The sequence below is a fragment of the Semicossyphus pulcher genome, unplaced genomic scaffold (genome assembly GCF_022749685.1).
Source record: "Semicossyphus pulcher isolate SPU_LCO1_2020_fin unplaced genomic scaffold, fSemPul1.0.p SCAF_10, whole genome shotgun sequence".
Taxonomy (NCBI): domain Eukaryota; kingdom Metazoa; phylum Chordata; class Actinopteri; order Labriformes; family Labridae; genus Semicossyphus; species Semicossyphus pulcher.
In genome coordinates, this window is record NW_027211604.1 from 13,745,966 (window position 1) to 13,993,231 (window position 247,266).

Sequence of the window (247,266 nt, forward strand, 5' to 3'; positions counted from 1 at the left end):
AAGACTTTTCAATAGTTCCATCTTGTTTTCCATCCTTGCAGATTATTCCAACATGAGCTCACAATTCCCATCAGCATGACTCCCGGACAAATCATCTTAAAAGTCTCTTCAAATGTCACCTCAGCAAAAACAAAGTTCACTCCACTCTCATTAACTTCTGATAAACGACAGCTGGTGTAAACGTTAAGAAGATAACTCATTTATTTCATTTCATCTTCATTTCTTCCTCCTTTCATGACTGAGCCTATGGATTCCCCGCTTCCTGGCTGGATTAGTGTGTTTGCTTTGATGTGGCTTATGCCCTGCTTAGTGTGTGTGGGCAGGCCCCTCTCTCTCTCTCTCTCCTGCGTGTGTGTGGCAGCGTTGAGGTGGAGGGGGTACATGTGAGCCCCCTTTTTACTCTGGCAGTGTTTAGATGTAGTGCGTGACCTGGAGTGCACCATAAACCAGCGCATGCAGCTGTAAAAGACCAAACTTGGCAACTGATGCAAACACTTCTGATCACAGCTTGCTCATTTAGCCACATCTGTGTGTGTGTGTGTGTGTGTGTGTGTGTGTGTGTGTATGTGTCCCATTATGCGAACGCACGTTGCTATTTGTGTGGTTTTTAACAAGCCTCAGTGCGTTCTGCCAAGTACAGGTAGCTGATATCAAACAATAATAAACTCAGGAAGCATTAATGACACGTCTGGCATACATGGAGACACTGAATATGAATGACTTTTTCTTCAGTGGGATAGACACACTGCAGCAATATTATGTCCAGCATGCATCAATATTAATACGTATCATATGTTTAAGCCATTGACATTGATAAGAATCAGACTGTGAGGTGAGGTTTAACAGTAGGCCTAATGTTTGTAGTTTGTATTCCATGTTGAGTATTTTTGAGTGAGGATCCAGATGCAGAAGAAATTGGGATTAGTAATGGAGATGGGAGAATGATTACCTGAAGGTTGAAGAGAAAAAAAAAGAGAGATGGTGGACAGGGGCAAGGTGAGGGTGTAAACATGGCTGGTGGAGCGGAGCAAAGGCGAGGAGGTGAGTATCAGGCGGGCAGGTTAGGGCAGGGGTCAGATTCAATATCACTACAGCTTATCGTAAATAAATAGGAGATGTTTTAGTGGCTTGGACCAGGAAACAGTTAAATGCGGGACATGACAAAGGAGCCACCTAAACCAGGGCAAGCAGATAGCTCAATCGATAGAGCGCCTGACCCTTCAATCATAGGGCACGTTCAGACCTGGTTTTGAATCCGACCTCTGCCAGTATTTCCAATTCCAGCACAGTCCTTTAACAATACAATTATGTTCAACTGAAATGATGTCCAAACTGCAAATGAACCCTCTAAGGCAGGACAAGCAGATAGCTCAGTGAATAGAGCACCCGACCCATGTCTCGAAGGACCCGTTCAGATGCAGTTTCAAATCTGACCTCTGCTTACATTTCCAACACTGATTTAACAATACAAATATGCACAACTGAATGATTTGAAAACTCAAAATGAAGCTGTCAAGGCAGGGCAAGCAGATAGTTCAATGGATAGAGCACCTGCCCTGTGTATTACTAGTGTACGTTTGAATCCAACCCTGGGCAAAACAAATAACTAAATGGTTGGTGCATTTCTTTAAGTTATCCTAATGTCATGGGAAATAGATATACTTGAACAGACAAGTGCTGCACAATGGCAGGATGGCGCAGTGGTTATCATGGTTGACTCAAAGAATGAAGGTTCTGGGTTCAAGGCAGGCGGGGGCCTTGTCGTTGGTTGTGTTGGGTTCAAGGGAGAGTAGGGAGCAGTAGGCTCACCTGTTCCATGTGAAGAATGGTACATTCCCACACCTGTGTGAGTCCCTCCTCTGGGACCTCTTGTAGGGAGAGTCACTTATAGTAGTTCAAATCTCACCTCTGCCAACATTTCCAATTCCACCACAGTCATCTAACAATACATTATACACAACTGAAATTATTTCAAAACTCCAAATGACCCTACTGAGGCAGGACCAGCAGATAGTTCAGTGGATAGAGAGCCTGATCCTTGAAGCAAGTGGCATGTTCAGACTGGTGTTCAAATCTGACTTCTGGCTCAGAGACAATATATTAAGGTTTATATTGCTAAATATAAAACCACAGAAATCTGTAAAAAAAAAAAAAAAAAAAAAAAAAAGATTTGCCTGAAAGTGTTTAAACGTTTCTATTTTGAATGACATTCTATTAATACAATTGGAAGAATCTGGTCTTTGTCGGCTCCTGTGCTAATATTAAAGCTTAACAACACACACTACGAAAACAGCAGCAGGACGTCCTGCGAAGAAAAAGAAAAACCTTGAAAGGCAGTGACCCGAAACATTTACGCAGGGTGACTCCTGAATGGCTCACTCACGGCTACAGAGGGCCCCGCAAACCACAGGGCCCGGGACGCTGTTTTTGTTGCCTCTGATGCAGAACAGATGAGAAGGAGGTTTTTTTTGGAAAGTTTTGGTTGCTGTTGAAGATTTGATCCCCCACTGTAGGTCAAAATATTTTTAAAAAGTGATATGACCTCAAAATATAAATGAGAAAAGTGTGTCTGTGCGTGTGTGGCTGCTTCACAGGGGTTTGTCTACATGAATACACACGCCCACACTGTGAGGTCAAACACTGAAGACTCTCTACTATGTAAACACAAAGCAGTCTACGAGCACACTTCTGATTAGCTGATGAATAAAGGCTGGTGTAAACACGTATCACTGTCGCTCCTGCTCGGCCTGGTAGTGTTTGGCATGTTCATTAAGTGTTCTGTTTACAATAAGGCGAGGAGCCCACATGTGAAGACAGCAGAGGATTCCAGTTGGCTCCGAGAGGCTGTTAGTCATCACACAGATCATGAACAAGACTGCAAAAGCTGCTGTGGTCATCATCATGCAGCTGCATCATATTTCCTGTCAGAGATGTGAAATGCTTTATCAGCTTTGTGTCTTTAAAGATAATTCAAAGCGTCTTATTACTCTGTAGTGGCTTAAATAAAAGCCACTCGTAGATGTGAGCCTGTTTCTGCTGTGTAACATTTTGGGATTTGGTGCCATCATGAGGGCGTACCCGGTACAGGAAGGCCTTAAATTTGTCAATGATGCTCAGGGTTTGTGGAGAATTTCCCTGAATCGGTCTGCACGACACTTTCCCTGCATTGGCGTGACTCCTCATATGATTCAACAGGTGAGTCCGCACATTAATGACTGTGTAAGGAATAACATCCCCTGATTCCAGTAACTAGTCGTTCTTGGGCCAAACTCACACTTTATGTGGTCGCTGACTAACTCGGAGATCAAAAACTTTCTCCGTGACTTTTTAACAACCTCGACATTTAAGAGAAAATGCTCACTCTGCTAACTCTGCATTTTCCACTGCAGCACTGAGGCTCACATGCAACCGAGTATGTGTGATACAAACGGGTGCAGTTTCTTGCATTTATTTCATATGAATATGCAATATCATTCTTCCACATGTGCATTAAAGCACATTTCTACAGCACATGCTTTATTATCTTGATGAAAAATGGCTTTTTTTCATCTTATTATCCTGTTTAACTTTTTATGTTTCTGCATTAAGTAATAGAAGAATATTATCATGCATGGTTAGCTCGGCTGTTAATTTGCACGTCCCATATACAGAGACTACAGCCCTCGATGCGACGGCCCCTGGTTGGACTCCCACCCTCGTCCCCTTGCAGTGTGTCATCCCCACTGTCTCTTCCCCCCGTTCATGACACTATCCTCTCTCATCTCCCTCTAATATAGGCATGAAAGCCCCCAAATAAATATTATTATGCATTATTTCATACTGGGGCTGCACAGTGGTGCAGTGGTTAGCATCATCGCCTCACAATCCTAGTTTGGACATAGGAGCCTTTCAGTGTGGAGTTTGCATGTTCTCCCCGTGCATGGGTGGGCTCCAGGTTCCTCCCACAGTCCAAAGACATGCTCCTTATTGGTGACTCTAAATTGCCCATAGGTGTGGGTGTGAGCATGAAAGGTTGTCTGTCTCTATAGCTGCTTTCCCAGTAGTCAAAAGAACCCGTTAACACCCGTCTTTTTTGCTTAATGGGAAAGGCTACAATCTGCATTCAGACCCGGGTCAAATGACTCTGCAGTAGACCCGGGTAATTATCGGATCGGCATTAATGGGAACACAAAACCTGTGTTGAAACGCTAATCTCTGCCCGCTTTCCGGCGCGATGCTATGCTCCGTCGGTAACTTCTGCGACTCCTTGTCATCTCAGCTACAAATTCCGCCCGTCTCCGTCCAAGCAGCACTTGAACATCGTTCCAAAATTGGCGCCGCCGTTTGATAAACAGACTAAATGAGTAATAGATACAATAAAGACCTAACCCCCGTAACATCTTACTAACCCTGTTTCTGGCGCGTTTGTGACTTCAGACGGTGACGCAGCAAGAGTCCGAAAGTAGGATACTCCACTGGCAATGGGAACAGAGACATTCCGCGTTTATAAGTGGGTCTTCCCGGGTCTGAAAAACCCGCGTCAACGCACTACATTTAGGTAAGGGGTATAAGTGTCAGCCCTGTGACTGACTGGTGATCAGTCCAGGTGTAACCCCGCCTCTCGACCAATCACAGCAGGGATAGGCTCCAGCCCCCTCACGACCCTGTCCTTTCATTTGTAAAACACATGGAACTGTAATCGTAGCATGTCTTGTGGAAGACTCTACATATTCTCTCATTACACTAAATCAAGATTCACCGCACAGTAAAAATGAATCATTATCATAATTATAATAAATTGATGGTATCTGGAGTGTGACTGCTGCAGGCTATAATCAGAGTGGACAGCACAGTGCGCACACACACATCTGCAGTAGCAGCAGCTGCGGATAATTATGTTGCATGTGATTTTAATGTCCACATGTCCGCAAGCTGTTAATCAATTTTAAAGTTTCTGAGGAGGAGAAAAAGATATAAAAAATTGCACAAACACTACACTATGTTCTCTGGACGGGACTGGCACCCAAAAGAAAAAGGCACACAGACAGCTGGAAAGTTGTGACTGCATTCAAGCACACTTCCTTCAGTCAAAAATTCCCATCTGGCATTTCACGCCCCTTCCAAAGAATACTACGAGAGTTTCTTTTGGCTCCACACCCCTTTCAGAGTCCAATCTGTCCATTAATAAAAATGTTCACTCTTTCCTCGCTTTCACTTCCCACCTCCTTCTTCAGGCTGTGACTGACTGCAGAAGCTTTTCAGTCTCCTCGGCCTGTCAGTGTGCGTAGGATCTTATCCAGCGCTGTTAACTTTGTTCATAGTGTTTCATTCATAGCTTACAGAATTAAGTGCAAGAAGAATATGCTCTATGTGGCGATGTAACCCTCAAATATTCATTGTGTTTCTTTCCCCTCAACAGTTATAAAGAGGCTGAATCAAACTGTGATGATGTCCAGGTGCATAAAGGTGACATGAGTTGCTTATGGTTGTATTCCTGGCCTGTGAAGCCCCTTCTTTGTATCTGAATTGACTGTAAATAATACGTTTGCTATAATCTGCTTTCCACTGTTCCTAACAGGTTACAATTGTTCTTCTGTTTGTGTTCAGTGTAAGAGACTCCACCTTTAGCAGTTGACACAGGTAGGATTATCCTGGTGAAGTAAAGAGCATTCAATTGTCTTTGCAAATAATCAAGAGTAAATATACATTCAGGATCTTTGCTCTGTATACTGAAGGAAAGCGCCAAGGCAGTATTTGCCCGGCACCTTCTCAAGAAATTACATAACAAAAGTTACCCACAGAGGGCAGCATTGTAGCTACTTTCTTCCATGGCCACAGCTCAGATCACAGCAGAAATGGTACCTCACAGGTGATGGAGGAGACAGGTAAGAACATAGTAACTCACTGGGGACATGTGCAATCAAGGAGGAGAGAGTAAAGGAATATATTAAACAGTGTTACTAAAGATAATATATTTAAAACTAAAGAATTCAAGAATACATGCCAAAGTATTTCTCTTGCATAGACCCCATTGTTTTCAAGCTACTGTATGCAAATCAGTAACTGTTTGGGCTGGGATGGGACGTTTACATGTGTGTAACCATACAATAGATAGTCTCTGTTTAACACCACTAATCGTCCTTGAGCTGTAAAAATGCTGTTTTATACTTGTTGCAAAGTGCATTTAATCTTTTTCATGAACCTGCACATATACAAAAAGGGTAAGGTTCATATATTGTATTACTTTGTATAAAAAATGAAATGCTGGACAGAAAAAAAATCACTCAGTAGTCTGCAGACTTACATTGGATATTTAATCACATTAATTTGATAAAACTATAATGATTTCTACAGGACATTGTGCCCCACAGGGGTCAGTTTTTCTGGGAAAATGGAGTTTGCATCTAACCTTTGGATTCACAGCAGTCTTAGGTCGTAGTATTTCTTAAGGCACAATAAAAAGAACACGTACAACTCACACACCTGAGTTAATGTACAGCCATAAGCAGCAGCAGCTCGCTGAAACCTGCACACATCACCTGCAGGACCTTCCCAGAGTTAGACTGTGGCTGATTGTAGGAAACAGTATGAACTCTCACTCCGTTCCAGTTTCCAGGTACAATTCAGACTTGTGAATTGCCCCAGGGCCAAACGATCATTAAGCGCATTTTTAAAGTCAAGGTGAAATGAAAAATGTCATTTTAATTTTAATTAATGTCAATCCTTTTAGATCACATCCCTTGTAATATTGAGCATCTATTTGACAATATAGGCCACAAAAATACAGAAAATCAATTTCTTCGTATTCTTATATCAAAATCCGATAATTTTTTTCCCGGTAAAACTAAATTTCACATGTGCTTACGTAAGTTAGCACCAAACAATTTAAACCAATCAATCTGCAACATTTAGCCGCAGAGCACCAAGAACGCTCGGTCAGTTAGCTAGCTACTGCGCTGTTGAGAACGTCTGTCTACGCCCACTTCTCAACAATCAAATCAAATCCTTCTAATGAAATGTCCCGCCTGCACGTCCTGTTTCACTCGGAAATACATCACGATATGGATGCTAGATACTCTCGAAATGCCGTTTCAGCTCGACTTTAATACTATGACTTTTTGTTAATTATCCCCTCAGCGTATAAAACAAATATGAAGGCAGACCACTGGATAAAAAATGTTGTATTAAGTTGTGCCAGATTGCTTACAATCTAAGGGAGGTATAAAGTAGAATGTAATATTTTCTTAATAACTCATAATATTGTGCAATAGAAGCTCTTACTTTGTAACAACTGACAATACTACTGTCAATTGCACCATTACTTACTGCCTACTTTTACAGATGACTATAGTAATGTTTTTTTCTGTTAGGTACTGTCTCTCTTTTGCATTAACCCATACATTATATATTTTATATTTTCACTTATATTTGAGTTGATTTTGTATTATTTGTATTGTACTGTATTTTTGGTGCTATCTGGCACTGTTATTTCCTTCGGAATTAATAGTTTTATCGTATCTTATCTTATCTTATTTTAACATCCCGCTACTTCAAAATTGTTTGACTCAAATGTCTCATAAAAAAACAAGACTTTGATTCACAAAATATGTGTAGTATAAATGTATTGAAAATAAACTAAAGTACTGAAACTGACCAAGCCACCATATCACCATCGTGACAGTTTTTGTTTTTCTAACAGAGGACCCATCATCTCACTGATAGACGATCTTTAGTTTGAAGCACGTCTGCGAAATGAATACTTCGGTGTCGTCAGTTCCGTAAAGCGTTTCTCTTGGCTTCATTAAGAAACAGGGTAGAGGATTATTTACGGAGAGACAGAAGGAAAACGCCGTTAAAACAAGACATTTCCTGGCTATGTCATTTAAATATTCTTAAACAAGAGCGCTGCTTTGTTTCCCACGGACATTTTTTGCCCTGGACTGACTGAAGACACACCAGTCTCCTCTAAGCCGCGCGTGCACTGGGATGCACTGGCGCTAGCCTGTTATTAGCTTGTCCGCTAGCTTCACGAGCAGCTCTGGTTTTACGACGGGACCAAGCACACCGTAAGTCAACCCGTTTCAAAACGACAATATAGCATTTTGCCTGGGATAGGGTATTTACATTTTCTGCCTTTGTTCATGTAGTAGCTTTGTACAGTTAACTCAAATGGGGTTTCATTTTCTTACAGTTTAAACCAGCTTTCTCTGAACAGATAGATGTATGAACTACAAACAGGCCTTTTCCAGCAAATTGAACTCCAGCCTGAAAACAATGCCTCACCATATTGCACCATATCAAAAATGATAGATAGTGATATGTTGTTTTTATTCTGGCCCAAATGAACCCCCACTATGTTTGGCAGATTGAACCCACCAGAGGCCTGCACTCAGCGATACCTGCTGGAGAGTGCACCTGTGCTGGTGCACCTGCACTGACGCCCAGGGTCTTTAAAATCATGCCATTAATCTCCAGTCTGTCACTTTAAAAGTACATCATTACTCTCGGTATTTTAATATAATAATGGTGACGTACACTGCCTCTGTTGAAGTATATTCGGTGCTGTTAAATGGATATTCAAGGTTATTTTTTGAACCCCATTCTTAATAATAAACTGTCAATGACTCATATTTTGGTGAATGTACGAGACCACTTTGTTTCCAAAGGGATTTTTCTGAGAGACAAACATGGTGGATTGAAGTATTGTTGTTAAATAGCTACTGTAGAATCTCAGCTCAATATCTAATGTTTTATTTTAAGTTGTATTATATTATATGAACTGTTAATAAGAGGACGGTGTCAAGTTTTTTCTTTCTATCCCTCTCAAGGCTCTGACACAGGAGCGGTAACAAGTATTTATCGTGTTTGCTATTGTTGAGCAAGAGAAGCAAAACTTCTCTCCCAAAAAGTAAACAGAGATGTGGCATTTTACAGGAAATGGTCTGGGCATGGCCAAGTGTGCTTTTAAAATGGAAAAGCCCACTTAGGCGAGGTCAGAGTAAATGTAAACAAACTGTACTTGTACCTCCCTTCAAACAGCATCTTGTAAGCCTACTTGTGCCAGCAAGTAATCAAACCATAAACCGGCGATAGTTATCTTCAAGTTACAACCAACCAGCTCATCAAGACATCATTAACTTTTATGTTAAATAAGCCCAAGTGTTGCCCATAGGTTACTTATATAATCCACCTTTACCCTGTACTCATTTGTATGCTACATATGAGTTAGGCTATGTCCTGTAAATCCTGTCTTTCAGTGGTGCTATCAAAAATGTTAAGGATATGTAAGATTAAACTACAAATAAGTTTAAAAGCGTAATATATAGAATATTCTGAATTACTTTGCGAGACATTTGTTGGTAAGTGAGTACTACTTTATATTGTCTCTACAGCTTTATAACCAGTTGCCAGTGGTTTATGGTAAATATTTGTGTAGCCACTTACTGGCAAACACATTATTTTTTACCTTTACTTTCGTCTAGTGGCTGCGATTGTTTTTCATGTTAATGTTTCAAGAAAAAAATCAACATGCAGTATTGAGAACTACACTTTACAGTCCTTTTTAATTAACCTAAAGAATCAAAAAGCATCAAAACACCCACAGCAAGTGCAAACGTGCTGCGTTATTGGCTCTTGTGTCTCTTTTTGCATAGCACTTATTTACAGTTTTTTCAGGTGTTATTAATGCCGACTCCCTTTGCTGCAATGTGAAAACCACAATAATCGTCTTGCAGGTCTTCAAATAGACCAAAATGTTTCATCACCATCTGTGGCCACGTCTTACACACACATACAGTACACACACGCATCGGCCATTAGTGTTTGTGGGAGTGAATTCAGTAGGATGTGAATTTATTATCGTGTCCGAGCCAGAAATTAGAGCTGCATTACAGTTTGTCCAGCATGAATACTGTCTGACTGTAACATAAGTGAATATGTGCAGCAGGTAAATTCACATTGACCTTTCAGACTCACTAGACAATGATAATGTGAATAATTTTGCTGTCTCTCCTCCAGTCTGGGTTTTTAGGAAAAGTGGGAGCTGCTAAAGTGCAGTCTGTAATTGAGCTTCAGAGCGGAGTGGCCACTTCAACACGACAGCTCATTGTAGTGGCGGCTCCTGTGTGTGGGGCTTTCATAGGTCTGCTGTATTCATGCCGAGCGGTCGCCTGGCTCTTTGAAAACCACCTCCTGGCTTGTTTGTGGCAATTATATTCCCATCTGCTTAATGATTTGGCTGTTTTGACTACGCTCTTTGGTCTCTCCTGTTCAAAGCAGCATTTAGGCCTCGCTGTTTTTCCATCTCTGCCTTTTTCCACTGTATTTACATGCGGCAGCTTCAGTTGTATCCATGCTCTGTCTTTCTCTCTCTTTTGTCTCTAACAGACACAGTGCATTATGACAGACAGCATTATGAGTAAAGCTGCCACAATGGAGATTCCTATCAACAGTAACGGTGACACAGGAACACTACCAGAAGACGACAGCCTTGAACAGGTGGGTCATAGCTACTGTATCGGTGACAGTCGACTGTGTGTAACAATTTAAGACCACCCTGTGTCGTTGTGTGTTTACCTATTTAAAGCCATCACACAGGGGAACAAGTATGCAAACTGAAGCGTTTACCCCTGACCCAAACTGACAAAAGATAATTTAAATACTCAAACCAGTACAGAGACAACAGAGTATAAAGTTCTTATAACTCATATGCTTACTTTACAGCAATTTCTCTTATTTCTTTTGCTATATGAGAAAAGGTATCGACGCATACTGCTGGGCAATTGTTTGCCCTTGACATTTGTTTCATGGCTTATTGTCTTTCAACGGATTTCCAGCCTGTGAAAAAGGTTGTCAGTTTCTCAGGTTATGCTCGTCTCTCTTCAATCAGCCACTCAGATATTTATTCTTTGTCCAGTAGTTTTCTCTTCAGGATATTCTAACAGTAGCCTTAACTTGAAAATGTATTCAGTCAGGCTGGACTATCTTTGAAGGTCATATCTTTCACATGAGAGCACGTGAAGAAAATAAAACCTACATACTTACCACAGCTTAGCCATTACGTGGTATTACTATTACTACGTTGTCAACCATCATGGCGGTAGTTAAGTAAACATGCTCTTGATGCCATTCACACAATAGTAGCTACTGATCTGTGGTTATTTGCACACCACAATTTAGGACGTCTTCCAATGAAGGATGGAATCTGGAGAACTGATCATCCGATCGACTTCACACTGGGCCAGTATTTTGCTGAAGGCCTCAGGGAGAGGAGTGTGAAGTTGATCGGAGCAGCGGCTGACAATGCTGCTAGCAGTGGCGCTTCCAGGGGTCAACAATTGGCCCCCTCTGAACAGGCACTCCCCTGTCAGCCACTGCACTGGCTCTTCTTAGTTAGTTGTCAGTCCTGAACACTGACTGTTTGAATGTGGCCTCAATGTATGTCTGTGTTTGTCTTCTCAGTGCATAATGATTAATCACAAGCTGTATGTTTTCTCCCTGGATTGAATTAGTATTGGTCGGTGTATTGTCTGTCAGGAGTCGTGTGTGTCTGCATAGTTACAGCTGTGGGGCGATTTCCTCCTGGGAAATCAGGTGTTTTTGACCCAATGTCTCCTTGGGAACCAGTTGTTCCCATGAACAGCTCCTGTGGCGTCTTGTTCAGGTTGCAGACACTCCTCAGGTTTATTTGATTAATTTTAACACTACGATCTGTTTGACTGAAATGCTAAACTCTCAGATGTAGGTGTTGCTCTTCAGGTGGGGACCTGTCATTCACAGAAGCTCTTTTGGGCCTCATTTGAAGGCGAAAGACACCATGTTTAAGTCATTTCAGGAGTATATTAGCCAGAGTCAGTTCGAATGAAATAAGTGGAGCTGCAGATTAAGTTAACGTGGAACAGGTTCCTGCCTCCCGAGGCGCACCTTGTTGGACAAATAGACCGAAGATCCTGGAAGAAGCACAGGCAGTTAATGTGTTATTTGCTCACCAAACTACGTGTGGCTCCTCTACAGTAGTAAAAGAAAACACTGCCTTCTCACAAAGCTATCAAGGCGAAGCAAGTGTTCATGTATGTGAAGTGTTTATCTGCACTGTTTAGTGCTGGATATTAACCAGTTGTCATAGCAACTCCGCAATTAATCTGAAACCGGCTGTGCTTTGTCCTTGGGTGAAGTCAGATTGATATCTGCTGTGCAGCTCTTCAAGTTGAAGCTGCAGCAGCCTGTGTCGCTCATGCAGAGATGAAGAGTGGCAGGTTAAGGAAGAAGGAAGAATGGTTGTTAGAGATGTTGTAGCATTGCTGTAGTGTCAGAACAGGATGCTGAGTGGCAGCTTGACAGTGACAGAGAGACGACAAACTGCCAGCAGCGTCCTGGCAAAAACACGCGATGCATCACAGTGGCTCTCTGGTGTCTAATCAGACAGACAACAGCAGTTTAAGATGCGTATGCTGTTATAAACAGTTCAGCAGAGGTGATTACTTGTGCTTTTAATTTGGAGGCATCCCAATTGTATTGTTAGCGTTACAACACTGCACAGAGTTTGTGGCATTTTAAAGCAGAGCCTCTGCTTTCCAGCTTATATCTACCATGCCATAGCCACGCAATATCTCTACATAAGTAGGCACAACTTTTTCATAAGCCTCTTAAACCTCACAGTTAAGATATGACAGCCACATTATTTTATGATGACTTAAAGGTGCTGTAGTTTGCTTTATCTCAGAGAACAGGCACTGTGTCAACAAAGTATCCAGGGAGGGATCAGTGTCTGCGTCAGTTTGCTCCCACATTGAACAGATGCCACAACACAAGGCAGAAGATATATATAGACAGACAGACGGAAGGAGGAAATGTAGTTAAGCAGGCCGTGTCCTCTTTTTTTTTTCACTTCCTGTTTGGTCAGAGTATCCATATTTGACTAATGTTGAATATTCAAAACTGACCTAAAAGGCTGCAGGCATCAGCAGAGAACGTTTAACTAACCTGACCCTGAATTAGTCCAAAATGAGCTGCTTAAACAGAGAGTTTTGGTGTTTGTGTGGATGTTTGTGTGTGTGTGTGTACATGGCTCTTTTCTGTTCCGTTAATGTTTTAAGACTTTAATGCTTTGTAAATGAACACCTTCATTTTTGCACTTTGAATGAGAATCTGTATTTTCTTTGTGCAGACAGTGATGCAATAATATCATGGCAGAGTTGTGGTAACACATTACAGATGTGGAAAAGATGATCCGCTTGAAACTGAATATAAATCTTCTTAATGACCCGACCTGCTGTGATATCATCATCGCTGCTCTCCATCCCACGCCCCTGCTGTCTGTGGACGTTACAATGAGTTTTCTGGGATTTCTTTTTTGCATCGTTCTATCCCGTTTCATGATTTCAGTCATGGATTATTTTCTTTTTGTCTCCTTTCCTTTTTCTATTTGTTTCTTTGTTGTTGTTTTGTGTTCGTCGACCCCCCCCTTCCTTCATCTCTGTGCAGGCTGCAAAACTGCAGTGGAGCTTAGATGAGAAGGTAGGGAGCTCCAGAGGCAACAGGGTGAGCAGGCCATTTGTATGTGCATCTGTGTGTGTGCGTCTTCATGTTGGTGTGTAATACTGCTCTGCTCAGTGGTTTGAATTTATGTTGCATTAAATTTCCTCGCATCACTTCGTCGTTTTATACCACAGAATGTCAGATATTTCAATTTAATGGCAAACCACTGTGCAGGGAGTATTGTGCTGCCTGTTAACTTGACCCCACTAACTCTTGGTGGAAGGAGTCTCTAACCTGAGATTTCCTCTGAACTGAGTCTGAACATTTTAACAGTCTGTCTCCATGAAATTAACAGATATAGCCTTGATTCTGTGTGTGCACTCGGGTAACGTGTGAGTGTGATTCCTTAATTTTAGTGGGTGTTGGTTGTCAAAACAAACATGGTGTCATACTAATAATCATCATTACTACTGCTTCAATATTGATGTGAATTACCTGTGCTTGTTCTGGTTTGATGTTTCAGTCATAAAGAGAAATGTTGTTGTGTTTATGCAGAAGAAAGCTAACAGCGTTCTGACCATGACTATGAATGTATAAAGCCGACATACTATCTAATAGCGCTTATTTTTCCTACCTGAATGCTGTTTAACCCTCGACAGCACAAATCACATCAGTCACATTTTTGCTTCCTTTTCTGCGTGTCAAACACGCTCTTTGTGTTTGCCTACACAAAGGAAATAGCTGCCTCCCTTTCATAGCGTTAAGTTTCCTCGACGCATTCTTCCTGAAGAGTCTCGGCCCAAGGTTTCAGGAAGCTGAATATCATGCTGGCGTTTACATACTACATATGTGTTGCTCAGAGTTCAGTCACTGATGTTTCTAACAAATGAAATAAGAGGCTTTCTCGCAGCGCAGACAGGAGCTGAATTTAAACCTGTTTGCTGTAGAGCTTCACATACAGTTTGCCAAAGTGAGAAATCTATTCAGGCCACATTTTCCTTTTCCATAAATCCCTCACGAATGTTTCTTTTTCTTAACTCGCTGGTACTCGAGCAGGAAGGCAAACAAAAGAAAACGGTGAGTTGAATTAAGGAAAACACACGAGATGGATCGCGTGGCGTCCCCCTCCTGATCCTGAGCTTCTCTAAAGCCTGTGATTATTTTGGCTCATATATTTTGGCAGCGAAAAATAGTTTGCTTGAGCATTTCCTGCTGCATAGATCATTAAGGTCACTGGACTTAAACTCTATCACAGCTGTGGTGTTTAAGTCGCCTTTCTTGCTTCCATTAGGGCAGGAGGTTCAGCTCAAGCTTAGCTTAGTTAGGTTGATTATTAACTGGGCTCTTAAGTGTTGTGTTTGCTGTGTAGTTTTCCCTCTTGGCCTTCAGATAAGATAAGTTAGACGCTGCTTAAAGATGATGTGTACACACTAACCTTCCTAACACAGCAGTGTTTGTCCCCCTCTAGTGACTAGATTATAACCTACATCGTCTACGTGTCTGAGTTTAACACTGAAGTCATACTTTCCTGCCTACATGTCTCCACCCTGAACCCTCACACCCTCCCTTTCTTCTTCTTTTTTACAATTTTTTGCACTTAAACTTTGCAGGACTTACAGCAGGTGATGGTATCAGGTCCCAATCTCAACGAGACGAGCATTGTATCTGGTGGTTATGGAGGAACCGCAGAGGGGATCATCCCCACCAGCTCAATCAAAGGTACAGTCACGTATTGTCTCTTTTCGGTTGTCGTGTCACCGTGTCACATTTGGACTTCTTCTGTTCTTGATTCTCTGAGTTTATTCAGAGGATGATGAGGTGTTCAGTTTCTGTGGCTTCCTTTCATTCTTCCCATGAGATCATGCTGTAATTAATTTGCGGTGGTTGGTGGTCAATATGTGCTGAATCATCCCCCCCCCCGTCTCAGTGTGTAAGTGGTCTGTATTACTCAGTTTTAATGGTCCTATGTTTAGACCTGAAAGAAAGTAGGGCGGAAGAGTGATTTTAAAAACCATTCATATTTTCCAAAGTGTATTCTAATGGAAATATAGTTTCTGGATAAAAAGAAAAAAAGCATGTAACCTTTATTTGATAGTGAAAGGCAGGACAGGCAGGTAAGGTGAGGAAGATGATGTGCAGTGAAGGACCAGTGTTTAAATCGAACCAGGGCCGCTCCAGTAAACCTTAATGCCCTTTAATAGATGAGCTACCTGAGTGCCCTGAAGAAAAGGAAGTATGGCCACAGTAACATCCTGATGAAAATATTAACCGCCTTGATGGAAATATTATATTAATAAAAAAAAAAGTGCTGTAACTCAAACTGACCTGCCTTAAATTGTCTCACCGGTACCTGAAACTCTCCCCCGACATTACCCCATGATATTGTTTATAATCGTCTTAATAGAGATGGGCATTTCCAGTAATCCATTCGAGTAATCTAATTACCTCATGAACGAGTAACCGAGTACTTGCAAATTATATATTTTTTACTGTTAAAAAAAACACACACACGTCGGACACGGACCTCCCAGCCCAGAAATAGCCGGCTATATGCTTGTAAGAGAACATTAACTAACACTTTTACATTAATGTAAATAAATTGCCAACAATAGAAAGCAAGTGCAATTTCAAATGCATTAAACAACCTCAACAGACCCTTCAATTAACGTTGTAACATTCTGTTCTCAAACGTCACAGCGGCAGCGGACTGTATGGACTTCTGTTCTGTGTTGCTGAACACGTAACTCGCATGTTTTCCACTCTCGTAGCTGTTGTCCGGCGTGATCGTGGCTTGTACTCCGGCTCAACAAACGCTATCAGCTCACGGAAGCCTTCTCCTTCCACAACACTCAATGGAAGCATGTCTCCAGTCACCATGTCCGTTATTAGCAGGCTAATGTTCTCTGCTCTGATATCATTGCAACGGTGTGTGCTAACAGGGCTAGCAAATGATGTGATGCGAGACTCCGTGTCTCCGGTGGCTTCTCCTCGTGCTTTAAGCATACAACTAGTATATCTATAATATAAGTTTAACACCACATATCTTTCACAGCATGTTACCGTCGTCTTTTTTACCGTCGTCGTCAAACTACTTCCAGACATCACTTTTCCTGGTGACGGCTGACATGGTGCATGTAACTGAGTTACGCTACTTTAGCCGAAAACAACGCGTAACGTTACTCGAATAATGATGTCAACAACGACTACTCGATTATTCGTCTACATCCCTAGGTCTTAATGCAGTATAATGCACAAATAGCTCTACAGAAAGACAAGTTCATTATGAGCAATCCCAGTTCATTGTTACAAAGCTTCTTCTAACTCCCAGGCAGCAAAGACTGCTGGTAAACTCACCAAAATTAATTCACACAGAATGTTAAATAGATGTAATACACAGTGTCTCGGAGACTCTGCACAAGCTGAGACTCTACAAAGGGATTTCTTTCTAGTTCATGGCACTGACTTCTGCAGTGTAGCTGTATGCACAGTGTCAAAGGGGAAAAAGCCGCTCATACTAACATGTTTGTCCCGCTCTCTCTCTCAGGCCCTGCTGTGCGCTACAATGCAGAGTTTAACAAAAGGATCCCAGTTAAAGGATTAGGTGGATTCTTAGACCTAATTATTCTTAATGATGGAGAGCTTGTTTCCAAAATGTGATGTCATTTTTATAAACTAGAACATTTAGTCTGTGAATACTGCCATCAACAAAGATATTAATCTTTTAACAGCATGGCACATAATAACAGTAGTGTTATATTTCTCACATGATAGATATCTCATTTTGGAAAGATGCTTTTTATACTGAGTTTGTCTTTTTAGGCAGCTGGGAAACAGCTTCTCTGTCGCTTTTATCTCCATCTAAGTTTCACTTTATCAGTGGACAGACGGGCTTATTTCTGGCTGGGATATTTCCTTCATAACAGCATGTCTTTTACATGGTATTCTTCTGGTGGAAGTCTCTTGCAGTTTAAGGCGCACCTCGAAAATGGTCTATGCTTTTTTTCCTGAATGACTCACTAAACTGATCTCTGAACTTCTGTGTAGCATCTTCACGCTTATGTGTATTTGTACAAAGACCTTTAGTATTAATGACGGAAGTAAAATATTACTGGGTAAAACTTTTTGTATTTTAAGCCCCTTATCATCTTAAATAGACGTCTGATCCAGTTTATTTAGTCGCACGCTATACTGCCCCCGTCTTCATCGTCACTCATTTGTCTGCATTGTTCACAGAGTGTCATGCACTAAATGTTGTCTTTTCATCTTCACACTTGTTTATCTTTATCCTCCATCCTCTTTTCATCCTTCCCTCCTACGTGTTCCTCATCCTCCTCTTCTCCCCTTTGACGTCCTGCTTTGCTCTCTTTTCTGCATCTCCCTGCTCCTCCTAACAATTCACCCTCCTACGTTTCATCTTTGGCATGCTTGTTCATCCTAAAAACAACTTCATATCTGAAATCTATATATATTCATCTATTATTTGATATCCTGATCCTGATAACAACATGCCCATTATTTAAAACTACTCCTATATAAATGCCACCCCACACCCCACCGTAAATCATCCTCACCCTGAACCATTCCTTCATCCATACCCTCCCACCGCCCACCCATCCACTGTCACAGACCTGCGTATGAAGGCCAGGCGAAGTAGCGTTCCCCCATCCGGTTCTTTCTTCTGCCGAACGGCAAGCGAATCAAATGAATACAAAGGTACTGGGGAGATAAAGAGGGTGAAGTTGAATGCTGAGGCTCTACGTTCATTCATCACATTGAGTAGTGACGCAAAATATCCCTGCTCTGCAGTTTTCTTCTTTCTGTTGACTCACTCTTTAACCCTATCTTGCTCCTATGCATGATTTAAAGCTGTTAATGGTGGTGGCAAAAAACAGAGATTTGAGAACATGCTTAATCAGTCATCAGTTCTGTATTCGGTCTGTTCTTTGCTGGGGTTAATCTTGTTGTCTACCATGATGTGTGTGTTTGCTTGCTTTGGTTGGTTACCATGTTGTTGGGTCTTATCCCTCAGGGTCCAACATGCACCACAGCAGCAGCAGCTCGTCAATGACGGCAGAAGAAGCGACCCGCGGTGTGGCTGTGGAAAAACTAGAGACAATGAAGAAGTGGGGTCTTAACACTTACAAGGTATCTACGTTTCTGTAATGCTGACTAACGCTCTATGTTTTATAGGCAGTGTGATGCCATCACAGAATTGAATTTCATTGCTGAAGTCTCCGTGTGTATTCCGTCTTTGTTTCAGTGTACAAAGCAAATGATCTCAGAGCGTTTCGGTCGGGGTTCCCGGACTGTGGACCTGGAGCTGGAGGCCCAGATTGAGGTGCTGAGAGACACTAAGAGGAAATATGAGACTGTGCTGCGATTGGCCCGAGCGCTGACCAACCACTTCTACAACATGGTGCAGACGCAGCACGCGCTGGGTGACACCTTCGCTGACCTCAGTCAGAAATCTCCCGAGCTAAGGGTGAGGCCTTAAATCTGTTCTTGTAGTTTTAATGTAACTTTGTCCTGCGTTAGGGCTTTTAGATAACATTAGAGGGGTGAGGGGTTATGTAACACTAAAAAGCATTCATTCCATTCCTCTTCTATCGCCCTTGTTTGCCCTTACAGGATGAGTTTGGCTACAATGCAGAGACTCAGAAGTTGCTGTGTAAGAATGGAGAGACTCTACTTGGTGCCATTAACTTCTTTGTGTCGAGCATCAACACACTGGTCAACAAGACCATGGAGGACACCCTGATGACCATCAAGATGTATGAAAATGCAAGGTAAGGACATTCAGGACAGAGACTGGATTTAAATCCTTTTTATAGGATGATCAGCTTGAAACCAAGAAAATATTGGAACAAAGCTTAATCCTGCTTTGTGCTAGCATGCTAACCGTCGGTTACACAACACACATGTATAGAGGCCCATTAGTGATGATTTATATTATATCATATTTGTAAAAGTCTATATTTTGTTTTTCTAGGAAAATTGTACTCATACCTTAAAGTCACTATCTATCGCCGAATGAGGTAACACAATGGTGATTGAGCCTGTGGCCCACTGATGAAAGCCTTTGCATTTGCAATATATATAATTATTATGGACTGGGTGTCTGTGGCGACATTCGCAGAAAGAATCAGAAGCGGCGTCCAGTTAGTGACGCGTTTTCCATCAGCCGGCAGTGGTTGGTCTGCCAGAGAGAGTAGGCGGAGCTAAGCGGCTGCTTTTCCGGTCTCTGCAAGTGTTGCGAGTGAACAGTAATCTACTATGGCTGAACAAACAAACAAAGATCGATGACTACAGATACAACTTCAACAATAAGTGAAAATCCAAAGAAAAAGAAACAAATTTGACGCTCAGATGAAGGCAAACAGTCTGAAAAGGAAAGCGACCATCAGCAAGGAAAATCAAGAGTTACAACCGTAACAAAGGGAGCCAGCTGTAGATGTCTGGATATGGATGTGTGGGAAGTGTGCTCCCGCCATTACCATTTATCGCCAGAAGATGGTATCAAAGAGAACGCAACTAAAATCTTTGAGGTTATATCTGTAAATATTTCTGAAACCTGAGTGATGCACAGAAAGACAACAAACAAACAATATATGTGTCTATTGCAAAATTACCAAAAATTGATTCCGCTGAAAAAGTGTTTATGTTGAATCCCACACTTCCACTAAAGGGCAGGGTTTTTGATCAGTATTTTTTCATCTACAGACTGGAGTTTGATGCCTACCGGTCAGACCTAGAGGAACTGAGTTTGGGTCCGAGGGACGCTGTCGCCATGGCTCGCATAGATGCTGCTCAGCAACAGTACCAGCTCCAGAAGGACAAATACGAACGCCTCCGCTCAGACGTCACCATTAAACTCAAGTTCCTGGAGGAGAATAAGGTGAGTGGGCTTACTATGGCCTCCATCATCATCAGCCTTCAAAGCGTAAAATAATATCTGCTTCTAAATGACTCAATGATTTCTCTTCCCATCCTGGTTTCTCTCTCTCAGGTGAAGGTGATGCATAAGCAGCTCCTCCTCTTCCATAACGCCATCTCGGCGTACTTTGCTGGCAACCAGCAGCAGCTGGAGCAGACGCTGAAGCAGTTCAACATAATCTTGAGGCCTCCAGGGGCCGACAAGCCCTCCTGGTTAGAGGAGCAGTGAGACGGACCACTGCGGCCTCCTACTCGACCACCTCCACCTGTTACCTGTTGAAACCCCCTAACTTACAGAGGACCACTACAGAGGGAACCACATACAGATACATGGGTGGATGAAGATGTGAGATGAGCGTGTGGCTGGTTGATGGGACAGATGAAGGATTGGACTGATGAAATGCAGGGTATTATAGATGAATGGGCTTAATGCAGCAGGAAACCAAGTGGCCAGTTTCATGAACAGTCTGGGGGCTCTTAGTGCCTCTCCCAAACTTCCTTTTTGTCACTCTAACCTTCTCTTTGTGCTTTGTTCCCAGAGAAACTGTGCAACTCTCCCTTCCCTCCCTCCTATTTGTCTTAACCCCTCCTCTATCTCGACATTATTTTGCTGTGTGAGCTTGTTTCATGTTCACAGCCACTACTATACTCAAGTGCCCCCAGTGCTCTGAGATAAAACTTCATATTACCACAGATGAGAAAAAGGAAAAATGGCAACCCCATTAAAACGTACTCAGATGAACCCAAACACTACATCAAAACTCTTCCAGACATTATAACTCTCCTAGTGTGCCTCCTTATATGTGAGCTTGTGTACTTTAAATGCAGCCTGCAGGAAGTAAAATACGTTCAGATTTCAAACTACACATGAGGGGATTTGTTTGGTACACTGGAAAGGAATGTCCCGACATTACAAATCAATGTACATTTTAAATGAAGTACTGTTTCACCTCTCATATAGCTATTATGAGTTTTTGTTGCTCGTAAAAAACACAAGATTGTGTTTTAGTTTTGTTTAGTTTTTAGTCTGCTGTATGTCCTGTGCTTGAGATTGAAGGTCAGCTTACTCTTCAGGCGATCTGTGCTGGTGTTCTACACTACAAATGCCGCAGTGCTTTGGCTGTCATTATCAGAAGTGCTACAGATTCTAAATTGCGACCTGAAAACTCTTTGACTTCAACTCGTATATGCAAAGATCATATAAGAACACTGCCTATGTTTAGTCTAACTAATTTTATTTAGTTTACCCAAAGTTAAAGGAAAGAGATGTTTATGGGGTGACGGCTCGTTGCAACAAGTTCAAGGGTTATTTAAGCAGAATTGATTGTTTTTTATCAAGGACTGTATATAAAGATGGAAGGCGCGTCTCATCTGCTGTCATTGTATGAAATTGATGCCAAAATAGCCCCTGTGATTGGCGCTGCCATCTTGTGATTGTGACGTCATATGGAGCCAGAGTTGCGCAGTAGAGATCGGCAGGTGCAGCGGCCATAGCCACTTCCGCTAACCAAAACACACACTTAACTTACCATAAAAACAGCAAGGATCCCGCATGCCTGCGTATTTAACAGCAGAACAGCTTCTTGTGTTGGTCTGAAGCAGACGTTCACAGATATGTAAACTTCAAAGACTGTAGTGATTGTTTTAGTTACGTCTCTTCTCGTCTTTCCTCCTCTACTCTGCTAATCCAAAACTGATCAGCTGCAGGAGCCGTATTTGTCAACAGAGCTGTCAATCATCCTTTTTACAGCATCAAATAACTAATTAAAACTAAACTTGTCAGATGTAAATCAGCATGATAAGAACCAACAGAAACCGTGTTTGAGAAACATTTATGTGGCGTGTAGTTTGATTTTATAGTTTGACTCATGTCCCATCTGTTAACATGGAGGAGGCGGGCTTTATGACCTATACTGCAGCCAGTCAGCAGGGGGCGATAGAGAGGTTTTGGCTTCACTTTCAGGGAGCTGTCATGTCGTCCATCTTTTTACACAGTCTATGGTTTAGACTCACTGTGGACTGAAGGAGGCTTCAAGGGAGAGTTGATTTCGGTATGATGGGTTTGTTAGTCACTTAAGATCCAACGAACTTGAATGAATTCAGATCAACTCCTTATTTAATAGACAACAGTTATACGTGCTTTTGAAAGTTAAATTCATAATTTAGTCCTCATAACACAACGTACTTGTCTAAGTTTACCTTTCTTCACACTGAAGATTACAGCAGTTGTCTAATATTACTAATCCTATTAATTTGACATTGAACCTTGTTAATGAGTAGTTTGGGAATGGGATAACACTACTGATGCATAATATGTTTGATCTCGTGATATGTCATCTTAGCATACAGGTAGTAGACAATCATCCATTGACAATTAAGGGAAGGTCTTACCACGAACTATCAGTATGGTACTTCATATGTAATGCTCAATTGTTGTCATCACTGTATTTATTATGTTCGTTCTCTGTGTTAATCTGATTGAATCAACATGTTGTACACTAAACTGGTTTGTGCAAGTTACTCAATTTGAGTATATGACATTTAACATGAAACATGCCTCAGGATAACCAAATCTGTAATTGATATATACTCCAAAAAATAATTTTAAATTAATTGATGCAGCTTTTAAGTTTTCTAGTGTAAATCCTATGAAGTCAAATGAAGGTAATCCGGTGTCTTGAATGTTTTACCATGCTGAATTTAACTCACGAGAGCCTCAAGCAGCAGAAGGAAGAGCTCCATCAGTTAACGAGTCCAGCTTCTTGTCTCGCCTGTATTTGCATGGCAGGCAGCGATCCAAAGTATATGTGCAGATATGTGTGAACGCACTGATGCTCTACTCTTGGCCTTCTGCGCCCTGGCTGGCACGACATGCTTGAAGGGTGTTGATTTTAAATTTTGAAGCAGAATCGTAACGGTTACTTTTTAGCGCTGCACTACTAAAGACAATGATGAAAGAAAATTGATTGATTGAAATGATGATTTGTTGTACTTGTGTTTTCTGGATTCTTGCGTATCAGTGTGTCAAATGGGTGTATTTTGTTCTGGCTTGTTCTGACCTAATGTACAGCTGAATACTGTAATGTACTGGCCAGCTCCTGGTCTGTTTGACCGCCACACAGCAATATTGAAAATAATGTGACTCCTCTTTTCCAAACCTGCCCCTTTCAAATTCCTAACCCCAACTCCAAAATGGATGGCAATAGGATTTTCTTTTGTTCTGTAGTTGTGAATCAGTAAATTGAAAATAATGACATTGAAATTGTGGCATTTAAAGTCACTCTTACTAGCCTAGTCTTTACATTGTTGCCTAGAGAGAACCAAGATTTATAAAATGAGATATTTTATTTGTGTACAATCAATGTTTTCTAGGCTGAGCTGGTGTGTTGTACTGTATGAATGATTGCACATAATGGTATTTAAGATGATAAATGAAGTCGTGTCATGGGTTGATGTGATGCTCTGCCTTCATTCCTCACTCAGACCTGAAAAGTCCCACCCCGCCCCCCCCAAGGGAACAAAATTAAAAGTACACATTTTCAAATGCTCTGGCTGTATTTTCTGTTTCCTCCTTCATCTCATTTGTATTGCACTGTAGTCCAGTGAGCTTACTGTTACATGCAGACAGAGAAGAAACCATCTAGATTCAACCAAACTGAACTTTAATCTTGTAAATATACTGATATAAATGTTTTTCAGAAATAATAAAGATACATTTATCAAATTTCTTTCAAGTTACAACAAAATTATGTTCTTCTAAAACCTAAGGATCAGCAGTTTACACATTTTCACACAAGTTAAGTTTATATATAGTTGTCACCTTTTTTGTTGTTTAACTGCAGTTGTGTTCATAAAATGTATTATTGTAAATATAATAGATTTGTATTGTAGTTTTTGAACAATGTCATGATAGTTCTTTATTTAATATTGAGTAATATTTTCTCATATTATATTTCACTTTACCTGACCCTTGTTCATAGTTTAAACAATATTCTGTCTTCCAAAGTGAATATGACAAAGTGCTATAAATCGCCTTATGTATATTATTTTTATTTTAAAGCGGATTGACCACCCAATATGAGAGGTTACCCCCTATTTTTGGTTGGCACTTTCCTAAAGGGCGTGACTGCAAAGTCACTTGAATGTGATTGGTGCGGGCGCGCGCTGCACCTGTGGCTGCTGTTCACGAGACAAACAGTAGCATTCTGCAAGAGCACGAGGCAATATCAAGAGTGAGGATTTATTTGACAGCTACAGTTTGAAAGCACGGTGAGTTAAATTATTTTCTAGCTATTGAGATGAAAGTTTACTGTTTGATAAATCACCGCCGTGCTTTTAATCGTGTATCATTTGTAGCGTTATGAACATTTCTGTGATGATGTGACCTGTGAAAAACTGACAGTGAAACTAGCTTCAAACATTTTCCATTTAGGCTAATGATGTCTTGTTTTTAGAAAAACACAATGACATTGCTTATTCTTACAACACTTTTGGAGTCATTTGTGTCATTTCTCGTATTCAGCATGTGAATATCCCAACAAATATGTGATGTATAAGTTCAATTACATTTAATTACTGTTAGTTCGTCTTTTTTTCTTCCAGCTTCCCATCTCGAAAATAAGCAGAGGATATTTGCAACTGTGTAGAGCCACAATTGAAAGTTAAGATTATTCATGAATATTTTGGCTTGATAGTTGTCATCTATGCGGAATACACCGCTGGGCTCTGATAAGTTACCTAAATTATAATTAAAGTCAGTTAATGCATTCCTTTGACGCGAGGATGGATGAAAAAGCTTGATTTTCCCAACGACGTTTCCTGAGGCATTCGACATGGAAAAAAACATAACATGGGGTATTTCTATTAATAGGAAATACTATGCTTTTTTAAAATATTAAATAAGGAAATTATGAGTTAAATCACTTGAAAATTGTCTGTGATTGTAGTGCCTGTGATGGCTCAATATTGACAAGCTACAGGGTATTCTGCCTTTGGGTTTGCCATTTTACTGGTCACCCCAAAATAACTTAAGGAAACTTATCAATGTGAATATTTTACCAAATATGTTGTTGCTTTATGATCAACTGCAGATCTTTATGATGTATTGTTACATGATTGTTATTGTCTACAATAGCTCCTGAAGTTTTAACTGATTTGTGTTTCTGTATCTCCTCAGATCTGAGTTGCCCACAGAAGGACTCTTCCTCTCATCATCTTTGGATTTTAGAGATCAGATGGAGGGAGTGCTCATCTTAAAATCTGCCTCTGATCCCAACTTCTCCTCTCAAAACTCTTCCCCTCCTTTTTCACTGGATTCTCAGGAAGATTCAGACCCCCAATCGTCTTCTCCTGAGCCTCCCACCATGTGCGTTACTGCTGTACCGCCACCACCTCCTCCTCCGCCTCCTCCACCTCCTCCTCCTCCTCTTCTTCCTCCCCCTCCTCCTTTTGGCTCTCGAGGTTTCGAGCGTCGTTCCATGAAAAAGCTGAACTGGGACACCATCCCCAGCCAGCGTGTCCTGGGCAAACTGAACGTGTGGACGTCGAAGCGGACTCAGAGGGACCTCGTGCTGGATATCCGGAGCATGGAGGAGCTGTTCAGTCACGTAGACAAGCGGGCCTCGATGCGCAATTCAAAGGTCATGGGGCTGAAGAACAGCGATGGCTTTGACCTCTTTCTGCAGGAGCCTCAGGTGAATAGCTAGGTTTGCTCTCGGACCATATTGGAAAAGGGTTATTTCCAGTATCATCGAAAGTGTTAATGTTCATGTAAACAGAATGCACGAAGTAGGGAAGTAATAAACACTCATATAGGAACTACATTTACAAATGTCCATGAGTGAGGAACTGATGAGGTCAAACTGTGACAGTTTGCTTCCTCAAAGTTTATGTGAAACATAATGTAGAGTTTAAACTTGTCTTATAATCTGAATATGGCTGTATGGAGGCAAAACCCTTATTTTAAATTAGTGTTACTGATTTCTCTTTCTTTCTCTTTAGGTCACAATCCTTGACTCTAAAAAGAGTATGAATATTGGAATCTTCCTGAGACAATTCAAGAGGTAAGGACTGCCTGAACTCAACTTGAAAGAGACCAGTATCAGTATCAGTAATAATGAGTGTCTAAAAATGAGCATGACTCAGTGAAAAAACACATCCAAGTTACAGATGACAATAAACACACACACCTCAACTAGAAGACCTTTTATTTGACGTCAAACATAGAGTCAGAAATATGGATGTCAATGCCGGAGTAACTTCCACTGTGATAATCGTTTCCCAACCAGCAGGGCTCTTTATCTCAGAGGACCATATTCAAATACATGGAAATGCTTTCTGAAATATTCAAGAGCAAAAAAATGAGAGAGCACTCAGTATAAACACAACACATTTGTTTAAACAGTTATGACTCATCGTTATTGATACTTAAATACAGGAAATGATGGTGCTGACCGAGCAGGGAAACACCAGGCAGGTTTGAAGTCCTGTTGATAAACACTGTAATGTAGCTGTCAGTCTTATTCTCTCTGTGTAGTTGAGTCAGTAATTCCCATGTTAAACGCGGTTTCTTGGGTAACAGCAGAGACGCAGTTGCTTGTTTAGTCCCTGCTTACCCACTAACACAGCCAAACAAGGCGTGGTGGGGCCTTCGGGCAGTGGCTCCTTTACATCTCACTTTTGCCTGTGCATGTCTTAAAGGTGTAAAATGTCTAAAGGCTACTTAATCTATGTGAGATATTTTGTAGTGTTGTGAAATTATACGTTGTTACCATGGTTTCCAACAATCCATTAAGGTATGTTTCATTAGGTCACCTGTGTTCCAGGGAAACATCAGAATTGAGGTCAGAAGACAGGAAGGAAGTGATCTAATCTGACACTTCAGTCCATTTGGCCAAGGATAAAAGACATAACGTGAATAGACCTTTAGAAACGCATCATATGTGAGCTTGATTTCTGCCTGAGTCAGGTCAAACAATTTACATCGGCAATGGTTGTTGTTTAACAATGAAGACCACAACTCCCAATTCCCCTTCTACTTATCGAGGTTATCAAACAACGTCTTTTGTTATCGTTATGATGTGAGCGACCCCTTACATCAGAAATTACAGTCTGTGTTTAGATAACGGCCTGATGACTTCAAACTTGAGGATCAGGTTACTAATGATTTTTGACGTAGAAAATACAGACATGCAAATTTGTTGTGATCTATCAGAGATAGGTTGTTAAATATGACCACTGCCTGCGCCGTGTTGTATTTTAGTATGTAGCAATTAGAGATAGACCGATATGTTTTTTTCAGGGCCGATACCGATACCGATTATTAGTAGTCAAGGAGGCCGATAACCGATATTTGGAGCCGATATTCATTTGCAGTAAAAGTGAAAATATTGGCTTCAAAATTTTGAATAATACAAACTCCAACACTTAACTTTGTTTAAATGCCTTTAAGCATATGTTTATTAAACAAACAAAGCGCAGGGAGTTCCCAGGGTCAGCAGCATCTCTTATAAAGTTAACTGAAAATTTAAATAAATAAATAAATAAATAACTCTTTATTTATAAAAAATAATAATTAACAAAAAAAAAAAGACCAATGCCGATATGCGTCAAAATGCCGAATATCGGCGCCGATAATCGGTCTATCCCTAGTAGGAATTTCAAGTGTGTGGGAACAATATTAAGTTAAAGGTTATGATATTAAGCAAAAAGAAAATGCATTTATAAACTTGTAGTTATCTAATAATACTACATGACTAAATATAATGAACATAATAATTGAAGCAAGCTGCTGCTAGTTCCCTTGAAAGAGGCCTTTAACTTAAATATTTAATAAAGTTGTCTACGCTAGGTTTTTATCATTGACTGAATGAAAAAACTCCTCCCTGCGTATTGAGATCTTAGTATAAAGACGTTTTCATGAGTAAATCAAGCTAACACAGTAAAAGGAGGGAGGGAGGGGACAAAAAAGGATTTAGGGAGGGGTAAGGTGATGTTACGTTTTTATACCACAAAGCACAGCTACATCAAAATGCTGTTAAAAAGTGTTTAAATAAATAAGGTTTATGTATTTGTGATAATCATTTCTTACATTTTTAGTCCTAGCTCCGTGTTTATAACGAAGTTTAACAGACTGTAATGATAAATTGCCCTTTTCACTTTCAGTCGAAGATTCGATCAGCTCTCACTTTGAATACCAAATTATCTGTCCATGTGTTGTCAGCAGCTAAGTACCGCAATGATGTCTCCTTCGGCAAGTTATCAAATTCAAATTGTTTCGACTTCTGCATGGTTGTGCAAACAGTGAACGTGCTGAAGGTATTTCTAGGTCATTAGCCGTACATTGTAAAAAAGAGTTTATTGTATAGTGTGACCTGATTATCTTGATGTTTGCTCTGCTGCTGCAGTCGAGAGACAGATGCTTTTTGCCATGGTTGCTTCTGTGTGCCAGTGAACATATGACTGAGGAGGTTTGACTTTTTCATTGCCCAGCTCTTCTTATAAAAGTAAACTGACCAGCTGTATATACAAGTCGAATTTTTACAAACCAAACAAACAATCGATTAAATCAGACAGACTTATTAATCCCTAATGAAAATACTGCTTAGTTGCATAGAAAATTGTAAAAACCTCCCTCACAAACTACAACTAAAATCCATATTTTCATAATTGTATGAGCATTTTTTTGTACTTCATAATTCTTTAAAGATATAATAAGTAGGATTTTTCTAACACCAACACATTCAAACTGGGCCCCTCCTCCTGGGCTCTTCGTCACTCTCTGGTGCGAGAACATGCCCACCCCGCCGAGCTAACACCGACAGCATCACAGTTAGCTTTGCACTAGCATGCTAACCGCCGATTAGCTTGTCCTTCCCGGTTTGAGGCACCTACCTGTCCAACACAAAGAAGGACAACTCTGCACCGCTCTTTCGCCATGTTCGCTGTTCTGAATGGGGCCCAGTTGCTTATTTGAACCACGCCCACACTCACCTCTATGCTGTGATTGGCTCAGGGAACCACAACAGCGCCCCTCCTGAAAACGTCCCGTGCAAAGCAAAACAACAGAATAGATGCAGAGGGAAGGGTCTCACAAGGGTCTGCACACACACTCACCAACACACTAGTCTATATTTTATTTATCTATGAAAATCCTCCTTATTATACCGTTAAGTACATATTCTTGGATATATTTTTCTTCCTTTTTTTAAGTAATATTTTCAGTGCTTGACCTTTGATGTGTAACAACATTTTATCTAAGCAGTATTAGTACATTTACTTAAGAAAAGGATCTTAATACTTCCTCCACATCTACTTAACATGACTAATTAGGTTTGATAAGTCGTTGGATACAGGTAGCAAAAGCACCTTTCTGTTAGTCTCGTCTTTGTCGCCCTCTGCAGGCCAGTGGCAGAAATGGTGCAGGACATTCAACAAGGGAACTGGCTCCGATTTGGAACAGGAAAACTGAAGGTGCTTTGTAAACTGCTGCCAGAAGAAAGTGAGGTAACAACTACACTTTGCTTTATGTTGCAAGTGTTGTTAACATGTTAGCCACTCTCTTTCTACATTTATGGATATTTAGCAACATTTTTCTCTAATTACTGAAGCAAAGGCTTAGAGTTTGTACGTCCTTTAGTGCAAATGCTTCTGATGAGATAATGGTGCTACTGGCCTGATATCTACCCGATTCTTGTGCAATTCAACTTTGTTTTTTTCCTCTATATAACCTAATATTTATAAGAGGGAATGATAAAAAAATGTAACAACAGTGGGTGTCAATGCACAGGTGAAGCAGCTGATGGCATTCAGTGGGAACCTCTCTGTGCTACCTGAGGCTGACCAGTTCATGGTGCAGCTGGTCAAAGTGCCAGGGTGAGTCTAATGTTCGTGTACATCTACTTCCTCGCATTAACATATTATTTTGTTATATTTCTGCCGCTTATAGACTTCATCGCCTTTATGGAGGAAACCAGTGCTGTTTTTATGTGTCTTGTCTGCAGCTATGAGGAACGTCTGAAGGCGATGGTGCTGAGGGAGGAATTCTTTCCTCTAATGGAGGAGGTGAAAAACTCTGTTGCTGTCATGACCAAAGGGGCTAATGGTAACACTTAACACATGACTGTAGCTTTGATCTGTTTCACACCACCCAGTTCTCATTCGATGTGTGCCTTCTCTTACAGAGCTATTAGACTGCGATGACCTCCACTCAGTCATTCGGCTGGTATTAAAAGCGGGGAATTACATGAACGCTGTTGGTATTTTTCTTGTAGTCTTATAGTTTTATAACCTATATTAATGTATTATATCTAATGCCTTTAAGTGCCACTTTGTGCTTCAGTAGCGTCCTACTCCTGATCATTAAAGTAATGTATTACTCAGGGTGGTTACAGTGCCAATGCCATTGGCTTCAGGATGGCCTCTCTGCTCAAGCTGGCAGACACCAAGGCCAACAAGCCTGGCATGAACCTCATGCACTATGTTGCCAAGGTGAGGAGGAGCGCTGTGATTGACAGATGTTCACTGAAGAAAATATCACGAAACACACTGCAGTTATTCTTTCACCATGAACTGTTATGTAACTCTTTACCCAACATTGATCCCCTTTTTTGTCTTCAAAAGCAAGCAGAGGACATCGATGCAGAGTTGCTGACTTTTCCCAGCCAGCTTGAACACATCGGCATGGCAGCAAGGTTACCATCATTATCACACTGATAATCAGTTTTGGGATTTAACTTTGGGGATTGGATGTTTGCTGTCTGTTTCATTCTGATATTGCTGCACACTTTAGTATTGCCTTGAATGCATCATGTCCGTGTGTAAATGTTGCTAACACAGATATTGTAAAGATGAGGTCATCACAGACTACGAGAGAGAAGTCAAGAAGATCAAGGAAGTGAAATTGTACAGCAGCAGACATCCTGGTCTTTTACAACAAATGGAGACATTTTTCATGGTAATGTTCCTCGTTTGTTCGATCTCAATTAAGCTAAAGCACATAAGTTAAGTTAATACTACTTTTCCAACCCTTTTGATGTCGTCATGTCTCAGAGAGTGGAAGCAAAGCTGGCTGATGTGGAGTCCTCTCTCCGGGAGCTGAAGGCTGTGAGCGACGCTGTGGCCGAGTACTACTGTGAAGACCCAGCTACCTTCAAACTGGAGGAGTGCTGCTCCATCTTTCATTCATTTTGCAAGCGGTTTGAAGCAGCTGTTCAGGTGAGAGTTGAAAGAAATCCAACTTTAGAGTGTCGCCGCTAGAGATAGACCGATATGTTTTTTTCAGGGCCGATACCGATTATCGTAGTCAAGGAGGCCGATAACCGATATTTGGAGCCGATATTCATTTGCAGTAAAAGCGAAAATATTGGCGTCAAAATTTTGAATAATACAAACTCCAACACCGCATATGCATCAGAGCCAAAATAACGCGTCAAAATGCAAAATATCGGCGCCGATAATCGGCCCGGCCGATAATCAAACATCACTTTGTATTTAAGACGCACTATGCAAAGAATTATAACAAATTCCAACCTAAATTTTAAAGGAACTTTTTTGATGTGTAGGACTTTGAATTGAACTATTGCTTTACCCCTTTGTCATTAGTCTACACTTATATTATTTGGATATATTCTCTGGCTGTAGGAGAACCGAGAGCGAGAGGAAGCAGAGCAGAAGCGCAAGCAGAGGGAGAGCGTGCGATTCGCAGCCAAACGCCGCTCCACAGTGTCCTGCCCCAGACCTGAGCCTAATCAGGACTCCAGCCTGGAGTCGGTCTTACACAGTTTTCTCTCCACCGCTCCAGAGGGATTATCAAGATGCAGGAAGAACACGCTGCCCCCAATCAAAGGATCCCCCTCTGTGTGCAGCTCGAAAAAGGCCCCAACAGTGGAAAAAATTGAGGCTTCACCCCGCTCCAGACAAGAGACGCCTGAGAAGAAACAACCCAAACTGCAGAACGAGAAGGAGCCTCTCTCGGAAAACAAAGAAGAGGCTGAGAAGATGCGGGAGATAACTCGGAAGGTGCTTCGCTACCAGAGCAGCAAAAGCAGCCTCGATGGGGACAAAGTTCAAGGCACTCCTCGACAGTCAGAGAGAGCTAAAGACGCACAAGCTACCCAGAGAACCCCTCAGGCCAGAACCAGAGACTACTTCTTTCACAACAGCGTGGGCTCCCCGTGGACTATCCTGAGCCCTTTAACCTGCTCCCAAGGAAACCCAACCCCACGAAACCGAGCACGCCAACGCAGACTTCCCTCATCATCAGGTGGGGATGACCTGGACGATGGAGTCTGGGAGAGCAATTCCACCAACGAGGATAGCCGGACGTCTCCATCTGGGGGTTCTGCGTCTCTGCCCGAGTGTCCCAGTCAGAGAGCTGCGTCGCGGGCTCCAATCCTCAGGTCGGTCTCCGTGGATGAAACCAGGAGATCTCCAGCTTCTCTTTTCCGACTGGGAGAACTGTTCCACAGAAGCTTATCACAAAGGTCGCACTCCTCTGGGTCAAGGACAGAAATGATGAGAGAGGAGGGAGAAGAAGACTGTTTGGTGCTCGGCAGTAAGGCGGACGATCACGCGGAGGGGCAGGTGAGCTCCTCGGGGATCAGATCCTTCTTTAGACGCATTGGAGGCAGAAGTAAGCCTGGTGATGTGGACGAAGGAGCTAATACTTGATTAAGATGATTATTTAGACACAGAGGGAAAGCTTTGTCTTTCTTTTTTTTTTTTTTTATAGATTGTTAAAACTTGTTTGTCTTTTTTTACTTTACACTTTTACCCTCCAGTGGAACCAAAGCAAACAGGGACTTGCTTTGACCTGTGCGGGTTGGATTTGAACCAAAAACCACGACAGTCTTTCTTCCCTTTTTTTTTGTCTTTTTGTGTTAAATAAAGGGTAACTACCTTTTTTACTTGTACTTGTATGTGAATTATACACTCAGAAACATGCACTTTTTACTCCTTTGTCATCCTTTTCATGACAGACTGCTGCTAACATCTCCTTAGAGACGCCTGCTCAGTTTCCAGTTCTTGCCTTTCACTTCATCTATTATTTCTTCTCTCTGGCGGTCTGGCTGGAGGGCAGTTGTTGCAGACAAGTTAGCATTTTACCTTTTACTACTTCTGGGATACTTCCACCAAGACAACCACAGAGACAAAAGCAGCCAGATTGCTGAGTTAAACGGTTGTTATATTCATTTAAAAATATCAAATTCCTCCCCGATTATGTCATCCCAAGGCTATTTCAATAGGACACATTGCTGTTGGGTGTGTTAGCCTCTGCTTGGTTTCCAGCCTCTGCTCAGCAGTATCTGAGATTCGGGGCAGAAAGAGAATAAAGAGGCATTCAGCTTTGTTACTTGGGCAACAGGGTTTGTTTACAGCCATTTCATTTGAGCCCTCGCAGTGTAATAACACTCTCTTCAGCAAACTGCTCAATACAGGCTCCTCTCTGACTGTTCTGTTGTCCTCCCACATCCATCCCTCCCACTGGCCGGTGCTCAATGGGGACATTTTGGCCTGGCATTTAAAACCAAAGGGCATGAGAGGGAATTTAGGGAAAATATGGGTCATTTTGTGAGAAAAAAACAAAGTATTTTCTCTTTTCTGCAAGCTCTCATTCATATAAACAAAAATAGCTGGAAGCATGGCCTTGTACATAAGCAGATAACAATGTGATACTTGGTGCAGAGTGCTGCGTCAACAACGACTGACCTGTTTGATGTAAAACGAGAGCTGCAGAGCACAATCAGGCCATTGTGACAGAACGTCGAGCGCTGATAAGAAGCATCTCATGTGAGTCAGCTCCTGAGGACTTGAGGTGACCTGTTGTCTCTCACCAGGGCCATGCTAATCAACTGTGTGCTCAAGAGTTTGTGTGTCAGTGAAAGATGAGAAACAGCCTTGAATAGGGAGGAGAAAGGAGGTGCGGTGTGGGGAAACTTGGACTGAGCGAGAGAGAGGGAGGGAGAACTGCAAGTTGTATTGTGAGGAAGCATTTAAACGGAGAGGACAGAGGAGGCAAATATCTTGAAGAGGAAATGCACAGGAGCAGAGTCTGTACTGTTTACAGATGAAGGAACAGCCTGTACAGTGACAATCCTGGATTACTCTCTTACCTGGAAGCCGGCAGCTGGACCAAAAAGGTAGATTAATATTCAACATGTTTCCTGAATGCATAAAAACAGATTAGCTGTGAAATATTTAACATAACATTTGTAAGCTTAACAGCATTAAACACAAAGAGAAGAGCAGAGAAGGTCGTGTTCAGAGAAGAATTTCCTGCTGAAATTGAATTCCCTGCTCTGAAGTATCATGACTGAAGATCACAGTGTGGGAACTGTTTGCGCTCTGAACTTAATCCACCATAACAGTGCTGAGGATTAGACTGTTTACAAGTGCTGTAATGAGATTTGAGGTTGGAACAGAAAACAGAGATGGGCTAAGAAGTGTTTAAAGAGTGTCAGGTTTTCAGCGGACACTTAACTCCATTGCTCTCTGATACACCTGTGTTCAGGAAATATTCATGTTCAACTGGTAGTACAGTGTATAGTTAGTGTTTTAAGTCTTATGCTAAGAGACCAATATATTTGTTAGAGTTATTCCCCATGTATTTAAATAGTTTAACTGGTAGCACTCTAGATTTTAGCTTGTATCGATTGACATTGATAAAGTGTATAAACAAAGGTGAAACCTGTCTGATAATTAGGTTTCGAGAAAATAATCTATGTATATAAATGGAGTATATTAAGTGACAATATAACGTTTTTAATTATTTGTTTGACAAATGTCAATTTGTTCATTTATGGCATTGAAATGTGTAATAGAACCCAGTCTTAGATAATTCGGGATTTTGTTATTTTATCAGTTTATCGTGTCTGTATCGTTTGATTAAGTCGAAAGATACATATTAGAATATAACCAAATATTTGACCCCGACGTGATTTGAACACGCAACCTTCTGATCTGGAGTCAGACGCGCTACCGTTGCGCCACGAGGTCATCTGTGAATTTATATCAGTCGAGAGGATTTGATTAGATGCTAGTGGAACTACATTTATGTCCGTCGTTTAATGTGCGTTATCATAAACTTTAAGGCGCTCAAACCTTTTTTTCTTAAAAAAAAAAGAAAAAAAAAGACCGATACATTTCTTATTGTGTCTCTCAGACAATCTGTAAAGACATTATAAATGTTTGGTTACTTGATGTCCTCATGTCGAAAGTGTTTTTTTTTCTCGTTACCGTCTTACTCTTTCGTTTTGTGTGGCGCAACTGAGAGCACGTGTCTCTTTAAGAACCACAAAAAGGTGAGATCACATCGCCACTCACTGTATCTGCCTGCATGACATAGAACACGACGTGTCCCTGTAGTTCCATCAGGTGAAATACTCATCTAGGCTGCTTTGGGAGGTTTTGTCCTCAGTCAGCCACTAGATGGTGCAATCCAACAGAGTTTAATTTGTTTCTGATTCGGTCTCTTTTAAACATCTAAAGATACAGAGCCACGAAGACCCTCCAAAGAATCACAGGTGGGCCTCTCAAAGAGAGAATACGTTTTTCAATCTGGACTAGAGTTATGTAGTTTATAGAGGAACGTGGCAGAGAGTCGTCTTTGGTAGGGAAACACACTTTCAGAATCCTTGTGTGTTCCTTGTACATCCTTGACATGTTTTATTGCGATGCTTTCAGGTGTGTCTGTTAATCCCAGCTGTTCCCTGCAGAGGCAAGAAGAGGAGCATCTGGAGAATCTAGGACGCTTACCTGCTGATTTCCATTAGTGACCAGCCTGTTCATAAAGAAATGGAGGGGTAAGTGCACACAAAGGATACAAACTTAGTTACATTATCTTTGCTTATAAAAATATCACCATGCTGAAATCCCAGAGCCCGTTTAGTAATCTTTTGTTCTATCAAAATAACTGGGTTTGGTAGCATTCATTATATTCATCAGTCACCTTTAAATAGAGTTGCTCAGTGCTGATATTAATGTCCTTCCTGCTCGGGCTGAAGCCGCTCTGATTAGGATGCATGCTGTTTTCTGTCTGCACTGATGAGCTGGGCTTAAACATCAGGGAGCTGCTGCAGCGGTGCGGGGACCATTGATTAGCTGGCTAAATGTCACACTGTCGCCAGGAAGGTGAACGGAAGACAAAGCTGTGAACCATTATGTCTTTTCCATTCATAGTTTATTTTTAACACCAAATTTTCCTTTCTCTCACAATATGTAGTTTGACGCAGAGACGAGAGTTTGGGGTTCAGGCTGAGCTTTTTAAGACTCTCTCTGTTTGCCGCAGGAGGCCTTCTTATTGAGTTCACAGGGGTCAGACTGTAATGTTTGTGCTTTATCATCTGTGGTTAAGTCAATTGTTTAAGGTCACAGGAGCTTGACAGTAATAGTCTTACCAAAGAGGATCATGTGTGTGCTTGTGTGTGTGTCTGTCAGTGCACATTGCTGGTTAAAGCAAGAACACTCAGAGCTAAATATACTAAGAATGTGGCTCTGTGCTAAAAAGAGTTCTGCGGTTTTTATTGAGTCTTTGGCCACAATCTGTGTGTATTCAGCCTGAGATTTATCACACAGTCCGCTCCTGGACTGAGCCTGGTACGGGCCTCCAGGCACACATTGCCTGTGAAGGCGAGCTCAGGGCACAGTTTGAAGGAGGGATTTGTATGAGATCACTAAACTCAGAATAGAAAAGTTGACCTGTGTTCGTGTAAAATACCCTAAAGGACGACTTTGATAATAATAGGATGCTAGACTGACTTATATGAACTGTGATTTTATAGTAAATTACACGGACGATTACTGAGACATTGTAGTATGTTGCTGTAGAATGACTTTACAATGAATTACACAGCAAATGACTGTGATGTAGCAGAGAAACAAAAGCCTTTGTAACGCCGTCCCTCAATTTAAAATGACTCACAGCTGCTATTCTGACTGTTTGGACACAGAATAAGAAGTGTAATACATCCAGCTTATACAGCCTCCCCCACACACCTCACTGCTGCTGCAGCCAGAGCTCCATTACTGCTTCATTCTCAGGCCGCTCGCTCGCTGCTAATACCCATCTGACCACATTCGCAGGGGTTTAGCCCGGTTTCAAAATCCATCTAAGACATGATCTACCAGTTTGCTGAAAGACGGCTCTCATAAGTAGAATAGCTAATGAAGGATTTTTGAGCGGAGATTTCAGGGCGGAGAGCGTTTTAGGAACATTTTTGTACCAGACTATTTTTCTAAGTTTTAAATGTCGTCACACCACTGAGCCTAATGCTCACTATGATAGATTCCTCAACTGAATAGCCGTTTATATACTGGTGGATGCAATAAGCATGTATTATTTTTGTGAAATAACTTCATTTAAATATCCTGTAGAGACAGGCTTAGAGAAGTAGTTTAAAGTGCTGACATGGGGCAAAAGTTTACCAAACTTTACTCATCCCGAAGGAAAGTCCAGTAGGCTACCCGATTGCTCCGAACTTACAGCACAATATCAGAGTTATACAAAAATAACAACTTTATAAGTAAAATATGAAATGTATACGGGTTAAATGCAAAGAGACAGTGCCTAATAGGATAACAACAGTACAATAAGTTATTTACAAAAGTAAGCTGAGTAGAAAGTAGTAATAGCACTGATGTTCACTATACTTCATACAAAGGTCAACAGGAGCAGCAGTGAAGTGTAGACATGCATTTACATACAGACCATGTACGCTGCACATAGCCATGTTACAGTACATTTACAAGATGATAGCCATTTGTTAAATAATCTTCCTCCAGTTTTCTTCATGCAGCGTCCTGAGAACAGCCAGCAACTCTGCTGTCATAAAAGAACTGCATGCTGAGTCCAAAGCTTGTTTCTACCTGGAGGGTTTTTAAACCTGCACAGAGACCAGCTTTTAGGATTTACTGGTCAGGCATGAGAAGCTAACTGTCAGAGAGAGAGAGAGAGAGAGAGAAAGGGAGGAAGAAATTGGAGAGAGAGTCAGGGAGGAAGAAAGGGGGGAGAGAGAGAGAGAGAGAGAAAGGGAGGAAGAAATTGGAGAGAGAGAGAGTAAGGGAGGAAGAAAGGAGAGAGAGAGAAAGGGAGGAAGGGGGAAGAAAGGAGAGAGAGAGAGAGAGAGAGAAAGTGGAAAGAGAGAAAGGGAGGAAGAAAGGGGTAAGAGAGAAAGGGAGGACGGGGGAAGAAAGGAGAGAGAGAGAAATTGGAAAGGGAGGAAGGGGGGAAGAAAGGAGAGAGAGAGAGAGAGAAAGTGGAAAGAGAGAAAGGTAGGAAGAAATGGGAAAGGGAGGAAGGGGGAAGAAAGGAGAGAGAGAGAGAGAGAGAAAGGGGAAAGAGAGAAAGAAATGGGAAAGGGAGGAAGGGGAAGAAAGGAGAGAGAGAGAAAGTGGAAAGAGAGAAAGGGAGGAAGAAATGGGAAAGGGAGGAAGGGGGATGAAAGGAGAGAGAGAGAGAAAGGGGAAAGAGAGAAAAGGAGGAAGGGGGAAGAAAGGAGAGAGAGAGAAAGTGGAAAGAGAGAAAGGGAGGAAGGGGGGAAGAAAGGAGAGAGAGAAAGTGGAAAGAGAGAAAGGGAAGAAGAAAGTGGGAAGAGAGAAAGGGAAGAAGAAAGTGGGAAGAGAGAAAGGGAGGAAGAAAGGGGAAAGAGAGAGAGTAAGGGAGGAAGAAAGGGAAGAGAGAGAAAGGGAGGAAGAAATTAGAGAGAGAGAGAGGAAGAAAGTGGAAAGAGAGAGAGAGGGAGGAATAAAGTGGAAAGAGAGAGAGAGGGAGGAATAAAGTGGAAAGAGAGAGAGGGAGGAAGAAAGTGGAAAGAGAGAGAAAGAGAGAGAGAGGAAAAGAAAAAAGAGGAAGAAAGAGAAGAGGGGGGGAAGAGAAGTGAGAGAGAGAGTGTGAGGAAGAGAGAGTGAGAGTGAGGAAGAAAGAGAAGAGAAGAGAGAGACAGACAGGGGAAGGGAAGGGAAGAAAGAAGAAAGAGAGAGGAGAAGAGAGGGCAAAGAGAGAGAGGAAAGGAGGGGAAAGAAGAAGAGTGAGAAAGAGAGAGGAAGAAAGAGAGAGAGAGAGAGAGAGAGAGAGAGAGAGAGAGCAACCATCTGTGTGTTCTGCTGCACTGGATGCAGTCTCCATGGCAACATGGTACTCCCGCAGCAAAATCCTGGGAAGATGGTCTGGTCCCCACCCCCCTGCGCATGCACACAAGCAGTACACACACTTGCGGTGAGGACGGTGCATCCGCTGTCCTTACTAACACACATTAAGACACTCACACTCTCACACACACACACTTACACACACACACACACACACACATCTCACAATCACCACTATAGCACGTTCCCTGTCCTCAAACATCACTGTTACGTCCCCTTTTTACCACTTTACTTTCATCCCCTGCCTTCAGCTCTGATGCTCAGACACAAACTGTAAAACAATAATAATCCTTTGGAAGAACTTGAACCCAGCATCCCTTAACTCTCACCCACCTCCTAAATTAATCATTGTCTGTCACTCTCTCTCTTTTTTATTACACCACTCCATCAGCTGCGGCGTCTCCCTTTTCTCCCCCACATTCGTCACTATTCCGAGCCATCACTTATTAGATTTCCCAGCAGGATTTGCTCATTTATCTCTCTTGTTCCTCCTATCAGCCATCAAGCACCTCCACTCTGTGTGTGAGGAGGAGACAGGGACTGATAGACTTGTTCTCTTCTTGGCGTGGCTCTCTCATATGAAGCGCCGCCAATACTTTTTCCTCATTCTCCTCACACATGCAATAAAAAAAAGACAGATACAGGAGAGGTGAGGGAGAGTGAGGACAGGAGCCATAAAAAAAAGAAAAACCTCCGTCTCTTTGTTGCCATCTCCTCTTCGCTCTGCTCATCTTACACCCTATTGGTCCATCCAGCCCCCTCCCATTTTCACAGCAGCCACTCAGCTTGTACAATCTCTCTGTATCTCTTGCCTCCTAAGAGCCCCCCTCTCCCTCTCTCTCTTTTCCCTCTCTCTCTTTCTATTTCTCCCTCAGTGCTTTCCCTCCCGCTAGCACACACATACATGCCAGATCCTGATCACACACACACACACACACACACACACACACGCCCTGCTCCTGCCTCCCTCTCTGTGTGAGGTGCTTTTTTCTCGCTCTGGCGATGTCGGCTTTTGCGGACGTGTGTCGCTCCCTGTGGAGGAGGAGAGCGCGCTGAAACTTCCTGGTACCACTCTCTCATCTGTCAGGAACCCGCTGTAAGTAAATCTTGCCTCTCCCACCTCATTCCTTCATCCTCCACTACCTCCATCTCACCCTGTTCTCTCCTTGGCAGAGGGTCCTTCTGTCACGTCTTTCTCCATCCCTCTCTCCTGGCTCCCCTCCCTCCCACATGCAGCCCATGTTGTCCGTATGCAAACTAACGCCGCAGGCCATGTCCTGGCCTGTGATTGGTTTGGACTGTGCAGGATAACCTGAAATTATGTGCTGCTTGTGTACGTGATTGTGCCCTGACTGTGATTATATATGAGTGGGGAGAAAGGCTGCAGTTATCTGTGCTGGAGAGATGGAGTGGTGATTTTCTGGTGTGATTGCAGGCTGGCGGACACTCAAAATAATCATTCATGGCTTGATGCAGCATGTTTGAATGGGATAAGAGCTTATTTTAATGTAGAAATAAAGCACATATTATCTATAACACTTTATATAATAAACAACCAAACCTTTGCAGACAGGTGAAAACCTCCTTAGGTCAATAAGTTTGGTGATTTTTGCAACTTTTGATGATACTTGTTTTGTGCATTAAGCAATTTCTGCAACATGTCAGTCCCAGGAAAACCCCTAAGAACTCCTTTACAAGTATCAATAATGCATTGACGCCAGGCTTAGAGAAAAGACATTTGAACTTTGAACTCAGTCGGAGAGATTGGTTCAGGAAGATTAGACCCGATTTCATGCTGTAAAGTGCTAAGATACAGATAATGACGTCACAAGCAGCAAACTTTAAGTGTGTGTCCAACAACACAAGACTTCGTAGACGACCGCAACAGACGTGTAATAAGTTGTGCATGTTCGTGTAGAAAGGCTGCGATTGAAGCGGTGATCCAGGGGCACCTCTGGGTGCTGTGGGAGGGGGGGGAGTGGAGGCTGGAATGTCCAGCTGGCATGAGAGGAATGTCACCGGAGCTGCTGGGAGCTGTGAGAGTCAGGAGAGGAGAGACGTGAACCTGACCACATGCTTTATGATTAATTGAACTGTCGTCAGGACCACCGTAACGTTCAGCCCACTCGTAGCTGTCACCTCCAGGGTTTGGGTCTGTTACAGTGCTGATGATGTCGGTGTCGGAGCTGTCGCTACACTTTTGATCATTCTGCTGAATCAGGTATGGAATGAGGGATGTGGAGCCAAGCAAGCCTTTGTGCATTTAGAGGTGTTTATTCTTTCGTCTATCGGCTTGTCTTGTTATGACACTTCTTATACAAGCATAATAGAGATGACATCTTTATGTGAATGAGTGAGAGATTTTTGGCTATAGCAGCAGCACCTCCTCCTCCACTCAGCATGGTCAAGCAAATGTTAGTGCAAGTTTATGTCGACTTTGATATGAGCTCATCAAACAGTGAGGGGAAGTCTTCATGACAAACTTGTACTCACTATCGAACAAGTTCAGCTCAGCCTCATCAAGGCTGACTTTTAACTTTGCAGAGCAAGTCCTCTGAGTGATCTGAAAGCTTCATCTGGGGCCCGTCTGAGGTCAGGCTAATTGTTATTACCCTCCGCTGTGATGGCTAATAAAGCCTTAATGAAGTTTTATTGATTTTTCCAAATATTCATCTCCAACCTTTCCATCACCGTCCTGCTCTCATGATGAAGATGGTAATGATGATAACACTTGAGTGTCTGCCGTTCTTCCTGCTTCACAGCAGTTTGTTTTCAGCATCAAATCAGAGACAGGATAGAAAGAGAGATGTGACACATTACAATCAGAAAACAGTGCAAGGCCTTTCAACGTACACTGGAGCTTGGATTAAGCTCCGTATTTAGTTTTAGGATTGACAGGTGAACAGAAGAGTCCTACAGTCTAAATATATTCAGATGTAGAACTATGTATCTCTGCTTTTGAGCTGGCAGCGCCCACGACCCGCTTCTCACCGGTGCTAACTGTTGCTAGGTTACGAAAGTTGTCTTGCGTCACTTCCGCACCATTAGGCTAGTTTTTAAATCGCTCTGTTTGCTTAATATTTGCTTTTATTCATGGACATTTTACGAAGATGTATGGCATCAGCAGTCCCCGAAAGGATTAGCTTCTCCTCCACCATTGTTATTGACAGAGTTTATATCTGAGAGCCGAGGCAGTTTTTGCGCTTAATTTGCTAAGCGCTAAAAACACTGAACTGGTTTTGGATAGAAACGTGCGCTGCCAACACAAAAAAACGCCGTTAGAAGACACAGGTTGTTGTGCTGTTCAGAACATTGTTTTGGGCCATGGCCAACCTTAACATGTGTTTATTTATAGGCTGTTTTGTACAGTTTACTACAACCTTTGAACTTATTTTAATACAGGGGAGTTTTGACTTTAAAGTAGAGTAAAAATATGAAGAATAGTTTGCTGGGGCGGCTGTGGCTCAGTGGTAGAGTCGGTCGTTTTTCAATCAAAAGGTTGGCGGTTTGATCCCTAGCTACCTTAGTCTACATTTCGAAGTGTCCTTGGGTGAGACACTGAACCCCACATTGTGCCCCGTGGCTTAGTGTGTGCACGTGATGAGTGATTGACAGTCGGACACTTTACATAGCAGTTGAAGTCATGGTGGTTATTACACGCTTTGTATTTGATGTCACAGGTTTAGTAGGCATACACACTTTATGTTATATGTACTTCATATTTAAGTTTATGTGGATTTTATGCATCACTTACAAAAGATTTCCTCATCTAGGCCACAAAATGTCACGTTAAAGTTGAACATTTGAATTTGGGGGCTGATAGCGATAGTGATTCTGCCGGCACAGCTGCTGTCTCAAAGAAACGTCACTCTTCTTGTTTGATCAAGATATGTGAGTCTGCATGTTTTGCATTTGGTGAGGAATAAATATATGACGGCATGTCTGTGCGTTGGCTGATGGCATTCAGATCTCCAGAAGCATGTTCCACTATATTTACTGTGTATCGTGGGGAGGGGAGGGGGGGAGCCATGTGGTGAAAGCTCAGAGACGGAGCTGAGAGATGCAGTCATGTCATGTTGGATATATTTAGACGGATCCCTCAGGGGGGGCTCGGTAATAGCACGGGCCATATTGTGCCATTTCTTGAGCATTCCATAAAACATCTGCAACAACACAGCTTTATCTGACACGGTTTGGCCTGTTCCTAAAGTCAGTCAAACAAACATTCATCCCATTAAAGACACAGTTCTTTGGGAACAGTTTAAAAAGTACTTACTTAAGTTACTTCATCATGTCGTGCAAACTCATGTTCTTCTTTCCCATTAGTGTTACATTTACATTGCATTACAATGCAGCGTTTACATTCACACACTGCGTATTCCTTCATCGGGTTCTGTTTTCCATCTCCACTTGCAATCCTGACCTTTATCATGAGGCAGAGATTTGTGTGCTGATGCTTCATAACAAGCTACGATCCAAAGGTCCAAAGCAGAACATGTTCAGGATACCAATGTGCACTATATCACCCCTGTTAGATGTAACGCTCCTGTTCTCTATACATACAACGGCAGCACAGATTAGCGACACCCGCTGACCTGTTAAACAATGCACTATTGATGTTCCTGTGTTCACTGTCTTGATAGTAATCGTTGAAGCAGCCATGCATTGGTTCATTACTTCTTCAAGGACACAAATGCTCCCGTATATATAGGCCCTGTTTGTATGTAAAGCAGCATCCGTTAAATCTTTCTTAATAGGGTGAAACCAAATCATATTTTCGGTTAAATACACAACTTTCAGTATGTATGATCACAGCTAGAAGGTCCCTAGTTCAAACGTCGGTCCGGACGAAGTGGGCCTCTCTGTGTGGTGTGAAGTTTGCATGTTCTCCCCCTCCGGGTACTCGTGCTCGTAAGGTTCATTGGTGACTCTAAACTGTGTGAGTGTGAGCGTGAAAGGTTGTCTCTGTCTCTCAGCCCTGTGATTGACTCGCGATCAGTCCAGAGTGTACCCCGCCTCTCGCCCAATGACAGCTGGGATCGGCTGCAGCTCCCCCGTGACCCTGAACAGGATAAGCGGTATAGATAAAGGACGGATGGATGGGTAATGTAGTAGTGTGTTTAGGGCTAAAGAACATAAGGTTACATAGCGACCAGAAAGCCTGTAATTTAGTCATTAACTGTGGATTAAAGATGATGTGTTAGAGCACTTTGTGTCAGGATGCCGTCCTGGGATCAGATTTAAACCACTTATAATCAGCTTTAATCGAACCTCAGTAAATAAAAATGCTAAATAAGCCCTGTCACTATATTTAAATACAGATAGGCACCACATTTGCGATGTGAAACCCTCCAACTGAACTCTCTGTGTTTGGGAAAATCCTGATTTGTTGTCCGTGTTCTGTTTTCCCCTCTGCTGTCATGTCGTGTGTGTGCACCTGTGTGTCTCTGTGTGCTTGCGTGCCAGAGTGTGAGCCGTGTGTTAATATGTTGATTCAGGCGGTTCCTGTGACACATTCCTGCCCGGCTTTGGCTCAGATCAGACAGGCTGATAATTTTAGCCGCGCTTGTGTCAGTCAGTGCGGCTGTGTGGGGACGGCAAAAAGAGGGGGTACCGTCCTGGAACATTTGTCATCCCCTACATCATCCGTGCTGCAGGACTGTACGTGATAGATGTGTGTTAGTCAGCAGACGGGGCCTTGAATGTAGCATCATAAATGTGGAGCCTGCAAAAATAAAAGCTCTCTGCAAAACAGTGCTTTTATTTTGGCAGCAGGAGCGTGCAAAAGGTCACGCTTGGTGCAGAGTTTGGCACATGTGCGAATCATAAATCAGCTGACCTATCGGCATGACGAACTAATCAGGGAACTTCTAATCGCTTAAAGTAAATGGATTTCCTCCCTGTTAGGAATCCGAGCCGTCAGCACATGTATGATTCAAGTAGAGGGTTTTTAATTATGTCTGTGTAAGAGGAGCAGACTCGTACTGACGCAGGCTAAAGTGAAACACCAGGTCACGTTACATAAAAAACAACAACTCTTCCATCCTACACTGAGTTTGATTCTGTGTGTTCCTGTGATGTGAAGGGCATGAGAGCAGAGCGCCAGTGGCTGAGTGCTTTTATTCCGCTTGTTTTCTGGATATTTGGCTCTTACATAAACCGCATTTCGACCTCTCTGGAAGCACCCGACTCATGACAAACATCCAAACTTCCCACGTACTTGTATAAACAAACACTCCTCACAAAGACATGGACGGCCCGCTTAACCACCCGAACCATCGCTGTGGTGTGAGTTCTGTTACGCCATGTGTCAGGGAGCTGTTTATGTTAATATATGTTGGGCTGCAGGCGTCTATTCCCTCAGTTATTTAAAGAAACAAATTATTTCAGGATCAGCTCCTTCACCCTGTAGCACATGCTCCTCTTCGCTCTCTGCAGGGAGAGAGGAGAGGCTGCAGAATGTGTGCATCATGTAATATTCCCTTTGAATGTATTTAACTTTAAACACACGCTTTGATATGTGGATTTATGTCTTGTGCTTAGACCGTTGTTTTAAAGGATTATAACTGTCCGTGTGAATTCTTTTGATGTTCGGATGATGCAGGAATAATGGACGTCAATGTCAAGTGGATTTGTTTGGTATTTATATTTCAGATAAGAGCAGAAAGAAGGAGGATTTTACCTAAATTCGGTCGGATATGAAGAGGTTGTGACAGGATGAGTGGTTGCACACACACACACACACACACACACAGGCTCTGCAGGGATGTGAAGGAGCCTGTATCTGATGGCTCTATCTCTCAGCGGAGTCGTCTGCCTTGATGCTCTTCATGTCAAGAATCTCTTGATGAAGTTGTGTTTGTAGCAGAGTGAACGGTTGGCTGCACACGGTCACAGAAACACATTTAGTTAGTGTTGTTTATTTTGGACCTGTCAGGAATTAAAATATCAGCACTTGACTCGAGTATATCTGTTTTGTGAGACACTTTAATTCCTTACTTTGACTTACTAATACGCAACTACATTTACCTCTTAGCTACTTTACGTTGTTGGTTCTTCTTTTTAATACTATTTTTCTTTTTTAGCTGTTAACAGGATGCATAGTGAAGAGGTGATGTGATTGTTTGTGCTTATGTAACATTAATTACTGTCATATGAAGATGGTGACACTTTGTTTTAGTACTGTTTATGCACTACAGGTTAGCCTATAGTTGGTAATAATAATTTTGTAGAGAAAACTAATGCTACATTCCCCAGTATTCATATGTATTCATACAACAGTTAGTTCCGACCAATGGCTGTATATATAGATGGACAACGCATCTCCATCTGCTCTCATGGTACAAAATGTAAGCTAAAATAGCCCTGTGATTGGCGCTGCCATCTTGCAATGGTGACGTCATTTGGACGCCAGAGTCTGCACAGTAGAGATCAGCGGCTGGAGCTGCCGTAGCCACTTCTGCTAACCGAAACACACACTTAACTATCCTGCACATCGTTGTGTTTAACATCAGAACAGCTTTATGTTGGTCTGAGGTTAACTTTCACTGATATGTAAACTTCAATGACTTTTAGTTACGTCTCCTCTCGTCGTTCCTCCTCTACTCTGCTAATCCAGAACAGATCGGCTGCAGTATTTATCAGCAGAGCTGTCAGTCATCCTTTTTTACAGCATCAAATAACTAATTAAAAATAAACTTGGATGTAAATCAGCATGATAAGAACTAACTATAATGACAGAAACCCTGTTTGAGAAACATTTATTTGATGTGTATTTTGATTTTATAGTTTGACTCATGTCCCATCTGTTAACATGGAGGAGGCGGGCTTTATGACCTATACTGCAGCCAATCAGCAGGGGGCAATAGAGATGTTTTGGTTTCACTTTTAGGGAGCTGTCATGTCGTCCATCTTTTTATACAGTCTATGGTTCCGACCAATCTGATTGGACACGAGGCATTCTATGAGTGTTGATTTAGAGTACGACATCACTGGGACTCTACTGTGTGTATCACTCCACCTCAGCCAGGTGCTCTGAATACTGTTTATTAGTTGAGTTGGTGGAGCAAAAAATACTAACTGTTGTTGCCTGTTACTTTTTACTACTGTTTGCCGCTTGTATAACTGTTGTATAAAAGCAATATCACACTTGCAGTTGTAATGTTGTACTGAATATCAGCACGGCTGTGTTTATCTTCGACACGAGGCCACAGCAGTGATGATATTCAGTACAACTTCATTCCCTCTTGTGTCATATTGCTTAATTTTTATTGTACGCAGACAGAAATATTGATCATGTTTTCGCCCAGGCTCTACAAGTTCCCTTCTTTTTATCCTTTCACTTTTGCAGTGTGCATGCATGCATAGTTTCCCTCAATCTTTCTTTGACCTGACTGATGTCCAACTCACTGCTAAAACTTGCCCAGGAAAATATAAATGTGGGCTCTTTCTTGTCTGTGTGCCGCAAATCATTTCATTTGCTTTCGCAGGAAATTGGACCCGATGACAGGCTTTATTGAAATTGCCAATCTTCTCAGTGACATTCTCTTTGCTTATGTCGGTCAAAGAGAGGCAGCTGTATTAATCTGAGACTGTTTCACAACCAGTTATAAAACTCTTTACATCCCGACAATAAGTAATAAATCAAATGCTTTGACTTAAGAAAGAGAAAAAAAGTCCATAAATCTATCTAACCATGTCTGTCACAGCACGGGCCTGTAATCAGGGTGTGCAATCCCTTCATTAAGACCAAAGGAAATGATTCGATGGCTTACCTGCCTGTCTATCTACGTACCGGCCTCGCTGCACGCACTCTGCCTGTAACCGTTGGATACAAAATCTATCCTACACTTGCCAGTGTCTACCCAAGCTTCAAACTCATCAGGAATAAATGCAGTCATACTCTAGTGAAGTTACGGCCGTGATCACCTAAGACGTGATTTCCTTCTGCTACTTTACAAGATGCTGGGGAAATCATATGTGATACCTCTAACTTACTACAGAATGGGACAACTACTTCCTCTGCCTTTACATGTATGTAAAACAAAAGCTGTTTGTGTGGAGTTGAGCACTCTCACACACCTGCTTTCCCTGAGGCCAGCTGTGGTGTACAGACAGCTGCGAGGCTGCCAGAGCCTGTGAAAGGAAGCGTCACTTTTTTCTTCTGAACCCATCAATCAATCAGCGATTTGTGCAGCAGACCTGCGTGTTTACTACGAGCTGCAAACATCCAGCGTCTGTCTTACAACGCTATCGTCTCTAATGTCTGCACTGCCTTATGATGTGTCTGTATGATGCATTTATGGTGTCAAAGCGTATGCATGAATATAAATAGCCAAGATGTTAGATACAAGCTGATATAAAACACAGCTTATTAGCAGCTCTGCAAGACTTATGTAGGTCAGCTGTCTTGTTTTCCATCCTTAACTTTTACATATGATCACACACGCTGGCAACCGTTAAAAGACGCTTATAACCCTGAGGATATGACGGCAATCTTTGGCGTGCTAATGCTTTAATAACCATGTATAAATGAATCTCAGATGTATAATATGTGCGTTTTCTGTAAAATGGTTTTAGCATGTGGATCCTTGTCGTGTGTTCCCGAGTCATTACTATGCTGGTCATCCGAGGATCCCTGTGCTTCCTGGCAGCGTGTGTGCAGCGCGGAGCACGTGCCTGCCAGTGGTGTGAAGGGGATGAGAAGTGATAGCTCTATATATAGAAGTATATGTATGTGCTTAAGACTGGACTGTGCATGGGAATGGAGGCTCGCTGAGCCTACTAACTAGGCTGGTCTGTACACGCTATCTATTAGCTCTCATGGACGTATATGTTTGTGAGGAGTGTATGAAGGTTTTAACCCTTGAAGTGTGTGTGTGTGTGTGTGTGAGCAGCTAAGGAGGAAAGGGGGAGGTGGGCTGTAGTGTGACTCAGATATAAAGAGCTGACTCTGTGTGTGTGAGTGAGGGTAACATGCCCGGAGCTGTCAGACTCTAACACCATCATGTTAGCCTAGAGATATCAGGATAGCGCTCGGTTACACAACAACCTTCCCGTTACCCATTAAGTGTGTGCGTGGAAATGTCCCGTTCTTTCCCTCTTTCCCCGTCTTCACTTTTTCTGAACAAGAAGATAATAAATTTAACCAGGCATCAGGTGTGTCGGCACATTGCTGAGCACCCTTAACCCCCCCGTTACTCACTCTCACCCTCACAGAACCTTTCTCCTCACAGTATTTGTCGACTCGTGTTGACACCCTCAAGGTGCATCGCGAAAACAATGTAGCACCAGCCTGAAGTGCGTGCGGATTTCATGGAAAACATCGCTATCATTACTATCTTTACTGTTGATGTTACGCCTTTTACTAACCCTGGGGCACAACGGCTTCTTTCAGCTGATGTTGCATAAGGCCTGAGTTAACTGCTGCGGTGGTTCTAATGTTTGTTCTCACTTAGAGCACCTGGAACCTCGGCTTGAATGAAGTGTAAATGAAATGTGTGTGTGATATTAAAATGAGTGTTTCATTGAGCTTCCACAGAAATCGTTGTTTTGACTTTCTGATTTGATAAAAGCAGATTTAATTTGAACTTTTTAAGGAGATACCGCACTGAAAGAGGTCAATAACTTTAAATAGCTTAGCTCAGTTGGTAGAGCAGGCGCCCCGTATACAGAGACTACAGTCCTCAGCGCACTGATTATATGTTTGGCTCCTGTTCTGTGATCATTTGTTGTATGTCACCCCCCTCTCTCTCCTCCAACAGCTCCTGGCTCTTTTCAGCTGTTCTGTATAACAAAGGCAAAAGCCAAAACAAAACAAAAACAAAGCACTTAAAACGTATTGCCAGTGTGTGGAACTTCGACCGCCCCCGACATACAAAGCTCAGCTTTTTCTCTGCAACTGTGGAGTCCTTTCTCCTACACAGATGCTGGACCCTGAAGCCCACCCTGCAGACGTCCCTGGATGGATGCTGTGTGTAGTTCTGAACATCAACCGGCCCATGACACCATCAAGGAGCTGTATGGGGGGTTATAGGTTGAGTGAGATAAAAGCATCCAGGAGGATGCGACTGGCCATTGGGAGTATATGTATATTTATATATATAGTATATATGTAGATGGACGACGCACCTACATCTACTCTAATACAAAATTGATGCAAAATTCCCCTGTGACGGGCGCTGCCATCTTGCGCTGGTGATGTCATTTGGAGCCAGAGCTGCGCAGTAGAGAACGGTGTGGAACTGCCGTAGCCATTTCCACCAACAGATACACACACTTGACTAACCGAAAAAAAACCGGCAAAGATCCCAAATGTGGGCGTATTTATACGTCTCCTCTCGCCGTTCCTCCTCTACTCTGCTAATCCAGAACAGATCGGCTGCAGGAGCCGTATTTGTCAACAGAGCTGTCAATCATCCTTTTTACACCATCAAATAACTAATTAAAAATAAACTTATCAGAAAAATAAACACTTGGACGTAAATCAGCATGATAAGAACTAACTATAATGACAGAAACCATATTTGAGAAACATTTATTTAAGGTGTATTTTGATTTTGTAGTTTGACTCATGTCCCATTGGTTAACATGGCTGGAGCCTGTCCCAGCTGTCATTGGGCAAGAGACGGGGTACACCCTGGACTGATCGGTAATCAGTCACAGGGCCGACATATGGAGACAGACAACCTTTTGACGCTCACACGCGCACCTACAGGCAGTTTAGAGTCACCAATGAGCCTAACGAGCATGTCTTTGGACTGTGGCAAATGTGCAAACTCACACAGAAAGGCCCACTTCGTCCGAACCTGATATTCGAACTAGGAACAAGCTGTGAGGCAACAGCGCTAACCTCTGCACCAGCATGCAGCCCTCAACAAAAGGCCTTCCTTTTATCAGAGGCAGTGGTCTTTCAATATCCAGAATTATGCAACGCAACACTTTCATTTACTTCTTATTCTCTCATTATCTACGCTCGTTTCCTGGATACATCTCTCCTATCAAATACTGTGTGCAAGTTTCTGGAGACTCATTGCCAGTGCTGCTGGTGGTTCATCTTCTTCTCCTGTAATAACTGCAGGAGTCGCACGTTCTGATAAAACTGTTGTTTCAGCAGAAAGCGCCGCAGTAAACCAATAATGCTGTGGGGCGCTCTCTGCAGGGAAGACAACAGTGGTTTTCTAAATGCTTCCCACGCTGGAGAAGAATTTGTAATATTAGTCTTGTCAGATAACACTTTGTCTAATTACTTCCTGTGTACAATGAAATGAGACATCCTATTAGATTGGTCTAACCTGTGGACATCTGTTTGTGGGAGGAAACGTACCCTCGCTTGGTTAACAGGTATGAAGTGTTTCATAACTACAACAGTTTGCAGAGATGTAATTCTCTGAGTGATGTTTTCATCCTCTTATCTGTTACTTCCTGTTCCGCCCACCGCAGCAGTCTGGCCTGGTGAGTTTTTAGGATGATGGGATTTGGGAAAGGTGTGCGTGGGTGTGGAGGAAACAGAGCCGGAAGAGAGGCTCAATCTGGACAGATTAACTGCAGATTGATGTTTTTTGTCGGAGAGTCGTCACCTCTGTGCTCCAGATTAAACTCTGCCCACTTCGTACTGACAGGGATCGGGCCCAAAACCGTGCGGTGACAAGATACTGGACTTTAAATTCAAAGTAATACCCCCATTTCAGCTGCAACTTTCCAGATCCCTGCAGAGGTGTAATTAGATTCTGTAATGCTCGTCTTTTTAAAGGTGACATCATGAATTATATAACTGTATGTTTTGTTTGGCTGCCCTGCATGTAAGAAGTTGTGACGTAATACTTCATAACTGTAACTTGAGGCCAGATGATCCAAATGTTCGGATGCCCGTCACCCCGTCAGCTGATCGTTACTCACACAGTTCCTAGCGTGCACAATATTTCACAGCAGATTTATGTGCACCACGTTCCTCGACACCAAACTCTGTTGGTCTTCTTCTTCTTCTCTGTTTCACCCTCTCTGTCCAGCACACATTTTTGGCCTATGATGCAATCCCTGCTAGTCTAAGTTCCCCGGCCAATCACAGCGCGGCAGTAGGAGGGTCATGCTTGTAAGCAGCACTGACAGAAGGAGGGGCTTTAAATTTTACAGCCCCTCCCTCTGTTGTCATCCCTGCTCAGAGTTTTTTTTGCAGTGTGCGTGTTGCTTGGGGAAAGCGAGAGAAGGGAAGGGGAAAAGGAAGAGTGGGCAGTAAAGGAAGAAGAAGTGGGCGTGTGCTGACTTTTTAGCGTAACAGAGCTGCCATGGAGCCTTCTAGACTGATCTGCTCCTCACTTCTGACAGTAGGTAGTCTTTCTGTTAACTCTGCGTGTGTGTTTGTCCTCTTATACAAGTTTGTGTGCATGTCTGACTGTACAGAATGAGCTCAGCTGCTAGCAGAGAGGAGTTTGTGTTTGTCCAAGCTGTCAGCACACATTTGTTGTTCCTGTACAGGTGCATGAGGGCTCATACTTTTGCTGCATTCCTTATTAAACTGCCTCCACGTCCCCTTTCCTGCCCTCTGTGTGAACTTGGAAGTTTAATTTCCTGTCGTGCCTACGGAACTTATTTTTTTTCTTACCCCGCTTATTTTCCATGTGTTTTATATAAGCAGCAAGTAGAGCAACAACAGAGGTTTCAGTGCAGAACGAGACAAAGAAAACTGTTACGTTTGTACTCATTTAAGCCAGCAGTGAATGGACGCATTGTGAGATGTGAGCTTGTTGTCACACACAAACACGCTGCACACATGACACGCTAACAATTAGATACACATTCAGAAGCTTTAATCCTGAGATTGTGCGGATTTAGTCAAGCAAAGGTCAAGGGAAACTTTACAGCATGTCGGGACCAGAGGAATTATAACACATTTCATTTTGATGGTATTAGCTGGCAGCTCTCTGCAGGATGTGTCCCCTCATATTTCACTGTTTGAAGCTTCCTGCAGTCCTGCCCAGGCTTGGCTTTATCCCATCCTGCTGCCTCTAACTGCAGAGCTGAGAGTCTGAATCTCAACGTCTTTACTCACTTTATAAAACTTTTTTAAACTCTTCATTTAAGCCTTTCAGTTCCTTCTTTGTCATGGTTACTTTAAGGCATCAAAAAAAGCATCATGTCATGTCCTACTTAAGAGTTTAAGTGGGCATGAATGATTCTGGAGCCAGGTCAGATCACAGTCTGTTGAATGCATATGACTGTGAACGTACCCACCCACTCGTGTGCATGCATGCATGACTGTACTGGGTTGTTGCACCATGATTTCATTGCTATTTTATGTTTCTGCTATTGACAGTAATGATGGAACATAAAAGACTTTCATGCGTCAGCTAAACTGAAATACATCCAATGGGAGTGTTCATGTTTAATATTGCACATGGTGGGGCTGCACATTCATTGTTATCGCAAAATGAGCATTTGTAATAAATACATCGCAAAAGTCTGAATTTATCGCAATAAATATGGAAGATTATTTTATGTAAACAAGCCCCGCTTTCTCAATAAGCATGTGTAAAATGTTACTTTGAGACCATTTTGATGCAATAAGATAAAGACCATTATTACACGGCCTTGTTAAATGTTCTGATTGGTCAATAAGCAGACTGTTGCTATGTATAACAGACCGTTGCTATGGATGGAGTTCTAACCTCAGAGGCTGAAGGACGATTTAAGTCAACATTTTGTGTCAAATTATGGATTTTAAGTAAGTAGTGTAATAAACGGGATAATGTATAGCGAGCGCAACAATCACCGACTCGCTATACATTAGAGCCATCACGGGGGGGTGCGATCCTCGCCGTGACTTATTAAATTGCTCCTTTTTTAAAATTCCATTCCTTTTTTCAGCACCCGACTTGTGTTAACGAAATCTGTCACGCTCTCGTGCGGCCAACATTGTTCTCTCTTCTCCTTCATCCTTCAGCGACCAGCAAGACGGAGCACGCACAACCTAACGACGCAATATTGAAAATGAAAAATTAGATTTTTAAGTATGCATGCTGGAATTTCATTTCAGAGTCATGGTAAGTCAACAACAGTCTTGAAAACGTTATATATGGTTAAAAAAAAATGCAGGATGCAAAGCCTGGGTTGCCAGGTCCACGGTTTTCCTGAGGAATTGGGCTACTTTTCAAGTGTTGCTGCGGACGTTGTGTGGGGCCCTTTAGAGGCGCGACGCCCTGTGCAGTTGCACACTTCGCACAGCCCATGTGATGTTTCTGCCCTCAGATTAATTGGTGTCTATTTAGGGATGACATTTTTTTTTTTTTGATATGTTGCATACCCAGGTATCGTAAAACATGCAGAACTGCATATAGACATATAAACTAAGAGTTAAAGTTAATAAGCACTCTTTAATATTGTTTTTCTATTGCACTGTATAATGTTATCGTGATATTAAACAATGTTATCGCACACTGCAAAACGTTCTCATATCATGCAGGTCTAGCACGTGGTCCAGTTACAAATACAATTTTTAAAAAAGTTTTGAATTTGTGCTACTTTTTTTCCATCCTCATGTTTTGAGAAAGATTTATTTTCTGGGATTTATTTGGCTTAAGATTCTTCTCTTTCCGTGGTCCACCTAATAATAGTATAAAGTAAACAAATGGACATCAGCCCCTTCCCTCTGCAGCAGCCCTAAGTACCCCGCTCTTATTTTAGTTGCACTGTCATTGCTTCCTTAAACATGTGTCTAAATTTAGACGGCCGTCATTACAGAAGATATTAGTATCAGTGTGTTCTAGCACAGGTATGTGAAGAAGTGTGTGAACTGTGCTGAAGCAAACAGGACATCCTGCTGTTGATCCTTCTTTAGTTCTGCGTTGTACTGCGAGACATTCAAGCGTCTTTTCATCCGAAACAATCAGAGACAACTGGAAATACCAGTTTCAACTTATACAGAACAATGCATATTTTGATTGAACACAAGCTACTTACCGGTGATCGCTTCCTTCAGACAGCAGGCCCGTCCCTAAGTGTGAATGAGACATGTCGTTCTGCTGGTAGACAGCTTAAGAAGTGACCTGTACTCTCCCAGTCTGGACACTGTGTCATTTGATCCTCTGTTTGTGTGTTTGTGTGTCTGTGACAATAGGGCCTGAGCAGAGATGGGACATGGGGGATTGAGTGCTGTATTAGATGCAGCAGTGACAGATGTGCAGACAGGGAGGAGGGAGGGGGGTCTGCGGGGGGATGATGATTATCAGTGTGTCTGTTTTTGTGCATCAGTGTGTGTGTGTCTGTGTCACTGAGTGTGTAATGGTCATAAGTACTGTATATGTAAAGGCCAGGCATGTTTTGCTGCTCCTCGATCATCCCTGCATCTGTATGAGAGCACGTCTGTGTCTGAAACATGAATTATACATGTGTTGACCTACTCAGAACATGCGGCTAAAGCCAGATAGCAACACAGAGATAAAAATGGCAACACAGGGTTTATTAAAGGCGACATGTTTAAGCCACAGGTCATGTCAGGTGAAACGGTTTTCCTTATTGACATGTTGTCACGGCCTTTTGTCCCTGTCATCAAAACAAATCATTGCTGCTAACGGTATGTGTGTGTTGAATTATTCAGACTGGTTAGTACCTGATCTTACACTTCATTTACACACTAATGAGAACACGCTGTAACATACAGCCTATGTGCTCAGGCCAGCACTGATGAATGTAAAAAATGGGCCACGTTGGAGACAGCTCTGGTTTGTGTTGCTAGGCAGAATATCTTCACCTTGCAGCCGTATTTCTATACGTTACAATGACGATGTTGCCCAAAGCGACGTAGATCTGAGAGTTAATGCAGCACAATCAAGGATCTAGGAGGGAACAGCGTGAGTACGTGCCAACAAACAGCTTCAAGTGTGATCAGACACAGGTGCAGACACAGAGGCCGTGCACAGGGTGTGTAGAAGATAATTAATGTTTTTTTTTAATCATCATTAACAACATCAACAACGGGGTGCTGGTTATAGCCCAGTTGGTGGAGCAGGCGCCCCATGTGCAATGGCACACTGATCGCAGGTTTGACTCCCGATCTGCCGATCATATGGTGCATGTCATCCCCCGCTCTCTACGCCCCACATTTTCTGTCTCTCTTCAGCTGTCTGATCCAGTTACGTCGTCATTGTCATGAACATCAATATCATCAATATCATTAAGTGTGGAGGAGTTGAATAATGAATGAGATGATGTAAATGGGCTCATGTTTGTGTATGTGTGTGTGCATAAAGCAATCCAACAGGTCCCTTGCATCAGGAGTGTGTATTTATTGTTTAAATGTACCTTTGTGGCTTGGAAAGCTTGTTTAAATGCGTTGGTATTGATTTGTAATATAAAACTCCACTTTAACCACAGACTGCACCTATCTTTCAGTTACAAGCCGTCTACTTTCTTGTGTTGCCCTGCGTTGGTGTCAGCTGAGAGGTTAATCAAAACCAAAGCACATGGCCTGACTGGTTTGTCTACATCTGCTGCTGTCTGCACACTCGAGACTGCTGCATGCTTCTGTTTCACACAGCTCCCTTTCAGGGGGATTTTGCCCGGTGTTAATCCAGAAATAACCCCACAACAATGGGCATGTTTTTTTTTTTCTTTTTCAATTAATCAAGGAATTAAACCGCTTTGTTCACTTTGGTTCCTGGTACCTCATGTGCTAAGTTTGCTGAGCATTAGCCACCCTGAAATGACACTAACAAGAAGAGTTTTTATTGCCAAAAATAGTCATGCATGTGTCTTTGTCTCTCTGCAGGATAACTGCTGTCGTTGTCTGCGGCTCTAAATGTCGTCTGCCATGGCGAAGCGTGAGGCTGGGAGCACCAGCCCTGTGGTGCGTCAGATAGACAAGCAGTTTCTGGTCTGCAGCATCTGTCTGGATCACTACCGCAACCCCAAGGTCCTGCCATGTCTGCACACCTTCTGTGAAAGGTAACTAACATTTCTGCTTCAATGAAAACTAGCCAAAAGTCCTGTTAAACTACACTTCCCTCAAGCCAATGCCAACGTCTGCTACATGTAGCTCTTTGTAGCCGTGCAAAAAAGGCGAGACAACAACATTTCTACCGTAGCTATTTCCCTGCCAGCACTCATCCTCCCATCCTATTACTGAGGAATTCCTGTCAAATTTACATGTCCCCAAGTAGAGGAACCTCATCTATTGCAAATCCCTACCCGCAATTAAACAGCTCAGAGCACTTCTCCTCACCGTCTCCGCCGGGATAAGTGCATTCCTCGGCATCAGGGACCATTAAAGAGTCTGAGAAAAGGCTCATTGTTAGGGGACACATCTACCGTCCCTCAGAAAGATGACACCCCCTCAAGCCATACTTAGTGCGGCCTTGTCGTGCCGAGCCAGGCAGAGGAGGCTTTTGGAAAGCTTGTTGTTGGTCAGGATGGAGATAGAAAAGAGAGGTATGTTGCTAGGTACAGAGGATTATGATTCAAACTGGTTTACTTCTAAACCTATGATCAGACAAATATTTAGGGAGTAGTTCTGAATAGCCACAGAGAGTTACGGTATAAATCCTTTTTCCAAGCAGTATGAGGGCCAGTTAAACCGGAGGGCGAGTTTAATCCCCCGGTTTAACTGGATGGCATGTGATCTGGAGCCCTGCTGAGGTGAACAGATTTTTGTCTGGAGCTGTACATGATGTTGCCAGACAGATGTTGTAATACCAAATGGGTTGATGTAGTTTTAGGGGGTTTTTAGAGCTGAGCTGTGGGGAACCCATGCTGAGTTTGGCCTGTTTGGTATGCTATTGTATCACTTTTATTTGTGCTCCTTTTCCCCCCTCTCAATGCGATTATATGTCTTTGGGAATGCAGCCTTTAAAATCCTTATTGTGTGCTAACTTGTCAGAGATCAAGATCATGAGTTTGCCCTTTGCCGAGGGTTATGCCACTGTTTAATATGATTTTAAAATGAATTTGTCTTGAACCCTCCTCCAACATGGAGAGAAGGAAAGGTAGCTTTGCAATGTATGTAGTAACACAGATGTAAATTAGCCTATAGCTAACTCTGGCCCAACAGTTGTGTTGTGCACGGCCCCCGTTAAAAAAAACTAAACTAAACTAAACATATTTCTTTACAATAGGAGTTAAGTTTTGCAGTGTTCACCATATTCACATGGCAGCCTTTTTTCCTCTGACATCACGCTCTGGATGGTAACTCCAGATGGCTAAACATAAAACGTAGGCAATCTCACAATTGCTATTTCACTGCTTCCTTGAACAGCAATTTAAAAGACAAGGAATAGTGAAAACCTGGAGGGACATCGGCCATATTTCAATGTAAAACAACATATTTGATAACCAATTAGCTTCCCTTGCTAGCTGTTAGCTTAGTTAGAAAGCAGCTAATGTTAGCATAAACCAATTCTTAGCCAACATTACTGTTTGACAGTATTACATGATACCAATTCTTTGCTAACAGTCAAGTTAGCTAGAAATGGTTGAATTCTATTGTTAGCTCTTATAGTAGCTAGCTAGTTGTCACCTTGAAATATGGCACTATTTCTCTGTTTGTTTTTTTACCACCCATAGTCTTTTCAGTTTCTGATGAATCATGAAGCAGTGAAATTATAGCGATTTGTAAGTTTGCCTATGTATATACAATTTTCAACCTAAAACAAAGAAGTACAACATTTAACAGCATATTTGAGCATTTTCCCACCCTGAATGTGACGTCACATAAAAATGGCCACCATGTGAAAAGGGTCACTCTGGATGGGAACTTCAGGTGGCTAAACATAACATAGGGAATCTGACAATTGTTATCAATTCACTGTTTCCTGTTTGATCAGCAACTGAAAAGATAAGGAATAGAGAAAACATGGAGGGACATCGGCCATATTTCAATGTAAAACAACATATTTGATAACTAGTTAGCTTCCCTTTAGCTGTTAGCTTAGTTACACAGCAGCTAATGTTAGCATAAACTAACTCTTAGCCAACATAACTGTTTGACAGTATTATATGATGCCCTTGTACCTTTGTAATTCTTTTCTAACAGTCAAGTTAGCTAGAAATGGTTGTTAGCTCTTGCCTAACGGACTCATGGCAGCTATCTAGTTGTCAAATATGTTGTTGTACCTTGAAACATGGCGCGATATCCCTTCAGTTATTACTACTCACAGTTTATTCAGTTTCTAATGAATCATGAAGCAGTGAAATGATAACGATTTGTCAGTTTACCTATATATATATATAATTTTCAACCTGAAACAAAGAAATACATTTTAACAGTATTTTTGAGCTTCCCACCCTGAGCGTGACATGAAAGAAAAATGGCCGCCGTGTGAAAAGGGTCGATTGCAGTTTTGGTAAACAAATTGATTTAATTCCATTTGCTACTCACTATTTTCTTACTTTCATCACATAAGTGTTTGAGCCCATTTCTTCCAACTGAGTGTCTGACACACAGCAGCAGTAATTTATCCCGGCTTCAGAGAGTTACAGCAGTGTTAGCAGAGCAATAGGTAGACAGAGACTTTGTTTTAAAGCCCTCTGTTGTCCTCAAAAGCTCACGGCTGCAGTTTACCGAGGCTTGGTTGATGTGTGGTGTCATAAATTAAACAGGATGCTGTTAGCAAGCTGCTACGGGGACTTCCTTGTGTACAATAAAAGTGACTTATTCTCAACAGCGACGTGAGGTTTCTCGCAACATTAACAACCAATTTAGTGATAACAGAAGCTAAAGAAAACACCCGTGCATCACGTGCTGGGTGAAAGCTGGGCTGTAGGCCAGGAGTGTGGTGTCATCTGCATAATTCAGCTGAACTTTGCTGACTGGGGGTTTGGTTTTGTGGGATGGTGTCTAATTAAATTAATTAAAAAGTGTTAAACAATTCGCCTCCTAATTTCAACCTGCACAACACCCTCAGCCTTTAGGGCCCAGTCAGATCAATGTGTGAGGTGTATCCTGAAGCAAACATGTCTGCAAAAACGTCTATTCTGCCTAAAGTGTGTCCTTTTCCGTCTCTGTTAGGCAGATTTGTTTGCTGAAATTGACTCATTCAAAAAGGAAGTGTGTTTTCTCCTAAGGCTGTTGGTTTGTCGTATTGACTCTAATTCACACTTTTCCTTTATTTGTTGTGACAGCAGCACTATTTAGGCACAGTCTCTCAATTACTGTGATAAGGTGACAGCTCTCTACTCTCTTCCTCTCCTTCTGTCTCTGCTGTATTGTTCAATTGAATACAACTAGTATTCATGCACAGAACAATGCTAAATTTCTTGGATTGATTTTAAACTCTAATTCTTGTTTTCTTTATTTCTCGACCCTCTGCCCTCCAGTTGTCTCCAGAACTACATTCCCCCTGAGTCCCTGACGCTCTCGTGCCCGGTGTGTCGGCAGACGTCAATCCTGCCCGAGAAAGGCGTTTGTGCTCTGCAGAACAACTTCTTCATCACTAATCTCATGGAGGTTTGATTGACTTAATCTCTTTTATACTTCAAGTCAGGCACACGTGTTAAGCCAACAGGATTTATTTTCAAGTGCATTAAGTCCAATTATGAGGCTAATAACAAAGCAAAGATCATTCAGAACAATTACACACAAGTAATAGGATGGAAAGTGTGTGTCTGTTTCTGTGCTGGTGTTTTTCTGAGAGACACTCTTGGTGTTAAACAAAGGGAGGACATTTTTGTAGACTGAGGTCATTCTGAACAGTCCTTGCTTCCTTAAGAGGCTCCTTTTTAGGGTTGCTTTTAAACCTTGGTTTATACGGCTTCTGAACTTAAGTTTCCACTGGGCCTGTAGGGGTGAAGACTAAGGCTAGAATTTGGGATAAAGGGAATGAATGTGCCCAGAAGGATATAAGCACCAGGATGTGTGTATGTCCTGGATCGAATGAAGACTTAAAGGAAGTTCAGACAAAGAGAAGAGCATCTGTGGACCTATAGGTCAGGGCACATACCATATACTGTTATTGCAATGTTCCCATTGATTCCATTCTTGACAGGGACCTTGTTCAATCATCGTCATTTTATCCACTGTCAAATAAAGGCCAAAATGCTCCATGCAATACAGTGTACAACAATAGATAATTATTGTACATTTCTATTAAAATAAAAGCATGATGTAGTTTGACATTTGTGCGACCAGGTCCTTCAACGAGACCCTGAGTGCTCGCGCCCGGAGGCCTGCAGTGTCCTGGAGTCAGTCAGCGCTGCAGTGGCAGGGAAGCCCCTCTGCTGCCCAAACCATGACGGGAAGGTAAGTAAAGCTGCAACCCAGTCATCACCTCCCCAAAGCCACCCTACCACTTTTATTACAAGCAATAATTAATGTAAAAGAAACTAACTTTCCTGCAAAGCCCACCAGCAGTGAACAGCTTTTTCACTCAGTTTGTCTCCCCCTGCAGGTCATGGAGTTCTACTGCGAGTCGTGTGAGACGGCCATGTGTCTGGACTGCACAGAGGGCGAGCACCGGGAGCATGTGACCGTTCCTCTGCGGGACGTCGTAGAACAGCACAAGGCTGCGCTGAAGACACAGCTGGATGCCATTCATAGCAGGTGTGGACTTTATAAAGATTTCAGAATATTTTCTTCACATCAGGTGTTTGAAGCTTAAACATGTGGCCCAGATCTGGCACCTGATACGAGTGCCAATGCTCAGAATATTACCTTTTACTTGGGATGTAGTTGTGATTTTCTTCTCTTCATTTTAAACTATTTTGCTTCTTTAATTTGATTTCAATTTTCAGAACAAAATGTCCCTTTGTGTCATCTTTCAGGCTCCCTCAGCTGACAGCAGCCATCGAGCTGGTGAGTGAGATCTCTCGCCAGCTGAATGAGAGGAAGACGGAGGCGGTAGCGGAGATCACCTGTACGTTTGAAGAGCTGGAACGGGCGCTACATCAGCGCAAGACGGCCCTTATCACAGACCTGGAGAACATCTGCAGCGCTAAGCAGAAGGTTAGCTATGCTTCACATATTCAGCACACATATGTTAGCTGTACAGTACATGCAGTCACACAGGTATCCAAACATGTCATTCCACATGTCTCACATTCCTGTCAGCACACTTCAGCATGCTAACTCTTCCTTACTCGTCTTCCTCTTGCTCTTTTTTTACCCATCTATCTTCCACCTACCTGAGCGCAGGTCCTGCAGGCCCAGCTCTCATCTCTCCTGCAGGGGAAGGATCACATCCAGAGCAGCTGCAGCTTTACAGAGCAGGCTCTCAGCCATGGGAGCGCTACAGAGGTGGGCTGGCAGTTATTGGGAATCAGCTATCAAAAGTGTTGCAGCACAATCTTGAAGAATATGTTTCTCATAAGAAATGAAAAAGAAAGACTTAGAACATGTGTCCTTTGAACATACAGGTGCTGCTGGTTCAGAAGCAGATGAGTGAGCGGGTCACAGCGCTCGCCCGGCATGACTTCCCAGAGAGGCCGCATCAGAACGCACACCTGGACTGTCAGGTAAACACTGTTGTTTATTCTGGTTCAAACTATTTATCTGCTCTCAGTTTATATTTTGGTGGTCAGACCAATATTCCCTAATTAATGCGACTTAATCAAAGAAAACTAAGGCTTTCATGTCACAGGTTTCTATCTCCTAACCTTAAGTCGAGTATTGTCTCTGCTTTTAAACTCAGTCCTGAGTCTTAAGCTCGTTAGATGCTTCACTTTCTTCGCCAGCTACGGTTTTGTCCGAGGCAGGTGACACACACATGGCTCATTTGTGCTTCTAGGGATTATATTATTATTTATATTAATAATATTATTATTTATTATTATTATGTATTGATTTACTATTATATTTTATTTATTATTTTTTTATGATTTATTGTATTATTATAATTTCCTTGTTTTTATTATTAATAATATTCATTTATTATATTAGATTTTGTTTTTATTATTATTTATTTATTATTATTATTATTATTTTATAATTATTTTTTGTTGTCATACGAAACCTACCATGAATATCCAGCTTTTAAGAACAATAAGGGATTCTGTTTTGGAAGATGTTGTAAATCCTCCTGTGCCGTGTGCTCCAGGTGGAGACTGAAGGTCTGCGACGCTCCATCCAGAACCTGGGTGTTCTCATCACCACAGCCGCTGTGGCTCACACCTCCGTCGCCACGGGAGAGGGCCTCCGCCACGCAGCGACTGGACAGCACCACACGATTACTGTGACAACAAAGGACAAGGTGAAGTCTTTATGTGCCTCTCTGCAATTTGCCAAGTGAACAGTTTATTCATGTGTTCAGTCTCAGTATATTTCTGTTAAGTTTTCCATTTAAACACACTTTTATGGCCTTTTATTCTTGGTGCTCTTTTTAAGATATATTTGTAAGATGCTTGCGATGTGTCTGTAAAATGGTCTGCCTTTGAGGCAACAACAGTGTGCATATCGCTTGAACAACAACAGATCTTTTAAAGCAATGAAATTGATTCTGTGATGTCTGTGTGCAGGACGGGGACTTGGTACGGACAGGAAACGCCGTTTTAAAAGCAGAGATAACGTCTGCAGACGGAAGCCGCGCTGCAGAGACGGAGATAACGGACAATAAGAACGGGACGTACGAGGTGGGCTACACGTTACGCTCTGAGGGAGAGTACTCCTTCTCTCTGCTGCTGTACGGCCAGCCGATACGTAGCAGCCCGTTCCGCCTGCGGGCGGTCAAACCCTCGGATGTGCCACAATCTCCAGATGACGTGAAGAGGAGGGTGAAGTCTCCCAGCGGGACGGGGGGCCACATACGGCAGAAAGCGGTGCGACGGCCTTCCAGCATGTACAGCACCACCAAGAAGAAGGAGAACCCCATTGAGGACGAGCTCATCTACAGAATGGGTAAGATGATGCCCCATCATTGAGACATGATTAGATATAATTTAAATGTCAAATCATGTAAATAATAGGAAAAAGGTCCACTTTAAAGACAGCCTAGTGGTTGTTTTGCATGTTTTATCCTATTAGCTATGAACTAGTAATACGTATCATCCAGTTCTTAGTGTGACATCCTCCCCTCTGGGCAGCTGCTGTTTCCTCTCTTTCTTTCATAAGTAAATGAAGGGACAGCCTTCTCACTGTGAGGGATTACCTATCACGAGCAGGTCTTTCAAGTCTTTGCAAGTTCAGTTTTTGAACTGTGCTGGCACAAATCCAAACCTGCATTTGCCTGGGAGGTATGAAACCGATCCAAAAACTTCATGCTTTGAAAAATTAAGTAAAAACATTTAGTAGAAAACTACTGGAATGAGCCATTAACAAAACATGTTACACACTGACACAAAGGTGAAAATGTCGAGTCGCACATTCACTGAGTGTGTGATAATCTGTCAGGTACCCGTGGCAGAGAGAAGGGGGAGTTCACAAACCTGCAAGGGATCTCAGCCACCAGTAACGGCAGAGTGGTGGTGGCTGACAGCAACAACCAGTGCATACAGGTGAGACGCACACAGAGAGGGAAATGCACGTGAGTGCAAACAAGTGGAAAATAGGATTGTAAGATTGTGATCATGAAATATTTAACTCAAATGAGGCTCTTGAATGGAACTGATCACAGGTATTCTCCAACGATGGCCAGTTCAAGATGCGTTTTGGGGTCAGAGGTCGGTCTCCGGGGCAGCTGCAGAGGCCGACAGGCGTCACTGTGGACATGAATGGTGACATCGTGGTGGCTGACTATGACAATCGATGGGTCAGCATCTTCTCCTCTGATGGCAAGTTTAAGGTGAGATCTAAAAGCTTGTTATTAAACGAGTCTTTGCCCATCATCTTTGCTTCCTTGCCAAAAGCCTCTTTGTCTTCCTCCCTTGACAGAATAAGATCGGTGCAGGACGGCTCATGGGTCCTAAAGGAGTGGCTGTGGATAAGAACGGACACATCATCACTGTGGACAACAAGGCCTGCTGTGTCTTCATCTTTCAATCCAACGGGAAGTTGGTGACTAAGTTTGGAGGCAGGGGGACGTCTGACAGACAGTTTGCAGGTGAGCAGGAAGCCTCCATGTGTTACAACAACAGAAGCTCTCTTTCTATGATGCTTTCTGTCGGTTGAAAATGTCTGCTTGGGGCAGCCCAAAGCATTAAGAATTACCATTTTACAAATACATGCAGTATAAAACATGAAACATTATGGATCACAATCAATACTTTGTGTTGTGCTAGTATGGATGGATTACTGAACGGGCCTACCGGGCCTAGGCCGAGGGGTCTTATGGGTTCTAAGTGAACATGTGATACTGTAGGTTAACCAAACAACAAGATACACACAGGGCTACTAAGACACAAAAATGAACCTTGGAAAAACAAATAACTACAAAGAGACACAAAACATCTACAAAGAGACAGAAAACTACTACAAAGAGATATCAAACAAAAAGAAAGAGACACAAAACAACTACAAAGACGTACAAAACAACTTCAAAAACATACAGACATCTACAAAGAGATAAACAACAATTACAAAGAAATACAAAACAACCACATAGGGACAAAAACAAAAAAGCACAAATTGACTTCAAAGAGACACCAGCAACTACAAAGAAACACAAAATAATTTCAAAGAGGTTACAAAGAGACAGAAAGAAACAACTACGAAGAGATGAAGAACTATCGCTAAGAGATACAACATTACTACAGAGATTGCACCTACAAGTATTTCTCTGGTGTTAGGGAGGTGGGAGCCTTGTAAATATCTGTGCCCAGGTGCCTATAGTTTCAAAGTGTGCCTGGCATGGAAGTCAGAGGTACTGTACATGATTTTGCCCCACTCAGCCCTGTGCAGAAGACTAGGTTTGATTTTAAGGCATCATTGTCTAATTTTCCACTCATCTTTTGTTGAGACTTTTTAGTGCCAGTTTAAAAAACCCAACAGTGTCTGCCCATGCTCTCATTCTTTTGCTAAATATAGATCAATGCATTACATCACATGTTACTTTCTGTGTATAAATATAAGCCTGTATATACCTGCAGGCAAAGCCTCAGGTGATGCAGCTCCCTCCTGCAGACCGCGCCTGCGCTGACCACCCTACTCTACTTTCTTCTTTGCTTCTCCTTTATCTCTGACCACCAATTCTTCTTTCTTTCTGTTCTTCCTCCTGTTTTTTTTTTCAATCCAGAAAAACTTGGCCCAAACTTTAATAAATCTGGCTCAGTTTTCAGTAAGTACTAAGTGTGGCCTTGCTGCAACCTTAATCCCACAGTGCAGTGCCCCCCCTGTCTAACCCGACTCCCTGATTCTGTGTCTGACCTCCTGAGATCTTGTTGATCGATTGTTGAATCGCACTGTGTGTATAATGTAAATCACAGATACGAGTACGAGCACATTGTAATAATCCCTTTCTATTACAATAATGAGCATTGTGTCACATGCATTGTGTTATTTGTGTATATTGCTACGATAAGATGAGTGTGAATGATTTTTACTGCCCTGAATCCAATGCAATCAAACTAACCGGAGCTCCATGTTTGCAATCAGAGCTTACAGAGCTCATTCATGGATAATCGAGGCAATTAAACCACAAAGTATTCTGTTGGTGAAGGCATCAAATCTTAGAGCCTTGAACTTAGTTCTGGTTTAACAGTTTTGTAATTCAACTTAAAGCCTCTACTATAATTTTTGTAAAGAATGCTATCAATTCACTCCACACAAATCAGAACAGCTCATCACCTGATCAAATGTATTTGCAGCTAGTTGGAATCTGTGTTCAATCAGCCTACTAACAGTAAAGGGAACGGTGCAAATCACAGGAACCCGTTCTGTTCATACCACAGCAAATTGGACACTAACCCGCCTCTCTCTCCTCACACAGGTCCGCACTTTGTTGCAGTGAACAACAAGAATGAAATTATCGTAACAGATTTTCATAATCACTCAGTAAAGGTAAGACATGTTTTTTTTTTTTTTATAACATTTATGAAAGCGAGCGTGGAAATGTAGAGATGATATTCAAACTCACTTCCTGTCGCAGGTTTACAGCGCAGACGGAGAGTTCCTGTTCAAATTTGGCTCTCATGGTGAAGGAAACGGCCAGTTCAATGCTCCCACCGGTGTGGCTGTGGATTCTAACGGAAACATCATCGTAGCTGACTGGGGTAACAGCAGAATACAGGTGAGACAGACAGCTTCTATTCAGTCTCTTTAAAGATATTTCGTTTAGCTATTTTGCCTTTATTAGACAGGAGAGCTGATGAGAGACAGGAGATGTGGGGAGAAGGGAGAGGGGGATGGCATGCAGCAAAGGGCCGCGGCTGTAGCCTCTTTTTTTCTACTGATTGAGCTTAACCTGCGCCCCAGACTTCAAATAGCTTTGGCTGTGTTTAAGTCAGAAATAACATTCTGTCATGAAATGTGATAATTAGCTGCCCATTAAAGCCCCAGTGACTTTAAACCTGCAGCTTTGAGTATCATTGAATACTTAATGAATCTAAAATCTCACCTCTCCATTTTTCTGTTTCAGGTGTTTGACAGCACAGGCTCCTTCTTATCATATATCAACACATCAGCAGACCCGCTGTACGGCCCCCAGGGCCTGGCCCTCACCTCAGATGGACACGTGGCTGTTGCAGACTCCGGCAACCATTGCTTTAAGGTTTACAGATATCTGCAGTAGGCTGAGGGAAGACAACACCGACACACAACTCCTGCTTATACAAGTTATTGTCACACATCGCTTGTGGACATAGAGCTACATCGTGCCTGCACACTTTAGAGTCGCCCCGGTTACCATGGAGGAATTTCCTCTTCATACATCAATGAGACAAACATGAAAAACAACCTAAAAAAAGAAGAATTTAACATTTTAGATACAAAGAATCAGCTAGTTATTTGTTCATTAACTCCCTCTCTGAGAGAACTAAATCTTAAGAGTTACAAAAGCATGTAAAAGATAAAAATTCACAAGCACCTAAGGAAAAAAACATCCTGTGACTACATATTTCTGTATCTGATCACTGGCCGTTCTAAGTTGAACTTTCAAACCTTGAGTGGTTCTAACCAAACCCCCTGAGGGGGGAAAATGAACTGGAGATGAACTTCTGGAACAGGGTGTCTCAGCTCTATTTCTCACAAATTGGACCTCACTCATAAATAGCCTGCCGGTCTGAAGTCGGTGATACACTGCAGTTTTTTGGGGCAATGCAGACGGGCAACACTCCCATCAACCAGCAAACAAGGCGACACACCAAAGCAAAAGTCTACTTCCTGTTTCCCGGAAAGAAGACGACGCTTTGTGCTCAGGCCTTTTCCTCGAACACTGCTGCATGTCGGTGCGCTCCAAAAAAATGACCCTGTCGTCACTGCCTTCAATTCCTCATCAGACACGCAACACGCAGACAGGAATGTGTCGTTTAAATACATGATTTCTTCTTCCCGTTCTGCAGCTTATCACTCTGACAGACCTGCACATGGATACAGATTTGTTCTTCTTTTAGTTGATTTGACTTATATGCAAGTGTTTCCGTTTTGGTACCCAAAGACAAGCATCAAAAAGCACAACAATAAATCAAACAAGGTTTTTGAACACGTCTGAACCAGCTCCTTTACGCTCGTCTTTCTCTCGTATTAACCAAAACAAAGCCCCTCTAGTTCTTGCACTTTCGTGTATCATATCTACGATCTAATGTAGTTGTACATATACATATTTAGATGTATATAAATGGATTTGGTGTCCATGTTATTTCACTATATAGCCTACTTATCAAGGATTTCAACACTGGATCGTATACTCTTACATTAGAAGGCAATGCCAAGTAGTAGCCAGCTGAATGACATCAATGGAACAAAGTTGTATACGCATTATTTGCTGTGTTTTTATTTTTTCAAAGGACTTAATTTATTTTTTATTTTATTTTCTACATAATTTGTTCTACAAATTATTTTTCTAATTGGTGCATTTTTGCCAAACATTATTGTACATAGGCCTTGTGACTTGTAGCACTGAAAGCTGTTCTCTCTCTCTCGCCTCTTCCCCAAAGCTCACATCCAGTTAAAACAGTAACTTTTTTTCCTTCTGCCAAAAACGTACCGTCGTAAGTTGTCGTTGAACATTGCACAAAACGCAAATATTATAAGAGTTATATCGTTTGCAAGAGTTAATATATGCCTCTGTGTATAGTTATCATTTAACATAATCAGAACGTGTACTGTATATTACAATCATATTCTTGTTGTAGCTGACGAGCACCTTTATCACGGGGGGTTTGTGTTCATTCGCTTGGTTGTTCAGTGTTTTAAAGGTTTTTTGTGTGTGGAGGAAAACAACACCAGCTAACATGCAGTGACACACACAGTCTGTCACCTGTGTTTTATGAATAAACTGTCCCCGATGATTGATCTGTAATCCCTTCTTGTCTTCCCATCTGCATCTCCTACATATTACAAATCTCTCTGTTCTGACAGGTTTAGTTGACTTCCTCCTCCTTCCCTCCGGTGTTAGTTTTTCTTTGTCGACCTCACCTCTACGTGACCTCTCCATGTCTGTGTGAAATAAAGGAAGCACATATAAATGATCGATCATGTGTAGCCTGCTGTGTACTGCAAGAGGCCAGTCCTACAAACACGTAATGACAACATTTATGTAATCATGGCAAAGGTATGATTGTAAATATTAAACAATGACACTATGAACTGATATGCGCATGGTCTGTTTTGTTTTTAACACTTTTGATTCAAAGCTTACATGTGAGTGATTAAAAGCTCACCCTCCTGCCTCCTGGTGGATGTTTGAAAAACTTTGAGTTAGCTGCTGACATTCTCTGCAACATGGTGTAGAAATAGAGTATGTAGGAAAGTAATGGGAATTCGACTCTTGCTGCACGTTGGTGAAGTGGTTAGCCTCACAGCTAGAAGGTTCCTGGTTCGAATCCCGCTGCTCCCTTTCTGTGCGGAGTTTGCATGTTCTCCATGTGCTTGCATAGGTTCTCTCTGGGTACTCCGGCTTCCTCCCACAGTCCAAAGACATGCTTGTTAGGTTCATTGGTGACTCTAAAATTGCCCGTAGGTGTGTGTGTGAGCGTGAATGGTTCGGTGTGTCCGAAACCGCATACTAATCATACAAACCGTGACGTAAAATTGAGTGCGTCATTTGTTCCCATCTCCTAGTATGCAACTTTATGTATGCAAGAAATGTCCGGATGTATACTAGATCGGCCCGGATATTCGAGTATGAGACGGGAGCTCACTGGTTGTACTCAACTGCCCCAAAATGCATTGCGGCTATTCAGCTTCTACTATTGCAGAGATGGACCGGACATACGTAAACGATTAAGTCACGTGATACGGAGAAGACAGCTCCGAGTATGACGCCACCGGCATCCTAATAGTCAGGTTAGTATGCAGTATGCAGTACATACTGTTTGAGTATGTAGTAGGCAGTATACGTTAGTAAGCAGTTTCGGACACAGCATATGTCCGTCTTTGTGTGTCACCCTGTGACTGGCGATGAGTCCGAGGTGTACCCCACCTCCTGCCCAATGACAGCTGGGATAGGCTCCAGCCCCCCCACGCGATCCTGAACAGAATAAGAGGTATAGATACTGGATGGATGGAGTATTATCCAAAGGAATTTAAAACATGACATGTTTGCCTTTACTTTAGTTGTAATACAGTGTGATTTTGACACCTGTCCTTAAGCCATTTTTACATTGTGTTTTGGCATTTTCTCATAAAGTAGGACCCTTTTCCCACATTATGATTTCTCATATTTTGGATATTAAACAATATTTTTCTAAAGATGAAGCATCAGGTTTCATCACCTCCAAAAAACCCAAAACAAATTCAGTATCTATCTTTAGAAATGAAACTGTTAACCAGACGACATAGCAGATTGAAGCTCAGATGGTTTTACATACAGTCACATCGTCAGCACGATTTGTATTCATAATGCTGAACTGTTGTGTCCTGTTTTTAAGAAGAAGTTTGCCATGGATACCAAGTTCTCCCCTACAGTGAATGTCATTCATGTTAATATATTTTTATCACACTGTACAGTTATATAGATGTCCTTTCATTAAAGTGACAAATCTGCCAAAAGACAGAATAAAAGGTCATCAATGAGTCATAATTACCCAAGAAGGAGGCGGAGATGAAGAGAGCAGTTTTCTCACCTCCTCCTTAAAATGTTCTGGCTGCATGAAAAGTGAGTCAGCGTCACTAAACTGTCTCATTAGGATGTTAAATTAGGATTTAACAGGGAGCTGCAGCGCGGCCGAGAAATCTCTTACTCGAATGAGCAGCCTGGTCAGAGAAAAGAGTTACTAATTCCTCTGGTATATTTGACAAGTGTTGTTTCGGGTGTGAACAAAAAAGGAGCCCAAACCAGGCTGGACCTAGATCAAACCCCAAGCTTAAAAAAAAATTAACATTGTCCTTAAGACAGCACCAAGATTCTGGAGAAATATTGATTGCAATTATTTAGATGGTCTTGATATTAAAACTTAATTAGCAGGGATTGAAACTGCTCATTTTGTCTTATCCAGTCTTATCCAGATAACAGAGCAGTAATATGTCGCATTAACAGGTTGTTTTGTCACCATCAAACATGTAGTGTAACAGAGGAGGGTAATAATACAAAATGGGTAGCGCACATGTAACCGTTTTTCCTCTTTTAATCTCATTTAAAGTCTGAGACACATCAAGCATATTGAGAGCAGGTGAAGGGCAACAAATGGGGACTACCAGGGTATTTTGTCACATTTTCAAGACACAGCCCAAAAAACAGCCAAGCTGAATACATGAATAAAATGCAGCAATAAAAAGTATTTTTAGCAATTAAATGAGGAAAACCATCTTAGACAACATGTAATAGCAAATACTCAAAAAGTTAAAGAGCACAGAGTTTTGCAGTCCTTACACGAGAACATCTAAGACATCTAAAAAGGAAACCGAAAAAAGGAGCATCTTGAGATGGCCAGTCTTAATATCATGACTGTTAATGCCGCTAACTATTGTGTTTTTTCCTGCACTCCTCAGTAAGATCTTTTTAAAAAAGGAGGAATAAAAGTTGCTGGAAGATTGTAAACATCCCTATTGTTGGTCCATAACAGCAACGGGAAAGACTGCACAGGCAGAAATAAACTAAAATTAAAAAGTTTAAATCAAGAGCAAGGAAGGAAAAAAAATATAAGATATATAGAACAATCAGGAAACATGTATTATACATTTACAATCAAATAAAATGGATTTAAAGATAAAAATAAAAACTTGACCCTAATCAACTTAAAAGACGTCAGGACAAACTTGCAGTACCAGGACCAACAGCAGGACTATTAAAAAGAATAACAGAACGCAGTGGGTAATTTGTAAAATGCATTTCTACAGATGTACTTTAGTCCACCAGGCTCTTGGCTGTGAATCCTGACAGTCTGTGCTGGAATATCTTTAAAAGTTTAAAAGGTATTTTTACTGGTTGACCCATCACTGCTCATTCAAAATAAGATGCAAAATGTACTCAAAGCAATGTAGAGAGGAATTGGCACGTCAAAAAGTCTCAACAACATACAGAGAAAAGACAGACAAGTAACGCGACTTTAAAAAGGCTTATGATAAAATCATCGGCCGACAGCCACCAAACAAACATCCCGAGCCATTTGTTGTGGAAGTCGAACATCTTCTGAGAACTGAAATCCCGGTACAAACCGGCCAATCAGAGCACTGTTAACTAGAATTACTGACTGAGCTCCAGTCCAGAAGGGAATTTTAACAATTACTATCAATGTGATAACTATGTAGTGCGTCCTTCACTTCTTTCACCCAACAAGGCCACAGCACGACCCTGCCTGGCAAAGACTATAAGTTACCGTACAGCAGTATGGCATAAGAGTTACTAATAGTTTAAGAGCTGTGTTCTCTTCTTAACAAGAGCATCTGTGGCATCTGTATCCCAGCAGACAGTGACAGAGCACCTCTCCAACCCCCCCAGCCACAGCAGTTGAGGGTGTAGACCTACAGTGCGTGTCTGGGTTGAAAGATACCAAATATTAAATCATAATTTTAAATTATGAGTAACATGAAGCTCATCCCCACAGCAAAAGTGTGAAGGGACGCCTGGTAATTCTAATCCAGTAAGACCAACAAGTAAACAGCTCATATCCATACAGAACATGGCTCCGAGTGTCAACATCCATCTTTCACTCCAGCCTCGTCTGTGACATAAAACCTTGCTTACAGCAAATCTGGAAACACGGCATACAAGAGTTTACTACATTTAAACACCCTTCAAGGATTCCTCAGTAATAGTGGCATATCTGCAGCCTGCTGCCTGGGTCATTCTTCCCTGGGCTGAAGAAAGGATAGACAGGCTCCTCAAAGCAGGTGTCAAACATGTACAGTCTCTTCATTGTGACGGCGTCATAGAAACTAAGACGCCCGTTGTCGTAGTCCAGGTACACGCCCACCCGAGGAGAGTTCCAGTAGTCGGCGACAGGGATGCGCCCGTCCTCTCCGTTGGCGTACAGCCGGTCCTGCAGACACAGGCTCCAGTATCCTGCAGAAGGAGTGAGGCTGACGAAGCCCTTTCTGTTGCTGCACTCCGTGGTGACTCCCAGGTACCACACACCTTTGTCCTTCACATCCACCTCCCAGTAGTGCTGTCCGCTGGCGTATTGGGCTGTGGACAGGACGCCACAGAAGCGGTTGAAGCGGGCTGGCAGGTCCGGCTCCTGGTTGCGGACACGTCCCTCTTCAACTTTTGTGTCAAAGTCCGAGATGAGCAGGTTTGGGTGAGCAGTGTCCGGGTCTAAGGTGAGGTTCTGAGGCACTACACAGAAAGAGAGACAGGGAGAGAGGAGCTCACTTTACGGAAACATTGGGCTGAGGCAGAAGGGAGAAAAAAAAAGTGCTGGGAGAATAGCAAATAAGTGTATGTTTCTGTGTAGAGAAAACTCACTTGTATGCAGCACGTGCATCATTTTCTTCCACATAATAAGTTGGAACGGCCCTGAGAAGTCGGTAAATTCAGTCTGAATATTGACTGGTTCAAGAGATGTGAAAGGCTTGCAATGGATGGCTCTGTGGGGGGAAAAAAAAAGGTAAAGAAAAAAAAAGATTATGAAAAAGTGAATTGTTTTAAGTAATTTAAATTGTATTTTCAAAGCAGCTTTATGTTACTTACTCACTGAATGTCTCAGCCAGGCTCTGTTGGAAGAACAAACATCTTTTGATTATTATGGAACACACCTCATTTTCATCTCACAGTCTCAAGAGAAATTTGTTTACAAAGTATGCATGCGTGTTACACAGGTTAAAACTAGAACCATTATCGTCTTTGGTGCAAAGTGTAATACTTTGTCTTTCCTGCTGGTCATGTGAAAATGTTCCACAGGCATGCGAGGCAGAATAAGGAGGTTGTTTGTTTACGCAACATTAAAGTTGGCCCTTCTCCTTTGCTCAAAAGGAGAAGTAGCCTTCTCTTGCATACGACCTGGCACCTGGTCGACAGGTTAATCATGTCCTTAGGCCCTGCACGCTAGTAATGATTTGGGGCTATTACCCACTGCCGGAAAAATGACCCATAAAAATACCCGTTTCCCACCTAAATTGAGCACTGACGTTTTTCAGACCTGGAAAAAGACCCGCTTATAGATGCCGAATGTCTCTGCTCCCATTGCCAGTGGAGTATACTGCTTTCGGTCTCTTTTCTGCTGCGTCTGACGTCAAACGCGCCCGAAACAGGGTTAGTAAACAGTGAAGATGTTACGGTGGTTAGGTCTGACCACTGGGAAAGCGGCTTAAGAAAATCCTGGCAGAGGGCAGGGTCTCTGCAGATACAGACACCTACACACTTCTGTTAGGCCGTAAATGATTAAATGATGATTGAGAAGAAATCTATTTGAATGAGCCAACAGTTGTATAGAAAAATCCTTCTCATTCTGCCTTTAAATGTTATTCAGCCAACAACGAAAGAAGCTGAGAGAGAATCTCATTAAGGAATAAAGATGGAGCTTTGAAGCAACAAAAGGAATACTGTAGAAAATACTTTGTTAGCCTCTGATGGTGACAAACGTGTGGCGTTATTGACACATGTTGTCATCATCTTTAGAAAGTATCTCTGGCCCAAAAAGCTAATTTGCAATTGATTCGCTGGAGAAAAAAAAGCATTAAATCCTATAATGTCATAATTTTTGGTACGTAATCTTTGTTGCACATGGACAGTAACTGTTATCCATCCAGGACTCAACAGAGCTGTTGTGATTTAACAGTTAAATCAACCCTGTGAATTATACACTGACCTCAAAGCTAGTCTTCCCACTGATGTGGCTGTGGATATTAGCTATGGCCTTGTCCACAGCTGTTGTCTCAGTCTCCACAATCTTTATGTTTTCGTCTATGACGGCCATGGTGGCCACTTGCTCGGCATCCAGGCTCTCCAGCAGGGAGTCTCTCTCATCCAGCAAGAACTGGACCAAAGCACCGACGTCTGCCTCGATCTTCTCCTTCAGTCTCTGTTTCTTTAACTGGAGGACACAGAGATTCAGAGGATTGCGATGAAGTGAACGGACAACTGCTTGTTGGCCAAGTGGCAAACTGTAATAGTCCAGTGCCGTGACTACAGTAATGTTTATTCATCAGGTACTTTGTGACTATTAATTACGCACCTAAATGGTTTGTAATATTGCATTTAACTGAACTGATGACAGGTACAGATTGGGATTATAAATAATTATCAGAATCAAACAATGTTAAAGCTTCATCTGTTTGTAAATGTAAAAATATATGTATACAACAGAAGGTTCACATCATACCCTGACTTCATTTCTGGTGAGTTCATCAGATGTTAGGACTTCAACACATTGAGACTTCTGCCAGTTGAGCTCCATAAGCCTCAGTTTCAACTCCATCTGTAAGAAACATGAACATCACATGGCGTGCACACAGGCAGGAAAACAGGACATAATTAATCCCGAGATCAAAGACTATACAATAAGATATGTAGAAGAGAAATAAATCTGAATGCTAGCTAATAAACTTGAGAGAATGTAACATTGCAAATTTAAAAACTTACCTTCATGTCATTCACAACTTCTGGCACAGGTGCCACTTCATGGTGTCTGAAACGACCAAATAGACATGTCAGACAGTTACTGTTTTACAGAGCTACTTGCCAAACCCTTAATAGGGACCTGTAGACTTTTCCTGTGAACAAAAAGAAGCCATGTTCACATTCTGCGTTTTCTTCATGTGCAATATAAAATCGTGTCACAACAGGTACTATGGTCAAAAACTCCACAGAGTACCTTTAAAAGGACCAAAGGAGCTGTTAATTCAATGTGCATTTGAACAAGTTCAGTGCTTAAGAAAATATTACTTAACATAGTGTCTCTTACTTCCATTCATTGTCAAAAAGGTGCGAAAAAACACTCCAAGCGCCCTGTTGCTTAGCAATGAATTAACCCTTGACAAAATTTTAACAGCTCTGACATTTGCTAAATCTCCTGCATTGTCCAAGTGAATTTGTGCTGTGAAATGAAATGTCCTCCGTTCTGGAAGATAACACTGTTTTTCATACTTCTACATCTTCAGCACCTTCTTCATCCAATCACAGAGAGCCGCAATGGCTGGCTGAGATTGTAATGGAATGCAGTCAAGGACATTTATTCTAAATAATGATAAAAGGCAAAAAAAAAACCCCACAGTCACTCAAAGTGTACATTTCCAATTCAAACGTTAAGTTTTTTCTGTCTGCATACTTGGTTGGCAAGTTGGTTAAAGAGGAGGACAAATTCTAAATCGAGGTACAAACATAAACAAATTAAAAGATGGCTTGCCTGTCTAGCCTAGCAACCCTACCTGAGAAACCTCTTGAACACTAATATAATGTCCTTTTTATATATATATATATATATATATATATATATTTTTTTTTTTTAACCAAAGGTGACATTGCTGAGAAGACAACCAACCTGTGTGCTCTAGATTCCCTGCAGACAACACAGATGGGCCTCTTATCAGTCTGGCAGTACAATTTCAGCTCTTCGCCATGTTGTTCACACTTCCCATCTACTTTGACGGGCTTAGATGGAGTAGGACAAGAGCCCAGACACTCCAAATCGTCCAGTTTGGACACCAGGTTCTGCACCAGGTAGTTTTTAGTGAAGGTCCTCTTGTTGAACACCTGAAACAACAAAGAAAGCAAAAGAAAAGGATGCAGAAATCAGTTTTTAACTGACTCAAAGTCTGTATTAATTTGTTCTTCAGTTTATTTTGCATTAAAATATATCACTGACAGCTAACACACAAAGTTGGTTAATTTTTGCAAGCCAACTTCCCTGCTGATAATTTACCGTTAGCTAGTTTGGCTCTAGCCTGCTATCATAGCATCGGAAGCACAAAACGCACTGCGTAGCCATGCCATTTTTTTTCTTAGACCAACCGTCAACCAGCTACTCTGAATTCGTTAATGAATACTTTCAAGTAATACTGTCATAAATATCATAACATTTTGTGGAAAACAAAACGAGGTAAATAAATAATACAGATAAAGTGTATATACTCACCGTTCGACATTGAGGGCACTGGTACCCGTAGTCTCCGCCATTTTCATCCCAGTGCATGCAGATACAAAACCGGCAAAAATTATGCCCGCATTTCAGTATGACAGGGTCTTTGAAGAAGTCCAAACAAATTGCACATGTCAGCTCTTTCCGCAGGTCGTCTCCAGCTGCTCCAGCAGTAGCCATGTTTACAAGCCAAAAGCAGCACAACAGTGCCACTGCAGGAAGTGAAGGAAGAGAAGGGAGGGGAGCGCGCGCATTTGTGGTGCGTCACTTTCGGTCTTAGCCAATCAGATTTGTCCTCCTCCTTCTCTCTAATCACAGGTCCATTATCTGATGAAGGCAGTGAAATGCTGATCCATGTAATCCCACTTTTATTTAGGTATAGTCACAAATGACATTTTGTATATAATCTTATTTCATTTACACATTAAAATCTTTCTTCTACTTTCCTCTCCAAAAAATCACACCAATTGATTATGACTTGCCAGTCAATGTCATTTTAAAATGTGTGTGCTCATGTGTGGTATACATAAAACCAAGCTGTTAAAAGAGACAGGTACAACTTAAATGTCATGTCCAAGAGATACATTTGTATAGGGTGAGTTGTGCATCAACTTGCACATCACTTGCAAGTTTCCCAGGCCCTCACTGCTGACTATTAAAATGTTGATACTCTTCTGCATAGCTGAGACCAACTGCATTCAATGAGCAAAACAATTTTTGAGGTTTGTGAATCTTAAGAGATGTCCGAGACATCCCCTATTCGACATTAACTTTTACATTGATTCCTGATAATTAATTCTAGCTATTGCCAATACTTAATCCATGGGATGACGCTCAGTATAAACTGAACTAAACCAACATTTTGTGGTATCAGGTATAAAATTCAGGATGTTGTTACACTATGTTACACGACCAAATATTCAAGGTGTTTGTTTGGCAATGCAATGCAATGCTGTTTCCCTCCTATATATTATTTAATTTCAATTTTAATGTGTCCAAAACAAGAGTTTTAAATGGTATGCCCAGTCTTGGAGAAGAAAAGTCCATTTGAGTCCTAAGTCCTCATTTGCCTAGTCCATGTCTGAAATCTCAACTCTCCAGCTCTGCATAAACACTGAGTAAAAAAACAACAGCAATTAAGCAACAATATTTATTCTTAAATACATATACATAAAAACCCATTCATAAAAAGACACAAACTGAATATCAAGTTTGATTGTTTGTGCTAAAATTGTCATATACATGGGGTTAACTGGCTGTGGGGTATACATTACATTGCATAGCTTGGATTGGCGTGTGAGGGATGTGACTCAAAAAGTGCATTAAATGTCAAATATGGTGTTTCGTAAGAACTATCAGGGTCCCCAAAACAAACAAAACAAAAAATCACAGCCGGGTTTCAGCATACTATTAATTGTATAAACCCTCACATCCCTCGCTGAGTCACACCTCAGCTGTTTACCGGCCCTTGTTCACCACATTAGCTAGCCCTGATAAATACTGGAAATAATTATACAGTAATGACAGACGACACCATAATCAGACATATATTAGGAACACTGATCTCAGCATGTTGTATGTTCATAAGACACAGGTTTAACAACACATGTAAACAAGAAATTTCACCAGTGATAGCAACGGAATAATGAGACAGCATATAAATATTAAACGTCTCAAAGGTAACGTTTGTCATGGTGACGTACTCGTTTGTAAGCAGCTATTTTGTTTGCATCCTTTGTTCGAAAAACATGACTCAGAACACTGAAATCCCACACAGCACTTGTGACAAATAGAGCTCACAGGAACATAATGTGAGAAGAATAAGGGTCAAACCGTTGAATATGGATACAGTATTTGCATGTTCACAGCACCACACTTATCAGCAGTGTAACACAGACGTGGAAAGTGGCTCTGCAGCGATTCTCTTCAGTCATCAGTAGTAAAATGTGTCGCAACACTCGGCCCGTTTTGTGTAAAAGAAAAAAACTCCTGAGAGTGTATTTATACTTAACCAGTGTTTTTAAAAAAGATATGAAAAATTATGCTCAAAGTATTAGTAAATTGTATAAATATCACAGAAACACACTAGAGCGACAACACTGCGAAGATGGACAGCGGTTAGCATTGTGCTAACAGAAACAGTTATGAGCTGCGACACATGGCGAATAAATGAGTTTACAAAAATACAAAACAATTAGATAAAATCAAACCGACGCAGCAGCAACATAAATGCCCGATACATCTTTGAAAACATTCCTCATCATATGGTAAAAAAAAAAAAATAACATGATTAGCTGGATCATAAAAAAAGCAGTGGTATCCATCTCTTGCAAGAATGATGAGCGAGCTCCGCAGGTTTAGCTCACAAGCGGTAGCGTCTTGTGTTTCCGTTACACACTGTGTGATGTGAATGACTGCCCCAGAAAGAAATTCAGGAAGAAATGTAGCCCTAAAGGAACAGTTTACCTGAAAAATGAATGTTCACTCGCCGACCATTTTATTAGGTACACCTGTTCAACGGCTCGTTAAGGCAAATATCTAATTCGCCAATCACATGGCAGTAACTCAATGCATTTAGGCATGTAGAAATGGTCAAGACGATCTGCTTAAGTTCAAACCGAGCACCAAAATGTGGAAGAAAGGTGATTTAAGTGACTTGGGTGTTTCAGAAAATGCTGCTCTACTGGGAGTTTCACGCACAACCATCTCTAGGATTAACAGAGAATGATCCGAGCGGCAGTTCTTTGGGCAAAAATGCCTTGTTGGTGGCAAAGGTCAGAGGAGAATGACCCGACTGGTTCGAGCTGATAGAAAGGCAACAGTAACTCAAACAACCAATTGAACCTTGAAGCAGGTGGGCTACAGCAGCAGAATACCACACGGGATGCCACTCCTGTCAGCTAAGAGGAAACGGAGGCTACTATTGGCAGGGGCTCACTAAAGTTGGACAACAAAGTTTTGGAAAAACGTTGCCTGATCTGATGAGTCTCGATTTCTGCTGCGACATTCGCATGGTAGGGTCATAATTTGGCGTAAACATGAAACATGAAAGCATGCATCCATCCTGCCTTGTATCACGAAGAATTAAAGCAGTTCTGAAGGCAAAATGGGGCCAAACTGTGACTAGAAAAGGTGTCTCTAATCAAGTGGCCGGTAAGTGTAAATCAACTTAATAGAGAATAGTCTTCACTTAGACTACAGGCTGAATATACATCCTAAGTCCTGTGCTCACCTTTGAATCCCCAATATGTCCCTCAATGCTATTATAATCCACCAATGGATGGACAGTAGGTGACATTATATTGAAGTACTGGACTTTTGCATCAATATTGCAATCAATGATCTGTTAAAAACTTAAAATACACTGCACAATATGTCTATTTTATTGTTTGCAAACTGAACAAAAGATGGTTTTGTGGCTACTTATATATTGGGAAACTCACAAAAGATACACTTGAGTGAAGAGACAGGCCGACTACATCTGATCGTTCTTTTTCTACTCCTTTCAGTGTGAACACTGACATCATCTAGTCCCCTTTACCTGAACTACACCTGCAGCACTGAATCTCTGACCTGGCCTGTGTGACACTAGCTCTGTGCCTGGGACTGTCCTGAAGGGATATAACTGCTCCAGGCACTTTACCACCATGAAGCCTGTGAGAGAAAGGAGATACCTGCCACTAGCAGCACAAGTTGAAATGTTACGTGAGGAGAGCGTGAAGGACTGTGGTGCTGTTTTCTGTTGCAGTGATCATGGTATATAATGGATCCTAACTGTAAAAATCCCCCCTCTAACAAGCATACACACACCCAATAACCTCACATTTTTGGTGTTATGAAAGTAATTTAATACCAGTTTGAAAAAAAATCTAAATTTTACAAAAGCCCCCCCTCACACTCTTCATCCCTTTGTCCATCTGTCCATCCACGCATCCGTTTCTCAGACCTCTGAGCTGTTGTGGCAGTCTTGCATCCTCACCACCAACATGGGCTCCGTACTGACGGACCCCTTCACCACCTCCTGCACCCCCTCCCTCCATCCCTCCTTCCCGTCCTTCTGTCGGGATCTCAGCACCAGCACGATGGTGACAATAATGAGGACAGTTAGCAGCAGCCCCACCAGCGCTCCCACCACGGTCACCAGACCCTCCTCTTCCTCCTCCGCGTTCAGCTCGCTCGGCTCCAGCCCGTGGGCGAACGGCTCATTCGCCCCCCCCGCTCGGCGCTTGGTGCGGTCCAAAGCGATGTGCATGATGTTTGTACCGCGGTTGTTTTCTGAGCCGATATCCTCGGCGACCTCAGGGACTTCATCGCCGGCTGACCTCCTGGAGCGGTGACCTTTTCCGCTCGATGAGGTCAGAGCGAGGTCGTTGCTGGTGGAAGCAAAGGAGTGGTACTCCAGGCTGCGCTTTCCAATTCCTCTGTTAGCGTTCTCTTTGGAGCGGACTGTGTATATGGTGTGAATGAACCACTCACGGCCCGCAGCAACCTGAGGAAAAACAAAATGTTGCATCTCTCAGAATTAAGTTACAAAATTACTTCAATTAGACATATGACAGAAAGCAAAGCCTTAAACATTGAATAGAAAAGTTACTTTCTACTGAAGCTGCTGGTTCACTAAAAATGAGTCTCTGTCTGCGAGGGAAAGTACGAATTAGAGTACCTGGAACATGGCTGTAGAGTCCAACTTAAAGCCATCAGACCCCGGCTGTCTGACGAGGGACAGCGCTGCTGGATCGTCCACAGCCAGCGCAGCATTAAAGCCAACATCACCAAACACACGTGCCTGAGTCTCTGGCTGAGCCTTGTCCTGTTAACGTGTGTTTAAAGACAGAAAAAAGAAAGTGAGGAAGTTATTTTGATGTTGTAAAATATCACTTTGCACCTCTCCCAGTAATAACCCGAATGTACTCACAATAATCTTGAATCTGTAGAGCAGTGACGGGGAGTCAGCCAGGCATCCAAACTCAAACTTGGTGGGGTTGTACTTCGGTACGTATCCATCCGCACCGGTGCAGAGGAACACCTTCTCGATGCTACAGAAGAAGGAGTCTCCCAGATTCTGCACAGGGTCCACCATCACACGGCCGTAGATCGTATCACCTGAAATAAAGACAGAAAATATGAATCCTTAATTAATATTTGATAAGTACATGGAAGTTAATTTTAAGGGTCATACAAGTGTTTTTTCAACTGTTTTAGACAATGAACTACGAAGGCTTTTACTTACTGTCGACCAATGTCCACAGCAAGTCACTGCTTTTAAATCTACTTCCCTTAAATCGGCTAATTTACTTGATCCTCTCTTTTACGTGCATGTTTTCTGTTTCATTAAATACCAAACAGCAATGTAACTTTTTATATTATTAAAGGCTGATGTTATTTTTCAGTGATCGATTAGAAGAGATCAAGCAAGGTTTTTGTGCTGTTGTGAACTCAAAATAACACTTGGCATGGTTTGGTAAACTAACAGATATAATGTAAATAAAATTCCACCTGTAGTTCAGTAGGATAAAAATATCTATTAGTCTTTTAAATCTTTACTTCAAAGCTAAAAAAAAAAAAAGCCTTTAGACATCGTATGAATCCACTAACCTTCAGAGAAAGCTACGTCACTTTCCTGACCGAAACCCATGGAGCCGTCAGAGAGCCATAAGCTCCTCTTGGACAGCAGGAACATCTGAGTGTTCAGACTGAACTCCACTGCAACGGGGTCGCTCACCTACAAGACAGGATGAAAAGCAAAAGAGAGCATTACAAAGGAGGGAAGGAGAAATAAAGAAATATGCCACTTTTGGATCTTAAGGTCGAAACAAAGACCGCCTTACTTGCTGGAATCTGATGTCTAGATCAAAGCTGATTGGTTCTCTGGGGCTGCACACAGGTGGAACAGCGTATTCCATATTCTGTGCTGTTGTACAGGGGATCAGCTTCACCATGTAGGCCCCAGAGTAGTCTCTCACCTGTGCAGCCAAAAGGAGACAGATACTCCGGCATCAGTGTGTATCTGTTGCCTGAGCACACAGATTTACACAGCAGGCGTTAAAGCTGGTTCACAAACACATTTCACATGGTGACACTTACAGCAAAGTCAGAGGTGAAGGTCCACTGCTGGACCGGCTGGTTGTAGGTGGGCTCACTTCTCACTAAGGTGAGGTTAAAGGTCAGGCCGGGGTGGTCCACACTCATCACCATGGAGGACATGGAGGTTTCTTTGTAACAGATTATGAGAGGGAGAGAAGTTACAGACAATGGATTGACAGAATTAAATATTGTGCAAATAAAACTGACCATTAAAGCAGTGTATCCGTATCTGTAGTGATGGTTATACTAATCATTAAAATTAACTGTCTGTCTCACCTCTTTTAATCCGGCCTCCAGAATGAGACTCCACAAACAGACCCCTGAATCGAGCCTTTGTCCTGAAGTTAACCACCAGACGTCCCTGCTCGTTGATACGCATGCTGGTCGGATACAGCGCGCCTGTCAAGAACACACACAGCCATTGCAGCTCCACAAAAACCGATCAGTGCTGAAACACAAACTGTAATGCCTTCACGGTCTTCGGATCTCACCCTGTAGCTCGGCCTGCGGCGGGCTGCCGATGCCGTCCTTCCACAGAATGGCCGTGTCGTACACGAAAGTGAGGCGCAGCTCTGACTGCAGGTCAAAGTGCTGCCAGCCACCGGTTCCCACCGGGGAGTGGAACACGTACGACACGTAGAGAGGCACACGCAGGGTCACGTAGGACTGGACCAGGTTCAGCACCTGAGGGGAGGATTTAATCAATGATGAGTAAAATAAAGTCAAATTCATTTTTAATAAGAAACACTGTCAGCAAAGAATCCTCCGTTTGCATGACAACAGCTGTGTTTGCCTTGGGCTTAATGGACGACTGTAGGTTGATAATCTATTATAAGTCTGAGAAGATGTAACAGATAAACACATTGTTCTCCTCCACAAGGTGCCTGAACTTTTTCACTCCTACACAGTTTTGTGAAAGACGCACAGAAGTTAAAATCTTTGTGTTTTTTACACAAGATACCAAAATTTTACGCAGTCTTGTATTGCTCTGATGTTATTCTATCCATCTTCTATCTTATTTAAAGTCTTTTAAACATAAAGTTGACTATAATAGAAGCCTCTATTATTCTAAGTGTAATTACACTGTCATTTTAAAAACAATCTGATAAAGTATATTTAGATTTTTTTAAAGCGAAAGCTAAAATAGTTTTTGTTCTACTCAATATTTTCTGAATGATATTCAATTTTGCATAAACCCTTATTGCAATGTAATCCTAGATGTAGTTCCTTCTGGCAGCCACTAGGTGTCTCTGCTCCCTAACGTAACGTTAACAAGTTGTCTCACTTCTTGTGCCCACACAAGTTTGAGTTTTCCACAGAAAGTGATTAAAAATGCAGCACATCATGTTTAAATAAACAAAAGGCAATTTGGCAGAGGATGTTTTTGGTACCTCTCTGATCAACGTCCTCACTTAAATACATATATTATGACATCCAATTTAAAGTCTAGGACAACATTAGAATATAAAGCAGTGCTACATCAGTGGTTTGGCACAATATCTGAGCAAACACAGAGAACCAAAGACCTTTAATTCGCTGCTGGAATAAGTCGTAAAAATGCTGAATCAGGAAGCAAATGAGAAATGAAATGAGTGCTCGCTGAGAGACTGCCTCAGCCCTATTACTCCAACAACTTCCTAAAATAAATGCATCCAGACAGGAGCATAATAAAGCTTTCAAATCCTCACAGTGATCTCTAAAAGTGTGATTCATGGTATTTTCTTGTCTTGTGGGTTCATCCTCTCAATTAGTGTGAGTACTACCCAGGAAAAAGGAAATAACTCAGCGGTTATGTAGACCCAAACGCAAAGCTGTCCTGATCAGACACTCCACTTAAGCTGCAACGTTCTGACTGCTTCTTTTTTCTTCTTTTTGCTGTCCTTGAAAAAAAAAAAAAAAAAAAATACACAACCCAAGTGACAGAGCGACACTGTGACAGTGATCTCCCTTAACGAAGTGGACCTGAGGTCTTGTGGATGACGGCCGTCTCGTGTAACTGTGAGTACAAGCTGTGACTGGGGACAAGTAAATTAATGTCTTATTTCTTCTCCATCTCTCCTCTCTCGCTCACACACACACACAAACCAGCACACACACACACACACACACACACTCAGCAGTCTGATCAGCAACTAAAAGCTGGCAGATCAAAGGCTGGAGGAACACAAAGGAGCAGCAGGACATGAGCGAAGGAGCAAAGGGTCTGTTTCCTAATCCACAATAACAACAAGAGCAGTGAGAGTGCTGCAGCTCTGGGTGCACAACACAAACAGCAAATCAGCTGGCACAATGCGACACAAGCGACAACAGCCACTGGAAGCTTTTTAGCATCTAATTGACAGACGGCCATGATGCCAAAATTTAACAGGGATGTCTGACTTTTCTGGCGAGCTCGGCTGTCACGTCAACAAGCCGGTAAAATAAACTAAGCAAAGATTTCTGCTCTAAACGCTGACAGGATGTTTGTGTACACAAGCTATCAAATAAAGTGACTGTCCTTTCATGATTCCACAGATTAATCTCAGCTTTAATATTCAGCGCTGATAGCGGCGGTGTGCATTAGGGGAATGACTGACAGGGGTGGCAATATTTGGTGTGAGTGTGTATTTTTCCTGCGTGCACACACACTTTAGGGTTGTCTATCTTGTGCGTGGGTACAAGGCTGGCAAACACACAAACATGCAGTGAATGAGACGTAAAATGCAGACAAACAGATACGGCGCCGTTCTGTCTGCGTGTGCCTCTCATTCTGGAGGCTGTAAATAGACTGAGCATACACACAGGTGGATACACACAACAGATTGGAATTTTTACGTTGTTCATACACACCTGTCCGTCAGTCCCTATGGTGCCTCCGCAGTCAGTGAGCAGCTCGGACATGTCGTAGTAGCTGCTGAACTCCCACAGACAGGCCTCCAGGTTCAGGTTTCTGTAGAAGCGCAGCGTGCTGTTCCCCCGCAAAGAGCCGCTGAACTGGTAGGGCGCCGTGTCTCCCATGCTCTCAGGGCTGCGCGTCGAGCCGGTGATGAAGCCGTGACCTGTGGTGACCTCGTTGTAGTCGAGCAAGTTGGAGCAGCGGTGGTTTCCGACCCGCGTCCCGTCGGGACTGAGAGTCAGATCAAAGTTCATGAGGGGGCGAGTGGAGATTACCGGAAGCATGCCTGCGAGGCAAAAAGAGACAATGTTAATCTGACTGTGTCCAACTACCTTTGATACATGCAGCGAGGGAAATTATTACTTAAAAAAACTTGGAGGAGAGAAAAAGTTGAGGAAAAAAGGGAAGAAAGTGATGATAAGAAGGCAGGGGAGCACCAGAAAAAGCAAGAAGGAAACCTGGAGGAGGCGAGGCAGCAGAAGGAAACTGATTAAAAATCAAGAAGGGAATGTTAAGTAGCCGCTCGGCTGGCGGCTTCCTACGGCGGGGTTCGATGCAACTTGGCGAGATCTATATTCCGGCTGTCACGCTGCTGAGGATCCTCAGACGTGAATATTACACACACTACATTACACTTGACTTCATCTGCGGTACGAGTCCTGCCTCCAGCTCCTACCTACCATCTATGTGTGGCATGGTGACAGTCACTTTGATGAGGTTGGGGTGTTTGGGGTCGTCAGCTCCAGTGTAGCGTAGCTTGGCGGAGAAAGGCTCAGCGCCGACTGTCCCCATCTTGCGTGGTTGACACATGCCTTAAAATGACAGAAGAGACGAGAGGAGAGGAGACATCGTGAAGGACAGAGTGCAACACTTTGGAGGGGACGAACTGAGCGGCCGCGAGTCTGTCAACAGATGATTAATGATGTAATAAATCCACCGTAAGTTATTTTGTCATACTTGTTTACTGTACTAAACACTTCTAAACATCTGTCTCACTACCTGCGTAAACTATTACCGGGTCAGGTTGTGATTTCCACATTTATATGCCTTCGGACCACCCTGAGAGAGTAACTTGTTGCATTCAGGATGTGTAGGTAGAGCGAGTGCATCATAAGCAGGCAAAAGAACATCTTTATTTTTTCAATTGAGAATAAAAACACAAAATTATTGTTTTCTGGGAGCTGCTGTAAGCAACAGAATAATACATTTGCTTTATTCTGCCATGCATTTTTAATCAAAGAGTTTGCTAGATGCTCCATAAAGGTTCTGTGCTTAAGTACAACTAAGAAATTCTTATGTTAGAGGCTACTTTATGCTACAGAGGAACATATCACGGCTTTTATTCCTCTCAATGGATTTGAGACTTTAAAGTAAAGTGCATATCAAGATTTTAGAAATATATAAATATATTTTACGAATGTATGACCATCTTTTAGTGGTCCAGATAGGAGTACACTGTTGGCGAGTACAGCGATCTATACATTGATCCAATAACATACCTCTTAGCCCTGCTAAAAACACCAGTTTCACAATGGATTAATTATAGCTGCCACCAGCAACTACTGTTTTAGAGCAGTGGAGAAGAAATGGTTTAAGGTCATTTATCACGTGGCAGCAAATAACAGCTAGCTGAGAATGTAAATTAAACCAGAACTAGCAATATATCAACAATTTATCAATGCTTCACACTGCAAAATCCCAACAGTAAAACAAAAGTGTGTACCCTGTTCAAGGCTTCAGGAGTATTACTAGTTCAGGGTAAATAATATAGATATTAACAGCTGTTAAATGATAAGATGGGGCCCCTTTTCGCAGCACTTGGATTCATTTTGACGACATTTATATTTTGATTGTCCCTTTTCTCTGTTTTGTTTTTGCATATTCTCACTTTGGACAGCTTGCATTTAGCAATCCAATGTGGATGATACGTAATGATATGCGTGCTTGTGTGTCCTTGACACATGGTTTAGACTAATTTCTGTTGTTTATTTATAACAACACTCCTCTCTTGGTGTAATGCTTCGTAAACACTCAGGCAGACGGTAGACGGCAGACGGACGACACCTTGTGCAGGCACGGGAAAAGTAAACAAACACTCCGACAGAAAGGCAAGACGGCAAAACGAAACAGGCATGACGAGATGTTGCTATGGTGATCCTAAATAAACTATAATCGACACATTTATTTTGTGTCACCATTCTATGAAAATGTGTTACCATTCTATGTAATTATTGATTACTATTATTGATATTCTATTGCAAACAAAAAAATACTGTTAGATTTCCCTTAAAACGTAAGCTAATTTTTTCATTTACAATATAGTGAAAGTAGAACTGCACTTGGTGTACCCCCTGTTTATCTGCGTCTGAAAAATAGACAACAAAAACAAAAGCGCATATGGTGATGTTAAAATGATATGGTTCTTGTAGTCCATACCGCCCGTGTTTTCTTGTTGCGATAGGGATGTACGTCACATCCGGTTATAATTTCCGTTGTGGAGGACGGCAAAAAGTTAAAACAATTTTAACTTGCACGGCAATGACGTCTACCGTTACTGTTGCCGGCGATCTCTGCAGGCCTCGCTTCATTTTACCGTCCTGCTCTCGTCCACTAAAATGATATCCGGTTTGCCGTCTACAGTCTGCCTGAATCCATGTGAACGTGTGTGCGTGAGTGTACGAGTGCAGGTATGTGTATTATTAGGTTGGGTTTTGAATTTTGTTTGGTTTATATGTCGCGTATGAAAATATGTCAATAAAAATAATATACAAAAAAAAAAATTTATAAATAAGAACCGGAATAAGCACCGGAACCCAATTAGTGCTGGTACAGGCTGGTACAGAAGAGTTTAGTGATAGAAATTGGTATTTAAGGGAAAAGAACTACATTAGAAAGACTGTAGAACTTATAAAATATGCTATCTTGTTATGAATAGAACATAATGGTACATACACTTAAAATGACATTGCAATATAAAATTTTGCCTGACCCTGGCCGACTGCAAAAGTATAGTTCTACTAAATTTTATGCATGAATGCATCTTCAGCAACTATCCAATCACATAATATATAATGGTACTGTATGTAAATTCAGCTTATAATACCTAAATCAAGTAATATTTTGAATGCATCCCTTTACTCTAATGAGGTTTAATGAGGTCGTTTTATATTGTGGTATTGTAACTGTGATTGTATAAATCTTGGCGACCCCTGTGGACAAAGTGGTACCTCTTATCTCCTTGACTTACACTGATGAAAGATCTCATCCTGCTTCCTTTCAACAGTCAAAAGTATCACTCGCTGTGAAACTTTACTTGGGAAAATTAAAATAAAGGCACTTCCAGTCTGCACGCTTTTGATCGCTCCGTCTAACAGACCCGGTGACAGAGATAACAGGCATTAAAAAATAACTCTGTATAAATAATCTTCTTCCTGATGTTCTCGTTTGCTTTTGTAGGTCACACAGAAGCACCAGAATTAAATTCTGCTTCATAACCAGTAAAAAATACTCCTCACAGCACATTTAAGTCACAGATTTGAATCCTTTCTCACCACTTTTACAAGTTAATTCAGATGTCTGAAAACATAATGGGACCAAGAATCTGCATTGTAAATTATTTTGATTCATATGTTCTTTTCTTTGAAAGTGTCTATTGTGCAGCTGTACTGTACAGACGGTACCGATCATTGAGAAGCACTGTTCCTCAGCATTCATGATTCTTGGAGGAAAAAAGCCCTTTTGTTCCTCACTGCTACATGCAGCCAAAACTGTTCATCTCATCCTGCAGAGAACTGGCAACGTAACACAAACGGGTGTTCATTGTTCTGTCCTCACCTTCCTCCTTGTTGATAGTGACAATGGGGCTGCTCAGCTCTAAACCCTCATCCCCGTTAGAATTCACCGCCCTGGCTGCACACTGGACCCTGGAGCCGGCCTGGAAATAGACCGAGTCCAGTGTGATCATCTTAGAGGACGTGAAGAAGGTGTCAAAGTCCACCTCCCTCATGGGACTGGTGACGCCATCTGGGCCAGCTGGGGCACTGATGAGCCAGCGGTAGCGGGTGAGGGTGTTGTTGATGTGCTCGCTGACACAGATCGAGCCCGTCTTGTCGTAGTCGGGGTATTTTGTGTTGCACGCCTGGAGGATGGATAAGGATGTTAGCGGGAGTGGGCGGGTGTATGGGGACAGCAGAGAGAGATAGGAACGATACAGCAGATGCCAGAGGACAAATGGTGAGAGAGGTGCAGAATACAAACTAACGAGTGAGTGTTGCAGAAAAAATCCAGATGTTTCAGTGTGTAATGTTTGTGTATTTAGGGTTTTAAAATGTCTTATTTATAGACGGAAAGATAGAGATAGGGGACCAAGGGGTAAGCTTTGAAGTGCTGCCATGGATATCCTTTAAACCTGTTGACACTGCGCCTCCTGATGCAGCACTCAATATTTCAGTTTTGACAAGACTACTTCATTTCATCTCCCTGGCCACGACACACACGCACCGCACACACTGTCACGCTCACACAGCAGTCACCTGAGAAGCAAATGTCTTAACACATCAGTAAAATCCATTGAAGTGTCTCACTGAATCTGCATTCAAGAGTGGAAGTGAGTCTCCAGTGTGTGAAGGCACGAGGACTGTGGCTCACTAAACGGTGTGATGTGTCTGTTAAGGACAGACCGGCCGACTCCAGAAGGACAGTTTAACTTTGACTGAAGAAAAGTGTGGATCCTGAGGGATAACAATTTTACCCTCTACTCCCAAAGGGTGTGGGTCTGAATCAGGTCCTGCTGCCTCATTAGGGAACAATCCTTTAAGTTTAGAAAAGAGTGAGCGGTTTGTTGGAGCTTATAGCTGCATTAAAATAGGGACTCTGCCTGTTCTGCCATGTATTTATGATCCTAGAATTGGTTTAATAGTCTACTAAGGTTGTTTTGGTCGGTTAGTTTGAGGGCCTGGTATTCATTTTATCATCAGAAGTGGAAGTAGCCCACATTTCTTCATGTACTGTACTTGTGTACAAATATTAGGTGCATGTTCTGAGCCTAGGTATTTTCACTTTAAGGCTATTTATGCTGCTACTTCTTCAACTTGCAGATTAGGACTCAAATAAGCAGTGTTGGCAGTAACGCGTTACAAAGAAATCCGTTAGTGTACTCAGATTACTTTTTTGTTGTAACGAGTAACTCGTTACTTCTGCAAGTCAAGTAATCTGTTTTTTAGTTACTTTAGAAAATCCCAGAAGCACTGTTTCTGTTTCTCTCCTACTTCTTGGCAGGTAGCTGCGTACCAGCAGAAAGTAAAGACAGCCGTGTCAGTGCGCATGCGTAGCTAGCTAACTCAGCTAGCGCGATAGCAAAGAGGACAGCGTTCACTTTGTGGAAATACTCCCATTAGTTTGAATTTTTGGGCAAAAGGGACAAGAACAACATCACGGTGAGATTTAAGTTGTGTCTAGAGGATAAGAGCTCGTCAGCTGTGAAGAGCTCGACTCTTCAAGTTTGAAGAAGCATCTGCAGCTAAACACAGCTCGAGCCTGTGTTGTATTGTTGTCATTGAAACAGCTTGTTAGCATAATAAAGAGCTGTAAAAAGAGTCTTTCATTCCTGTTATTAGGCTGCAGTTACAGAGTATGGGCCGTAAATGAGGCTATGCAATGACGGTAGAGTCAATGCATTACAAGATAGACGTACAGTAGGCTACACGCCGTCCCGACATGTGTAACAAGTTTTAATTTTTGGTAATGAGTTACTTTTCTACTGTATGTAAATAATTACAAACTTAAAATTACATTTTGTGTGAAGGCCTTTTACTTTAATGGAATATTGTGGTATTGTTACTTTAAAGTTAAGGATCAGATTACTTCTTCACCTCTTTTTATCTTCTGTAAAGTCCTGTAAAGCTCAAACACAATCTGACAACCACAAATAGCTTGAGGCCAAAGGCTTACAAAAAAGTCTACAAATGTATCTGTAGTCTGTCAGGGAACAGTTTGCTTTGTGTTCGTCCTATTTTGCTTTTGGTAGAGTGAGCAATTTAATTCACTTCTAAAAAAGGCATCTCTGAAGCCGTTTGTGTCCCTGAATAAGGTCTCAGGTTGACTCACGGTGACACAGATGACGGGGTAGCCAGCTGGCGGGTGGAGGTTGTCTGGTGTCCTGGAGACGTCGTCGTAATGGAGCAGAGACACCACATGTGGCAGGGAGGGGAAGGTGACGTCAGCCATGCTGTTGGTCTCCTCGATGTAGACGATCACTTTAGTTACCTGTTCCAGAAAGAGAGGCTTCAGGCTAATGACGACTAATGACACAGCACTGTTTGTGAATTAGGATGATTAAACTCATCGCAGCAGTTATGGCTTTTCTCTTTTCCCTCCTCTCTCATTTCTCTCTCCCTCTTCTCTTCTGCTTGCTGCGTTTTTTCAAAGATAATCTATTATTTATTGTGATGTTTTCATCGCTCTTTTGGCTGCGACTACAGCAGAGTGCTGCTGTTGTCCGGGGCCAGGGCACACTTGTAAAAGAGCTCTCTGATGTCAGAGGGACTAACCTGGATGAATGTGGGTCAAATCAGAAAAAACAAGAACTTTTTCATCTCATTAACTTTTCATCAAGTTGAACTGTCACTTTGGGTTTTGTGAGATTGCTCTGTGATGGTTAGGAGGAACACGTTTCAGACCTGAGTTTCAGCCACCATGTTTTCATCCGGCTTCAGGTGGAGAGTGAAGGCTTCCCTCATCTCTCTGACTCCATCAAACAGCACCTCCACCTCCACAACGTGTTCCTTATCGCCCTGTTTAAACTCAATGTCTGAGCACACACACACAAACAGATCATCATTAGAACAAGTGCACTGCATTGATGGATGCTATATTTGAAGTATAAAAATACCGAGGTGACATCAAGTTCAAGTTTCCGTCATTTTCGCTGATTTAGTTTTCCTGAATAAAATGGAAAGCCTCACAGGTTCATGTTTTAGTGCTTCACAGGAATATATCACTTAGCTAAAAAGCATTGCAGGTTTCTATTTGCATAGTGCTTAAGGTGGCCCATCTTCTTTGCCAGATAAGTAACAGAGCTTTGCATTGGAAATGTGCTGCACTGAGAAAATACTGTGCAAAATGAGAAATTCAACGCTGTATGATTCAAAACTGCTGGAAAATTGGCACTATTTGAACGGTGGCTAGGCAGGTATGATTTGAATAGACTGAAAGTATTCATATAAATATTTCAAGCCTTGATTAAGCGACGAAGGGTTCACTGCGCTAAAAAGCTGAGTGGATAGAGAGGAAGATTTCGCCCTGCTGACAAAGCATGAAGAATGCTGAAATTCAATTTAAAATTACCTGACCCTCCACTGGACTATTGCAGAAATTACCTTTTCCCATTTGGGATGAAATTAGAAATCAATGACCCTCGCTCAAATAAATCCCCATGCCCACTTTTATTTATTCATAATTCCCCTGAGGAGCCTTGTTTCAAAACCTCTCTTATTACAGCAGCTGCTACCGATGCATAATGGAAATCTATAAGACGGATTTCTGCAGGCCAGTCGGAACAAAGGTAATGAAGTCTTTGACAACTGGTGGTTTTGAGGTTGTGGGAGGACGTTTATCTAACATGCATATTTACTTTTGCAAATCATGCAGCTAATGTGTTAGTGTTTTGGATGCACCTACTGCTTTAAATCAGCCCCAATCAGTAAATAAACTCCTCTAAACCAGGAATCATTTAGAGGAGTTTATCATGGATCATTCTTTTTAAAGGTCATATTGCTTTTCCTGCGCCATATTTCCAAGTGTTTTACTTTTAACCCTGAGAGCTACAAGAGGATGTTTGGAAGATTCACCTTGAGACACGGGGAAGTAGTCCTCTCCTGAAATAGCTGACCCGTCTTTGGTGTGAACACGGACCACTGACACTTTGGATGTGTCACCCACTCGCACCACGGGGATCCTCACAGTTGCGACTGTGCCTGCCTCCTTGGGTTCACTCACACTGAACTTTGTTTCCAAAAACCGGATGATGGGCTCTAAGGGAGAAGAAAGGAAGAAAAACAATGATAACAGGCTCTTCCATTTTTGGCTTAAACCTTTAACGTTCACAGCTAAAATCAGAAGCTAAAAATGCTGCGTTTATGTTTCATATTCATCACTCTAAGCTACTAAACTATTCGCAGAAATAAAAAGCTGGATTAACTACTTTTTATTCCAGTATATATCTCATTCCCGACTTTCCTCTTCCTCCGTCTCCCTCTCTTCATCACACTTACTGTCAGCCGTGTCCTTGATTTTCAGCAGGGTCTCATTCGGAGCTCCCACTGATGCGCCAAACTGTGAGTCGCTCTTCGGGTTCCCTAAGACCAACCGCAGCTCTTCTCCTTCCTCGTACAGCGTGTCATCAACCAGTGACAGGATACAAGGCTTCTCTGTCTCGCCTAGAGTGCACAGCGAGATGGTGATGACGGGACATGTCAGAAAACTTGAGATGAGAAAGAAAAGAATAAATTCTACAAGCTTTTTTACAGCGTATCACACCATATTTATATAACTATTTCTCTCTTTGTTCGGCTCCTGCAGAGTCTCTGGAAGCTGTTTGCACAGATTGTGTATAACAGCGCTGAAAATGAGCGCAGCAGGTAATGTGTGGAACATTAAAACTTGCAAGATAAACCTGCTATGTCTGCGAGGCACTGTTGATTTAGCAGAAAATGTGACAAAAAAAAGTGTTTACTGTTACAAGCTGTATTTGATTAACAAGGTGTCAGCTGTCAGGACTTCTGATACGTCTAGAGAGGAAACAAGCGAGATGTGATTTCTGAAGCACCTGGCAGGAAAGTGATGATAGATGCATCGGTGTTGGGTCGCTCATTAAAGTCAGAGGCCACCTCTGCAGAGCCCTGGCGCGTGTAACAGCGCACAGTGGATTTGTGTCTGATGTCTCCACTGCGGTACACTGTCGCTGTGATCTGGCCATCGCTCTCCTCTCCGGAGTACACGGGCTCCCGGAACTGGACCTTTGGCACTGTCAGGCAGAAAGATGATTCAATCATAAAACATGACAAAGGACTTAAAAGTGTCTCCCTTGATGTCTGGCCTCAGTTTAACCGACTGAAATGATTTGAAAAGCACATCAAATAACGTACGGAAGCTGCCACAACAAGCTGTTGTTGACTAAACATCTGTAAAGAACATTGAGAAGCTAAAAATACAGTTTAAAAAGAAAGCTATATTTAGCAAAGGAGTAAAGACGATCTTTGCATGTTTATATTACGAGTATTTTTTATACTAAAATATCAAACATTCAGTTTTATATTACCAGTAAAGAAAAATCTACCGCCTTGTCACTAGCTGTGCAAGACTGTGCTTTGAGCTAAATGCTAAAGTCAGTAAGCTAACATCCCTGAAGTGACCATGCTAACACACTCAGAAGCTGTGTCCCAATCCAGGGGCTGCAGCCTTCGAAGGCAGCATCATTCGTAGCCTGTGAAGACGCTAGAGCCGAACTGAAATGAGACGGTCTGGTATAGGATGAGAGGATTTCCTGTTTGCGTCACTAGCTGTTCCCACCCTTACCCTTGCGTCACGAAACGCTGCTTCTGTCGCTTAGGAACAGGTAGCTAGTTTGGCTAACTAGCTAGCATAACTAAAGTCAGGTAACTTAACCTATTATTTTAAAAATAACTTGTTTCAAGGGTTTATATTTAAAAGTGTTTTTCTCGGCTGTGCAAGAGTCCGCCATCTCGTTTGAATTGTTGCGCAATGAATCTTGGGATACGACATCCTTCATTTGTTGTCCTCATCTGAAGGAGCCTTCGAATAGGGACAGCCTTCGATGCGCCGCTGTGATGCAATCGTGATTCATACACGGCCTTCAAATGATGCAGCCCCTGGATTTGGACCCAGCTAGAGCCTTAGTTTAGCCTCCTAGCATGCTAACATCTGCTCATTAGCACAACAGAAAGTACAGCCAAGACTAGGGGTAAGTCTTACATTTTAAAGCACCAACATGTTCATCTCCTTAGCAGCATGTGTATTCTTTTTTTTAAACTAAATTTTATGTCAATTTGTCTAACAACTGTAAAGACATTTGCTACAAGCAGAAAAAAATGCAAGTGTAGCTAGAGGAATGTCATTAGTATGGATATTACTTGTGAAAAATGAGGGTGGACATTTTTTAAAAACCAAATCACTTACAGTCTGACACAGAGTCGTTGATGAAGACCGTAGCCTTCCCGGGTTCTCCCAGGATGCCGTTCACTGGCATACGTAGGACCAGCTCGAAGCTCTCTGGTCCCTCCAGCTCTGGTTGTCCCAGGTCGTCCAGGATGGTGACCCTGAACGTCTGCATGCTGACGCCAGGGGCAAAGTCCAGGTTACGGCTGATGCCCACGTAGTCAACGCCGGCTGAAGGAGCGGGATAAAGTGTCTCAAAACGACATTCCAAAGACAGTATTTCCAATCAACCACAAGCAGCAATACAGGATTCGGAGCCTACCTTCTGCAGAGACGGGCTCGGCTTTTCGGGAGCGGACGGTGACGGTGCCGATCTTGGACAGATCAGTTCCTGTCCTCCATACTTTGACCTCCACGTGGCCATCACTCTCATCCACGTGATACTCAACCTCGCCAAAGTAAAACACTGGGACTGGAAAGCAAAGACAGCAAAGATTATTCAAACGAAATGGGCTTTATTTGTTTATTCTTTTATAATGTTTGCCTGCATTACTCTGTTGTGCCAACTTTTGCAGTCGTACCCTTGTTGTTTATTGATGCAGTTTTACTTTGAAATCCTGCCTTTCTTTCCAGACTGTTTTACATATTAACCTTCAGAGCTTTTATTGATGAGTGCACATTTTGGCACAGTTTATTCAGCCTTGTTAGTTCTCTTGTTTGTTGTCTCATGCTGATTAAAAACTCAACATTAAAGTGCTGATTGACACTTTAGACAAATGGCTTTTAACCTCAAGTGACCCACCTTTGAAGCTGGGTTCATACTTGCAACTCGTCTACTTGTCTTCTCCTCTTATGTGTGCACCTGTGGTAACATTAGACCTGTCAGCAGCCACCCGCGGTCTGACATGATTCAATTGTAAAGCCAGCAGCCGGACACAGAGGTCAAACAGCGACGGCCCATTAGTCTTAAGTTAAACTGCAGGGGGGGCGCGACCTCTCAACTTCTGCTGGCCTCCCGTCCAACCTCATTGTTGCCGTTCGTCTGACAGAAATCAGTACTTTCAACAACAAAAGGACGCGGTTAGCTAGAAAAACAACACCCATGTGTGTTTATGTGTGTGAATGTGGCATAGTGAGATGGTGAGAGGGAGAGAAAGAGGCCCCCTAGACTGCTCAAAGGCTTGTTTGAACTGGCATTGTTTCCTGAGGCAGCAAAGTGGAGGCAGCCCAATGTGTATTTGACAGCTTCATCTCTCACGAACCCCCCTGTCAAGTCCAAAAAAACTGAAGAAATAAAAGTTCCGTCTCTGTTTTAAGTGTCTTGCTCCGCTTCTTTCTTATATTCTGGCATGTAATCCAAAAATAGCAGCCGTATTATCATTTTATTTTACTGTCATGATCAAAAACCTCAGCAGTCCAGAGATATTTTTTCCCCTGAATTCTTCTTTATATATACTTTCATATTTTATTTATATACTTTAACTGGGCCAGATAACAAAAGCTAAGAATAGCGCACATAACGAAGGGAATGAAAAAATTACCGCGGTTATATTTTGACTCTTATTTTCGCAAAATAAGTGATAGCCGAGGGCAACGATATCCACAAAATCTCACACATCAAGAGCAGGCTGTGTCCTCTCTCTCAACCTAAACATCCGCTTTCTCAATGCATCTATCAGTCTTTTCCTCCTACACAGTCTGCCTCACCTCACAGATGAAGCGCAGGTTTATAATGCAAATGAGAGTTTTGCACAATAGCAGAGTAAACCAGAAATCACAGATTGTGTAGGAGGGAAAACAGATGGTTAAAAACATCAGACCAAATACTCTGCTAACAGTCTGGGAGCTTTTTTGGGATGATGATTATTGTGTTGAAACATGTCACATATCTGTAAACACTATGTTTCTAATCTGGCACACATTCCTTTTTTTTGCTCAAAGACACGTCCGCTCGAGTGCTAATATAAACGTCTGCGTTCACACACGTCCCGGCTGCGCCCGGGGGGACGAAAAATTCTCGACACGAGAGCGATGAGTGACGAGTGAAAACTGCATCCTCTCTCTCCCCCTCTGGGTCCACGCCTGCGGTTTAGCGCTCTGAAGTGTGTGTGAGGGCCCAGGCAGGTGTAAAACACAAATTGTGATAATTATTATGTGTGGGTGTCTGTAGCCATTTGTGTGTCACTGCGCCTTTAAATGTAGTTTATAGAGCATTCTCAGCTGTCCTCTGAAGGAGGGCCTCTGCTTCGGGAAGGAGGTGACTTACTAGATTTAAGAAAACTGTCTGTAAACTAAGGTCAGGAATCGCAGGGTAACTCAAGAGACAATACTCAATATGATGCACGATAATATCACGATAGAGCGATTCTGCGATAATTGATATATTGCAGACAATCATTTAATGATACATCACAAAATCTGATAACTGAAGAACACAAAATGCCCCAACAAAGGTAAAGCGCAATTTGGTGTCAGTTTCAGAGTTTGACACAAACTGAGATGAAACAATGCACGTGTGTTTTCAGTCTGTGAATTAAATTATAGAACAACTGTAAAAACAAATCAGGACTTTGGGTTTTAAAGTGGCTGGTGCATGTCACCGCTGTCTGACATTATCCCGCTGTCTTCTTCTTCTTCTTCTTCTTTTTTTAAACCAAATCACTTACAGTCGGACACAGAGTCGTTGATGAAGACCGTAGCCTTCCCGGGTTCTCCCAGGATGCCGTTCGCTGGCATACGTAGGACCAGCTCAAAGCTCTCCGGTCCCTCCAGCTCTGGTTGCCCCAGGTCGTCCAGGATTATCCTGCTGTCAACTTCTTCTATGGCCAATTAATTTTTCAGTTCACGTTACACTCATTCATGTCATAAGCGCCACCACGAGGAGTAATGAAGTACTGACATGGTGAGTCAAAATCCTGTCAAATTGTGTCACACGAGTCAGGACGACGATATATCGCTGTATCAATATTTTGTCCAAACACTACTGTAAACATTACCTACGTTTTAAACTTCCCATTAGTGCTTAGGGTTAAAATTTTGTTCTTTAGGGAGTTGAAAATAGTTCTGCCTCACACGTCATGCTGATTTTTTCTGATTTCTCTCTCATCTCTGCTCTTTAATGTGCAAATTTAGACAGTTTAACCTCTTAAAACTATTCAAATGAAACATCAGTCATTTCACGATCGATTGATTTAGTTATGCAACCTGTCAGAGGGAGTCTGCGGGTAAACACTGCTTCAATATTAAGAGTAACAAGACAAAAAAAAAGAAGCTTGGGAACCAAACCCTGAGATATGGTAAAATACATTTTTTGTGTTATTTCTGGGCTTAATGAAGTGATTTTTCCTGTTTCACGCTTTTATGCAAATTGTTCACTTTTCAAATATGTTTTCCTTTTGTCTCTGCAGCTGACAGGAGGGAAAATTACAGGAAAAAAGGAAGGAATTAGGAGTAATGGCGTGTCACAGTTAGATGCTTGATACATTATGACCACTCACAGGTGAAGTGAATAACATTGATTATATTGTTGCAGTGCCACCTGTCAATGGGTGGTATATGTTCGACAGCAAGTGAACACTTTGTCCTCTTAGTTGACGTGTTGCAAGCAGGAAAAATGGGCAAGCGTAAAGATGTGAGCGACTTTTTCAAGGTCTAAATTGTGATGGCTCGATGACTGGGGTCAGAGCGTCTCCAAAAGTGCAGCTCTTGTGCAGTGATCAGGGCCGACCAAAAGTGGCCCAAGGAAGGAAAACCAATAAACCTTTGGATGGCTGGGTGCGTGTGCGTCGCTAATCCAGGGAAGACATGGCACCAGGATGCATTATGGGAAGAAGGCAAGCTGGTGGAGGCAGTGTGATGCTTTGGGTAATGTTCTGCTGGGAAACCTTGGGTCCTGTCCTTCATGTGGATGTTACTTTGACACGTACCACCTACCTAAACATTGTTGCAGACCAAGTACACCCCTTCATGGAAACAGTATTCCCTAATGGCAGTGGCCTCTTCCAGCAGGATAATGCACCCTGCCGCGTTCAAAAATGGTTCATGAATGGTTTGAGGAACACGACGACGAGTTCAAGATGTTGACTTGGCGTCCAAATTCCACAGAGCATCTGTGGGAAGTGCTGGACAGTCCAACTTAGAGGACTTGTAAGTAAGAAAGGATCTGCTGCTAACGTGTTGGAGCCAGATACCTCAGCACACCTTCAGAGGTCTAGTGGAGTCCATGCCTCGACGGGTCAGCGCTGTTTTGTTGGCAAAAGGGGGACCTACACAATATTAGGCAGGTGGTCGTAATGTTATGGCTGATATTTGAATTTGCATTAATGTGGTTGATGAATGGAAAGAGTTTCCACATAATGACAACAAATGAAACTAACTTCCTGCAGCTCTAAGCCTGCAGAAAGTTACCTCCTGAAGTGGAAAAAATACCCTGAGCGCAGGGCGAGCAAATCTGCTCCCTCTGCAGTGTGACCGACAGTAAGGCTGCCCCAATATTGAAATGAAGGACTGGGGTTTCCAAGAAATCCTCTGAGCTAATCTACAATTCTACAAACTCAGCTGTGGCCGTATGCACCCGCCTGAGAGTCGTCCCTCCTCGGCAGGGAACAAGGAGATGACAACACTCACTTTGAGTCAGAGTGCGCAGCCATGCGGAGCCCGACACTCAGGGAGACAGGTACTGTAGAGTTTAATCTGATAAAGCACTAAATCTAGCAGACACCCCTGGGTCCTGTTTTTTTTCAGCTAAAGTGAGAGAAAGTGTGTGTGTGTGTGTGAGAGAGGGAGAGATGGAAGGAGAGCGGCAGACTGAACTTGACTTTGACCTGGGGGAAGGAAAAATGAGGCGAGGGGGAACGCTCGCACGCTCACAAGTGCTTTTCTCAACACTTATTTTTGATGCTTTTGAGGTCTAACTTTACAAACGCACATAAACACACGCGCACAAAAGACACACAGCTAAATACACACACACGGCGCATCGATGCTCTTGTTTCCTTATTTTGCTTGCCGAGTTGAGTTGCTGCGATTGTGCAGTAGGGTGCAGTTTGACTGTCTGGGTGCAGGTATTAGAGCTCTGTCAGAAGGTGCGTTATCCTCTGGGAGGCTAAAAATGACACATCATCTCTCGCCGGAGTTGGGCCTTCACAAACACATTTCCATTCCTTTGAACTCGGCAGCACGACTGAAGTCTTCTGACAATTTACGAACAATCAGACAGTGTGTCATGTTTCTTGTTAACTAGCCCCCAGATGCCTCCACACATACACACGCACACACTGATTCAGTTTGGCACACTTGTTCGGATGCCTAAATGAGTTCTCAGTTGTAAGATGTCATTGTTTTATTTATCCCAGTCTGCCATGAGCGTGACGAGTCCTCTCTGACACTAGTACAAATAATTTATGACAAAATGAAAGACCTATTAAAAAGTGTGAGTGAAAGAAGTCTTAATTTTCCTTACATGGCTCACACGCTAGAAAAAATAGTGTTTCAGGCTGAGGAACACGGTGTTGATGAAGACTAAAACTTGTCACAGTTTGAACCGATACACCTGTCAAAATAAAGCTTTTAATATAAATCGTCTCATTGTTCTCAGAGTTCCTGAATAACATTTTTTCCCCTTCTTCCTGTTTCTTTTTTTTGCACTGAAGCCATTTATGAGATTCTTTGTCACTTTAAAAAGTGGAAAGAGAAGTGATGATGAAAAACAGAGCGGGAGCACCATCCTTATTCAATTGGACGGGTCAATTACATCGTATTTTTGTATTTGATTATTCTTCAACTGAAAATATTGGCGCCCACTTTGGTACTCAAACTCTTCAAGGACTTTACTTACCAGACACAAGGTCATTTTGTATTGTTAGTTAGACTCCAGATGGGTGGCTAAGTTTTTCAGCCTCTATAAAGGGAGTAGACAGTAGTTCAGTCTGGCGGGACTCCGCTTTGGGACCGGCGGAGGATGGCCGGCTCAAATCCTAATTTGGTATGGACCAAACATGGAATTTGGGCTGGTGGCTGGAGAGGTTCAAGCTCCCTTCCCTGGGCGCTGTCAAGGTGTCCTTGAGCAAGGTCCATGTGTAGCCCCCTCACTCTGACATCTCTCTATTGATGCCTGTCCATAGGGTCCTGTTAGTGCGTGTGTGTATTTCGGGCCTTTGTGTGTGTAACATGTTTTTAAAAAAAGACTGAAAAGATCCCTCGGGGATTAAAATAGTATCTCTTCTTTTTCTTCTTCTGCAATGAGAGCCAAAGTACAACTCCTCTCGGTGTGTGATGTCATATCTCTTGTAAGCTACTGGATGCCTACATTTCCCTCGGGATCAATAAAGTGCCACCTACTAACCTACCTACCTACCTCCCTAAAGTGTATATAAGGACAGAAAATAGGTCCTTTACACCACCTTGATGATGTAAAGTCATCTCCACTGGTACATTGCTGGTACAATAATTTGCAGCATGGCATTTAGCAATAACACTTTAGCAGAGATTTACAGTATCTGGTAAAGGGAATAGTAAATGAATGCAGACTAGTGAGACAGCAGGTCTGTAAATGAGGAACAGGTATTCCCCAGCAGGCTTGTCCTCCCCCGGGTAAACCTCGGCACATTTCTCTCCCCTCCAGAAGAGGGAAGTACTTCGTACATATATTGTTTCAACAGAATGAAAGTAAAGCAGGGACATGTGTGACAATATCATCCCGCTGGATTCCTTTGCGACTGTAATTAAAACCTTCCTGAACGACAGCGAGACGTGAGTCTGATTCCATCTGTCTGCGGCGGGTGCAGGTTAGAAGTCAGAGTGTTTCTGGCATTCTTATCCTACATGCATCAACACTCTGTTACTGTGTAAACAAGCTTAATTAAGAGAACTTCTGTGAAATAAAGGCTGACAATTCAAAACAACAATTTACACCCACACGCTGTGTTTACACGCTTGTAGGTGTCCATTTGCATGTGTCTTTTCAATTTAAATCCCTTCACAAACACATAAGAAAACAAATGTAATCCTCGCCTTTGGAAAGAGAAAGTAGGTGCGTGTCTTACTGTCATCCATGTCTGCCAGGATGTTGACTTTGCTGGTCGGGTAGTGAATTCCCAGACGTCCCCCGACAGGCAGCGACAGAGTGACGTTGAAGCTCTCCTCTCCCTCGTACAGGGAGTCGTCGATGACCACCACCCGGCAGTGCTTCTCCCTCTCGCCCTTATCGAAGCGGAGGATGCTGCCATGCTCCTCCGGACGGGAGATGTAGTCCGAGTAGGACAGGACGGTGGTGGGAATGGTCCCTGAAGCTGAACCTTTGGAGGAAGTGTCATTAGAAGAGGTGAAAATAAGATTTAAGACCTTAAAATCCTGAAATCGAGATGAATTTAAAAATATTTCCTGATGATATGTGAACATTTTTTAGAGTGCTTTGTGGATCCACTCTTCCATTACAGTTCAGGCTGTTGATAAAGCCATTATGGATGAGAAAGTTTGACCTTTAATTACATCCACCCGTCACGTGAGTCAGCCGATTATGTTTAATGCCAGAACACAAAGGGAGCAGACCACCCCCACAGGTTTTCTCTCAATCAAACCTGCAGTGGAGCAACTACAGCCTTTTGACATTTAACAATAGTGCCTTCATTAGGATAATCAATGCATGTATTTTGCCTTCATGTTTTATATAAATTTATTCCATGACATTTAGCTGCATGAGGAGAAAATACTGGTGGAAATCTGTAACTTTTAATGCAAAAAAGATGGACAACATCCCTAAAAGTGAAGCCAAACCCTCTCTATCGCCCCCTGCTGACTGGCTGCAGTATAGCTCATAAAGCCCGCCTCCTCCATGTTAACAGATGGGACATGAGTCAAACTATAAAATCTAAATACATGGCAAATACATGTTTCTCAAACATGGTTTCTGTCATTATAGTTAGTTCTTATCATGCTGATTTACGTCCAAGTGTTAATTTTTTTTTAAGTTTATTTTTAATGAGTTATTTGATGCTGTAAAAAGGATGATTGACAGCTCTGTTGACAAATACGGCTCCTGCAGCCGATCTGTTCCGGATTAGCAGAGTAGAGGAGGAACGTCGAGAGGAGACGTAACTAAAACAATCACTACAGTCATTGAAGTTTACATATCTGTGAAGCGGTCTGCTTCAGACCAACACAAGAAGCTGTTCTGCTGTTAAACACTCCAGCGTGGATCTTTGCCGTTTTTTTCGGTAAGTTAAGTGTGTGTTTTGGTCAGCAGAAGTGGTTAGAGCTCTACTGCAAAGTCTCTGGCTCCAAAAAACATCACCAGCGCAAGATAGCAGCGTTTGCCTTGGGGGCTAATTTGGCTTCAATTTTGTACAATGAGAGCAGATGGAGATGCGTCGTCCATCTTTATTTACAGCCATTGATGGCAACTGAAAGTTTGAAATGTAAATGAGATTGGAGCTTTTACGCAGGCTGTTTGGAAACATGTTAATGATTTGAATAAACTGGTATAAATAAAAACTTAACAGCAGCTAACGGCTAATTGTGATGCTTCTAGCCTTATCCTGCAACATTTTATATGTGAACATGCAAATGTGATGTGCACTTCATCTCCTTTACTGCATTGTTAGCTGCATTTTAAACAGAATTCATTGGGAAACGTGCAACAGGTGCAGCAGACACTCCACCATACGTATGAATATGTTTAATTAAAACCACATGGAGTTTTTAACAAAAAAGAATGTCATCTAAACGTAAAACACTTTAATTAGCTACATAAATGTAGCATATGTGGTTATAAACTATGTTTCTAGTCTTCAAAAGGACATTCACCAACTGACATGAGCAGCCTGATTAACCATGCAGCAGGCAGGAAGGGTACAACGAGGCTAAACGGGTTAGCTGAGGTGAAAAAAGGCTAGTCCATACCCTGCTGTGTGTAGCAGACCACCATGAGCTCCTGGCTGATGTCTCCGCTGCGGTGCACCGGGATGAAAAGCTCCCCAACATCCTCCTCCACTGAGTGCATCTGCTCGGGGAAGAACACGGTGGACTCTGTGTGGAGGAGAAAAGAGAGTGAGCGGCGGGAGTCAGGGGGAGAGAAAAGGAAAGGGTAATGATATGTATAACAATCTGCAAAAATCCACAGCACATTAGGCCGTCAAGGATACGGGCTTTTGTTCTGCCTCTGCATTACTGACTTTGTTAAAAATCCTGATCCATTGAAGTGGTGTTCCTGCGGTGTGTTTATTCAGATTCAAAAATAACTCTCCATCTCAGTTTTGAGGTTTAATGCAACCAGAGGTGCTCTTCAAAGAGACCCCTCTGGAAGTTTCTCTCACTGCCTGGTGTGTCGCACACAATTACACGCGGAAGCCCCTCAGTTCATCCCGCAGAGTGAATCGGCTGGGAGTTTCACACATCCACTCTGCTGTGCTCAGAAGGGTCAGTAACAAAACTGCCTCTCTTCTTTTTGTCCTCCCTCTCTGTGTCTGTGAGAGGAGTTTGTGATTGAGAGAGAGACTGAGAGCCAGCGAAAGCACCATCTATCAAAGCGAGAAACTTACAGGCATTACAGAAAGAGTAAATATCGGAGCTGTTTTGCACAGACGCACAGGGACCAATAAAAACATAAACAGAGTGGACTGAGCTTATCCTCGTCCCAGATCTTGAGGAGACCTTTAGGACACTTGTGGCTCGCTTCTGCGACAAAAGCATTAAAACGTCAGCGAATGGCGGTGAAAATCAGCGAGAAAAAGGGTGATTCGACACCCAGCATAAAAAAAGACATCAACACCTGAGACGTCTCTTTGAGTCCGGAGTCATCAACATAAAACAATCTTACGCACGGCAGGAGGTCAAACATTTCTCTCCTCTTACGGTAACTCTCCCTAAATCGTTTCTCTCTTCTCTCAATCTTCTTCCCTCGCTTCCATTTCTCTTTTCTGTCACTGCCCACAATCTGTCACTCCCCAGGGGGGTACAGGGACTCATAGCAGGGGATTAGGGTCCACTGCTTACCTATTACACACACCGTACACACACCTATACCCTGATTTTATTCTCTCTCTCCCTCTCTCCACACATCCACTCTTCGCTTTGTGGTTCTTTCACATTCTCACCTCACACTTTCCTCTCCTAGTGCACCCAGGACTCACAAAAAGCACATTTTCAGCCAAATGGGTGAAGCTCACCTCCTGCAGGAAAACACACAGTCATCCTAAAACATTCATGGGCAGGAGAAAAACCCACAAGCTTTTACAGGGGGTGTTAAAATGTGAATACTTGCACCTGATCCCGCTTTTGTCCTGCCAACAAATAAAACAAAAATATTGCTCATGAATATTCTATGAATGGCCTTTTACTGTTTGGCTGTTGCTGTGATAGTTACCAGCTTGTAAAACGTGTTACGGCCATCAGCTAAATGCATAAAATGTAACAGAAAAATAAAACAAAACAGCCTCTACGGCCTTACAGTTAAGCTAATCAAACCCGGCACGTCACAGTTCAATGAAACAGCAACCTCATCGCCTCTTGTTTGACACATTAATCAAGAGGTTTTACATTCTAACAGAGACAAAGCTCTTACAATAACACAGAGATGTGCATGAGTGCAGCTGGCCCTGAAATTTCACACGCACAAAACACTTCATGATTTAGTCGAAGGACCTCGGTGCCAAATGCAGTCGAGTAACAGCTCCACTGATGTATAGCGTCCTCGCTGCAGAGGAAGAAAGAAAGATACCACTAAAAGTATCAAGATGCTGGTGCTGCTCGCCGCAAACAGTGAAGCAGCAGGCTGCCACCTTCATCTTTAGTCAGCTCTGTGAGTGGGTTATATATGAAAGAATGCAATGAAGTACTGCGGGAGAAAAAGCTAAGCTATCGCACTCAGTAATTAAACAGAGTTTGTGCGTGCTGCAGCTAAAGCAGTGGGTGTAAACAGGCGAGCGTGCCACAGGACAAGCCCACTCCTCGTTATTATCAAAGTAGCGGCGGGCTAACGCAGAAGGGCGACGGGGTGCGTGCTTTCTTACAACTAAAACACACAAAAACAACAATAAAGAAGAGCTCCAGGCGCTCACAGTTAGACTTTCCATGCCTTTAAACCGAACTCGGCTTATTACACTTTCCTTTAATTTGTCTTTCGGTTAAAGCTTTGCGCTCCTCTCTCCTCCTCTGAAGCTATTAGCCTAGCTGACATGTCCTCATGGGAGGGAATCTCCAGGCTAAAACCAGAGGACCAGACGTAGCCAGTTTTCATCATTAGAGACAGAAGCTGGAGTACGGCTAATGCAACAGGCGTAGCTGGAGCTGCACTGGCCCATTATAGCACAGAGTGGCACATCTCTGTCACGTTAGACAATCCCCGGGAGATGACAGAAAACAAAACAGCCCCTGTCCTCCACACACACCATAATTAACCCACAGGGGAGGATAGATTGAGGAGGGAGGATCACAACAGAGCGAAAGAGACAAATGAGAGAGAGAGAGTGATGAGAGCAGCTGCTGCGTGTCACTGTAATGGAAGCTCCAGTGTTTCCATCTTTGCTGCGTGCCTATAATTATTTAAAAAGTTGGACTGAGGACGAGAGTAATGCATACTAAAAAAAATGGATTTAAAAGCAGCAGCAGAAGAGTAAATCAGGCCTTGATGGAGCAGAGTGGACAGTTTGTCGCACTACTCAATAATCCATTAACATTTCAATTTGCAGGCAAAGACAAGAGAGGGAAAGTGGCAGATTAGGAACTATTTAGAGAATAAGCAGAAGACTGAAGTTTTGTGTTTGTGCGTGAAAGACACTTTCTGTACTTAATAAATAGTGTTTGACCGTGATTAGCACTTAACAGCAACACTTGAGAAGAAGAAAGGGACACAAATTGAGGCCTGTAGGCTAAATTCAGACCCTTGATAAGCAAATAAAGATAAAAATTACCCTTATCGTACTGCTTTCTAGTAAGCATTCTATTTAGTGTTTCCTGAGTGTAAAAAAACAACAACCCAGTCATGCCTAAATCTCTCCTGTCAGTCATGTCAACAGCGCATCCCTCCTTCGTGCCTGCAGACATATCTGACATGGCTTTATATCTACAGTAGACGATGTTGATATTGACAATTCTTCATCCTGTGTGTGCCAACTTGACTGAAGCTTCACACGACAAATGTGACGTGCAGAGAAGGACTGTGTGTTTTTTATTGCTTTGTAACGGGGATACTTGAGTGGCAGGCAGGATTTCAGAAATGTCACAAACTTCACCGTAGCTGCCGACATGTTTGCGTGTCGAGGTGGGCACAAGCAACACGCCTGTATTTTGCACGCTTCGCCTATTGTTTGTTTCTCATCACATTCAGCGTTTATGCACACTCATTCATATTTTGTGCTGTCAGTTGAGATATGAAGTGTTCTTGTGGTCTGATCTATCAAACAGCACTGTGACACATCCTTCATGGGGGGATATTAGAACCTGCTGTAGCTCATTAATTACCTCCACAATATCTCCCTGTAGAGACTTAATCACCACATCATCTGTTATAATACACACTTTTATCTGCCTATCACTCATATTTATTGTCATTACTATACTTGTTAATTCTAATATTACACATACCTTCACTATTATAATTAGCACTGTAGCCAAGTCTGTGTTATCTGTTGCTGCTGCTCTCTCTTTCCGCCTCTCCCTCTATCCCACTTTCTCAGCCCATCCAGTCAAGGCAGATAACTGAATCTTGTTCCGCATGTGTAAAGGACGTTTTTGACTCGACGCTGTTGCCAAATGTGGCAATTGCTCATGGTGGATTCATGTTGAAACAATAATAAAAAAAAGAGTGAGTCTGGACCTGCTCTTTTTCGTAAAGTGTCTTGAGATAGCTGTTGTTATAGTTTAGCGCTATACAGATCAAAAAAAGATGATTGAAATATTCCATCAACTTCTATGTTCAACCCGCTCCTACTGTTTGTCCGAGAGGCTGTGTTAGATTTTTTTTTTTTTTTTCTCTCTTCTGTTTTTTTCTGCCTTTATTAAGTGAGAGGACAGTGGATGGGATACGGGGGAGGATAGAGCGGGGGATGACAGGGGGCAGGGGGCGCACGATGAACTGCTTAGTTTAACCGCCGCTTAGTTTAATCATGGATATGGACCAGAGATATTAAGCTAAATAAAGACAGACACAATCTAAACCTATAAAACAGATCGAATAATTTCTTTATCGAATAAAATTCTTTATAATCTGAGTTTGTCCACAATCACAGATCAAGTTTCCTATATGAAACCCATTCAAGAAGTTGCAAACTCCAGATATTCTGTGGAATAGTTACTATTTTAAAGATACTATTTTAAAGAAAGTCTCGAAGATTTCAATTTTAATTCATTCATTCAATTGTCATCGTTCTAACTCTCTGATTTTTCTCACTTTCGCTTGTAAACTGTTTGCCTTCACCTGAGCGTCAAATTTGTTTCTTTTTCTTTGGATTTTCACTTATTTTTGAAGTTGTAGTCATCGATCTTTTCTTTGTTTGTTCAGCCATAGTAGATAACTGTTTACTTGTAATGCTTAAAGAAACTGGAAGTGCAGCCGCTTAGCTCCGCCTACCCTCTCTGGCAGACCAACCACTGCTGGCTGATGGAAAACGCGTCACTAACTGGGCGCCGCTTGTGATTTTTTCCACTTGCACAATTGTATAATATAAAATTCATATATATATAAATTCCACCTTATTTTGTATTAAGTAAGTTGTGATTATTTCTGTCAAATAAGAAAGTACAAACTTGCCTCTAAAATATGTAGAAGTAGAAGTAGCATAAAATGGCAATCCTCCAGTACCACCAGTACCAGAGTCAGTGCTCACTTTACATGACTGACATTAGGATAAAGATAAAGACAATTCAATGGTCAAACTCTAAAAGTATCTGTATGTGCTCAGTGAAGTGCTGACCGTCATTAGGATCCAGTATCTCGACTGTTGCTGTCGCGGGGAACTCCATCACCCCCATCACCGGCTCTGACAGCAGAATCTGGAAGGTCTCGGCCTGCTCGTACTTCCCATCAGTCAGGATCCGAACCCTCCACGTGGCTGCCGTCTGCCCCGGGTTGAACTGGACCTGCCTCTGAGACTTGCCCTTGAAATCCTCGTCCTTCTTTGCACTGCCGTCCTGGGTGCCAATTCCTGGAAGATACAGACAGTGATAGATGTTTAAAAAAAAAAAGAAAAGAAAAGAAAGACAGACAGGAAGACAAAACAAAGAAAGCGAGCATGAAAGTGTGACAGACAGGAGGGAGAAGCAGATGAAAAACAGATTAGATATTCACACCCTTTAATGTTGCTCAGAGTGGTGAGAAAAAGAGCGTCGCATCTTATTTTTCTTCACTGATCACTCGCAGAGCCTCAGGAATGTGTGAAATGAAATAGTGACTGAAGCATTAAAATAACCATATTCTACCTCACTGAGATGGATTAGCGAGCCTGATTGTCTCTGAAAGGTTGTGTATGCATGTGTGTGTCGCCTCCTTTTCTATTCAAATGCATCTTATTCCACTAATGATAACTCTTTCATGTGGATCCTCCTCACAAAGATCCATCTAACAATCATGCTCGTCCAAACACCTTCTTCAAAGTCGGAGAGCTTACTGGCACCGCTGGGTTTCACTTCAAACGCACATCAAGGAAATCCAGGTGGCATAAGCCACACAATACTGTGTTACATTTGGAAAAACGCTGTTTACTTCCTTTGTCTACATTCACAGTTCCTCGTGAGAACAAGGTGAGCAGAGGCATGCAAGCTGATGTGGCTGCAAATAAAAGGGATTTGTTTCCTTTTTTTCCAGACACTATAAAGACTTAACAAACAGGGAGAAAAGAAGGTGAGAAACACATGCAGATGAGGCCGGATGCATTAGATTATACCCAGAGGAAGATCTGGGCGCGGGACATTGTATGCAAAATTTAAGCTTGAGAGCCACAGTTGCACCCATTCATTTTACGGTACCCGCGAGGGCCTTTAGTGATTCATTCTTTCACGAAACCCGAAACAAGTGTGGAAAGATGTGATTTAAAGGACTCCAGATTTTTATGAATCTTTTTGGTATGAAGCTTTTTATTTTTTTCTACTTTTGCGAACAGTAACTGGCAAAATGGACAGCAGAAAGTTGAGAATATGGATGTTGCGTTTGACCCTGGCAACTTTTCCATTAAAACATTAAAGGTATTATGGGTATTATGCTCATTTCAAGCTTCATATTTCACTCTGTGAAACCTGTGGAGTAGCTCCACATAATTTACAGTTAAACAAACTCATTTTTGTCACACTGGTGCTCTAAGCAGGCCCTCATACAGCCTCTGCCTGAAACGACTCAGTCAGCTCTGTCCCTTTAAGAAACCCCGCCCCTACAAGGGGCTCCACTTTGTGACGTCACAAAGTGCAGCGTGTCGAACAAACAGTGTGAAACCTGGCGTTCACAGCAGACTGCAGACTGAGCTGAGAAGCCTGGGGGTTACTCCAACATACTTTAACCTACAGATTTGGAACTTCGCCCACGTTCAGTCTGGACATCCAACATTGTGTCATTATATGTATGTTTTAAAATGTGAAACAGCATCATACTCTATGTTTCAAAACATCCAGAAAATACTTCTGTCTAGGCCCTCTGTTTTGGACAAATTCTAGGTAAGGTCCGGAGACATTTTTCATTTATTTAACGGATGTTCACCTCAGCAAACATAATGCAATCATTTAAAACCTAACATTTGACCTGACCTTCAGCCAGCACATTTAATACAACACCCTCATTCACCTCTCAGGTTTGTCCTCAGCAGGAGAAGATTATGATGCTGTTACTGCTCACTGCAGCTACAAAAATATCTTCCTCTCTGGGGGCTGCTGAAAGTCTTTCTGGGAAATCTGCGACATGACTAATGGAGGTTCAGCCAGGACAACTCCTGGTTCATTTGCTGAGTGGTCCTGTCAGCTTAACCTGGGTCAAGTGTTCTGAGAGGTGGGTTACACAATGCTGCCTGGCAGCAGTGGGTACGAGGGGATGTGAATTCATTAACGGCACTTCATCGTGAACAAGCTGCATTTTAAAAAAAATCCAATATGTGTAACGGGGGCTGCTGCAGTGGTTTAAGCTGTGAGAAAGTTCCTGGTTCGAATCCTGGTTTGGATGAAGTGGGCCTTTCTGTGTGGAGTTTGCATAATCTCCTCGTGCATGCGTGGGTTCCCTCCGGGTACTCTGGCTTCCTCCCACAGTCCAAAGACATGCTTCATTGGTGACTCTAAAAATGCCCGTTGCTGTGAGTGTGTATTTGTCAGCCCTTTGATTGACAGGCAATCAGTCCACACCTCTCGCCCAATGACAGGTGGGTTACTCTCCAGCCTCCTGTGACCCTGAACAGGATAAGCAGTATGGATAATGGATGGATATGTGTAGCTGTATCAGAGAGTATAGCACTGTGCATGAGTTAACTTCCACACAGCTTTAACTTCTTTTCTCCCTGTTTGTTCAGGCTTTTTAGTGTCTGAAAAAAAAGGTAACAAAGCCCTTTTATTTGCAGCCACATGCATCATCAGCTCGCACGGCTCTGCTCACCTTGTTTTCGTGAGGAACTGTGAATGTAGACAAAGGAAGTAAACAGCGCTTTTTTTTTCCTCAAATGGCCTTAAAACTGGAATAAAGTTGAGGACGTTTCTACAAATCCAGTTTTTATTTGCAGCAGAAGCATAAGTATACTTAACATGGCAGCCTGCCATTCTGCCTTTGGATTCTGCGGTGTATCTAGTAGCGATATAAACTACAGGAAGATTGTGGTGCTAGAAAAAAGGTCAGCAGACCAGAAATCAAAACGGATAAAGATCATGATTATATCTACAGCATATTGTAATAAGAAGAAAGGGCAGCAACAAGTGTGTGTGTGTTTACAGCATAGGGAGGAAAAACGATGGACGGAGAGCATTAGCTTCTGGGAGTCCATTTTTTGGCTCTTCCAGTTTGGCCAGCTGTTACTCACAAAAGCCAAAACTTCCACTTCTGTGCTCTGTCTTTGTTTACAGTCCAACAAGCAACTTGAGATGTGCGTTGGAATCAAGGAACAAGATCTGCCATCTGATTTTTATCTGCCCAAATATGCAGATGTGTGTGTGTTGGAATAGATTAAAGAAAAGCTAAATCTTAATCAGGCGATTAGTCAGGTTTCGAGTTTGTATCATGGCCGATGCGTTCCACCTCTTTTACTCTCGCAGGCTGTTTTCCCTTCATACAACGAGGGCCCGCAGACACAATACTCCACAACAAAAGGACCACTCCCACGTCATACATCTCCTCCCTGGCATACAGATGCTGATTCAGAATCTGCTCATGAAGATGATCTCGGAGTGTTGCTTTGCTGTCTTCTATCATATTTGAAATGTGTGCAATCACTCGGTTTATTTTCTGTTCAGCAAGTGATCCACGCCGCGCACTTGCACGCTTCACTTCCTGTCAATCCCGCCATTGTTTTGAAAGCTGCAGGAGAAAGGTAGACTCTGTCACCACCATATGATGACTTCTATACAAAGGTAGAGACTGAAATTGGCTGAAAACATAAGGTGATATAATACAGTAGAAGTCGAGAAAGCAGATGGTTTCTATTGATCCAATCTTTCTCATCTTTCTATCCTGATGATCAGTCGATCCACATCAAATCAAACGCACAAAAAGACGCCTTCAAGAGAGAGGAAGTGTTGATCTTTAAAGGGTGGAGCCTCACTGCTGGACTCCCTGGGGGGAAGAGACACGCCTCGCCTAGGGTCGGCCTGGGGTTCCTTCTCAGCGGGGGGAGATATACCCACCCGGGGGCTTTTGATCTCTGTTCCTTGGAGCTACAGACCCTTGTGTTTACGTCTCCATCACACACACACACTCACACACACAACGTAACAAATACAGTTGCTCACAAAGACACAGAATTCTGTTTATAGCTGCAAACTTTCCTGTCTTTTCTTCTGTATTGTAGTTTATCTCACCGTTAGAAGCAAACTCTGCTCTAAGCTTTGTTTGGCTGAATGTGAAATATACACTTCATCATAAACTTTATGATTGCAGGTGCCTTTATGCTCGTTATACATAAAGGTCATTTCACACCCAGGAAGCAGAGGTGGGATGTGTAGAAAAAGAGGTTCACGGGGCTCTCCTAGTGAAATTACATTATCTCTCCATCCACCCTGCTTGGACACAATAATGAGGCTGAGAAAGTTCCCACAGGAGATGATTAACCTGGCGAAGGCACACCTTGTTAACTAGCCTCAATTTATCTCGCAGAGCGAAGACGCACCGGAAAAGGACAGTGCCGAAAGGAGTTAGCTACGACTTATGCAAGGAGCAAGAGCGAAGAATGAGAATTCAATTCCATCTTGTTTCCCCATGGGGTTCAAAATATTACAGCAGGGAAGATAGGAAGGAGCGAGGGAAGGAAAGGAAGGATGAGAAGAGTATGAGGACTCATGAAGGGAACAGAGCAAGACACTGTGAGAAAAACAAAACAAAGATACAACACAACTGGTAACAAGCAAGGACACAAGAGAGAGGGGAAATAGAAGACAAGAGCAAGAACAAACAGTGAACAAGAGCTGAAGAGGATTGAGAGAGAGACAGAGAGAATGGATGATAAATGAAGAGTGGGTGGAGAAGGAATAAATGACACAGCCTATAGCGCACACCCGGGGTTAGAAGGCAGTAAGAGGGCATGAGGAAAAGATGAGGGGTCTTTGATGAGGGAAATACGGTGGCTGGCGAGGGCAAATGCGCTTCAACAGGCCAAAGGCTTTCATCAAGAGACGTGGGCTGTAAAATCCTAAAGACAAATGCGTCCTCCTTTTCCCAAGGGTCCATCGGATGCATCCGAGGAACACACTTTTAAAAGTAGTTTTTTGGTTCCAACCCACTTGAATATCTAGCAATACAAATGTTAAAAATAAAGTTAGTTACGTGACGTTAGTTATGATAGCTAGTTAGCCCGCTAGCTACCTAGGCGACAGGAGCTGCATTTGGTGACGCAAGGAAATCCTCCGTAGACCAGACCGTCTCATTTTCAGTTCGGCCTTAGCGGTCTACACAGGCTACGAATTACTCATCCTCCGTAGACCGCGTCCTGCGAAGGATACAGGGCCTGAATTGAGACACAGCTAATTAATTTAGTGCCTGGTCTCCTTCTCTCTCTCGCCCCCTACAGGCCTGGAGCACTTCCGTTGTAATGACTGGATTCGCAGGGGTTTTCTCTTGCATTTCCGAGTTTGTTTTTGACTCTGCATCCCTTTTGCAGCTCAATTGCTGTTTCTGCTTTTTGCAGCACATTTTTTTCATGTATTGTTTTGGGGTTTTTTTTATTCTTTTATGCGTTTTGGAATTTGCCTCATTACTGAATGTGCAGCCTGTTGGCCCTTGTCGGCCACCGTAGGAAAAGCAGATTAGAAGAACATTCTCTCCACGTCCAGATGACATGAGGAGAGATTACAGATGAAACAGTAAAAGGTGATACGAGTTAAGTGGAATGACAGACTCAGTGGGAAGGTGTCACATAAAGGAGACAGGAAAAAGAGACAGAACTCAATTAGAAGAAGACACAGGAGGAGGAAGAGGGCACACACCCATGGAGAACTAAGCCGAAGGCTGATATCGAAGTCGTGCTTGGATTGTGTTGCGAGACAGTCAGGTGTGATTCCTTAAAACAGTGGTAGAGCATCCGATCTGATCCCCCCTTCGCTCTCTGGCCCCGTTCAGCCCTCGCTCTGCTCTGCGGGGGACGTCTTTGAACCTTGATCTGATCTCTGCGTTCCTCCTTCGCTGATCCGCTTCTACCTGCACGTCCTGTTGCGATGGACACGTGTAACAGCTCTCCTCCGGCGTGGCCTCCGACACAGCAGCTTTCATTAGCTCGCGCTTGCAACTGCGGCAAGCTTCTGATAACGCTGCCGGGTTTCTGTCCCACTGCTTGTCCAATCCTTTCACACTTCCTGTCTAACACTGTGTAATCTATAGATTCATCTCTCTGCACGTATAGAGTAAACTTTCTTTTGTAATTATTATTTTCTTTTATATTTACTGGTTTTTTTCTTTCAGCCATTAATTATCTTTTCGATTTGCGGCTCTGTTTTTGTTGTGATCATTGATCTTTGTTACTTCCCTCCCATATTCTCCATTAGCACACCACACACACACTCACACACACACACTTTCACATAGAGTAGGAAAGCAATAAAACAATGTTGTTCTTTGTTTTGGTTGAACTTCAGCATATAATGAAAGGCCCACTGAGGCAGACAATTCTGCGGATCAGACTCTCAGATTCAATGAGGTCTGAGGGTGTTCATATATTGTTATCGGCTGAACACATCTGTAGCCCTAAATCAATTAGTCGATTGACAGAAAAGGAATAGAAACGGCTACAACTTTAGTTATTGATTAATAATATTGGATATAAATGTGTGTGAATGAATAAGCTGCTGGGCAGGTTGGTACTGTACGTTCTCTTCAGTGTATGAAAGGATGTGTGAAAGAATTAATTTGGCCTGAAGTGCTTTGAGTGGTTTGAACACTAGAAAGGAACTACACAAGTGCCGTCCATTTACAATTATGAAGTAAAAACCATTTGCTGAATATATATTGTTTATTTGCACAGTCGCTGCACATCTAGAAGGTTCCAGGTTCGAATCCCTGTTCGGACAAAGTGGGCCTTTCTGTGTGGAGTTTGCATGTTCTCCCCCGTGCATGCGTGGGTTCCCTCCGTGTACACCAGCTTCCTCCCACAGTCCAAAGACATATTAGGTTCAATGGTGACTGTAGGGACTTGATCTTTCGACAAAACAAAAGACCTAAGCCACTAGAGGGCTGTTACCGGGAAATTCTAGTTGACGCGTCGTCTGTGGTGTATCCAATGAGATGAATCCAAACGTCCAGTCGTGCTCAAACGTATTTATTTTATGCTACAACAATCCTGTTAAAACGATACACTTTCATTACCCTACACACTCTTATATTGTTAATAACTTGTATGCAAACAACAAAAGGCTCAGAGTTAGGCCACTAAACGGCGGTCGAAAAACTGTGTGCCTCTCCCGGTAAGCAGCACATCTGTCGAGTAATCTACTCTTCTTCTAATTATGTCTTATATGAGCCATTGTCTATATGCACCACCTACTGTGGCGACCAGGGACAACACGCTACAACACAGACACAAAAAATGGCTCTAACAGTGACGTTAAATTGCCTGTAGGTGTGAGCCTGAGAGGTTGTGTGTCTCCATGTGTCAGCCCTGTGACTGACAGGCGACCAATGACAGCTGGGATTGGCTCCAGCGCCCTTCGTGACTGGATGGAAATAGTGGAAATAGATAGTGGCTGGATGGATGGATCGTTGGATTAAAGTCTTTGGACTATTAATTATTCTGTAACATTGTGACGGGTATGTTTCACTACTTTCTGACTTTATATCAATTTTTTATTGTGTTGGTTGACAGGCTCTTCATCAAACAGCCAAGGCAACCGACAAGGTAAAAAGGTGACTTTCTTTTGACAGGGCAATGAGTCCCGATCCAACCGTTTTTCTTCTTAAGAAGAGACTGAGGAAAGAATAAAGAGGGAAATGCTGCAGGAGTTCTGTAAGGGCATTAAGACACCAAAAATCCACCATGATTTATTATTGTTGAACCATTTTTGTACAGGATATATTTCTGACTGTATCATCAACTTCCTTTTTGTTGTCGCTGCACTTTAAAGTGTTGACATATGAAGTGTTTGTATCATGACAACACATTTTAAATGGTTTTAAACATTAAAGTTAGAGTTGCCGTTGCACCTTATCTTAATGAGATATTTGGGACAACAACACAAACTAAATGACTTCAGTTGACACTAAACATCAATCAAAGGAACCATTACTGTGCTCGCACTGCATTGGATTGCATCGCATTGTGTGGTGTTGCTGCTGTTTTGTCCACCTTGAGTTTGTCGCCACACTTGTTACTGGTTCATTCGCTCCATTCTTCTGTGCACCAGCCCAGCAAATTGAAATCTATGAAAGTTATTAGACTTTGATCAGTTTCTGTTTTTCATTCCGTGTTGCTCTAAACTGGACCATGTTTCATCATCAATGCCTGAACAGATCCACGCTGTGCTTATAGACACAAATGCATAGACTTACATTAGTTGGAAGTATAGCACGCACAGATATGACTGAATACTGTTGTTAGAGTGATCTAGTTTGGTGCTTTTTGCGAAACAAACCATGTTTTAAAGTTGCATGTTACATTCCTTCTCTTTAATCTGTATGCATTAAGGTGACTCAGCTTAAAATGTTGCAGCTACATCAGTCTAGATGGAAAGCACCTTCACATGGATGCGTTTTAGCGCCATGCCGACATTACATGTCAGACGTGCATTCAGAGAGAGGACTTGAAAGCGCCTGTCTGTGTATGTGTCATGTTTGCGGTCAGAGATAATCAGGTGCTCACACACCAACTGTGCAAAGAGATGAGAGTCAGAACGCAAGCTTTCATGTGTGCCCGAGAGATACTCTCAAAAGCTTCCAGAGAGGCTCGCACACACACACAGGAGCACACAAACAGGTAGGGAAGTCTTAAAGCTTTCATAGACTGCTTCGCTGTGATGACAACACCTGACCCAGCGATTAACAAGGATCAGAATAATGATGAGAGGTGGAAGAGAGTAAAAGCTGCTTACAGCTGCTGCCTGTCCCGGAGCGAACGAGCTGAAGCATGACAAAGTCAGGGCTAAGAGGAGCGTTCAGGGACAACGCCATCATCCTTTTAACCTTCCAACCTGAACAAACACTTGGATATAAGCACAAAATATGCTGGCCTGTTGTTAGCAACACAAAGTCTCCTCCATCTGCTGCTCAAAGTGCTATTAAAAAATGATGTTAGCGGAGCAGAGTGGATTTCAGATTGGAGCAGCACAGAAGCAATAATGCTCACTCTTCCTTTCGTATGTCAACGAGCGTGATGCTCACTTCATTTTACGTTTGTAGATAAGTCACTTGTTGTAGGTTGAGGTCATTGTCAAATGCTGTTACTAGTGATTATTAGCTGTTCAAGTATTGCCATCTATGTTAAGCTGAATTTTAAGGGGGAGAAAAAGCTCTAACTTTGGATTAAAATGCAAATAAGTTTTGTTTCTTCTTAGAAAATGAACACAAATTTCCAAACAGAGAATTTAATGAGCGTGTTTCACAAAGTCTAATCGCTGCATTTTAGGACCTTGAAACATCAATCCCATAAATAACACACAAAAAAACTAGTGAACCTAAAAAGGGCACTTTTAAGAGTCAAAAGTGTGAATGCCTGACTGCCTCCGAATCCACCAGATATTAAAAAAGAAAAAAAACCATTCATTAATATCTACAATTTAGCTTTACTTGATTACGAGTCGATTATAGGTTGACAAGTCTGTTAATTTGTACACTAATTATGCCAGTGATTAACCCGAGTGTGTCAGTGTTTGTTGCATCCAGCTGGTCAAAGCAATGCACTTTTCTACACGTACTTTAAAGCCCATTTCACGTCCACACTGTTAAATATAGAGCTGAAGGTTGAACATCAAGGGCATTTGGTGTTGCTTCACAAACAGTCTCTGAGCAGTCTTTTTTCTCCCAGTGTGTGCTGGTAAATAACGAGTTAAATCTTCATGCTGACCTTCCAGACCTCATCTAGCCTCCTCAAACTCATAAAAAATGTGTTTTTGCGAATTTTAAAATGGCTCAAGGCCAAACAAAATTACTTGTGCTTCGAGAACCAATCTGGTTAAAGAGTGCGCTGAAAGAAAGACTTGGTTTTTGTCTTCAGCTTTCAGAGGGTGTGTTTGGTCTGCATTTGTGTACTGGAAAGCAGCGCTGCAGGTGAAAGGAGGCACATATATGTAGCTGTGCAGTGAAAAGACAAACTTATGTACACAACAATCATACCAGCAAAAACGTAGAAGAAGTATGAAGAAAATAGAAGAAGTATAAAGTATATACAATATACTTACAATATATACAATATAAAGTAATGGAAGCTAAATAAATGCTAAAGAAAAGGAGACAGGAACAAGACAGAGAGGCTAAAGCCACGCTAGCAGCTAGCCACTAACAGTGGAGCTTTGGCTGAATGCTATTGTTGACATGCTAATATGCTCGCAATGAAAATGTATGCTATGATAACATGATGTTTTGCAGGTATATGCTATGATAAGGCCTGTAGCATCTTTATCTCGTTAGCATGCTAACATTTGTAAATTATGTAGCCTGAAACTAATTGGAATCAAATTAGTTTAACAAGCATCTAGTCCCAAACAAATAATACTGGACATAATTTTAGAATGATGATTGTCCTAAATAAAAAGTATGAAGCTAATATCAATTAGCTTTTTATCAATCTAACCAGCGTTTGTCTGCTAGCGTGGCTAAAAACACAAAGTCTGTCCTCTTAGATCAGAAAGAAAGAGACAGAAGGAAAAAAAAACAGACTTACCAATGAAGGACGTCTCTCCCAGGTAGCCTCTCCGCCTGAGCACCACCTCCAGGTACTTGTCCTCCTCGTCCACAACGAAGTATTCTTTCTCCAGAGAGATCCAGGCCCAGTCCAGACGGAACTGCTGCCCCTTCAGCTTGTTCCCACCTGGAAAGAAAACAAGAACAAACAGTATTTACTCTGTGCCGTAAACCCTCTCATTAGGAGTTTATCTACCTGACTGAATGTGTTGCTGCTTTGTTAAACTTTATAGGACTGTCAACATACTGGATGTATTAGTTGGATATGTGCCTATTTATTCATGTGTTTTAACCTCTGCTGAGTTCAATACTCTATAGGTCCTGCAAATGTAATGATGACGGGTAATTCTGTGACCACAGTGGGGGATAAATTATTGTAACACTTTAAGAAAGAGAGTTTTAATTGTATTTCATTGTGCTGTCCAAAAATTCACCACACTTCTGCTGCAGAATCCTGTTAAAAGAGAAACAGCAGGATACCTTTTTATATCTCACAATCAATCTTTTTATCTGCTCTATAATTAAGTTCACGTTTTCCTCTGTGCAACTATTTCCTTTTCTTCAACCTTGTGCAAAAATAGCACATCACACTGACAATTTGAGCGCGGCAGCCAATCAGCGTTATTAAGGAAAGGTTTGCAGACTAAACGGTCTTGTTAGCACTGGGCTAATAGACAAACCTAATAGCTGCCACTTAAACCAGAGGACAGGAAGGATGCTGCTTTGTGAGGCTGATTTACCCACCTGCACGGGAGAACAATTGTGCGATAATGAAAGGAATTAATGAGAGAAGACTGTAAAGGTAAAATAAAAGAAGGGGAGGGGGATCTTGCACAAGTGTGCACGGCATTCCTGTGGGTGCTAAACTAAATGTGTGAGTGTCTGTGAAAGGAAATGCAGAGGTGGAGGACAACATGTGCAAACATAATGCGTAGGCTGGCTGAAAGGAAATCTCATTTGGCTCGTCTGAGGACAATCTTGAAGCTGTTTGTTTTTAGGTCTCTTAAATAGGGAAAATTAGGCTGGTAAAAGCACACGTTGTATAGCGCTTAGCTTCAGTCATCACAGAGGTCAAACCTGGCAGCAGCACTTCATGCAAAAAATCTACTCTGTGATTAATCCTGCACTTTAACACTCTGATGACAGATGAAATAATAGTACTTTCTCATCCCGGTCAATAAAAACATCATAAATAGTATCTTAAAGAGCTGAGATGTAACCCTCCTCCTCCAGAGCTAAGTGCGCACACAGGTTCAGCTCTTTCATAGCGCGAGCATGCTATACTGTCATGGTGTTAAAACGCTGCAGAGGTGAAAAGTTCAGCACTTTCCGGCTTGGCAGACACAGCTACAACATGCCGAGGTGAGGAGACAGCTAATATAATCAGAGCTCATGTATTCTCCAAAAAGCCTGCAGGCCAAGTTTGGGCACACAAACACCTACACGCACACATATCTTCAATGCCAACTTCCCCGTAACCTTGGCTTTTATCCCCTGATAGTAAATACAGCATAAGCTAACGGAAATCTTAGTGTGTTTGTTTGTGTGTGTGCGTGCGTGTGTATGTGTGTGTGTGTGTGTGCACCAGTCCTCCTGCGTGACCTCGACGAGGAGCTGTGCACAGACAATAGGGATGGGAGTCAGTGAGCTTCAGACGGTCTTACTCCTGCAGCCTTTGAGAAGGATAAAAGACCTCTCACATGTGCTGACCACACGGAAAAAAGCAGCTTTGAAATCATCCTCAGTAGAGCTAAATTCACTTTACACCCGCTTTCAAAGGCTTTCCCAACAAAAACTCACCACAAGGGCTTTTTCTTTAACCAATTAGGGATCATAGTTTCTGCACTGAAAAAAATTCAAGGATCAGGACACTCTGAGAAGAGTCTGGAGAGAGACTTTGATGCCACAGTTTTGATACTAGCTTGTGATGTGGGATCGACTTTGCAGAATAATCACTGAAAGCTGTCCGGGCAGAAGGGCTTATTTCATAATCACAAAGGGTTAAAAATCAAAGGACTTGGAACTTTTATGCACAGTGAGAATGTTTTTGTTGGTGGTCTGTGTGATGCTGTTACTGAGCTTGTGATACAAAGTTTGTGTCAGCTGCTGGTGGCCCTCTTTTAAGTGAGTGCTGCACCTTGTTGTTCGAGTTGTGCCAATACCGATACCAACATCGATATCGGCCTAAGAAAACGCTTAAGGAATCAACTGGTTTCAAGCAAATTATCATATGATGATGCGAGCAGAGAGAGTTTATCGGCCGATACTCAGGATTTAGTAACGGAATCGGTATCGGAAGGGAAAAATGGTATCGGTGGCCGTCATGTAAACCATCACATCTCATTTTGTTGACAATACAGATCACAACACAACCACAAAATGCTGTATGTTTCAGTCTTATTTACCGCACTGATACCGATACCAGTATTGGTATCGGCCTAAAATGGGGTATTGGAAATGGGAGAGTATGTCAGTCAATGCTCCAATCCCATAATTCATTAGCCTTCAAGAAATCCCTCCGTAAGAAATAATGTAAGTAATCCTTGTAAGAAATTCCTTTAGAAATCATTTGACGATAACAAACAGTGCAGTGTTAGCAGAGAGTGTAATGTTAGTCAAAGCTAGCAACATGTCATGTAACGCGGCTGGTATCTGACATATTTTGTACCAGCCAATACTCAGGATTAAGTATCAGAATAGGTATCAGGACATAAAAAATGCTATCTGTACATCTCAAGCGATCATGTAAACCATCACATCTCTTTTTAAGATAAGATAATCCTTTATTGATCCCCAGGGGGGAAATTCGGGACAATTTTGTTGACAATACCGATCACAATACAACCACAAAATGCTGTATGGTACCAGTGTTGGTATTGGCTTAAAATGTCAGTAATCAGTGTTTTTCCACCAATATTATGAATGTCATTACCTCATGGCTGGTATCTTTAAGTATCGTAATCGGAAGAAATTGTATCGGTACATCTCTAGTCGTCATGTCAACCATCACATCTAACTTTGTGTCTACATGCCTTTATACACCATAGACTAAACACACTACTCACTCAGATAATGTAGTTCAATTTAGACTATGTTTACAATACCGATCACACATTTTTCACCTTTTACATTTTGGCTCCTTTTAGGTAATTGTTTTGTTTTATAAGCCACAAATTGCTGTTTGGTACAGTCTTATTCAGGTTTTCAGCAGTAAAACCACCGTTAGCTGGGCAGGAAGTGAACCAACAATCTGGTGAACAGATCTGAACAACAAGCACGATAAACTTCAAAATTATGTATGAGAAGCTAGTGCAGATCTAACCACAGCTGCAAGGAAGGTGAATATTGGATTATTCCTCTATTGGGGCTACTAACATGACCCAATAAATGAATGGTTATTCTGCTGCTTGTCTCCTGGATGAAGACGAGCAATAGTTTGCTAAAACATTTAATAAGGAAAAAATCTCTTTCAGTTTATTCTGGGGGAAAAAGTCAGTTGAAAATATTAGAAAGTTCCTTCTGTGTAGCCTTGAGAGAGACACTGTGTAGTACAACCAAAATTAAATGCTGTACAATTAAGGATAAGGTGTATTATGTTTTAAAAATAAAGGCAGCAACATTTCTATTTCCTAACAAGCTCAAATTCTTCTTTTACAAAAAGACACGCTCTCATCTCACACTCCCACGCCTCTCTTTTCCCCCCCAACCTTCCCTTTCTAAAGATATACAGCTCCTCGACCCCTTAAAGAAACCTTTCATGACGGTACAATCACTCATTCAAAAGTGCTACGGACCTTCATATACTCCTGAGTATGTGCTCTGCTGCGCCGTACGCTGCCAGGCAACAGCTGAGATTCTCACACTTTGGGCTTAGGGAGAGGATTGAGTCTTTCAAGTCATAAAACCTGAGGCTATGTAAAGTCAAAAGGCGTTGCTTTTAAAGTCAAAGAGGAGTCGAACGTCATCTCTGAGTTTGTAAAGGATAGTCTGTTGTCAAATTCATGAGCTGATTTTGACAAAAAAAACATCGTATCTTGTTTGGGTCTCGACTATATGATCTAATTTCATAGTCAAATCGTATGTGTTGAACCCACAAGACATCAAGGTTTGATGCAGCTTGAGATCAATATCAATGGAACTGGAATGGTATTTGCGAGCTTCAATGCATCTGTGTAACAAAGAGATACAGGAGGAGTTCGAGGATGAACGTAGGTGACATACATAGAATAATAGATGAACAATGTGCCTGAAAACAAGAAAAGAATCTGACCAGTCGCAGGTGGGGTGGTCATGTGACGTCTTCAGTGTGACCATGCTGTTAGATCCAAATTAAAGTAAGTGCAATTAGAAGGGGAAGAAAGAGTGACTCTTCAGTCATATCAGGATGTCTCTTGGCTTGCAGGCATTAAAAGACAACCTAGTAACTGAAGTATGGTGCTGAGTGGTATTTGGATACAGCTCTCACCAATATGAGATAAAGACCGATTTTCAGTTGCCATTAAAAGTTGAATTGAAGAATTAAATAGCCACTTAAATCTGAGATAGAAATCAAAACAAACTGTAACCATCACAAAATTAGACTATTTTGTTTTTTTCACATGTAATGATATGATATGAAATATCACACGAGAGGGAGTGATGTCAGCTCTGTTTATCTGCGGCACAAGGCCGACCAGACACAGCCATGATGATATTCAGTATAATATCACAACCTCGAGTGTGATATTGCTTTTATACAACGAGCGGCACACGATCATAATTGTTTGCTCCACCAACTCAGCTAATTCCACAACTCAGCTGAAACTGGACTTTTGTTGCCGAGCAACCCAAACATTCTCCTGCACTCTGTGTCTACAGGTGACCACAGATCAGCTGTTGTTTTATCTGTATGTTTTAATTTAACAGTACCAGCTTGATCAGTGTAGACATACACGGTCGGCTGTGATGTTAATTAACAGTATTCAGAGCAACTGGCTGAGGCGGAGTGATACACAGCTTGAGAAGTCCCAGTGATGTTGTTCTCTATATCACCACTCATGGAATGCCTTTTGTCCAATCAGATTACTTGGTTAGAACTAACTGTTGTATAATACTGTATAACACCATCACCATTAAGAGCACATTACTGGTGTTTGTAGCTCTGCAGTGATTGCAGGTTACTGTACGCTAAGTAAGGAGTGTGTACGTGTTGTTTTTTACACTATATGTTTTAAGCTGCATGTAACTTGTTGCAATTCATATTCTTATTCAGACAAAAAAATCAGTCTTTCATTGGCCAACACAAGTAAACACATATATAGGACCCCTTTTCAACATAGACTTATTGTCCAATAAGCATAACTCCAATTCATATGTAGCACACAATAGACATGGAACTATCATTCACAGGTTTGTGGCTGTGTGAAGTGAGTGTTGAAGAGTGTGTGTGTGTGGTAGTGAAGTGTGTAGAGAGGGTGCTTATCCTGTAGGAGGTCGCTTCTCTTTGTGCAGGACCGTTGTGCTTCTGATAACAGAGCCTGCTGAAGCATGTACTACAACAGCCGACACTGCATGTTAACATGACATTTAGATGAGAAACATCTCTTTATCTTTTAAATCCAAATAAATGCCAAAATAGAGCCACTCTTAAACATTTCAATTTCCTGTGTTTGTGTCTAAAACTTCACAAAAAAATCAAAGGAAATCTTTCACAGGAAGACGATGCCGTCTGCCTCTCAGTACATCTATTCTGCTGCTAGCGGCACGGCCCACTCCTCGCTTACTTCTCCATCTGCCGTCTGTACTCCTTTGTATACTAGTCCCCAACTCCCCGTGCAACTGGCAACCTAACAGCTACATTCAACCAACAAACCCGATGAGCTCTCTTATCATGAAACACCTTTGGAGAAACATTGAACTAGAAAGTAATCTCTAAATATGCTGTTTATCCATCATGCAAAATGCTTCCTCTTTCTCAGCACGTAGCATGTGAAGCGCGTTTGTTATGCTAATATAGAGCAACGGTACTTCAGTAGTAATAAGAGCACCACGTATCATCTAAACCACAGACTGTATAAAAAGATGGACGATATATCAGCTCCCTTAAAGTGAAGCCAAAACCTCTCTATCGCCCCCTGCTGACTGGCTGCCATATAGGTCATAAAGCCCACCTCCTCCATGTTAACAGATGGGACATGAGTCAAACTATAAAATCCAAATACACGTCAAATAAATGTTTCTCAAACATGGTTTCTGTCATTATAGTTAGTTCTTATCATGCTGATTTATATCCAAGTGTTCATTTTACTGAGAAGTTTAGTTTTAATTAGTTTTTTGATGCTGGAAAAAGGATGATTGACAGCTCTGTTAACCAATACGGCTCCTGCAGCCGATCTGTTCCAGATTAGCAGAGTAGAGGAGGAACGGCAAGAGGAGACGTAACAAAAACAATCACTAAAGTCACTGAAGTTAACATATCTGTGAACGTCTGCTTCAGACCAACACAAGAAGCTGTTCTGCTGTTTAATGCACCAACATAATGTGTGTTATGTATGGTGGAAGGGGCGGGATGTCAATACAGCAGCTCCGACAGCTGATCTCTACAGCGTAGGCTCTGGCTCCAAAGGCGGCGCCTGCGTCGGGGAATTTTGGCTTCACTTTTGTACAATGAGAGTAGATAGAGACGCGTCTTTAATCCAATCTGACAGGATTGAATTTTGACAAAAACCTAAATTTAACTTAAGACCTGGGACCCTTTCCATGTGTGCAACCAGTGGCAACACAGGATCCGATAGATTGTAATGGGTTCTGAACTCAGCTGTTTTTTTCTTCTATTTGGAGTGTGTGCACGTGTGTGTGGCCATGCATATATCAGACCTAAGACAGGTCATGTTAAGGTCTATTAGCAGCCTCTTAATCCAGATGCTGTGCATGTGTGTGCGTGTGAGGATTGCAGCGCCCTCCCGAACATTTGGCTCCAGGCGATCAGCATGATAGTGGCTATCTCCTGAGGTGAGGAGAGTTTATCAGTAGGCTGACCAGGAATTCACGGCCCCGGGCGAACGAACACACATTTTTTTTAATGCATCTGGAGGGGCGTGTTGAAGCAGATGTATGTTTGTTGTTAATTCAGCAGGATGAGGCATATTTCCACAGTCTGGTCTGCTGCTAGGTCACTACACATCGAACCACGTTGCTAAAAACAGATCTGGCGGTGCTGGGAGTTTTACATACAGTATGTGTGATTGTGCGTGTGTGCCTGTGGGCAACAGAGGAAGTGAAGTGCACACACAGTAGCCCTAAGAGATAAAAGTTGCAGCTACAGATGAATGTCTCCTCCCTGTAGTGAATAGCCATCAGGCATGTCCTGCAGAAACACCTTTGGCGACCTCACACATGAAACCATAGGAAGCTGACATCAGGGGCACAGAAATCCTCCTTTCTTTGAAGTTCTTGTGATACCAATTATAACCGAGAGCTTTTTCACTGATGCCTACAAAGCGAGCCGTATCCGACCCTGGGCGTAGCTCACAGGGAGAAGGCTCGAGGACAAAGAAAAACGGTGGCTTCCTGGAGGTGCGTGTGTGTGCAGTTTTTAAGCGACTGTCAGATGAGTGATAGGAGCTGAGATGTCGCTCTCCTGCAGGATTTGTTTGTGCAGAACCGCACCACGCCTATCACTCCGGCTTGTCCCCACACCGCCGATATAATATTTAACAGAAGAGTGAGTTTAATGTATCTCAGGACGTTTAGCGGCGCTCCTGAGGACAAACTGTCTGAGCGCTGAGATATAAACTAGCTACTGAAATCTTCTCTTCTCCTCTGCGCTCTTTACCTTCCATTAACTCCTCCGTCTGATCAAAACACTATTTTATTTTGTCAGAAAATCAAAGTTTTACTTTGGTTGCTCGCCGAAGAAGAATGGTTTTTATTAGAGGGTTTAAAATACAAATAATAAATCAGAGCTCAGCACAGCTCCCCAGCGCTGAAACTTTTATATTGCAAATTGAACAGAGGAATCAAAGCACTTTATATAGTGAGGCTTATACGATTTAGATATAAACTAAAGGTCCATTTAGAGCCATTAAAAGTGAAATAGTGGGAAATAGAGATGTTAAGGACGAGACAAAAAGGGAGTAAAACAGAGGATGAGCTTTTATGTGACTTCACTGCAGCTTTGTTTTGCATAAATCACACGTCACATAATAAGGAGAGATTAAAAAAAGGATCTGTTAGGAAGGTGACAGAAAAACTATAAGTCATGAGAGAGAAAATCCAGTGTCGATGATGTATTCCAGCCCAAAATGTAAATCATAACATTTTAGTGGCAGGATAAATGTTGAAATGAGTCGGCGTTTTGTTTATTCGTCAGATTAGCTCGGTGTTTGGCTTCGCCGCCGTGTTTACATGTCGAGCAACGGCTGTCAAACGCAGGAATCAAAAGTGATTAACATGATGAAAAATCCCTTCAACAAGTCGCACGCGCTCGTCTCGGCGGCTCTAATGAGATGCAGATCATGGCGAGAGGCGTTCGCGGGCTGCGGAACGTGCTGTAATCCTCCAACGGAGAGATCCATCAGCGCGTTGAGGCTGACAGACAAACACGTCAGGCGGGAAAAAAAGACAGCGAGGAGCAGACAGCGAGGGTGTGAAAGTGAAACCAAATCCTGAGACAGAGCTGACACTCTGCACAATAGACCAGAGCATACTTTGAGATTAAACTCGGCGAGACAAGAGGGCAAAACATTACCAGAGTGTACCTGGAGAGGGGAAAAAAAAGGACATTGATAGGCGGGGAGACGGATAAATATAGCACAAAATATATAATGAACATGCTCGCTGAGCGGAGTAAAAAAGAATGGGAAATGAATAAAACACATCCAACAAGATCTGAGCCTAACAGAGTGAGGAGGGAGAGATGAAGAGGATAAAGGAAGGAGAGTCGGGCCCCGGGAGAAGTGAGTGACAGTAAATTCCTAAATGCAGACAGATAAAGAGAATCCTCTCCTAAAGCCGGGGGACGTGGAAGTGTGTGTGCTGCATGCTGATGTACTACACTGCTCTAATCTGTAAACTTGCTGGACAGGTTAAACGCAACACAATAAAGGTCAAGGGATTAACCTGCTCCATTTGTAGCCACGATGACAGCCCGCCTAAGCCTGTAATTGTTTGGTGTCTTTGGGTTATATTGCATCTAAACTCAGCTTCCCAAAGCGGCTGAGATGTATTAAAAACACGATTGGTTAAAGCAAATTAAAGACAGCTTTCTCATTCCAGTAACTCCCCGAAATCCAAACTGGATTATCCCTGAAACTCTCATTCTTCATGGATGGCTTCAAACTTTTTAAAGTAAGACTTAATCAGTCTCTGCGAGTCGCTCTGCTGAGTTTTAAAAAGTTATCACAGAAGCCGTTTAAATTTTCAATCGTTTATGTCCTTTTCTGGCTCAATTCTTCAGTCCGTTGGAAAGAAAAGTCTGCACGCACATTAATAATCATTAATTATCATTTAACAGAGGAGAGGGCAACAAGAGGATGCAGTTTCATCAGAAGTCTAAAGAAGAAACGGCCGTTTGAAGTGAGAATAAAAGTCACAGTGGCACCAAAGATCCACAATCACAGCACAAACAAACGCTGATGATGAAGACGTGGTGCCCTTGCTGAAAAGTCTGTGCTCATAATTGGTCCTAGAACACTAACAAGGGGAATTTTATACTCACAAAGAATCTGTTACATAAATGAAATGTCTGCAAAAAGGAGACACGTATGTATAGCGCATCTTGTGCAGTGAAACGTGGATGAGACGAAGCTATGGAAGCGGAGGACATGCTGCGACTCCAGATGAAGCGGTGGTATGTGGGTGCTGCTCGTGGGTAAGGAGAAGGCAGGATGTGATGAAATAATTCTACTGTAACAATCGATGTGGTGTTCAGTCTGATGTGAAACAGGATGAACAGAGAGGTCAAGAGGAAACATGCTGCTCTTCTCCTCGGAAAACACCTTCCTGTAAGTGAATGTGTAAAACATCTCCCACAATGTTATCACTTCTGTGACGTGTATTCGTCTAACAGTGAGGTTTTAGGTGGAAGTAACGAATTACAAGTACTCACGTTACTGTAATTGAGTAGCTTTTTTGAGTATAATAAAAGTCAGTAATATTACTTTTACTTTAAGATATAATCTTGAAGATTGTCAATTAGATAAATGTCTGTTAAGTCAGTATCTATCGCTGAATGAGGTAACACGATGGTGACTGAGCCTATGGCCCACTGATGAAAGCCTTTGCATTTCCATCAGCCAGCAGTGGTTGGTCTGCTAGAGAGGGTAGGCGGAGCTAAGCGGCTGCTTTTCCGGTCTCTGTAAGTGTTGCGAGTAAACAGTAATCTACTATAGCTGAACAAACAAAGAAAAGATTTATGACTACAGATACAACTTCAAAAATAAGTGAAAATCCAAAGAAAAAGAAACAAACTCGACGCTCATATGAAGGCAAACAGTCTAAAAAGGAAAGCGACCGTCAGCGAGGAAAATCAAGAGTTACAACAGGAGCCGACCGTGGACGTCACACATGCGACACTGTTTGGATATCTGGGAAGTGTGCTCCTGCAATTACCATTTATCGCCATAGGTGCCGCCAAAGAGAACGAAACTGAGATCTTCGAGATTATATCCTTAAGTCTGTTTTAAATGAAAGTGTCTTGCATTGCAACAGAACAGCGGTGTCTGTTGATTTTCACTGAGTCCGAAGCAAAGACGAAGAGCTGGGCTGCAACCACGACGCAAACGTAAGTGAACCATGGACGTTTTTTTGTTTACCCAGAAAGGGCCGTTAGATCGCTCTCTTCAAAGCCACCAGACTCCATTAGCAAAACATGTTTACCACGCAGAACACAGGAGTTGCTGCATTGCTGCTGCCTTGTAAGACGTCGTTACACATGTTAGTTCTGAACCGAACTAACCCTATAAAACAGTGGCTCTGTTCTAGCCTAAGGATCCACCAGCACCTCCTGAATGGCAAATCCCAAACCCAAAGTTTTTTAACCACTCAAATGTGTTTGATGAAAAATGGTGCAGTTTGGACCTGAGACAGAACACAACATCACAGTATGTCACCATCACAAAACACAACAGTATAATAGTCGAGCAAAATCACCAGCAGTGCATAAGAGGAAAATATTCCCTCTACAAATCGTTCAGTTAAACGCCTTTTTAAACTAAAAAAGTGCAACATAAAGGCAACTACTGTCAGGCTCATTAAGTTTCAAGAATGCAACTGTAGCTGGAATTACCCGATCAGTGGATACATGGAGTGTGAATAAGCTACACTATTACTGCACACACGTCATAGGAAAGCCATGTCCTTCAAAATAAAAGTGTAGGAAAGACTTGTTTTTTTCAAGCACACATCTGCGACCCACTGAAAACAGCTCCACGACCCACTTTTGGGTCCCAACCCACCAGTTGAGAACCCCAGCTTTAAAACACCACACAATAACGCAAACAAACTGACCGATCGAGGCAGCGGTAGACCATCAGCGACTCCCGTGTTCTGTGAGGTAAAATGACTGTTTTTGTCAATGGAGTCTGGTGGCTGTGGAGAGAGCTGCTGTTTGTGGTTAAACAAAGGATCTTACTGTTTGACATGAGGTCCATCTCTTGTCATTTTGACACCAAAACATGTAAACACAGGGCCCAGGTTTGAAAATAACAAAGTTCCGTTTTATTTCAGTTGCATAGGATGCATGTGTCAGGTAACCATGGCAACATTAGTTTATTATATGAACCAGCGGGGTGGGAAAGTAATTTTTACTTTGAGTACTTTCAATGAGCTACTTTTTACTTTTGCTTTAGTCATTTTTTACACAAATACTTTTACTGAAGTACATTTTCAGTCAAGTCACAGGACTTCTACTGGAGTAGAACATTTCAGTACTCTTTACACCTCTGCTTTAAGCCTTCTAATAAAACACAAGCAAATTCTCTCTATTAAGTGGCCATGCAGAGAGCGTTGGTTTTATTTACTAAGGTTTCCACTGCTGCCCAAACACAATGGAGGTATAAATGCACTTTTGTGTTTCGCAGTAACAGAATTTGGACATCCATCCATCCATTATATGAATCCTGTTCAGGGTCACGGGGGAGTAAAAGGAGTCTGCGTTCCAACAAACAGTCTGCATCATCTCTTTTCAGAAACTTCAGTACCCTTATTATCCCACAGATCCCTCGTGACGAGGACGGCGTCTTTGGCGGAAATTTGATTTTAATGAAAAACTATCAACAGTGAAATCGGAGTGTTATCTTAAGTAACTGGATCATTGCTTATGGATACATACAGTGACTGCTTTTTAGTCGTGTGAGAACCGCAAAACAAACTCTATTCAACTCCGTGGTATCACATCAGTGGCAGATCTTAGAGATCTCAAACCTTGGACAAACCAAGACTTACTGCACACTCCAGCTTCTGAAATTTGCTGACAATGTCTTTTTTTTTTTTTGTCTCCATGATCTTAAAACTCGCCTCTTTGTATTTCTTGTTGTTTCCGCTGCTTCACCTTGACTGCGTGAACATCCCACAGCCCAACAGAAGCCTGGGAAAGAAGTCGGTTCCAGCCCATTACAGTTAACTACAGTGATCCCAGCTGGTCTTAACCTGAGACAGGGGGAGCTTCCTGCCACTCTTCCTCTGTAGATGAGCCTTTAATAGGGCCATGTAATTACCAGTGGCTGCCTCCGAGCTCTGCCCGGCTCAAACGCCCAGGGCTCTCATTACCCACAATGCTGCCTGGGCTCTTAAATATCAAACACCTCTTTGTGCTGGAGGCCAGACTGCACCTTAGCCCGTGGCTACGCCTCTGAGCTCTGCTGTGCGCGCATGTGTGGGATTGTTGCGTGAGGGTTTAACAAGTGCACATCTGGATTACTGTTTTACTACGTCTTTATAATGTATGTACTGTATATAGAGGTGTTCCTGCTTACATGTACATTAATGTGCGACAAGAAGATAATGCTCACTTCCTAAATACAGGCTTATGTGGGGGGTACTTTAGGGGAAGAACTCCGTCGTACCTGCTGACATGATTCACTGTTCTGCCTTGTAACAGCGTGTTAACAGTGTTTCTTAACACTTTTGTCCTTCCTCTGCAAGTTTTAAATCCAGAATCACTTTGCAGCAACACCAACTCTCCTGAGACGGGACTGAAGCCCAAGTGGATCCAGTAAACTTATGGACTGATTTTATAAACTGCTTAAAAGCCTCCAGCTCTTTTCGTTGAAGCCAGACTGTTGCCACGAGCAGAGAAGTAACACAGAACTTTACAGGAGCACGGACAATCAATTAGTCAATGTTTCCTCCTTTCGTGTGCAACTTATTCTTCTACATTAACACTTTCTTATGAGTGCCACAGTGAGACAAAATCAGGTCTTAGGTTAATTCACGACACGATTAGCTCAGAAAGTGTTCAATTCATGTGCAGAAAGCACATTGTTTTTTTGACGTTGGTTAAATCCACCTTCCTATTTTTATATTACTGTCATCACATCACTTAACAGGACTGTTATATGTCATTCTTACTGAAGAAGACACGCAGCCCTGGTGATGCACAAAGTAACCTTGAAATGAGACCAATGATCTCATCATTGTGTTTTAATACGACGCTTGATGAAACGTATTCTTTAAGTTTTGTGATCCGCTCAGAAGCTTTGTGTTATTTAGCTGAGTTTCTGAATGAGAATCTGACAATCTCTTTGCCAAGTCTATTAAATATAAATACCCTGATAAATGGAGGCTTAAAGGCCTGATCATTAACAGTGTGAGTCTTTAATACAGACAAACTGGAGGAAAATGAACAGACAGAGATAACTCTGAGTCTGTTGCAATTGTTTCCAAATGCATTTTGTACCTAAACACACGCTAGTTCTTTTGACTGTTCATTTAAAGGAGCAATTGACCCCTGTAAAAAGCAACTGTCAGTCAAAGCTGGTGTTCTCTGTAATCAATAGAAGCAATAATATTTGAAATTGCCGGCATAGCTTTGGAGAAAGTTGCACAAACAGCTTGTGGTTTCTCCCATTCTACATTCCTACAACACCCAGCATGCATTGCGCCCCTCCCTCTGAAAGGAACGGCCCAGCGAAAGACGCTGGAGTGTACTACCATTTTGTTGCAGGCAATGGCTCAGAGCGGTACAGAATCCAAAATACAACAAGAATATACCGGTGGATCATCTAACAAATCTTCAGGTCTGCAGTCGACATTTCAAACCTGACGATTTTGAACAAGACATCGGAGGCGGGCGTCCTAGATTGAGGAAGTGTAGTTTAGCAAGATCCCTGGCATGTTTTACATAGTCTGGCGGAGGTTTTCCAGGGCCCGTTGGAGAAGCGGACTGCGTCCTCCAAAGGCACAGAGCTAAACTGCATTTTTCCCCTACCATAATGGCATTAGCTCACCATAATAGCATGATAGGACTGAGGTTGAAAACTGGCCCTTTAAGAGAGCATTGCACTGAAAACTCTGCTGCATTTATCAGATTTCACACAATAAAGTAGCTGCACATTTACATAAAGTCTGTGGTGGAATTGGTGAGATTTAATTAACCTGTATTCTGTCTCTGTGGCAGCAGGCAAACGGGTGAGAGCGTTCAAACATGTAACCCCATCCACCCCTGTTATCTGCCCACTTTAAATGTGGACTGGGAGCTGTGGCTCTGCGGTCATGACACTCAAACCACCATGTGAGGTTTATGAAAGCATTCATTGTGGCCGATTTATTATTTTAATATGAAATCCAGACATCCAGTCGTTTCATGGGCTTGTTTGATTAATAACTAAAACTGCATTGCTTTGCAGACCTCTCTATGAATAAATCATCCTGGTTACGGTGGCCCACAAAAGACAAAATGCTTAAGAAAACAATACAGAATTGTGTGCCTCTAACGCGACAAAGATAGCCTGCATGTTTTATCATTCTCAACATGTCCTACTTTCTTACGCTTCCACTCTAGTAGGTGTGTGCAGCATTTATGAATGTGGAGTGCATTGGCCTTAATGTTCATGCTCGTCTTCTTTTGTGTGTTCATTACGTCATTGATCATCTTTTCTGTTCAGTATCACAACATTTGTTTTTTATTCCCCCCCGAGCGTGCTGATCTCGGACTGAAATTTCCTATACAAGACTCTCGGTTACTGATTGCTCAATCAGCTCCTGCTTCGGGAAAGGGATGCTAATTTCATGCACGTTGCGAGCAGACATATGGAACGAAACATAAAGAATTTAAAGTAGTCGTTTCATCTGCGTTAATCAGGAGGAGAATGACAGGTGGGTCCTAACACAGAGGGGGGGTTCACATAAAAATAAAAGTATGCTGTTATTTTCTTCAAACTGAAAGTGCTTGTTGCTCTGTGTGCGAGTCCTCTCACCTTATAGAGACAAACTATGCAAACAAAACATGACTAGTACAATATTTAATCTCCTCTATGCAGGTGAAGTGAGAAATCAGCCATGTAGTAAAACTACTCGACACATGCTGCAGTCACATTCACAAACAGGTCGCCTCATTAAATCCTTAAAGTGTGAAACGGATGAGATAATATCTGAGCCTCAGAAATATGTTTCTCTCTTTGATAAACCTGTTAGCCGTATCATTTAAACACTAATATTCTGCAGCATGGTTTGTGGTATGTAGAGACAGAAAAGGCTTGTGACAGATGTTCTTAACTAAACTGTGTGCCAGGACTGATTAACAAAATCAAACTTTTAAGGAGCTTGAGTACGATGCCCGACAGCTGACTTGAAGGTGCATCCTGACTGCAGAATATCAGGGGAAGAGAGCGGAGTGACAGATTTGCCCAAAAGGACGAGTCTAAAGGTTAGCGGGAGCACACAACTCCCAGGAAGTGACAGGTCTGATCTTCACCTAAGACAATTTGTCTCTATCAACATTTTCGGGAAATGTCATTTGGCTTCACATTCAGTGTGTAAAAGTCTGTGTGCGTAGAGAAGCGGCTGAAAAAAATAAAAACAGTGAGCTCTTACCGTTGTCCTCGACAGAGAAATGGAAGACGTCAGTTGTGGCGTTTTCCTCGTTGCGTAACACGTAGCAGATGTTCAGGTCGTTGATGTCGGCTGCGACAGGACAGAAAGTTTAGTTTGTTGTTGGAGTGATAAAACCAACAAGGGTAAACACACAAAAACTGAAATGTTTACTGCTAATGAAGACCGGTGCACTCTGCATTTTAAAGGCAGAGGTTACCCTGTCATGTCAGTGTGAGATGATGCATGATGAAAATGTTAACAATCACCTTGCACCAATTCAAAGTTACAATTTGTATATCAGAGAGATTTGCCCTTGTAAAGATTAGAAACACATATTTATGGATCAATTTGCATTTTAAGATAAAAAAAAAACAGTCGTGTGAAGTTTCATGCTGGCTGCAGAAATTGCCTCAAACACACTTTGAAGTTGCACAAGGATTGTTCAAACACTCCTTCTGTCAAATAATTGTTTAAAGATGGAAGCTGTCCGCTTCGGCCCCCTATCAGCTACAGAAACAGCAGGTCTCTAGTATCACACTGATTCTGTTCCTTATCAGCACTCAGCATGAACAATTTTCTACTAGAGAGAGCATTCTGAAAGTCATGCATCCGTAATCCGGGACGATAAGGCCGCCACCTCAAATCCAAGAGACAGCTCGGGCTAAACCAACAGAAAACGTTTAAATCCCCCCCCAACCCGCACGTCCTCTGTGTCAACAGCCCTGAAAACCAGGTGACGGTGGATTTTCTAATGACAGACGAGGGTAAGAATGTTAAAAACAGGCTTTGAGACGGACTCCTACACTTCCACAGCTGTTTCCCAAACTTCTCTGAATTACAGGGTTCTCCTGGACTATGTTCTTTTTCCACCTTTCTGCACAAATGTCCATTAGAGTGTAGAAAAATCATCAAGACTGTGAAAGGGCTTGGCCCCTGCGAACCACCTCCTTCAATAATAGATGTCAGAGGAAGGAGGTTCATAAAAGTATAAACCCCGTACTCCTGTCTGGGGCGCATCTTAAACCTCTACGGTGGCTTCCTGTCATGGCTGCCTCTCTTTTCTCACATCAAACATGGACACACAGACAGAATAATGTATAACAAATTTACATTATAGGATGATTTTTGTTCTTGATTGTTCTACTTTCAGATAAGCGCTCATCTTTTTACGCCGGCAAGTGTCATCAATTTTTTCAAACAGGGGGTGGCAGCAAGAAAGGGGATGTGCTCCCGGAGAGTTGGGACGCAGCCTTGAACCCGAGGACCTCGCAAATTTAAAGTCAACACTGTGAACAGGGGGCACCATGCTCATCAAATATTTAAAGAGAGAAACCTCATGGGATGTGCCCTGGAAATAGGAACAGTAAATAAAGAGCGGGGGATTGTCTCTTTCACCTGACTGATTCTTCTGACGAGCCTGTTTGCTCTCTCTCAGTCACTCTCTCACGCCCCTCGCCTCATTCTTTATTTCTCTCATGCCACCTACACCCTCCCTCCCCCCCCCTTACCCCCTTCTCCTCTGCCTCCTTTGCACTCTCTTCCACTTTACTTGCTCTCTCCGCCGCCTCTTCTGCCCCTTCGCCTCTCTTTCTCGCCGCCGCTCGTCTCATCTGTGCCCTTTTTTTTTTGTTTTTCAAAGACTGCAGCCACTTGGCGGTTGTCAGAAGTGTCCGTCCCCTGCACGCCGAAGAGCACTGAGCGTCCTCTGCCCGTTTGTGCACACACAAAGCTGTGACACAAGCAGGTGAATTTCCTTACTTGTTGGTTTAATTGCCTCAGCGTGGCATGAAATACTGCATTGATTGCATCGCTTTCAACCTCAATCAGTGGCATTGTCGTCTTGATTCAGCCCTCATTATGGACGAACAAACATGCAAAAATGATTACAAATTCATACTTCAGGTGGCATACCTTGCTCTGTGTGCTGGCGGGGTGAAGAATTGTATTTTTCCCGAGAGGTTTAGTCTCTAAATGGATTTTTGAAGATGCAAAAATTGCCATAAATTGCTCTGAATTGAAGTGACCTGGCTAAACCATGAAAATGCGCTCCCACTCAAATGCCATCCTGTCACTAAGAGGTCTGCACTGACCTTTTCACACGATCCTCTACTTCTGTCCCGCTTCATTTAACAAACCACTGTAGGGAACATTGGATGTGAACATTTCCCCGGAGATGCAGAAATAATAAATTATTCATCTCAAACCGTCTACAAGACGTTTGCGTGAAACATCAGCCTCTAACTTCGGTCTGCTAATTATGATTTGATGAGGAAGGCACATCTAAATCAGGCCCACAAATTAACTATTGAAATTCCCAAGCCTGAACTTGTCACGCATACGAATAATTATTACCCCATAAATTAAAATCTTTGATATGCAGCGTGAAAGATTAATCAAAACCTGCACATTTGCAGTGAGTTTTAACATCTCACTTTTCTCTGAGGTTTAAGAGTATGACAGCACGTGTTCGGGGACAATAATTAATTGATTCACAAAATAACGACTGAAGACATTTTTCAAACAAGCACAAATATTTAGCTTTTAGGTTTTTAAAGATAAATTATAAATAATAATAAATCAGGATGATTTGCTGCGTCATAACCGCTCAACCGTTGAACACCTCTTAACAGATCACTTGTCATTTGATAAAGCCATCCACATGCAGTATTCATGCAAAGGTCATAGGTCATACACCGGTGAGTGTGTTTCTTACCTTGACTAAACGTGTCGATGGAGTTGTTCCCTTGTCCCAGGTTGACGATGTAGCCATGTTTGGGCTGGGCGGTGACGTGGAACACCAGAGAGGCCGGGCTGCTGTCTCGATCCTCCGCCCGCAGCACTTTGGAGTTGATGGGGAACCCCAGGTGACCCGTGGCCAAGATCTTCAAAGTGGGGGCTCCTTTATTCACCATCATCTGGGGGACGCCATTGTCGATGGCCACAATGGTGATCTTCATGGTTTGAGGGCGCCGAGTCTCAAACACAGTGTCCGGGAAAACAAAAAAGTCAGTGTGAGTGCCGTCAGTGACGGTAAAGGAGAAGGAGTCTTCTGATGATTCGGTTCCATCGTGTTTGTAGCTGATGAGGTTTTCGTTGAGGTCTTGTTTGGTGAAGCTGGTGACGGGCGTGGACCGGTTGTAGAGGAGTTTGCCATGAACGGGAAGCTGGGTGACGGTGAATTTCAGCAGCTTCTCGGCTGTGTCCTGGTCCTCTGCGGTGAGCTCAAACGGTGTAATCAGCTTAATTTGCCCTTCTGTGACCATCAAACCGTTTACAGTAACCACAGGTTTCTTATTATCAACGTCCACGATAGAGACTCTGAATGTTCTGAAGATAGGATTGTAGCCGTCAGTGACTTCAAACTCAAAACTGTCCATTTTAATCTCATCGTCTGAGGTGTGGATGTAGTAGACCTTACTGCCAGCCAGTTGGAGTTGGGTAAAAGACACAATGGGCATCCCAGGAGTGTCTGTGCACTCTAAGTGGCCTCTGACGGGCGCCCTCGTGACGGTGAAGACTAAGTTCTCATCAGGGCTGTTGAGGTCAGTGGTGCTGAGAAGATCGGTGGTCAAAGTCACTCTGCCGCCTTCTCTCAGAGACACGCCTTTGCTGACCACATCGGGGAACACCATGTCAATACTGCCCACGGTGATGTAGAAGTAACGATCAATCAGCGGGTTCATTCCATCTGTGACGTCAAACTTGACCAAGTCTCGGATGCCCTCCTGCCCGTTGTGCGAGTAAAGTATGAGCCCTGCGTCAATTTCAGCTTGTGTGAAATTCATCCCGAGTGTGATGTTCTCCAGAGACCCAGATGGGGTCTTCCTCTGCAGGAGACCTTGACCTGGCCCGAACCGGATTATATACGCCAGTGTGCTGTCATCTGAGTCTAAATCTGTTGCTTTGAGCACTTTGTTGTTTATCTCTTTGGTCTCCCCAATTTCTACCTCCAGGCCGTCGTTGATAAGCATTCTGGGGGTCTCGTCATCAACAGGGATGATCAAAACCATGGCTGTTTGCTGCACTGAGTACTTTCCGTCCGTCAAAGTGACATCAAAGCTGTCCTCTGTTGTCTCTGAGTCATCGTGCTCATAAATAATACTTGATGCCTCCCTAATCTGCTCTAAAGTGAAATTAGTCAGCACAACTGAGCCGGTGGGTAGCTGGTTTAAAATGGTACCATGTTTAGGAGGTTTCGAAATGATGAACATCAACTCCTCAGGTGGGATATCAGCGTCAGCCCCGTTCAGAATCGGGGTGTCAATGACGATGTTCATCCCCTCCATCACAACGATCTCTCTCAGATATATTTCAGGCTTTTCATCATTTGCGGGGATGATGACGATCGGGAAGAAGTGGTTCTCTGAGTAATTGATGCCGTCAGAGCACCTAAATGTGAACCTGTCCTCCACTGGCTCTACCCCTTTGTGAATGCTCTGAACATAGTAGACGTTCCCCTCCCTGATCTCTCTGATGGTAAAAGCACTGATAGCTGTTCCTGACCTGGACTTTTCTGAGCCTGGGGCCGGCGATATATTCTCCATATAGCCGGCAGTCGGCTGGACAATGATGGTGCAAAGGATATCATCCGTTGGAGTGTCATTATCATCAGCGTCCAAGTGCTGAGAGCCGATGGCGTATTTCTCCCCTTCAATGACACTGAATTGAATCCCAACTCCGACCTCGGGGGCCTGGCTGTCGACAGGAAGGATAGTGACACGAATGTGGACGCCGTTGACCTTATTGCCACCTATTGTCCATTCATCGGACATGTCTGTGAGGGTCAAATTGAAGCCATCCTGCTGAGAGGTGAGACCTATCTCACCACCGGTGTGTGCGTACACAACCACGCCATTAATAATATCAGCCTGTGTGAACCTTGTGGCAGGCACTCCTTTGACCAATATTTCACCCATAAGTGGAGGGTCTTCCACAATAAAGGTCAGCTGGAGGTCATCTGTGTCATCATCGTGGCCTTGGATGACATTAGTAGTGATTTCTGTGGCTCCGTTTTCCAGCACATCCATATGTGAGCCGATTGTTCCGGCAGGCAGGTTGATGGTCGGAGTTTCATCATCGATGGGCTTTACATTAACTTTGACTGTCACGGTAACAACATGAATCCCATCACTGACATCCAGCTGGAACTCATCGCTCACTGTCTCCTCCCCGCTATGGACGTATGAAATCTTCCCCTCTGAGATATCCTCAAGCTTGAACACTCCTTTTTTCTCTAGGTCAGTAAATGCAACCTGGACTTGGCCATGCTTAGGGAGCTGGCTTAAAGTGAATGTCATCTTTTCCTTCTCTGTGTCTAAATCTGTGGCTTCTAGTTCTGCAATACTGATGATGTGCATACCACGTTCAGACACGGTGAAGCCAGTGTTTGTAATCTGAGGGGGCTTGTTATTGACGGGCTGGAGGTAGATCATAAAAGCCCCTTCAACGCTGTTCCCAGCCGTGTCTTCGACAGTGTAGCGAAACTGCACCACGTGGGCTGTAATTCCAAGCTCTACATCCGGGGGACCGTAGGAGATCTTATGGTGGTTGATTTGAGCCTGTGTGAACTCAGTGACTTCAGTGTCAGGGCTGTCTGTCAGAACCAGAGAACCAAACACAACTGGGTTATTTTCATCAGTATCTATCGGGGGCTGGATTACTGTGTACTTAAGGTCGCGGTCTTCTGAGTCCAGATCAGTGTAGCGCAGAACTTCTTTGCTAAAGTGCGTGAGCTTGTACTCCTGCACGGTCAACTGCAGGGTGGTGCCGGGGAACAGCACAGGAGGTACGTCGTCTATGGGTAGAACTCGGATTATAAAAGCACTCTCTCCTGACTCATTAGGGGGGTCGTTGTCGTCCTGAACTGTGAACACGAACTGATCCATTACAGTGTCGGTGTTGTGAGGGCCTGTGTGCTTGTAGAACAACTTGCCATCAGTGATATCTTTCTGAAGCCACTCTGTCACTTCCTTCTCGTACACTTCGTCCTCAGCGTTGAACTTCCACGAGGACGGGTCCTCTGGGGCGTCTGACTGCCTTAAGAGCACTGTGCCGATAGTAGAAAAGGGTGGGACAATGGTGAATTTAATAGTAGAGTCCTCAGAGTCGATGTCAGCGGCACTGAGCATGAGGGGAGATATGGGCATCATCTGGTTTTTGAACAACACCAGGCCAGTGTTGGCATTTATAATCGGTGGCTCGTCATCAGTGGGAACGATTGTAATTGGGAAAAGGAATTCTACTTCGTTTTTCCCGTCCGACATCTTAAACACAATGTTGTCACTGTATGTGTCACTCCCATCATGTTGGTACACAACCACCCCAGTCGTAAGATCAGCAGGCGTGAAGAATTTCCTCTGGGAGCCCAGCACCATGAGGTCACCGTGGCGCAGCCCGTCCACCACTGTAATGCTGACAGAGTCCAGGTTGTCTTCATCGCTGATCTCCAGGTTGTGGGCGCTGAAGAGAGGCCGAGATTGACCCTCGTACAGCAGCTGACCCGTGTTTCGTGTCACAACAGGGGCCAAGGAGTTCATCGGCTTCACAACTATCATAAAAGCGAAGGGGTCTGAGACGGCCCCGTCTGTGTCTACCACCTCAAACTCAAGCTGGAAAATCCTCTCTGTGTCTGAGTCCAGGGAGGGGGGTTTGTAAGCTATTTTCAAATCACGCAAGTCTCTCTGGTAGAAGGATGTGATCGGGAGGTTTCTGTCATCGGTGCTGACTATGTAGCCCTCCTCGTAAGATAAGGGAGAGGTGATGTTGAAAATAAGCTCATCCGAGTCTGACTCTGCGTCCTCAGCAGCGAGCATATCAGGGGTTAGGGCGGTCATGACAAACTGGCTGACCTCCATCATCATCATGGACACAAAGCTGGGTTTGGGGGCAGTGTTTTCTTCTCCCTCTTTGATGCGAATCATAAGATGAAAATACTCCTGTTTCACTAGGTTGCCTTCTTTATCATGCAGCTCCACAACCATGGGTACATAGTCCCTGTTGGGGGATTTCCGGTCAAACGTGTGCTCGTAGCGGATGTCAGCTTGTGTGAACTCATCACAGTCCATCATTTTGGAAAGTTTACCCTCATCAATGAGTCTGCCGTATCTCGGAAGCAGGCTGCCGCCAGACAGGGACGTCAACTCACATTTATGAGAGTCTCTATCATAAGTAAACTCTAGAATCTTCTTATCAATAGGGTTGCTGGTGCCTTTGAGATTATCGACAGTGAGAGGCATGTTTTTGGTGAGTAACTCGAGCTGCGTAAAAACTACTTCAACCTCCATCATAAACGGGATAATAACTGTCTCAGTTTGCGCGTCATACCTGAGCTGCAGCCTCACTCTGTCCTTTGCCGGACTCCTGGAGCCGTAGTGGGAGTATGTCACATCATTGGGACCGAAATCACACGGAAACTTTTTGGGGGAGAGATGCCCCGGTCTCTGTGAGAGCGGATCATTATCCAGGACTGTGATGCTGCACCGGTCTCCCGGCTGCGTCTGAATCACCAAATCATTGATGGGATCGATGAAGACGGATCTCCCAAAAGGCACGCGTATTCCGTTGTTAGCCACCAAGATTGCATCCTCTGACAGTTCAGATCTCAGTGCGTAAAATAATCCATCGCTGTCAGGCTGCGCGAAAACAACACCTGTGAGTGAGAAACACAGGAGAAGTCTATGGAGCATCTTGGCGATGGATGTGATCCAAACCATCTGAAAACAGTCACTCTGCCAAGCGGATGCTGAGAAACGCTCCGGTCTTTTTTTTCCCTCGACAAGATAAAAAAATCCCCAAAGTGTTGGGAGTCAGCTGGATGCCTAAACGGTGGCTCCCATGCATCTATCCTCCCGGACCCTCCACATACTCAACGAGAATAGCGCGCAGGATTTTTAACTTCAGACACTTGAGAGCCTGCGTAAAAGTGCCACCGCCCCTCTCTGCGCATATTGGAGGATTTTTAGGGCTTGTTGCCTCAGCGTGACCGCCAGTGGGCAGATCAGCTGACAATCACGGGGGGGCGGGGATTGTGAGATGAGGCTGAATTACACAGATGTGATTCATTACACTTAGTAAGTGAGTTTCTCCTGTCTGGGCTATTCTTTGGGAGATATAAAAAGGCATTTTAAAGATAGCAAAGCCCCGGAGAAAAGCCTATTAAAGTATTTCTCATAAGAACTCTACATAACACGGATCATATAATCTGTGGACATACAGACACTGATGAAACTGAGAGAAACGTCCAAATAGTAATCCAGAGGGAAGGTTGTCAACATTTTTCATCCTGTGTCAGAAAGAGAAAGTTTAATAACTGCAGTTACTTTGTTATGTCACTGCTTTGATGATGAAGGCAGATTTTACTCAGCAAGGTTTAAAAATGAATGCACGGTTTTAACAATGCAAAATGCTTTAAATATGTATAATTAGAATCATTTTTAATGCACTTGTTGTCCCAATGCTCATTTATTATTTTTATGATTCTTTATTTACATCTTTAGAAAAACAAAGCTCCGGCACGTCCTGTCGCCGACGCTTCTTAAGTCTCTTCTCTGGTGTGACCACATGAGTGGTTCTCTTGTAACATTTGCCGTCTCTACTGTCAGACTGTCCAATAGAACCACCAGCAGCTCATTTATGCACATCCAGTGACTTCTGATTACTATTCAAATCATGGTCTATCCTTGAACTCTTGACAGTCGAAAACCCAGCGAGAGTCAAACTTAATTTCACAGAACACTTGAACATAGAAAATCATCTTTTTTTAATTTAAATTTTGCAGTAAAATGTGGAATAAAAGTAAAACGGAGCTCAATCATATTCAATGTATGGATGAGATGTGATACTGATGAGATACACTTTGGGCTTTGGGCTTTATTCCCTTAATAAAGGGACACTGTCATTAGTCTGCTTGTTGTTGCCTCATTAATCCTCTCTAATGCTCGTCCTCGGTTGCTCTAAGCCCACACTTCCTGCACAAAGCTTAAGTGTAAATAAGCTGATATAGAAGTAAAAGCTAGCTTGTTTAGTCCTTATTCATTAACCATTTATTCATTGAGCTGTTTATTTTATTTCGTGGTGAATACGCACTTGAATGTGGGCCTCTGAAATGTGCTGACCTTCCCTCAAGCAGAAAATGTAAAAATCTCCCACAGTCCGGTGGGCTGAGAAAGAATGACCCTGTCCTTGTCGACGTAGATCAGTGAAGTAATGCAATTATGAAAATGTAAAAAAAATGCCTTAAGCAGCAGCGTGGGGATATGAAATACATATTCGGCTGTCAGGGACCAAAAACAAGCCGTTTCTTCGCACTGGAAATCTTTGGCGTTGGACCTTGGTGGTCCTGGGAGGGGGGAGTGTGAGGAGCAAGTTGAAACATCTGTCAAGGCTTAGTCATGAGTCAACCCACTAGGCTTTTTGATGTGATCAGTTGTGTGCGATTTGCACATTTTTTCCTTAAAAGCTTCATTTCTTTTTTAAAGCATTTTTTGGAGAGAGGTTAGCACCGGCTTTAGCAACTGTTGAGGTCAAATAAAAAAGGCACGGCCACTTTTAATTACACCAAAATTTGGGTCAGCAAATATGATGAAATATGTATGAAGTCCAAAGTTTGTGTAAACATGAAAGTTAATCGTGAGAAACATGGTGTAATTCTGAGAAACTGAAATACAGGCAAATGTTTCTGATGCTCAACTGGAGGATCTTTTTTCCATGAAACTAGTTACAAGTTCGCTCTCACAAAACCTGACAGCCTGCGGTCTTTAAAACTCCTTCACACATAAGCTTGGAGCTTAGAAGTTCTGCTCTCTGTCACTACATTTTCTCCTTGACTCACCACCACCCATGTTTAAAATGCCAGGTGATTAGAGGCTTCCTGGTGCCTTGTTATTTCAAAGTACATGGCACCCTCGGCTTTTTCCAGCTGTCGTACTCTTTATGTGTGCTGGAGCATTCTTCTGACGCCTTTACGTGAGAGGAAGCATCCAGATACGTGCATGTGCAGTGAGATTAATACTGAGGAAGAGAGACAGAGGGGGTGATGGGAAACAAAGGAGACTACTGAACTTTCCATTTCCTACTACATGATTCTTCAAAGTAAAAGCGCATATAGATAACATGTCGAGCTCTTATTTACAAGTGTTTCTCATTATTTTGACTCAAGAACTTCCCCTCTGACTCATTATCCCTGAAAGTCAGGGCTCATCCTCGCAGCCCATCGCTAACACCTACCAAGCACGCCAAAACTTTTAGAAAGTCCAGCGTGGGATTGATGACATATTCATAAAGTGCGGGGATGCGGGGCTCCTTCTGCTCAGCAGCTGCTGGGCTGTGATAAGGCCCCTCGTGGAGATTCTGGGGTTTGAGCCTGTACGGGAATGTGGAAGATTCAAAACTGTGAGGTAATGAGACAGGAAGAGGGTTAGGCAGCCATCAGATTGTTGCATTTGCATTGCATCCAAGCGTGCATGCAGAAAATGTCAAAAAAATTTCCCCAACTTATCATAAAAGCTGACGTTTTTTTTTATATGAGCTGGACTCGCATGGAGCTTGTTTTTCAGCAGCTGGAGCAGACCAGAGCTCATTCATCCAAATCAATTTTACACCACAGTGTGACTCTTTTACTGAATGTAAAAAATGGCCTTTTAATTATTGTTGTTTGGCCTGTGAAGATAAAGCTTTTTTTTCCTGGTCCATCACACAGAATTGTGTAGTTACCATGAGGTGTAACTATCTGAAAGCCATCAAATAGTCCCAAAATAACAGTTAACAAAATAATTATTCTCCCTGCATGGCTCAGCCTCCGAACATGTGGCTGCACCGCTCTGAGAAAATTAGATTTTTTTAGTAGACTCAAAACCACCCACGCCCTTTCTCATCCAACCGGAGTCAAGAGGTATGAATTTAAATCTGCGATGCTGCGACGAAGCTGAGGGGACATTCTGAGCCTCTGATTTGTCTTTTACTTCACAAATGTGCTTTTCAGATGTCCAGCAGGGTTCGAGCCAAGGCGGGGAATCGGTTCACCGTGCACAGAGGAGCTGCATGTTGTGCACGGTGATTGCACTGTGTTGGTTTTTATCTCTGTAAAAGCACATCACTCCTGTATTTTTTTTATTTATTTAAAAAGCTCTGATTAAAAATACATATTATGTAAATGTATTCATAAAGAAACACATTTAAGGAGCAGAAAGTAATTTCCTGTGCACACACACACAGCGGTGGCAACTTTTTAACCTTACAATCCTTACTATTATCTATACCGCTATCCTGCTCAGGGCCGCAGGCGGGGCTGGAGCCTATCCCAGCTGTCATTGGGTGAGATGTCGGGTACACCCTGGACCGAAGACCCGAAGGGAACCCACGTGTCCGTGGGGAGAACATGCAAACTCAGAAGGCCCACTTCTTCCGAAAACCAGGATTCCAACCAGGAACCTTCTCGCTGTGAGGCGACAGTGCTAACCACTGCACCACCATGCAGCCAGCTTGCTGCATGTCAGATGGAAATAAAACATTTTTACTGCACTATATTGTGCCACCTGAAGTTACTTTAATGCATTCACATTTTACATACATACATACATAAAAAATGCACTGATGCAGCTGTGCACAAACGTATATAAAGCAGTAATAACTGGCTTCTTCTCGACTAGTTTCTATATCTAAATGCACTTTACATATTAATGGATCATGAATAAAAATCAAGTACAGTGATAGGACTCTCTGAAATCCTTATAATGCTATCTTTAAGTAGTTTATTGATAAAGCTAGACTTTCACTGAACTAAGAAGGGTTCTTATTCGTGCTGTATCTGTGTTTGCACATGATGGTACTATCACTAATTGAAGGACAGAATCTGCATACTTCTTCCATCGCTTCCTCCCGCATGCACACCACACAGCTGTTCCTCTCATGCTTTCAACACTGCACATCAATGAAAGGGGCCTTTCTCCCGTCACTCTCCGCTCTGTCCTCACTATCTCCCGCACCGCGCACAACCTGTTGCTTCTTCAAGCATCCCACGCATAAAAGCAACAACTCAACATGCCCAACTACTGATTTTACCACCCCACACAACCCAACCTGCCAATTACTTCCTGTCTGGGTCAGCTGAAAAAGTTTAACAGGAAACCCCCTCCTGTTACACACACATCCACACAAAGACATACAAACGGTGCGCGCTCACATCTGGTCCAGCTTTGTTCCCATATTACAGTTTGGGCATTCAGAGAACAAACCAGGAACTGTTTCTCCAAACAGGCATCTGAGCGCTGCCGCCGCTCTGTAATCATCAGCACAATGACCGTGTGAGTTTACACAAAGTGCCGTTCTGGTAAACGTTTACTGTCTGGTGAAACTGCCAATTTGTTCCTGCGTCTCACACACTCATTTGCATTACAAATGACAACGCTGCTGTGGGTTTAGCCTTTCAGTTAAAGGAGCAAGGTTATTATTATGAGCACAGGGGAATTGGGTAAATATCTGTTGTTTCTGTGGATCTGGTTCTGCATTAATTACCTGGAAAACTGTGAGAAAGGTGAGACTTTCAAGGAACTCTTTCTGCCTTCTAACACCCTAATTTGCATCCTTTTTCCTCCCTCATCTTCCAGGACCTTCTGTCTTTTGCACCTGTCTCGACATTCACTGGTTGGAACTTAAATTCAGAATCACCTCTATACGCTGCTTAATGACTTGTTAAAAGCTGATGTGTGGAACTTTTTCCGGCTAGTTGGCTTTGCGACACGGCCCTTACAGAGCCAATTCTGTCTATATAACGTGATTTCACAGATCTGATGAGTCTAACAAGGGACATGTCTGCCACACTCCATCACACATCAGACAAAGCTCTCAGCCCTGCAGGCAGCGTGGCGGTGGATGTCGGCAGTCGTAGCTTCTCAGAGGTGAACATTTGTTGCAGTGCTTTTACAGCAATTTATTGTTATTATGAAATGGACAAAACATTTAAAAAAAAGAAGAGATTAGGAACATTTTGTGCTTCTAAGTATAGTTTCAAGTGTTTCACTTTAATTGTTTTCTGGTTGTCACATTAACCTTTTGGAGCATGATGAGAATAGAAGGTCCACAGAGAAATAAACTTACTACAAACATACTAAGTTACATGTTAGATGAGAAAATCAGTGTTTAACCCAGTCTGATCATGTTGCAGACATTTTGCCGACTTGCAGTACAACCAAAAGATTTAACTTCCTTGAGAAAAAGAAACAGGAACCCCTCACAGATCACTCACTTACATGCAGTCATTATCTCCATCTAAATAGTAAGGGAAGGCATATTTGATGTTATTATTTGATAACCTACTGCCCTCTGCTGGTGAACACTGGCAGCAGCAATCGAGGAATCAGCTCCTGAGATAGTGTGAAAGGTTACCAGGTGTTCACATTCAAGTAGCTTTGATGGCTATGTAAGACTCATGGGTTTAGAATCAGAGCTGAATATATTCCTTGTTAAATTTTAGGCCGGTCAGGCTTGCTAGTGTTTTATTATCCCAGCTGTAAAGGTTTTGGTTGGCTCAAGGCTGAGTGGTGAAGAGAATCAGAGAGTTTCCATGTAAGGTGATAAAAGAAGATACACACGGGACATTAAGGACCTCAAAGTATACACAAAAATCTGTGTTGAACCGACAAGCAGTCTTCACTCAGTATTTTTTTCACACGGACGCACGCAAAGACCACCCTAACAGACAAAAAAAAGGTCTGTGATATAATAAAGACAAAAAAAGAAAGAAAGACTGTCGTACTGAGACATAAAAGTGTGTTTTGAAAACAGCCATTGTTTGTTGACACATCTCGTTCCAGAGTTTTGGGGGGTAAAACTAGAAAGGCGCCCCCTCCTCCGTGCTCATGTTGTTGGGAAACCAGACAGAACTGCTCTGCAAACCTGAGTGACCACGATGATGATTACAGGCATCTACTTGCTCTCTGTGCTCTGTCCACCCTGCAGAGATAAATCCCTCGCAGAGACTGTGCGACTCTGTTAAACACAGGCCTTAAAAAAATAAGTAAAGTTCCAGCTCTCACAGCCCTGACCTCGGGGTCACGGAGATCAGAGAGGGCAGCTGGTTTCAAGGTCAACAGCCATCTGTGCGACGCGGTTTACCTTCACGCCGGCTCTGTTCTTTACTCTGCCAACGAGCTGTTCCCTGTCCACTAACACCTGTAACACGCACACACAAACAGACACACACGCTGCGCACAGACATTTCAGGTCAGTGCAGCTGTGAGACCTGTGTTGCTGAAGGAGGAAAGCTCAGATCAGTGACTTTATCTGTAACATCAGTGGAACTGTGTGAAATAAATACTCACCTGTGTAAACCTTTAACAGTTTATCCGACTGCGTACCAAGATTAAAGAGGAGGAGAGGACACCTCAAAAAAAAGAAGCAAATCAGGTGGACATAATCAATATAGGTAGTCCAAAACATGATTTAATAGCTGAAACCTGCTTACATTACAAAACAGACCTGACCCAAGATGGCCAAATCTACCTAACCTACAAGCTATCACACCACTGACTTCAGACACTCACTGACTAAAAGGTAAGACTCCTACAGAACAAACCTGACCAGGAATGATGAAGAAAAAAACCTAGATTTGTCCGGTTAACAGTGAATCTTGTGAAGAAAGGCATTACGTTTGGAGACTCTCAAAAGAAATATCTAAAAAATACAGGTAAAAAAAAATATCCTTTTATATTTACTGATATAGGTCAGGCTACAAAAGTTATAAATCCTACAAATCCCATAATGCAACACTCAAATCCTTTCCTTTTTTAACTTGTACTTTCTTAGTTACTCTTCCCGTTGTGTTCAGGCCTCAACATACAAGACTAAACTTCAACCACTCCAGCAGCCTGAACATAGGGACAGCAGTGCTTTGAGCTAAATGCTAACTTTAGCATGCTAACATGCCCACATATGGCTGAGTACAGCTGATTCGAATTGTTTTGCCGATATATAGTCCACTAATTTTGACATGCTGGTGGCAACAGAGGGCGGCACGGTAGTGCAGTGGTCAGCACTGTCGCCTCGAAGCTAGAAGGTTTGAATCCCGGTTCGGATGAAGTTTCTGTGTGGAGTTTGCATGTTCTCCCCGCGGATGCGTGGGTTCTCTACGGGTCCTCCGGCTTCCTCCCGCAGTCCAAAGACATGCATGTTGTGATCATTGTTGACTCTAAAATTGCCTGTAGGTGTGAGTGTGAGCGTGAAAGGTTGTCTGTCTCTATGTGTCAGCCATGTGATTGACTGGCGATCAGTCCAGGGTGTACCCCGCCTCTCGCCCAATGACAGCTTTGATAGGCCTCCAATCCCCCGCGACCCTGAGCAGGGTAAGTGCTATAGATATTGAATGGATGGATGGTGGCAATAGAGGGAAAGGTCAAGTAATCACAAAAGTCATGGGGATTTGTTTTCATGGGACATATGGGTAACTGATCCACAGTTAATCAACCTTCATTCAATAGTTGTCAACACATCTTATTACAAAAGCAGGAAGAGTTAGTGAATCATTAATGTTAGGATCATGAATGTCTGTCTAAAAGTGGCCAACACATTTCTGTTAATAGAGATAAAGTAGTGAAGAAGCTCTACAGTATATCCCTGCATGCACTCTGGGTGCTCACGCCGTGCTATCACGGGGACAAAAATGAGCTGATGTAGGAAAAATAGTCCGCTTAAAACTATCCTCTTTCTGTTTTGACCAGGCTTCATGGATACAGCGCAAACAAGCTAAACTCAGCCTGTGGCCGTGGTGTCCTCAAAACACACTCTCCGAGCGGTTTATTAAAACTCCCACAAGCCCTTAATACACAGAAAGTTGGTGCAGAGAGAGAAGAGATAGAAAGAAAGAGGGATTATAAAAGATTAGCTGGAGGACAGCCTCAACACATTTAGGAGACCACTTAACTCAAAGGCGAAAAACTGTTTAGGGAGGCGACTTTCTGACGCTTTAAAACCTTTTTTTATTTAATTTTCTGCTCTGAAGCTGTAAAAAAATCTTGTCATTGGATGTAACAAACAGAACATCTTATCTCTAAATATGTTTGTGATGTAGTTACATCAGTCTGCTGTGTGTCATAGCACACAAAAGAATCAGTCTCGATGGAGTGTTACAGAGTGACACACAGCATCTGTTAGGATTTGAATCCAGGCTTACTGAGATCCATCAGGTGCTTGTGCCCAAGGTGAACAGTTCCATCACAGACAGAAGGTCGGCACACTTAAGCTTAAGAGGCCCTTCAGACGCAGAAAGGACTGAGTCATATTATATCTAACAGATGACCTTCAGAGACTTGAACAGGCTGGTAAGAGGCTGAAGGTATTTTCCATGAAACCCTTGGTAGGTTGATGAGTTATGTCTCAGGTATAAGGAACATTTTGCACCTGAAGAGCATGTGTGAGGGCCTTTTAGTTACTTGTTGTTTTCGTAGCCTGTCCTCTTATAGGTTTCTATGGAGGAGAGGAAAAAGTGTGGCTCAGGTCCTCCCAGAGATCACTTCCTAATCTTATGTGTCATTCTGATATCATCCTTTCATCCCTACTGTAATTTGACTATGTTCGTCTTTTCGGCACACAGGAATCTACTGCATAACCGTCTGTCCTCAGAAAGAGATCCCTGTATTGTTTCTCTTCCAGCAGATTTGACACCTGTTTTTCAAATGGTGTCATAGCTTACTGTAAATAATATAAAGCCATTCAAGGGAAATGTGTGATTTGGTGGTGCAGTGGTTCGTGCTGTCGCCTCACAGCTGGAAGGTTCCTAATTTGAATCCCGGCTCTGACGTAGGAGGCCTTTCTGTGTTCTCCCCGTGCATGCGAGGGTTCCCTCCGGGTACTCGTACCGGCTTCCTCCCACAGTCAAACGACATGGTCGTTAGGTTAATCGGTGACTCTAAATTGCCCGTAAGTGTGAGTGTGAAAGGTTGTCTGTCTCTGTGTGTCAGCTCTGTGATTGACTGGCGATCAGTCCACAGTGTACCCCGCCTCTCGCCCTTTGACAGCTGGGATTAACTCCAGCCCCCCGCAACCCTGAAGAGGATAAGAGGTAATAGATAATGGATGGATGGATGAATGAAAATAATTTGCATTTGGAAACTAAAACGCAAATGCCAACATTAGTTTCAAAATACAGGAAATAGGTAACAATATATAGCTTTTTTCTTGGATGACTGGCTTTTATTTTGGATGTCTTTAATGATGGGAAACCAAGAGAAAGTGCAACCCTGCTTTAAAGCCAGCTGATCTATCTCACTTCAGCCTGACGGGTCTGTATCTAAGATCCTCATTAAAGAAGGATCTTCCTCTTGGCAGAGTTTATGGAGTGTTTCGCTCTCAGTGCTTAATTAGGGAAAATTGCAGCTTCTCTTAAAATGCTGTGTGCCTTAATGTCTATTCTCCATCAAGCTTTACAAGTTGAGGTTCTGCAGAGAAAGAAAAACAAGAATACAGTTGGTAAAAGACGCTTTTGCTCCTCCGGCTGCCATTCACATTTTCAGACAGCAGGGGGCAGAGTTAGGCCGGTCTTATAATTGAATAACCTCAATGCGGAGCCTCTACATTTATCAATTTCCCTGATGTGCGATATCACCCTGCCGTGTGTACATGTGCTGATTGAGGTTTCAGCTCATTTGGGACCCCGCTTGCACACACACACCTGCATTATACACACCTGCTGCATGTGCTTGAGTGACAGCCGCGTGAGGATTGGGTGAAAATGAGCTGGATGGGCTGTCAGAGGCCGTTTCCGTTCCCTTGTTCCCTATTTCGTTATCTGGCTCACTGACCTGATGCTACAGAGCGGCTTTTATCTGCGCTGTGCGGGCGGAGGACCAGATCTCATTTTAGATCCGCTGGCTTTAATAGGAGGCCAAGACGAGAGCTCAACGTGTCATTTATAAAGAAGCGGAAGCACGAATGATTGAGGAAAAGAAGACCAAGATGTAAGAGCCGATTTATGGCAAGTTGGTATTGATTCCTTTATCGCTTCCTCAAACACACACACAGATTCATGCACAGCCACAGAGATCAGCCAATACTGGTTTGTTGTGCTCGTGTCAGCATCCTGTTTCTATTCACGTCCACCATCTCCAAACTCAAAAACAATGCCTGCCTATTCCTTTGACTGGAACACAAATCAATCAGTTATTAACTGCAGCAACTTTCTGTATTTATTGTCTTTAGCGCCTTTTACACTGCCAGTTCAAGGCGGGATTCTTACGCCTCTGTTACATTACGTCTTCTTTGTAGAACGCACGGAGGCGGAACGGTGGGGCGAAGTCGTTCCGCCTCGGAGCCGGCTGACAGAAGCGTACAGAGGCAAAACGGCGTCTGTGTAAACAGCGGAGCCGGCAGGGCGGTAAAGCGCCGCGTGTATGTATTTGAAGCACGCGCTGTTTGCACTAACGTGTTCAAAAAACATGAAACAACAAACTAAACATTCAGTCCAGCACAAGGCATGATGGGAAACGAGGCGTGACGGCCTGTCGTTACAATACAGTTGAATATGATTGGCAAAGAATTAACAGAAGAGTACATTTCATTGTCGTGTGTTTCTGTAGTTCTTACATTTTGTATGCGTTTGAATTCAATCAGGTAGGAGGACAAGAGGCCGTGCAGGTGTCACCTGCTTTTACCCACGCTGCTGCACTCTGAGGACAAACGTGTGTGTGATTGTGCAGAGGCATATACTCAAAGGTTGGAGGACAGATCTGCCCACGCCTGGTCAAATGCAACCCTACTGAGGAAGTACTAAAACATCTCTTTTCATGCATTTGTGAAGCCAAATGTTGAATCAACCCACACACACACACCCTCCTCACTGTCTGTCTGCATTCATGTCATATAAAAGGATTCCCACAGTCGACATAGAACCAGACCATAAGAGTGACACCTAGAGCAAACAGTCTGCCTTTTATCTTTTATAACTGGACAGCTGCAGTGATGGACTGATGAAGCCTTGAATAATGCTAATTCTCCACATGCTTGATTATAAATAAGGATTGAGCCACAGGTGCACACGTGCAGCAGCTTCGCTCAGGACTGAGAGCTCGACCTGAAATGTGATGATGAAGCATCTCTCTGCCTCAGTGCTCAAAAAGATTAGACTGCAACACCGGCTTTGTTTAAGTGTCAAACTTTAATTTCATGCTTTAAAGAGCGAAAAATCCACCGAGGTGATGAAATGAGGTGATTTCTTACTTTTTTTTTATTAATGCATCTTATCTCTTATCTTGAACTTAGTCAGCATTTAAAACGGTTAAATATTTATACTGGCCGGGGAAGAAAAAAAACACACACCACTTAATTAAAAAAAGATTTATATTTTTGGGGGGGTTTTATTTAACTACGATTTTAACCAGCTTGGAAATACATAATGTATGTAAGGCCATCACTGCAACACATAAAATCTGCTGCTTTTTAACCACCGTGACCTTTTCCTATTTCAGAAGCAAATTTCAGCTGATTTTCCCCAGCACTGACTTTGATTAAAACAAATGAGAAAATCCATATGTGACGCCTCTCCTCCCCTCCGTCTGAGTCTGGAGACACAACGGTGTGGTGCTCTCCATTGTGCATCGCTCTTATTATTCTCCCCAGCCTTTTTTTTCTTTAAGCATGCATTTCTGTTCCCCAAGTATGGCGAAAGAACCGATTCAGAAACAAATGACTCAGACCTTCTCTGATGATCGTGATTCATGAGACGGGGATAATAAACCGCATTCTCACATTAATCAGTCAGACAAACAATGAAGCACATTTTGGGACAAAATACTGCTCGAGCTATTAGTCATGATTTTGTTTCGGGTGGGATGAGAATATAGAGGGAGATTTAATTTTAAGGCATATTTTTTTAATCCACTGTTGTTTCACGTTGCAAGCGGATGCTGTCAAACGAAAACCACAAGACAAAAGAGAGCAATCAAACACTTCATTTATTTTCCAGATGAAAGACAGTGTTTTACCATCGGGACACTTTCTGGGGCCTCTACATTTTAATCTGTATTTTTTAGATGTCTGCCTTGTTTTCTCATCCTCTGCTTCTATTTAAATTAGCAGTACATATTGGTAATAAGTGGTAATACATACATAAGTACATAAGTGGTAATTTGGAAGATCTCAGCTTCGTTCTCTTTGGCGCCACTTATGAGGATAAACAGTTATTGCGGGAGCACACTTCCCAGATATCCAGACAGTGTCGCATGTGTGACGTCCACGGTTGGCTCCGGTTGTAACTCTTGATTTTCCTTTTTAGACTTGCCTTCTAAGTTTGTTTAGTTTGCCTTCAACCAAGTGTCAAATTTGTTTCCTTTTCTTTAGATTTTCACTTATTTTTGGCCGACCTCCGTGGTCAGCCCTTCACACAGGTCTGTATGTGACTAACTGACTGAGTGAGTGAGTGAGTGACGGTACATTCACAGCCAGAGAGAGTCGCAATGACGGATCATGGAGCATATTGTACCTCCACTGACTCGACTCTCTGTCTATACGGCTCTGGATACTTTGTCCGGGGGGCTGCTCCTCCGCTGCTCGTCCGCTGTCCTCACCTACGTCTGCAGTTCGCACCTGCTTTCAAACACGTTGTCATCAGCGTCATACGGATAGTCCTTGTAACACATTGCCAACAAAAGCGCACATTGACCTGACGTGGTCAGCCACATACTAGGTTTTGACCTAGTCTTGTTGAAGTTGTATCTGTAGTCTCTTTTTCTTTGTTTGTTCAGACATAGTAGATTACTGTTTACTCACAACACTTGCAGAGACCGGAAAAGCAGCCGCTTAGCTCCGCCTACCCTCTCTGGCAGACCAACCACTGCTGGGTGACGGAAAACGCGTCACTAACTGGACACCGCTCTTGATTTTTTCCACGAAAGTCGCACCACACACCAGTGTTGTGATCAAGTCATCTTTGCTCAAGTCCCAAGCAAGTCTCGAGTAATTTTTTCTTGGGCAAGTCAAGTCACAGGTTATGTCAAGTCAAGTCAAGTCCCGAGTCAAATCACTTTTTTCCCACCCAAGACACAGCACTCTTACCTGTAGTATCCAGTCTTTATATAGAGAAAAGACAAGGTATTAGTAGCTTGTCTAATAATGATAATCGGCCAATTTATATAACCTGTTCAAAAAGTATGACAATGAATTGTATCTGTATTATCTTCGCACAGACGCATGATGATGGTCTGGTCTGAGACCGTATTGAGTAGTAATGAGTACGACTGATGAGGCTTCTCTTTGGGGAGAAAACATCAGGTAGCGGGGGGCTTTGATGTTGCGTGTTGCCATAGCGAGGAGTTGACTGACAGCCAGTCATCCAATCATGACAATCACATACCGGGGAGCTTTTTGAGTCGTCCAATCATGACTCCCAGTTTGCGCTGCATACATACTTGATAGTTAGACGGAAACTTGACAACATTCAAACTTATGAACACACTCAAGTCATCCGAGTCATAACGCCTCAAGTCAAGTCAAATCTCAAGTCATTAACTTGAAGTCAAGTCGCAAGTCATTAAAACATTGACTCGATTCGACCTAGTCCATAAATCTGCAACTGCAAAGGCTTCCATCAGTGGACCATAGGCTCAATCACCATTGTGTTATAGATGCCGATATATATTTATTTATCTACTTATTCTATTTATTAATCTATCTATCTATTCATTTATTTACAAGAACATCTTCATATTACTTGAATTAGTTTATGCTACCCTATATTATCTTTTTAAAGTACCGTATGAGGATGGAGCATGGATTTAAACACAGAGGCAAGACATTTAGTTGAGCACAGACTGGTGTTAAAGTGTAACCTGACAGAGGGCAGCAAAGATCCATGAGCCTGCACAGTTTGAGGAATGATTACTCATTTCCTTACATTAAATGAAATATTTGTATCTGTAAATGTTCCTTATAGATATTAAAGGAGAGCCAGACAAGTTCAGTCCAGAATCATGGTGCAAATTTATTTTGCTTGTTTCAGCAATACTTGTCTGACATAAAAAAAAAAGATCTGTGACACACAGCCTGTAACAACACTGGTCCTTTGAAGCACATTGTACAGAATTTCGAAACTCTTTGACTCTAAGTTTTCCATGTTTAAAAAGCTAATAAAGACAAAAAACATTGCAAAATAAGTTTGTGTTATTCATACTGATGGTTTATTTTCATTTACAAAGATACAAAAGCACAAACAGTTGGCTTAATTAATAGTTAATCTGAGCTCAAATCTTTCCCATGGTGCACTTCTTCTGTGTGTGTTTTTTAATTAATCAGCACTTCTGGGATCTCTTCATGTCACTCCAACTTCAACTGCACAGAAAACAACTCTTGACTGAGAATGAAGAAGCAGGGAGCATGCATGTGTGAGCGCATGTCCTCATCAAGTTTAAATATACATACTCTCATGTGAGTCACTGTCAGTGGTGGGCCACAAAATAAATATGACACACGCCGAGGTGTTTCCTTGGATTCAAGTGTTATATGATTCTGCCGGGTGAGTCATTATGCCGTCAACGAGGAAAAGTGCAACATCAGTCTCCTTGTCCTCCCACTCTGTCTCTGGGAATGATGCGAAGCTCTGAGCCGTGTTTGAGAAACACATTCCCTGCAACACGGAACAGAACGGCACATGAAGATCACAGTTTATAACGGTGTCTGCTCTAAAGTAGTGATCACAAATACAGAAAAACTTTTTTTGATCAGCTTAGAACCTTAAAGAAAGATTTTGATAACAAGGTTGTATACAAGTTTGGTAGTTACACAGACGTGTGAATAAACTGTAAAGATTTCAAAACAAGGTGAGAGAGATGTACACACAGAAGCCCTGAAAGGCAAGTAAGTTTAAATGATGATGTTGATCCTTTTAAAAGTCTGATCAGAAAAATTATTAGGGCCACATTGAGAAAAAAAAATCAGAGAATGAAGTCATAATATTACGAGAATAAAGTCGTAATTTTAGGCTATGGTTAGCCTGTATCTTATTTTGAAGGGTAATATCAGAAGAGCAGCCAGTCACCTGTGCTAAAATGACTAAGATCACGAGTCATTTTCAAATAGTCCTGTAGTTATGTTAGTGCTGATGTTGAAGTATTTCGTATTTGTGAAACCTGTACTAATGTATTGATATATAGCTGTTTAGTGTGCTTGCACATTACCAGGTAGCAGATCTCGCATGTGCTCGCGAGGAACGTGTATGTATGTTTCCATGCTACCGGGTGTGCTCAATAAATACAGCTCCAGCTCAAGTTGTGTTAAGCCTCCTGTGCGATCATTTACAAGCATAACTTCACCAAAATGAGGAACGTGTGAAGTATAACTTCACAATGAACATCTTGTGAAGGTGGCTGGCTGCTCTTCTGATATTTATAATACTTAGGCTAAAAACAGTGTAAAATTACGACTTTATTCTAATAAAATAATGACTTTATTCTCGTAATTTTACGATTTTATTCTAATAAAATAACGACTTTATTCTTGTCATATTACGACTTTATTCTAATAAAATAACAACTTTATTCTCGTAAAATTCAGACTTTATTCTAGTAATATTACGTCTTTATTCTAATAAAAAAATGACTTTATTCTAATAAAATAATGACTTTATTCTAATAAAATAATGACTTTATTCTCTTATGACTTTCTTCTCTTAATACTACGACTTTATTCTAATAAAATGAACACAGTTGAAAGAAAACATGGATGCTTTCAGTCATATTTAAAACAAGAGGAAGTGATGAACTTCAGCCTCTTGAAGCTAAACGAGTACTACAGCAACACTTCTGTTACAATGTTACAATTTCATTTAGCTTTTGTTTTTGTACATCTGAGAATTAATACAACATAAGCAAGGATCCAGACAGGAGGGAACAAAGTCAGTAAGTGCCAACAAACAGCTTTAAGTGCGACTGGACACTGGTGTCGACAGGCAGTGCACAACTTTCCCTCTCACCTCGGATGAAGACAAACCATTTAGATCAGACTTGGAAAATGTTTTTTTTGCTGCTTAGGGTTTCTGTACGTCTGAACTGAACAAACAAATAACTTCCTGTTGCCTATTTGTCCTTCCATGGCAGCCAGTAATATTGCATTATGGAACCACAGATGGTGATTTCATTCATTTATTTGTTCATTCACCCAGCAATCATGCTTAAATCAGACACAGGAACCATCAGTGTGAGTGCAGTGCGGTAATAGAGCAGGAAATGAACGATACTGGCCTTCTTAGGATGTGCGAAGAAAACGATTTTAAAGAGGATCAGTTTTCACAGTCTGCTCAATCATGTGAACACAAGGTAGAGTGGCTGCAGCGGCTGAAAAGAGGCGATCTGACAGAGGTGTCTGAACTGAGGCTATTCTTGGCAGCACACAGCATGGATGTAATGCAGATAAAAAGCTGGAGTGAAAGCCCACAATTCTTTGCTGTCTTAGCAGAAAAGACCCAATCTTTCCTCTGGTCAAAGTGGGCATTACCTGATCCCTGCTCTTTTCAGAAAACCCAGTCATCTGTATCCCGTCTTTGTGCAGAACGATGACTTACATAAGAAGAGGTGGGCTACACATTAAGTAAGAACCTGAGGGACACATGAAGAAGGCTGACACAGGGAGAATGATTCACCGGGGCTCCTCAGTAATGTGCTCATCTAAAGTCGAGTGAATTCTGAATAAACACTTTGGTGCGTTTAGTACGCCTCCAGTCAGAGGTCACTTTTTAATTTCATTTAACATTTAATACTTCCTCTTGTGGAGCACGATCTATATTCTAAATCAGTAAACACGATTTCCATGGAAACAAGCATGAGGCAAACACAGAGATGTCAGTTAAACCAGGATTGTTCATGGGGAGTTTCAGAAAAGGTGTATTCAGTTTTTCCCACTCCTGTCACTCTTATTTTCTTCCACTGTTTTACAACTGATGCACTGACCTCTGTTGGTTACTGTCCTCACCACAACACTAAAATAATTGGTTGAGACATGCCCCATGGAGGTAATATTACACTCAGTGGCGTAATATTACATCACCTATGGTTAGGGAGAGACCGGGCGGGTGACTTTGCAACACTTCCTTCCCAGGGAGGCATCATTAGACTTGACAAGTCAAACCCACTTATGTGGTTTTCATCACTGCCTGTGTCAGAGTAAGTTTCTATCACTGATGTGCAAAACACTGGCAAGCTGTTGAAGGAGCAATTGGCTCCTGGAAAAAGCCACTGTCACTCAAAGCTGCTCGTGGTTTCGCCCATTCTGCATTCCTACAACACCCAGCGTGCATTGCGCCCCTCCCTCTGAAAGGAACGGCCCAGCGAGAGACGCTGGAGTGAAATACAACCATTTCGTTGCAGGCAATGGCTCAGAGCGGTACAGAATCCAAAATACAACGGGAATATACCGGTGGATCATCTAAAAAATCTTCAGCTCTGCAGTCTACATTTCAAACCTGACGATTTTAAACGAGACATGACATCAGAGGCGGGTGTCCTAGATTGATGAAGTGTAGTTTAGCGAGCTCCCCGGCCTCCACCAGATGTCGCGTTTTACGTAGTCTGGTGGAGGTTTTCCAGGGCCCGTTGGAGAAGTGGATAGCGTCCTCCAAAGGCACAGAGCCAAATTGCATTTTTTCCCCCTACCATAACGGTATTAGCTCCCCATAATAGCATGATAGGACTGTGGTTGAAAATCGGCGAACTGGCGGTTTAAGGTTGGTATTAAAGCCTTCATCCTAAAAATATTCTGTATTTATCGAACATTTCTTTCCTTTAAAAGTCTGAATCGGTGATCCTTTCCATCTCTGGCCTGCCTTTTACATCCAAACCTGATACAAAAAATCCTGTTTATATAATCAGGCTTCATCCCAGATTTCTTTGTTACAATCCCTGAAGTACGACTTTTCATATTAAGCCATGTTAACGTTGCTTTGCCTTCTTTTTGAACCACCCACCGAAGTCACTGCCTCTGGGGGCCTTATCACAATCATCTTTTAAACTATTAACAAATGCCACAAGCTTTACCAAAAAGCATTATGAAACATGAGTTATTGATTCGTGAATCGCTGCCTTCGGTTAGTAATGCTTTGATGAAAGCACACGGACGAGTGGCTAAGTGCTTAAACCAAAGCCCAGTGGTTGATTATCCATCCACGCACCTTAATAAATTTGACAAGAAAGAAAAACATCTTGCAACACTTATAGAGGCTGTGTAAGAACAAGCACAATGTGTGTGTGTGTGTGTGTGTGTGTGTGTGTGTGTGTGTGTGTGTGTGTGTGTGTCGGTGTGTGTGAGTTCAAAACTAATCTAAGGCACGGGCGTTATAACTCACCTGCTGTCTGGGCAGGGTTGATTCCTATTCCGTCTGCAAGGTGACCATGAAAGAGAAGAATCATTTAAACTGGAAAAGTTGTCATGGAAGTGAGAAGCACAGAAATGACAGAGAATTTACAATATCACACGTTTAGCCGTAACCAAAATGAGCCTCAGCAGCGGGCACTCAGAGGAACAGATCAGGCAGAAATTCTGCATTGATAGAACTAAAACTCATATTTGACCTGGCTGCCATATCTCATCATCCTGCCCAATACTTCCCCACTGCCCCCTGAAATGTCATCATTTTGTGACTTAGCTGCATATGTGGGAAAAAAACATCCCGTAACTTCCTGTGAACATCTTCTAAACTTCTCCTCTTAATCACCCCACCCTGTCAGAGCAGAGGTAAACTAAGGCATCATCAGTCTTTATGTGGCACTGAGGCAACAATTTTCCCTCGAACACGCACAAAGACCATTAACTCACCATTTGTTCTCGTGATTACTACGACTGCAGTAACAAATGTTCTGTCAAGGATTAATCCAGCTGAACATTTATCCACTTTACAGGCTTAGGTTAATTATTTCAGACATGCTTCTGCTGGGTAGTTCAATAAGGAGCCTCACTGATAGGTGATTATTTTAACAGCCAGCTCAAACTGCTTGAATTTAGTTTAATTGAGCCTCATTACTTGGTGTTGCAGAAGTGATACGTGTGCCATAAATGATTATTTTAAGTCTTTAAAGAGTTGGTATTATGCTGCTTCACATTTTAAGACATGTATATAATGTTACAATGTTGGATGTACAGACTAAACGTGGGTGAAGTTTCAAATCTGTAGGTAAAAGTATGTTGGAGTAATCCCCAGGCTTCTCAGCTCAGTCTGCAGGCTGCTGTGAACGCCAGGTTTCACACAGTTTTTTCTACACACTGCACTTTGTGACGTCACAAAGTGCAGCCTCAGCAGGCTTCGGAGAGCCGGTCAATCAGAAGAAAGTGGAAGTTTCTTAAAGAGACAGAGCTGCCTGAGTAGTTTCAGGCAGAGGCTGTATGAGGGCCTGCACAGAGCTCCAGAGTTTTTTTACCTGTAAATTATGCTAAGCTACTCCACAGGTATCACAGAGTGAAATATGAAGCTTGAAATTAGCATAATACCCCCCTTTAATAACCCTTTTTAGCACTATTTAGGCTCTAACAGCCAGCGTGCTCCTCTCTAATGTGAAAACAAAACACTGTGCCTGATAAAAGCCCAGTGTGTGTGCGTTAGTGGGCGTTTGGGTCCAGACGTAAGAGGCATCAGTGTTCTTGCATTTCCTGCTGGGAGCCGACACAGATCAATGCCGGCCATAGATTACTTAATGCCTCTCAAGCAGAATGAGCAGCAGAAACAGAGCACAGCATGAACTCAAAACACTTCAATTAATTCAGAATATTTGGTCAATTGTAAAAGTTTCTTCCTATTACAAACACGCAAAATATTTTTAAGGGACTATTCACAGATTTGCTTGTGGAGCTTTCATTGATTATTCTCCGACAGTATTTCATTCACCAGCTTACTTCCTGCATCAGTTTGTTAGAGCTCCCTCAAATCTCACGGCTTGTGGCTGAGACTGTGAAACTCAGCTGACACATGCAGACTGCAGAGCTTATAATAATCTGTCAATCTAGTGAACATGTCATTTTCGCAAGTCTTTCGCTGAAGAAAGGGGGAAAGAAATCAGACAATTTTCCTTCAACTCACCATTTGTTATAATTGCGCTGGTTGCTGGTGCCACTTTGAACTGTAAGAGAAAATTAAGCACATGACAATGATCACTCTCAAATCCCCTTTTTGTGGAATTGACAACAAAAGCTACTGTTTGACATTTCAAAGTCTGAGCAGCACTTAAACTCTCTGGTTTAATAACCAGAGACATGTTGCATCTCTATTCGACTAAGCCCGGAGACACACTATGAATAAATCATCAAGAAAGACGCTACATCCACTGAGTCAGCGCTCTGAGATTCAAAGAGTTTGTTGGGTGACAACTTCAAAATAAGAGCTGGAGTTACCGTGTCTTCAGAAGCATGTTTGGTGAAACAGGCGAAAAGAAAACGCTGTTCAGTGGGATTTGTTTTCTGTCTTTTTGTCACTCGATAGACGCACGTTTTAGCACGCATTCAGGCACATATTCTCACACACACACTCACAAACAGCTTGAGCGAAAGATAGCAACGCTTGAATTTCTGGAGGAAAATCACTGGGCATGGTCACAATACGCGTCCTACTTTAGGTTAGGACAGAAGAGGTTGTGGGCTGGTGAAGGGTGAAGGAAGCAGCCTGTCACCGGGTAGATAATGTTCCGAGTGCTGCTCAGCAGACTGCTGCCAGGGAGCACAAGCAGTGTGAATCAGACAGGCATGGTGAGGAATGAATGCTTTGTCTCATGAAGCAGAAAACCCGTGAAGAAAATATTGTTTATAAAGATTATGGTAAAGACCTCAATACCACTGATACAACAATCACTGACAGCAAAGACTGCTAAATACAAGCTGAACTCTACAAACCGCTTCGGCCTGTGAGCCTTGTACAAATTATTCCCAGATTGATTCTGTCGAAAACAGACTACTTTGAAACCCTTTTCCATTTAATGAATGACAGTTCAAAGGGCTGTCACTGTTGGAGCAGGGAACATTGTGGTCTATCAGAGTGCTGGCTCGTAACAAAAGAAATTCTGCACAGGTGCATACAATGGAAGAAATTAGACGTTTTTGGTCATATGTGTAAAGCATGTGTGACACTTCAGTATACATGTGATCATTTGTCTATCTTAAAAATGTCTACAAGACTTGAACCAGACATTGACGACCAAGCGAGGAGGACTTCCTGCAGGTCTTGCCATGAGGGTTTTGCATTTGGGTATTTCCAGTTGTCTGTGATGCCTCGTCTACTGTTTCTTGTTGTTTTCTCTTTGCTGTCCATTTTGCAGAAGCTAGATGATGTGATTGAGGTGTAACCACTGTAACTAATGAACCATGTTATGACTGTAACTACCGTGAAAACATTGGTCCAAACACTAAGGGGTGCCTAAATGAACCCCTGAGATTAGGGAAACATTTTGCATAATGGACAAACCGAACTTTGAGACTTAGGCTAGTTTTGTAACCGGTTATAATGTTTAAACTTTTAAACCCTTTAAGATCATAGTCAAACAGATTCTCACTTTTTAAGGCAAATGACTGATATTGGCAGAACAAAGAAAAGATTTATCGAAAGAGAAGCAAGGTCCCAGACTTTCTCCCGACATGATACTAGGTCTGCTGGCAGGAGAAAGCTGGGAAAACATCTTGGTCAAAAAATGGTCCGTTTACATTGACACATGCAGCCCACCCGGGTAAAGTCCGGACATGTTCAGGAGTGCAGTGCATGTGTGAAAAGGGCTCGAGATGTGGCATCTCTGGGTTCACCCTCCACCCTCGGCCCCCTGCGGCGCACCATCCCCACCCTCTCCTCCCTGCCCACGACACCATCCACTGTCCTATCACTCAATAAATGGCATAAAAAGGCCAAAAATAAATAAATGTGAATAACACAGTAAAGCTCCCACGGGGGACCATTTGCCATTGTTTGAGGCTTCACAACAGTACATACGTATTTTTCCCTCTTCAAGTCTTTCTTATCTGTCATTTTACTTTCCCTGCCTTTTCCTCCTGATAATTGAACTGGTGTCAAATACTGAGTCTTTCTTATAGCGAAGCATGTTTCCTTTTTTTTCAACAATACAATTCTATCATAGCACAAACAGTTCACTTACCTCCTCAGCTGCAAACTTCAGCACTGCTGTGAACGGCGTGCTCTCTGGGACACTCAGTCTGTAACAGAACAATGCATGGAACAGTGAAAATCCAGCTTTAACTTAACTCCCCATGCCGAACCTGTAGTTCCTAAAGCGGCAATGACACATGATTAAACATCACCTTTCAACCTGTTGGCCTGAGCTTCCATCGACAAGTGCTTGGGCTGCTTTAATGGTGTACAGCAAGTACAGCAAGATAACTGATTTAATGAGCCATTCGCAGTTTCACTGTACGGGCCGTGTGTACTTAGACTTGCATGGCTTAATCTTTGAGACAAGCCTAACAGCAGCTCTGTACTTGGCCATAGCTTTCCTGTCAGGGCTCAATTGAGTGTAACATTACTTTGGTCAGAGGCAATTCTGAGGATGTAGTAGTAGTAAGAGAACCCCTCCCGACCCTTTTATTCTCTGAACAGAAACCAACTAACATTTTTTGCTGGGATATGAGATCCGAAACAAAACTGACAAAGTTGGGAATGAAATTGGCGAGTGAGCTAATAAGTGAGAATGAGCTGAGGAGGCGGAGGGCAAAATCAACCGAGACAGTCAGTAAAAGAGAAAATAACCAAAATGAAACTTGTCAGATTATAAAGACCACCATTCTGTCTTTACTAAGCGAGAGCTCCCTTGTTAGAATATGACTGGTGATTATAAAAATAAGCTGAATAGACTGATGGTGAGATCAAGTACAGTCCTCTGCCAGAATCAATGCGATGCCTCATTTAGTATCATTATTATCGCCTCTATTCCAGCTTCAACATTAACAGCTGCAGCGAGGCCTCGCCTGACCTCATTAGAGAACTGACTCCCTGTCAACACTTTAAGGCTGGAGCAGTTTGTATGGACTTTTTATTCTGCAGCTATTTAACTGAAATTACTCTAATCAAAATTCAGCGTGAAGGTCTGTGGGGAAGTTTGACTCTGCGTTACGAGGCACAGAATGGCTGTGGGGAAAAAGACGCTCAAACATCAGTATATATTTCATGTCTGATTTACATCACTCTTGGTTTTTATCTGTTTGGCCAACGGCTGATATGCTGGTGCTCTTTGCAGCACTGTATTTCACCCATGTAACATTTAACACTAAGATACAAATCGAAGGGGGAGTTTGCACGCTTTTTTAATGAATTCCAAAGAACATCTCCTCGTGGTCCGCTGGCCATGTGTTATGTGTGTGGGCTGAACAAACTGGGTGTTTGTACAGAGCGCTGGCTCTGTAAATGGGCAACAAAAAAGTTGCTCAGAGCCACAAATATGCAGCCAAATAGCAACAGGCTGCAATTTGTACACTGCATTTTGACCTCTGTCTGCCACTTTCTGTATTTGGCCAACTGTTGAGTTCAAATAACAACCAATATTTCTCCAGAATTACATAACCCAAGGGACCCACAACATGTGAATCCAAACAGTAAGTATACATAACTATCTAGAAAAGAAGAATTCATGTTGTTTTTTAATTAGAATTATCAGGAGAGTGTTTCTGCTTTAAAACAAAATATATTACTGCTCTAAAGTACTGCAGTAGCAAAGTGATAAAAAGCAACCCTACATAAATAAATACATTCAAAGTCTGTGTCAGGATGTGTCATGTGTCAACAGTCCTGCACATGCACTGTCAAACACCATAAAACTCATCTAGAAAAAATCCATGCTTGTAAATTGTTCATTCCCACCACAATAACAAAGGAGCAGCTGACAAATTACTGCAAACTGTATATTTATTCAAGTGCTACTTCAGGTACAATTTGTTTGGTAAATAATAGAGTGGCTCCTAAAGATTAAGATCAAGAAGAACCTCTGCCAATAACAAAGTTACCAGTTCAAACTTAAATTGCCAGGTATCTCAGGAAGGTTTAATGTGACAGTCTATGTGCACTACACAAATAGTTAGGGGCTGCACTTCTTGGATCATATAGGCTACACACAGAATTGTGTACAATTATTCAAATAGACTACCGAAGATTTTCTTACTATGGACTTCAAAGTAAAATGACTGAATCTGGAGTGACAGGAAAAGAATCAAAGGAAACAAAATGTAATTTTATGTTTACAGATATTTGTAGCTTGACAATTTGGATGTATGTGTAGAGTTTGACACTAGACCAAAAAGCTGGTTAAACTTCTATGCTCACTTTAATCTTAGCACGTGCACATACACTACCAGTCAAAAGTTTGGACACATTTTCTCATACAAGTGAATGGGAAAGTGTGTCCAAACTTTTGACTGGTAGTGTAGGTCGAGGAACATGACTTTGCAACATCGCATAATGATGATCGCACATAAACAAAAGTGATGTGGAAACCTGAAGCAACCAGGTCACACACTGACAAATGACTTGTAGTGACTAGGAGTCAAGCAGTTAAACTTTAAAAATGAAAGATCTTTGCAATTTAATTAATAGATTCTGGCTTTTTTGAAAGACAAAGAAGGAGTTGTAATTATATTATCTTTGTTCAGACAAAAGGATATACACTTCCACTTATTTTTCCAGATGTAGTTTTGTCACAGCGCTCATTCATGACGCGCGCTAAAGTCAGACTACCATATCCATTTCATATAATTAGAATGACAAAAAATTGTTATGCTAGTTATGATCTATATATAAAAGGTGTAAAACGGAAGTCGATCGTTAGTAGTGGTTACTAGTGTTATCAGTGTCAGCACGTGAATCACAGCTCTGCGCTAACAGATGTTCTCTCACTGACCACATTTAAGTAGCAACTCATGTTAAATACAACAGCAAGGGTTTCTAATCACATACCTAAATCTACGGTAAGATCTCTTGTTACATACATGATTAATTGGACTGAAATGTATATGAATGTAATAGTACAGCTGTGAGTGCTGAGCTGTCAGTGTACTTACACTTTGTATGGTAGCCGGGGGTCCGACGTCAGGGTGATTTTAAACGTTACTTTAGACCTAACAAAGAAGATGAAATGAATTTTATAAGCACCTTCATGCTGGCTAATGAATATGAGAAAACATTCAGGAACAATAACTCAAAAAAGGATGAAACTTACATGTTTAGAGCGAGGTAACTCCCTTTGCTGTCTGTTTATACACACCCGGAAGTCCGAAGGACCCATACATACACGTCATCCATCTAGCTCTTTTCTTAAACGCATTAATGTATGTATGTATGTTTGCTTTTCTTGGAGGTATTTTAGGTATTAGAAAAAATATATATTTTTACTGCCAAAATAATCACCTTCCATAAAAATTTACGGTACAATTTGTGCTTATATTTGACAGGCATCCGCACCAGACTACTACCATTTGCCGTAAATGACAGCAGAAGGCGCACACATCAGTGAGGCGCACGGACATTTTCTAGAGCGCATATCCTAATGGAGATGAATCAATGGCGGTTCTCTGTAAGGTAAACCTAAAGTAACCTTTTTTTTCTCTGACAGAAATATTGCTTCTATTTCCCCCACAGTATATTTCAATAAACTGCATGTACTGACAGAAGTGTGAAAAACTGTTTGCAGAGTTTTAAAATTTGCTAGAAACGGGCAATCTGTGTATTGTGTTGTCTCATAGGGTTATGTAACTGCTTCTTCATTCAAAAGTTGTTCAAAATGTGTTTATTATTGCGCCGTTGTTGAAAAATTCTCAACTCCAAACATTACTTAAATAAGTCAAGCATATTTACTCATAGTTAAGCATATAATAAGCTCATTTTATATACACACAAATCTTACTTCCAGATTAAGGTTTCTCGTTTTGTGTGTGTAAGCTTTGGAAGTTTTTTTATTTTTTATACATTTTATTTATGATTCTTTGTTATTTTACAATACAAACAGAACGAGACAGAAAGAAAGAATGAATAATGAATATAAGCAGGAAACCATGTCATTTAGCCAGATTTTAAAAGATGGAGGGGTAACTGATTTCCACTCTATCAGAATTGCTCTTTTTGCTGTGACCAGGCCAAATGTTAAAGCCTGCTGCAGGGCGGATGGAACAGTTAAAAAGTAGTTGGAGCAGCCCAAAATAACAAGTAGACAATCGGGAGATAACGGCTTGTTAAATATGACATTGTTTAGTTGAAAAATGTCTACCCAAAAGCCTTTAAGTTTCGGACATGAGCAGAAGAGATGAGCCAAGGTCCCCTCACTCATTTTACATCTGTCACATGTTGCGGAGACGGTGGGATAAATTCTGTTTAGTTTGGTCTTTCTTTGGAAGCAAAGTTAATTCATATATTCGAGTAAAGTTATAAAAAAAATATGTTTATAAAGTGAGCAATTTATTTATTTGTGTTTAAAACCTTATATTTACATGTTTAAATATTTTCTGCAGCATCTTTATAACTGTTAGACTAACATGCTGAATCTACCTCTGTGGTTTTCCTTACATTTACCTTGAGCTAAGTCATCCTAGCCTCTGATTGGTTAGTTCAGTGGCATGTGATTAGTAGGGTAGTTGTGGAGAACGTTTAAAGTGCTGCTAAGAAAGTTGTCTGTCTCCATCCTGCTGTTTCTTCTTATGAGAGTGAGCCAACCACCACATGTTGCTTTCAGCTGACAAACAATTATGACTTGGTCCTCTATGATCTGTTCCTACAGAAATCAATGCAACAGAATTACATAATAGCAGATGCAAAATATGTCGTGTTTATGCTGATGAATAATGAGTGCAACTGGCCAAACATGAATCCTGACTCAAGTATTTGAGCCTGGTTAATGATGAACTAAAAGCAGCGAGTGTGTCAAACGATTTAATTACTGCCGGATTGTCCGGCCACATTGGCAGCATTTCTGCATTCCACCATCCAAGCAAGTGTCATTTTCAGAAGCAACATTTTCATCACAGTGTGTAAATCCTGAATAGCAAGGTCAGCCACGTCAAGCTGTTCACTGTTCTCATCAATCCAGCCCCAGTCACAGTGAGAGGAAAACTGGAGCGGTGTATGACACAACGTGCAACAACCATGGGGAACAGCAGATCATGAAAGGAGGCAACTAAAGCGAGCTTCATTTGCTGCAGATGACCATGAGAGGGGGGCTCGTAAGGTGACCTTTAAACTTCGGTTATGTTGTTGCATGAACATGAAATTTGCAAATCATATATATATTTAAAAAAAGAAAAATCACATGCATATTTGATATCCCATAAGACCATGTTGAAGAGAGATGTAGTTTTGCTGCTGCACTACCAGAAGAGAGCAAGAGAGAGGGAGAGACACAAAGGGAGAGAGAGAGCGAGACGCAGTAGAGGCAGTGGAACGACAGCCGGCAAAGAGAATAGGAGCAGACTCATTATGATGACTCAGAGTTACAGTGCAGACACTCAGGTTCACACCTCTGGGATATCAGTGGTGGGTGTTCCCCAGAAAGAAGCACAAATGCAGAGGAGGAAATGTCAAGGCTGGAAAAAGAACAAAGGAAGACGTGTTTTACAGTAGCATTAGAAAAAAAGAGGCGTTTGTGTAAGCAGATGAGAAAATATATATGTAGTAGAATACTGTTTGCAAGTAAAGCATTTTTAAAGATGTCATATTAGGTCAAAAATATCACAAGCAGAAAAGATCCCTTGAACATTTTTTTGACGTTACGGTAATTGGCATGAAAATAGTGACTTAATTCAGCAAATTCAGGATGCAGAACATTTTAATGAAGTTGTCAGTTGAAGTGTCGTCTCTGATTTTTCCTCTCATTGATCAAAAAGAGAACTACTTGCCATGCAGAAACAGATTCTCATTGACTGTCTGGTAAAGAAGAAACATTTGCTTTGAAGAAGAAAGAAAAGAAAATAATATGACAGTTGTCCATCATCATCTCCTCGGAGGAGGCCGGAGCCTGCATTCAGAGTGTGAAATACAGCCACTCCACTCATTGTATTCAGCAGCCTGCACTGAAAGAGCTCATTAACATACCAAAAGGCAGAGAAAAATGCCAATTACCCGCAGGAATATAACAGTAATCAATGCTGATCATGCTGCTTATACATGCGAGCACATGCACATACTCGAATACAAATACATAGACCTGCACATATGCATATGCATTATACATGTGCCTGTGTGCATGCAACAGCCGTTCCTCATCAAACCTAAAGGTCACTGTTGAACTGTCTCTATTATTTTTCAGTTGCTCAGCAGAGATATTGACATACCCCCAGGTAAAGGGCAAACACATAACAGTGATACAGGGGGAAAAAACATATAGCAGCAGGAGTATCATTGGGAAGTTGTGCATGGTGTGTAAATGAAATTCACTGTCTACAACAACAGTTGGAGAACTCTGTGACTTACAAACACATATCTCTATTTATATGTAGGACATGCTGTTGCTACAAATACTCTGCAACACCCCCTCAGTAATTCCTCTGAGTTGCAAGTTGTTTCATTTTTACGTGCCACTTTTGATTCAGTGGTTTTATATTCCTCATTTTGTTCACATAGTATCAGTCAGGAGGCTTCAAAGGCAGCATAGTTGACCTGAGAGATTATCAGTCTTAAAGCAATAAAGCCTAAAAATACCTTTCATTCATTTCCTGACCTCTCCTTTCCCCACACTGATAATGCAAGAAGACCCAGAGACAACCTGCTTAACAAGCTGCATTATTCCGGCAGCTTTTTTTTTGTCCCTCGATTTTCCATTAGTAAAAATATAGGCCGACTTATGTCTGCCGCTGCAGATATAGAAGGTGTTCATAATTAATGCCTTTAATAAAAGCTTCTAACCTTTTAGTAACCTGCTACTTTTAATGGTATGGAGTTCAGACTGGATGCGAGATCTGAGCTATGCTTATCAAACTGAACCTGCAATGCTGGAGCCAAGGGTCATCAGGAGGGTAAACCATGTACCGATGTATAGAGCTTATTTGTTAAAAAGGAAATTACAGAACGAGTATATAGGATGAAAAAAAAAAGTGTGTGTGTGTGTGTGATCGGTTGCCAGAGGTATCTTTTAATTGTAACCGTGGGCGGGATCCTGCAGAGGGACAGAACTTTTCTGCTTGTTGTTTAACTTAAAGCAACATTAGCTCACTTGCAGTGTATCCCAATAGAAGCATGGTTTCTGGTTATTAACATTTCAAGAGAGCTTACAAAAGGTCTCTTATACTCGCAGAGTAATGCTTGAAATATAATATTAATTTGTAGAAAACAGTTGGATTAATTAACTACAACATGCTCTCTCTTAATGAAGACATAGCTCTGGCTACAGATCCATAACAGTGTACCTGCATTTAATAAATATCCCGTTCTCTCTGTGTTTTTCATTATGACTTTGGCTTTATGGTTCAACTGACAATATCCATAAATAAACATGTTTCCACAGTTTCTGTCAATGATTAGCATAAAGTGCAAATGAACAATTTTAGCACACATTGCTCTGCTGTTGTGTGAAAAGATTACACAACCATACCTAACAGGATTATCTTCTCACAGTTGTCATGATGCCAGTGTTGATTTTAATCCTCCACATGTCTGGGTGATTTTCCAAAAAAACATTGAATCCTCCAAAGGTCAGACATGTAGACATGAGTCATACACGCTTTCATGTCCTTATCTGTGATTAGCCAATCTCGGAACCCATTGGTTACCATGACGATTTATCCTCTGGAGACAAAGGCGAACAGGTTAGCCGTGTCTGGTTTAGCCAGCGTTTAGCGATGAGGACTTTCAGTGAAGACTTCCTTTTGAGTGAGCGGCAATCTTTTTAGTCCAGTTAGCAATTTGAGAGCGGCTGTGTGTTTAGATCTAAAGATATGTCTGCACAATAAATGCCGTCATTTCTGAGTTTACTAAATCCCCCGGAGCAGCGTTTATCACTGTAAATAGTAGGTTATACAGAGGCATACAGAGGAAGACTAACTGGCTAACTACAGCGGTATGAACCCAACAGTTCGTCTTGTGAGTGACTTTAATTAGCGGTTCTTACCTTTGCAATATCACAACATCATGATGCAGATTAGTCAAAAGTAAAAATGAAGCTTTGTCAGGTCTGTCCGCAACAGGAGAAGAAAACTACTTTTAAAATGCTTGTTTGTTGAACGGAGGTCGGATCGATCATTTCTGATGCATTTGAGGAAGTCGGGAAATCTGAACGCTAAACGGCTTTCGAGACAGCGTCAAGGGAATTTCTAAAACCGATGTTTGCCGAACTTGCTTTCAGATGTCTGTTTATAGGGTTTAATATGATTCCTTGTCAGGTGACGCTGATGGGAGCCGGGATGTCATTACGGCCTGAATTTGCTCTTTTGCTTAGACTGTTTTTGACGCAGCCTGCTGCTATGTGATTGGTCAATATCACTGGGAGTACAAACAGAAACCAGAGGACTTGCCATACCTAAAATCAACTTCCTGCCTACAGATGCTACATTTCTATGTAGAATCTGTAAATACAGATTAGTGATTAGCTGAGTCTTAATGAGCATTAACTTATACTGACACGCTGACTTGTGTGCCTGTGTCGATACCCAAAAACAACATATTTATGAGGCATTTGGGTCTTAAATTGTCCCACATAATTATATATTTGTTTATTTTTGAGAAAGGTTGCAAGGTATGTTATCCAAGTCATGGTATCGCTCTGATTTTAGCGCTCATATTTCTGCATGAAACATCGGGGAACGGTGTTCAAACAATGCTGAAAAGGTCACCATGTTCGTTAAGGCTGGCTCATAATTTATGATAAAACATGATGATGAATTATCTTCTGTGAAAACAGTTGCAACAAGGCCTCAGGTGGCAAACCCCTTGTGTCACTATTCTGATGTTTACTTGCTTTGCATAATCCCCGGCGTACTACGTTGTAATTAAATTTCAGCTTCTGAAAAGGTTGCCTGGGCCGTGCGAAAACCGGGGAGGCATGGTAAGAAAAAACAGCTTTTTCCGAAATATGTTCAAATGTTACTAATGTGCACGTTTAGCAGTGACGAAGTTGCACGGCTATAACTCCACCATCACCTACAGCTATTAATATCATTGATAGATCTCTTTAACCTTCCTGTTGTTAATTCACTCCCTCGACGCTCTTCAGGAGACAAGCCATTATCCTGATGGTACACTGAGCCCAGACACAATGAATCAAAGATGCAAGTGAGGGGCCAAATACATATATCGTTAAAACACACTCTATTTCTAACACACACACAAATACACAGAGGCAGTCACCAAAATCTAATGATGCATGACAGAATAATTTAGTTAGGTGAATGCACTGTGGGTTTAGGAAATGAAAAGCAACTGGGGAAAAACACGTTTTCATTTATTCAATATCTCTATGAAAACAACATATTATATAAGTAATGCATTATATTCCACTTGTTGGCAGATGATTCTTCTGGGTAAAAAATGTGCATTTTCTTTCCCAGCATGACCTCTTCTTCTCACACACAGCATATTTATAACCTGCAGACAGACCGCTGCTCAGGTAGCTGCAGAGGAAAGAGGTTGTCAATGAGATGTCAGGACAGAAGCACATTAAAGGGCATCAGCCGAGAGCAGACAAGCATCCTTTTTAATCACATGCTTCATTCAGAATGGATCAGATGCTGCAAGGGAGAGCTACAGACCCGCGTGGAAAGGATGCATGAATACGGAAAAGTAACGGGAAGATTGATGGAAACAATGTGAAGCTTATGAAGCGTAAACTGAAGATAAGTGTTGGGAGAGAAGATGGAATAGAGGAGGAAACAGAAGGCAGCAGTCAGGCAGAAAGATGAGTGTTGAAACTGTGGAAGGATGTGGGTGGTCCCGGTAACAAATCTGCATGTCAGACTGCTGTGCTTAACAGCAGCCCCTAATTTAGCCCAGCGCAGCATCCTTTTTACAAAGAAATGTGTTTCATTCATTGGAACAACTGTCCCACAAATTCCTCAGTGATGTCCTGCCACAACATTCCAGATTTAGCACCTCTCTCCTCTCCATGCCTCTGTTCATCTTCACCATTTGCATCCAATTTGTCTTGTCCCGTCTCTCTGTCACCTGTGTCCGTCCTCAAAGATTGGAATCCAATGTGCTGCTGACAGCCAAAGCGGCCCCCCATCGCAGTCATGCATAATAGCGTTAAGGTGGATCTGCTGGTGGCCTTCTCCTCCAAAAACTCTCCAAAGGTCAACCATAACCACAAATAACAAAATCAATACAACTAAGAGCATAATATGAGTGTGATTGCTCTCTGAGGGCTTGAGAGGCAGTAGCAGCCCAGATATTGATCATTACCAATCTGTGTAAAGCGTACCCCTCATGGTTATCCCCTGACATAGTTAACATGCATTTGTGTTTGTGTATAAGCATGAGTAGTGCTTCTATTTGTGCCTCAGCTGCCTACACTGCAGAAGATAAGGCCTAAAGCACTAATTAGAGCCTCTGTGATTGCTGCCCAATCCCCTCCTTCTGCCATCACACACACACTCACTTCCAGTCATAGCCAACTATATTTAGAGGATGAAATCAATGTTCTTGCCTGAAAACACTTTACCACCATCAGTCTGGCATGTGCATGATTGGCGTCTCTAACATGCTAAGTAGGTATTAAGAAGTCAAGGCTGTTAAATTGTCCAGTTTATTCACAGGGTGTTTAAAGGCCAAGGATGCTCAATATCCAATATATTTTTGTTCCCAGGTCATCAATCACTAACGCTTTTCACGACCCTTTAGTGTTTTTTTTTCCCAAACTCGTGGATAATATCAGTTAAGTGTTGAGGATGCTATTCGGCACGATGGTCATGAAGATGGGCTGGAATTTTGCCCATACGCAGACGATCATTAAACTTATTTTCATTGAAGACATTGGATCAAAGTTGCTTCATTTGCTTTTGTCCTTACTTTCCTCATCACATGGGAATAATGTCATTGTGGCTTTTTGTCCAGCCTTCCATCAGACCCTATTTCTAACACATATCCGAGGTCAGGTTTAGGCCTTCCCCACATCCTTAAAATACAAGTAGACTGGCTGAGCAACCTATGCAGATGTATATCTGCAGTTCGACAAATGGAGACTACTTCCAGCTCGACTTGAAAAAGTGAGGAGTGAGAAGTGTGATTCCCAGATAACTAGGGCACACCCTCCAGTCCTCCTTTTTCAAAATGGGACCACCACCCTGGACTGCCAATCCACAGGCACTGTCCGAGACCTCCACGCGCCACTGAAGAGAAGTGTCAGACAAGACAGCCCCACAATGTCCAGAACCTTCAGCATCTAAAGGGATATCTCATTTAAACCTGGCGGCTGCCACTGAGGAGCTTCTTGACTACCTCGTGGACCACTGTCAAGGATACAGGTAAGGCTCCCACTGGATCTTTAAACTCTACCTCCAGCAGCAGTTCCCCTCCCCTTCTAATACCCCTCCTGAGTTGACGGTTATGCAGAACTTTCTTGAGGCTGACTGGAAGATCTTCTCCACAGCCTACCTGAACTCCTCCCACACCCAGGTGTTTGCTTCCACGACCACCAAAGCCACAGCCTGCTGGGCCATCCGGTACCTGTTTAAAACTTTTAATTACAAAACTTATAAAGTACGGAGGGAAGTGTCCTCTGCAGAATGTCAGTGGCATTTAAAAGAGAAAGTAGATTGATTAACTTCCTCTTTCAACTTGACAGAACATTTCAGTCATCCACACAATTACATTGTTGAAGCATTTGTTTGATGAATGGAGCATTTAAGCTGGAAAAAGACATGTTTTTTCAATAAGTCAAGCTACACAGAGCTGGCATTGTTATCCGAGATAAGGAGGAAATTGGATTTATATGCCTAAAACACTGAGGACATTTAAATTCTCTGGTGTTGTGCAAATCCCAGTGGCTCGATGGACTACAGACCGGTGGCATTGACGTCCCACTAAATGATGACCCTGGAAAGACTTGTCACTTGAGGATGCCATCACTTTCCTGCTCAACCGTGTCTGTGCTCACCTGGACAAGCCGGCGAGCACTGTGAGGGTCATGTTTTTTTACTTCTCCAGTGATTTCAACACCATCCGGCCAGCTCTACTGGGTGAGAAGCTGACAGCGATGCAGGTGGATGCTCCTCTCGTGTCCTGGATTGTTGATTACCTGACTGGCACACCTCAGTATGTGCGCTTACAACACTGTGTGTCAGACAGAGTGATCAGCAACACTGGGGCTCCACAGGGGACAGTCCTGGCTCCCTTTCTCTTCACCCTCTACACCACAGACTTCAACTACAACACAGAGTCCTGCCATTTGCAGAAGTTTTCTGACGACTCTGCTGTAGTTGGATGTTTGGATGTAGTTGGTGGTCATTGTCGAGGAATATAAGTACTTGGGATTGTACTTAGATAATAAGGGCCTGAGCTCTACTTCCTGAGTAGGCTGAGGTCCTTAATGATGCTGAGGATGTCCAGTGAGTCTGTGGTGGCTAGTGCTATCCTGTTTGGGATGATCTGCAAGACCAGCGACGTTGTGAGGGTGGAGCTGGACTCTCTGACGGCTCAGTCAGAATTCTGATGCTGATTTGGTTTGGTTACTTCAATAATACAGTTGTTTTGATGGAATGATGGTCTGCACATTTATAATACAAGCTCATCTGTAGTCATGCATAATGACTGGTAATTTAGAGTAGATGAAAAACCTAATGGGCCTTGTGGGGAATAACACAATTTTATTGCTGTTGGATCTCCACTTTATATTATTAGATTAATTGATAGGAGTGAAAGGGTTTTAACTTTACATCATCTCACTCACTCGCAGAGAAATTATGAACGGACTATGTGTTCACTGTCAAGTGGATTTCAGTCCACGTCTCGTGTTGATGGACTGGTGACTCCCGCGTATGGCTGAGTAGCTGTGTTTATCTCTAATCTGCTGACACTCACATCCCTTCATCCTCTACCGTACAAACACTCGCCAGTCATTGCAGATGGCCAAGGTCCTGTCTAACACACTCCAAATATCTCTCACACACAGACATTCGCCACATAGGCACATGCTTTCTTAGCAGTCATTAGCTTAAGAATGATTTCCGTGTTGTTGACATGCTCATGATTAATTTCATGGATGTCATTCTGTTCAGTCGATCGTCTGTTACTCTTGGCTGTTTGGCTGCTGCAGCCCTAAAAAACCCTGTCGGTGCTGGAATTCCCATAGCTATTGAAGGCTGACTGTGCTGTATAAGTAATCCATGCCACCTACTTTCTGTTATATATTTTCATTGCTGTGTATTATTTCCATATTTCCATTTCACTCATTTGTTTCTGCATCACTGCAACCAAGACAATAGCAGAACGTTTGTCATATGTGACACAAAGTTAATCTGGTTCATGAAGAACACCATGCACCTGTCATGGAAGGACTTATCAGATCCTGTCATTATAATAATACTTGACATTGCTTGACGTGGCAGATTCTCAGTCTGAAGTGAAGCCCTGTCAGAGATAGTGTGGGAAACTGTTGCTTGGAAAGGGGGGAACCTCATCTCTACGCCAAGTGCTCCAACACGTATATGCTGTTAATGTATTGCAAATGCTGTGTTGTAGATTCAGCGTTGCGTAGGACAGATGAAGTGCTGTTATGGTGAATTTTGATTAAACAGACACATTTAGAAACATATGAAAGCAGCAGAGCTCCTTTGTTCCGGCTTCTGTAGAGGATGAAACAAAGATGAAAGGCAGGGTCAGACACACAGCACAGTAATTCAAAGTGCACATCAAAACATTGCGGTGAGAAGTGTTACAAAATATTACACAGAGCACCTGGAGGCCGTCAAACTACAAAGTGTTCCACTGTTGTGTTTTATCTGATCCAACTGTTTGACAAATTGAAAACATTTGACTTTTAAATAGTTGCCACTCTTACCTTAATATATCTGCAACTGTGCAATAGCAGATATGTAGAAAGTTTAAGTTCTTCAATATTACCTTGATTGCAAAGAAAGTTTAACGAAATAAGGTTACAAGATTCATTTTAAAATAGGACAACACAGGGTCACACTTCAAGATAGGGTCAAATGTGCCAGAGAAATTTCCAGGGAGCTTGTAAACACAAATCATGAACTTCAGCCGTTGTTTTTTTAACTATTCATTTGTAAGCAGTTAATTCCTGAGTCCTTTACTCATTTAATGTGTACAATTACTGATTTTGGGCCCCGTATTGTGAAGCGTAACAAAAGGAGACAAAGCAAATGTAGCACCAGCTATTTTTCTGTGAACCTCCCTTTTGAAGTTTTTGAAGTTTGAGGTCAAGGCCATCGCCATCTTGGTTTTGGCACTAGAGCTGTGTCTCAAATTAGGGGCGGCATCCTTCAAAGGTTTATGAAGGACGAATCATTCTTAGCCTGTGTAGACCACTAAGGGCGAACTGACATGGTCTGGTCGACGGAGGATTTCCTGTTTGCGTCATCGGCTGTTCCCGCCCTTACCGTCAAAGCGCCGTTCCAGTCCCCTAGCAACAGGTAGCTAGCTAGCTAACTAGCTAACATCACAAACGTCACGTTACATTTAAAAGTGTATTCCTCTGCAGCTTGAGAGTCTACCATCTCGTTTGAATTGGTGTGTTTGAATCTCGGGATACTTTGGGCCATGAAGGATGTACACGATGGATCCTATGTGGCCCGGGAAAAGGAGGACACATTGGTCGGCCGCATCTGGAGGAGCGCTTAGATGTAACCATATTTTTACGACAACCTGAGTATAAATTGCCATGTCTCTGTCCTCGTTGACAGATCGTTTTGGTTGCAGATTTTTGATCACAGGATGTCTACTCTGCTTTATCCTCTAATTTACTCCTAACGGGACCAACATTTACAAAATTAACATCATGCGTCATGCTGCATTAACACATTAGGAAGTTTACTGAGATAATACATCAACTTAAAAGTATGGTCAGGATCGGGTTTTCAAATTTGGTTTCATACGATCAGATTTCAACCAGTGGAGGCACCCCTGCTGGCCATTAAATGGAATGCAGGTTTAAGGCACTTGTAAATCCAGAGGTTACATCCACTTCTTATTACAGTCTACGAGTGTAACACAGGAGATCATTTTCATGTGGAGTAGAGAGGAAGGATTTCGAGCTGTGGTAGTGATTCCGTAGAGGCGGGTGATGTTAAGCAGAGAGGATATTTTCTGTGTTCAAGGAGCTAAAGGTCAGCCTTACTGTCTTGACTGTGGTGCAATAATGTAGCAGGAGCAAAGCACTAATGATACTGGTGTTTAAGCTTTCAGCTGTCTTGTAAACCACTGGAGGATGAATTTTGAGCAGGATATTTTTATAATTACAATGATTTAGTATTTACTTTCCTTTATTATTTCTGTTTAACACTATATGCCACCTCAAGGGGACTAGATGTTTGTTTTAATGAGACACTGGAAAACATGGCTCTTCTTTAGTTACTCGCTCTGATTTAAGTGCATTTCCCCAGATAACTGCTGAGTTTATTACAGCCCCTGTTTGTTTTATTCACAAACCATATAAATACTTCCAGTTGAAATGTAGTTTGTTCCGCAAAACAACATCTCCAATACGGATCCTCTGAACCTTAATTAAAAAGTCATGCTTCTAGTTCAGCCTTATGGTGTAATTGCAAGTAAACAGCTTTAACACCATCAGTTTTCATACATTGCTCTAGTTTAGTGTGTCCCCTGTGTGCAAACCAAGGCGGGAGCTAATGCAGGAAAAGACTGATAAGACACTCCTAAAAGTTAATCGTGTAACTGTAGTAAGAGACAGAGATGGTGGGAAGATGAAAAATAGTGAAGCTGGTGGAGATCAGTGTGCTGTTTTGGGCACCAGTGTGTCAGAACAGATTGTACCCAGGGCCTCCTTCAGCAATCAGAGGCTAAATGGATGACTGGCCGGGGAAACTGCAGGGGCTTAACTGAAGTGATGGAGGTCTGACTCAGGAAGTGCCTGTCTCAGACACTCTGACACACACTGATACACTTAGGATGTCATGTCAAACGCCCTCGGTCGCCGAAGAAAAATGCAATATTTTGGTGGCTCTTGGGCTTTCATTTGGCACAGCACATGGTGGATGGCAGGATTTCGCACTCCCAGATTTGCACTGCAATTTTAGTTGGATGCAGGCGTGTTTTTGTTGACAGTCTGAGAGCAGTCAAGTGCCTTTTTCATGGCCAACACAAGTCCTGTTGAAAAGCTTTACAAGCTCTTGGTTGACGAAATTTGACCGAGACTAAGTTCAAGTACTTCATAAAAATGATCTACTCAGTCGACTAAAAGTGGATGAATTCTATGGTGGTACTGTCATTATACACCATTGACAATAGTGAAAGAGGATAATGATAGGCATGTGTGGAAACAGAATTTATGGCTTTAATTCGGTATTTGTTAACATCTTAAATAATTATTGTTTTCTTCACAATTCGTTCCACCTTTCTACTTTTAGTTAAAATTGTCTCAACAAATTGTAACTTCAGAGCTGAACAACATCAGAGTGTATTCTTTTTTCTTTCCTGCTATCACATCAGTGTTAATCAAGGTTTTGATGTTTCCAAAGGAACTCCTGTGATTAACTTCCTTCTATACATTTGTTTAGCCATCAGGCTATGAGTTGTTCACCCCTAAGACCACTGTATGAGCCTCGAGAAGCTAGCTTGAACCCTCTTGTTAGTTTGGTCCCCCACACACCCCCCTCTGAGAATGACACCGTAGATTCTTTCATCTTGGTTGTGTATTGCCCTTTGTTGCTCGATCTCAATTAGCATAGCCCTTTTGGTTAGCCCTTTGTTTACTGTGACCCAAGATATATAATCTGACTAGAGCTGACTCTAGTCAGAGAGGTTTTCTACGACTTGCTGTGATGATCTCTCTCCACTGCGCAGTGAATAAAACTCATCTGAACCAGCCACTGAATTGGACCTGAAGATTATTAATTTCTTCTACACATGCTATTCCTGTAGCAAAGCTGTCCATTATTGCGTCTGTTTAGCACTAAAAACCGAAACATTTCCCACAACGTGCAACTGTTCCCCTCAGAGCAGTCTAACTCAGTAAACTAATGTGTTATTCTGTCTCCACCCTCACTTATTTCATTTCAGATGCTGTGTACCATCTTGTGGTGTTTCCGCTCATGCAGCACACAGATATCACTTTCCTCTTGTGGTAGGATTGTTCCCTTTTTATGCGCTTTAGTGAAGGAAAGAAGGCAATTTGCAGGTTTTGATGCAAAGCTCTCACAGACCAGAAAGTGCTTTCCTCCTGATCCCACCTCCACCATGAGAGAGTCAAAGCTCATGTAGTGTTTCTCTTTCTGAGCCCATAATATAAAATAAACAGCTCTTTTCATACACCAAATACATACATTTATTACATTTAATACATAAATTTATACTATTATGTTGTTTATTTAAGTCTCCTGACATTAGGATCACAGCTGTTTACTTTTACTTTTTTTTTTTTAATCCAATCTATGTTGTTATGCACCAAAAACAGCAACACAAAGTCCTTGTTTGTTTAAACCAATGACTGTGTATAAAGATGGACGACACGTCTCCATCTGCTCTCATTGTACAAAATTAAAATTAAAATAGCCCCCATGACGGGCGCTGCCATCTTGCGTTGGTGACGTCATTTGGAGCCAGAGCTGCGCAGTAGAGATCAGCGGGTGGAGCTGCCGTAGCCACTTCCGCTAACCAAAACACACACTTAACATACTGAAACAAACAGCAAGGATCCTGCACGTCGGCGTGTTTAACAGCAGAACAGCTTCTTGTGTTGGTCTGAAGCAGACGTTCACAGATATGTAAACTTCAATGACTGTAGTGATTGTTTTAGTTACGTCTCCTCTCACTGTTCCTCCTCTACTCTGCTAATCAAAAACAGATTGGCTGCAGGAGCCGTGTTTGTCAACATAGCTGTCAATCATCCTTTTTACAGCATCAAATAACTAATTAAAAATGAACACTTGGACATAAATCAGCATGATAAGAACTAACTATAATGACAGAAACCGTGTTTGAGAAAAATTTACTCATGTCCCATCTGTTAACATGGAGGAGGCGGGCTTTATGACCAATACTGCAGCCAGTCAGCAGGGGGCGATAGAGATGTTTAGGCTTCACTTTTAGGGAGCTGTCATGTCGTCCATCTTTTTATACACTTGGCAATAAACCCTGATTTTGATTCAGATTATTCTGATGCTAACTCTAATCTATGGAAATAAATATTTACATTCTTCATTGCCAATGAGATAAATGTAGCTAAAGCTAAATTCAAATTGCAGCTTACACATTTACAATGGGTTTAAATGGTCAATTCTCAGAAACAAAAGCAGCATTTTCTTTCATGACTTTTGCACAATAGCTGCAGATTTGATCAAAACTTGATTCTCCTAACCTTTGACCTCTGGTCCCCTTAACCTGCTTATCACAAAAATAACTCAATAAAGCTATATGCTTAGTTATTACAATAACGTTGCAGAATTTCTTCCCATTTTGCTTTGTGCATGTAGACTTTGCTGAATGTGTTAAATACATATTGAATAAGGTTGTTAACTTTCTCATGCAGTAGAGACAAGAGGCGTTTTATTCTCAATGGGAAACTGTGGGGATCTAATTTTAGCTGCCAGGTCTGAAGCGATGAGTCACAGCATTGTGTTCGTACAGATAAAAGAGCCATCTGTGAGCTTCTGTTACACATATTCAGTCACGTTATTTTCCTGTTGTTAGGCTAAGAGGCTGCAGTCTACCTGTCTGTCAAGCTGCCTGTCTGTCCACTTGTTGATCATGAATCTTTCATTTTCATGTCAGCACTCTGGTGGCGCATGATACTTGAGGCTTTTTACCATAAAAGAAAATGTTTTGTTAATATTCACTTGTGTAAATGTGCTTTTATTTTGTTGATCTCCTCTTTTTCCTTTTCAGCCCATTGTCCTTTAAAGGGTATAATCTGTTTATTTGAATGCACTCTTCCGTATGTTTGTGCACTTCCTCTCCTGCCTGTTTTACATATTTCTGTCCAAACATGTTGTGAATCTTTGAGGAGCCTCAAGCAGATTCAGTGACAGCTTAGAAAACCGTAAGAGATTTCAGATGCCCTGAGGCTTCCTTGCTTTTGTCAACCATGTTTTGTTCAGATATCACAGGGCCTGAGTTCAGTGTTTGTCCCTTTCATTGCATAAAACAGCGCTGCCAGCGCAAACACAATGAGCGCCTTGATTTAATGTGCTGCTATATGTCGTGAACCCTGTGGAAAGATTGATAACCACTTGAGATGAACCCAAGATATAGAAATATGTATGGGAGATTGTGTGTGTGTGTGCGTGTGTGTGTGTGTTCAAAAGAGTTAGAGTAGACATAATGGATATTGCAGTAGATAATGGTGATACAGAGAGGCAGAAGGCTGTATAGATTGTGAACAAAGCTCATTTACTATCTATAATCCTTTTTATGTACACACTCCCTCTATGACACTGCTTCTTCAAAAAGCAATAAGTCAACCGATACGCATGGTTACAGATAGAGAGGGGAGACCAGGTCGATACCACAATATCTTCCATAATCTACTGCACATAACACCCATATCACTGAACCCTGCATTGGAGATAGAGAGACAGACAAGAGGGGGATCCCACAATTAAGATATCTGAGAGATTAGACACCAACCAGTTATTATTATCATCCATAGCAAACCTGCTCCCTATAAAGACAAGTTTTCGCTCTTTTGCTCCTCTGTCTAAGGATGAAGAATGCTTCCTCATACTTTTAAAAACACAGATATACTGTAGATGCAAATAGATCAGGCATGCAATATGTAAAAACAATGTGTCGTATTCAGTCCTAGATTGATTTGTGATAAGAGGAACTTGTCTTTACAGAGTCATGAATAAGTACCACACATGTTGTAGTGAAGCTGCTTTTAAAAAAAAGAGAGCGTAGGTTGAAGGCAGTGCAGAGGTTCTGTGCAGTCAAAGGCAGTTTGCATTTGCAACTATTCAAGTCAAATGAGTCAGTATTTCATCAATATGAATAATGTGAGTAGGTATCTCTGGTTTAGCACTAAGTTGGCTTAATCCCATTCATCCAATGGACTTTCTCTATCAAAAGCGGAAAATCACATTGTCACGCACAGCCAACTTTAAGTGTGGGGTACCCCAGGGCTCAATTCTTGGTCCCTTTCTCTTCTCCCTCTTTGGGCTTCCACTCGGTCATGTAAGGCTTAAGTCTTGACAGTGGTGCAATAATGTAGCAGGAGCAAAGCACTAATGATACTGGTGTTTAAGCTCTCAGCTGTCTTGTAAACCACTGGAGGAGGAATTTTGAGCAGGATATTTTTATAATTACAATGATTTAGTATTTACTTTTCTTTATTATTTCTGTTTAACACTATATGCCACCTCAAGGGGACTAGATGTTTGTTTTAATGAGACACTGGAAAACATGGCTCTTCTTTAGTTACTCGCTCTGATTTAAGTGCATTTCCCCAGATAACTGCTGAGTTTATTAGCATAATGTTTCTTTTCACAGCTATGATGATGACATGCAGTTATATCTACCCTTAAAGTCGAGCTGAAACGGCATTTCGAGAGTATCTAGCTTCCGTATCGTGACGTATTTCCGAGTGAAACAGGACGTGCAGACGGGACATTTCATTAGAGGGATTTGATTTGATCGTTGAGAAGTGGGCGTAGACAGACGTTCTCCACAGCGCAGTAGCTAGCTAACTGACCGAACGTTCTTGGTGCTCTGCGGCTAAATGTTGCAGATTGATTGGTTGAAATTGTTTGGTGCTAACTTACGTAAGCACGCGTGAAATTTAGTTTTACCAGAAGAAAAAATGATCGGATTTTTTTTGGCCTATATTGTCAAATAGATGCACAACATTACCGGGGATGTGATCTAAAAGGATTAAAATGACATTTTTCATTTCACCTCGACTTTAAGACATAAAAATCCCAACAGTTTTATCTTTTCCAGAGACTTTGTCATCAATTTCCTTTAGTTTTTGGAAGGAAAAATTAAATTGTCACACTTATGTGCAGCCAAACAGTAACAGTTGACAGTTTAGTCATGTTTCACTGATGTAGAGAAGATAATTCATGCTTTTACTTCATCTCATTTAGACTATTGGGACTTACTCTTCATCTGTCCCAGTCTCCAACTTGTGCAAAAAAGAAAATGCTTTAGCCAGAATTTAAACTGCCTCTAAGGAGACCATATTACCCCTGCCTGAGCACACACACGCCTGCAATGGCTACCAGTTAGAGTTAGAATTGATTTTATGGTTTAAATTATTACTTTTAAAGCACAGAAGATCTTGTCCCTAAGTATAGCTTCAGGGTTCCCTATCTTGCTACCTCCTTTCCAAGAGGGTGCTGTGAATAACAATATCTGAATCCAACACTGAAAATCCCCCATCTGTTTTACTCTATTATGTCTTCCAAGCTATAAATACTGCATTTAAATATGAAAACCCAAAGTGACATGCACCCCTCCAGCCCCTCATCTTAACATAATAAAATTCAGCTTTTCAGCTTGCTGTCGGGTGGATGAAAGGGGGTGTGAAAAGAACAATAACCTCCAGTGATTGCATCTGTGATTTTTCCCCCCACTACAAATTATTAGATCAATCTTCTGCCCTCATGCTGGTACCAAATACCTGAACTAAAAAGGCTGCACTGCAGCACTGCTGACATAACATTTGTTCAAATTATTCATTCACATTTTGGTGGCTGTTTTGAATAATAATTTTCATCTCTCAGCACACTCACTGTGAAGAAGAAGAAAGAGATTTAGAGCATGCGTGAAAAAGAAACATTCAGTACGCTGATGGTTGCCTATAAGACTGTCATAACCATTCTTTCATGAGCAGCAATGACACAAAGCAGTGTCAAATGCACACAGAAAAAGACCAGGTAAAGATTTCAGCAGCATATTGATGTGAAGTAAATGATCCTTCATGTGGTGAAGTGACGGCCCACAACACAGAGGAACATTAAAGCATGCTGAGTTTAATTTTTCACCTCAGGCCCTTCACAAATAAACACAGGATAAAGTTCAATACAGTTCACACCTGCTCACTTAGCTTCTTCAGAGTAAAACTAATATGACCGTCCGTAAAATGAATCACAACCTTTCCTCTCAGATTGATTTTATTTCCCCTCTATTATATGCAACCGTTGATGTCATTTGCAGAATTGTCTATATTGGGTAATCTACATTAACTCACTTTTCCGCTGAGCTATAATTTGTTCCGCCTTTATTGTTTTCGTCCCTGGCACCAGCTCTGAAATGTCACCGGCTGCATATTTATCAGCCCAGGACATTTCAAAAACTCTCTCCTGAGTAATGCAACAAATAACATCAGTCTTCCATTGAGCTCTGTTGACGTTTCATAAAAGGACTTTATAAAAGGTCACCTTACCAATGGGATGTCACAGTAGTAGCTGATAGCATCATATTTTTAACATAGTACACACTTAAAGGTAACAGTTCTATACATTACAAATGTATAGTTGCTGTTGGAACTTATAGTTGATGCTCCATTTTGCAACTTGGCCTTTTGAAATGTTTTGAATTGTTTTACACAATGGGTCATGGATAACTTTTTTTCAATGGTTTTTCAATCTCTGTGATAGCCTAAAAAACTCCACCTTTCCTTTGTGACTTAGTTATAAATGATACACTATCTTTCAGCATGTAAAGATGGGCAAAGAATGGTGGCAAATAACTGGAAGTACATACACAGCCTCCAACAACAACGAGCTTTCATCATTTAGCAAATACTTGAGTATTTTGAGTGTGTATGAAAGCAACTTCTTGATCTTTTTTTGGGCCTTATAACTTGAAGTGCAAAAACAAACAATAGCACCAGAAGCTATGTAAGTCCATTGCTCAATGACTCTGTCCACCACATTTGACTGTAGCCCCTGTAGCTGGCAGGGCAGAACAGCCCTGTGTGTGTGTGTGTGTGTGTGTGTGTGTGTGTGTGTGTGTGTATTTGAAGTACTTGCTGTTAGTTTACACCTCGTGCACATTTTGCTTCCGCAACGTAATGTAAAATGTCCAATGCACAATGACAAAGGCATGATGGCGGAGCTTCATTATGGCGCTGAGGCGGAACCTCAGTGTTAAAAGGGCTTCTGATATTCAAAACCCCCAGAGAATAGATTTCAATGGCGGCGAGGTCTCGATTCAACTTGCGGCAATGTTAATTTTTTTAGTCTATATTCTGTTTGGGACAAAATACCTGCAAGATGAATGAAATCCCATCACCTCAGCTTTACTTTGTTTCAAATATTAGCTTGCTAACACAATAAACAAAGACTTACGCCTACTTGTTAAACATTAGCATGCTAACACTGTCATCGTTTACCTCAGTAAAACCTGTAGCCTGATTTATATTCTTGTGTGTTGAATATACGCAGAGCTTACGCTGTAGCCTACGTAAGGTGCCTTAGCTGTGATACATATGTCTGTGCGGCTCCCCCATTTCGCAACCAAGATGCTAAAGGATGTTGCGGTTTCCATGTCAACGTGTTAGCTTTTTCTAGCTTCTTCGTTTTCTTCAAACAATGGCCATTGAAACAATACGTTAACTTATATGTTAAGCTGATGAAAAGTTATGCAGACTGGCGATCACCATTTTGAGTTTTAGTATCATGTGCAAGCTAACAGGCTGTAGCGACTAGCTGCATGCTAGCATTAAGCACAGTATCTTGTAGTCTTTGTGAAGCTAGCTAGTGGACCAATCACAATTGTTGCAGTCCACGCTGGTCTAGCTTAGCTTAGAGTAGGCTATAGGGCCTGCGGCTACACTTGACTTAAGGCGTACCTACGGCATAGATGGAATACATTTAGTACAAGTCAGGCTTTACAGAGCCATTAGCATGTCTTGTGTGATGTGAGACACAAATAAGTGCTAATTTAATGTCAATCAATGCTAACTATCCCTCTTTACATTAAAACATATTTCTTACAGAGTTAAACAAATGTATCCACAGACTCTAATCCCAGAGTTTATTTATCCTAACAGGTCATGTTTCTTTCTGCGGAGAGTAAACCAATTAAATCCACCAGCAGCAGCGGCTCGACACTTCTCTTGACATGGTACTGCATGTTCTGTCAGAGTGGCTCAGCTGTCTGCGTCCTCTTCAAGGGGTTTTCTCCCCTCTCTAATATTATGGGTACTATCTAAAGCAATCATAGCCATAGGGGATGATGTTAAAGTGGTGGGGCTCGGAGAAGTGTTATAATAGAAGTGAAAATATCTTATGAATATAAATCTTCTGATAAGGCAGGTCTTTGAATGCGGTGTCAAAGGTTTCTGCATCGCTGTTTCTAATTATGAGAAATGATGACGTAACAGCGCAATGTGATTAGTGCAAGTGGATATCTCACTGCTAATGCACTGTCACACACACACACAATGCACAAAGACACACACAACACTAATGATCTCTTGTAAATTTAATGGGGACATTGATTTCCTGCTGTTTCGAAACAATAGGCCTTGGTGGTGTTGAGTTAAAAGACGCTGTGGCCGGATGGGGAGCAAATCTAATTCAAAGCCTCTTCCCAGAGAGGTTTTTATTCTTCAGACCAAGAAGCGAGCTTTCCCAAGTGGCTTGGCTCAAGTTACACGCAGCTAGTCATCTGTCAATGATGTTAGAAAACACAGGAGGGAGGATCAAGTGTGTCCAGCAAAAAGCTTAAATCCTTATTTATCCCTTTCAAAAACCAGATCAACGAGCATACCAACTTAAAAATCTTCCTACACTGCAGTTTTTTCTCTTCATCTCCTTTATATCCCCTTAGTCTTTGCTTTTGCAGTTCAACCATATACTCAACATCAGCGGGTGTCTTCGGTGCATGAAATAACGATGTTGCAATCCCTTTGTTCCCACGTAAAGGCCCACTGAACCGTGATATTATGGCTCCTATAGAAGTGCACTGCAGTGTCAGGGGTATATTTCTGCCATTATATTTAACATTATCTCAAGCTAGTTAGTTTTAAACATCCATATTACTACAAATCCAACGGATATGGCTATTATGATGTTTAATTCAGCAAACCTCACTGCCATTTATTCATATTTTGCCTCATTTTACCCTGGTCCTTAACAAAAAACAAAAAAAACACAATAAATATATGGGCTTTATTTTCAAAGTTGTAACTGCACAGGAAGAAGAAAGTGGCCAATATACTGTATGTTAGCATAATAGTGAACCATAGGCTGCATAAAAAGATGAGAAGTGAAAGCCTAAACCTCTTTATCGCCCCCTGCTGACTGGCTGCAGTATAGGTCATAAAGCCCGCCTCCTCCATGTTAACAGATGGGACATGAGTCAAACTATAAAATCAAACTACACGTCAAATAAATGTTTCTTAAACATGGTTTCTGTCATTATAGTTAGTTCTTATCATGCTGATTTACGTCCAAGTGTTCATTTTTCTGACAAGTTTATTTTTAATTTATTTGATGCTGTAAAAAGGATGATTGCTCCTGCAGCCGTTCTGTTCCACATTAGCAGAGTACGGCTTGTGGAGACGTAACTAAAACAATCACTATAGTCAGTGAAGTTTCCATATCTGTGAACGTCTGCTTCAGATCAACACAAGAAGCTGTTCTGCTGTTAAACACGCCAACGTGCGTGATCTTTGCTGGGGTGTTTTTTCCGGTAAGTTGTGTGTTTTGGTTACAACCGCCAATCTCTACTGCGCAGCTCTGGCTCCAAATGACGTCACCAGCAAAAGATGGCAGCGCCCGCCTGTGTAGATGGAGACGCATCGTCCATCTTTCTAAACAGTCACTGGTGTGAACAAGCTAAGAACTTTGAGGAGGAATAACCCATTCACACAAAATTGTGAAGATCCATCAAGTGTTAAATGCAAGCTTTGTTACTAAAAATGTGAAAACTTTTACCTACAAATGAGCCATTTGAAATATTTTAAAACAAACAACAAAAGGATGCAGTGTGAAAGATGCTGTGTCATTTTTGCTTCATGGCTCACTTTTATCACTATAATACAAATATAGAAAACAGATTAAGCTGCTGGAAGGAAACAAGGAGCGCTTTATCAAAATCATCCTGTCAGTGCCTGAGCATGATAAATGAGAGTTCCAGTATTGATCAAACGTTATTAGAAGTGATATAAAGAAATAAATGCAGACAATATGATGGATGACACTTTGCTCATAGTGTCTGGATAAACGCCGGTTTGAGCTGACAGCAGTTTGAGAGCGGAGAGGTTAGACAGACAACATCGCCGCCCTATTAAATCACTGATACGAAGCTCTGGTTGAACCCTGGAAAGGTCAGGGTCATGTGGTGCCACGAGATCCTCGTCAGAGCTCTCCACCATACTGTCCCTCAGCTTATTGATTATCTACTGTACTGTTGAATCAACCCTATAGGCTGGTGAGTCTTAATTTGAATGCTTTTCCTCGCTGATTTTCATCTTCCTGTTAAATGTTACCGGTAATTGGAAAATAATTTAAGCATTCTACCTACCATGCTGCATGATGGATGTTCTCACCATGTTTTTTCAGTCGATATTTACTGCCAACAACCAACCAAAGCTTGTTTTTCTCTACCGCACTGACTGTAATTCATGGAACAGGTTAACGCCCCAAAGAGTCACAGTGTGTCTGTGCCGACGCACTGAATTTAAAGGCAGTTTGGCCCATGGCCTCGACAGTAAGATAAAACTACTGAGCAGAAGGCAGCTAATGTTGCTGTGCCATTAGCTTCACAGGCAGACTTTAGTGTCTGAGACAAATGACCGGGCCAGGCTCACTGAGTGTAACGTCGATAAGGAGCCATTAATAAAGTCTCAGAGCCCTGATGCCACAAGAGTGAACTCCTGACCCCTAATGAAATATGTATTTATAATCATGTGGTCAAAGAGATGTGTGGAGAATATGAATTAATACATGATTAGATTACATTTGACCTTTAACATGCAGAAATACTTTAATTTTTAATGTTTCAGTCATCATTTGTGACACACAATTACTAACAATGGAGAAGTCAAAGCAGTCTTTTCACACAGCTGATGCCAAGTCACAGGCAGCACTGGAGTTCTGCCCATTGTTAGTGTGCAGTGTTTGAAGGTGTCATGTCAAACAAGCTGAGGTATAAAGACCTGAAGTTGTCACATCCAATGCAAAGCGTCTGATAACATATGCCACAAGATTCTGCAGCATATAAATGTCTGCACCACGTAAAAGATTTACACACGGTGAGTAATGAAGGACGACAGTAGCTCGGTCTGTTGGGACTTGGCTTGGGAATTGGAGGGTCCCAATACGGACCGTGTAATTGGGGCTGGTAGCTGGAGAGGTGCCACTTCATGTCCTGGGCGCCGCTGAGGTGCCCTTGAGCAAGGCACTGAATCTCCAAGTGCTCGGGGTGCTCGTTCGTGTGCAGCCCTCTCACTCTGACATCTCTCCATCAATGCATGTCCAAAGGGTTCTGTTGTGCATGTGTGTATTTCAGGGCTATGTGTTTTTCCCAGCAGGATACAGGCTGAGGTGCTCAAATTCTGCGCTGTCAAACTCTAATGCATTTCAAATGTGCCAACTAAGGACTGGAGAAATAAACAGGGAAATCTGACTCCTGTAAACTATAAAAGAGGGTCATTTGTCATCTATTTTCTCAGATTTCTAAATTGACAGCTTGTGTTAGACTGTTCGTTTATTTAAAGGAGTAAAAGCCTCATCCAAGAACAAACAAAATGTAGCTCTTTTTACATCATTTTCACTTGTATAAATTGCCTTTAAGCTGTCTCTTTGAGGCCTTTGTTTTTGTTTGTTGTCTTTATTCCCTGTGGTGTTTCACTCAGTCCTTTGATTGAAATGTTCGCAGACTTTATGGCCAAAAAAGGTTTCAGCTTTCCCTTCTTTTTCTCTCTATTCCTCTTTTGTGTGTTTCACATAAATCCGACCTGAGACAAAAGCACGAACATCTCTCCAAATATTCAAATATCTGTGTGTTTTACTGACACATCTATGTTCTACCAACAGGTAGAACAGGTCGTTTTAATCAGAAGATAACCAGCGACTCTTGTATCTCCTCCTCCTTGTATCTCTTACTCTTCTTTCTCTGATGGGCTTCAACATATCATATCTGTTAATCAGCTGTGGTCCATTTAGGTCCCATTCGGCTCAGTGAGCACAGCAAGCGCTCTGACACCTTCAGTCCAGCACCACATGCTAATGCGACAGATGAAGTGAAAGAATGTTTATGAAGGGAAATGGAAATAGAAGTGTTTTACCACCGACAAAACAGAGCAGATTGAGCGATTAAAAATATTACAAGCAACAGATATTTTATCAGCTTACACTCACTTCTCTTTCACCACTCCCTGTATCTTAAATCTGCCCTCTACCTTACCCTCTAGACACCAGACGGTTCACAGACAGTATATGAAAAGTTGGGGATGTGCACCGCTGAACAGTATGTGTGGATGTGTTGCTAAATGCTATGACATTTACCGACTAAGCCCCCAGAGGCTTAAGAGTTCTCTTTCCCTCTTAAAGCCAAGGAAATAAAAGCCTTGTAGACATTAAGTCTGACCTCACTCAGCTTCTGTCTTTTCAAAGTTACTTTCATTTGTCCCTACTTCACCCACTCCCCTCATTTCCTGCAGGCGAGTCCATTAACCTGATGTTAATAACAGCCTGGAGTGACGCAACTGCAAGTTGAATTTCAGCTTCTGTAACATCTTAAATACCCGTTTTTCTCTGGCTGTCATCTTCATCCCATTTGCAGTCGTCATGATAAATATATATATCATTTTATAATAGTCACTAATTTCCTGAGATTACATCTCAATTATTGTGAGAACTGTCTTTGAACATGGTTAATACAACACAACCCTCTCTTTACCGTCAGAATTAAAAACCATTATTACACGGCTGTGTTAAATACTTGATTCTGATTGGTTAATTACGGCATTCCAAGGTCTGCTATTTCTCTATAACAGACTGTTGCTATGGAGAACAGACTGTTGCTAGGGATGTAGCTCTAATCCCAGAGTCTTGAGGAATAACTGTAATCGCTGTTCTGTTTACAGAGGGAAAAAAGAATAGAGAGGAAAACAGCAGAGAGAAAGCAAAAAAGGTCAGAAGACACAAAAACTGAAGGCTACGACAGAAAGATCTATAAAACTGAAAATGGCACATAAAGCAAAGATTAAACAGAAACGGAAACCCTTTTCCCACCGAAATCAGCGCTTTCACACAGGTTTTTCAGACCCGGGAAGACCTGCTTATAGATCCCCATTGTCTCTTTTCCCATTGCCAGTTTTAGTGTTTTTTTGTGGGAAAGGGGCTAGATTCAGCATTATTTAAAGACGGTGAATGGAAAAGAAAATGTGAACCGACTCCAACAGTGACGAGACAGAAAACCTCAGGTGTTTCGCTGATTCCTGCGGTCCCATTCATCGTGTCTTACTTCAACATCAGTGGAAATGTTTCTATTTAATGTAAGTAAAGAAGACAGCTCAGTCAGACAACTCACGTTTGAAATGTTTATGGCGACAGCAGAACATAGCTTGTGTTTAGGCTCCGACCTCCGACCCCCCTAGCTGGAGCCTGCAGTTGAATGCTTGGGTGGTGGGGCTGAAAGTATGAGCGCAGTACTGGCGCAAGGTAGCAATTGCAATGACAGAGCAGAGGGAGACCTGAAATCTTGCAGCTTAAATAGAGCGCCAAGTGGGGAGGAAGTGTTTATCGGGTGATTCTGGAGAGTGATACATGTCAAGTGTGAAATCAGTGCAGCTCTAGTTGCCTGCCTGAACTAGCGTCAAAGGCTTCTGAACGATCAATATAAAGCTTTATGGCACGAGTTGAATGACATCAAATGACAGAAGGATAACTGTAAAATGTTCTCTGCATGATGGATGCCGTCACACATGCAGTTCATTGTTAATAAAGCTGTGACAGAAAAATCCTTGTCAAATTGCATGTTATGCAGACGATACACCTCTCTATATGACGATTTTCAGTTTATTCCTTCACAAATATTATCACTGACACTCTTGATGGATCCACAGATTATTTACTGGAGATAAAAAGGCACACAAACGATAAGATGGCAGGGGGGCAAATGACAGGCTTGACAGGCTTTCAAGAAATGACGGGCCGCCAAACTGGCTGAATTAAATCCACAGCTTTGACAGCTACACCTCAAAATGATAAGAGTTTTCCTGACACCAGTGTGGCAACATGAACCAGCGCATCAGATCCACAAAAGCTGCATCATAGGACCCAATCAGCTGTGGGTTTCTGATATAATTCTAGAAGTTACGTTTTATACATTTGGACTAAGTGCTTACGATCAGTGCTGCTTTTTTCTGGTGGTAACCGGAAGACCGCTAATAGCCACAGAAACTGCATAAACAGCAAGTGTACATGGGGATAAATGTATTATTAATGTTGAGGATAACAATTTATCCTTTAAAAATCCACAGTTAATATCGTGTGATTTTCTTTGACTCCTCGCTCATACATGAAGAGCTCTTCTAAAGAGAACAGGGCACTGATAATCTCTGTTATTTCAGAGTTCGGTCATTTCCATGGTGATGGTGTCCTTTTAGTGTCTCTCTCCTCCCAAGCTTTCTGCACAATGTGCTGCTGTTTTGTACCCGTCTGCAGTAATTACACAGTAAAACTTAAGATGGAGTAAGGAGCCCAGTTGTGTGTGTATTTAGTAATAAACTAAACTCTGACTGAATCAGCAGAGACGCACGCTGCGTCAGTGGATGTGTGTGATGGAAAGACACAGGGTTTGATATTATTCTCAGCTGGTTCTTTATAAGGCTCAGCCTTGACTCAGGAGGTGATGTCTCCATGACTGTGATAAGGGGAAAAGAGAGTTTGCAATGATGCACTTCTTACTTTAAATTTTCCCCATAATGCAGGGCTGCAGCTGTGATATTATTAAACGTTTCTGAGCTTCTTTCATGCTCCACTGGTCCATGAAAATGAGCTACAGGAGTCCAAAACGGGTTTCTATTCACACTTTGGTCTCTTCAGGACTCCTGAGGTCCCTCTCTATTCAGTACTCTGCCTTGATGTAATACTATAATAGTAGGAGAAGTAGTATTAATACAACTGTTTTTCTTCCTTTCTGCTCTTATCTAACCAGGTGTGTATGAGTAATACACTCTCCTGTCTGTTACCAGTTATTGCTACGGTGCTTTTAAGAAAGGCGGTCACCAAACACAAGTCCGTGAAACCTCATGTTGGAGACATTCATAGTGTAAAGCTTACTTTTGGCACCACAAATAAGTTTTCCAGTGCTGTAATTTTACTCAAATAATTCATGAATTACTCCGATATCAGCTCAATGACCTTTTCTCCATTTTGGTAATATAGCTCCCTTGTGTATTTCCTGTCAAATATTCACATCATACTGTTAATGGAGGTGATAAATTCGATCTTTCCTATTAAAACAGATCATAACTTAATTGTTGATAATATTTTATAGACTCTGCAGAGTGACCGCTAACTTAAGTTTGGGGAATAAAAAATTTAAATGTACTGGCAGGCACTTTCCATCACTTCATGTCAAACACCTACAAGATGCATTCAAGAGCACAGGTTTGACTTCGAGACAGAAATGTCCCCCGATTAACGTCAGGCTATTAACCTTTACAGTTCATTAAATACAGTATCAAAGGAACAGACAGGTGACAGGTGTCAAGTGATCAAAGGGCCACAAGGAAATTGTACAATGATTGATTTCTAATGTTCTGTTGCATGTGCTGTCAGACCCACAGCTTATGTGCAGACCTGTCAGTCCAAGTCTACTTGTTACTTAACAGTTATAAGACTTCAGTCTCTGCTGCATAATTCATTAAAGGGATTGTTACAACACTAAGGGCGCTTTCATACCTAAAGTCCGTTTGTCTCATCAGAACCAAAGACCAAATTGTTACAATGTTGCATTTTGCCTCGAGTTTGGTTTTTGTTCACACGGCAGCTTTTACCAGCGGACCAAAAGTTTTGATGCACGGGGAAACTGCTCTCTGATTGGTCAGAATTTTCCCGTGGGAAAACTCCCTGAAGTAAACAAAGAGAGCGAGCACACTCTCAATCGCAGACTTTAATGTTTTGTTGTCAGTTTTTTTTTTACTTTAAACCAACACTGTTCCACAGTTCGATCATTTCCATTCTCCTTTTTTTTAACAGTTTGAATCCGTATTCTCGTGCATTTCCACAAGCATTTGTGAAATCATTTGGTCAGCCAATATTTCTATTCGAGCCCTCACCTAGTCGCTCCCCCACATTTGTCATCTGCTCATCTTGCTGCCTGGCTGGAGGCGACAACATCCGTTAACAACCCACAATGCACAGTTTTTCGGTTTGCTTCCTACGTTAGGTCCTACTTTAAGTCTGTTTATGTTCTCACTTGAATCAAACCACAAAATGGATCGTGGTTCATTTAGAAACAGACTGAGTCCTGGACTGAGACCATGGTCCGCTAGTTTGGTCCGCACCAGAGTTCGACTGAGTGTTCTCACCTGGCTTAAAGACCCAGACTGTACTCTGAAAGTCTGGACCAAAGCTGTCAGGTCTGACTGCACACTAAATTTAATTGTTAATGCAAGTCTACTTTAAGTTGCAAGTTCTACTTTACTGCTCCCAGTAGGGAAATTTTCATTTAGAGTTGTTTAGAGCCTCATTATAGCCATTTAAAAAGAGTTGCACCCATTCAATTCAAGTTCTTGATGGTGATTGAGCCTATGGCCCACTGATGAAAGCCTTTGTATTTGCAGTATATAGTATTTTTATGGACTGGGTGTCTGTGGCAACATTCGCAGAAAAAATCACCAGTTAGTGACGCGTTTTCCATCAGCCAGCAGTGGTTGGTCTGCCAGAGAGGGTAGGCGGAGCTAAGCGGCTGCTTTTCCGGTCTCTGCAAGTGTTGCGAGTAAACAGTAATCTACTATGGCTGAACAAACAAAGAAAAGATCGATGACTACAGATACAACTTCAAAAATAAGTGAAATGTCGACAAATTCGACATGACAAAGGGAGCCAGTTGTAGACATCTGTTTAAATCAGGAAGTGTGCTCCCATGATTACAGAGTATCGTCAGTGGGTGGCGCTCAAGAGCAAAAAATGAAATATTAAAGATTGTATCTTTAAACATGCCTTAGATGGGTCTCAAGTATCTGTTGAAAGAAAAAGTAGCGTATTGTTGATTTTAACTCATCTTTCCACCCGGATAAGGTGCTGTGTTGTTCCACTAGTGCATACGTTGATGTGCCCATGCATCCTCAGGTGTTCTTCATTATATATAATGTATCTTGTCCTCTCTTCATCCCTGTGTAATGTGGACATGCATATCTCCTCCTCATTGAATCCCCCTTCAGGCTTTTACTGTGTTTGTTTGTCTTCAATCTGATTCAGGCAGCTTTCTTTCTACGTGGGATGTCTGTTTGATGAGTGTATACAACACAGAGCTTGTTATCCTTGCATACGACTTGCTAAAGAATACACACGTCACAGAACCTCATTTAAGACTCTTTTTGTAGCTCACATGTGACATATAAGCGTTTGATTTACTGTGCACACATGCTGTATGTTATTTGTCACGTGTGGTGGCTGTAAATGCAGAACTTGTTTTAATGTTGAATGATAATCAAAGGTGGCGGTTCAGTGAAGCTTTGGAGGAAACAGAATGTGTGTTTGATGAGATGACAAAAGGCCCTGCCGGCGATGTGACATCCTCAGAACAGGTCATTATTTCAGACGTATAGAAACCTGTCCCTGTGGCTTTGCCTAATACCCTATTAGAGGAGGACACAATCAATGCAGTTTGAGCTAATAATTGGATTTCACTGCCTTTTTTTTTTTACACCTGAGGCAAGGCGGAGAAGGAATCAAACATGAAACATGACTTCCATCCGTCTGCTCAACTTACCTTTATTTGCATTGTGAGTGGATCACTCGTCTGATAACCCCTGAGTCTGTACCTCTGGATAGGTCGATAAGGGTAATTACCATGAGCCTCCCAAGGCATTAGTACGAGCATGACTGGAGATCTTTTAACTGAAATGTGTGTGTGGGTGTGCAAGCATGTAATGCAGCATGATGGACAGATCACAATCACATCCACAATTGAATTACTCCAGAGCGGCAGAAGAGCATCATGCGTCGGTAAAAGCTGAGCAAACACGGACAAGTGACGAGGGGAACCGCTCAGTTTGGCTGCAATCTGATATGGCAAGTGCAGAAGAAGAAGGAGACGGAAAGGAGAAGGAGAAGGAAGTAGAAGAAAAAAGAAGAAGAAGAAGATAGCTGTGTCTCAATTAACCGCATTAGCCGCTTCGTAGACCACATAGACCGCTAAGGCCGAACTGAAATGAGGCGGTCTGGTCTACGGAGGATTTTCCTGTTTGCGCCACCAGCTGCTCTCGTCCTTACCCCTGCATCACCAAACGTAGCTCCTGTTGCCTAGCAACAGGTAGCTAGCTGCCTAACTAGCTATCATAACTAACATCATGTAACTTTTTTTTTTAAAGATTATTACTTTAATCAACAGGACAGCTAAAGACAGACAGGAAACTTTGGGAGGAGAGAGTGGGGTATGACATGCACCAAATGATCGGCAGATCGGGAGTCAAACCTGCCATCAGTGCGACGAGGACTGTAGCCTCTGTATATGGGGTGTCTGCCCTACCAACTGAGCTAAACCAGCGCCTCTAACATCATGTAACTTAACCTATTATTTAACCTTAGATAATTTGAAGTTTCAAGGCCCCTTTCATTTTTTTATGTGTAACACCAACCAAATAACGTTTACATTTAAAAGTGTTTTCCTCTGCCGTTTAAGAGTCCGCCATCTCGTTTGAACTGGTGCGCAATGAATCTCAGTGATACCATGGGCCAACCGACAAATGCATCCTCCTCTTCCCAGACCACGAAGGATCCATCGGGTGCATCCCTCGTGGTCCGGGAAAAGGAGGACGCATTTGTCGGTTGCGTCTGAAGGAGCCTTGAAATGGGACAGCCTTCAACACACCGCTGTGACGCAATCAACTTCTTCTTCTTTTTCCATGATTAACTTGTTTAGACAAGATTCTGGTATCAATAGGTTTTCCTTCCTGCAAAATATCACAGTGATATTTCAACAGAAAGTTATTATAATACTTAATTTATTTTTACTTTTACTTTTCAAGTTAATGTAAGAAAAGGTAAAGGGATTTAAATGTTTGTGTAAAACAGAAAAGTCATGAATGGACTGACACACGACCAGAAACAACAAGCAGCCCAAGTGTTTCCTTCACGGTTGTCTAAAATGATTAGATGTCTCACAGTACATAATTGCAACCGACTGCTAGTGGATGTATTAACCCTCGAATGACCTTCACCACATTGATTATACAATTCATTCAGTCAGCTCTTCAATTTATTCTTCTCTGGAGAGAAACTCAGGTGTCAGGAGCATCAACACGAGTGAACCTGCACGGATAAAAGATGAAGTCAAGTTAATCATATTTAGAAACCATGTGGTCAGAAAATTCAAGGAATGAACACAGTACATATAATCGTAAGGCTTAGAGCTGTAAGGCTCTATAGAATGGGCCGCGGGCTTGAGATGGGTGAGCTGAACCAGGAGACAGGTGAGTGCGGTGAGATGAAGGCTCACACACACTCACACAACAGCTCAAATATGGGCAACGGTACCGTGAAGGCGCAGGCAGGAGACGTGGTCGAGGAAGTAGCTGGTCCAGAACCAGGATAGCGCTCGGATGAAGCCAACAAACAAGAAGAAAGGAGGCGTTAACATAAGTCGGGGCCAGGCAGAGATTCGGGGAGCCAGCAGGCAAGTACACACAGGAGGCACACACAGTAACAAGAGTGGCGACACGGTGAGAGTCTCTGAGCCAAAGGAAACCACAGGTAGGTAGACAGGGAAACTCGCACTCTTGTGTAGTCTCTGGGAAACACCAAAGAGCTAAGGGAAGAAGCAGACAGGAACGCTGAGGCAGAACTCGTGGTCAGGGACAGAAAGCTGAGGCGATTTCTGGAATTAAGACAGGTCAGAGGCAGGCAGGAGCGGCAGCAGGGAATCAGTCCAATGAAGAGTTCTGGAGAGTCTGAGGCAAAGAACAATCTGGCTGTGAGTGTTTGAGGCTTATATACTGTACGACTGACGAGGTGGGCGTGGCAGGCAGGAAGAGTGGAGCACATGACGGGGCGAGTGGAAAAATACTGGGAGAGGGCAGGTGAAGCAGAACTGTGACAGATCCCTGAGAATATTTCCCCCAGAACTTAACCTTCATCAAAGTTTCATTTTTCACTCTGAACATATCAGAAATAAATATTTCACAATTGTCCAATTACCTCGCTGTCTGAAAAGTTTGGGAAAGTTGAGAACCTAACATCAGAAGGAGCAGAATTCAAAGTAATGTCTCTGCACGCTGGCAACTAGGGCACTGTTTCTGCTTCTTCACTGTGCAGCAGGAGCTCTCCGCAACCTCAATTATTGGAACATTTTGGCAGCAAATGCCAGACAGGGCGTTTGCAAAAACAGAAAAAAACTGCATCTCAAAAATACCATTATAAATATAAAGAGTCACAGTAACCTCGGATTTGTTAACCCCCAACACACACACGCACGCACACACACTCGCAGGGATAATTCAATGCCTTTGTTGATACAGTGAAAGAATATAACAGCAAACTACAGCCTGGATGAATGTTTGTGTTGGAAGCCAGTCAGTCAGAAGAAGTCAGTAAAGCGCCTCAGACAAGGGCAGCCTAAACATTTTGTGTAAACACCATTAATTGTGTTTTTGTTTTAAGATGTAATCACAAGGAGCTAAAGAACTTTTGAACAAACTGATTCATCCCTTCATTTTAGCTCCAAGCAGGCAGTAGTTTCTCTCCCTCAGGTTAGCCTGCTGACTCATGCTAAAAAAGGCTTTGATACTTTGTGCTTTTAAAGTACAGAGGCTGCAAAAGCAGAAAAGCAGCACTGTAAAAGAACTGATGCGAACAAGATACCAACATATGAGCTGTTTACGGCCATGTCCACACGGACATGGGTATTTTTCAAAACGTAGCTTTTTCTCTGCGTTTTGTCCTTGCGCCCACACAAACGCTGTTTTAAGTCACTGAAAACGGATCTTTTGTAAAACTCTGGCCAGGGTGAAGACTTTTAGAAACTCTATTTCCGCAGAGACGTCTAGATGGCGTTTTTGGCTCTTGACATCAGGCTGTGCACCGCTATCTCCATGGTGACGCGCCATGCAAAATGACATACGTAACAAGAACAGTGATTACTTTTTACATGTTTACACATAAACACTACCAGTCAAAAGTTTGGACACATTTTCTCGTACAAGTGAATAGGAAAGTGTGTCCAAACTTTTGACTGGTAGTGTATGTACTGTTACTTGTGTACTATACTGAAGAACAAAGGCATTGGAATAGATTTTTCTTCTTCTTCTTTGCATTACTGGGTTATATCGACGCCTGTTGGTGTGGCATTCTCATGACAACGTATCTGTTGTGTTTTTGCGTTTTTCATTTGGACAAGGATTTTCTAAAACCGTGCTCGTGTGGACGGGATTTTTTTGGAAACGAAGGAGGCAAAAACTCAGTTTTCAATAATACCCGTGTACGTGTAGACACGGCTTAAGAGTCTCCTTAGGCTACAAGTAGGCTAATATCCTGTAGCAAAAAATGGTGCAACTCTTTATCAATAGTGCAGGCCAAAGTCCTCAATTAGCTAGAAGAATAACCATTGGATGGGGTGGCCCAAAAGTTTCTTCATATAGCCAATGTTTTTCACACACGTTGTGATCCCCTAACTTTTATGTAGCACCATCTTGGGATCAACACTTGATGTCTACTGAAACATTTGTCAAGCTTAGTACAGATGTCGACAAAGGCCGCGGGATAAACTCACTTTGGGGATCCCTTTACTTTTCATGTAGCACCACCTTCAGCAAATGTTAGGATGCTAACAAGCTAAACAAAGATGGTGAATATGGTAAACATACTTGCTAAACGTCAGTACCGGTATGTTAGCGTTGTCATTGGGAGCATGTCTGCATGCTAACATTACCATTTAGATCAAAGTGTCACTCAGCCTAATCACAGACTCACAGAGCTGCAGGACGATTGGTCGACAGAAGTCGAGGCTAAATCTGTTTGGTTAAGTACTTAAATAGTAGACGCCCATAATGAGCAGATCACCAAACAGGAAGAACAGAAAGGGGGAGAGAGAGAGAACGTGACGTGACTGAATGATGACTTCATGTATGATTGCTGCCAGTGGCTGAAAACATTCAAAAAAGTTTTCAACATATGGAAGTATGTTTGCAGTATCGCGTGTTATCTAGTCTGTGTTGGGGGATATCCACTCTTCATGAGGGTTAATGTAATGAAATGTACTGTGAGCAGGTTGTTATATCGTAATAGATCCCCGACAGGAGGATGTAGGACCCTGCTGCTCTCCAAGTACAATCTGTATCTTTTAGCTGTTATTTAGTTCCTCAAGGTTTGGCATTAACATATTAAATATATGAAAGTAATATAAGTATTAATAAGTATATACTCTTTACGTCTAATAAAACAAACCTGATCTACAGCGTGGCAGACAGTCGACCCACATCAACTGCTTTGTGGGATAAATCACAGCTTTTGTTGGGTTTCAGGTTGTGGGATTGGACTAAATCTGAGTCCTGCAACTAGAGAAGGAAGGTTTTTAAAAACAGAAAGATATCTAGTCTTTGAATCTGAGTCGAGAAAGTTGGAAAGGCAGTAATCCCAAAAATCAATAGTTGTAGGATTGTGTGACAATTTGCACAAAGCCAGTCTGTCAGACGCCCAACCAAAACAAAATCTAGTCATGGAATGGCTCGTGGACAATAAAGAGAGAAACTCACATAAAGAATTTATAACTCCAATCCCTCCTCTGACAACACCCTCAGCCCAGGTGTCTGAGTGGCTGCAGGATGTCCTTCACTTGCTTTGCTTCCTTAAACCGCTCTTTCTCCTGCTTATCTGGTCGTCACCTGTTGATGGAGGGGGTCATACGGGGGACAACACCTGGCTCTCCACCAGCTCCCCTCGAGGCTCAGAGGATCACACATTAATTCACTGCAGTGAGAGGATCTGTCACAAGGCACACATGCTGATGCTTGTAGCATAAATACAGCACACACACACACTGACACACTAAGCTGCATCTCGAGGGTCCACAGTAGCTGTAGCAACAGGATATGTGCCAGTGATTTCTCCCCTCTCTCTGAACACATGCTTATAAATCATTTTCCAAACAATTGGAGAGAAAAACAATTTGAACTATTTTAAATTTTATGGCTTTTTAAAAAAAATCCCTGATAAAAATTCTACATCTCACAAAAGCTTTAAAATTCAGAGTCAAACAATTTTCCTGAGATGCTTTTTTAACATTCGTCGATGTTTTTATCGGATTGATGCCCACTTTAAGAATCATTCTGATCCCTAAGTGGTCCCCTGCTTTCATTAAAAGAGCCTACTTTATTTTCTTACATTTTGTCCTTGAATCTTTGTTGCATTATAATAAGAGACTTTGGACTTCTTGCCCGTCAATTAACAGGCTGACAGAGGCGGATAATTACAGATCGGTGCTTTAAAAGCCTCCAGACCTGCTCATTTGCATGTATTAAAGCATTGGGAGGAAATCAAAAGCGGATTAAAATAGAAAGCACGGCTGCATTGTTGATGTTATATAATAAAAACACCATAAAAACATGATAGAGCTGCACAATTATAAGTTCTGTTATCTATTCTACAATTAAATATTTAGGCATTAAAGCTCCATTTAGCTGGACTTTTTATGTAAATCAAAAATTAGATAGAGAAAACTCAGCTTTTAAAGGGGGGTATTATGCTAATTTCAAGCTTCATATTGCACTCTGTGATACCTGTGGAGTAGCTTAGCATACTTAACAGTTTAAAAAACTCATCATTGTTCTCACACTGGTCAGTCAGCTCTGTCCCTTTAAGAAACCCCGCCCCTACAAGCCCACTTTCTTCTGGTTGGCCAGCTCTCCAAAGCCTGCTGTGACATCACAAAGTGCAGCGTGTAGAAAAAACTGTGTGAAACCTGGCGTTTGCAGCAGCCTGCAGACTGAGCTGAGAAGCCTGGGGATTACTCCGACATACTTTTAACTAACGATTTGACACTTCACCCACGGAGAGGAATCAAACAAAAAACAGCAGCGCTGTAAATGATTTCATGCCTCTAAAGTTTCTCACCCTCTTTTCTTAAAAATAACTTCACTTCAAATCGAACAGGCAGCATTCAAACCTGTTTGATGCTGCAAAGCATATCGATGTTCCTTCATTAAGCGTCCCTCTGGGATTTCTCTGTGCTCTTTGGTGTAGATGGTATTCAGTGGTTGTTCCCTTGTGGGTAATGCATGATGGAGCCAACACTAGAAATTGATGACATAAAAGAAGGGATACGAAAGCTCATAAATTAAGTCTAATGGGGGTTTGTTACCAGCAGAGGCTTAAGTGTGTCTCAGTATTCAAAGCATCTTCAGCCAAAACCCTTCGTACAAATGACTATTGATTCCAGCATCAGACAAAAACACAAAACATTCAATTAAAAGTGAGGCAGGGAGGAGTTTGACAAGACAGAAATGCAACAAAAAAGGTTATACGAGAAGAAAGTTTGACCTATACCTTTCATAAACTTGGGATGATTACATTGCCCTCCTGGTCACACAGCCTGCCCTGCTAAATCCGTCAAATGCCGAAGCTGCAGCGCTGATATGAAAGCAAACCCACACAAAAGCTCAGGACAGGAGCAGAGATTTCTGCCACCAGAGAAATAAATGTCCTGCTTTCTACAATAACCCAAACACTGGCAACAAATGAAAGCTTTTCCAGAGCTAGATTGTGCCAATGCAAGTAAAAAAAACACATGCTATACATAACATTTGTTCTGACACAGTTTCTGAAGTGAGGAAGAAATGTGGAATACAGTGACATTGTTATTAGGAGGGAAAACAGTTGTATGTCTCTGGAGAGAGTGAAAATAATGAGACAATTCAGCCTGAGCTTTGAGGCTTCTAATGTTGTCTTACCAACAGGATGCTTGGACTAATATCCAGTAAAGTAAGACACTATCATATTGCATCTTGCATATTGTAGACTTAATCGCTCGGATGATTCTAGAGACTTTAGGTCAGGATGTTTCATCCTCTGCTGCGTACATTTTGACCTTTTCTAAGTCTATAACATTAAAGAAGTGTAATAAATAGATGGAGTAAGGGCCTGTGTCCACTAACGGCATTTTTGTTGTGCTTGTAACGCCCACAACCTCAATTTCAGAGCGCTTCTCACAGTGCCTACTGTTGCTAGGTTGCGAAAGTTGTCTGGCGGCACTTCCGCTTCCCTTGCTAGTGACCGTTAAGCTAGTTTAAATTTCTCTGTATGCTTAATATTTGCTTTTGTTCAAGGAAGTTTACAGATAAAATGTAAAAACCATGTTAAGGAATCGTGTCCTGGCGTTAGCAGCAGCTCCAGACAGGAAATTGTACTCTTGAAAAAACGAAAGGATTAGCTTCACTTCCACCATTGTGGTTGACAAAGTTGATATCTGAAGTAACGGCCCGTCTTGATTTTGACTGGCTGGAGTGAGAGAGAAGTGACATTGACGGACGCTGAGCGCTGAAAACGCTGAACTGCATTGGTTTTGTTTAGAAAATAGGCACTGTCAGCTCAAAAAACGCTGTTAGTGGACACAGGCCCTAACTCTTCCTATTCAGAAGCTATAATGAGTAATTAGTGATGTGTTTTATACTGACATAAAAACAGTGACAGTGTTAAAGTACCAGCTCTTCCCTGCTGCCTGAATGATCCGCTCAGTCCCTCAATTAGACAGACACTGACCTCGATGATGGAGCCAGCTGTTTAGTGTGATTATATTGCAGCCTGCTCATGTAGATTGGGTGTGTGCACTTTTTGTTTTGGTTTTTGATGCTCTATAATAGTGTCACCAGGGTCACAATTATAAAGGCCGCTACAGGACTTTGTCACTTGAACGGCAGCAGAAGTCTTTTGTCTGCCTATGAGGCAAAGAAGTAGAGACAATGAAAGGTGGAACCATACCTGCTACAAACCAACAAATTCAAAATGCAGAAATGATGTGGCTTTAGACAATCAATGATTGCAAATTCCTTTAAATTTAAAGAACAAGGGCGTCGGTTTAGCAGTCCTCGATGCGGCGGCCACAGGTTCAACTCCCACTCTCGGCCCTTTGCCGCGTGCCATCCCTCGCTCTCTTCACATGTTTCCAACACTTTTTAAAGAACACATAACCCCCCATGATTTAACATACAGAGCTAAATCTCCTTTCTCTTTCTTGGAAAGAGTGTCATACAATTCAGACTATTGCACGACACTCTTTCATATTGGATTAAAGAACTCACTTTCTTCTTGGCAGCACTCTCTTGTAGCTGTGAAAAGCTGTACTAGGTTGAACTTTAATAGATATAGGTATGCCAAAACATTTCTTCAGAGTAAAAGCTGCTCCTTTTTTTATCTCCCATCCTCCAAGATATTTCACTGTCAGCTGGGAAAACTTTAAAAACCGATCTGCTTTAGCAAATATGTTTACATAAAGTCACTGTTCTTCTGAACTTTAAAAGCTTTCAATTTAGCAGCCAGCCAGTCCACTCTGTCAAAGCTGAGCGTGACAGATAAAGGGGAAAGTATGGATGTATTATCTTCTTTGAAAGCTATTTAGATTTCAAGAGCGACCTCTTTGATTTGAGTCCTGATAACAGCACGGTTCCTTACTGCAGAAGCAAAAGAGCAGTCAAAGGAGAGACAATCTTTCTCTGCCTTTGGATTTGGACATAAAAAACGTTTCTTTGCGTGGGGGACATTAACAATCAGGCTGTTTTAATGCCCCTCGTCCATCATAATTTAATCCCTCCAGTAAAACTCTGCACTGGTGGTCTTTGAAAAGCATGATTGTAAACTCTCTGGTCATACATACAAGGGGAAAATAGTATTGCATTTTGTGTTACATAATGCCAATAACAGCAGAGCACTGCCATGTCCTTGACAGATCACTGCAGAGGAGTCAAAGCTGCTCTTTCATAAGGGTCAGCGTTGGTGAACATCCTGCACTGCACAGCACAGAGCTTCAGGAAAGGACACGTGTGTATTCTGAGACAATCTGTTTATTCTCTCCGGGGTCTGCGGAGTGATAGCCAAGCACTCATTTCTGCTGCTGCACACCGTGGATTCTTAGGAAGAGTTGTTTACTCGTCCTTGGACCTACTCATGTAGTTCAGCTCCCGTAATTTCAGCATTACAAGGAAACGTTCAAACGTCTCTGGAATGTGTCCTCCCTGTTCTGTATTTATATGTGAGAACAAATGTCCATGAATCAAACACAATATGTATCTGGAGGCTCGAGACCCAAGTGAGTCAAACATGACCAAAAGTATTTCAATGAATTTATTATACATGCATTAAAATGTCACAAGTGCATTTCCATGCAATGAAATGCATACCTCTGCCCTGGCTGCTCTGCAAGCAAGGTTTACATACTTTTGTAATGCTCTCCATTCATTCAAGATAACAGCAAATGTTTATACTGAACATACGTGCAAAATGTTCATTGTCAACATCCGTCATTTTTATTCTCTACATTATTCACTGCTGGCAACTTCACAAGGCATCAGTGTTTTTCTGTTGGTGTTCAGGCAAAGATTACAGTCTTTTTAAAATGACTCTTCTTTTATGATGGTCCAATTTTCTTCTTATAACTACAATGCATCTCAAAACTGGGTTCTCTATGGCAAAGCCATGCCTGTTCAGGAGCCCAATAAATAGATACCGGTACTTGTATGATGTCTGAGAATGATATGCTTCTTAAAGGCTCTATCTGAATATGGTCTGAATATAAGACGACCCTGATTATAAGACGGCCCTCCCCCCCTTTTTCAAGACAAATTTTTTATCAAAAAAGACTTTTTGAATATCAGATTTGTTTTTGCAAAGAAAACAATTTTATTTTACATAAAATGGTCGCTTTGGGGACCATGGTGCGATTTTCTCTGTTAGCATCTGTGAGCTAAAACAACAGCACCCCGTTGCGGTGTTCTTCTGTGCTGAGGTGGGCTAGCCGCGGGGCTACGCAGCGCTACGATGGCCCCTCATCCTTTTGGGCTCTCCATTTTCGGACATTACACTCTGTGTCATTACTCCACCTCAGTTATTGGTTCACTTGGCCTACTTTTAAGCCATTTGTTCCAGACGATCACCGTGTCTCTCCATCTTTCATCCCCCTGGCTCTGTAGTTGTGAGTGACAGCTGGCCTCAGTCGTGAGGGGTACACTCGCTTAACAGATAAGTGGCGCCGTCTACTCTTGTGAACGTATATTGGCCTTAAAAAGTGTAGACAACGAATCCAGGACGACCCCACTCCAGTCCAGTTTGTGGCAGTAATGCATCTCTGAGCTGGCTTTAACAAACACTTTTGATTTATTTTAACAGTTAGAACCAGCAAGTCGCAAGGAATAGACGTGAAACAAATTAGCCATATTTTTCGTTGTGTAGCCTAATGTCGATGTTACACTATTTTAAGTTCCTTAGCTAATGTTTAACCCCGCCCCCAAAAAATGAACGATGACAACAGAAAGGAACAGAGCCATAAGATCCAGCTTCCTTCAAAGACCAGAAGTTTCCATCACTACCATCTACCCTGACTTCCTCCCTGGACCTTCTTAGCAGCATAAGGTTGTTGTATTTATTGGATTAAAAAAGTTAAACTTTGTTAAATGTAAGAGATTGCAAATAAAATACAGTGGGGGTTTCAAGCAATGAAAGGGTGCCTTAACAAAATGAAGAAAGTGAATGTTCGTCAGTGCACATTGCTGAGGTTCCTCCTTTTAATAACGCCTGTCCACCGTAAAGAATATGAACTGTGTGTCGGGGAGTCAGGGTGGCAGTCTCAGCCTCAGTGCTTCTCCAGGGAGGACAGAGACGGATCAATTTTAATTACCCGGCAGCCACTCAGAGAGCACAGGAGTAATAGGGATTTAAAGAGCCGAGATGGCCGCACTAACCTCAGGGAACCCCGAGAGCAACAGATCCAAAGCGACTCCCACGGATGTACCCAGAAGAAAAAAGGGATTTTTGTTACTTCTCTAATCATGATGTTGACAGGGGCACTGCCTTTTCACAAACTGATTCTATACATGGCGTTGTGTAACTCCATGAAAGGGGGACGGATCATCCTCAGAAGCGTGGGATAGGATGGGGACAGCTCACAGACACACAAACCCATCAACAGAAAGCCGTCCAAGTCTTTGTCAAGCTTTCAACAAAGCGAGTTTAACCTGCAGCTGTGTGAGAGAGAGAGAATGCGAGGGGGAGATAGGAATGAGAAAAAAGAGGGAAGACAGAGGAGACAGACAGAGAGAGGGCTGCAAAGGGGGACGCCACTGCCAACTGGATGTTCATATCGGAAAAATTGGGCATGTTACATTTCACAGACGGAGAGGCTGCCTGTTTGCTTTGTAGCTGCAGAAACAGCCGGCTGCACATTCTCTCGAGTCTCCTCTTACCTTGATGGGAACAGCACCATCTGTTAAAACTGACTCTCAAGTACAGAGCCCCTCTCCAGTTGTTCATAAATGGGCATCTGCGAAAAAAAAATTATTTTTGTGTGAGAAGTTACCGCACCGACTGACGGAAAGCAACAACCCCCCAAAAAAGTCAGAATGTGCTGCAGCAGCAGGATTGTTGGTGGAATTACCAAAAAGCACTTATGCCCACTCTGCATTATGCTTTAACATTTTTTTGCATTTCTAATAAGAGGAACTTAACATCATGAGGCGACAAGTAAAAACTGCTGCAGAGTTTGCTCACCCTCAATGCAAAATACCAACTAATGCAAGAAACGCTCTCCCCCGCCCCCGACAACAAACAGTCCGTGCTGTCATGAGGCAGCTTTTAAAAGGTGATTAATTCAGTGCATGTCAGGCAAAAGGATTCTAGTGTTTTGCCTTTCCCCTCCACATTGCATCAGATGTTGTTTAAATGTCCCTTACGATCAATCCACTCCAAAGGCCCTTTTATGGGAGAAGAATTAGCTTTGGGACTATTTTTAGAATCAATAATATTTTCTTATTTCTGACCTGTCAGCCGCACAGACTCTGTTGTGCTGCGTAAAGGGGATTATTTAAATGTGCTCCACATTCCCCTGGATCTACCACACAGAAAAGAGTCAGCAGGGAGTTATCGGTGTTGTAGCTTACCTAATTGAGTATTGATTATCGCATCTTTGATTCACTGCAGAATGGTTAGAGAAAATATGCCACTAATAAGTCACATTTATTTCAATTTAATCTCCGACCATGCTGTCACGATCAATTCATTTCTGCTTTGCCTGTCTGTGAGCCGCTTGGATCGGATTAACTAATGGTGGTTATTGACCTAAAGGGGACGGTTCTTTGGTATAATCATATATGGAAATATTCTGAATGAAGCAGATAAAAAAAGAATAAAGACACAGGGGACAAAGAGGATCGCTGTACCCAGGAGAAGACTCCATGTGGGATTTAGGCCAAGTTCCAGAGAACCCTGTTATCCCACGGGTGCAGCCGTTTAATTTGACACCATAGAGTACATCAAAGAAATTAGCCAGGGACATGACATCTGAAATTATTTTTAATTAGAAAATGCCTGAAGAGACAGTCAAACGTGCAAAGCTTCTGTTTTTTTCCCCATAATAACTAAAGTGGTATGTGTTTTTAATTTGTCTACAGTATACAGCTCATAAATGCAACTGTGAATATAACTGATCTGTGATCTGATCGGTTCTCTTGATTATGTGCTTCGGAAAAGATCAAAAAAAGACGTTTGTTAAGTGGCACAAACCCACAAATTCATCTTCTATCCAACCCTCACCAACAATCGCCCCAGTATATCCATCCTGACAGAAGCGAGCGCTGAGTAATCACAGGCTCTCCATATCCAAAAATCTGTCCCCATGTGACACTCCACTGTGACTGGACCTGCAGCTCGTATGCAAATTCTGCCAACATAAATTTACACATAAACATACACACAGGAAACACACAAGGAATGAGACTGACCTGGAGACTCTATAAACATGTGAGGCAAAATTCAACAGCAGTAGGTACACACTATAAGGAAGATTTTATAACACTAGGTCTGTAAATCAGGCGAAGGAGAGAGACAGAGAGAGAGTTGGCGAATCAAAATTTACCATATTCACATGGTGGCCATTATTCTCAAATGCTGTTATAATGTCGAGTGCAAATAGTTAGCGTCATGAATCTGACAAATTGTTAGAATTTCACTGCTTTCCTTTAATCAGCCACTGAATCCTGAGGGACATCAGGACATATTTCAAGGTAAAACAACATACTTGGTTAACAAAAATGTAAATTGTAACGTTGTAAATTAGCTAATGTTAGACAATAGCTACGGTTAGCATTGGACCAGCAAAGGTATAGCAAGCCAATAGTAAAGTTAGCTCACTAGGAATTGGCTACATGCTAACATAGGTATGTCTTAGCTGTCTGCACTCAATTAGCTAACTTTCAACCACTTCCTAGCTAACATGACGTATTTGGTTGCTACACATTACAATAGGAAACATGTCATTTCAGAGTTAAAGTAATGTAAGCTAGCCAGGAATTGGTTAAATGCTAACGTTAGCTGTTATTACTTAAGTGTACCTCATTAGCTAAAGTTTGCTTTAAACCACTTCCTTGCTAACATTCCTTTTTTGTAGGCGTAACATTACAAGGAGAGATGTAATTTCTGAGCTAAAGTAATGTTAGCTAGCCAAAAGTATTGTTAACTAATAATTGGTTAAATGCCAACATTAGTTGTGAATAAGTTGTCTGTGTCCTATTAGCTAAAGTTAGTGTACAACCATTTAGAAGCTATCATAACTTTTTTATTTTACACGTTACAGCAGGAAAGTAAATTCCGGGTAATGTAAGCCAGCTAACACTGATGTTAGCTTGGAAATATTTGGATGCTAACAGTAAATTTTATGTTTTAGCTGTCTGTATTCATTGGCTATATGGCCCCATGTGCCTCCAAATTTTTACTAGGCTCTCCATACAGTCACTGAGCAAGCAAGGAGTGGTGAAATGATATTAACTTGTCACTTTCCCTGTACGACTTGCAACAACGACTTTAACAGCATTTGAGCTTCACACCCTGATGACTTTAGAGGACAATGGCTGCTGTGTGAATATAAGAACAAGCAGGGTCTTTGCCTCACATACACTGCCATTCAATACAGCTGACTGAATTAACACTTAAAGTTTCCTTCGTTCATGAGAAATGTCTTGTGACAGTAGCCAAAATATCCATGCCCTGCTACTTTATTGGTTCAGTCCACTACATTTTGGGAGAGAATATTGTACTTTTACTCAATATTGTTACAAGTAACAATGCAGGTGCAGATACACGATTAAAATCAGCTAATAAATGATGATTTCGCACCATTTTTGCTGAAACTACCAGGTAGTGTATAAAGTAATATAAGAACTTTGATGCATCACTCATTTCTAATCCACTAATGAAGTCCTTTTTTATGATTTTAGACTGAGGACTGTAACAGAATAGACTACTGTGGTGTTGCTACTTTACTGAAGTAAAAGATGTGCTTGTTGCACCACTGCCCATACCGAGTCAACATCCATCATTGCAGATTTTGAGCTGATACAAAGAGTGCTGCAGAGAATTTCACCTGTTGATTCAGGTAGTAAGTGACATATTCTTTCATGGTCAAATAATGCATTAGTAGCATAATGATTATCCTGCAGTATGTAGGCCTTTCTTAAATTCCCTGTTGTATTGTTTCTTTTCACTAAGTGGCTATGAAGTAAAATGTAGGCTAATTATTATACTTACAAAAATGCATAACCGGGTCGCACTTTATCTACGTCTGTCTTTTTTTAATGATCAAGATTTACACACATTTTGAGTTAAAGTCACAGTTTTCCATTAAAACTCAACACCTCATGTCGTTTACGTCTCCCGAATAATCTCGATTGTAATAGCCACGCAGTTTCTAATCTTGGATGCCATTTCTGAGACGAGTAAAGCGTAAACTAGAATTATATTAAAAGAGTGGTTTTAATTGCTTTGAAGGGAAGCTGCCTATCTGGGGTTCTTGTTTGGGTTTAGGTTTTCTCCCCTCTTGCAGTGCCAGAGTGTTCAATGCGTCTCCAAGTGCGCACGACAGGTCTGCAGCAGCGCGCCGCAGACCGCCTGCCAGGCATCTGGCTGCTCTGCGTTTATTTCTGGAGGAGCTGCTTTTTGCACAATCACCCCCAACAGGTGGATAAGTCGAGTGGGCAAAAACATCGGTGAAAAAACACCCCTGAGGCAAACTGGAAGCGTTGCTGAACCAGCTGTAATCCTCCGAGGAAACTTCGTTCTCGGTTATTTTTGTCTCCAGGATTTGAAGCGCGGTGTGCGCCAAGGACCGTGTTTGCCTCCCAAATTAGACCTAATGGAAGTCGTGATCAAGACTGACCGAATCTGGATGTACATTTGGAGTGCTGTTAAGTCTGCAGAAATGAGAGAGGAAAATGCAGACTAGACTGAAAAAGGAGGAAAAGACGGACTGGCATCACAAGGAACCAACATATAAACAGGAAGGGTTTCGTGCAGATCCTCTCTGCAGTTTCACATTTGGAGGATGCTACATTCAAGTTGAAGCGGTTTTTTAGTCCTCACGTGCCCTCTGGATATTTTCCAAAGGAAGAAAATTGATCTCCATGAGCGCAGCTCCAATGCCCAACATCTCAAAGGTTAGTTATTTGCTCTAATGTACTTAAAACTTTGCTTTAAAAAAAACAAAGGCTTTTCACGCTAGACAGGAATATACTGTTAAGATGAAATATGCAACTTGGCGCCTCCGGTTTCCCTCAGTTTGAGGACCCCAGCAGGAAGCCTTGACAGAGGAGTCCTTTCTCATTTTCACAACCATTTATATTTATGCTACTCCCTGGAACATTTCCCGCACACAAACGCAGAGATAAAGATGTCAAAATCTCACCTGGGAGTGTTTACAGGCGCTGTTTAATACAAATGCCACATGCAGACCTGTTGTCGTTAATTAGTGTGTGCTGACAATTTTATGATTGTTTTACTGTCATTGTAAACACATGGTAGGACTCTCTAAATGGGCTGCATGGTCTGCTGGACAGCACATTTATGCTGCGTGTGCCTGTGTGATGTCTAATCAATGTAACTTTCAGAATAAAAGATGTTTCGCTCAATGTATTTCTCTGCCACTGCACTTTAGTGGTGCTGCACCTTTTGTGTACCAAAACAGATCAGATTTTTCATTCCTAAATCGTGTATTGATTCCAGCAAACTGTGATTATTTAGACTCTACAGCACGCAGAGATATGAGCAGCAACAGATCCACTAACCCTCTTGTGCTGGTGTTTCTGATTTGTTGCTGCACCAAGGTCACAATCAACACAAAGTTTATAATTACGATGACAGCATTAATAGCACAACATATATATACAGCTGAGGTGATTTAACTCAAAAAGGATGATATAATGCTCCTCATATCTGTCAATCATCAGCTAAAACAGGTTTCTAAACTGTTATATCCCAGTGGAACAGACAGGGGGAAAGGCTGCTGAGATTATAACTAATTGGGAAGCTTATTGCATAGAAAAATTTAAACATTTTTAAGTCATAATTTGGTTGATTTGAATTTTTTTTGTTTTGAAAAAATTGTCTTGAACGTTATGCAGAATATTGGTGTTGAACTCAGCTCTTTTACTGGCATGATGTACTGTCTGTGTAAGCACTTTCTCTGCATAGTGCATAATTTTTACTCTGCCTTCTCCAGACTGGAGTTATTCAGCAGCACTGACTGCACGGTCCCCATGTGGCCAGTTCAGAGGTATTTTCTTTCAAAGTGAAATTGTTCCACAAAGGGCCGTAGCAATATCAAACTAATGCCCAGGGCCTCAAATGAGGTGTGAAAATGTGTGCGCCCGAGGAGCCCTCGAGTTGGAAAAGTTCTCACTGAAGCAAATCTTTTGGTTCGTGATGTATTTTTTTAAGTTCTTTTCTTTCATGAGGGGAAATGGAGAGGGCACAGGGAGCGTTTCTACAGTAGTAAAGTGGCACCGGGGCTGTAAGCAGAAATGACAGGTGACTTAGTGGGACAGAAATGTTGCCAAGGAACAGCAGCCAACAGCGTTACTTTAATTATCCTCCACTTTGTGTTATTAACTCGCAATTCAGCTCCTGCTCCTGCAGCACATCAGGCTGCCAGAACATTAGGGTTGCTAGTTCAAAACCTGAACGATTTATATGATTGCTTTTTGCCTGTTGTCACTGTGAGGTTACCAGGCAGCCAGTGGATGTCACTGCAGATGCCAACAAATAGTGAAGCAAATAAACTATAATATTACAACATTTGGTTTTGATTAAATCAACAAACCTAACATGTTAATTCGTTTGTTTCAGTGGTTAAAGTTTCCTTCCCTGGATCAGAGCAAGGCCAATTGTTTCCCACGCTTCGAGTCTTTGTGCTAAGCTAAGCTAACCCCTGCTGGCTCTAGCGTTACATGAAGATATCAGGCATCAATCATCCCATTTGGCTCCCAGCGTAAAAGCGTATTTTCCAAAATGTTAATATCCCTTTAATTCTGCTCTTAAAGGATACAGAGCTTTGGCCATCATAATTTCACACATTTATAAGAGTAAAATCAGTTTTCTCTCTTATTCTTCTACAATAAGCAGGCTGCTGTGAGTCTTCATCCACTCATTATCAATTGAATAGAAGCTCATACGGTTGTCCTGAGGGAGAGGGATACACTAGCTACTTGAACTCATTTTGTTGATATATTTAGTAACATGTAACCTTTTCCACTTTGTGTAGTGTGTTTGGTGTTGTGTTGCACCCCCGGTTTTCTCGCCTTCTCAGTCCCCCATGGATTCAAACCCTCAGAGGAGCGCAGAAAACAGCCCGTCCCTTGAGTTAACGCTCGCCTCTTTTTGCGTCAACTTACAATTAACACTGCTGCTGGCTTTAGAGGGTGGTTACAGTACGGTTGCGTAGTCTGAGGAGATCTTTGAAGAATCATACTCTTCATACAGTATAATGTGGATCACTTGTTTCTGTCTTCTTCTGATGTTCAGTTTTATGATCACAGTGTATTAGTAGATCAGCGCTGCCAGGTTCCAGAGAAACGAGAGATCTCTGCTGTTGCCTTGTTTGGAGAGAATCAGTGTACAGTGTCAGCGTGTCACTGTGAAGTCTTGCTTCTGTGATGCAGCACATCCACATGTGCTGAAAACATTGTTGTGCCGTTACTAGGCAACCCCTTAGTCAGCTGCCGTCAATCAATTAGCAAACGTGGGTAATGACATTAGCTTAGGCTATTAGTAACCCAAGATTTAGACGTCTTCCATCCATTTAGGGCGGTGAATGATGATGTCACTTTATGAAACGGGTAGAGCAACCACTGCCAACTTGTTATTAAAATACAATACAGTGAGTTGAGATGTTCTTGGCTCAGAGTTTTGGTAATAAGCATGATTTTTCTGCAAAATAAAGTCATGCAAGTCTAAGAAATGTAAGGCCCAGAAGAAATGGCAAACATTGTTCAAGATCATTAAAAGATACGTTAAAAAAAAAATGCAATTACGGTTTGGAGAATATATTATTATTATCCAGACTTTCTTCACTCCAGCTCCAAATATTCTTTGAAACTGAACATTTGGTGGCCAACAATATTGACCTCCCTTCTCCCTCTCTTCTACACCATTCTCTCACCTCTGTCCCCGTGTCCTCTTACCATCTTTCTCACCTTTTCTCACTTGTTAAAATCAATGCCAACATCACGATGCGTCCTCTTCCTCTAACACCTTTGTCCCTGTCCCTTCTAGTGTGAACTCCCCCAGCCTGGCAGCAGCTGTAGCCGTGTTAGCAGGGTGCTGGTGAGCTGAAGCCCGGGGAGATGTCACAACTGTACTACCGGCGGACTGACAGCTCCTCTTACCGGGACCGCATCCCGCTGAGAATCGTGCGGGCCGAGTCTGAGCTGTCGCCTTTGGAGAAAGCTTACCTCGGAGCGGTGGAGAAGGGGGACTATGCGAGTGTCAAACAGGCTCTGGAGGTGTGTATTTGTCTGAATGCATGGAAGAATGGATCATTGGATTGGTTCATGGATGAGTAAATACAGAAACTGAAACTCTAATTTAGGGATGGGTGAATGGATGGATATTAAAACCCAAATCTGATTGGACTGATTAAAAAAGATTAGGAGATTTACGTGCAGCTATGATTATTATCTCCTCATTTCCAACAACATCTGGTGCCTTCATTCACCCTGACAAGTGTCAGACCTTTAGTAGACACAAAATATTGCTGCAGACCAGCTGCTTGGTCCTCTCATAGTACCGGGGATGCCAAGCATGAAACAAACAAAAAGAAGGGGGCTTGTCACATAGCAATGCAGCGAGACAAGAAGGAATAAAAACAGGTCAAAAGCCACTCATCAGCATGTTGTTGTTGCTGCTCGAATTTTCATGTCTGAAAAAGTTGCTGCTTTAGACGAATAATGTCAAATATGTCCACAAAAGCCGCTCATTTACAAAAGTCCCCAATCGTTAAGCACTGCACTCCTGTTGGACTCATGATAGACAACTTAAAAGAGAACCAATTCATCATCATGTCATCTTTTTTCATGATCTTTGTTGGTTACAACCTGGCATCTATACAGTACCCATTATGCATCTCAACCACCAACAGATCAATCAGAGATTTAGCTTTGTTATGCTCATAGCGGCTAACACACCCTCAAGCTGCAGGCCTCAGAGATGAGGAGAAGGCCATGGAGGTCTGGGAACCTCACTTTGTTCATTTTTAAACATGTATTGTGTCAGCCGCAACCGACTCTGACTCAAGTAACATCACTCAAGGCGTCACTTCTCTCTGGAGCCTCAAAAGGCTTCATACAACTTTTTATGTCTCCACGCCATCTGCAGCCATCGCCGAAGGCGCTTTGTGTTTTGGTTGTCCGTCCATCCGTCTGTCCCATTCTCGTGAACGCGTTATCTCACCAACTCCATGAGGGGAAATGTTCAAATATAGCAGAAATATCCTTCTGGACTCCAAGATGAAGTGGTCAGAGGTCATGGTCACTGTAAACGTTATTGTCCATAACTAAAGGATCCATACGCTTCAATCTAAGTAACCAAGTTGTGATTTTTTTTGTCTTGGATAAACACTCTCTTTCTATTATTCCATCCCATTCTCCTGAACGCAATATTTTAGTAAAGCCTGAAGGGAATGACTTGAAATGCACTTGAACTCAATGTAGCGCTGTTTGGATTTTGGTGGTCAAAGGTCACTGTGAGTGGATTCCTCCCGTCCTTGCAAGCGCAATATCTCAGCAGCCCCTGGGGAGAGTGTTTTTCTTACATCAGTTTTTCATTTATTTACCTGTCTACGAGAACAGAGCCATCAGACTTTCAATTGCTCTGTCAGATCTGAGAGGTGTGAAAAGTTTTCATTTCCTTCAAAGCTGAACGTGTATTTTGTGTCAACGTGTATTTTCCCCTCTAACCAATGATTTTCTTTTAAATCAAGTCCCACAGCAGCACTAGAAACAGAACCTGACTTTCAATCACAACCCTATTTTGTCAGGAGGCAGAGATCTATTTCAAGATCAACATCAACTGCATCGACCCTCTGGGCCGCACCGCTCTGCTGATTGCCATCGAGAACGAGAACCTGGAAATCATCGAACTCTTACTGAGCTTCAACGTCTACGTCGGCGATGCCCTGCTGCACGCAATCCGCAAGGAAGTGGTGGGAGCTGTGGAGCTGCTGCTCAATCACAAGAAGCCCAGTGGGGGCATGCAGGTGAGGAGGGGACTATAAGGGGGATTGAAGGAGTTTCAAATTAAGAGTGCTTTGTTCATGCGGTAGGAGAGTGTCAGAGCAAAGGCATGAGCTGCTCAACGGGGTGCTAGAAAAGAAACTAGGATGGTGATGTTTTCCCTCCAAATTAAATGCATTCCCTTATATATTTTATTTGAATTGATCATTTCAGCATCAATTTATGTCTATTTTGAATTTTGAAAATTCGCTACGTTTATTGCCATATTACCCAGTGAGCACCAACCAGGATTTCAACGTTGACATTTGGCTGAAAACAGGACAAGACCTAAGTTCAACCTTTAATCAACCGGCTGAAATATGTTTACGACATCATGTCAGAAACAGATTTTCATTTCAGCGTTAAAAGGGTGACAAAAGTGATGATTGTAGCGTCATTTCTCCAAAATCCTTGAGCAGCGGTTGGTGGAATCAGGCGTAATTTCAACACATACGGCGCTTCATGGGCTGTGTGACATTAACAAGAAGGCTCAGAGACATTATAAAGAGAGCAGTTTTAAATATTCCCCTCAGAAGGAGAAAAAAGAAGACCGCGCATGCCCAGGTACTTCGGCCGTGCTGCTCTGACTATGAAGGCAGAACGACCACTGGATGCTGACGAGGTTCATTTCTCAGGAGACCTCGGTGGAGCGACGGTGATGAGTGCTGGGCCTGGCTCGTGAGATTGACTCCACCCGTGTTAATAATATTTCCGTTGACGACTATGATGCACCGCTCGCTTATTCAATCATTTTAGCCGCTAAGTGACTTGAAAATCACAGATAACATTTGTGTGAATGTGTGATGAATCTTGTGACAGAAGCAGGTGAAATCTAGTCTAAACATAAATGTTAATTCAAAGATACTTGGCAAAGTGTCACATGTTCCGAATTACAGGAGGGATCTTACTGAGTGCTACAGTGCAGTGTCAGCCTTTTACAATACTGGTTTTCATTGTGTAGTTTATAAGCTGTGTGCAGTTCCCTGAAGCTTTTTATGCCATCCAAAATAATTGACCGTGTATTGTTGGCAACTACAAAAGCTGACACTTCAGAAAGCTGTCTCCATGAGCCTTTTTTTCTGTCGGTCTTTCGGTCTTACAGAGAGAAATGTACTGAGTAAGCTTACTGATTTTGTCCAAAAATAGAGGGCGTTCGTCATTTTCTTTCTTTAGTTTGAGAACTCTGAAACTGCTGTTCTCAAACCAACCGTCTTCTCGACGATGAAAAGCTGCCTGTTCAGAGGTTTAATCACTGTAATCAAACCAAATACAGCCTAATTAAGTTCAGCTTGGTGCATCTGTGCACTGATTGCTCTCCACTCAAGGAGCAATTTCTTTTACTTGTTCCAAACACACATGGACTGTTCTTACTGGAACACACTCGTACTCGCTTCAACTGTAGATGTAATGCACCACAAACTACAGAGGAGCAGATGCTTTGGGCTTTATCTGCTGTTCTTGTTGTGTCCTGTTAGATGCTGTACATTTGGCTTTGATGAATTACTGTATAAGAGTGAAAATAATGGGGTATTAAAAAGATAAGGTGAGGGAGGGCACTAGAGATAGCCTTACCTAGTTATCAAATTGATGTAGGGCCCCTGAGATACAGAGGGGAAAAGTTTCCCTTCCTAACCGCTCAGCTGTGACATCTATCAGCTGACACATTTCCTCTGTAAGATACTGCTTTCTCACATCACATGACTAAGCTGTGAAAACAGATCACTCCAGGGCTACCAAATTTCCCCAAGAGACGCTCATTGATTATCGTAAAAGGCTGTCTGGGAAAAGAGCGTCCCATCTGTTGCCCGCGTCTTCTCCGGGATTTATTGATAAGGAGGTTTAATTTTAATGCTTTACGGGAATGGTTTGCAATTGTCTTTCTATTTTGCAGGCGGTCTGAATGATGTGTTTGTGATAATCCTGTGAGCGCTGCGGCTTATTTGTTTTCCGCTGAGGAGCACATCCGATATCAGCGTTTTAAACAGCTTCATGTATTATCCTCTGAGTGCAGACAAGCCTCTGTCGGAGGCACAGACACTGGAGCGCATGGTGTGTCAATTAAAAGGGCCTTCAGGCGCTTTTGTTTTCAGTCTGGCTTTTCATAATACACATTTTTCTTTTTGTTTTGTAACCTGCATATTTACATTTTTACACAAAATGATAGTCACGTAAGGTAATCCCTCTTCCTACAGCAAAACACACAGCATGAATCCACAAAGATCTTATTTTCTGCAGTGTCATTCAGAAACAGATCTGCTCATTGTCTCGTTTTACGCCGGCTTTATCGAAACAACGTCTGTAATGTTGAGGAACGAAAACCAGCAGGGGGGCTGGAGACGGAGCACAGTGAAATGAAAAGCCGAAAAAAACACTGTGGGACGCTGAATGGTTCATTCTAATTTCAGTATGCATTACATCGATGAGTGGGTGATAATTTCGTCCATTTTTCCACTATTATCACAACTTCACATGTACCGGCACTCCTCCTGCTCCGTGCTTGGGCTCAGGCCAAGCTTGTTTGATGTAGATCATTTGATGTCCCTCCTCCTCCCACATGAGGAGAACAGAGTATAGAGCTTATTAGATCACCCTCCTCGCTGAAGTACGACGACTCTCAGACGTGGCTCTGTGCCATTCTTTGGCGTATCTGCTGCACTGAGAGTAAACTACTCTACTTATTACATGATACATTGACTTTCAGTGCAATGTGGATGATGCTGATGGTGAAAAAATGAAGCAACAATTCTTTATATTTTTCCTCAGAGAGCAGAATGACTCATGATACTATTTCTGTTACTACTCAGACTTACAGTACATTACACCTTGGGTTTAATGGGACATCCCCAGCATCAAACAACCAGCCATGATCTTCAGTGATGGTTGGTTCGTTCGTCAGTCCACCAATCCAAGTTTGTCCGGACATGTCTCATGAACATTCATTGTGTCCTGAGGATGAATCCTAAATATTTTGATGATCTCTACACTCTTATACTGGTGCCAACAGCATGTCAAATTTTTCACTTGTTCAGCGAAATTTCTCATCATCTACATAATCGAGTGGCATGGCATTGGTGGACGGAGCTAGAAATATAAGCCTCTGTAGGCCATTAGCATCCACCAGTCAGTTCAGAACTGAAGAAGCCTTCCAGATGAGAGGTGAAGTCCAGATTAAACCTGCTGAACATGAACATTTAAGCAACGCTGTGCTTAGGTGACGCCTGACTGAGATGCTAGCATAGCTGTCACTGTCAGTATTGCCAATGGGGATTTTATTACAGACCCTCTGAGGAGAGTAAGAAAGTAGTTTATAATGTTTTTTAATAGATGTATTATCATTATACATATTTTGGGTGGAATAGCCCTTTTTCAAATCCATTAAAAATGAGTAATAACCTATTTTTATTTTAATGGGAAAGACGAGCTATAAACAGTGCTTTAAATCCAGTTAGCTAACAGAAAAGCAGACATCAGTTTCTCATACGCCCCTGCTGTGTTTGACTGTTGCTTATGTCTTCTTATCCTCTAAGCTATTATGTCTTTTGGAAAGCCTCATGCTGCTTATTGTGTCTGTACTATCAGATGAAAACACTTGACTGCCTCTGAGAGATTAACATCAGCATCTTATCAGGTTAGTCAGTGTATGAAGCTCTCTGTTTGTCTCCCTAAACGCAGTCAATTTAAGGGATTAGGTCGGCACAACCCTGAGTAGCCACGGTGATAATTAGTAAGAAAAATTATTTTAATATGTATAAAAGTTTGTATTGTCTGTCATTCTAATACAATGGGCCTTTTTAATCTTAAAGGACTGGAAGAGAGAGGTAAATAAACAAACTTCTCTGGCTAGCTAGAGCTAGCTCGTGAGATAGCCAAGGCTAGCCTTAGTTAAAGGTAATTGACCCTTTTCTCTACATAACCTCCCAGTTTACAGCAAGTGAAGAACACTCTTTTAATGCTTTAACATCTTGGTTATAGAATTTTATTTACTTTAAAAACGGTAGCTGAGTCTGGAATTGGAGGAGTAAACACACACACACCAGATAAACTAGTCCTGCTAAATTTAACCAGCCTAGCTTAGCAGTCTATGCAAACCTCCAACAGAGATTTGGTGTGTTTAAGCTAAATTTATACATATTTAAATCATTCATTGATTTGCACTCATTTGGGCAATTTGTTTCATTTTGTAGACATTTTGTTGTAGACACTGGGGGCATAAATTAAGATTTTACAACTGATATCTGTTGCATTGCTAGTAAGTAGCCTTCAAACTTCAAATCCTTTTTCCTCAACTTCCTTGGTTGTGTAGTTACAGTAAAAAAGAGAGGGGCTGTTCTTTGAAGCTTCTGTAGTCTCTTATCTCTTTAATATCGTTGTAAAGCCCTCTTACTAAAACTAGAGCCACTTCCTATCGCTCCTCTGTCTTTAGCAAGGTGCTAAATAGCTCCTTACCGATAGCATGTTTTTCCTCCAGACATTTTTGACTATCTCCTCTCACTCCACCACACAATCAGATAACAGGCTTCAATTAAAAGCAGCGAACAGGGCCGGCTTACTCCTCTGCAGCCTGCAGCCGTGTTTCCACTGAATGCACTGGGAATAACAAAAGGGCTAAGCTGGAGAGGATGATAAGAGGGAAAGGTGGAATGAGCTTCATTCTGAGCATTATGATTACCTCTGACACGTGTGAAATACTGATTTTTTTATTACTACACTGTGGCCTGACCTTGCACAGCGGGCTTGATATGGATGGCATGTTGTCTGCAACTTTGACCAAGGGCAAAATGTCTCGCTGGTATTTGAAGAGTTTTCTCTGCAGCTGCCAAAAGCTATAACGGTTGTTTTAGACCTTTGAACTGAAATCTCAGAAGAGAAGATCTTTCAGACTCTGTGTTCCACCAATAACTACTTCTGAGCTGTTAAATTTGGCAGAAAAAGACCTGCAGGTCTAATAATTGGTAATAGACCACATAATGCTAAGGCAAGATGGCCTCTTTAAATGAAGTATGTGTGATTTAAGCGCATTTTCTCTCCTCTATCTTCAAAGGTTCCTCCTATCTTATTGGACAAGCAGTTTTCTGACTTCACCCCTGACATCACTCCCATCATCCTCGCTGCACACACCAACAACTATGAAATTATCAAGCTTCTGGTGCAGAAAGGCGTGTCAATGCCGCAGCCACATGAGGTGAGTTAACCATACGTACTTTATTTGTGTTGTGAATTGTATTCTAGTTCTTATCGTCAGTGAGGACCCCAAATCTCCAAAAGGTCAACCTCTGTCCCAGGAGCTTTTCTGATTCAAAAGAAGCCATTCAGATGGTAAAGAAGACCATGTGGGTTTTACTTAACATCAAAGGCCTGCATTTTGATAATAAGGTTATACTCAAAATACAGTTGTCATAGAGTATTCTTACTTTAAGATATAATCAAACAATAGACAGGAATTAAGTTATGACTGTGTTTTGATCCTGTTAAAGGTGTCAGACATTTTTTATTATTAAAGGGGAGGTATTATGCTAATTTCAATCTTCATATTTGACTCTCTGATACCTGTGGAGTAGCTTAGCATAATTTACAGTTAAATAAAAAAGTTTCTCACACTGGTGCTCTGTGCAGGCCCCTTATACAGCCTCTGTCCCTTTAAGAAACCCCGCCCCTGCAAGCCCACTTTCTTCTGATTGGCCAGCTGCACTTTGTGATGTCACAAAGTGCAGCGTGTAGGAAAAACAGTGTAAAACCTGGCGATCACAGCAGCCTGCACACTGAGCTGAGAAGCCTGGGGATTACTCCAACAAACTTTTACCTACAGATTTGAAACTTCACCCACGTTTAGTCTGAACATCTAACATTGTAACATTATATATGTATATGTATTAAAATGTGAAACAGCATCATACCCCCTCTTTAATGAACTAACTTTAAACTGTAACTGAAAAATACACAGTTACGAGCTCTGAATAATACACATACATGACAGTTGTCATAATGGATACAGTGGTGGCCTTGCTGGACTGAAACATGATCTAATACAAACCCCAGAGAGGCCTCATTAAAGTGTGTCCATGCTTTGTTTGATGCTGCAGGTGCGCTGTAACTGTGTGGAGTGTGTGTCCAGTTCAGACGTTGACAGCCTGCGGCACTCACGCTCTCGCCTCAACATCTACAAAGCGCTGTCGAGTCCCTCGCTAATTGCGCTCTCCAGCGAGGACCCGTTCCTCACCGCGTTCAGGCTCAGCTGGGAGCTGCAGGAGCTCAGCAAGGTCAGGAAAGAGAGGCAGCTACCAGTGGAGCTGGTGCATCGTTTTATAGGTTTTTAAAGCAGTCAAATGTATGTTACATTAATTAACCTTTACGTGCCCTTTCATGGTACCATCATGTGAAATTGAACTCCCTGTCGATTTTATTAGCCAAGTGTGAAAATAATTGGTTGGTGTAAATGTCAGGTGATAAAAAAAGAGCAAAAGATACAGCAGTCAACCATGAAACTTCAAAGAAATGATTACGAAAACTGAATCCTTGCCTGTTTTAAATCATAATATTCCCAGATTAAATATTATAAGTTTACTATTTTTTTCTAGTAAAAAAGAAAAGTCTGGTTTTCTGTGAACTTAAAATTGAAAACATTTTAAAACCGATACTTTCAGATCTCGCTGCAGACATCTCTGTGCTTTAGCTGAGGCTAATTAAATGCAGTTTACTTATGTTTATGTTTAACACTAATTCAAACGTGTGAACTCAGTCCTTTTAGTAATTGGATGAAACAACCTCGGCATATGAAACGAAAAGCATTTGAAACTTAGAGATGGTGCATTTATTATATGTAAACAAGCCTGAAACAGCTTTATGACACAACATACCCAGAGGCAAGGTTTGATTCTGACTTCAATTTGTTGACTGTACGATATTACTCAATATGTTGACTGAGATCTCAGCTGCGAGGTTCTTGCGGGATGTTAAGCGCTATATGTTTTCTGTCTTCACCAATTTTAAGGTGGAGAACGAGTTCAAATCCGAGTATGAGGAGCTGTCCCAGCAGTGTAAACAGTTTGCCAAGGACCTCCTGGATCAGACGCGAAGCTCCAGAGAGCTGGAGATGATACTCAACTACAGAGATGACATCAACTTACTGGAGGAGGAGGGAAACAACGACCTGGCGAGACTCAGACTGGCTATTAAGTACCACCAGAAAGAGGTAACACGTATACATCACACTTTGAGACTTTAAAATGTCAGAAATCACATCACTTTTCTTCTTTGTAGTATTGCATGGTGTTAGATATTGTTGGATCTCGATGCCACACTCCCCAGGTAACAGTGTATATTTCCTGTGGAAGACTGCCAAGCCTGGAGTTTTTACGGCATCAAGCCAATGTCTCCTCACAGGTGTCACTGCCAGCCAGAATAAGCTGCTGTAATGATGTAAGATTAGCCCCAGGTTCTTCTTTGATGGTTCCAGATGCTAGTTTGGGTCGGACTTGATCTTTTTTCACTTTGGCAGCTCACACAGATGATGGATAGGCAAAGCTTAAAGTCTATTATTGAGGGCCTTGCAGCTGCAACCAGATTCCATTGTAGGAGTGAAACTGTAGCTGTAGATTTTAGGGTGTTTACCGCCGAAAAGAAGCACTTATAGCTGCACAAGATGGGGTTTATTATGTCCCTTAACTGACAATAACCTGTTGCAGGAATATCTACATGCCCACAATCGTGCTATATAATGGTCTGTGATATATACTGCAGAATGTGTACGTTTTAATGACAAGACAGTCTGTAATGAAGTGTTGTTTACGTCCAGAGTCCTGTTTCAGTTTCCTACAACTAGTGAGTTAATTGGGCCGATTTATTGAGCTTCTTTAAAGGACATGAAATGCATTTAAAACACACAGAATGATAATAATGGGAACCTGATTACTCCACAGCAATATCCCTTTAGGGTCTAATAACTTAATGCTTTTGTAACTATTGTGTGATTAATATTTTCTCGGTTGGAAGAGCCAGAAACAATTAGTACATGTGGTGACAGCTCATTTATAGTGTGTATTATTATAGGGTTCTACTGATTTTTAAACCTTTAGGACATAGCATGGCTTATAGCAATCTTGGATCCGATCGGCTATAGTCTGATGACGATATAGCCTCTGGGCACAACGGTGAACATGCCGGGGCATGTAGCCAGCGGTTAACGATAAACAACTCCCTTTTCTGCGTGCTGCATTGTTTACAGAACAATAACCTGTTTTTCTTTTGATATACTTTAATTAACGGGTCTTACCTTTTCCGAAATTTCAACATCATGATGCAGATTAGTAAAAAGTAAAAATGAAGCTTTGTCAGGTCTGTCCTCAAGAGGAGAAGAAAACTTCTTTTAAAATGCTCGTTTGTTGGACGGAGGATCAATCATTTCTGATGCATTCGAGGAAGTCGGGAAATCTGAACGCTGGGCGGCTTTCGCGACACAGCGTCAGGAAATTTATCTCAAGTTGAATTTTAGATCTAGAACAGATTGTTAGCTGTTAGCATGTAGATGTCTGTATAAAGAGATGAATAAGAAGCTAAATCATCGACAGATAGCCGCTAGTGGGAGCTGAGATGTCATTACAGCGGATTATGCTCCGCCTGCTTTTGCTCCCCTCACCGACTGCTTTTCCTGCATACCCCGCAGCCTGCTGATTGGTCAATATTACTTGAACTACAAGCGTACTAACAGAAACCAGACCACTTGCCGTCCCGGAAATCCACGTCCCTGCCTACAGATTCTACATTTCTACGTAGAATCTGTAAATAGAGATTAGGTTTATAGCTGATCCTTGAACTATGATTTGCAGGTTTTAATGGAGGCTTAGTTCTGATATGGTTATGGGGTGTCTATAGGCTTTCACAGGAAACAAGAGAGGGGTTAAATACATAAAATACTGCAGAATTGTTCCCTTGAATACACAGTGGAGGCCAAATGATGAGGAAGCAGACACATTACTCCCTGCAGAGACTCATAATTCATTTAGCTGTTTTCTGCAGGGAGCACTGGATGGCTGTCACAGCAGGTCCACTTGTGGAGGCTTCTCGATTTATGAAGCTGTTGTTTCTCTCTTCATCCATTCAGGTTGGCAGCATAGACTGTATGAAAAGATGGACGACGGGACTCCACCATCTCTTATTGTACTTATTTGAACCCAAAATACCCCATGAGGCTGGTGCTGCGAATTTGCTCTGGTGACGTTATATGGACTGCACAGTAGAGATCGGCAGGTGGAGCTGCAGTAATGATGTCCGGCCCCTTCTGCTGACACACTTAACTTACTGAAAAAACGTAACAGCAGAACAGCTTCTTGTGTTGGTCTGAAGCAGACATTCACAGATATGGAAACTTGTAGTGATTGTTTTAGTTACGTCTCCTCTCACCGTTCCTCCTCTACTCTGCTAATCAGGAACAGATCGGCTGCAGGAGTTGTATTGTCAACAGAGCTGTCAATCATGCTTTTTACACCATCAAATAACTAATTAAAACTTCATAAAGAGGAACACCTGGACATAAATAATAATTAGCTATAATGATAGAAACCCTGTTTAAGAAAGATTTATTTGCCTTGTATTTTGATTTTATAGTTTGACGCATGTCCCACCTGTTAACATGGAGGAGGCGGGCCTATACTGCAGCCAGTCAGCAGGGGGCGCTCCAAATGTTTTGCCTTCACTTTAAGGGAGCTGTCATGTTGTCCATCTTTTTATACAGCCTATGCTTGGCAGCTGAACATGTTGAGTCACAAAAGGCCAATGGGGAGTCATGACAGTGCACAGGTGGACGGGATGATGGACAGTCTGCTGTCATATCTGTCAGCGTCCTCTTACACAGTGTAAACACATATCTTGTCTTCTCCATTGTAGTGTTTTCATTAGCCAGGAGATGTCCCAGTAAGGCCTTATCCTGCATACTGTCAATAACACTCTTCGATCTCACACAAGGTTTGATGGAGGACTGTGTGTCATGATGTGGGAAACAATCCACCCAGCTGCCCTTTTCAAATGATAAATGTCCCAGCTATGTCGGGTGGTCCGTTGTCATTTGAAGGAAAAATTATTCAGCTTGAAATGCTGATTCTGTGGCAGTGTGTGTCTGTGTGTGTGTGTCTGTTGTGAGAAATGATTGTATCGATTTGATTTGAGGGGGAGAAAAAAGCCTTCTTGAGAATAATTTATCTCAGCAATTTAATCTGTAAAGTCTTATTTTCCTCAGAAAACGAAATATTTCACATTGCAGCAAAAGTATTTAACCCACATCTCAACATGTTTCCAAATAAGTATTAAAATCAGGTTACATTTCCTTTATTCTGGTGAGGAAATCTGCCTTATTCGTTCTTGTTTTCAATCCACATAAAAGTTATTTTCTATTGAACACCATCAATGCATTGGGAGCATGTGAAGAGTTTCAATTTGAATTAAACACAAGATATTTATGCCCTAATGAAAAGGGCTCATTGAAGAAACCCCCTCCCCTTGCGCCTTCATCCCATTACTTATACCTAACCTATCACAGACCCAGGTATTAACAACGCTGATACTACCTACAGAATCCTATCACATGGCCCCTAGTGGCCCCCACGACACATCGGGGAGGCTCAACAGTTAGCTGCAGTGTCCCAGAACCACCCCCTCCATGCTAGCTGTCATCACCCATCATACCCTCATGCAAAACTTCTTTAAGCTAGTTATCTATGAAAAGTATCTGTGTGAAACTGGATTTTATGCATTCATGTATTTATTTATTGGCCTTTCATGCCTTCATTGACAGTGAGAGGAGACAGTGGATAGTGTCAGAAACAGGCGACGAGAGAGTTGGGATGACACGCGGCAAAGGGCTGAGGGTGAGAGTGACACCTTTTACCCGCTGAGCTAAACCAGCGCTAATGTGAAACTGGATTTCATAGAATTCCAGCCACACAAGGATATATTCCACTAACAGCTGTTGCTGCAGCACTGTGCCTTAAGGTGTAACATTTTGCAGCATTTTTCTTTAGTAAACTGTTCTCTGATTCTGAGAAAGGGAGCTTAAAGTGTGTGAAGCATTAAAGTATTTAAGGTTCTGACCAGAAAATTGCTGCTTAAATAAGAGCAGGAGTGGAAATTGCTAAGCTCACTGCAGAACTGGTGATAACGATTCCTGCTGCAGTCTCCTGAGGAGGGAAAATGATATCTGTTCTGAGTGAATGTACTCACACTCTCACACACACACACACATACAGAGGTATTTACGGTGATTGCTTTGTGCCTGTGACAGAAGATCTTTAAGCCAGACAGGGTTGCCCCCTGCGAGGTATCAAGGGTTAAGTGGACCCTCAGCTGGACTGGAAAGGCTCGCTTGACGTGTATTTTGCAGGAGGCCGCTATTATTTCAGGGCATTTTGTCTGCGCCGTGATCACCACTCATCCTTTTCCAGCGATTTTGCAGACAAACACTCGGGCTTTTATAATTGGCATGACATTCAGCCTGAATGTGTGATTTCTTTTATAGCACTGGCTGTTGATGAGAGTTGCAGTGAGTCATGACGAACATGTTTTTGACCTTCAACTCAACAAACTGAGGGGTAGTTTTCCTTTTAACCCTCTATTCTATGCGTGCGTGTATGTTTTTTTTTTTTAAGCCTTGCATCTGTGTGTTTTTCGGCTTTGCTGCCGCAGTGCTCCCGGGGTTTAAAAAGCACATTTATAATGGTCTGAAGAGAAATCTCCACAGGCTTTCTGTCTGGAGAGCGGGGCTTACAGAGCAGGCCACGCTTTGATGCAGCGGGAGGCCAAATCAGATAAATATGATCAGTAGCACATTCGCATTAAAGAGCCGATTATGCACTCTTACTTCCTGAGGGTTTTAACACTCCATTACTCTCTCTGATAAACTTGCAGGACATAGGTGAGTGCATTGAAGATTCACTGCGCTAAACAGACTATCTGTTTATTATTGGAAATTCTCACAGGCGCCAGAGGAAAGCTATCAATTTGACGTGCTGTAGTTAGACGTTGCCCCCTTGTGATGTCCCATAAAAACTGCAATTCACTGTTCCAAGATGTTTTTAATGTCTCCATTACAGGGATGTTAAATTGCAACAGGAATAACTGTTATTTAGTGAAGGGCCATTAGCTCTCTATTAAGTGCAAAATATGTCTTCAGAACTCCTCTCATGTGTTGAACAATGTTCAGGCCTCGAGCCGCTTGTTCCCGGAGCAGTGATAAATACTTTAAAGCAAATTAAATAATGTCATATTTTTTTCTCTTGTTAATTACATTACTAGTTAGATCTCCTGTAGTGTTTCTAGAGGGATGTGTTGCTGCCTGCATGTAATCTAATTGTAACTTTAACACTCAACACAGTTTGTGTTTACTCAATTTACGCATACTTACTTATAAGCACACATTTTCAGTACTTGCTTTAATGTTTGTGCTGTTTTGTCAACCAACATCCTGTTACTATAGGAGAGAGACCCGGGATGTTTCATTAAAGGTGACAGACAGTGGTGATGTCACAATGTGGGTTTACTCTTTGTTATCTCCATGTTTTCACGTAAGTCATATAGAGGTTTAAGTATGCATACAGACTTCAGCTGTTCAGGCTGATTCTGATTAACTTATGATAATAGTAGTATAGTGATATATAGCCATATGAGTGCAAGGCAGTGTTGTAGTTGAGTCCGAGTCGAGTCTTGAGTCCTTAGTGTTGAAGTCTGAGTCTGAGTCACCGAAGAAGAATCCTGAGTCCGAGTCAAAGTCTGAGTCCTCAAGGTTGAAAAATGCACTTAGGTGAAGTGATAAGAAATACCCCTCGACCTAACCGAACATCTTGGACCCATTGGTTGAGTCTCTTTAGAGGCTAATGTAACCGTTAGCTAGCAGCTAGCTAACGCTCCAATTAACTTAAGCATCTCACTTACTTTTCTGGGTGCATCCTGGACAGATGTTACAGTGTGAGGTCGTTCCAGTCTTCTCTTGCCCGTATTCAAGGCAAAATCTTTGAAAGCAAAACGCACGTTTCGTGGCGCCTCTTCAGGCATCCTGGCAGGAACTGAAGCTGAACAAGAAGGCAGGTGAACACACATACAGGTGAACACACGTGCCAGCCCTTGCTTGAAAGTGAATAAATTATTAGGGCCTTATGAAATAGGAACTAACAAACGTAATAAACAGTCAATAATTAAGTCTGAGTCCTCCTCTCCATCTTCCGAGTACGAATGCAGTCAATGCTTAAGTCCAAGTCGAGTCCTGAAAATCAGGTCTCTAGTCGGACTCGACTCCTAATCCTGGACTCAACACTGGGGGAAGGATGATGACTGTACAGAAAAATGTATGAACTCTTACATTCATATATAAGAACAACATCAAAGATCAAACAAAATTTTTTTGTTTCCATGAACGAAGCTCGAGCAGATGATCTATGAATATTTGATTAAAATTAAGTGTCAACTTTATGAGGAAAGCTTTATTTTTCTTTTAAATAATAACTTATAATAAACTCTGGAGTTCATATCAAACAGTATTTTAACTCTCAATAACACAAAAAGCAGCTAAAACATAACCAGCTGTAAGTTTTTGTGCCTGAGTCTGTGAGAGTTTCTTTTGGAAATGCTGCAGGGGGGAACCTGCCCTCACAGAGCAGGGCGGCAGCCCCGCTTGTCCTCAGACACGCTGGAGGAGCACTTTGTTGGTACTTTGACAGTTGACAGTGGAGAGACTGTACTTGAGACCAGGAGAGGTCATTTCTAAGCTGTGCGAACGAGCCACCTATAATGCGACACTTTACTCCAGCAGAGTTGTGGAAGTGATTGTGACAGACAGACAGAGGGTGATATAACACAGGTGCTTGGACTTTCTCACCTAGGAAAGGATTTTATTCTCTCTCTCTCCAACCTTAAACACTGTAAACAAATTAAGCAAAACCTCTTTTTCAGACAGCCTACTCGTTTCCTTAATGTTAACATTTCCCTTATAATGTGAGAGAGTTTCTGCCTTATTATTATAGCTCATGTGCTAAGACACATATTCGCATGGATACATCCCCTAATTATGATGTTAATAAGCTCAATTTGTGACATCATTAGCATCACTTTCAGTGCTTAATATATCGTGCTGATGAAGGCAAAACATAAATCAGCTTAAGTACATCTTGTTTACTTTTATTAACAAGGTGAAACATTTTGACGAGCAGCTAAACGTGAGGCTAATTCTACTGTGTTTATGAGCAGACCAATCACACGTGCATCAAAGAGTGAACAGTTACTGTATTGGTATGCAAAATTAAAAACAATGACAATGAGAACATGAGAAAACAAAGAGTTTATATTTTGTAATTTTCCGTGCTGTACTTCATTATAAGGCACCGCCTGCACCCACGGGTCTGGGTGGTTGAACTTAAGCCATTTCTTCATACAAAGACGTTCATGCTCAAAAGAGTCATATGGAAATAGAAGAGCCGCATTTGCTCTGTTTTTCTTCATTCTGCCATTGTTACATTATGTTGATATATTGGTGATGCAAATAGTTGAGGCAGTATCATTGATCACTTCCATTATCATTATGCTCTCTCTTCCTCTCCCTCTCTCTCTCTCTCTGTGTCTCATTTTGGAAACGAGAACCGCTCCAATCATCCATGAAATTCATTACCTCCTTTATTCCCTCTCTGCATTCCCTCTCAAGTTTTTGTGGCGATGTTGTCGTTAAAGTATGGAAATATGAGCCGTTCGACTCCAGACCCCGACACACAGATAGGGATCTCTGGTTCCCATGGTAACAAGGCTGCAGAGTTGGTGAATTGGCACACAACGGTTGCCGGTCGACACTTTGACTCCAAGAGAGAGAGAGAAGCTCGATGTGATATTTCACGACATTGCGTGTGTGCAAGTGTGCTGTTTGACTCATTTACACCAGAATACGATATGATTATTTTTAATGTGAATGTTTCCCACACATATTTACAGATTATCCCCAGATGCTGCAGACGCTTCAGTCCATTTGGCTGAGGCAGACCCGCAGCACATCTGCAGTTTGGATGCAATGATTTTTTGGCCTCACTGTTAATAACCTTGCGCTCAGTTACCCAGAGGAGCATGACATTAACATACTCAGAATTTCCTTTCTTAGTCTTTCACTTTTGCAGTCACATGAGGTTTTGATCCCACAGCAACACAAAACATCACACAAGCCAAACAAAAGAAAGGAAGACAAAATGTTTCCCACATGTGGATTCATGTTCCAATTCATCTTTCAATTGTTCCTTTTGAGGTGGATACCTCAAATGTCTGTTTTTGATGAAGATTCAATTAAATAAGGACTCGAGAAGAACTGTGTTGTTATCGCAACAAGACATGTAGTCAGTCATTTAAAGCATCATTAAGATGATTATCCTTCAATTTTCCACACCACCAACACATCTCTCCCTTTGCCTTTGCATTCTCTAAACTTGCTGCAGGTGCTGGCATGTGGTCACTCGGGCATCATGTGCTTTCTGTGTAAATTGCCTCAGGCTGAGATGCAGACCCAGAAAATGATTCCTCGAGTTAGTGAAGTTATTCACTGGATAACTCAAACAGATAAAAGCTATAACTCTTCTTCCTTCTTTTTTACTTCCACAGTTTGTCGCTCAGCCGAACTGCCAGCAGCTTCTGGCGTCCCGCTGGTACGACGAGTTCCCCGGCTGGAGACGCCGCCCCTGGGCAGGAAAGTTCATCACCTGCGTCTTCATCGGCCTCCTCTACCCCGTGTTCGCTCTCTGCTACCTCATCGCCCCCAAGAGTCGCTACGGCCTCTTCATCCGCAAGCCCTTCATCAAGTTCATCTGCCACACGTCGTCCTACCTGACCTTCCTGTTCCTGCTGCTCCTCGCCTCCCAGCACATCGTCACCACCGAGCAGGACCGGCAGGACAGGCAGGGCCCCGCACCCACCACTGTGGAGTGGATGATCCTGCCCTGGGTGCTGGGTGAGTAAAATGGGGGATTGACAACATGGCCTTTTAAAGAAAACAAAGGTCATGTTTATTCCTTTGCATCGGTACATGAGATGGCTCGGATCTGCCTCATAGTTTCTGTATTAATTTAAAACCGGTGACACATGCAACAGACCTTTAAACTGTGAGTCATTGTTGGCTTTTCATCTTATATTAATCCCACTTACAATGTTCAGATGGCGTTATCAGTTCATCATCAGTTAGTCAGTCAGTCCACCACTTTGGTCCAGGCTGTCTCAACAACAATTGTAAGGATTGCCAAAAGAATTTTGTACAGACACTCATGTCCCCAGATAATTTTTCTTTGTGTCTTTCTTTGTTAAAGCTCTGAGCTTTTACCTCATTCGTTCTATCATGTGGTTTCACATTATTTTATAAAGAGATGTTGTCTCTATTAGCCTGTATGCGCCCAACCCCCTATAAATCCTAAATGCCCCCCTCCCGCACCCAGAGTAAAAAAAGCTAGGTTGTAAGTCATAAATACAGTGAATCAGACAAATTGTTATCATTCACCTCTTTTAAACTGTCCAGCAGATGAAAAGAGAATTGAATATCCGAAGGAACAAAACATGCCTTTTTTCAGGGTAAAACAACCTATTTATTAGCTACTGTCAGACAACAGCTAATGTTATCAAGTCCCTCCTAGCTAATGTTAGCTAGAAAGTGGTTGAATTCCTACATTATTTTTTGATAGAGTGAATTTCTAGCTAACAACAAAATTCAAGGTTAGCTAGCATTGACCACTTTCTAGGTAACGTTGTAGCTAGAACATTAGCTAGGAAGTGGTCGAATTCTTATAATATTGTTTGACAGATTGAATTTCTTGCTAGCATTAACGCTAGCTAGAAATTCAACGTGAGCTAACATTCAACCACTTTCTAGCTAATGTTAAAGTTAGCTAGAAAGTGGTTGAATGCTAACTTTAGCTGTTGTCTAATGGTAGCTAATTAGCTAGCAAAAATGTTGTTTTACCTTGAATTATTTCCTTAAGGCTCCAGATTTTCACTCCATTGAGTCTTCAGTTGCTGATGACTCAAGAAGCAGTAAAATGAAAACCATTTCCTTTATTTATACGACTAACAACAGTAGTACATTATGACAGAGCTTTGAGCTTCCCACCCTTAACGTGACATCAGAGAAAAATTGCCGCCATAATAAGGTTGAACGATTTGCCACCATCAGCATAAATTATCATAACTTTAGTGATCCCAAGTCAATTTGGTGCACAACCAAATACGTGCAAACTTCAGTCTTAGCACTGCTTTGCGCTAAGCTGCTGATTTAAAACTCAGCATTGTTAGCATTGTCTCCATATTCTTGTTAGCATGCTAACCCAAAGCACAGCTGTACTTAAACACAACTTAACAGAGCTGCAGCGATTAGTCTGGTAAATAGAACAACCAGATATCTTTAATACAGCTTTTGATCTCTTTGTACTGATGATTCAGACAGGGGAATTTCATGCCCATCCAAGCTAGAAGTGCTCCATCTCCCACTCATGTAAAATTGTGAATGCATGAGAGTATTTTTGCACAATGCTGGATGCCAGAAATAACTCCATACTATTTTAAGACACCTGCGAGCCAGCCAGACATAACAGTCCTCTGTGTCCTCTTATGTTTGGATATGTAACATGTTTCATTCAATATTTTTTAGGATTCATCTGGGCAGAGATCAAACAAATGTGGGATGGTGGTTTTCAAGACTACGTGCATGACTGGTGGAACCTGATGGACTTTGTAATGAACTCTCTTTACCTGGCCACCATCTCCCTGAAGATTGTAGCCTACACTAAGGTAACCAGTTATCTCTGAACAGCAGTATAATACACACGTGAAGTGTAACTTTCCAGTGTTTGTCACTTCATCTGTCCTCCTCCTTGCCCCTTTCAGTACAGTGGTAGTAAACCCAGGAACCAGTGGGAGATGTGGCACCCAACACTAGTAGCTGAGGCCGTGTTTGCCATAGCCAACATTTTCAGCTCCCTGCGCCTCATCTCGCTGTTCACAGCCAACTCACATCTGGGGCCGCTGCAGATCTCTCTGGGGAGGATGCTGCTGGACATATTGAAGTTCCTCTTCATCTACTGTCTGGTAAACACACAAGTGTTTGCGCACATACAGGAATATAAACATGCAAACAGTAGAGTACATGAATAGAATATATCCTTCTTTCCAGGTCCTGCTCGCTTTTGCTAACGGGCTGAACCAGCTGTATTTTTATTATGAGACAAAGGCTTCAGATGAGAAAGGAAAATGCAAAGGCATCCGCTGTGTGGAGCAGAATAACGCTTTCTCCACGTAAGTCTTTTCCTGTGTGTGTGATTATGATCACTATTTCTTATAGTGATCATTCCAAATTACAGTGTTTACATCACATTTATCTTAGTTAAATATCCGTCTTTCTCTTGCAGATTATTTGAGACGCTGCAGTCTCTCTTCTGGTCGATCTTTGGTCTCATCAGCCTGTACGTGACCAACGTGGACGCAGACCATCAGTTCACAGAGTTCATCGGAGCCACCATGTTCGGCACCTACAACATCATCTCCCTGGTGGTGCTGCTCAACATGCTCATAGCCATGATGAATAACTCCTACCAGCACATCGCTGTGAGCACACATCAAAGGAATAAACAATGCAGCACAAACCAGTGTTTGTGTTGGCAGCGCTTCTCTCATCGCGTGCCCTTTCCTCTGTTTCAGGATCACGCGGACATCGAGTGGAAGTTTGCCAGGACGAAGCTGTGGATGAGTTACTTTGAAGAAGGGGCCACTCTGCCGGCCCCGTTCAACATCGTCCCCAGCCCCAAGTCATTCTGGTACCTCATGCGCTGGATCAAGAGACAGGTGTGCAAGAGGACGAGATCCAGGCGGCCGGAAACCTTCGGAAGTCTGGGAGTAAGTCGGGTGTCAAAAACACATATATGAGTTTATATGAAGAGTGAGCCTCAGACACAGCAGGCTGGGAAGACATTTGTACAAAATGTTACACAACACTTCCATAAAGTGAAGTGAAGTGAAGTCCTTATATTGTTTTTTTAATTGGACACAAATTACTTAAAACTCTTATTTTGGCAGTCATTGTAAAACTAGAGGAGCCAAAACGATTAAAAACAACAGAAAAATGAATTAGTAAACATTTAAAATTAATCCTTTTTTGTGACAACAAATGACTTGTTGATGATTTGTTGCTCTTTCAGGCATTTTTAAGACACCATCTTGGGCATTATTTTGAACATTTTCCATTTGATAGACAAAATTGTTAATCAATAAAACAAAGACAAATGACTTGTATACAAATAAATACTAAAGTGATTGTTGTTGCAGCCCTAAAGGGTTCATTTTATTAGAAAGTCTTTTGTGATAAAACTATATAAGAAACTGTGTAAATAATGGACGTAGCCACCATGACGTCAAACATTAGTTTTTCAACTGCGTAAATTGAGCCTCGAGTTGTGGGATGCGACAGCCGCCATGTTGGTTTTCTGGAGCCAGAAGTGACCATATTTGGATGAGGGGGTGGTGCTGCAGAAAAGCTAGTGTTTGGAAAACGACACGTTATCAATGCTAAACAGTCTGTGTCTGATCCATTATCTCGTGAATGAGCTAGTTTAACTTTGTGTTTCCCACGGAGGAGATTCTGTTTGTGGTGGTGACTGACTGCAGCTTATTTATAAGACTGAGGAAGTCGTGGATTCGCTGTTGGCTCGTCCATTGAGATAGCAGCGGGTGAACATCTTAAAATAACCGGTCTTCTCATCACTACGGTCTGCCCAGGAGAAAAGCCCACAACTCCTGACTGTTATTTACTGGCCGACGATTAAAACATAAACACTTAACAGGCTAATAAGCCAGCTATACCTGCTACTTAGTGCTAGAAATATATCAATACAATAATACTTGCATTAAACTCACCGACAAGCTGGAGCACAAACTTCTTGCATTGGCTTCATTGTTCAACACCAGAGGCTGCCGCTTGTCCAACACTCAGGGGACACATGCAGGGAGACACACAGATGGCACACAAATATGTGAAGATGCTTTTATCTCTTCCTTCACACTCTTCTCTCTGTCATGTGATGTGTGTGCAGAGGCGAGCAGCAGAGAACCTGAGGATAAACCACCAGTACCAGGTAAACACTGTTTTCTGAAGCAAGCTGAAATTGATTACTGCGCTGCAGAGTGACAGATCACACATTCTGCTCTCTCGCCGCCTTTCTACACTTTCAATTTCCATCTGTCAATAGAAAGCTCTGCAGCGTCTCACACAATAGGTCTCGCAATTACACTCAGTGGGTTGTTCATCACCATTCTCTGCAGAGGATTTTCACTGTGTCAATATCAGCAGGTGGTTATTGTAGTATTTTGTTTATAGGAGATTTAGCTTCTTTTCTTTTGTGTATACAGATTTGTCATCTTCTTGACGGATGGATGTGAGTTATGTGTTAAAGTGACTAAATGTCATTTTAACTCATGCAGGGGGTGCTGAGAAACTTGGTGAAACGCTATGTGGCGGCCATGATCAGAGATGCAAAGACAGAGGAAGGCCTGACTGAAGAGAACTTCAAGGTAGGAATGTATCCAACAGAGGAACGAGCAGGCATAACCAATATCTTTCTATCTCAAATTTTAATACATTTTATTTTTTCTATTTTTATCATTTTATTTCTTACATTTATCTCAGCCTTTGTTATTGTCTTTTAGCCTTTTACTTTTTAGCTCCAGTGTTTCCTCATGGGAGCCCTCCACACTGGGAGTTGTGTCTGGTCTGCCCACAGGGACGTCGTCCTGGAGATCCCTCAGGCCCGGAGGACCGTGGGGCTCTGCACCTTGTGTGGAGTCTATCCCGGTCTTTCCGGGTAGGGGTGGTCTCTGTGGGTGGCACTCCCTGCAGCTGTAGACTGTGACCCCTCCCAGTGCAGATGGCACCTGTTCCTCAGTGTCCTGCCATGCCTCTTTACCATGTTTTATCCTGAGTGCGTGCATGTGTGTGGGTGAGTGTATGTGTGTCTGTCTGTATCTGTGTGTGATAAAGTGTATGTGTGCCTCTGGGGATGGGTCGGGAGGGGCAAGTTTCCAGTATTTGTATTATTGTGATATGTTTTTAATTTCTCTGTGAAGCACTTTGTGTTGCATTCTTTTTGCATGAAAGGTGCTATATAAATAAAGTTTGATTTGATTTGATTTGATATTCGAAGATTATCAATAGATTGAATGACTACATGTATTTGACAGGGTTTGCAAATAGTTAAGACCCACTGAGAGTTATCACTTAGACTCTGCAGTTGGAGCTCGTGTTTGGTTTTTCACCCTCCAATTTAACTGTTTGTGTCACTTTCATCTCCCTCAGCTTCTTCAGCAAACAGCTGTTTCCATTAAAACAATGATGGCACCAAACTGCAGACAGATAAAATAGCCAAACAGAGGAGGACATGTAGCAGCTAAAAAGCCAGATATTTCCCTCAGAGCTTGATAGAGAGCTGAACATGAGCACAAAGAAGAGTGAATGATGGTGTAACATCCATCAGGTGGACAATGTTGCTCTGTGTCTGCTGGATAAAATGCCTTCTGCTGTGTTAGGGTACGTTGCCAGTTGTAATTTGGATCAACACGAGAATATACAAATTTGTAGACTGTTCTCCTAATACCAACAACTTGGATAGATAGATAAATCAAAGTTTCCAGGCAAGCTCACGTTTTGCTTCACTTTCCCAGGAGCTGAAACAGGATATCTCCAGTTTCCGTTACGAGGTGATGGGCATGATGAAGACGGGGAAGCCGGCTCTACAGGGGGCGCTGGCCAGCGGCAGCTCAGCGGAGTCCAGTCTCGCTTACCCAAACTCCTCCCTCAAGGTCTCTCCCTGTCCTCAGAGCAGCCAGGTGAAAAGCAAACTCAACCGATTCAAGATGACCACATCCATCCTCAAGCACTGCAGCTCTATAGCTTCAACAAGGCCGCCTGAATCCTCCAACGGCCTGCCCAACGGACTCCTGAGCGTTCCCTCGGACGAGAGCTCCGGCGAAAAGTCCAGCCAAAGGAAAAACTTCCCCAAAGAAATCACTGACTTTGGCTTGTTCCAGAAACGCCACAGAGGAGGTAGTGAAGACGCAGCGAGTGCAGGAGAGGTTTCCAGAAACATGTACTCTTTGTCCGAGGAGGCAGTGGATTCTGGGGGCTCAGACACAGAGGGGAAAGCAACAGGTAGGGATGAGAAAGACCTCCTGGAGACAGAAAAGGAGGCTGCGAATGAGGCCCAGAGCGAAAATAGCGAGGTCTCTAAAGAAACAGAGGAGAAGTACACAGAGAGCTCACTGTGCAGTGACTCAGTAGCTGATGGATGTTTGTCGGTGTCATCCAAAGAAGAAACATAAGATGAAACATGAATATAATAACAGGCCATAAAGATGGACAGAGGACGGAGAGACCGACAATCAGTGAGAGCCTCAGTGCGGATGTGATCGATAGTTTAGCAAAGAGTCAAACTTTTCCAGTTATTTCTGAGCTGACGATCAGCTTTGATCTTTGGAGACTCAGGGAGGCGTTTGGTTTAAGTGTTTCAAATGCTGATATACATTAGCAGCGGAGATGCAGCAAAGGTATTGAGCTCTGTGTGAGCATTGCAAGGATTTGATTGTATGATAAAGTCATTTCATATTATCTTATGGAAGTATTTATTTCCTTAATCTGATCATTTCTGTTCTTTAACGTCGTCTTTCTACCAACGCTACGGTGGCCGTCAAGGGGCAAACGCACCGCACCGGCCCAAGAGATTTCCCGATTTGGAGAAACCTGCTGCAGATTCAAGAACAAAAACAATAATATAAAATAAATTATTCTGGTTCTATAATGTGCTGCAAATGAAAAAGAAAAACGCTAGCTGCACGGCTAATTGAGCTAGCTTGCTAACGGCAGCTACACTTAGCAGCAGCTGTTTGTGCATGAAACTATTTCACCGTAAAAAATGATGATTTATTTGTATGATTTCTGAACTCTGCAGCCCGTTTCTCCTAATGAATAATCTTTTTGAAAATGGCAGCGAGTTTGCCCTTCTCAGCCACCGTACGATCTCTTTCTGACATGTAACCTTCTTATCCATTGTTCCCTCTCTACCTCTTTTCCTTTCCTGTTTATCTTTCCGCTGCTTATCTCCCTCATCCTTATCTCTTTAGAGCAATAGACGTGTTCAGTTTTAGACCCGACTCTCTGCCTTACTCCGTCTCTTTCTGCACTTTAAACACTTAAGCGTACATGGCTGTTCTCATCATGCAACAACAATTCTGTCAATGTTTTTCTATGCAAAAACCTGGGATTGGGGTTCTGGTCATTCTGAAGAGGACCATGTGACATTTAACAGGCAACTAATTCATGATAAGCACTTCAGCCAACTGTCAGTCAAAGAACAATGCCAGATATAAAATATGAAACGCCACAAAACAACCTTTAAAGGCAACTTATTATTCATGTTTTATTATCGATCCTTCGAAAGAAGTATTTTTTATTTTGAACAAATTTGCTGTTTTTGACTGGTACCTTTAGATGTCATGTTAGTTTGAATGAATGATGTTATAGAGATTAAAATATAGATCTAAAATAAATTAAATGAAATATATGGCTTTTTTTTCTCTTGTTCAGTGATCATGCAGACACGAATAGAAAGCACTGCTTTCATGCTCGTTAGGTTCATTGGTGACTCTTAATTACCCATAGGTGTGAGCGTTAGCGTGAAAGGTTGTCTGTCTCTGTGTGTCAGCCCTGTGATTGACAGCCGATCAGTCTAGATAAAGGATAAATTATTTTAAAGCTTTCATTAATTTGGCTGGACTGCACGGTGGTTAGCGCTGCTGCCTCACACCTCGTTCAAATCCTGGTTCAGCTGTAGGGGGCCTCTCTGTGTGGAGTTTGCATGTTCTCCCCGTGCATACCTTCGTTCCCTCCAGGTACTCCGGCTTCCTCCCACAGTCCAAAGACATGCTCGTTAGGTTAACTTGTGACTCTAAATTGCCCGTAAGTGTGAATGTGAGCGTGAAAGGTTCTCTATGTGTCAGCCCAGTGATGGACTGCCGATCAGTCCAGGGTGCACCCTGCCTCTCGCCCAATGGCAGCTCCATAAAAACATACATGTCTAACGAGTTAAGTCTGGGGAAGAAGGACGAGGTACAATTTACATAATATTCTTCATGGCCACAGTGTTCAGGTTAGTGTCCATCTGTCAGACCAGAAATATGTAAAAACATGACCATTTTAAACACACTTACTTCAACAGCAAGTGAGAGAATCCCAGGTGCCGGTGCCATTTGATAAACGCATTAATGAAATTAGACCTGAAAGCTCCGTCAGTCCTTTGAGAAGCACAAGTTCTTTAGGAGAGTTTATGCTACACTACATTTCATCGCATCACATTCCTCGTAGAGTATTTTTTAATGGAGGGATTAATAGGGTGTTACTGCATTAATCTTTTCATTCATCTTTTTCCTGCTGATCAATCCAGGTAGCCTAAGCATTTTTTCTTGCATCTTTTAAATGCCAAAGAAGGAGATGAAAATATCAACAACTTTCTCTCGCTGTCCTACAGCTTGTATGAAGGCAAAATTGCATCGACGACCCTGCGTGTCCTCCCGCAGACTCGACTGCACAATTTTCTTTGAATGTTTGTCTCTTTTCTGTTTGCACCGCTCAGCGGCCTGTAATTTTTATC

General features: G+C 42.1%; 7 protein-coding genes and 1 non-coding gene across 12 annotated transcripts; 4 read left to right on the forward strand and 4 right to left on the reverse strand.

Annotated features, from left to right (window-relative positions):
- The first annotated feature begins 7,776 nt into the window (after window positions 1–7,776).
- arfip2b (ADP-ribosylation factor interacting protein 2b) lies at window positions 7,777–24,038 on the forward strand. Of its 3 annotated transcripts, none has more exons than XM_069674511.1 (9): window positions 7,777–8,045; window positions 10,366–10,476; window positions 13,462–13,518; window positions 15,066–15,174; window positions 18,485–18,600; window positions 18,716–18,937; window positions 19,084–19,241; window positions 20,176–20,350; window positions 20,462–24,038. In XM_069674511.1, the coding sequence occupies exons 2-9, from the start codon at window positions 10,378–10,380 to the stop codon at window positions 20,615–20,617; spliced, it is 1,092 nt and encodes a 363-aa protein (XP_069530612.1). In that variant the 5' UTR covers window positions 7,777–8,045; window positions 10,366–10,377; the 3' UTR covers window positions 20,618–24,038. The 3 variants fall into 3 exon arrangements, with proteins under 3 accessions (XP_069530612.1, XP_069530620.1, XP_069530629.1); XM_069674519.1 differs by having other exon boundaries at window positions 13,462–13,494; XM_069674528.1 differs by lacking the exon at window positions 13,462–13,518.
- A 1,713-nt stretch (window positions 24,039–25,751) lies between these two features.
- Window positions 25,752–33,224, forward strand: fhdc3 (FH2 domain containing 3). The gene is made up of 11 exons (XM_069672051.1): window positions 25,752–26,081; window positions 26,389–26,450; window positions 29,790–29,892; window positions 30,176–30,261; window positions 30,390–30,490; window positions 30,570–30,640; window positions 30,769–30,876; window positions 31,009–31,079; window positions 31,225–31,342; window positions 31,438–31,602; window positions 32,029–33,224. Exons 1-11 carry the CDS (start codon window positions 25,752–25,754, stop codon window positions 33,055–33,057), a joined length of 2,244 nt encoding a protein of 747 aa, XP_069528152.1. The 3' UTR covers window positions 33,058–33,224.
- Window positions 33,225–35,310: 2,086 nt separating this feature from the next.
- Window positions 35,311–35,382, reverse strand: trnaw-cca (transfer RNA tryptophan (anticodon CCA)). The gene has a single exon. It is a non-coding gene; the product is annotated as a tRNA-Trp (tRNA).
- A 5,218-nt stretch (window positions 35,383–40,600) lies between these two features.
- On the forward strand, window positions 40,601–70,122 carry trim3b (tripartite motif containing 3b). Of its 3 annotated transcripts, none has more exons than XM_069669636.1 (17): window positions 40,601–40,627; window positions 57,293–57,468; window positions 60,835–60,964; window positions 61,646–61,756; window positions 61,905–62,056; window positions 62,278–62,458; window positions 62,648–62,749; window positions 62,869–62,967; window positions 63,549–63,701; window positions 63,967–64,345; window positions 64,838–64,941; window positions 65,061–65,228; window positions 65,318–65,486; window positions 66,618–66,659; window positions 67,311–67,381; window positions 67,470–67,610; window positions 67,959–70,122. In XM_069669636.1, exons 2-17 carry the CDS (start codon window positions 57,323–57,325, stop codon window positions 68,109–68,111), a joined length of 2,301 nt encoding a protein of 766 aa, XP_069525737.1. In that variant the 5' UTR covers window positions 40,601–40,627; window positions 57,293–57,322; the 3' UTR covers window positions 68,112–70,122. The 3 variants fall into 3 exon arrangements, with proteins under 3 accessions (XP_069525737.1, XP_069525729.1, XP_069525748.1); XM_069669628.1 differs by lacking the exon at window positions 40,601–40,627 and adding an exon at window positions 52,770–52,853; XM_069669647.1 differs by lacking the exons at window positions 40,601–40,627; window positions 66,618–66,659 and adding an exon at window positions 52,770–52,853.
- A 1,965-nt stretch (window positions 70,123–72,087) lies between these two features.
- On the reverse strand, window positions 72,088–78,177 carry trim47 (tripartite motif containing 47). The gene is made up of 8 exons (XM_069670766.1): window positions 77,992–78,177; window positions 77,398–77,609; window positions 76,500–76,545; window positions 76,240–76,335; window positions 75,727–75,951; window positions 74,610–74,632; window positions 74,385–74,506; window positions 72,088–74,255 (listed from the first exon to the last, which is right to left on the reverse strand). Exons 1-8 carry the CDS (start codon window positions 78,172–78,174, stop codon window positions 73,726–73,728), a joined length of 1,437 nt encoding a protein of 478 aa, XP_069526867.1. The 5' UTR covers window positions 78,175–78,177; the 3' UTR covers window positions 72,088–73,725.
- A 3,727-nt stretch (window positions 78,178–81,904) lies between these two features.
- frem2a (FRAS1 related extracellular matrix 2a) lies at window positions 81,905–154,498 on the reverse strand. Its single transcript, XM_069672062.1, has 26 exons — window positions 154,377–154,498; window positions 147,849–147,984; window positions 140,338–145,255; window positions 137,625–137,714; window positions 121,594–121,740; window positions 111,034–111,264; window positions 106,025–106,150; window positions 104,170–104,421; window positions 97,449–97,598; window positions 97,148–97,357; window positions 95,778–95,975; window positions 95,224–95,388; window positions 94,801–94,983; window positions 93,631–93,761; window positions 93,059–93,217; window positions 90,788–91,091; window positions 87,634–87,765; window positions 86,908–87,239; window positions 84,570–84,762; window positions 84,370–84,477; window positions 84,079–84,206; window positions 83,823–83,957; window positions 83,590–83,716; window positions 82,910–83,097; window positions 82,658–82,804; window positions 81,905–82,483 (listed from the first exon to the last, which is right to left on the reverse strand). The coding sequence occupies exons 1-26, from the start codon at window positions 154,496–154,498 to the stop codon at window positions 81,935–81,937; spliced, it is 9,561 nt and encodes a 3,186-aa protein (XP_069528163.1). The 3' UTR covers window positions 81,905–81,934.
- A 5,067-nt stretch (window positions 154,499–159,565) lies between these two features.
- Window positions 159,566–170,837, reverse strand: ufm1 (ubiquitin-fold modifier 1). Its single transcript, XM_069674863.1, has 6 exons — window positions 170,780–170,837; window positions 170,622–170,678; window positions 167,714–167,771; window positions 165,661–165,700; window positions 163,936–163,968; window positions 159,566–160,227 (listed from the first exon to the last, which is right to left on the reverse strand). Coding segments are annotated over exons 1-6 (264 nt in total). The 5' UTR covers window positions 170,782–170,837; the 3' UTR covers window positions 159,566–160,153.
- Window positions 170,838–217,398: 46,561 nt separating this feature from the next.
- On the forward strand, window positions 217,399–246,120 carry trpc4a (transient receptor potential cation channel, subfamily C, member 4a). Its single transcript, XM_069678220.1, has 14 exons — window positions 217,399–217,480; window positions 220,593–220,822; window positions 222,355–222,573; window positions 227,631–227,771; window positions 228,670–228,846; window positions 229,578–229,778; window positions 238,199–238,544; window positions 240,228–240,367; window positions 240,464–240,664; window positions 240,750–240,871; window positions 240,985–241,180; window positions 242,662–242,703; window positions 243,050–243,139; window positions 244,286–246,120. Exons 2-14 carry the CDS (start codon window positions 220,664–220,666, stop codon window positions 244,940–244,942), a joined length of 2,691 nt encoding a protein of 896 aa, XP_069534321.1. The 5' UTR covers window positions 217,399–217,480; window positions 220,593–220,663; the 3' UTR covers window positions 244,943–246,120.
- The last annotated feature ends 1,146 nt before the right edge of the window (window positions 246,121–247,266 follow it).

What these genes read in the sequence shown, in the direction of transcription:
- arfip2b (XM_069674511.1), top strand. Translation starts at nt 10,378, where the DNA reads ATGACAGACAGCATTATGAGTAAAGCTGCCACAATGGAGATTCCTATC. An exon ending in GGAGCTCCAGAGGCAACAGG is followed by an intron (nt 13,519 to 15,065) that starts GTGAGCAGGCCA and finishes TAAACTTTGCAG; the next exon opens with GACTTACAGCAGGTGATGGT. An exon ending in AGTTCCTGGAGGAGAATAAG is followed by an intron (nt 20,351 to 20,461) that starts GTGAGTGGGCTT and finishes TCTCTCTCTCAG; the next exon opens with GTGAAGGTGATGCATAAGCA.
- fhdc3 (XM_069672051.1), top strand. Translation starts at nt 25,752, where the DNA reads ATGTGCGTTACTGCTGTACCGCCACCACCTCCTCCTCCGCCTCCTCCA. An exon ending in TTCCTGAGACAATTCAAGAG is followed by an intron (nt 26,451 to 29,789) that starts GTAAGGACTGCC and finishes CGCCCTCTGCAG; the next exon opens with GCCAGTGGCAGAAATGGTGC. An exon ending in GGTTTGAAGCAGCTGTTCAG is followed by an intron (nt 31,603 to 32,028) that starts GTGAGAGTTGAA and finishes CTCTGGCTGTAG; the next exon opens with GAGAACCGAGAGCGAGAGGA.
- trim3b (XM_069669636.1), top strand. Translation starts at nt 57,323, where the DNA reads ATGTCGTCTGCCATGGCGAAGCGTGAGGCTGGGAGCACCAGCCCTGTG. An exon ending in TCATCACTAATCTCATGGAG is followed by an intron (nt 60,965 to 61,645) that starts GTTTGATTGACT and finishes TTGTGCGACCAG; the next exon opens with GTCCTTCAACGAGACCCTGA. An exon ending in CCTCTGATGGCAAGTTTAAG is followed by an intron (nt 65,229 to 65,317) that starts GTGAGATCTAAA and finishes CTCCCTTGACAG; the next exon opens with AATAAGATCGGTGCAGGACG.
- trim47 (XM_069670766.1), bottom strand. Translation starts at nt 78,174, where the DNA reads ATGGCTACTGCTGGAGCAGCTGGAGACGACCTGCGGAAAGAGCTGACA. An exon ending in AAGTTGTGAATGACATGAAG is followed by an intron (nt 76,336 to 76,499) that starts GTAAGTTTTTAA and finishes TGTTTCTTACAG; the next exon opens with ATGGAGTTGAAACTGAGGCT. An exon ending in GATGCACGTGCTGCATACAA is followed by an intron (nt 74,256 to 74,384) that starts GTGAGTTTTCTC and finishes CTTTCTGTGTAG; the next exon opens with TGCCTCAGAACCTCACCTTA.
- frem2a (XM_069672062.1), bottom strand. Translation starts at nt 154,498, where the DNA reads ATGTCGTTTGACTGTGGGAGGAAGCCGGTACGAGTACCCGGAGGGAAC. An exon ending in CAACGACTCTGTGTCAGACT is followed by an intron (nt 95,976 to 97,147) that starts GTAAGTGATTTG and finishes TCTGCCTGACAG; the next exon opens with TGCCAAAGGTCCAGTTCCGG. An exon ending in TATCATCACTTTCCTGCCAG is followed by an intron (nt 95,389 to 95,777) that starts GTGCTTCAGAAA and finishes TGTGCACTCTAG; the next exon opens with GCGAGACAGAGAAGCCTTGT.
- ufm1 (XM_069674863.1), bottom strand. An exon ending in CCCCGGCTACCATACAAAGT is followed by an intron (nt 167,772 to 170,621) that starts GTAAGTACACTG and finishes GTTCTGTTACAG; the next exon opens with ACTGAGTGTCCCAGAGAGCA. An exon ending in CAGCGCAATTATAACAAATG is followed by an intron (nt 163,969 to 165,660) that starts GTGAGTTGAAGG and finishes GTCACCTTGCAG; the next exon opens with ACGGAATAGGAATCAACCCT.
- trpc4a (XM_069678220.1), top strand. Translation starts at nt 220,664, where the DNA reads ATGTCACAACTGTACTACCGGCGGACTGACAGCTCCTCTTACCGGGAC. An exon ending in GATCCTGCCCTGGGTGCTGG is followed by an intron (nt 238,545 to 240,227) that starts GTGAGTAAAATG and finishes AATATTTTTTAG; the next exon opens with GATTCATCTGGGCAGAGATC. An exon ending in CAGAATAACGCTTTCTCCAC is followed by an intron (nt 240,872 to 240,984) that starts GTAAGTCTTTTC and finishes TTTCTCTTGCAG; the next exon opens with ATTATTTGAGACGCTGCAGT.